General features: G+C 39.6%; 21 protein-coding genes across 38 annotated transcripts; 11 read left to right on the top strand and 10 right to left on the bottom strand.

The window, feature by feature from the left end:
- The first annotated feature begins 8,207 nt into the window (after positions 1–8,207).
- Positions 8,208–13,558, top strand: siae (sialic acid acetylesterase). Its single transcript, XM_054613049.1, has 10 exons — positions 8,208–8,412; positions 9,293–9,454; positions 10,234–10,388; positions 10,661–10,799; positions 11,068–11,233; positions 11,419–11,501; positions 11,588–11,721; positions 12,197–12,351; positions 12,950–13,136; positions 13,281–13,558. Exons 1-10 carry the CDS (start codon positions 8,358–8,360, stop codon positions 13,539–13,541), a joined length of 1,497 nt encoding a protein of 498 aa, XP_054469024.1. The 5' UTR covers positions 8,208–8,357; the 3' UTR covers positions 13,542–13,558.
- A 30-nt stretch (positions 13,559–13,588) lies between these two features.
- Positions 13,589–33,217, bottom strand: tbrg1 (transforming growth factor beta regulator 1). The gene is given in 33 exon segments (XM_054611845.1): positions 13,589–14,836; positions 15,364–15,509; positions 16,322–16,432; positions 16,520–16,617; positions 16,850–16,996; positions 17,239–17,375; positions 17,473–17,714; positions 17,819–17,889; positions 18,064–18,300; positions 19,583–19,619; positions 19,767–19,849; positions 19,956–20,001; positions 20,457–20,597; positions 23,358–23,382; positions 24,148–24,260; positions 24,424–24,589; positions 24,691–24,821; positions 24,907–25,105; positions 25,541–25,702; positions 25,909–26,034; positions 26,166–26,314; positions 26,436–26,563; positions 26,698–26,814; positions 27,016–27,065; positions 28,822–28,925; positions 29,283–29,439; positions 29,680–29,991; positions 30,115–30,166; positions 30,168–30,277; positions 31,535–31,660; positions 31,775–31,923; positions 32,058–32,308; positions 33,098–33,217. Coding segments are annotated over 33 exon segments (4,332 nt in total). The 3' UTR covers positions 13,589–14,747.
- A 605-nt stretch (positions 33,218–33,822) lies between these two features.
- LOC129103368 (matrilysin-like) lies at positions 33,823–38,573 on the bottom strand. Its single transcript, XM_054614219.1, has 10 exons — positions 38,439–38,573; positions 37,527–37,765; positions 36,709–36,857; positions 36,347–36,472; positions 36,108–36,266; positions 35,819–35,990; positions 35,517–35,650; positions 35,277–35,433; positions 34,484–34,587; positions 33,823–33,923 (listed from the first exon to the last, which is right to left on the bottom strand). Exons 1-10 carry the CDS (start codon positions 38,571–38,573, stop codon positions 33,823–33,825), a joined length of 1,476 nt encoding a protein of 491 aa, XP_054470194.1.
- Positions 38,574–47,429: 8,856 nt separating this feature from the next.
- mmp13b (matrix metallopeptidase 13b) lies at positions 47,430–50,173 on the top strand. Its single transcript, XM_054598381.1, has 10 exons — positions 47,430–47,500; positions 47,854–47,981; positions 48,085–48,233; positions 48,356–48,487; positions 48,564–48,719; positions 48,820–48,940; positions 49,262–49,395; positions 49,476–49,635; positions 49,740–49,843; positions 49,968–50,173. The coding sequence occupies exons 1-10, from the start codon at positions 47,477–47,479 to the stop codon at positions 50,066–50,068; spliced, it is 1,209 nt and encodes a 402-aa protein (XP_054454356.1). The 5' UTR covers positions 47,430–47,476; the 3' UTR covers positions 50,069–50,173.
- An 8,995-nt stretch (positions 50,174–59,168) lies between these two features.
- On the bottom strand, positions 59,169–66,906 carry tsku (tsukushi small leucine rich proteoglycan homolog (Xenopus laevis)). 2 transcript variants are annotated; one of them, XM_054597573.1, is made up of 3 exons: positions 66,611–66,906; positions 61,588–61,899; positions 59,169–60,521 (listed from the first exon to the last, which is right to left on the bottom strand). In XM_054597573.1, the coding sequence occupies exons 2-3, from the start codon at positions 61,891–61,893 to the stop codon at positions 59,781–59,783; spliced, it is 1,047 nt and encodes a 348-aa protein (XP_054453548.1). In that variant the 5' UTR covers positions 61,894–61,899; positions 66,611–66,906; the 3' UTR covers positions 59,169–59,780. The 2 variants fall into 2 exon arrangements, with proteins under 2 accessions (XP_054453548.1, XP_054453558.1); XM_054597583.1 differs by lacking the exon at positions 66,611–66,906 and adding an exon at positions 62,610–62,713.
- A 6,284-nt stretch (positions 66,907–73,190) lies between these two features.
- gucy2f (guanylate cyclase 2F, retinal) lies at positions 73,191–82,102 on the top strand. The gene is made up of 18 exons (XM_054599117.1): positions 73,191–73,932; positions 74,614–74,915; positions 75,314–75,668; positions 75,801–75,885; positions 76,353–76,449; positions 76,679–76,804; positions 77,467–77,547; positions 77,686–77,862; positions 77,979–78,135; positions 78,572–78,721; positions 78,858–79,006; positions 79,119–79,282; positions 79,384–79,576; positions 79,709–79,883; positions 80,824–80,922; positions 81,008–81,102; positions 81,200–81,285; positions 82,021–82,102. The coding sequence occupies exons 1-18, from the start codon at positions 73,191–73,193 to the stop codon at positions 82,100–82,102; spliced, it is 3,315 nt and encodes a 1,104-aa protein (XP_054455092.1).
- A 2,335-nt stretch (positions 82,103–84,437) lies between these two features.
- On the bottom strand, positions 84,438–88,346 carry serpinh1b (serpin peptidase inhibitor, clade H (heat shock protein 47), member 1b). Of its 2 annotated transcripts, XM_054598413.1 has the most exons (8): positions 88,274–88,332; positions 87,597–87,628; positions 86,733–86,882; positions 86,407–86,599; positions 86,019–86,289; positions 85,824–85,922; positions 85,489–85,721; positions 84,438–85,387 (listed from the first exon to the last, which is right to left on the bottom strand). In XM_054598413.1, exons 3-8 carry the CDS (start codon positions 86,849–86,851, stop codon positions 85,085–85,087), a joined length of 1,218 nt encoding a protein of 405 aa, XP_054454388.1. In that variant the 5' UTR covers positions 86,852–86,882; positions 87,597–87,628; positions 88,274–88,332; the 3' UTR covers positions 84,438–85,084. The 2 variants fall into 2 exon arrangements, with proteins under 2 accessions (XP_054454388.1, XP_054454379.1); XM_054598404.1 differs by lacking the exon at positions 87,597–87,628 and having other exon boundaries at positions 88,274–88,346.
- Positions 88,347–94,723: 6,377 nt separating this feature from the next.
- gdpd5b (glycerophosphodiester phosphodiesterase domain containing 5b) lies at positions 94,724–138,577 on the top strand. Its single transcript, XM_054617498.1, has 16 exons — positions 94,724–95,215; positions 110,836–111,007; positions 121,318–121,421; positions 122,781–122,874; positions 123,042–123,101; positions 123,526–123,624; positions 124,318–124,441; positions 125,960–126,105; positions 127,483–127,565; positions 129,399–129,549; positions 131,460–131,681; positions 132,643–132,800; positions 132,958–133,105; positions 134,263–134,345; positions 136,632–136,744; positions 137,476–138,577. Exons 2-16 carry the CDS (start codon positions 110,891–110,893, stop codon positions 137,559–137,561), a joined length of 1,788 nt encoding a protein of 595 aa, XP_054473473.1. The 5' UTR covers positions 94,724–95,215; positions 110,836–110,890; the 3' UTR covers positions 137,562–138,577.
- Positions 138,578–138,669: 92 nt separating this feature from the next.
- Positions 138,670–144,522, bottom strand: hspa13 (heat shock protein 70 family, member 13). The gene is made up of 5 exons (XM_054617378.1): positions 144,382–144,522; positions 143,934–144,274; positions 141,918–142,131; positions 141,537–141,704; positions 138,670–141,233 (listed from the first exon to the last, which is right to left on the bottom strand). Exons 1-5 carry the CDS (start codon positions 144,404–144,406, stop codon positions 140,671–140,673), a joined length of 1,311 nt encoding a protein of 436 aa, XP_054473353.1. The 5' UTR covers positions 144,407–144,522; the 3' UTR covers positions 138,670–140,670.
- A 1,024-nt stretch (positions 144,523–145,546) lies between these two features.
- Positions 145,547–152,479, bottom strand: samsn1a (SAM domain, SH3 domain and nuclear localisation signals 1a). Of its 2 annotated transcripts, none has more exons than XM_054598362.1 (8): positions 152,317–152,479; positions 151,202–151,282; positions 150,351–150,479; positions 149,679–149,796; positions 149,323–149,480; positions 149,000–149,212; positions 148,543–148,687; positions 145,547–146,410 (listed from the first exon to the last, which is right to left on the bottom strand). In XM_054598362.1, exons 1-8 carry the CDS (start codon positions 152,368–152,370, stop codon positions 146,256–146,258), a joined length of 1,053 nt encoding a protein of 350 aa, XP_054454337.1. In that variant the 5' UTR covers positions 152,371–152,479; the 3' UTR covers positions 145,547–146,255. The 2 variants fall into 2 exon arrangements, with proteins under 2 accessions (XP_054454337.1, XP_054454345.1); XM_054598370.1 differs by having other exon boundaries at positions 149,323–149,474.
- Positions 152,480–163,905: 11,426 nt separating this feature from the next.
- On the bottom strand, positions 163,906–164,927 carry ly6d (lymphocyte antigen 6 family member D). The gene is made up of 3 exons (XM_054604693.1): positions 164,879–164,927; positions 164,538–164,642; positions 163,906–164,427 (listed from the first exon to the last, which is right to left on the bottom strand). The coding sequence occupies exons 1-3, from the start codon at positions 164,925–164,927 to the stop codon at positions 164,348–164,350; spliced, it is 234 nt and encodes a 77-aa protein (XP_054460668.1). The 3' UTR covers positions 163,906–164,347.
- A 3,143-nt stretch (positions 164,928–168,070) lies between these two features.
- Positions 168,071–176,081, bottom strand: LOC129094385 (P2X purinoceptor 5-like). Its single transcript, XM_054602539.1, is given in 12 exon segments — positions 168,071–168,141; positions 168,381–168,483; positions 168,563–168,628; positions 168,992–169,085; positions 169,230–169,366; positions 169,965–170,106; positions 170,222–170,302; positions 171,187–171,283; positions 171,652–171,727; positions 174,505–174,576; positions 175,105–175,255; positions 175,945–176,081. Coding segments are annotated over 12 exon segments (1,227 nt in total).
- Positions 176,082–178,279: 2,198 nt separating this feature from the next.
- Positions 178,280–184,677, top strand: LOC129089725 (zona pellucida sperm-binding protein 4-like). 10 transcript variants are annotated; one of them, XM_054597124.1, is made up of 14 exons: positions 178,280–178,350; positions 179,051–179,395; positions 179,590–179,691; positions 179,768–179,827; positions 180,214–180,270; positions 180,401–180,427; positions 180,586–180,768; positions 180,871–180,918; positions 180,997–181,059; positions 181,163–181,198; positions 181,289–182,105; positions 182,204–182,325; positions 182,458–182,517; positions 182,604–182,633. In XM_054597124.1, the coding sequence occupies exons 1-11, from the start codon at positions 178,281–178,283 to the stop codon at positions 181,345–181,347; spliced, it is 1,050 nt and encodes a 349-aa protein (XP_054453099.1). In that variant the 5' UTR covers position 178,280; the 3' UTR covers positions 181,348–182,105; positions 182,204–182,325; positions 182,458–182,517; positions 182,604–182,633. The 10 variants fall into 10 exon arrangements, with proteins under 10 accessions (XP_054453099.1, XP_054453091.1, XP_054453075.1 ...); XM_054597116.1 differs by having other exon boundaries at positions 179,578–179,691; XM_054597100.1 differs by having other exon boundaries at positions 179,048–179,395; positions 179,578–179,691.
- Positions 184,678–184,797: 120 nt separating this feature from the next.
- On the top strand, positions 184,798–190,175 carry dhx40 (DEAH (Asp-Glu-Ala-His) box polypeptide 40). Its single transcript, XM_054597907.1, has 17 exons — positions 184,798–185,127; positions 185,750–185,895; positions 185,989–186,108; positions 186,263–186,499; positions 186,676–186,742; positions 186,814–186,945; positions 187,092–187,191; positions 187,304–187,390; positions 187,526–187,708; positions 187,818–187,898; positions 188,010–188,167; positions 188,445–188,559; positions 188,733–188,841; positions 189,115–189,209; positions 189,342–189,411; positions 189,533–189,761; positions 189,998–190,175. The coding sequence occupies exons 1-17, from the start codon at positions 184,956–184,958 to the stop codon at positions 190,117–190,119; spliced, it is 2,223 nt and encodes a 740-aa protein (XP_054453882.1). The 5' UTR covers positions 184,798–184,955; the 3' UTR covers positions 190,120–190,175.
- A 2,210-nt stretch (positions 190,176–192,385) lies between these two features.
- Positions 192,386–203,729, top strand: akt2 (v-akt murine thymoma viral oncogene homolog 2). 2 transcript variants are annotated; one of them, XM_054616970.1, is made up of 14 exons: positions 192,386–192,828; positions 194,871–195,040; positions 195,338–195,469; positions 195,582–195,693; positions 196,949–197,102; positions 198,129–198,260; positions 198,401–198,466; positions 198,554–198,622; positions 199,305–199,427; positions 199,560–199,688; positions 200,375–200,589; positions 202,084–202,171; positions 202,257–202,359; positions 202,481–203,729. In XM_054616970.1, exons 2-14 carry the CDS (start codon positions 194,995–194,997, stop codon positions 202,558–202,560), a joined length of 1,449 nt encoding a protein of 482 aa, XP_054472945.1. In that variant the 5' UTR covers positions 192,386–192,828; positions 194,871–194,994; the 3' UTR covers positions 202,561–203,729. The 2 variants fall into 2 exon arrangements, with proteins under 2 accessions (XP_054472945.1, XP_054473025.1); XM_054617050.1 differs by lacking the exon at positions 192,386–192,828 and adding an exon at positions 193,044–193,064.
- Positions 203,730–207,396: 3,667 nt separating this feature from the next.
- Positions 207,397–211,559, top strand: ccnp (cyclin P). 2 transcript variants are annotated; one of them, XM_054603074.1, is made up of 9 exons: positions 207,397–207,603; positions 208,227–208,352; positions 208,634–208,709; positions 209,003–209,175; positions 209,283–209,381; positions 209,992–210,147; positions 210,379–210,537; positions 210,621–210,799; positions 210,996–211,559. In XM_054603074.1, exons 1-9 carry the CDS (start codon positions 207,454–207,456, stop codon positions 211,162–211,164), a joined length of 1,287 nt encoding a protein of 428 aa, XP_054459049.1. In that variant the 5' UTR covers positions 207,397–207,453; the 3' UTR covers positions 211,165–211,559. The 2 variants fall into 2 exon arrangements, with proteins under 2 accessions (XP_054459049.1, XP_054459058.1); XM_054603083.1 differs by having other exon boundaries at positions 207,398–207,603; positions 209,006–209,175.
- Positions 211,560–212,851: 1,292 nt separating this feature from the next.
- On the top strand, positions 212,852–220,028 carry si:ch211-132b12.7 (uncharacterized protein LOC564531 homolog). 3 transcript variants are annotated; one of them, XM_054598284.1, is made up of 6 exons: positions 212,852–212,901; positions 213,075–213,154; positions 213,942–214,003; positions 215,954–216,136; positions 216,861–217,051; positions 218,456–220,028. In XM_054598284.1, exons 4-6 carry the CDS (start codon positions 215,962–215,964, stop codon positions 219,449–219,451), a joined length of 1,362 nt encoding a protein of 453 aa, XP_054454259.1. In that variant the 5' UTR covers positions 212,852–212,901; positions 213,075–213,154; positions 213,942–214,003; positions 215,954–215,961; the 3' UTR covers positions 219,452–220,028. The 3 variants fall into 3 exon arrangements, with proteins under 3 accessions (XP_054454259.1, XP_054454257.1, XP_054454260.1); XM_054598282.1 differs by having other exon boundaries at positions 212,884–212,901; positions 213,026–213,154; XM_054598285.1 differs by lacking the exons at positions 212,852–212,901; positions 213,942–214,003 and having other exon boundaries at positions 212,927–213,154.
- A 1,141-nt stretch (positions 220,029–221,169) lies between these two features.
- On the bottom strand, positions 221,170–227,829 carry LOC129090801 (sodium- and chloride-dependent GABA transporter 2-like). The gene is made up of 14 exons (XM_054598281.1): positions 227,678–227,829; positions 227,461–227,595; positions 226,132–226,272; positions 225,602–225,689; positions 225,365–225,497; positions 225,148–225,282; positions 224,973–225,076; positions 224,715–224,839; positions 223,430–223,542; positions 223,208–223,345; positions 222,938–223,040; positions 222,288–222,388; positions 222,016–222,186; positions 221,170–221,456 (listed from the first exon to the last, which is right to left on the bottom strand). Exons 1-14 carry the CDS (start codon positions 227,820–227,822, stop codon positions 221,346–221,348), a joined length of 1,743 nt encoding a protein of 580 aa, XP_054454256.1. The 5' UTR covers positions 227,823–227,829; the 3' UTR covers positions 221,170–221,345.
- Positions 227,830–229,381: 1,552 nt separating this feature from the next.
- Positions 229,382–239,056, bottom strand: vwa7 (von Willebrand factor A domain containing 7). The gene is made up of 16 exons (XM_054598286.1): positions 238,839–239,056; positions 238,454–238,687; positions 237,146–237,242; positions 236,162–236,296; positions 235,785–235,980; positions 235,473–235,642; positions 233,708–233,820; positions 233,491–233,607; positions 232,810–233,055; positions 232,260–232,392; positions 231,912–232,064; positions 231,688–231,780; positions 231,273–231,562; positions 230,492–230,628; positions 230,110–230,269; positions 229,382–229,953 (listed from the first exon to the last, which is right to left on the bottom strand). Exons 1-16 carry the CDS (start codon positions 239,052–239,054, stop codon positions 229,387–229,389), a joined length of 3,057 nt encoding a protein of 1,018 aa, XP_054454261.1. The 5' UTR covers positions 239,055–239,056; the 3' UTR covers positions 229,382–229,386.
- A 4,617-nt stretch (positions 239,057–243,673) lies between these two features.
- LOC129101164 (von Willebrand factor A domain-containing protein 5A-like) lies at positions 243,674–254,003 on the top strand. The gene is made up of 21 exons (XM_054610872.1): positions 243,674–243,751; positions 244,708–244,755; positions 244,969–245,171; positions 245,254–245,476; positions 245,825–245,991; positions 246,082–246,196; positions 246,402–246,577; positions 246,668–246,756; positions 247,005–247,149; positions 247,490–247,569; positions 247,661–247,775; positions 247,916–248,074; positions 248,161–248,264; positions 248,853–249,076; positions 249,391–249,444; positions 249,603–249,665; positions 251,745–251,786; positions 252,350–252,421; positions 253,240–253,388; positions 253,597–253,720; positions 253,839–254,003. Exons 2-21 carry the CDS (start codon positions 244,710–244,712, stop codon positions 253,916–253,918), a joined length of 2,430 nt encoding a protein of 809 aa, XP_054466847.1. The 5' UTR covers positions 243,674–243,751; positions 244,708–244,709; the 3' UTR covers positions 253,919–254,003.
- A 5,196-nt stretch (positions 254,004–259,199) lies between these two features.
- LOC129101237 (von Willebrand factor A domain-containing protein 5A-like) lies at positions 259,200–267,680 on the top strand. 2 transcript variants are annotated; one of them, XM_054611087.1, is made up of 19 exons: positions 259,200–259,236; positions 259,724–259,798; positions 260,066–260,268; positions 260,351–260,573; positions 261,564–261,739; positions 261,830–261,944; positions 262,150–262,298; positions 262,389–262,477; positions 262,581–262,725; positions 262,985–263,064; positions 263,171–263,285; positions 263,443–263,601; positions 263,688–263,791; positions 264,071–264,294; positions 264,608–264,661; positions 264,819–264,881; positions 266,946–267,094; positions 267,280–267,403; positions 267,513–267,680. In XM_054611087.1, the coding sequence occupies exons 2-19, from the start codon at positions 259,753–259,755 to the stop codon at positions 267,590–267,592; spliced, it is 2,298 nt and encodes a 765-aa protein (XP_054467062.1). In that variant the 5' UTR covers positions 259,200–259,236; positions 259,724–259,752; the 3' UTR covers positions 267,593–267,680. The 2 variants fall into 2 exon arrangements, with proteins under 2 accessions (XP_054467062.1, XP_054466977.1); XM_054611002.1 differs by having other exon boundaries at positions 262,150–262,477.
- Positions 267,681–283,680: the final 16,000 nt, after the last annotated feature.

Raw genomic sequence — 283,680 nt, 5'->3', positions numbered from 1 at the left:
GTATGTGAAAATATCTAAACGCTACTATACAGGAGTCTCCTCTAATTGCCTAGCAACCTCACAATGAGGACAAATGTCCAGGAAGATAGAAAGAATGCCCCATAAAAACTACTTTCACACCTTTATATGAATTTAACGACAATAATTCATAAGCTTTAGAAAGTCACAGAGAAAGTAAATATTTACTGTATTAAATATATGAAAAAATAAAGTTCTGTTTTTTTATGCTAAATAGTGATGTTGCCATTCAAAACAACAAAACAAGCTTTCCTCTACAAGTCAAAGTATATTTTCATGTTTGGATATTAAACCCCATGCACACCCTGAGGTAAGATACGGTAGCTTGAAAAAGCCCAGACCACATCATTTTTTCTAATTGCCCACTCACAGACTTTAATAACAATGATATGTTAGAGATAATGAAATAGATTACAAAATGAAGCCCTTTCCCATGGTTTTAAGTAATCGTACTAAGCTAAGCTAACATAAACAGCTTCTAATCTAACTCTCTGTGAGTAAGCAAATAAGTTTAATTCCCCGGAATGTCAATAATTATATTGCCTTCATTTGGAATGATGTGATCATTTCTTAAATTGACTTGTACTGGAGAGTTTACAGTCGCCTGGAAATCTAATGTTCAGCAGCTTCTTTTGGCATAAATGGGGCACGGAAGTCTCACTTGTAAACTGATTTAGTCGTGAAAAAAAAAAAGTGTAAAATAGTGATGCAATGTAGTTTACAGGAGACGATGCTCAGGCTCCTCTCATGCACCTAATAGCTGCCGAGTGACTTAAAGGGAGGCGCTAATTCGAGGGATTTATCACAAGACGGATGGGAGCGGAAGTGTTAGGAGACCTATGAGGGCCCCAGACAGCAGCCATAAATCTTGGTTCATGCATGAAACCACAAACATATTTGCATCTCTCATTTCGCCACGTGAAATTAGCTGTAAAACGTGATGGAGCAAGTCGGAGCCCATTCCACGGATCACTGGAGGAGAGTTGGCCATTTTCAACCCCCCAATTTCTGCAAATCTAATTTGAGGCACTGGCTTGGACGCTGAAGTGGAGTCATAATATCGAGGTATTACTCGCAAGGAAAACGTCACATCAGTCTGATGCTGTCTTGGTCTGCATGGACAGACACATGATAGGTAAATTACAGATCCGGAGCTGATGATGATGACACCTTTTTATTCATATCAGAGCGAGACTCAGAAATGTGAGAAATGTGTGTGTCTCTATTGATTTGTTTGCGTGTGTGTGTGTGTGTGTGTGTGTGTGTGTGTGTGTGTGTGTGTGTGTGTGTGTGTGTGTGTGTGTGTGTGTGTGTGTGTGTGTGTGTGTGTGTGTGTAGTGTATAAATTAGTTCACTGGTTGCCTGGGGAATATGTGCTGGCTGCTGTAATTGGTGAAGGTATTGTTTTCTCTCCGTCAGTAAATACAGGTATATAGGCTGGAGGCCCGTATGAAAAAAAACAGTTTTCTGTACCCATAATGCCATTTGTCTTCTTGATGTGTGATATTGCTTGGCAACCACATTGTTGTGGTATTGGTGTTGTTCCCTGTCAATGTGCAGGTTATTTATTATTGTGGTGAGATTTTGTTGTTTGTTGCTGTTGTCAGTTTTCGTATGAAAAACTACATCCATATTCCTTTTTCTTGTACTAAAACTTTACTAATTATGAGGCGTTTTTATGTATTTGACATTTTACGTGAAATTCACTATGCAATTATGATAGCACACGAGGAGCAGATGGTACACAAATACGTCTTTACATAGAAAGTTACTATTTAATGAATAAAACATATCAATTATGCAAAACAAGGCACTGGCTTGGTGTGAAAAGGCTTTTTCTTTTATGCTAAATATTGATGTTGCCACTCAAAACAACAAAACAAGCTAAGACAAAACATATTTTCATGCTTGTATATTCAACCCCATGCACACCTTGAAGTAAATTATGGTACTTTCAAAAAGCCCAGACCACATCATTTTTGTTTTTCTAATTGCCTGCTCATAAGAGTGATATGTTATAGAAAAAGAATCCTGAAATAGCGGATGAGTCATTTGCGGTGATGACAGTCCACTTAATTTGGTTGTACTTTTCAATTATGACCACTTTTATAAACATGTCTTCTCCTCTGAGTTTTATTTGAAATTCCATTAAGCACCCAACTGGAAAATAAATTACAGTGAATTGAAAGGGTTCTCTAATGCCTATTCAAACGGAATGAGACATTCTCAATCATTTATAATTACCCAAAAAGATTTTCTAAAAGATTTCCCCTCTGATGCCGATGTGACTTTACAAATTGCTTCAGTAATGCGTGATTCGTATATCTTATATTGCAGATTTTCACTTTGCTTCCACAGGAAGGTCATTCTGAAATGATTCAAACTGGAGAACAGTGTCTTTGTTGATAATCTTCTTGCTATTGTCAGTAAATAATTTGATAAGGTTTCAGGTCAGTGCAGCTTGAGTTGATGTAGCCAACAGGAGCGACATAGTTTGCCTTGACCTCAGCATTCATTGTGAATTATCTAAAACAGTCTCAGAGAGAGGCTTGCTATATTTTTTGACCTGCATAGTTCCAAGTATATTTAAATACTAAAATGTAGAAGCTAATGGAACAAAAGGATTATATTCCATATTTGACATTGTCAGCTATTTCTCCTGCAAACAGTCAGTTCGGAAGAGATATACTTGTAAAAGTGGGATATGCTTAATAACAAGGCTATGATTTTTTTTGTTGTGTATGAAAATAAATATTAATATATATATAATTTAATATATTTTTTGTATGTCTTGTCTTTTCAGTGGCGCTGTAAAACTTCTAATGCACGTTTGCTTTGTAGCTATGTTGTTAAATAATAAACATACTGTTTAAAAGTAAAAGGCTGTGTTTTTGGATTTGACATATTTCTCAATTAACGGTCCAGCTGACAGGGGAAGGGCAAGACTAGGAAACTGAATATTAAAAAGTAGATCCATGGGAAAAAAACAAGTAACCAAAGTATAGTATGGTACTCATAATATATATATATATATATATATATATATATATATATATATATTCAGTTTATTTTGTATAGCCCAGAATCACAAATTACAAATTTGCCTCAGAGGGCTTTACAATCTGTGCACATGCGACATCCTCTGTCCTTATATATTATGAGTACCATACTATACTCATATATATCATTCACATCCATTATGTGAGGTGGAGTAAGTTGCTAGATAGTGCTGTCCTGCAAAAGTGACTCATAGCACAATAAGAGCTCTGAAACAACAATCAAGACGATGGTCAAGCCTTAGCAATGCAACGAGCAGACAGAATGGAGACAGTGAGAGTTATCACCTAAACATATATATATATATATATATATATATATATATATATACCATATATATACCTATATTCTCAATCATAATGTAAGCGCACTTACAAATAGTTGCATCATCACTGAAGATGTGTGCGCACTTGGGGCTAGGGTGCAAACTCAATATATTATATTTCATATAAATCAAGCCTACACACAATGTAGTGCGCGCTCGCACATCATGTATAATATTGAATATTGATATTCAACAGACACTTTAGGACTGCGACCTGCGATCATGGCGCTTTGGAGACCATCACCACAAGCAGTGCTTTATTATTTGACTGGCACAGCGGCCTTTTTTCCGGAAAACGTGCATTATGCAGAATGAAAGTGCACAATGTGTTGATTTGGTAATTATGTGTGTTCCCAAATATACCGTAATATACAAAACATTGGCAGCAGCGGCGACTATAACCTCAGTGGGCACGGTGGCCTATTAGGTTTTAAACAACTTACCTTTTAATGATTGCATTACTGGAAAAACTTGGATAAACTTCATAAATCATATAAATCCATATCTGACTCAGGAGCGCAATCTCTGCGCCAAACACCAAGCAATTAGTTGACATGCCTCCAGAAAGGCTTGTTTTTTTTTTTAACCAAATTGACCTTTGCTGGAAGTCTTCAGTTGCTCCAATATTAAAAAGTTTATTTTGATATTGGCTTTGGTGATTAATAAGTAACCACATCCTCCTAGCTTGTGATTTGTGTCACTTACAGGTGGAACTTGTCTTATAATGAGCGACAACTAAGCCCACCACTTAGAGTAAAGTACTTTTAATGTCATTTTCCATGTGGAAGAACCCGGAAGAGCGAAGATCCGGGTCATTTTGTTACCAGAAAGTTTGGAGTTTGTGTTGTTTTTCTTAAACTCTGAACACATTACCGACTATACAAATAAATTATATTAAAATTAAATTGGATCAAGCAGATTAAACATAAAATAACCATATTTTAAAACTAAACCATAAACAAAAACTGACTCAGCAATTGTTTAGAATAAATACATTTCATTGGTCATTGCTCCTTTCTAATACTACATAGAGATCTTTGGCACATTTGTATTTTATTATATTCATGGGCTTAACATAAAGTTGAGCTTCATTATATTGACACGTGAAGATGGGTTGGGTCTTTATAAATGTTGCTTTATGATTAAGGAATTTAGCTTAAATTAGTAAAACATTGACCATTGGATCCAAATTTTTGTCCTAATAAGACACCAAAAATAATAACATCATGATCGATATAATTGGCACTTTTTGGGCTTCATGCACCATCGAGCAACGTTCATAGTAATGAGCGGGGCTCCACCTCCAACGTGTGTCCAGTTCTCATTAAACCTCTCGGACCTCTGTACATTTATAGCTGTGCCACACATCACAGAGCTGAAAGCATAAAACATTTTTTTCGCAGCAACAGACGCAGCAGAACTCTCACATTCCAACACAAATCAAATAAGCAGGTTTAAAGGGTTTATTTCCCATGATTTGAATTGCTAAAATAAAATTCAAACTGATGCCCTTTTAAATCATATTTTTTAGAATATCTTCGAAGGCCCTAGGGCCTCCTCTCTGGCACACAAAGAGGCTCAACACACTGTATATACCTTGGACCTTGTGCTATTTAAATAGTTATCACTGGCCTTTGAAGGAGTATGTTATTGACACGGTAAGTGCACACTCAAAGCTGCAGGGTAAGAGGAAATCATTTCATGTCACACTCACCTATGCAGTTACAATCTCACTATAATTACACTCCATGAACTCACTTCTGTTCCTCATTAACAGTTTTCTAATTTATTTATGCTCCAACCAACAGCTTTCCCAGTCTCCTGCCTATATCCATCACTTATCTCTGTGTAAGTGCTGAAGTTTTGTGTTGAATAGCGTGCCAACAGAACACGGCCTGTACATTTATCTTTACTAAAGACAAACTCGGTAAAACTCTTCGGTAAATACACACCTGGCTGGTCAACTGTTGGGTAATGAATGTTACACCTGCTTCTCGTTTTTCATCCTGTTGTTTTAGTCTATAGATGTAAATTACTTTGGCCTCAGGGGCATGCTGACTTGGGAATTTGAGAAAGACAGTTTTAAAGTAACAAGTACTCACAGTAGTTCACTGAGGTTACAATGAGGATGTGGTGGTATGTAAAGCCCTTTAAAGATCAATGTGATTTCTCATTTGGGGTCGTATAAACTTCATGTGGGCGACTTGAAAATGTAGTTGTTGGTGTTCCCCAAGTTTGATTCATTATGTAACTGACAGCATGATGTGGGCTGTGTAGAGATCCGTTTTTTATATTTAAAAAATGGGTCTAATATGAATTTTATTTATTCAGAAAACATTTGGGAAAGTGTGTAAACATCTCAAGTTGTCCCTGTTTGAGAAGATGACTCACTCAAAACCATGAAAAAATAAACACAAAAATATTGGAAAAAAGAAACAGCCCACATTGTTTAACAACAGAGTATGTCAACACTTGAATAGCCGTCGCCACAGCAACCAGTCTGGTACAGGACAGAACTGAATCTTCACATAGCTTTACCAGCATTTTTAATTATGATTTTGGTTGGTGGGCCATTTTGCTCTATAGGCTTTTTTTTTTTCACTGATTCCAGCTCTGCAGAAGAAGCAGAAAAAACAATATGAGCAGCTATAGTCAGTATCTCCTTATTAGGGGATTTTAGGAATTATCTTCATTATATGTTATGTACCTATTAAGCCACTAGAGGGCGACATGCACTCTGATCATTTTAGGCGATTTAACTTATGTTTAATTATCTGACTACTACAATTTTTTGTGCTGTTGGTGAACTATGAAAATATATATTTTTTCTGTATAATATTGTTTATTCCACTTGTGTATTATTTTTTAATTAAAATTAATTTCCAGCAATCAATATCCACCAACAATTCTGTATTTTTGAGTGATATAGAAATTAAATTGTGTTGTGGTAAAACAAGCTGGTTTACCTTTTTCCCATCCCTCCCAACTGCTTTAACCCATGTCAGCGCAATGAAAATTGACACTTTGCCATATTGTAGTGTTAATAAGTACAGTCACATTATCCAATCAGGCTACATTTACTTTATTACTGTATTTTATTCAGACTATTCAAACCATCAGTTGTCTTTTTTCTTACATTCTGTGTCATCAAAAAAATCATAAAACAGATTTGGTTATCATGTAATGTCTTTGGTTCTAATTATGTTCTCCCTGTAATTCATCTCTGTGATGTTATGCTGTGGTTTACAGTATTTTGGTGCACATATACCTGTGTTTTTTGTTCACACATGCCTGTTGTAGTTAATGCTCAGTTATGCAAACCATCATTTCCACTATTATTGGATTTGTTGGTGAGTTTACTGGATTAACGCCAACACCATCAACACAATGGTTTTAAAAGATAATTTGTCATATATTTTTCCAGAACACTGACATGACAGAATGCACCTGTAGTATATGACTGATTGTGAAAAGAGTTTCTATTATTTTCTATTAGTACAATCAAAGATGAATGCAATGAGTAATCTAAAGCGAACCAAAATGTTGCCATTGTATTTAAGTCATCATGTATTAGAAACGTATTGTATAAGGTATTGCAATTATAGTTATAATAGTTTTTCTGTCTGTACATATAATATTTCAGTTATTGTGGATTCTTTACTGTTTTTATTGCTTATTTATAATACTTGTTTTTTATTTTATTTTATCTTGTGTCTCTTGTTTGCACTATAACCTATGCTGCTGTAATCCTTTAAATTTCCCCGCTGTGGGACTAATAAAGGATTATCTTATCTTATCTTATCTTATCTTATCTTATCTTACTTTGGATAAAAGCGTCTGCTAAATGACTGTAATGTAATGTATCTTATCTTATCTTATTTTATCTTATCTTATTTTATCTTAACTGGCTTAACTGGTTAAAGTGTGTTTTAATTGGAAAAACTCAAATAAAAACACCAGGAAAAGAAATCGAAAAAAAGGTTAAGCAAAAAGGGCATTTATTTAGTCAGAGGGCAGAATGGCAGGTCACCACCTGGGGTCAATATGCACCAGTGCCTAACCTTTGACCTTTGAATGCATTTTTTCACAGAACGAGGACTGAATATCAATCTATTTCATAAGGAATATCCAACAGTGCTCTCTTTGTTGCTAGTTTGGACAAGAGGAACAATTAAATGGACTAACTGCAGGCTGTATTGTTGTTAGACAGACTTTGAATACTGTGAACCTATGCAAAAACTAAAATGATAATTTTGTTATGTGTTAAGTGTTTTTTTTTTTTTATTCCAATATCATTAGTAAAATGTTTCAACTATTGGGTTAGATACTTAAATACAACAGCATTTGGTTGGATCACTTATTTTTTAAAACAGGATGTCAAATCACGGCGGTGCTTTTGAGCTTCCGTGCTTTTATTTTGAAGATCCGCAGGCAGATGGTGACGTCACAGGAACGATGAAGTGCCATTAATTGGTCATTTTGTTACCAGAAAGTTTGGAGATTGTGTTGTTTTTCTTAAACTCTGAACACATTACCGACTATACAAATAAATTATATTAAAATTAAATTGGATCAAGCAGATTAAACATAAAATAACCATATTTTAAAACTAAACCATAAACAAAAATTGACTCAGCAATTGTTTATTCCAATATCATTAGTAAAATGTTTCAACTATTGGGTTAGATACTTAAATACAACAGCATTTGGTTGGAGCACTTATTTTTTAAAACAGGATGTCAAATCACGGTGGTGCTTTTGAGCTTCCGTGCTTTTATTTTGAAGATCCGCATGCAGATGGTGACGTCACAGGAACGATGAAGTGCCATTAATTGCCCTCCAGGTAATCAGCTGGCTACGAAGGCTCACGTGGTACGTGGTCACTGAGCAAGTGAGGTAACTCGCATGAGCTGAGTGGTTTTTGGGGCTGTTTGTTCTCGCTGGTTGTCTTGCGGTCATGGCGTTCATACTCTGCGCTGTCTGCATACTGGCTGCTTCTCTTCATGACTGTGGTGAGTACCGCCTGTTTTAGTGTGTGTGTGTGTGTGTGTGTGTGTGTGTGTGTGTGTGTGTGTGTGTGTGTGTGTGTGTGTGTGTGTGTGTGTGTGTGTGTGTGTGTGTGTGTGTGTGTGTGTGTGTGTGTGTGTGTGTGTGTGTGTGTGTGTGTGTGTGTGTGTGTGTGTGTGTGTGTGTGTGTGTGTGTGTGTACCTGACCTGCACCAGCATGTCTGTGCTACCTACAGCACTGCCTTATTGTTTTAAAACAGAAACCAAAATCCAGATGTTTATTCCCTCTAATCTACTTCCCCATACAATGTTTACACCAATCTGCTAAACAAACACATATATGTGTGTGTGTTTATATATATGTATGTGTAGATAGATAGATTATATTCCTTTATTGATCCAAATGGGGGAAATTCAAGTGTTACACAGACACAGACAACATAAATACACAGACAATAAATACACATACTATACAACTACACAGACAATAAATACACATACTATACAACTACACAGACAATAAATACACATACTATACAACTACACAGACAATAAATACACATACTATACAACAAAATAAAGATAGAACAGGATAGATAGATATAGAGAGAGTACAGAACAGCCTTGGAACTGAGTACGTGTTTACCTACAGACAGGCAACCATGCACAAGAAAAGGAGGCTTTGGCACACCCATGTTAGTCTTACTACTCAGCATTTTCCAACACAGAAGGAGAGCAGGTTGCAGAACCGGACATACCCATAGATGCCTTATTGCCTCCCTTCTGGTAGTGGGGAGGTACAGGTTGATAGATAGATATGCGTTGATTCTTCTACACTCTCATTGCATTTTACAAAGGTAATAATAAAATTGTGTGTGTGTGCAGAGGGGGACCTGCGCTTTGCCTCCTACTATGGGGACCACATGGTTCTGCAGAAGTCTCCAGAGAGCGCTGTGCTGTGGGGCTACGGCCCTGAGGGGACTCAGGTGACCATCACCCTGTCAGGACCATCAAAACAGAAAACCTCACCAGTCACTGTGACAAAAGGTGAGTGCAGCCATGTTTTGTCAGCTGCATGCTGACATCCACAGACTACTGAATATGTCAAACTAGGTGAACCTGACAGGGACAGATATTGGCAGAGAATTTGTTTTTGAATCAGAGCTTTTGTCGTGTAACCGCTGCTAGGAAAGTAGCACTTTAAAAAAAGTGGGACTTTTGGAAGATTCAGTTGCTTTCTCAGCAATTTTATAGAGAAGTAATTATTCCTGATCACATGTTTCAACTTCTCTAAACGCATGGTATCAGTCAAGTGTCTAAAGGATAGAAATGTGTCTTTAATCTGTTTCCGCTGCTCAATCCAGGTCCAGCCCCTTAAGTAACATGAATGAGCTCAAAACTCAAGTCAGGTTAATGTCATTTAATCAAGATCCTTTACAATCTCACAAATCATGGTTATTTGTTACATGTGCGCTGCAGAGATGTGGAAGTGGCGAAAGCAAGTGGTTGGTTTCAGCCGTAGGAAGAGGAAGGACCGTTTTTTTACAGCCTAAGGGCCAATTTGATCCTCATCAGCTTGCAAATCAGACAGCTGACTTTTTCTTTTTCAAAATAGTTGACAAAGCACATGCATTACCTACTAATAACACTAAGGACGGCTCTGTGGTATTCAAGTGTTCCATGGGAAAGTGGCATTGAGCCAACATGCACAATACCAGGACTCTAAAATCAATACAAGAGGACTCTAAATACACCTGTGCTTATCCTACTGTAAAGCGACCTTATTCTGAATACAGTGCATGTGTAATGTTTTGGTTTTTTTGCAGGTATCTGGCGCGTCACCCTTGACCCTGTAGAAGCCGGTGGTCCCTACAATGTGACGGCTGCTAATCAGAGCAGCACAGCCACTCTGACAGATGTGCTGTTTGGAGATATTTGGCTGTGTGGAGGGCAGAGCAACATGTGGTTACAAATGTATAAGGTAGACTTGAGTCCGTCTCTCTGTTCAGCGCGTTCATGGGAACAGAAAAATGTGTGATAGAAGTCTGTTTTTATAGGGCCAAAGAAAACCCTTCAATAGTGCTGACACAAAGCATAGGAAGTTAAATTAAATTAGATTCATCTCTATGCGTCGGATTTGCAGTAATAGTCAGAAAGGGTAAAGCATTACAGACATAAATAACTTTCTATTTGATATGTATGTATTCATATTTTCTTTGTTTACTGAACTCTTTTGTCTATATTCCACAATAGATTTTCAATGCATCACAGGAGCTGTACCTTGCGGGAAAGTATCCTTATGTGAGGACTTTCATGGCATCCTTGCAACAGAGTGAAATTGAGCAGACTGATTTGATTCAAGTGGAACTTCCCTGGTCTGTGCCGCCAACGAGTAAGTTAGGGATTTATTTATTTATTCATAGAATTTTTAAAAGACGCGTTTGCAGCTTGAGGTTTTGGTTTAGGTTATTGAACTGCAACTGAGCCAGTTGGAGTGCAATAGAAACATGCAAGCTATTGTTTTGCTACCTTTACATCACAGGACAGTTTAGTACTGTATAATGCCATCACATTTGATAAGATAAACAGCAAATATCAACCACACATCCACCTATTTGCATTCTGCTGATAGACTGATAAACAGGCAGGTGTGTTTCCAGATACGATTGAGTTCTCCGCAGTGTGCTGGCTCTTTGGGCGCTACCTGTATGACACGCTGCAGTACCCCATAGGACTGGTGGAGTCCTGTTGGGGGGGCACACCTATCGAAGTCTGGTCATCTCCGAAAGCCCTGCAGCAGTGTGGACTTCAGCAAACTAACAGCGGGTAATGATATGAAAACAAACACAATTTAGCAAGCCTGCCACCTGATGTGTGTGTTAACTGATTTAGAACGCTTGTATAATTGTTACCATGTGACACACTGTTCTAAAACTAGTGTAATAATATTTTTTTCTTGTAAGAACGAAGAAAATGTAGCTTACACTAACTGCACTGTTGCTACTTTTCAGCCCTAAAGAGTATTCGGTCTTGTGGAATGCAATGATTCACCCGCTGCTCAACATGACCATCAAAGGAGCCATCTGGTACCAAGGTAAGACCACCTGCCCAGGTATCAGATGTTAGTATAGCCTCATATATATGTATAACATGTATCTGTAAGCCTTGTGCTGCTTTCAGGCGAGGCGAACACAGACTATAATCAAGAGAAGTACAGCTGTTCCTTCCCTGCTATGATTGATGACTGGAGGATGGCGTTTCACCAGGGCTCGGGGGGGCAGACGGCTCTCGACTTCCCCTTTGGATTTGTCCAGGTGTGTTACTATTAGTATTTAGTTTTAATTCAATTGGAACAAGTACAGATAACAAGACATTTGAGAATGTAACAATTATAATCATGCAGGTCTACAATTAAAGAAAAAAAAAATATTAAACTGTCAACACTGACTATTGCATTGTTGCATTAAATTCAGTTTATGAACTTACACTTATATTCTATTGAATATTTATTAAATAACAATTTTTAAAGGATTTTTGAATGGATGCTAATTTTAAATGTATTTTTTAAAAATCTCACGTACCCCCTGGAGTGCCTTCACGTACCCCCATTTGAGAACCACTGCTCTATAGAATAAGAAATGATTGACTTTAGCGCCCCCTTGTGGTTGTATCAAAGGGACTCACAGATGGCAATATGTGCAGCATATTTTGCAAATATGCAGGTAAAATAACCCATAGAATGCCTTTGCAGTATTGTGAGTCTAGTCCAGGATTTTTTTGTACTCTCAGCTGTCAACCGACGAAAAAGGCTCTCAGACGGACGCTTTTCCCAACATCCGCTGGCACCAGACGGCAGACATTGGCTACGTCCCGAATTTACGGATGCAGAGAACCTTCATGGCCGTGGCTCTGGATTTACCAGATGAAACATCACCCTATGGCACGTAAGGACTGCGTTTATATGCACTGGTAGCATGTAAAAATCTGTACGACACAGAGGAGCATTACACTTTGCTTGGACAGGTTATTTATGATACTTATGTGGTCTAATTAACAAATGGTACCACATCGGGAACTGTGCAAATCCTTTACGTGAATTTGATCAACAGTTCCTACTCACTGATATGGTGCAGAGGGTCAGTGCTATTTTTAACTACAACAGGTTTGACCTTTGGAGTTTTATCACTAAAAGAAAATGCTGCCGCAAGAGTTTTCATTAAAGCAAAGAGCTCAAATCACACCTGTTTCTGCTCCGGCTTCCTGTTTGTGTTTTTAAGATCCTTATAAAAGTCCATAAAACTTTTCATGGACTTGCTCCTGATATGCTGCCAAGACACAGCAAGTCCCTGGCATTATTCTCACATCAACAGACTTTCTTAATGTACCAAAGACAAACAGGGATACAGCTTTCTGCGTGATGATGATGTGACGTGTTTTTAGATTAACTGATGAGTCCTGTGTCGACCTTTTAACCTCCCTATCAAGTCCCACCAACTTGTTCATCCATGATGTTTGAGAAAGAAATGGGGGGGTTTGTTTCAGGATCCATCCAAGAGACAAGCAGGATGTAGCCTACAGACTGTCACTGGGAGCAAGGGCAGTGGCTTATAATGACAATGAAGTCTCCTTCCAAGGACCTTTCCCCGAGGAAATCCATTTATTTCCGATGTCTCTCAACATTACCTACGACCAGGGAGTCTCTGTCACACCATCTAAAGACATCTTTGAGGTGAGGATGGCAGCGCTACACTCAGTTTGAGTGATGTCCCATATTCACCTGCTGGATTTGTTAGCAACACAAAACCACAAGTAATGTAGTTGTATATAAGATCATTTCTTAAATAAACTAAATTCTTGCTCTCCTTTTATCAAGATCTGCTGCACTGAGATTCAGACTCCATGTGGGCCTGAGTCTCCCTGGGTTCCAGCTCCCATCGTGCACTGGGGTCCGACCACCGTCCAGTTATCCACCATTCTGTGTCCGCCTACTGAGAAAGTAGCTGCCCTTCGATACGCATGGAGAGACTGGCCCTGTGGCTTTAAAGCCTGTGCGATCTACAGCACCAGCGGGGTTTTACCTGCGCATCCTTTTATTGCCAACTGCCCTCCAGCCCAAGGATACCAGCAACTGTAAGAAGACGAAGTGATGGGGGGAAAAAAACGTGCCTTTTTGATTGGACAGATGGGTCAGATTTACCAGATTGTCCAACAAGATAATTGACACTGTGATATGACAATGACTCAGGGGATTGTTACTGAGAGAAAGCTAATTTGGGCTATTTTTCTTAGTTTTTCCAAGATTTAAGCATTTTAGAGGGAATGGTTTTTCATGATCAGTTTGTTTTGATTCTTCCTTGTTTATATTGCTTTGACACGAGACAATTCATTTGGAGAAGTATTTCGTGAGTTGTCTCAATTGTGGCAGTGCCAGATCCTACGAACTGTTAAGCAAAAAGTGCCGTCTGCAATTCATGGCATCTGGACACAAAGCTTACCTTTTACATTTATTTCAACTTCTTTTTACCAGAGTGGTTCGTTTTAACCATAAGTGTTTCATCAGAATGGGGATAATACCACTAGAGTATTGCAGTATCTAATGTCTTTGGTTGTAATGTTTGGCAGACATTTTACATCATTGTATAGATCTTTGTAGAGATTATCATTCTAACTGATAAAACACTGAAAGTGCTTATTGAAGTTAGAAACCCTTGTGGCAGATGGTTATATATCATTTTGGTTACATTTTTTATCCTTTGGACAATCTATACTGTTACAATTTGCCAATGATTGCTGCACACTGTGTAGAAAAGTATCACTGGTGTTTTATTCGTACAAGTTTACAGCACAAATTATCATAACTGAACATGATTTGCACAAATAAATGATGCATGAACAACTTAAGTTTGTGTGGGTGTGTGTTTCACTTAAAGCCAAAGCTTTTACATAAATGTAAAACAAGATTGGTATACAATGAAATTATTGATTAATCAAAATATTTTTCAACTTGAAAATATTATGCAACTTTACATAAAGGTACCAACGGTTTAATGTCAACCTGGATCTAATTTCTAAAATCCAGCACTTATGTTTGTATACATATAGAAATACAACTGTCACTACAGAGGTGTTGAGTTTATGCTGCTATTGGCACAATAAGCACAAAGCTAACTCAGCAGCCACATCCAGTATATTTGCATCACCTATATTAGCACACATACTCCATAACGCTGTCTGGGACTCGCTAGAAGACGTCATACAATAAATAACAGGTCTGAGTTACTGTATGCCTCGGTTTCCTGAAATATTGAACCAGGGAGGAAGGGGCGGTTTACTTTCAGGATCAGGAGCTGAAATACGAGGTAGAGGGCTTCATGGTGGGGGAGGTCAGGTGGTGCTGATGAGATGAGCTAGGGGACTGCGGTGCCTGTCCTGAGGAGAGACAGATGGTTAGAATAAATAGTAGAAGAAGAGTCACTATCAATGTTTGCATTAGAAAATACATTTATTTGATTTATCAATAGGCTTTCTTAATCACATTCACTCTCCTTTTAAACTGCTGTGTGGACAACATTTGTCTGTGCAGTTGGAAAAGTAACAAATGAGTAGATTCATGTTGTTGCTTCTATGGACAAAAAAAGTGGAAAATAATTTCCAAAGAATTTTTTCCAAACCAAATACAGCCACTGCCCTCTAAATGACGACTAACTTTTTTTTCAAGAAAGACACCAGTTTTTACTGTTTCCACACCTGTGACCTCTTTGCCAAAAGCCCAGCTGTTAAACCAAAAAGCCAGCCTGGTTCATAAATATGTTTGATGGACACATAGTGACCAGGATGGCCTACTCTGCTTGTACAGTTTATGCATCAACGTAACAGGCGTAACAAGACCTGAGGTAATCTACACTACAGCCAAGCTTCAAAACATCGGCAATATGGAAAACTGATATATAAGCAACCTGTTATGTGCTCCGTCTTGATGTTCTCATCAAAGCCCCGATGTCTCTGGTAGGCATCAAAGTTGACTGAGGCGTCGTCCTCCGACAGGCTGTGAGGAATCTGGCCATCGCCAGAGCGGCACACCTCAAAGCGTATCCATCGGTAGCTAAACAAGGTCAGAAAAATAATGGAAATATATTAACACAGTAGATCACACATACCAACAACTCACATTCCTCATTCATTTATGTTCAATATCAATCAAATATATCCATTCAGGAACATAATCTGTGCAATATTAACAATCATTCTGTGCGTTTATATCATATTTTAGTTATTTATTTTTTTAAACATCTTATGTATTATACTTAAAGTGTTTTTTTTACTTATTTCTCTTATCTGTTTGTTTGCACTATCCACTCTGCTGTTGTAAACCTGCAAATTCCCCTGTTGTGGGACTCAAAGGATTATCTTATCTTATCTGAATCATGCAATGTTATATGTAATACAATATTTTCTTTATATCTTTCAGTTTCAGTTAGAAAGTTTAATGTGTAGTGCTGGTTAAGTAAATAGTAGTTAAATCAGTTCCCAACAAAAAGAAAAAAATTCACCACAAATAACTCTAGACAGCATGTTTCTATAACCTTGTTGATGTTTTCCTTCTAAGGGACGTTTTAAATGATAATCGTCATATTAATGCTTGCATCTGGTAAAGTAGATTGAGAAATATGTTCCAGTCTTTAATATTGATGGTAATTAAATTACCAATCTGTAAAATTCCCCCTTAGTCCTTGTCTGGGAGGTATTTCTCCACATTTGCTGGTTTTTCCCAAAGTTACCACACAACCTACATAGTTCTTGTTTTACTAATGAAAAATGTCTTATTCTTAAGTGGTAATCTGCTAGTCAGAAAAGATGTGAAGTGCATTCTCTGTATTGTAGATGGTAATCCATATTGAGTGAGGGTGAATTTACTTGCTACACTTTCGCGCTCCAGGACAACTCTGGATGAGATTCTGGATGGTTGGGTGTGAGAAGCCGAAGAAGTCCGCCCCCGACGGCACGATGGGCGCCACAGACTTGGAACTAAGAAAAGGACATGTTAGTATTTGAAAAAGTAAAAAGTTGACTCAGTCTTCTGACAATATTTGCCTTTGTGGTGAACTTTGGTACCTGACAGACGCGATGGCCTTCAGTAGATTGGAGTGGCATGTCAGGGCCGAGGAGGCCACAATGGCATTCTGAGGATCTTCTTCAGGGACAATCTCAAACTGGTGGGACGATATTGGATTCATTTCATTCATATCATTCATATCATTTCAAACTGAACTGAACACAGCTTAATCAGCGAAGTAGTACGCAGCAATTTTGTTTCGTTTTCTTGGAAGTAAAAAGAGACATTTATTTATCATTTTTTCCATTAATTTCTTTAAATACCATTTACATTTAAAAACTATAGTCATAAGAATGTCGACATGACTTCAATAACATCCGCCTGTGTACCTGCGGTCCTGCTCCCACATCCTTGATTTGGCAGGTGTAGAGGCACTGCTGCTCGGGGCTTTTCATGCTGGCAAAGAATCGAGTGCTGCAGAAGCCCACCGGGTAGATGGCACACTCATCATGGAACAACATTCTGTCTGTGATGATCTGCAGAGCAATCCAAAGTTTTTTGCATTTGGTGAAGCTTTTTCAGATTTAGAGAGGCTGTTATGGACTTTATCTATTGAACTACCATCTGTTGGACGGTTGACTTGTCTTGAAAACATACCTTTCTTAATCTACTGAATTATGAATAGGATATTATATGTGAGTCTGGAGTTCAGAGGCTTACCACGACTGTACCATGGTGATTTTAAAGCTTTGGCATGTGATTAAAGCCACACACTGACCTCTCCCAGGCTGTAGACCGTTAAACCTCCCAATACGATGGGAAAGACGGGGCGACCGGACGAGTCCAGAGCGATGGGCCGCACCAGTTTCCGAGACCCGTCGGCTAGCTTTCTCTTCTTAGACATCTTCTTTGGAACTGAGGAAACGTGAGACAAACAAAAATAATGGGCCAAATGTCTTTAAGGTGAATGTGAACCGTTCAAATCTAACCAAAACCTGACCGTAGCACTCACATTCCTCCTTTCCATTTTCCCTGCCTCGCTCTTTCCTTTCCTTCTTGGGTTTTTTGAGAGGTCCATCTTCCCCTGTTGACACCCCCGATGCCAGGTTGTGCCCCCCAGACAGGCCTGAAGCCCCTGCAGCACCTGAGGTCATTGCTGCAGGCGGCCCAGCTGGATGAGAGCTTGAGCTAGGTGTTGGCAGCATCTCCCCCTCTGAGAAAGACTGGTACTGCAACAAGGACTTCAGTAAAAACCTGGAAATGAGAAATAATATGAATGTGAAGGAATCATTCGTTCTCTTTTTAAAGGGTACATGACATAAAAACATATCCAACATATCTGAAAGACGTCCACTCACCTCCGCTCCTCCTTAGCTCTCAGAAACTTCTCTTCTAAGTGGGCGACTTCATCACAGAGAGCTGCATTCTCCTGCAGGTTAAACAGTTTAACAACAGTGACAATTAAAGAGCTGTGCATCTAAACTGGTCTTGAGAGTAACTACGATATGAAAATTCTGACAATAAAATACCGTATTTGCTTGATGGGAAAGACAACTTTAAATAAAACTAGTCTTGGCTTTACGAGAGTCAGTAGTTTACTCACAAATATCATGGCGCGGGCAGCTTTGCGCAGTCTAAGGTACTTGAGTTGGTACTTTTCATTTTGTTTTTTTCTCGGTCCTCTCTTCATCTTTGTCCTGTGCTCCGAGGAACTGGTGGGGGAGGGGAAGGCGGGCCCCGAGGCCCCTGAGCCAGAGCTGGAGACGGTATTGTGCTGTGGAGAGCCGAGGAAAGACTGGGTGGTGAAAGCCTGCAGGGCCTGCTGCCTCTCCTCATCAGTCTGTGAGGTAATAAGAAGGGAATAGCAAGACAGGGATTTGATCCTCATGTGCACCAGGAGAACCTGAGGTTAATGCTTGTGTGGCCTTCAGGGTGATGGATGAAAATACAATGTAAACGATAAAATAACACCAAGGGAGCTTACACTTAAAACCACTGTTTGACAAACAATGACAGTAACTGAAAACAAAATGTGCACACGATAGTTAATACTAGAAAAATGCAAATGAAGATATTATTTCTACTCTGAAGATATTACAGAACTCTTCCGGGAGGATTTCACTCTTACAGTATTTCCATTTTCACACTGAAACAGTCTAAATGAATTGTCCAGCGTGGTTCAAAGATCCCCCTGCTGGCCAACATTTAACACTGGACCAGCACTGTATAACTCTGGAGCTCATCTTCTACATTGTAAGTATGAACACTATGGCGGTTAAAGGAATATTAAGCACTTATTATTATTGACGATAATTTGATATAAGTAATAACTTCTAACTGTAAAATAGGCACTTCTGGTACATGCTGATGCATTACCCCTTATGTTCTTTAATCAGAAAATATGGTAGGAAAATTAATTGTAGATATAACCGGACACCTATGACATTATACCAGTTTATCTGAGTACTGGATTGCATCGAATCTCCTCTACAAAAACACTACAACTACCACTTTTAATAAATACATTTTTATGAAATCAAACTACAGTTCTGGACCCAGATCATGTGTGAATAGCAAGACCTCTGTGTCTATCCAAGACCAATAGTCTGGCATAAAAGGTCAACCGGATTTTCAGTATCTCATTACATATTTGGGTTTTGTGTGAAATTGTCATTAGTGTCCCATTTAACTCACCAGCAGTGCAAAGACTCCGTTTCTGTTCTCAATCCTCTTGAATCTCCTGCTGCCTTTTTGTGTCTGAAACATAATGTGAGACTGAGGCCAAATGCAACGGGGCTCGGAAAAGCCAAATTTGATTTTCCATAACCTGAATCACTTTTAAATTTAGATTAATTCCACCATTAGATATAGAGCAGTTTTAAGGCTTCTGCACCTGAGCACAGAGCGTCATTTGTTCTGATGACAGCGCAGAACAAGTCTGCCCCTTTTTAAAGTTGAAGAAGCAAGATGGAAAAACATGGAGACAGAAAAAAATTGTAACAAAATACAGACGATGCATGTACTGTAACAACTGAACTAACACAGATGTTCAATGGAGGTGCAGGTTATAATACTCAACAGCAGAGGTTGCTGTCAGACTGCCTGTTAAACACCGTACTTACCTCTCGGTACATGACGGCCTCCAGGCTTGACTTTGCACTGCAAAAGAGAGAAAAAAAAATAAGCAGAGTCCAAATCTAGACTCTGGGACAAGTTTGCAGTCTACTCAAGAATAATAATAGCTCATGATTTGGCTTTACATGTCAGAACATTAACACGTATAGTAAATTGAGAGGATTGCTGTACTTGGATTGAACAAGTCCCCTGTCGATGATTCTCTGTTTAATCTCCTTTATGTGCATGGGACGTCCAGCTTCTTCCAAGACAATCTACATGAGAGAAAGGGGAAACAAAAAAAAAAAAAAAACTTTACAAAAAAAGTCTCACAGTCTTGATTGTGGAAAATGTTACTAATAACTCCACACTGAAATATACCTGTGCAGCATCGAGCCATGTGAGGTTTGGCTTCTCTGCAATTTCACTTGCAGGTTCGCTGCAAATAAAAAAAAAAACTTGGGTGTCATCCAGTGTAACATTCTTATTTGATTTAGTGGCACATTGAAAATCATTACTTGTGAAATATTAACATTTTAGAGCACATTTTCATCAATATTTCAAGAAATAAAAGAACGGCACCGCTGAACTGGTCGTGTGGCAACTGCAAATACCCCGTGTATATATTTAGAACTCACTTTAATGATAAAAAAAACAAAAACAAATGATAATCACATAGCAACTTTGTGCAGGAGACAGTTTTAAATCAATGCATCAAAACAGATTTGCATTATGAGTTGATTCTGTGAGCACACCCCCTACATAGTTGGGATGCTCTTCTCTGCATGAATCACCTCTCTGAAATCTAAACTGACTGTCAAATCTTTCCCAGTGTATTCTCTTTGTCTATAAGCAGCAGTAATGACATGTTTTTAAAGCCACATTATTTTCAACAACCTCTCCAGAGTCTCAGTGGTCCCAGATAGACTTGCAATGCTGTCCAGAGCTGGAAACAGAGAATAGTTCCCCTGACCATCAGCCTCCATCTCAGATTCAAATGTGTTGAGTGAATCCATAGGAGACCTGTGACGTCACAGAGGAGAGACATACACAAATGCATTTGTTATATCTTTCTGTCTATAGGTGTTTCATATATTCATAATATAACAGAGAAACATTAGATAGAAGCAAGCACACACACACCTCAGTGAAACTGTAGCAAACCAGCAGACCCACGTCTCTCAGTTCGTGCTCCGGTTTGTTTGTTTCCGTGTGTCAACCGGAACCTTTAACTCGTCTTCATCGCATTGTTTGCGTTTGTTCAGCTAACGTTAAAAAAAATATTAAATATAACTACAAATTAAACTGTATACAGAATAAGTACTTAGTTGTATGGTTATAAAACGAACAACGTGGGTTTATTGTTGGGATACGTAGAGAGAGGAACAAAAGTCCGTGTTTCACATCGGACGGTATTCCTGGGAGCATTTGTACGGAATATCCGGTTTAGTTTGTTTTGAACGGAGACGGAAACAGTTCTGTTTTTAATAATAATAACAATAATAATAATGCTAATGCTAATGCTAATGCTAATGATAATAATAATAATAAATAATAATAATAATAATAATAATAATGATAATGATAATGATAATAATAATAATAATAATAATAATAATGATAATGATAATAATAATAATAATAATAATTATAATAATAATTATAATGATAATGATTATGATAATAATAATAATTATAATAATAATAGTAATTATTATTATTATAATAATGATAATTAATAATAATAATAATAATAATAATAATTATTATTATAATAATATAATAATAATAATAATAATAATAATAATAATGATAATAATAATAATAATAATATAATAATAATTATAATATAATAATAATAATAATAATAATAATAATAATAATAATAATAATAATAATAATAATAATAATTACATATGGATAAAATAAGAATTAGTAAGATTTTGGAAACTTGTTGATAATTATTTAGATATTATTTTATTCTCCTACAACATTTCTGAACATTATTCAAGCTAAAATTTGATTCTTATTTTATTTAACAAAATAGACATTTAAACTGGTGATTTGACCAAGAGTTTGTTTAATTCTCATATGAATAGGCCTATCCTAGTGAATGCCTAACTCAATAATCAAACCAAGTGAAAAAATGGCACGAAATGATGTCATCTGTGCAAGGTTAAATCTATCACTTAAAACAAATTACAGTACTAAAAGGAATCTAAATTTGGTGTATTTCTTCTATAGCCTAATTACTCAATTATGCAACAGTTTTGGTGAAGTAATATGTGACTTAACCCAGTCATCGTCAACTTGGCAGAAATCTTTTTATCCTCTTTAAATACCTGGCATCAGAGTACTTTATCCGAATTTGTCATCTAAATCACAGGATATAGAAGTACTAAAAGGATCAGGTTCCTCCATCCAGGTTTTTTTTGGTCATACATAGCTGACCTCCATACACATCAAGGGTCAAATAACACTACATGTTTGTGTGCTTTTTTTATGTGCAGAGAACAAAACACAGATTACAGAGAAATCTTGCAGAACATAAATATACCACACCTACAACCAAGAATGGGAAAAAGTCCTTTCAATCCACAGGTGACTGCAGGACAAACTGAGCCTTTTCCAAACTAAATTACAATCTTGCCTATTTTCTGACATGGTAGCAGACAGGGTAAGCTTTCTCCTAAATCTGTTTTAATCACTTACTTCATATCAGTTTTTTCTGAAGACCACCAAAAATGTACGGCTACTGGTTGATCCGAATTACAGAAAAAGGATCTCCTCACATACCCCATTGTGGTAAATAGCCATTATGTGGAATTGATCAGTGTTTGAATACATTTTTGTGAGATTTATGCCTCTTCCCCAGAACAGTGAAGATTCATGTAAATTACCATGTGGTGCTAACAAAAACTTTAACGTTGAACATTTCAACAGCAACATTTCTTCTTTCAAGAGACAATGTCCTGGTCTGTCACTGCGGACAGTTTTCATTGACACTACTTTCTACTGGGGGGAGAGTCCAAATGACGGATGTTTATTATATGTTGGTGGAAGCAGAAAGTACACTGATAAATATCTCAAACCTTAGGGAAATATAAAACCTAATAAATCTCCATATATGGATATTAGAGATGAAGAAAAACTATATTTTGTTTAAATTTTGGAAAACCAACCATTTAAAGAACTTGATCACCTCCTTGATTTTATTTGTGCTTCAACCAAGATCCCAACACTAAACTATAAAATCCTTTATTTATCCGTGTTCATGAAAACAGTAGTGACTCAGCTCTCTTTCTAAATTGGAGCTCCTCTCATGTGGCCAAAATGTCACTAAACAAGCCCTGTGGTCCTAATTCTAAAATTGCAGCATGCAGGTAAAAGACAGAAGTATTTCATAACGTAACAGTTAGGACATGATCAAGAACAACTAATGGCTTAAATTGTTTGCTAATTTTGTATCTAAATATAAATATTCTGCAAGCTGGGCCCTGGTATGGCTATAATTGTACAGTGGAATTGCAGGGGAACTCTTTATTTGTAACCCTTGGATGTGTTCAAAGGGTAACTTTAAACCCCTTCAGTTTAGATCCAAAGTTGTGCAATTTAGAATCACAGAAATGAGCAAACATCTCCAAGTAAATACATTCACTATTGCAGCATATTTTTGCAATTTCCCATGGAAAAACACTTAAAGCAGGTCAAAGAATAATTTACAGAATTGATTGAATAGCTATCACTCACTGACCTTTGCCTTGCTTTGATCCTGTTATTTACCACACAACAAGAGTAGTTAGACTGTCTCTGAGAACTGTTATCTCACATCATAACAATAGAAAATACTGTTTTGTTCAAATGCAGTGGAGGGAAAATTAATTAAGACGGAGACAGTTGAGTAGTTGTGTCTTTGAGTTCTCAGTAACAGTTGAGCCAGCCGTAGTTGAGCAGTGTACGAACCACTCTCCGGTACTGCAGGTAGTATTCACTCTGTCTGGGGCCATCTGAGAAATAAAGATAACCTGTGGGAGGGAAGATTCGATTTAAGTGCAAGTATTGAAAAAATAAAGATGTTTTTGGTGAGCTTCTTAGCAAACAGCTACCTATTAACACATCCAGTAGATACAGAGTATCAGCATTCATGTCCAGCAACCTTACAATTTAAGTCCATTATTCACCATCATTGTATATTTTAACTTTGAGCTCTGTCTCCATCAACTCCTGAGAAAAATATCTGCATTTGGAAACACTCACATTTCCCATTTTTGAATTGATGAATTGTTAAAAGAATAACATAATGCCAGGCTAAGAAATAGTCCAACACATACCTCCCTTATGACTTGGACAAAGCCAGGCTAGCTGTCTCCCCCTGCTTACAGGGTTTACACTATAAGCTAAGGTAACCTCATGACTGTAGCTTCATATCTAATCAGAGGTTGGTAACACTATTTTCATCTAACTCTCGGCAGGAGAGCAAAGAAGCAAAACTTTTCTCTGAATAAAAGAATACTGATAATGATGATGATTGTTTCTGTTTTCTGAAATGGGGTGAATGAGTTACGTGCATGACATGTCTCACCATAATTTGCAAAGGCTGCATCTACTTTGGAGCCAATTCCAGGGAAATCCTGAGTGATATATCGTGGATATCCAACGTCCATCTGGTTTCTTCCCGCATCATAGCTGCAAGAGAGAAAAGAACGGCAAGTCAAAAACCTTTGAAAGTATGAAGCTTTACCCAATAACCCAATCAGTAATCTGTGTATATATATTAATATTATCTACTAAAGACCACCAGGCACATGCCACATTAACAACAAAACAAAGACTTGATCATGCCACTCACCTCCAATACTGGTTGTTCACAAAAATGAGTGTTTTGCTGTTAGTTGGCACATAGACGGCTGCATCCACTTTACTGACTGAAGAAGGGAGGCCGAGGTTGGTGAGAGGCTTTGGAAATCCCGGAATGACTGTTTTTGCATAAGCCCTTATGCCCCAGTATTGACGACCTGTAGAGACATTATATTGTGTCGTTACCTACACCTTCGCAGTACTAATTAAATTGAATATATCCAATATTGAAACCTAACAAAACCCTTATAAAGATTACCTTCAAAAAGATACACCACATCCTTGGACGGGACTTCAAAGGCAGCATCAACATAATTGATTTGTGACCATTTTGTGTTCACTTTCGTTAAACGGATTCCTGTGGTAGTTGTGCTCTTCCTCCAGTAGTATCTGGTAAAGATTTTGAAATGTAAAAAGATGTAATCACGTAAACACCCCACTCAAACAATAGGATTGTTAATTCATCATAATGTACCCGTTTTTGAAGAAGAACAGGTCTCTCCTGATGGAGGTAGCAGCATCAAACACCAGATCGCGGTTGCACTGTTCATTTCGTGGGTTGGGCAGAGGGTCCGGGTTTGGGTCCTCTGTTGGTTCCTCTGGTTCTGGTCCAGGGTCCGGGCCAGGAGGTGGTTCAGGTTTTGGGGCGGTTGTGGGCACTGCTGTACGACTGCCTGAGAGAGGGATTAGGAACATCAGAATTGACTAATCTATAATCTTCAGTCGTCATAAAGCAAACAACTATCAGCATAAAAAACACTTTTAGAAACATGTATTTATGCTTGGGCCTTAAACTCATGTTTAAAGCTAGTCTGAGTCTTACAAACTGAAATGAATATAAAATAGATCCAGTTTAACTATGCAGTTTATTCCATTAAAATGGAAGTTGAAAATTGCAAACTACAGCACAAGACATTCATTCAGTGTCAGTTGTTTACCTGCTGAATATAAGATTTTGTAAAGGAGCTCAGAAAAAGCCAAAGGAAAAAAAAATATGCATATTCATTTTGCAAAATCCATACTAAAAAATGTTAATGGCAGATTGTCACATCTTAATGTAATCCAGTTTTATTGTCAATGACTGTGTGGTATTTGATGTTTTTGCTCACCATAAAGGGCTTGAACCCCACGCCTGTCATCGTCTGGCAGCCTGTATCCGTTTGTGTTGACATACTTATAAGTGGGATACATGAGTGCACGTCTGTCCCTGGAGTGATCCAGGCCTAAAGCGTGGCCAAACTCGTGGGCCGCCACCAGCAGCAGATTCACACCTCAACACAGCGGATCACAATGTCAGACAGATTTTATGTCATATTCAGTACATTTACTTATTTATTAATGTCTGGTCTATAAGGAAGTAAAAATTCAGTTGTAATGGAAATTCTGCGGAATGTATAAAACCAAACTGATATACAGGGATTTATATGGAGAACGATTCTATGCTTCTGTGGGGAACTGCATGGATTATAAACTTTACCTCTTTGGGTGAGAGTCCAACTTTCATCATCATCAAAGTGTGTGTCCCCTCCCTGACCCCGTCCAGGAGAGTTAGCATGAGCCAAGACTCTACCCGGTCCGTCAAAAGGGTAAAAGTCCCCGTGATCTGCAAGAGCACAAAGAAGATAATGTAATCTACACAGTACCACAGTGTAGGTCTATAATTGATTTTAGAGAAAAGAATACACGTAAACATCAGCTTGCGGTTTAAGAATCTCTTGTTCTATCCAGACTCACATCCACCCTTGAAGAGGATCATGATGTCCGCATTACCGCTGAGGATCTGTTTGAAGTCCAGAGGGATGACATCGCTGTAGAGCTGGAAGGCCTGAGCAATAGTAGCATCCACCTTACTCCGGGTCAGATCTGAAGTGTACTGAGTGATCCTGTTGACATCATACCATACAGCATGTTGCTATCATGATATCTATTTATATATTCAACCATCAAAAATACAACTGAGCGACATGAGTATTGACGATAACAACATGCTCCTCTACCAGTTACCTGTATGTAATCAGCCTTTTCTCCCATTTGGGTTTCCCAGCAAAATGTCCATATCTGCTGATGTCTGACACACCGCATCTTGGTGCCTTCATCACCTCCACAGTCTCATTATTCAACACACCAGTCACCTGATGGTCAGATGATGATATGGGGTGACAAAATCATAGAGATTTAACCCTTTTTTCATTTATAAGCAGTCATAATTTATTTGATTACAAGACTGCAGACCTATACTTCAAAGCTTTTCCTTCATAGTAATTACCTCGAGGCCAAAGAAAGCCTGCATGGTCTGTAGCTCCTGGCTTATGGAGCTCTTAACCATTCTCTGCACTGAGGTGTTTGTCACCCCGACATCAGTGTAGAACTGGGAGAGGTATCCCTGACACGAGAAGAAAAAACAATATTTGATTGCAAGCAATTCATAGTTCATTTCATTTGACTATGGCAGAGCTTAATTCCTGTCTATACCCAATTAGAGACTTCTTGCAACCTGTTTTGTCTCTCTCATCACTAGTGTTTTTAAATGCAAGATGTTACACTTCTTATTACTAAAATGTATTAAGGATATATACTGCATTACCTCCGCCAGGCCTTCGTCCTCTGGTGAAACTGTTGGAGCGATGGTTGGTGCTGCATGACACAGGGCTAAACAACCCAGCAGCACAATCCAAAAATCAGCAAGAGACATATTTTAAAAAAGGTTTTCTTCTCTCAGTCCACTCTCCTCTAGGTATGCAGTGTCCTTTTGAGCAAATGTTAACAGAAGCCCCTGTTCCAGAAGTGTGGGGGGGGGGGAGTAAATAGTTGCCCCTCTGATAACATAGTGGGAGGAGATGATATAATCACTTTAACTTCACTCATGAAACATCTGTGAAGCATTTTAAATGTTTTTTTCTGTTGTCACCATTTCTTTTAAAGTGATGCTTTCATGCGCCTCTCTTCATGCCACTTTATAATCTGTCACATGGGCACATTGAACTAGACAAGAGTAATGGACAGTATATAGTAGTTTAACAGCAAATTCAAGCACCAAGCTGCAAACAAGCTTCCCAATTAAATGACACTGATGTTCTTTGTTTGTCCATCTTTAATTCTGGTGTTAAAAAGAACACACACCCACAAACTGTCACTCATCCCAGTGACACATTGAAACGTAAATCACTGACAAGAATAATCATTTGCCAACATTTTGTTGTTTGTAGTGTTCTCATGTTTTCTTTCTGATAACCTTTTGATGTACAATGACCATAGTCCAGTTTGGTGGGTAAACATGGGAGAGCGATGTGTGCTTTAAACTCACGTCACATAACTTTCTTTCAAGGCACTGAGGTCCACTGGTGGAGGCTGGAACTAGATCTCACTGTCGTTAATATAAATTTGATGTTGCTTTATACTTGTACTTTATTTTATTTCAGAGTGAAACATTGCATGCTTTACACCACTACATGTATTTGGCAGCTGCAATCATTGGTTTTCTTTGCAGATTAACATTTTCAAATTTTTATGATGAGCATCTAAAAAATCGCAACTAGCAACAAGATTGAAATGCTGCTCACATGTTAGTGTATTTTAGAAAATAATAATCTTGTATAAAGTAATGTAACACGGACAGGCGGCATTTTGCATTCTGAAAATGTAAATTTTGTTAATAATATCTGTACATGTACTACATTGTCCAGTTTAATAAGACACATCCTGTTCATACATATTCGGATTTACAACATAGTCAAAGTCACTTAAACACAAACATTATGAGGTTATTAAATGGTATTATTGAATGTACATCTGAGGAAAAACATCCAGGAAAAATACATCATTGCATATAAGCACATGTATAAATGTCATTGTACCCAAGAAGGCCGTCAGACACACATGCCCCACAAATCCAAACAATTCAGTCAAATAGATGATGTTATATACTTATAAGTCAGTTTTACAACTATAGCAGTTCAAGGATGTATTTTCAGAAACTTGTCCACCACTGTATTGACTGTATCAACATCCAAGCCAAGAATTTGCTGAAATAATTTTCACCACCCGGTTTTGTCTGAAGTCATACTGGTATGATTTTGTCCCCCTGAAGAGGAAGATGCTACCTGTCAACAGAACATCATACAAAAAGTGTGTTATCTCCTGGTGTTGTTTCAAAGCAAATGAGCTGAAATGTGAACAACAAAAGTTTAGCTTTAGACACAGGATTTCTACATTGTTCTAAATGGCATTTTTCAGTATAGAAGTGTGTCCAGTGCGGTAAACCCCACCCGTCTGCCACCTAAACACGGTGAAAACAAGAAATTACAACTTCTATTTCAGTTGTGCTCTATTTGTATCCTGCTGCTTATGTCTATATTATACAAAGTTCATGAAGTTTTCTCTATTTGTTTACCATCTAACTTAAAGGCAGCGTCGACCCTTCTCGGTACTCCAGGCCAGTCTGTTTGGATGAGTCTGGGGAAGCCGGGGTCCATCTTTCTCCTCCGCTCATCATACCTGAGAATGGATTATTCAAATACATTGATTATTAGTGTATTTTTCAGTGACGGAATGTTAGTATGTTCATGTGTGAATGTTTTTCATCCAGCTAAATGTTTTAAATAACGTGTTTGTTGATTACAATATCTGCTGTTAAGCTATAATGTAGACTTCCTTCTGCTCAAATGGCGAGTAATTTAATAGTCATACAAACTGATTTACTGCCTTTGAAAGGATGTTATAGGTGCAGTGTAGATATGGATAATGTATCTATTCATTTTGATGGGTAAGTTTTCCTTTTCATGTAAAAAAATCCATGATCAAAACAGAATATCATGTTCAAATGTGAAGCAAGTTGGCATCAGAACGAGTTACCTGTAATAAACTTCTCCTATGAAGAAGTACGTCTTCCCTGACTCACTGATATGCACGGCAGCGTCAACCTGCCTGACTTGGGAGGAGAAGCCGTACTCGTAGATGGAGCCAGCATGACTTTTCATCTTAAGCTGTTGAACCACCCAGTACTTATGACCTGGAAAAACACAGCCGTGTCACTGCATTTTGGGACACTATGAAAAACAGCAACATACCACAAGCTCTGCCAAACTCAATTAGCGTCTTGCATGAACTGCAACACTTAAGTTGCACAAGGCTGTAATTTGAGGGGCATTTTGTGTCCCCCCTCCTCCACCCTCCCTCCCCTCACTGGAAATCCAGCAAAGTCATGCTGACGAGCCCTAAGTGATGCTTTGCAGACTGTCCATTACTCTACCAGTGAATATGTACGCCACGCCTTAGGCTGGGATGTCATATGCTGCATCCACGTGAGAACTGATGCTGGGTAAATATGCGCTGCTGTGGCTCTCTCTCAGGCGATCCACATGTACCTGGGTTCAAACGATAAGCAGGCTCAGTTGCATCTTTGAAGGTCTTCAATCATTATATATAAAACATATTTGACATATCTTGTACCTGTTCTTAAAGAAAACTATCTCATTCCCAATCATAACTGTTGCATCAAAAGAAAAGTTGGGGTCACACTTTTTGGGAGCTGGTTGTGTTTCCACTTTTCTTGTTTCCTTTCCTAGGAAACATAGGAACAGAATGCATTAGATATGGTATTGCACATAATGGTGAACTCCTTTATGATCATTTTGTTTCCATTTTGCACTGTTCAGTCACTGTTCATTTTTTATTTGCTCCTCACCATACAGCGTTTGGATCCCAAGCACATCATCTTTGGATAGAGAGTACTGTGTTACTGCTTCGATACCTGTAGTTAGGGTACATGATGGCAGACGGGTCTTTTGAGTGGGTCAAACCCAGTGAGTGGCCCAGCTCATGAGCTGCAACAGCGAACAGGCTGTAACCTGAAATACAGCAACAGAGAGGTCCTTTTAGTACATTTAGCAGGTTAATCTACACAGAATTATACTGAAAGCTGCTGTCTGTGGGTTGGAAACTTCCAGGTATCTTTCACTTTTGACCACACCCCAGTCACATCAGGTGTATTCCAGCAGCTGGCAAAGGCACGAGCAACTACTGCTGTAAAGGTGGTGTTTAAAGTTTCAACTCACAGAGAGGAATGCAGCAGCTGCATACTGCCAATTGTGGTTCAGAATGGAAATTGTAAAAAGAAGTATTCAGATCCTTAACTTAAAAGGAAAATGTTCTGATTTTAAACCTTATCTCTATCTATCAGAGTTAGGTATATAGTATAGTGTTTTTTTCTGTGTAGATTTTAGAGTGTTTTTGATGACCCAGATATTCAGCCGTAAATGACAAACGGGATCCATCCTGACTCTCAGCTGCGGTAGAAATAACCGACTTGACCTCCGATTTCAACAAAAACAGAATCATTCTGCTGTTATGAATGTCAGTGTCAATGTTTTGTATGTTTATTTAGTTTTTTTGGTCAGACATAGTGCAACCGCTGCTTGTGTGTGATGCATCCTGGTACATGTAAGCACAGCTGGAACGGCTTCCTCGGTCAGTATTGCACAAACTCAGAGAATTTACTTCTTTACCGTCAGCAGTGATTGGACATCCATATAAAAGGTGGCATTTTACCTTTAAGTGAGTCCTGCAGTCATAATTCTTCTAAAACTACAATGATGTCAGCAACATGTACCTAAAGTATCAAAAATAAACCTACTTTTTATGCAGGAAATGTCCCCAATGAGAGTTACATTATTATATAATATCATGGATAATAATTCTTAATCCATCAAAGCATTATATTATTGTAGTTGATGGGGTAGAGCTAGTTTAACAACTTAATATACTATTCAGTTGTTTAATATAAAACAACGCATACAATTGTATGTTTAAGTTTTATATTTTTTTCTTAATGTTAATTTTACTGTGAAATCAATATAGTGGAGTAAAAATGAATGATCCAACAACATTTAGAAGTATAAAGTAGCATAACATGGAAATACTAAAATAATGTCAGAATATGTATGTATGCAAGAAAACATTGATAACTGTCAACAAGAAGTATAAAGGTCAAAGCCCTTTTTTGACAGTCTGCAAAAAGTTACTGATTCTTAGCTTCTATGCAACATAAGCTAAGATATAGAATATACAGTAAATATAGAGATCCTTTGTGTTTCATTCTGACTAACCTTGCCTCCCCGCCGTCCATGTTTCATCCTCATCAAAGTGCACGTCTCCTCCTATCCCCTCTCCTGGCTGAAAGGCGTGAGCCAGTACTCCCCGGGGTCCATCAAAGGGAAAGAAATCTCCATGAGCTGCAACAGAAGAGACACTTCATCACACTATGAATTAGAGAAGACTCTTTCTTTGTGTATTAATATTAACAATAACAAGGAACTCTTTTTTTTAGAGTGATTTTCAGATATTACTTCTGTGGGCAAAGGAGAAGACTATATCAGCTTTGCCGTGGTTGACTTTGATGAACCTCAGCGGTGCAGCATCACTCCAGATCTTCAGGGCTGAACGCAAGGACTTTTCCACGTCCTCTCTCTTCATGTCCGGAGTGTATTTGGCTGTCCTTCAGAGCCAAAGACGGACGCACAAAAGTGAGACAGTGGGAGCGACAAGTTCCACAACTGCAGCTACAGTAAAAAATCTACAAGAAAATACAAATTTTACAAGATTACGATAATCATTACAAAAAAAACTCACATGTACGTGATGGTGTTGTTCTTCTACTTAGGCTTTTCGGGATAAAAGCTGAAGTTTTCCACATCTGGAACACCACACCTGGGCTCCCTCATCACATCCAGGGTGGTAGACTCCAGACCACCTGTCTCTCTCAGACCAAAGAAGGTTTACATTTTTCTGATCTTCTCCTCCATGGTTGACGACGTGGACCTGATCCTTCTCCCCGACACTCTGCCTCTGGGGCTCAGGGTGTAAAACCTCCTGAGGTAGCCCTGTGGTTGAGAGGAGTTTAGATCTGGAGGATCGGGTCTTAATGGTGTTTTTTATAGTCTGTTACAGTATTGGGATATAATGTCGTCTATGTTTGAGGTGAGGTTGAAGATGCAAAGAGAAATGAGATTTACAAGGGATGCTAATTATTGCTACAAATCATTTCCCCTAAATGACATCAACTAAACTGTGTTGCTATAACATGCAACATTTACATAATTGAATGAATTCAAGTGGATTCACAGAAAGAGCTGCAATTTAGAACCAGAGGAATACCCCATATTTTGTTTTGCTCTGTCCATCTGGTCACATTAAGATAAATCCATACTTTGAAATAAGAAGTATATATATTAGTAGGTTTCCTGGTTCCATGCGGGTAAAACAACTATGTGCAACATAGTTTACTGACAGTTGACAAATGACTTCTATAACTCTCACAAAGCATTTTGCCTCTAAAAAAATCTTAGCTCTTAAAAAATAAGTGTTTTTAAAAAGAAAAAATGGTGGTACATTTGGTTCAATAGTGCTACATTAGGAAATAGCAATACACTAATACTCTGTAATAGAAACTCCTGCATTAAGTTGTAGCTACCAATCTAATAAAATTGCTTTTTAAATAAAAGTACAGTAACAAAACATTGCTCGGTTGCAGTTTTCCGTAGTTTTACATAAAATTGTCGGCACAACCAAAGTCACATTCATCAGACAAAAATGTATTAGCGTAAGCATTTCTAATGGGATATAATTAATTTAATTAATATAAACTATAAAGAGAGCAGCCACCTACAAACCTCAGCCAACTCCACATCCTCAGGCCTCGGCAACTGATCCTGATCAATGGATAGAGCCCACAAGACTTCTGCTAACACCAGGGAGCCCAAAACAGGTATCCACAGCCCGAGCAACTCCATGTTTTAAAATGCACATTCCTCCAGGCTTCCCTTTTTTTATATGGGCGTATTCTCAGGGGTTGTTGGGCAATCACATGGCACAAAAGCACAGAATCGTTGTAGTTACAGCTGGGTCTACCTGCCCCAATTTTATGGAGGTTTTGCGGTTAAAACCTACCAATGAAACGTCTTCATAAAACGTCTAGGCTTTCTGTCTGTTATGGGGAAAGACGAGTTTGTACATTGTGTTTGAGCGTATAGAAACCAGAAGCTGAAAGTGTTATTTGTGAATTCTGTAACATTTAACTCACAAGTCATAACCTGCAGGCAAACATTCATCATATCTTTATGTCTTCACCACTGTGATGTGCAGATTTGATTTAAAGATTTGAACTAAACATGAGAGCTGATGCTGGGAGCATTTTACTGTGGGATACATATAAAAACCACACACATGTATTATCAGGTTTGAATTGTAATAATCTTATTTTGACAAACATTGACTGATAAATAAAAGATCACTCGAAAGTGAAGAAGCACAGTGTTTTATTTTCCCTTCTGTTATTTAATTTAATCAAGGTTTATCAGGACATTTCCTCTCTGCATCTTCATGGATTCAAAACATTTCAACATCCGAGCCAGGAATTTGCTTTCTCAACTCCGATGACGGTTTTCTGGGTGTAGTCGTATTTGTAGACTTGTGGTCCGACAAAGAAGTAGATGAAACCTGAGATGAGGCAGAAAAAAAAAATCTGATTTTCAAGAAACAAACAAACAAACAAACTGATTCATATATTTAACTTTTATCATGTTGTGTTGTCTGGAATCTTTTTGCTGTTTGTTGTTGGTGATGACGATGATGAGCATCTTTCCTGAACTTAGTTATCTATTTTTGCTCACAGTTGAAATGACAGTATATTAAAAGAAGGCCTTGGAGTGGTAAAGTGGTGAAATTATACAGTTTAAATCATGGAGGGGAACCACATGCTCCGTAAAAAAATTCACTACACTCAGCTGATGTTGCATGCAAATTAGCATTCCTGTGCTACTAATAACAATACAACTTGCAAAAGCCCCCTCCGGCTACAGACAGAAGTATACAACCTCGTAACTCTAGACGAGGTAACTGCTCTTTCAGATAAGGACATCACCGAGTTTGTCGACTGCTGATATGTATTTATGTGGCTTGTTGAGGAACATTTTTAGATTTGAGTAACATTCAAGTGAACAAACAACTTACATTTCAAACATACATTAAAGTGGGTAATAATAATTACACTGGCTCACCCTCTTTATGAACAGCTGCATTTATTGTTGTGTTGACTCCAGGAAAGTCCTCACTGATGTACTTTGGGTAACCAAAATCCATAACCCTTCGGTTTTCATTGTAACTGGAAGAGACACGATATAAACAATGTTCAATCAGAGGTCATGACTCATCATCATCTGTTGCTCTTTCAAATTTGAGACAAAACATTTGTTTCATGGCTACTACTGGTAATTTGAGCCCTCTGCTCTCCATGTGAGGTCCAAATGACGAAGGCAATCTTTCAGTCAGATCTGAGTCAACTTTTTTAATGTGCCAGTGCTTTGTCATTTGTCTCGGTTATGCCACAACACTTCCATTTATTATGACACAATTTCAGAAAAATAAGTTAATTTGGGGTAAAAAAGGCCAACAGTATAATTTTATTCAATGCAGTCTGTAGTGCACGCATACATGTGTTTGTAATGTGGCTTTCACTAATGCCCACTGTTGGACAATTTCAGAAAGTATACTCATACCTGCATTGCATGGATTATACTGTTTGCTAGAAGAACTTCAAATGATCAAAATCAGCAGAGTAAAATGCCCTGTAGGTAAGTGCATACAAATAAAAGTGGTCCTTTAAGTGAATACAGTTGCTATCATGGCTGATTCCACTTTGAGTCACCAGCTGCATGCGGTGGTGCCGCACCGCATGCAGCTGGTGCTCTGAGTCCGCCACTCACAAGTTTATAAGACAGGAACACTGCCATAACTGATATATAACTAAAGTAGAGATATTTTTTAACCAATGTATTAATGTTGTTGCCTTACCTCCAATAGATATCATGCATAAAGAAAAGGGTGCGTCCAGTTTTCACTATGTGCACTGCTGCGTCAACGTCCTGGACCCACGCTGGAAATCCAAAGTGGCTGAGTGCTCGAGGCTTCCCCTTCACAAGAGAGCCTTTCACTGTCCAGAACATAGATTCTGTGGAAAGTTTAGTGGAGTTTTATTTTTCATAAATTCAGAAATGATTGACTTTCAGGTACTGAACTATTAAAAACAGTTACCATGAATGAGGTAAGCCGTGGATTTGCGAGGCACCAAGAAGGCCGCATCGATGCTGGTTTCAATCTTGGGCATAAAGTTGGTGATGGGACCTTCTTTGATGTCCTCTTGCTCATTGTGTTTAATCCAGAGGTATCTTGTGGGGAAAACATTGTCACTTAAATCGAAAGCTTAAAGGGCAACTTCTTTTTTCATCAACCTGGACCTTACTGTCAACCTGTTTTTTGTGACTAATCGGGACAATATTTTTTAAACTTGGTTCAGTATTGATGGAGTGATAAAGCAAGAATAATCATCAACATACTTTTCTCTGAAAAAGAAGGTGGAATCCCCAAGAGTGGACACCGCGTCAAAGGTCAGGTCCGAAGCACATTTGTTCTGCATGAGTTGAGGGAGCAGCGATCCTGACAGCCAGGGGTTTTGCTGAGAGCTCCAGCCAAACCTCGAAAAGTAATGCGGACGACCTCTTACTGGACCTATGAAACACATCCACTGAAATAAACACTCAGGATTTAAAAATGTAACTACACTTCAATGTTACTGCACTTCAAGTACAATAAATGTATAGTTTTAAATACATATAGCTTGCTTACTGTAAAGTGCATTGATATTTGCTACATCCTCTCTGGATAATAGGTTGACTGAACCGGAGGGTTTGTAGGTCGGGTACATCAGTGACTCTGGGTTTCTGGAGTGCTTCAGGCCCAAAGCATGGCCAAGCTCATGTGCAGCTACAACAAACAGATTAAAACCTGCAACAGCACAAAGAAAATGCATCCAAATAAGTGACTTTAGTATCATAGTGGAGTGACAGCGTTATCCAGTTCAGCACCTGTTCCTCCTGCTGTCCAGTGCTCATCGTCGTCAAAGTGCGTGTCCCCGCCAACGCCCGGCCCTGGACCGAAGGCATGAGCCAGCGTGCCTCTGGGTCCGTCAAACGGATACAAGTCACCATGTGCTGCATGATATAATCCAAGCCAAACATAAAATAGAAACCCACAAAGAACACAATTTTACTTGCAAGCCAAAATAAAATTACGGGTCTCAGTTTTATCTAAATGTGATCGTGTTTTACATAATACTTGTTGTATCACTGAAAAGTGCACGTTTCATTCTGTGACTCAAGCTGCTCAGTGCACATCCAAAACGTCAACGACCACCTGCCCTGTGTGAAGCAGAAGAGACAAAACCCACCGGAGGTCACAAACTCCACCATGATGTCAGCGCTGCGTGTGTGCGTCCTGACAAACGTCAGACTGCTGGCTCTGGCCCAAACGCTGAACGCTGACTCAACCAGAGAGTCCACGGTGTTGCGAGGCAAATCTCTGGTGTACCTGCCAATGCTGCAACGGCAATGAGAACATGTCAAGACACAGTGTCCCCTAAATATAATCTATAAATAGCAAAACATGACACCAACTTGTTATACTTTTTTGTCCATGGATGATAAAACTTGAAGACTCTCTACAACATGGCTCAAATAAGATGAGGCAGAATAAGCATTTACATCATCATACGTATCATTTGAATTGTTATACAGACTTTGACAATAGCTGCCTGTCTTAGTTTCTCTTTAATTATGCATCTATTCTGTATGTAATCCAGCAGGCGTGCCTCAGACAGAACTGGCAAAGAAATGCAGAAGGACATTCCAGACAGTGTTACATAATTTCAAGCATGTATGGTGAACTTGGCACTATAACAATCCCATAATAACTCTCTGAGGCAGAAATCTCAATCCCAGAAATCTGTTAACCACATGATTTGTGACAGCTGCTATTCCTTATTTCTGCCAAAGGTTTTTATTGCCTGCTGCCTCAAAATGTTTCCCACGCATTGGCTGGTTTTGCATTTTAGGGTCAACCAGACAGTTATATTTCTGGCAGGTTCAGCCTGGGTCAGACATGCCTACATTATCCTACATTATTAGACTGTAATTCTACTCCACTTTAACAGCAATAAAGAGTGATAGCGTCTTGATGAATAAACATCAATAAAGACCACATAGATACCTGTAGGTGATGACGTTCTTGTTCCACCGTGTCCCCTGGATGTGGCTGTAGTCCTCCACATCTGGAACGCCACATCGAGGGCTATTCATCATCTCCAGTGTGTTTGAGTCCAGCACGCCCGTGGCATTGAGGCCAAAGAATATCTGCATGTCTTTCACCTTGGAGGTGAAGGAGGGCCCGCTCCGCTTCATGCGCCCCATGGGCTCTTCTTGCATGTTGTAGTACTGTCGGAGGTATTCCTACGAGTAGATCCGAGGTCCACATTACATGTCATGTTGTGCTGTAGAGCAGGTAAATCAACTGGTCCTGCACAACTCAATTAATGCCAAGAGGGAAAGTTGAATTCCCTTTGTGGATCCCTTTTTTTGCAGCTAAACAGTATCGTCATACTTTGTTGAATTTATCACATTGCATTTTACGTTCATTCATAACATCTACTATAAATCTGATCACCCTTTGGTTACAGCATCAAATGTCAATTACACAAATCTCTCATTACAACTCAAATCCTTTACAATAAACTGAATAAAGACTTTGCAAACAACATTGGTAATCAATTTCCATGCAGATTGTCTTTCCCAACAATTCCTTCCACATAAATACAAGAATACATTTATGAAAGAAAATAAGGGAGAGAGGGAAAGATCTGTTTAAGCATGCAATTCAACAAACTACAAGGTCTCCGAGGGCAGTGCAGTTACTTACCTCCGCCCCCCACCCACACAAAAACAAAATAAATAAAACTGTTTTCTCTGCATCCCATAAAACATACGAGAACGGATCCTTGCAATGTCCTTCCTTCAATAGAAATACCTTCAAATTGGCATGCTTTTGGCATTGTCCAAAAGATTGAGTCACATGAAGTCCAATCTCAAAACTTTTGCAATGCAGCTCATGCAATTATGCACTTACTGTGGCCAGCTTCAAGTCAACCTGTGGTTCAGTGGAAGGAGAGCTGTCTCCCGCCGGCATGAATGTGGGCGCCGTAAAACACGGACCGGGCATAAGCAAGACCAAGACACAGCAAGAAAGCAGCATGACATGCATTTCACAGACTTGAACACAACATGAATTGCAGTGGCCCAGTTTCAACATATGGAGATGGAAGTTCTGGTTAATGAGGAAGCCTTTTAAATGGCCATTGTGACTCATACCACTTGCAAATCCAAAGGGAAGCCTCAGACAGTGCTGTGGAATTAGGGAGGGGTTTGCAGGGAGCCAAGGACACAGCAAAAAAAACGAGAAAAGAAAGAAATTACATTTGGACAGCTTTTGGTCACGTGACAAGTTTGCTCCAATGATGATCTAAACGGATAACGTATTCAGTGAGTGGTTTCAGTTTCAACAGCTTATTCATATTCACTGCACGTCTAGGATGGAAATTGTTTCTATTATGATTAAATAATAAGAATAAGACACAACATTTACACTGGGAGTTTTAGAGTGCTTTGTCGTGACTGACAGATAATCCCAAACAAGTGGTGGACCTACAACGTGAGGCAACACAGAAAAAGAGTCGTTCTGCAATATGTGCTCAATGCTGTAACGATGATTATGTTCGGCATAAACATGTTTTTATTCCCAACATCAAAAACCAAGCAGCTCTGATATTGAGTAAATGGTTTCCTTAGGCCTGTAAGGGCAACCTCGACTTAACTGTCTCCGGACTGATGCAACACAATGAGCTGGGTGGCACCTTCTCTGTCCCACCCACGGATTCTGCAAGGGCTCCAGAAATAACCCCAGCGAAGCCCATTTGTGTCCTTGTTTAAGCAGCAAAGCATTGTCAGTTTCAATGAGAGAGTTGGATGAGAGGGAGCTCAAATTGCAGGGGTTGGATTTAAGGCCTTCGAAAAAGAAAAATGGCCGCCAGCCAAACCGCCTAGACTGGCAAGGGTGGTGCCGGCGTACATTCAGGCTGCAATTACGGTTGACTGGTCATTGTGGAGCTTTATGGGAGTAACAGCGTTCCTCTGCGGGAAAACATGGGCCAAGTTTTCCAGACTGTGCCGTGCTCTTTCGCAGAAAGACTTGAAGAATTTGGGTCGATCTGGTTTTATGGTCTGAAACAGACGAGGTAATGAATCAGTTTAAGCAGGAGTGATGACTGAGAGTGTATTTAGGAGCTGCAAAGACACAAGCTGGGAGAGACCGCTGTGGTAATTAGACCAGAAGAAACATCTCTGTTTTGCCCCGATCATACACATTCACAGTGACACAGCCAGAGGAGTTATACAATAAAAGTCCTGAGATGACTTTGTTAATCAAAGAAAACAAAGAAGTCACAAAAGGGCCTAAAGACCAGAGTTTCTATCTGAATCTGCTAAACCGAGGTCTGCATTAAAGAAGCAGTGTGTACGATTTAGTGATATCGAGAGGTGAGGTTTCAGATTGCAACCAACTGGATACCCTTGAGATCTCTCCTCCCTTTCCAACCAGTGTTTGGTTTCTGCAGTCTGGGCTCCTTTAGAAACAGGTAGAGTATATGTAGATATAAACAGCTTATTCTAGGGAACAAAACACAACAATTCTTAATTTCAGGTGATTATATATCAATGTCAACAATATTCCTATAGTCTCAGAAGCAGTTCTCCAACTCTCCTTCATTATAAAGAAACATCTTCATAATACCCTGATATGCCAAGAGGGTAAATCCACCAAGCTGCTCTCAATTCTTAATCAGGAGCCGGTCCCCACACCCCAGGCAACAGGTGATCTGAAAATCTCTTTAATCAACTAATTCAGCTAAAATGAATTGGGGGAAAAAGGCAAAATGACAAAAATGACCAAAGATGGACTGCTACAGTTGCATATCCACTATGAGAAGTAGACACATTAGCAACTGGAACAAATGGTATTATCATTAAATGTGTAGAATTTGAAAGTATCAGACGTTGACTCCCCCTAGTGGTAGGCTAGTATAAAAAAAGTGACTTTGGCACAGTGCAACCAAGATGAATAAATGAAAGCAATATCCAAACTAGGATTATTTTTCTGCAGAAAAATATAAAGTATGAGAAACATTTTGTTTAAGCAGTACACACTGTGAGCTTTTCACAATTATGATAAAACAACTATATCGTGCTTGTCATCAAACAAAACGGTCCAAAAGAAGAAGAAAAAATGTGTCGTCATACTGATACTTATGGTTTGTTTCAGGAAAACATATAATAATGTGTTTTTATATGCACTTTTGATGAGCCAAAAGTTTGTGTGATCCCTCCCCAAAACATACTCTGCTGCCCTCCTGTGGTTTCTTTTCAAAACATGTAGTTTTTTTAAATGTTGCTGAGTGGGCCTGACCTTACACCACAGCAGTCACCGTGGTTTACATCTTTGCGGTTGTTCCTCAAATGCATTTGCTCAGAACTTAAATTTAAGCCCTTTTTTTTGTGTTTGATTTGTGAACTTGCAATGTGCGAAGATTAAATTAAAGTTTCAATATTATTTCAGATACATCTTTAGCATCTGTGTGATATAAATCATTTTTTTTTTACTGTAAACTAGCTGATTCATATTGTGGCTCACTTACCATGCTCTTTGTTGTTATATTAAGTTGGATTTGTCAAAAAAGAGACTTACAATAAATGTTCCATATTTTTACTTTAAAAAAGGTTTAAAAGGTCAATGCTTATTCTGCCTCATCATATTTAAGCCATGTTGTACAGAGTCTTCATTCTAAGTTAAAGGCTGCCATGTCAGCAAACAAATGAACAACTTCATTCAGGAGAAACAGATATAATTGTTACAGAAGTGTCACTTTTTACTGTGTTTGTATCCAAAGCCTTCCTCTGAATTAACTGAATGTGTTGCTTTCTTTGAAAGCAACTTAGAATCAGCTAAATGTCAATGCAGCTTCATAACTCACTTTATAAACAAACTGGAGGCAACTGATTCACTTACTTTCCTGAGAAAATTATTTTTTTCCTCACATTTTTTTCCACGCCAAGGCTGAAATACAACATACATTTTCTTTAACTTAAAAAACTGCAGCTTAAAAAAAGCTTTTTAAAAAAACAATCGTAAAAAAGGATTTGGTCACAACACAAATGAAGCTTAGCGAAAGTTCAGTCAGGAAGACTAGCTTTACACGCCTGTTCCTGCTTCCTGCTGTGACCCGACTGACACCCACTGCTACTTCTATTATTATTATTAGTCACATTACTAATACTATTCCCTATATCATTATTTCAATTCTACTATAGTCATTGCTGCTGTTATTATAATTAGTCTTAATGTTTTCCTTTGTTACTCTGCTTACGGTGTGTGAAGGAGAGGTACTGCAGGTCCTTCCTTCCTGCTGCTGTCTGGTTGCGCAACCAGCTCTGCTCCCAGTAGACCACATGACACTAATACACTAACACACTAATACACTAACACACTAATACACTGTGCAATACAATAGTTGTAATAGTTTCTGTCTCTATATATAATATTTCAGTTACTGTGAATTCTTTATTGTTCTTTTCTTACTTTTTTTTACTGTTTTTTTTTATTGCTCATTTGCTTATTTATAATACTTATTTTGATCTTGTTTTATTTTTGTTTTTTTATTTACTATGTCTCTTGTTTGCACTATCCTCTCTGCTGCTGTAATCCTGTAAATTGCCCCGCTGCGGGACTAATAAAGGATTATCTTATCTTATCTTATCTTATTTTACTACTGTGATTATATGAATCATTTATGTCATATACATTGAATGTGTTGTAACTCTGTTATGCTGTTCATTCTGTACACATGACATCTATTGCATTCTGTCCATCCTGGGAGAAGGATCCCTCCTCTGTCGTTCTCCCAGAGGTTTCTTCCTTTTTTTTCCCTGTTTAAGGGTTTTTTAGGGGAGTTTTTTCCTGTGCCGGTTCCGGGACAGAGGATGTGATTTTGGATTGAATTGAGTCATCATCACCGTGGTGGGGATGATGACTCAATTCAATTCAGACCAGTGTCTGGACTCCAGGGGGATTGTGCTTCGCTGATCTCAGCATCTCACCCTCTGATATACGGCTTGGCCTTGGAGTCCAATAGCCAAAGACTTTGTACTATTCATTCTTATGCATGTGTAATAAATTATTGTTACATTTTATTACATTACAGTCATTTAGCAGACGCTTTTATCCAAAGCGACTTACAGTCAGTAGTATATTACATATCATTCACCCATTCACACACTGATGACAGGCTACCATGCAAGGTGCCACCATCAGACTCTAACTAACATTCATGCAACATCCAGTCCACACCGATGGCAAGCCTTCGGGAGCAACTTGGGGTTAAGTGTCTTGCCCAAGGACACATAAGCCGGGTATCGAACCACCGACCCTCTGATTGGAGAACTACCTTGCTCTCCACTACACCACAGCCGCCCCCCGATTATTGTAGTCTCTCCTGATTGAAATTAAACAATCAACTGATTTGCATGATGAAACCGTTCAAACAACCAGGTGAAATTAAATCAGCGTCATATGGGAAGTTCCAAGTAAAGATGCAAATGACCACTGTTTATCAGTCAGCTTGAGCTCATCCGTCAGCTTTCCTCTGACACAGCAGGGAAGTGGTTGATTTCAGCTCCTCACCTCACGTCACCACTGGATTTCACATCATGAGGGCCATTCCTGCTAAATCACAAAAAGCAGTTGGCTGTAATCCATCCAACGGTTCCAGGCAGCGGAAACAATATTAACAAACACTAAAAATTGCTTTGGGTTGGATGTCAGGAAAATGCTGATCTATCAAGAGAAGCACTAAAGAAGGTCTCAGAAGGGAATGAAGGCGACAAACCACCAAGTAACACAATCATACGACCAATGCCTTTGAATTAATGCACTTCATATTTCAGGGAGACACATTAATCTTTCATAATGATCGTGTGGAAGAGCAGCTCGTAATCTCCAACTCTGGATTCCTCTCTTTAAACAGCTGATGTCAAACAGTTCATTTGACTGTTCTTTTGTGTCCATTTCTTTCTGGTTGTTAGTGAAGCCTCAGAAATACATTTTAAAATAAAACATGACATCTGAGTGACTTTCTATATTGTCTAAAAATAAAGGCAGAAACACATCTGGCACATCCATTATAAAACCAGCTGTTTGCAGCTGTATCTTCACATTGGGTTTGTATGTGTTAGAAATACTCAACCAAATATGATTTAATAATCATCAGCTGGCAGCACAACAGCAGATATTAGAAATACATCCTTCCAGGTATAAGGACGTCAATAGACTGGGACTTGGACTTAGCTGAGGACTATTTTTAAGATCTCATATTGAGATAAAAAAAACATTTCTATTACAGAAATTATGCTTAAGTCCAAAACCTGAGATCATTTTCTTATTTCTGGAACAGGAATATTATTTAGTCAACATAAAGTGTGTTTGTGGTTCATAGGTGTGAAACATTCAACCTCCCACTACAATTTAGGTCAGATAACACAATGTTTATCCTTTGTTTAAAACCAGTGGGCGATAGCACAGATCATATGTTTGCATGTTTCCACGTGTGTGTGTGTGTGTGTGTGTGTGTGTGTGTGTGTGTGTGTGTGTGTGTGTGTGTGTGTGTGTGTGTGTGTGTGTGTGTGTGTGTGTGTGTGTGTGTGTGTGTGTGTGTGTGTGTGTGTGTGTGTTTCTCGGTTACAATCTTAAATAACATCCAAAATCCCCCCGGCTGCTAACTTCCCCTGGCATGAGTCATGAGCGCTCTGTTAACCACCGTCTAAGCAATGACATTGGTCCAAAAATATAGTTCTGAGGTGTTTAGACGGACACAATGTTTGTTACCATTTACACATGCTGTCACTAATGGGATGTTTGTCTAGCACTCTAGTGCTCCTTAAGAACGACACCATCTGTTTTTAATCTGTACAAGTTTTTAATGCAGTATGAGGTGTAAGTTCCTCTGGCAGCGCAGCAGTTAAATACCTACACCTGACGTATAGCAAAACATTGTCATTACGGGATTCTCTACAAAAGTATGTTGATAATACCTGGAGGTTAGACAGTGACAGATCATTCTGTCAAATGTGTGTCATCTACTTAATGTTGACAGTGCAGCAATTTATGTTATCTCTACAAAAAAAGTATAGTGAATGATTGGATCTGGGAGAATGTAAGCTATTTCAAAATGTACAATGCTAGTGGTCATTACTAACTGTTTTTTTCTACTATATAGAAGTTAAGGAATCCCATTGTTATGGCAGCAGCAAATAATGATACTTCTTTGTTTTTTCACAGACACACTGATGTAGTAGACGCACTAATAGGCAGCATGTCTTTACCTGCCTTTACTCAAGAGACCTGCAGATACCTACAGTTTACCTGTTGTCCTGATAAATAGTCTCAAAGTGTTTTAAAGCCAAATGCCAATTGGATCATCACTACTGAAATGCCAAACAGAGGAGTGACTTGTCAGAACCTTTTATTTGAAATTATTATAAAAATGTGTCTTTAATAAGCATTGCTGTTTTCTATAAAAATCCATCCAGGTGCCTATGAGCCTTCTACCCTTCCCAGATGTGCTTTGCATTACCACTACCCATACAACCATACTATTTAGTATGCCACAAAAAGATTTAGTATGTCCAAATGATAGTATGCATTATGCTAGAAAATCCCAGGATGTCATGCTGCATCTGGTCACATTTTGAAGTATGCAAGCTTTTTTGGCTATTCTGACTCATAAACCCTATTATATTCATTATTATTATATTCCTTTATTGATCCCCATGGGGGAAATTCAAGTGTTGCAGCAGCTCAACTACACAGACACAGACAATAAATACACATACTATACAACAAAATAAAAAATAGAACAGGAATAAAAATGTACAGTATATCCACATGGGGGGGGGCCTGGTCAGCATAGTCACAGACTGTGGTCTCCGCTGTTGTTATACAGTCTGATGGCAGTGGGCACAAATGAGCAACAGGATGAGATCTATGAGCAACAGGATTCAAGTGTAACGTGTAATAATGTGACGAAGTAGTATTTCCCAATTTAATTGCATACAGCCTGACACAGTGCGTACTTTGTTGGGGAGTTGCTGTAAGTACTAAAAGTTAAAAAATAAAAAAAGTCAACAGCCATGCTGTATGTCGGCACAGCAGTGCTTTGAGTGTTTGCTGCATGCTAACACGCTCATATGGCCGACATGATGATATTTAGCAGGTATAATGTTCAACCTCTGCTGCCAACATTTGCTAATCGGCACATTACTAATGGCTGATGGAAATGTCATGAGTTTCGCAGGTATTTGGTCATAAGTCAAATTATTGGACAAATTACATTTTTTACGTGACGATGGCACTGAATGAAAAGTCTAGCATGATGTCACAGAAATACGTGAAATGACCACGACCTGTTAGCGCATTAAGTAGTGGTGACATGAAATGGCTTCAATTTAAGTATTGGCACTAATACAACAATGTAAATGGACAGGCAATGAGGATCCTTTGTCGTGTTGGACATATGAATCAAAGGTATCCACGAAAATATGTAATAATAAGTATAGTGAGAAAGACTACTAATGGTGGATGGGACGGGAAACACACAAGGAACTTTCAACCAGGAGACCAGTGTTTGAGTCCCAAAGTGTTATTGTGAAGTTATGTTTGTGACATGTTCACTTATTTAACTGAGTTCACATACTTATATTTATAGCAACCATGATTTTTGTCCTTAACCAAATTAGGTTGGCACCATGAATGTTTGTACAAAAGTTCATTAAAATCCATCTAATATTCGGAAAACTCAGTCTGGACCAGAGTGCAGACTACATTTCACAATAACTGAGAAAAAACTAATATTTCACATAAAATATGTGGTGTGTGTTGTCCTTGTGACTCTGACTCAGTTACAGCTGTAGAGGAGGAAGAGGGGAAAACACCGACACCAGCAAAAGATGATTTCAATTAAAGCAGACAAAAACCCACTTAGAACATTTGTTGGTCTCATTGTTTATTAGTATGAGAGAGCGCACATTATGTGGAAAACACTCATATATCCAAAGGGACATGTACATTTATACATCCTGCTTTTCATCATCTCTCTTTGTCCTGATGTGTGTTTGTTAGTCACATATCCTAAAACGTCCTCACCTAAAATAACAAGACACTGAATGACTATCATGAGACCAGCATGAATGAATTCCCAAAGTGACCAACTTTTTAAAGTTGTTTTATTTCTCTATTTCAAATGTATAGGATGTACAACTATTTATAAATTATGTGAAATCCTTATTAAGGAAAAATGTCCAAGTGTATATCTGCTAAAAAAGGACCTCTCCTCTACTTCTACATCTAAAGACAGTCATATTATTCTTGGGGGCTTTTTTAAAAGGAGAAAAAATGAAAAATGAAAAGGTCAACATGGGCAAACTCCTTTGGGAAACTGGGAAACGCTTCATCAAAGCATTTCAGGAGAGTTCAGAAGAGTTCTCTCAAACCTCAGTGACTGACAGCAGTTTTACAGATACAAGCAGATTCCTCAGAAGAGAGGAAGTGGTGAGGTGTTTTTACATGACTCACCAGGACCCTTTGAAAAAAGTGGACCCAAACACTATAAATACAGCTCAGGGCTTCTTCATCCCAACAACTAGTTTAGACAACACAGAAGCAACAACAATGAAAGCTTTTCTGCTCCTGGCGCTGGTCGCCCACTCCTTTGCTGTGCCTCTGCCGTCCGAGGACAAAGACAGCTTGCTTCTAGCAGAGGTGAGATCTGAGCTCTCTAATTCAGACATTGTTTAATGTTGTCAGCTGTTTTTTCTTTGTTAAATCAAAGAAAAAAGAGTCCACACTGTTAGAATTAATTAATCACCAGCTGTTTTGTTATGAATGTCATCCAGCTTCTGTTCTCTTTTAACAAACAGAATTACCTCCGTCGGTTCTATGACCTCCCGGTTGGCCTCCAAGGTGGACAGAAGTCCTCAGGTGCCTTTCAGACAAAGATCAGGGCAATGCAGGGATTCTTCAAACTCGAGGTGAGCTTTAGTTATTAATCCTTTACTGGTGCTTTAAATGAGCAGCTGTTTTGTATATATTTCTGAATATACATGTCTTAGTTTGAGCAGGTTTTATTGTGAGTTGAAAAAGAGATGAGAATAATGAGTCTGGAGCTTTAACATATTATTGGTGGTGCTCCTTGGTGTGCTTTTAATGTGATATTAGTTTGAGAAGCACCCTATTTTGTGCTTCTCTTTTGCAAATGTGGAAGTGTAGATAACATTTTGGTTTACATTAAACCTGTTTTTCTTTTGGAAAGCTTTTTTTTGTGGGAAGGAAGTTATGTTGGGTTGAGTTACCTGTGTAACATATTTTCTTCTGCCTCTTGAAGGTGACGGGGAATCTTGACGACAACACTTTGGAGCTGATGAAACAGGCCAGATGTGGCGTTCCTGATATCGGGGAGTACAACCACTTCCCTGGAAAACTCAAATGGCAAAGCAACGAACTCACATTCAGGTATGCATTACAATAAATATATGTTTTTTAAATATTCCGACAGTGAACACCAGTATCATTTATTCTGTCATTTTCCTTGCCTTAAATCCCCTTGATGTTGCAGGATAGTGAATTATACACCAGATCTGAAGAAGTCTGACGTAGACAGAGCCATCCGCAAAGCGCTGAACGTTTGGGCCAAAGTCACCCCTCTGACCTTTAGGAAGCTGAAAGACGGCATCGCTGACATTATGATCAGTTTTGCAGCAAGAGGTAATTCTGACATACTGTAGCATAACCTCTGAATACAAACATAAAAATAGGGATGTGGATTTTGTCTAAACTGCACCTGCTTATTACATGCTCTAAAGAATTGCCTATGCTTTATTCTGTAGAGCACGGAGACTATAACTCCTTCGATGGGCCTAATGGACTGCTTGCTCATGCCTACCCACCGGGCCAAGGCATCGGAGGAGACACTCACTTTGATGAGGATGAAAACTGGACCACAGATTCATCAAGTAAGAGTTATGCCCCATTTGTGCAGCATAAGTCCCTATAACTGTATCCTAATGATTAAAACTAAATATATTTTCTCCACAGATTACAACCTGTTCATAGTGGCAGCCCATGAGTTAGGCCACGCCCTCGGTATGGGCCACTCCGCAGACGCGGGCGCCCTCATGTACCCTGTGTACTCGTACTCTACAGGCTACCCGCTCTCTGAGGATGACATCAAAGGCATTCAAGATCTCTACGGTGGGAAAAACACAAGATTTTTGTAGCATGATACTGGGTCTAATTTATTCCACAGAAATATTATGCGAACTGTGTATTAATGCCAGATGTTCAATCACAGGCCCAAACCCAAACTCAAGGAAGGTGAAGCCTAGGCCTGATGCACCCGAAAAATGTGACCCCATGTTGAGTTTGGATGCCATCACAGAGCTCAGAGGGGAAACCATCATCTTCAAAGACAGGTACAGTAAAAATCAGAGTATTACGCGTAAGAACGCTAACACATAAAACAATGTATTATACATTTTTATGTATAATACATTGCTCCGTCTGTTGGGGACTTGGCTTGAGAACTACAGAGTTTTTATGTGATAAAAAAAGTTGATTTAGATTGACATAAACTCATCTTCATCCTCATGAACCAGACATGTAACTTCTAGCAATGTGTGAGAAAGAGTTGATTATTCTGTGACTCAAACAACTTACTCTAAAGTACTGAGATTGGCATATTGTAGATCAGTATTTTATGCTTTGTTTTGTAAACCTGCCTCACTCTGTTGCAGATTCTACTGGCGTCTCCATCCTCAGATGGCGGAGCCCGAGCAGACGCTGATCCAGTTCACGTGGCCCTCTCTCCCCAACAAGGTGGACGCAGCATACGAGTACCCGGAGAAGGACCTAGTCTTCATATTCAGTGGTGGGTTATCAGACTTATTTATGGCCATTATGATGTGTCATTAGATATTAGATATGGATAAAAACTCTGTGTTTCAACAGGGATCCGAATGTGGGCTTTGAATGGATACAACCTTGTGGATGGTTACCCTAAGTACATTCACAAACTCGGTCTTCCCAAGAAAATAAGGAAAATAGATGCGGCTGTGCACATCGGAGACACCGGGAAGACCCTGCTCTTCACTGACGAGGAGTATTGGAGGTATGTAGAGATGAGTGTCACTTGTCTCAGTTATAGTAAAGCTTTTAAAGGAGCACACAATCTTCTATTATATTATCCTGAATAATATATCCTGTCTTCCACAGTTACGATGAAGCAACAGCCACCATGGACAGCGGCTTCCCACGCTCCATTGAGTTGGATTTTCCTGGAATGGACGACGAGGTCGACGCAGCTGTGTATCACTATGGTAAAGCCTCATTTGTCACATTTACAGTTTATTTAAAGCATGCAAGAGTAGGATTCTTTTTTTCACAGCACTACCACTTTACTGTTTTATTTCCTAACTGGTATCCCACTCTGTTGTCTTTCAGGACGCTTGAATTTCTTCCACGAACACATACAGTACGAGTACAGTTACACCTCAAGGAAGGTCATTCGCATCCTGAGGACCAACTCATTTCTCAACTGCTGATGACATGGTCTGCAGCTGTGACGATGGCTTAAAAATATATGTGGCCGCTTGGCACACAACATCGTCACAATAACCCACAAACATGCATGTTAAAAATGAGAAATAGGAAGATGCAGTTCATTGAAGTAGCAATGAAATGGAGTCATGCAGGGTTGACCTGTTAAAGTGTATTTTGTACTAGTGCTGGACACCTGTAGGTCACACAGTATAAATTGTGGGACACAGAATGCTGGAAAAAAATTCCTTAGATTATTTTATTTATATTTATTTCACATCTCTATATTTGTACTAAAAGTTTCACTATGAACAGCAAGATCCTTAGCAGGTTAAGTGTCTTGTCAGTAAGAGTTGGGCTGTTTTGTGAGGCTCAATATTTGACTAGTGTACATGTTTCACTATAATTAGTATTTCAACAAAGAGCTTAGTACTTTAATATATTATTTGTTTGTTTTTAAGATTTTTGTAAGTTGTGTGAACGACAATAAAAGCAGTGAAATTAAGTTGAATTGATTCTTTTGTGCTGAATTGCTGAACATAAAGTGATAATGTTCCATTTAGTGACATTTTGAGGGACAAGATTTCATTTAAAGTATTATATATGATAAGTTTGGTCTTTGTTTTCAGAATATTTTTTAAATGTATTAAATAAAATGTAAGGAAACTAAAGGACAAATGAACTGTCTGTGTTTGTTATCACGCATTTTAACTCAAACCTTATTTGTGAGTTATTTGTTTGTGTGTGAAGTCAGATTGGAAAAAACTTACTGTCACGCAAGCTCATTTATTGCGTTACAAAATGTATTTATAAGAATACCAAATACACCTCATCTCAGTCAGGTGTACAGTACACTGGAGTACTGGTATGGGACTTCCATGTACTGCCAAAAAAAAACTGGGTCATGTACATGTAGTTATCCACCTTGTCCACTAGAGGGCGCTCCTATCAACAGTTTCAGTATGTGAAGGTCCTGACAGTTCTGGGACAGGCTAAGTGAGATATAAGAAAATGTAATAATACACAAGATATATGCAACATCACAACAATATTCCACTGCTGAGGTTTAAGGCATCTTTACCACCAAGAGTCTAAATCCAATCCTTGTTTGGAAAAAAAATAAAAAAAAATAACTGTATGCTTCATTGGCACAACAAATGTTTGGGAAAATTCTTGGTTTCTGCCACATTAGATCCCAACATACTACTATTTAAACAGACTAATCTTATTATATATAGGGCCATTACACACAGTATCTTCATCCTCCAGCATACGTTAGCAATTATCCAATTATCTGAACAGAACATTTTGGGAACGTTTTATGGAAGTGAAGCCTTTGTGTGAGCAGTCTGCTGAAAGGTCAGTATCTCTTAGTGAAGTTAAGGAAAACAGTGAAGCATGAGCCAAGCAGCATAATCCACAGGCCCAATCATGTGGACGTAATTACAGTGCAGTGAAGCAGTCACCTCATTTGCTCATTTCCAAGGTATCGCGTGGTGCAGGCCCCTTCGCTGCTCCACAAATCCGGTTTGTTCATCACCCAGTGTCTTGCTGTGCGGGTCTAAGGTGGTTTATCTGAAAGTAATACGTCTGTTTACATAAGCTCTTTCTCAATCAAATGAAGATGAGCATGTAATTTGCATGCGACAGAAATGATACTTCCCCCTTCCTTCAGTTTGTCACTTAAGAATTCATGTGTTTTGAATAGAAATTGTGTAATTTTCGCAGTGGGCAATGCAAAACAAGGGTAGGGACGTGACAAAGGAAATGTTCAGACAAGAGAGCTCTTGTGTTTGGCAAACACCAGAGGCTGAGGGAGGATCAGTAACCACTGATGCAGCTGTCTTCGGGCCTGTGCTGAAAATGGTCTCACATCCTCCCTTTTCCTGTAACTTTACCTCCATGTTTAAAATGTTCAAAGATTTGTGGCCTGCGAGAAAACCGATCCAGTTTTGCAAAGACGGAAGAAGCACTCACTTTAAAATACAGCTGATGTAACATTTAAAGCGTTCTCTAATGCACGTTTATTTCCAGTCTGAGGATCACTTTCTCTCCTGTACTTGGATGAGTTTTCACTTTTCTTGGAAAGTGAACAGGACAGTCTCTTGTCTCTAAATATTTGCTAATGACATGCTCTCGCTCCGTGGTGGTTTGTAGAAATTGAGCAACTCTAGGTATCGACGGGCCTTTTTTAGAGCAGTGCAACAGAGAGGCGTCAAAAAAGTAAGACATTTTTAGCCCCATGTGGATTTAGAGGTCATGCAATTTTTTTTTCCATCTCATTCCAGTCACAGTCGGGCACCTCTCCCTGTTCCTGCCCCAGTCAAAAGTCATTACCATATCTGACCCTTTAAACCTGTTCAATATGTGCAAACTGGAGCTAAGTAAAAGATCCTAAACTCTGAATTATAATATATATTCATTAGTGATAAGTTCAGCCAGGTCAATACATTCAGGAGCATTCACTGAGCGGAAGATTTAGATCCTGCAGCCAAGACGCAAAATAAGGTGGTTACGGTTTAGTCACTAGACTGGAACGAGATCCCAGAAGTTAGACAATTAACCATAATGATGATGATGCATAATGGTGATGCCTTTTTTACTTTTTACTAATTTTAGTTACAATTATTTTGCATTTCTTATTTTTGTGCCCCTGTTTAAGCACAACAGCACTTTGGTGTAAATGCGAATGTAGAGTAAGTATCTTCTGAGAAAACCTAATCCAGCCAAGCAGCTCCTGATGGAAACCAGATGGGGGTGAATGACGGAGAGGGCAGCAGTCTCAGGATATCTCCCTTTTTCCTCGGGGAAACTCCCTCCTAGGACAACCAATATGAGAAGGGTGATGCAAGAGTCCTGCTTCTCCTACGCTCAGCTGATTAATGTGTGCGTGTGAGCAAGCAACATGGTTTTGGGGGCAGAAAAGCTTTTTTTTATTAGAGCAACTTTTATTTGTATCTTTCAAAAGCTATGAATTGACAAAAAAAAACATTTTTACACATTTTACAACATGCATGTCAGTATGCAGGTGAGCTTTAGGGTGTTGTTGTTCAGCTGACTTTAAACAGTTCTGATGAATGTGGCTTTTAGTGTTGATAGTGGCTCATATCATCCTTCTCTGTGTTTCTGTTTATTTTCCGTTGCCTTCTGTGTAGTGTTAGTCTTCCTTGTCTCGTCTGCCTGCTGTTATTCTTCCTTTTCCCTGAATAGATTAGGGGGAAAGAGTGTTTGTAAAGCAGCCAGTGATTCACTGAAAGGGATGCAGTCTGTGTTTCTCCCTCCTACATATTGGGGAGTGGAATGTGGAGAAAGTCAGGCTCCGCTCTGTGTTGACCCATAAGTAGGTAATCCTGAACAGATACGACCCAGGGGCAGATACAGCTGTGTCGTAAAAGTGACCAGTAAATTCAGTAGAAGATCACATGTCTTTGGGACAACTCCAGACCTTGCAGCAGGATTTTAGGATTAGGTGCTGTAATGTTTTTGTAAAAGAGCTTCAACGTTGGGGGTTCATTGCGCAAGATTATGAATAATTGGTGCAGGCAAGGCCTTCATCAAGAACACATTTAACGCTTTCTCTAAAAGTTAATATACAAAAGTTAGTAAAAGAAGTAGTTTGTAACAGACCCCATACATACATTGAGATTTATACAGTGTAAAAAGCAAAAGCTTTTGCATATCTTAAAGTATTCAAGAACACTTAAGAGTTTATTAGATTTTAAAAAATGCAACTGGAATGCATGAAAGAAATCAATTGTATCAATGAAGACTATAAAATAAAATAACTAACAATGGTTTTACCAGTAGACCACATGGTGTTTTTACATGACCAACTATAATTTGGTATGAATACGTTTTCTTTACTCTGTGTAACAAAACACAGTGTAAGCCAATATGAGAAACACGATCCAGGATTAGTTCCTTGTCAAGCTAAGTCATGCTTTTCTCTCACACATTTCACGAGCTGTAGATACATAACAGATAACCTGAAACTGTCTCAAGACCTCCTTTAGCAAACAGCTATTTGAAGGGAAATAGTGCTCCGACCTTATTCGCAACTTGTTCCATGAGCTATTCTGACACGTGGATGTGTCACATTTTCACTTATATTAAAGAGAGACATGTCAAAAATAAAGATTTATTTTTAACAGCTCAACTAGTCTGAGTGAGATTCACATGGACATTTTGATGTTGGTCTGCCACATTATAGGACTGCTTGATCTTGATCAAATCTGCCACCATCTGTTAGACAAAAATACACAACACACAATATCTGAACATGACTCTGGCTCCAGATGGAAGTCAGGATACTTTTGTTATGTGAATATAACAGCAAACAATTGTGCTTTCCTGTACTTAACAAAACGTGACCCCAATTTCCAGCGTGGGAACAGATGGCGAACGCTCGGCTGTCTAATCAAGATTTGGCTCTGGTGAATTTCCTCTATAACTCTTTCATGATGTGAGGGTAGTATTGATTTTTCTTCCATTGGGGAACACTGAGCTGCTATTGTGATGGTTACACTGTACAGTTTGGAACCGCATGACTTTATGTGTGTGCCCAATGGGGTTGCTGTCTAATCTTAATTGTATCTCATTGCTAAATGCCATTATATGCTGAGTGTTACAGTGTATGTTTGCACATATTTTGTATTTTTTCCACATTTTTGGCTGTCATTGACCTAAATTTGCTAATTATGTTATGTTAGTTACAGTTGCATATCATTTTCTTGTTTTCCCTTTCATGTCTAAAAAAACAGTCTCTTTAATTGGGCAATTTTAACATGCCTTGTCACATGACCTCTTGGTGAGTTTCAATTTGAAAACCTGTCCTAATTGCACTTTACACCCTGGTGAAGACTCAAAACGCGTTGGATATCCATGTTTAAAAAATGGGCTTGAACTTCATCAGAGTGCCTTCGCTGCTTTTCAGACTGCCAACCAACACAATAGCCTTCAAATAAAAGGGATGTTTTTTTCTTTCCTCGTAAAAACTTTTACACGTACAGACTTTTTTGCAGCATTGGCAGTATTTTAGGTGGTTCCTAACCTTTTTTTTCTTATTTTTATCATAACAAAGCAGTGTTTACAGGGGGCCTCTGCGTGAGGGCCTCACTAGGTTGAGAACTAGTGCCTTAAACTACTATGTGGCAAGTTTTTTGTACATGAACATCAAAATCAATCATTTCCATCAACCTTTGCAAATATTGTGAAACAAAAAAGATGGTGTAAAACCTAACTGAATGTGTTGCATTGTCTTTGTTTAGGCCTAATTGTCTTTAGGGTTTAACAAATGCGTAGTAACACAATACAGTGGTACAAACTTCAACAGCTTTACTAGCTCTTTAGAAAAAAAAACAAGCAAATCTTTGTTGCCTGTGACAAGTTGAGCTGATCTTTTGTTTGTCTGAAAAACAAAACCTCTGTGCTGAGCTGCAGTGCGCTGACACAGTGCCTTGGTGTCTGTTGTCACGGTAGCACAACAAGCCAGAGGGCATTCGGAGCATCAATACGTCAATATCACTGCTGTCAAATGAAACATGTGCTTCGAAGAGTCTGGTTATGGTCAACTTAAGAAACAATTAATACACTTTAACAATCCAAAGAGGGGCTTTTTAAAATGGCCTGTGAAAAACATTCCTGGGTGTCAGCCTCCTGCAGGAATTGAAAAGTAAAACCTCACAGTGTTCAGAGCAGTATGGACTCATTCTTGAAGCAAAGTGAATTAGCTGCTTGGATAGCCTGATCCTCCAGAGGATCTATCCGCAGGAAGGTCAAATTACATTTGTTTGATAGTTGTTCATGCAAGAACAGACCACTTAATAAAGACACCCTGGTTCTGCTTGCCTGGATTAATTACACACAGTTCAAAGCTCTCCCTCTGCTTTTGAAGTATTAACATCTCAGAGCCGGACCACTGCAGAGAAGCGAGTGATTACCTTTTGATTTCTTCGCTCACATGTCCCACACTGCCATAATGCAAACAGCACTAAATTGTTTTGGGAAATTAAAGTGTATTATGATGTTTAAAAGCATCTTTTTCGCTGTTGGTGTGCTTTGACAAACAACACAAGACCAAGAAAAGCAGGCTGATAAAATCCTGTTCCAGCCTGCATAAAATCTCAAGTGCTGGTTGTTTGGTAGCGATTACACCACAGATATGTGCAAGTAAGATGTAAATGCCATTACGTTTTTTTTTCTTCAGACGTCAGCTGACTCAAAACATCACTCACTCACTCACTCACTCAAGGTCTCTGTTGACCCAGATCCAACTCTATCCACCAGAAAAGGGTCTCTTGTTCTCCTGATTACTGCCCTTCGAACTGTATCAAGTTTCTTCATTTTCAGTGCTCTGTGGATGTATTTGGACATGTCCGTTACTTTAGCTCCATAGGAAATTAACTTTCTGTCAGAGTAGCGTCAACAGTATTCCAATTAAATGTCACTGTGGGGTTTGTTTTTCAATGTCAAACTGAAAATGTCAACATAACTGTGGAGATCTCGATCGATTTCAGCTCTGACAGAAACTTATTTTTCCTCTCTAGCTGTGAAACACTATTAGAGGTGCTTTTACAAATTGTGTTTCATCATGCTGTGGTGTTTTTCTTTAAACAGAGCATGTGCAGAAAAGTATTTGATGTCAGCCAGCTAGCCTGTAATGCATCAAGCTGTTTGCATGTAAACACATTTGCGCTACTTTCCAACACATCTGTGCACGCCCCAGATTATACAGAGGGGCATTGTTAGGAGCAAACTGAAAGGTAAACGTGTGACCTCAGTGCAGCTTTCTGAAATGTCCTAATTCAAACTGGACTTTTTGTTAGGATATGGAGGTCTACCTAAGTGGGAACAAAGAGAAAAAAAAAATCCCCCACTTTTGATCTGTAACCTGATTTGTTTTGCTGCTGCATTCCCCGAATGTCTTTGCCATTTCACAGTATCGTAGCGAGCGTGTGTCTCAGCGCTACTGAAGTACAGCCGCTTCCTCCGGATGTCAACAGACCAGCGCTTCAGGAGATGGACAAAAAAGCACAAACATCTGGAAGTGTTTTAGGCAATGGGGTCAATCCGCTAAGGGCGCTCAGACGGCCTCCTACCTACTTGGAAGGGACTAGAGTTTGTGCTCACACGCACATAAGCATTGGTAAACTCAGATGTAGAAGACAAAGGGAAAGATGTGGGATTTGTTAAATACCTATTTTCCCACGCTTAACGGTCATGATGAAACATGTACAGTTCAACTATGGTGAAATCTATGAAAAACCTGGCTAGTCAGCCTGATTTCTGGGTGCTTTTGTTTAAAAGATGTGTCACAGAATGGAAAGGCATAATGTCTTCTCTGTCTCACAGGACAAAAAACTCATTGCCAGACACACACACACACACAGGAGATCTGTAAGTTGCCATGACCGAACCCCTGGCTCTCTCTCCCTCTTTCTCCTTTCTCTACTCGTCTCCTTCCCAGTCACCTCCTTGGCAGGTTACCAGCCCAGTGTAGCACAGTATTCTGCCAAAAGTCTGTCCACTTCAGTGTTTGTTTTTTTTATGGACCTTTCAAGATCACAAGTGTGTGTGTGTGTGTGTGTGTGTGTGTGTGTGTGTGTGTGTGTGTGTGTGTGTGTGTGTGTGTGTGTGTGTGTGTGTGTAGCCAGACACTTCCAAGTAAAGCAAGAGCGTTTCAAACACAAAAAGTGAAGAAAGTGCTGTAAAAAAGGCAAACCACTGAGATCTAACGCTTTCCTCTTGTCCTGGAGAGGGCACACCCTGCTATGAGTCAGTCCCGTGCATGGAGACAAATCACACACTCTTTTTTTTTTTTTTTTTTTTTTTTGCTCTGAAAAAAAGGAACACTAGCTAAAAGTTAAATACATTGTCGACATGGACGTAATATTTCCTTGTCTGTGCTCCTTCACTGACACGTCAAACAGAATTCATTCAAACCAAAAGTGTCACAAGAGTCAATTTATTACACATATGATTCATTATATATATATATATATATATATATATATATATATATAATATATATATATAAAGTTATATACAGTATAGTTACATACATACAAATATAAATGTCTTCACCAAGACTGGGCTCATCTGACTTTCAATTAACCGACTGAAAAGGTGGATTTCCTTTAAAAACCACACAACCAGAACACTAAAGGCCTTCACAGATTGCTGACATTCAAAAACCCTAACATGCAGTCTTGAGGCTGAGTGTCCACAGAAACACCACAGGAATGCCGAGGTGAAGCTACACGTGACGGCACAGTGCAGCTCCGTGTTTAAACGACAACGGATACTGCCATCACTCCCGTTTCCGATCATGCAGAAAAGCTGTGTTGTTCAACTTGATATTGATTTGACAGCAGGTCGAAACAAACTCCCGGTCAACGTGGGCCCAGCTTGTTTACTCCCGTTGTGAAATGTCAAAAAACCAACAAATAACACAGATCGGCACTGTGTCAGAGGCTGCTTGGACCTTATTTGCAAAAGGCTGGACACGTAACTTATTATGAAGGTTAATTATTGGACAAGATGTCCGGTTATGGCTGGTGGTCGGTGAACATGAAATGGTCATTTTGTGAGAGTAACAAGAAAAGATCTTTGCCCTCAATAGTTAACAGTCGTTGCTCTAAGTCTCCCTCCTAGACGGAGCTAAAAGAACTCTGGTTCTTGGATTGTACAGATCGACATATTTGGGATATATATTAACATATATATATATATATATATGTAATACAATAATATATAATACGCTGATTAGCTTGCTTGGCGGGAGTTACATAAGAAGATTGATAGCACTCATGACTCATGTCTGTATGTAGGTATAAAGCTACAGCCAGTAGATTAGTTCAGCATTAACAAACAGGGAACTGGGGGGGAAACAGCTGACTCGGCTAAACTGAAGCGTAACAACAACAGGTTGCGATTATATATCGGGGATAAAGACACACAAAGACTCCAATAAAGGACAAGAGATCCCCGTTTCCCGTCTTTTATGCTACGCTAAGCTAACAGGCCCCTGGTTGTAGCTTCATATCAAAACAAACAAATATGACAATCTTCAAATCTGACTCTAAGCTAGAAATAAAATTTCCCAAAAATGTCTAACTGTCCCTTTAATCATTTCAATAAGCATCACATTCAAAGTCAAATAAAAACTTAGTGGTCAACAGTCAACTTCAGTGTGGATATTTGGAGCAAAGCACAGAAAGTTTTTACGCTGGATGACATTTAGGCCATGTGTAAGTGCATCATTCTAAGAACGTTGCGACTGGAATAAGTGCAAATAGCTCTTAATATGGTCCCACTTTAAATGAAGTACGTAACGCACGAACAATACTTTAAGTTTTGGATCCATGAAAGGTTCTCTACCAGTTTAGGATACATGTTGAGACGGGAGAGAAACCAATCTGTGCGATGTAGAATGCTGTATATTCTGATATCGTTTTCCTAAAAAAGTACTGATAGTCTGTCAAGAGTTCATGAAGTATACTTTAAACCTTTAACACATACTTCAAAAAGGCACACCTTGGAACAGAGGTAATTGATTGAAAGTAACACAAGAAAAGTGTTTTGCATATCAAAGCAGATAAGGCACAGCGCTGGCATTAGGTATACTCTTTCAGAACTTGGTTGTCCAACCATGCTGGAAATCAAAAGTGTTTGTTACTGGCCCTCTTTACGAGTGGTCCATTTCCAAAAGGCACTGATTCACGACACGATGCCCTCCACGTTACAGTTCAGCACCTCGTTGTGTTGGACCTGACCCAGTTGCCGGTGGAACTGTCCCTGTTTCTGGGTCCTCCAGCAGTGCATGTTTTGTCCCAGCGTGATGCTCTTAATACTGGGCAGGTGGGTCAGCATGTTACTCGGCAAGGATGAAACACCGGACCCAGACAAATTCAGCTCCTGCAGGGAGTCCAGTCCGCTGAAAACCGCCGGGCTTAGAGTCTTAAACTCTGGGTTTTTTGAGAGATCGAGAACTTGCAGGCTCTGGAGGCCCTTGAAACTGTCCGCCTCGATCTCGTGCAGCTCATGGAGGCCACTGATGGACAAATAAACCAGATCTTTCAGCTGAGCAAAAGCTCCCTCTTTGATCTTTGCGATGGGGTTACCATCCAGATTGAGGTACCTCAGCGAAAGTCCCGCCAGCATGGGTACGCTCAAGAGCCGGTTTGACGACAGATTTAAGCTTTGGATGTGTAAAACTCTTCCATGCAGAGTCGTCGAGACCGACACGAGCTTGTTATGAGACAGATCCACGCTGACAGGTTCGCCATTAACTTTCGTAGCGAACACGTCCATGTCGAACTCTTGGAAGCTGTTGTGGCTGAGGTCCACTTCAACCAGAGGGAGGCCGGAGAAGCAGCTCGGGGAAAGGCTCTCCAGGTTGTTGTGGCTCAGATCCAGAGTCTCCAGGTAGCGCAGCTTAGACAAAGCATTGGGTGTTACCTGAAAATGTGAAGGAAAGGAAGAGAGAAAGAAAACAATTCAAAAGTTAAGCAGTGGCAAGTTAAGGATACAGAGAAATTAAACTATACAATGAGCTTTCACATGCATCTCTTGATAAGTGTCAAATATATTATTTGAGTATTTATGTCTATAAAATTACTTTTCTGCTCTTAGAAAACTTTACATATTTCTAAACCTGCACATTGAGGAATATAGACAAATGTTTCCAATCAAATGTTATTTGGGTGACCAGCTAAGTTTTCATGTCATAAAAAAGTGCACTTGCCCGTTAGCTCGTAGCACCTAGCAGAGTAATAGCGTAGGCCTGAGGTGTGTGTGTTTTTGAAACTCACATAGCTAAAACCTTGTTGTTTATGTCATTTTACAAAAGAGCGTTGTCATTATTTATTTATCTCTTATGAAAAAATCATTGAAATTATATCTGTAAAATGAAAGCACAAGTAGAGAAGCCTTCTTCACCAGCAATTAATGATTTATTTACCATTTGGGAGCAGGAAAAACACACTCTGCCACCTATTAACTTTATATGCTGAACGTATTAGTCTAGTCATCAGATTCTTATCTACACATCCCGCAGATAAGGAGCAGCACAGGCATTTATTAAGACGCCCAAAAAATATAAATCCAATGGCACTCTGTTTTCAGCTCTGTTTTGGTCTCCACCCACTCCTGGGGAAAATTCCTGGGGAGCTGCTAGCTTTGTCTGTCTGCTATTTGTTGCTGGAGAGTAATATCAAGTGGGGTGTCACTTTTTTTACTTTGTCTCCTGAAAACAGCTGCTTTTAGCATCTATAAACATTGTAAATAAGTTGATAAGAGTGAAGAAAATTTGCAGTAAAGGTGGTTAAACAATATCTATCCAAAGTTAGCTAATACTGGCTAACGTTAGCAACAGGTTGTGTGCAAAACATGCAACACTGTAGCACCAAAACCTCAACTTGTCATTTGTATGAAATAGGATGTGTAACTGTTTCATTCAAAAGGTTAAATAGCCTTATTATTACAGACCAAAAGCCCTTTTACTTGAGCTCCTCTGAACACTGACCTTTGTTATAGAGTTGCTGCTTAGGTCCAAGCTAACGAGAGTGGTGTAGCCTGGACCAGCTAGCATGGTGTCACTCAGCGGGCCCATGGCGTTGGAGGACAGGTCCAGGTGGGCCGTGTCCAGAGGGATGGGGATGGGCATGGAGGTGTCGGGTCCCAGCCCTCGGCAGTCCACCCGGGTCAGGCTGAAGCTGTCGAACAGGCCGAAGCTTTCCACCTCACAGTGGCAACCACGGTGGCAGTTCTTGACGCCGCTGGACTGGACGGCGGACAGCAGCGACAGGCCGAGCCACAGGAGGAATGCCATTGTGCTCTGGAGAGAGAACAAAAATATTTACATTTGAGACCTTTCTAAACATGCCACTCCCATGGAAGTTGGAAAAGCTCTGTCTTTATCATGATCAAATAAACATTTGATCACCATTAGAGAAAAAACACACAACCTCATTCACCAGATTGGATCAGCACACCTTATCCAAACTCCTTCAAAGAACACCTTGTTTCTGTTTTTTTTTAGAGATTAGAGGAACGGTTCCTGCTGAAATGCCATCTTCAAGGTATGTGTTAAGCTTCATGAAAAGACTTTAAGCTTTTATTCGAGCTACTTGGGTAGCCCCAATTTCCCTCCCCTCTTGGCTTCCCAACGGGTTCGACCTAATTTCCTTGATCAAAGAGTTCATTTTGCACTTTCTTAGTTTACTCACTAGAATTAAGTAACCATGGTTGTAAAAAAAAAGAAAAAATTGTAAATCAAGGCCCTAAAAATATCTCTGTCCCGTCTTACAATGAGGAAAATATAAAATGTGCCAACTTTTTGAGCAAATCCTCTGAGCCTCAGAGGATAACCACAAAAAACTCATGAAAAATAAATAACTTTTCCTTCTGATAATTATACTGCATCTGAAATTATAACAGATGGAAAAGCTTCAAAATGAAAAAAAATAAAAAATGAAACAGTAATTTGAAGTGCAAGATTATTTAAAAGATAAAAAGTTAAAAAACAAGAGAAAAAACCTATCATACCTGTTTTTCAGATGTTGCCGCAGCTGTTGCTGCTGTTGTCTCTCTACGTGTAAGTGAGAGCTGAATAGAGCTCAACCAGTACAACTTTAGCAATGTGCACAGTGCAAATACACACACACACACGCACGCACACACACACACTCATCACTGACATAAGTTTGAAAATTGGACAGAGGTTATGAGTTGCGTAACAGGTAGAAATCAACAGTCATGGTCGAGTGGCCCAAGGCATGACACAGCAAAATGTGTGTTAAAGATACAGCCAAGAGTTACAGCACATGTTTCTTAATGCATATACGGGACAGAACTTTTAGCACTTTCTTTCAAGATTTAACCTAAATTGCTCAAAACTTGAAAGGAAAGGGAAAGTAAGTAGTTTTTACCAAAACATGTTGGTATGTTCTAAATATACAATAATAATCCTCTCTGATCCTCTAATGGACTTTTGTTTCTAAACTCTTTTTGGAAACATGCAGTGAAAAGGTGCAAAACGTTGCACGGCTGTTATCAGGTAAATCTAACGGGTTACACTTATTTATCTTTCCTTACGTAAGAGGATGAGGTTGCATCGCTGCATCGTGCTTATAGGTGAACATATGCAGACTGATTACTCGGGCTCAAAGTCTACTGAGACAGAGCTGATCACCTGCGTGCAGTGTTTCTCTAGTTTTGACCCCTGAACTCTCCCTGACTGTAACTGGCTGCTCGTAATGCTGACAGTGAATGAGTTTATAACGTAATCAACTGATGAAGGAATGATTTTAGTCTCACCGACTCACTCGCCTGCATTTTTGATCACACGAGGGGTTTATTTTTACTGACATTTTTAATTCATTTTTGAATATTTTCTTCTCCAAAAAAGGTGACGTTTAATATTAATAATACGGGAGTTTTGGTGGAGTTCACTCTGTTCTGTATAAATGAAAAGTAAACATCTGAGGATTAATATCTAATGTTTTACGAGATCGTGTTCTCAGTGAACGGGCGAGTTTTATGGCTGTCAAATTGAGCTGAGTACTGAATAAAATTTAACAGGATTATTTTCTAGTTGAGCGCTTCAGAGGTTAAACAGTCCAGCCATGGAACAAACCACACATAAAAAGAACAGAATGGAAAACTTGATGAACGAATTCTCTATATTTTACAGATATCGTAGCACGATGTGTCATGCAAAAAGTTTTTTTTAGAAATGAACTCTTACACTTACGGTTTCCACTGCTAAACTCTTATTTTGTGTCTTCATATTGCATCATTAGCTGTCATAAAAATAATCAAAGTAAGGTCCTTCTCGACCCTCTCTGCAATTACAGCTTTTTCACCTCAAGCAAACTACAGACCTCAAAGAGATCCGCCTTGTTGGGGAACCACAGAGCAGCCCTTTAACAGACTAAACATGGGAAACTGCCAGTAAAACCAAGTGGTTATATTCATTTTTTCCCCCGTCTACCACACTGGTATCCAGCAGCTCGTCACTTCTGTGCGGTTTTTGGAGCCACACCGGTCCGTCCCTCTTTCCTTTCCTGCATCCTTTGCTCCATCTGTTGCTTCAGAGAGGATTGTGGACTTTCTGCACCAGGTGTTGCTCCCGACCTCTCGGCAATAAATCTCAGCTAACGGCAAACTGCCGCCGGCGCTGCCCTCAAATCAGGCACATTCTAACAACTGCATTTACCAAAAGGCAACGGCAGTGAGAGCTGCAAAACCCTCTGAGTGGACAATTGGCAGAGGCCTGTGAAATCACGCCCCAAACACCTTCTCACTTTCTGAGGTCTTTTCACAGCTTCATATCCTGGGATCCTGCTGTCCTCTGAGGACCATCAGCCTTTAGTTGTTTATTTGTTTACTGACCCTCATACAGCTAATGCAAACAGCAGAGTTTACTTCTTATGGCCCCATTTTGTAGAGAACTACAATTTGCTCGCAACTACATGCAGACTTATGCCAAACTCTCTTGCTGTGATAATCCTACTGCCATGGCGTGTTATCAGTGTAAACACAATCATTTAATGTGTCATAATCCACAATAAAAGCACCACTTTTATTGCCCACAAGCAATACACTTATCTAAATTATTTTCAGCGATAAGATAGATTTCTTTTTCAGCAGGCTTTTCTTTATATAAATGAACGCCAAAAAAAAAAGTAAGAAACTGCAAGAAGCAGCAGAAGACGGAGTTAACATACAAAACCTAATATCTCCTTAGTTCTCCCATCAAACACATATATTTGCATCTTTGTCAAACATCTCTTTTAGCCCTCAATGTGTTCAATATCCTCCAGTGTTCTGATACACTCTTCGAGTCTGCTACGTCCAAATTGAATCGTCAAGTTAAAGGCTGAAAACTGTGTAATTAGAAGATGGTTGCCCCACTAATCCTTCCAAGCCAAATGAATGCACGACACTGAGGAGGAGGCAGTGAGTTCAAATGAAATCGATGGTACTTAAGTGTTTTAAAACAATTAAGCGACACTGGGACACTTACAGTTACGGTAAATTCATTAATTCACAAGCAAGGACACTGATCAGATTCATCGAAGCACATTTAGCAAAGCTAGAAGAGACAGTATTACAGAGAAGGTGACGAAAGATTCACTGTGGGTGTAGTTAACTGCATGGCCTGAATGTAATGACCACTTTTGTCAATGAGACAGTCTAATGTAGTAGTTTAACTGTAGGCTGGGCTTTGGCAAAAAAAAAAAAAAAAGGTGCATGACGTTACATTTTGTTATGCTGTGTGTCTAAGATCGGCTTATGACTTTTTGATTATGTCTGATATTTTCCCATGTTGATTCCAGCCAATACCAGTTATGTCAACATGCTGGTATATGTTTGTTCCTATCATTTGACAAGACAAAACGCTGAAGTACTAGCATTAATACTAGCAAAAAAAAGGGCCAAACCTTCTCAGTCTCAGTTTTTTCTAATACTGTACTTCATCAAAGTTTTTAAGTACTGGTACTTTCCTTGAGTAGTTCCATTTGTATGCTAATACTTCTTCTCCACTACATTTCAGAGGGAAATATTGTTATTTTTACCCAACTATATTTATCAAACAACTTTAACTACAAGTTTTTGGGGGGATTAAGATTCTACATTTAAAAAACTGTGATAAATTCACAAAATATGATGAATTGTTATATCAAACTACCAAACAGTATATGAAGTAGCTTCACTTCCACTAGTTACAACTGAACATGCTATTTATATAATCCATCAATAATAATAATCCAAGAATATAAAATACCATAAAATAACACCGACAGGGATACAAAAGATCATTTAAACGATGTAAACTTTACTAAGCCAATAGTTTCCTTCTCATATTTAGCAATATTATGAAATATATATGTATATTACCTTCTCCCATCAAAGTAATGCTTCTTCTACTTAGGTTTAAAAATCGTCCACCACTGTTTCTATCATGCAACCAGCATCCATCCCATCAAACCCTTGTGAATCTCTTCCTTTTTGTGCCAATGTGTCAGTTTTTCCAGACTCTTTCTCCTCCTATATCATAAAAGTCTTACCAGCTGTGACTAATGTGTCTGTGAAAACACACACACACACACACACACTCTCTCTCTCTCTCTCTCTCTCACACACACTAACACTCACACTCACACACACACACACACACACAACACAACACACAACACACACACACACACACACACACACAACACACACACACACACACACACACACTGCCATGCACAGAGGAGGCTGGTATACACAGATCAGATTTCCTGCAGCCGTACGTGGCAAACCCCGGAGAGAGACGAGGACTCTCTCCCTCTGTGTGTCTCTTGCAGCCATGTGTTCCTCTGGGCATCGATCATAAACGTCATCACCCCCACCCCCCTGACCCCCTCCAGCTGTCAATCACAGCTCCACATGTCCGAAACTTCTCTGCAGACACTTCCTGACGCACAGAAAAGAAGAAGAAGAAAAAAAAAAAAATAAGTCATCATGTATTTCATAACTATTTTTTCCAAACTTACTTTGGTGTTTTTTCCTCCGTGTTTTTCTTTTTTTTTAATTTTTTTTCACCGCTCCCATTTTTCCATTTCCCCCCCCACACACCCCCTCTCCTCCGCCGCCGTGTTACTCTGTCCGGGCCCCGCTTGTCGTCCACATGAGCCCCGCGGACCCCTCTGCGTGTCTGCGGGATGATTTTCTGGAAACGCCGGGACGCAGTGTGTCTGTTCCCATCCCCGTGAAGTCCCGCCTGGCTGTCGGGCTCCGCTCCGTCTTCACAGCGTCAAGTCCGCCGGCGTTCAAACAATAAGAGCACTTCCTGTCGAGAGCTTTTCAAAACAAAATACCCTGGTTTCACTCTTGTGTTCTGTCAGTTTAGAGTTTTCATTGCGTTGCCTTGGCTACTGTTGCTAGGGAGAAGAACCTTTAAAACTGAATAAGCATTTGCAATTTATTTATTTTTTTGCTAATGTTAGGACGTCCTTACATTATTTTGGAGATAAAACAGTTGTCCCCACAGTTTTTAAAAAAAAAAATAAGAGCACTATCTGTCGAGAGCTTTTCAAAACAAAAGACCCTGGTTTCACTCTTATGTTCTGTCAGTTTAGAGTTTTCATTGCGTTGCCTTGGCTACTGTTGCTAGGGAGAAGAACCTTTAAAAGGAGGAAGGGTAAATGATGGCCTTTAGGTACTTGTCACTTTGTTCGTCAATAAACTGAATAAAAATTTGCAATTTGTTTTGCTACTTTTAGGACGTCCTTATGTTATTTTGGAGATAAAACAGTTATCCCCACAGTTTTTTTACTGTTTAAAAAATAAGAGCACTATCTGTCGAGAGCTTTTCAAAACAAAATACCCTGGTTTCACTCTTGTGTTCTGTCAGTTTAGAGTTTTCATTGCGTTGCCTTGGCTACTGTTGCTAGGGAGAATAACCTTTAAAACTGAATAAGCATTTGCAAAAAAAATGTTGCTAATGTTAGGACGTCCTTACATTAATTTGGAGATAAAACAGTTATCCCCACAGTTTTAAAAAAAAAAAATAAGAGCACTATCTGTCGAGAGCTTTTCAAAACAAAAGACCCTGGTTTCACTCTTGTGTTCTGTCAGTTTAGAGTTTTCATTGCGTTGCCTTGGCTACTGTTGCTAGGGAGAAGAACCTTTAAAACTGAATAAGCATTTGCAATTTTTTATTTTTTTTTGCTAATGTTAGGACGTCCTTATGTTAATTTGGAGATAAAACAGTTGTCCCCACAGTTTTTTTACCATTTAAAAAAATAAGAGCACTGCCTGTCGAGAGCTTTTCAAAACAAAAGACCCTGGTTTCACTCTTATGTTCTGTCAGTTTAGAGTTTTCATTGTGTTTCCATGGCTACTGTTGCTAGGGAGAATAACCTTTAAAACTGAATATAAATAAATGATGGCCTTTAGGTACTTGTCACTTTGTTCGTCAATAAACTGAATAAAAATTTGCAATTTTCTTTCTAATGTTAAGACGTTCTTACATTAATTTGGAGATTAAAAAAAAGTTGTCCCCACAATTATATTTCACACACATAAACGTTGAATGAATTTTCACTGAAGCTGCCTCAACATATTGTGTCTTGTAAAGGCGATAGTTTCTTCCTAAAAAAAAAAAAAAAAAAAGTCACTATTTTCTCCTTTCAACTTTATGCTTTTATTGTTGAAGGCCCACACGCGTAACTTCCGGCGTCGGGACCACTGCCTCAGGTCCTTGTGGACGCTCTGGTGGAGACACCGCAAACCAGCCCACATGAGAAGGAGAGCTGAAGCAGAGCGTTGCACAACATGGTGGTTTGTGTCATTTGGCCAGAAAAACACATTTTTGATGATGCTGATTAAAAAAACATAATGTGAACGGAAACCCAGACCTTTCCTGTTGCTGCACAGCTTATCTGTTCTTTACAGAGATGACTATTTAGACTATTTAGTGTGAATTTTTTGCAAATCAGATCCTGCAGGTTTATCTTAAGTTGATCATTTAAAACTGTGTGCTATTTTATAAAGTTTCACAGATCTTAATAGTACAATGGGGGGAAAAGAAATTCAGACAATCAGTATTTTCTAACATTATTCTAGGCCTATAATTAGGCTGCAGGAGAGCCAAACACAAGTTACTACAGAAGGCCAACTTGTGCGTTTATTTTCACTGGCCATAACAAATCCCTGTAGTCATTAGGCTTACATGAGTTCTTCTAACAAGTTCTCTAGAAGAGCCAGACACACAGAGGTCAAGAGTCTGATGCTGGTGGACATCTGTTGCAGCTCACGCAACACTCTTCATCTGCGTCCTCAGCCATGGCTTTCTTCATGAGAGCATGACAGCATGACAGCAAACACCCTGTGCAGTGCTACATGCGTACGTGCACTCTCAGGGGTTCACGCATAGCCCCCCCATAAAAGATCACTTATATGTTCTTTTAAATAAAAGTACATGTCATACCTTAAAATGTGATAGAAAGGGGAAGCAATTTGGACATGTCATTTGGTGTAACACATGTAGCTACTTGTATACACCCACGCACACACTCTCACACACTCACACACACACACACGCACACACACACACGCAAGCACGTACACAACATTTGCATGTTGTGGTGTCTGGGATTCTTCAAGGCTGTAGAGATAAGATAGGGACACAGGCAGACAGACTGCAGAGCGCAGTATGAGCCCAAGAAAAGAGTAACGAAAGAACAAAGCTAAAGAGAAAGTAACAGTTAATCCTGCACCAAAGGCCTACTTAAGTAAACATTAGCTAGTTTTTGTTTTTTTTAATGTGGCCTAGCAAGAATAGTAACTAAAGACATTTCATAGCGGAGGTACAGTTTTGCTGTAATTACATTTTTGAGAGGATAACCATATAATTGATGTAAGCTGCTTAAGAAAATTAGAAAAATATGCCAATTACACAGACCTTCTCAGGTATTCTGAACTGATTCGTGCCTTAACTGATTATTTTTTTTATAGAATAGCATGATAAAGGTAGACGTTATTGATTTTATTTTATCCATAGAGTTAATCTTAGGCTTACATATTTAAAGATCCACTGCTTTGATCCCAGTGTACCAGACAGTTAGTCTTTCCCACTAGATGGCACCAGAGCTTAAGTCACCCTCCAATAAATTCACTGTCTGCACAGTGAGGGCTTGAGAAGCCGTTCAGAGAAACCAGCACACTTTTAAACACATGAGAGCTTCAACTGGAAGATAAAACACTGTTTGCAGACACAAGAGGTCAGAGCGGTTGCCATATTACAATAGTTAATAGCATCCCAACAAACAGTACTAACTAGTGAGCTGAACAGTAGTTGGGACCATGAACATGTTATTGTATTTTGGTCATGTCTTCACAAACCTCCATGTAAATTATGCTCGATAGGCCTGAGATTTGCATTGATTCTGCACAAATCATGTTGAATATGTAGCCCCAAAAGGGACAAAGGCCTTTGAGAAATAGTCTGCTTTACTCTCCCTATTTAAAATGAATACTTAATTACTTCATTTATTGAATGGAATCAATTGTATTTTATTTTGTTTGATTATAGGACTGATCCCATTTGAATATAATAATAATTAATTTATACCTTATTGTACCATTTTTATACCTTATTGTACCATAAGCAACATTCATGGATATTCAATATATTATTAAATGCAAAGTCTGAGTGACTTCCTTTTGTTTCCTGGTGTCTCCATTTTCCTTTCAATTCTGTTTTTTTCTCCACCCATATCATCATCTATGCTTTTTCTTTCATCAGTCCAAGGACATATTAAATCATCTATCCAATTAGACCCACACTGCATTTCCTATCCTCCTTGTTCTACACAGACATGTTTTGGATGGCTGTATTCATTTCATTTTATATATATATATTTTAATTGAATTGTTATTTTTGCTTGTATGTTGAGACTTGTGTTTCATCCCACAGTGTCTAAAACAAAGCACATAGCTGGTCTCGGGAGCAGCATAAGATGTGTTGTGTTCATTGCTCACTGGGTGGACGTATAGCGCTGAGTCGTCATTTCTGTCCTCTATTCCTGGATGCAGTACAGCGGCGTCGAGGTGTTACATTTAAGAGGCTCATCAGCTTATGTGGGATATAGGTCAACAAAGGTGGAATCACTTACCAGCTCCATGCTCACAATATAATGCTATATTCCTGAAGTATAATATTTATTTACTGGCAAGTTTGAAGGGAGTTTTTGACATGTCATGTCCTCAAAACACACACACACACACACACACACACACACACACACACACACACACACACACACACACACACACACACACACACACACACACACACAAACACACAAACACACAGTTAAATGATGAGATAGCCAAACAGGCTGGGTGGATGAGTTTCTCTCTCCCTCTCTGTCCTCTCTCACACTCTCACACACACACACACACACACACACACACACACACACACACACACACCAGAAACAGCAGGCGTCTGCAGCCTGATGTTGGTTTTATGTATTCACCTTGGTTTCTTAAAGGGACAGTTCACCCCAAAATAAAGAATAAATAAAAAAATCTCTATATTATCTATCATTTCGCTATTTATCAGTCTAGATTGTGTTGGTGTGAGTTGCCAAGTTTTGGAGATATTAGCCATAAGGATTACGGCCTTCTCTCCAAAATAATTAGATTATATGCCACTTGGTTTGTATACATTTTATTTTTTTTAAAAACAGCAATGGATCTGTTTCAAATCATGACCCGATAAAAATCAAGATGATCCACAGAGCTTGTTGTGAGCAGTTTCATGTAGGAACTGTGGTTGAAAAAAAAAATCAATTATAAATCTTATTTTACCTAAATTCAAACATTATGGGTCTGTCTTTGTTGTGATTCTTTTCCCTGCAGTTTATTTTAACAGCCACTGACAACAATAGTAATGTAGTCTAAAAGGTATAACTCTTTGCAGTTCCTTTAAGTAATAAAGACATTTTGAAATTAGTAAGGGAGGGAGCCACTAAAGTGAATTTAGTTTAGTTCCGAGATAAAGTAGAATAATGGTGATATGCTTAAGATTTGATAAATTACATAAAAGTGTTTATCACTTAAATTCATGAGTTTCCTACCGCTTTAATTAGTTTTTGTGGCTGTTTGCTTGATACATATCACTGGTTTAACCACTGCTTGGTTATGATATAGTTCTGTTCAGTCATCCGCCCAACCCATATTTTGTCTTCAACGCTCTCATCCACGGTTGGTGTTGTGGCAACCAGCTGTTCTAGGACTCATTTGCCAGGCGAGGCTGCTTCGCCTGGTGGAGTCTTCTGAAAAAAAGAGCTGAAAAGACTGACGCAGGCGAAACAGGCAGCAGAACTCAGGGGACCCGCAGGGAGAGCCCTTCGTTATCTCTAATTACCCACCACTCCACCAGGGTTCAGATTCACTTAACGTGTGGAACCTGCTGTACTGCAGGCATATTAGACCAATTAAAGCACAGTTCAGGTGTCTCCATGCAATGTGGCTGAGGTGTCTCCAGGGCAGGACGAATGACCCCACTCTGCACATCAGGAAATGCTTGTTTACTAAACGTTCATTTTATATATATATACACGTGGAAGTTGAGGATATAGGAGGATTTTTCTTAAATCACATTTACTGTGTATTTCAAGAAATGCATTAAAAACAAATGATTTGTTACTATACTTCCAGAGGAGCATAACTGATGTGTGAGAGGTCTTGTAGCCTCTCCAGCAGAGGCTTTTAGAGTAGACTAAGGCCTTCTGTCAATCCTCTTACATTGTGCCTCACTGAAAATGGATTAGACGGTAACACCTACGTTTTGGACCCGGGTCACTTTGGAGGGATTTGATTGAATGGGCCTGATGCTGACACTAGCCTCCTATATTCATAATACAAAAACACTTTTCCAACTTCAAATATCACCATTTTTTTGGAGGAAGGTTGCTCATTTTTTTTGGACCGGTTTGCTTTTTCATTTTTAACCATATTTATTTTTATTTTTTTTAAAGATACATTAGGACAGATGTGATTTTCTTTCGTTCCTTCTCCAGACAATGCATCCTGTAAACAAAAGTGTTGGTGGAAAAGCAAACAGGAGTCTTCAGAGGCGCTGACTGCGGGACGTAAGTAGCTCTCCAGGGTGCTGAAGTTGTCTCCAAACCCGAAGGACGCAGCGCACGAGCTCCCTGCCTGTCACTGTCAGCCCATAATCCCAAACACAATGACTTGGCTGTGTCTTCAGCGGAGCGACACCGTGGGTCGTCGGGGTGAATAGGGAATTTTGTTGGGGTTTTTGGGTTTTTGGGGGGGGAGGGGGAGGGCAGGGGGGGTATGATCAGGTGACGTTTTATGTGGATACAGAGAACCAGAGGACACCTGTGAGATTGTCTCCTCGAAACCTGAAGCTGTCCGGATGGCACCTGCAAAACGGCAAGTATTTCATTCGTTTCAATTCTCATAAAAGTCATTTATTTAAAATAAAAAAAATAAAAAATTGTTTTATTCATACCCGTTTTGCAGGTGTCACTGGTCTAATTGTTAGTTCAATAGTGAACACAAAGTTTCACTATCTTGGACACCCTGTGGAGGACAATGCAACATATTCATCCGCATTTCAGAGGGGCGCTATGGGAGTCCAACCATCCATGTATGCCCATAATTAAAAGCAGACCAACTTTAACCACACTGCCCTTTTATAACTCTCTGATATGGGTCCTCATCGGAGTATTGACGTTCCCTTGCTGTGTCCACTGTTTGATATTCAAAGTGGGGGTCCTGGGCCCTTGGAACTGCGACCCTGTGTACTACAAGACCCTCCCTGCTGCTGCTGCCAGACTGGCTGTGAACAGGATAAACGGGGACTTAAATCTGGATCTGGGCCTGACAATGGACTTCATCGTCCTGCAGGAGCCTTGCGAAACCTCCACAGCCCTCACTGCGTTCATCTACTATGAGAAGATGGCAGATGCGTTTGTGGGTCCCACCAACCCGGGGTACTGTGTGGCGGCCTCTCTGCTGGCCAAGAACTGGGACAAGGCCATCTTCTCCCATGGATGTGTCAACTACGAGCTGGACCGGGTCATAGGATACCCGACTTTCGCCAGGACCGTGCCGCTTCCCACGGATGTGCTCTTCACCGTGTTGAAACACTTCAGGTGGGCCAGCGTTGTGGTGATCTCGTCCAATGAGGATATTTGGAAGGACACTGCAGGGAGAGTGGCTCTGGCTCTCAGGAATAAAGGGCTTCCCGTCCGTCTGGTCACATCTATTGGTTTGAATGAGACGGATGTGGAGAGCACACTGAGGAAGATCCAGGCTGCAGGAGAGATCAGGGGTGAGTCTGTGCTGACACTGTCAGTAATGAAATATAAGATTATTATACATTAAAGTGATACCATAAGAGGTTTAATGAATCAATAATTATAAGTAGTATTTTTTTTTTTTTTTTGTTGTAGAAATAGATGATATAACATATGGGAAACATTACATCACAGGTGAACAACTTGCAGCATTGCACAATATCAAATCATCAGCTCAAACATCCTCTACACATCCATTTCAGCAGGCTTATCCATCCACCAGGAAGCCATTTTGACATTGCAGATTTCACCTTGTTGTTAATTTGAACTGGGGCAGCAACTTCATTTGTTTGTTTTAATCAATAATAGGTTATATTTATATGCATTTTTGAGAGATGTTTAATTACAGATCGATTTGACTTTTCAGTTATCAGTGGTAAAGTTTCAGACATTCAACTGAACTTAATTTATAGAAACAGATAAAATAAGACTTTGTGACAGCGTGATGGACAGTTATGTTTAGTCACCTCAGAATTATTTGTCCATGTATCAAAGAACTAAAATAAAGTACAAGTCTGCTGTTGACTTTTGGAGAACATTACGATCAGTAAATTTGTGTACAATGCTGCATTTGTCCAACTGTCACCTACTGACAGTTGGACTCACTAAATCATTATGATGCTGAGTTCAACCTTTTTTCCCCTTGTTTGTCCCAGTCATCATCATGTGCATGCACTCCGTCCTGTTTGGAGGGGAGCAGCAGGCCACTTTTCTTCTCAAGGCACAGAAAATGGGCCTGACTTCTGGGAAGTATGTGTTTGTTCCCTACGACACCCTCCACTACAGCGTGCCCTACACCAACGTCTCCTACTTCCCTCTGCAAAACAACAGCAGGCTGAGGGAGGCCTATGATGCTGTGCTCACCATCACTATAGCCTCTGAGCCTTTGTCCTTCACCGAGGCGTTCGCTTCGGCCCAGAGGAACGAGGAAATAACGCTGGCCGTGGAGCCAGAGCAGGTAGAAAACCAAGGCCTTCTTTAAACTCACACGTACATTGAAAGAAGTTATTGGTTGCAGTAATTGTGAAGTGATCGCTTCCTGCTGTGACTCCAATGTCCGGTGTAACAAAATTCATGTACAGTCATTAAGAGTATTCACTTATTCTGTTGCATCCCTCCACCACAGCTCCACAACAAACAAAAAACCACAAATAGTTTATCCAAATGTTCAAAAAACAAACTTTGCCTATTATTTTGTGCATTATATAATGCCTATGAACATTATAGGCCCTGTAGATAACAGAAACTTACCTTTGGGGTAATGTGTTGCTCAGCATATCTAGAGAGGATGATTTAAAGTAGTGAAAATAGGAAACAAAGGGTGAACTTCATGTTTTTTTCCTGTGCCTCTTGCAGGTTAACCCACTGTTTGGCACCATCTATAACGGCATCTACCTGCTGGCCAAGTCCATCCACAATGCCAGGAGAGGAGGCAAGCGGCTGTCAGGCTCTAACCTGGCGTACTTCACAAAGAACACAACGTTCATCGGCTTCAACCATAAGGTTAAGGTGGACACCGGCGGGGACGTTAAGACCAGCTATGTTGTCCTGGACTACGACAACAGGGGGAGCAAACTGTACAAGACCTACATGGTGGACCTGACGTCCGGAGCGCTTCGTTTTGCTGGCAGGTCCATTCAGTTTCCGGGAGGATTTCCTCCGCCGTCCGACTCCAGCTGCTGGTTTGACAAGACTGCCGTCTGCACGGGAGGTAAGGGGCTTCCCTCCACTGTGAATATATCTGTGAATATGGATATGTATGCATTTCTTCAAGTCCTCACAGTTTTATGGCTGACCCCCATACCTTTCCCCACAACATCACGTTACCTGTTGTCATCCTCAGGTGTGGAGGTCACCTACATCATAGTGGTGTTTGCTGTCATCTTCAGTCTGGCTCTAGGAGGGCTTGTTATAAGTCTTTATGTCAGGTACAGTTCTCTTCTAAGTCAAACAAATTAAACCTTGTGTTTCTCTCAAATACTTTACTCCTCTGTTTTTCCCACAAAGTTCAAGTAGAGGGATTTTTGTAACAAAGGAGATGCATTCACACACTGAATGGTGTGATGAGCACCATAATGGATGAGAATGAGTGACGAAGATTGAGAAAGATGTCCCCCAAAGCATGACTCAGCACAGACATCATCGAAGAAAAGAAAGCAATAAAGTAGTCTTTACTTTCAAAGTACTTTAAACAATATTATTTAAATCATATGAATGTATTTTCCAGTAAAACAGACTTGATTACTGATATCCTGACTGTCATTCAATATCTACACACCTGACTTTAAGCGGAGACAAGAAGTAGTTCTCAAAAATGATCTCCGGGATAGTTTTAGGAAACCCACTGCCATTGGTTGAACTGATTTCCTTATCTTTGTCTAAATCTCATTGGCAGGAGGAGACTCCAACAAATCCAGCTGATCAAAGGTCCCAATCGGATCCTCCTGACCTTAGAGGATCTCACTTTTATCAATCCTCAGCTTAGCAAAAAGGTAAGCAGCATCACTGTCTCTCAACCATCAACACCAAAAACCTTTTGCACATAAATATGTTGTTCATGTCTTTTCCGCATTCTGAACTAACATTCAATGTGTTATATCCAAGGAAATAACATATTGAATGTTAGTTCAGAATATAAGAAATTGTGCACATTTACAAAGTAAAATGTTTGTATGAACCTCATTTCTATCAAATCTTCCCCTGCTGTTTGTCGTCCCACAGAAAATCACTTTAGAGGATCTGAGCGAGTCCAAGAGCGCTCTAGAGGAGAAATCTGCAGAACGCTCACACTCTGTGAACAGCATGCAGACTGCAACTCATGAGACCACCAATGTAGCGGTGTACGAGGTACGTAACACAGAATGAGTCACTGCACCTGATGCTTCGGCCTGCGTCTGTTTGCAATATTTGAAAATGCAGGAAGAATGTAAGCAAGCAGGAGAGGGTGACCTTGTGAAGCACATGTCTGGGCCCTTAACTTTATTGGTACATATTCAACAAATGCAACACATTTTCTTCTCATATCTTCCACAAAGTTTTGAAACATTTATTCACAAAGTTGGTTTTAATGTGCAATTTGCATGGTTGTTTTTAAAGTTTTTGGGGGGTTTAAGGTCCGGTTGGACATTTTGTTGAGGGGTTTAGATAAAGTTAAAGTAAGATTTTATGCATGTCTTTGTACTCTCCAATGTCTGTTGAGCTTGTATGGTCCAAAACTTTTTGTCCCAATTCAAAAAATACTTGATTGACTTTTACGAACATACCCAAGTTTTCTGTAAGGTCAGTTTTTAATCAGGAATCACAACAATTCCTCCCAGTTACTCACATAAACATTTTGGTTAGATGGATGAACAGGCAGCCGCAAAATGGTTGCTAGAAGTAAAATAAACACATGATCTATAATAGTTTAATACCTCTTTAGGGAAATAAAATGTCCCAAAATTGTGTGTGGACAACAATACTCAAAACAAAGGTTTGATCCCACTGTATCAACACGGCTTCTCTTCCAGGGCGACTGGGTGTGGCTGAAGAAATTTGAAGATGGACAGTTCAAAGAAGTGAAGCAGAGCACCACCAAGATTTTCACAAAGGTAGAGCAACATGTCTTGACCTGTGAAAATACATTGTTCAAAGCTAAAAAAAAAAAAAAGCTAATATGGTATTATGATTATCTAAACAGACCTTATTTCCCTCCATCATTCCATCAACGTGTTTATCTGCTTTCTCAGATGAAGGACCTGAGAAACGAGAATGTGAATCCGTTCCTCGGCTTCTTTTTGGACTGCTCCATGTTTGCAGTGGTGACGGAGCACTGCTCGCGGGGCAGCCTGCAGGACCTGCTGAGGAACGAGGACGTCAAATTAGACTGGATGTTCAAGTCCTCGCTTTTGCTTGACTTAATCAAGGTAAACGCTGATATGCACGATATTATAATCATCCACTGGCTGTGGCTAATATCCCCGTTGGCTTGTTGATATTTCCTGTAGAATTAACTCCACTGTTGAACATATTGTGCTTCCAGGGCATGAAATACCTTCACCACAGAGATTTCCCCCACGGCAGACTAAAATCTTGTAACTGTGTGGTAGACGGGCGTTTTGTCCTCAAGATTACTGACTATGGCTTCAATGAGCTGCTGGAGTCTCAGAAAGCTGCTATAGAAGAACCTCCACCTGAAGGTACCTTCTGCTCTGGAAAAAAAACATCTCATTACTATTCATGACTATTCAACATACAACATGGCAATGTATGGTTCCACCTATAGATAAATAACTCGTAAACAAGCTTCTTTTTAGTTTAGAGGGTATGTTTTAAAAATAAATCATATTTACTCTCACATGTATTATCTACCCAAGATCTTCCTCGTTGCCTGTGTTTTGGTACATTTTGTAAAAAAAAGAACAAAGTATGGTTTACATTTTCTACTACTTTGTCATTTGTTCGTGCCTTCATTATTTCAAGTGTTGATTGTACTAAGAAATGTTATTTCAATAGCTTGACTAAAGTCTGGTGTAAAGATAATGTTAAAGTTTTAACTTATGCAAAGCCATGCATTTATTACAGTTAGTAGTAACTGGTATGTTGCCAACCTTTCTTTTCTCAACTTTCACTCAGAATTATTTTGGACAGCTCCAGAGTTCTTAAGGGACCTTGCAAACTCACGTAAAGGCACCTCCAAGGGCGACGTGTACAGCTTTTCTATCATCCTCCAAGAGGTGGTGGTCAGAGGGCCGCCGTACTGCATGCTGGGTCTACTGCCCGCGGGTATGTTTCCCTCCAGGGAGAGGAGCTGTAGATGAAGAGAAGCAGACACAGATGTAGATCTCAAGAACATGTCCCTGATATTTACTACATTTTGATTTGAAACTTGATCGTCCGATCTTCTCCGTCCGCTCACCAGAAATCATCCGTAAGGTGAAGAAGCCTCCTCCGATGTGCCGTCCCACTGTGGCTCCGGACCAGGCTCCTCTGGAGTGTATCCAGCTGATGAAGCAGTGCTGGAGCGAAATGCCTGACCGCAGACCAACATTTCAAGAGATCTTTGACAGGGTACACTTTTGAGGACACGTTGCCTTTTGTGTCTCCAACCCTACAATTGTTATCCCACTCAAATAAACCACTTAATGGTTGAACAAGATTCTCTGTTTATTCGTTTGAGCAGTTCAAGTTAATCAACAAGGGTAAGAAGACGAACATCATCGACTCCATGCTGAGGATGCTGGAGCAGTACAGCTCCAACCTGGAGGACCTCATCAGAGAGAGAACAGAGGAGCTGGAGGTGGAAAAACAGAGAACAGAAAAACTGCTGTCAGAGATGCTACCACCGTGAGTTTGTACACACATACACACATAAGACAATCATTTAGATGCATTTATCTTAAGGAAATGCCTTATGTGGTTCTTGTCACGTTTCTGCCCGTCTTCAGTTCTGTGGCTGAGGCTCTGAAGACCGGTGCCACTGTGGAGCCGGAGTACTTTGACCATGTGACAATCTACTTCAGCGACATTGTAGGTTTCACCACCATCTCCTCGCTTAGCGATCCCATCGAGGTGGTCGACCTCCTCAATGACCTCTACTCTCTGTTTGACGCCGTGCTCAGCAACCACGATGTCTACAAGGTCAGAGAACATGCATACTTTTTTAAGATGATGCTGAATTTAGACAGCAGGATGTGTCTACGGTACACAACCAGTACCCGTAGACACACACTGACGTGCCCGTAACTGAACAGATATGTTGACGTTATCTAGGTGGAGACCATTGGTGATGCATATATGGTAGCATCAGGTCTGCCGAAGAGAAACGGCAACAAGCATGCTGCGGAGATTGCCAACATGTCTCTGAACATCCTCAGCTCAGTAGGAACCTTCCATATGCGGCACATGCCAGACGTGCCGGTCAGGATACGCATAGGAATCCATTCAGGTGAGACGGTACAAAAGTCGTTATCTGTATTTTCCGCCAATGTGAATATGAGGGCAGCTTACAAATGTTCTCATGTGTTTCTAATGGGAAGTTAATTTCCCTAATAAATATTAGAGTCGTCTCTTTCCCAATATAAAAAGTCTACGGGAAAAAAGTATTTTTGGGCCCAATTGGCATCACCTGATGAACCCCAAAGTTGTATTTCCACGTTCTGACCGCTATGTAAAATTGACTTCAAAGCCTGGCGCTCTTTCTGCGGGCTTGGTGACAACACTAAGTAGACTAAGTTGAACAGGAACCAACATACATGGGACATAACAACATTGCCGAATATTCTGTATTAAGTTGTACTTTGTAATGTTTTCAGTCTCACTCCATTCAGAGTCATACTGTTGAATCCATCTTGTGCTCACTATGAAATTCAGAGCATAGGCCTATCCATTGCATCCACACCGCTCTCAACATGGCGACGGCTGAGCCTGCGGCTAGAAGCTAACTTTGCTAACAGTGCAAACACAGCAACAGTGCTAAGCTGAAGAGGGAACCATAGGGTCGATTACACGCTTCTTCAACGACCTTTACGAGCTGTAACCGTCGAATGAACGGCGTGCAAAGCGGTGACTGTTAGCTAACTAGTGGGCTGCGCTAACATGCGCTAAAAGCACGCTTGGTTGGGCCAGCTTTGTCAACAAAACACAGAGAAACTCAGATTACAACACACACATAGGGGAGAGGGACCTCATGCTCTGCTCAGGTAGACATTACTATACATATTGTATAGTGAACCTTTAAACTAGACAAAACTCTGGCCTTGGCTTGGTCTTGTTTACACTTGTGCACAGCTACAACACACTAAAGTATACACAACTGATGGATAACTGTGTCTGATGCAGTCCTCATACATCAGATCAATTCTTTATTGTTTTTGATGTATTTTCAGGGCCCTGCGTCGCTGGTGTAGTAGGTCTGACTATGCCTCGGTACTGCCTTTTCGGAGACACCGTCAACACTGCCTCTCGTATGGAATCCACTGGGCTGCGTGAGTTTGCTGTAAACAAACCCACCACATTTTGTTATGTTGCTTTCTGGGTCTAATGCCTCTGTCTCTTCTCTTTGTCCATCAGCTTATAGAATCCATGTAAATATGAGCACTGTGAAGATCCTCCATTCTCTTAATGAGGGTTACGAAATAGAGGTCAGAGGCAAGACAGAGCTGAAGGTAACGTCTGCAATCCTTTAACCTCAGTATTTGGTATTGAGACAGATATCTTAGAAGAGACAATCTTTCAATGCCTTGTTTTTTTGTTTTTTTTCAGGGTAAAGGTATTGAAGAGACATACTGGCTTGTAGGGAAAACAGACTTTACGAAGCCTTTGCCAAAACCGCCGGAGATCAAACCAGGGTAAGAGCTTTTATGAATGAATCCTAAATGAATAACTAAATGTGTAAAAATTCATATGTAGTGATTATGTTGGACCAGAACTTATCACATTTTCTCAAAGTTCAATTTACAGATGTTACCTTTAATTTGTATTATCAACATTTAACCGCCACCTGCAACTGAAACGCTTTCGACTCATGCAAATCAACAACTATCTGAATGTTACTTCAGGGTAGACAATCACGGGCTGAACCCTGAGGACATAGCTGCGTACAGGAGAAAGAAAGCTGAGAAAAAGGCTTGACCTTCTTAGTCCAAACATGGGTAGAGAAGGTAGAGTCCTGCATGCCAGCTGGTGTTGTGTTGTGGAAATGTGACTGTGGCTGTCAAAGTTCGATGGACCAAATGCAACCTCTGAGTCTGACCCCTCTCGTTGATTACCGCATCTGTGATCTACTAGTCTCATTAATCTCTTGATCTTATCACCTTCTACATCTTCTTAAGCAGATTGGGGAAAGCTCTCTTTGTTTAATTCTTTCACTTTAATTGTGGCTGGCTCGTTTTCATAATCAACTCACTTGTTTTACTGCGTTACAAGTGCCACTGTGTTTTCGGTGGCACTTGTCGTGCTTTTTTCTGCTTTGTGGCATGCTTGCATGGTGTTTTTACGCATTTGACTCCCGGTGCTCTGCTTAAAAACAAATGTCATTGTGAAAATACAATATTGGTCTGAACTCCACCCTCTGCATCTACTAGGGACAACTGGCAGGAAATGGTAACAGAGGAGATCAAGACCCTTTTTCGCAAGGCCAACAGGCAGGTGGACAAAAAGATGTGAATGAGAAGGACGAAAAGGAAAGAAATGAAAGAAGCAAAACCAGAGGAGAAGGAAAGGAGAGGAGGACACATTCAGAGAATGACTAGAGACAAAGAGCTGGGGGTAGGCAGAGGACAGAGAGCACCACCCAGCCTCTCACTGTGGCTTAATGCAGACTTGTTTAAGAGGATTGTCCAATCAACTGGCTAATCTGCCTGCAGCCAGCGCAGCAGAACACGACAGTGCTAATGTAATGAGAGTTGTCGCATTACCTGCCTACGTACTTGCTGCCAGCAGCGCAGGGTAAGGTGCACTGCTCCTTAATGAAGGATGCACTCATTCACTCCTCTCTGTGCCCGCCGGCCACTGAGTGGTCACCTATTTCAGGGCAACCAGAGGTTCACCCACCGGAAGATTGAACGCCCCCCACCCCAAAACGCCTATTTCAAAATGAGATGTTATATTTTCCTGGTATAAATATCTGTTTTTAGTTGCAAGCTCATGATAGAGTCGTGGGGTCGAGGATGTTACTTAGCTATGGCTGAATATTAATTGTTACTATCCCTCTGAAGTCGGGGGGAAAAAGCTGCTATTGTATATAATAACAAAAGGAAGAAAAAGACATTTGCCACTTTTAGTTCAACTTTTAGTTCAACTCTATCTATATCAGAATTACAAGGAAGAGTTGGTCATGTCCATTCGATCCCATTCCTACAAATTAATTTTTTTCTGGATCCGTCACCTTTTTATTTACACAAATAAAAGGGTGAAAACACTTTGAGGGTCATGACAATGCAAAAAAAAGTAATCAACATGATGATTTTCTGTTAAAGGTAATACAGTTGTAAGGTCTTTTTAGTGAAACATCCTGTTTCCAAAGTGCTCAGTAATGCATTTCTTCCATTTTTTTTGTTAGGCAATCTTTTTAAGATTTCAAAAACCTAAAATCGTGTCTCTTTTCCATCATTACAGGTTTATAACCTCTCTTTAGGGTGTCAATATGAGAGCGTGATCTCTGCGCTGATGCTCACACAAAGCATATTTATTACTTCAACCAAAATGCCCTCTAAATTAAATGTCCCTTTGTAATGTCAAAGTAACTCTTGTACACAAATCCATTTGTTTTAAAGAGAGCAAACGGTTTGTACAATGTTAAACACAACTGGAAGTGTTACAGCTGAAGTTGCACTATATTAATGTTGTACTATGGTACGCTTAAAGTGTCCCTCACAAATGCATGATGTGTCTGAGAGCTGTGCACCCACTTCAAATTAAGATCAACTCTAAGAAGCATTAAATGCATTTCTTCTTCTTTTTTTTACCATGTAGGCTAAAGGGAATACTTGAGCGCACATAAGAAACTAAATAGATATTGAAATGCATTATTTGATAGAAGTGTATTTGTTGAAGTATTGATTTAACCTAAACCCAAAATATGAAGTCAGCCAGGTTCTCATTCAAACCTTTTTTTTTTATATAACATTTGGAAATAATCCCCTGCATCTCATCATCTTAATGTTGATTATAGGAGCAGCTGAATTCATGCTTGGTGTGCAAAAAACAACAGCAGAGTCAATCAGAAACATGTATATTGTGTAATTTCTATGTTGTAATTTGTCTCGTGTATTATTACTGCAATGCAAAGTATATGTGTATGTAAATAAGACGTCATTAAGTAATTAAATAATTAATTTGTAACACCTTCATCTGTTGTCCTTCCTTACAGTGTAAACCAGTCCTTTTCCTCTTTGCAACCACAGGGTGGCGCTGCAGCTCTTACATAGAAACCCAGAAGGCATTTATTTCTCAAAGGGGTTGCATCATTTTGCAAAAGAGAAGACTTTCATTATTTGGGTTTTTTTTAATTTGCGATGATAGCGATAATACATGAAAAGCCTTATGATAATGCTCAGGCTGTATGAAGTTTGATTTTTTTCCTTCAACCTACTGTTGCCATGCAGCTGAACATTTTATTTTGATGTGCTAGAATTGTAGTAGATTCCCACTCACCATGAGAACCCTGCACTCCAGAGGCTGCTTCTCTTCTGGGCTGTCCCAAAAAAAGATCCTGCTGGTTTTATTTTTATTATATAGGCCAGTTGTGCTGGGGGAAGTGAACCATGAAAATCTCTGGATAGATGTCTACGGCAGATTAGCAATAACCCCCACATTCCAGACCTGGGAGGATTGTTTGACCTCCAGCCGACTGGAAAGATTGTTGTCCTTTTCCTTTGCGGAGCTAACTCCAGCGATTACACATTCCTCTGTTCAACGCTGCAGAAGACTGTATAAACTCAGTGTGGATGGTATTCAGACATGATGTGCAGCAAAAAGAATACACACACACACACAAAGATCCTCTTTGTTATTATTTATTGAAAAAAATCAACACATTATTACGTAACACACAAATCCAACAGCTTCTTTGTGGAATACAGTGACAAAATGGCACAACGTGGTTGGCAAGCGAACATGAATGAAGCACCAGACTGTTGCCAGTGTTCCTCTATGAACTCAGCTCGTGCAGGGGAACAGTTCAGTGCAGACTGGAGGCAAAAATAAAAAAAACTGTGTCCATGAAGGGAAGGAGTTTGTGCAAAGATCTTCTTTTTTTTTCTTTAAACATTAAAGATGACAAAAGAAAGCGCACATGGATCATAGCCGAAGCAATAGAGACAAAGACAGGGTGTCAAGAAAACTTACTTAATATAAGCGCGTTGTCTGCCATTTGTTTATGGAGATCTTAAATGAGGCAAATATTTGGAATTGAGAGCATAATTCAACGCAAGGGGTCTTAAGGCTGAGGCCTAAAGGTCATACAGAATTGTTCCCTGGGAGAGTTAAGTGTGCCCTGACAGAGTCAGCTCAGGTACTCCAGTCCACAGTTTGCTCATTGGAATGTGCTCATGAAGTAACAGTCATACCAAAAAAAACACACACAGTATCCTGCCATCGTTTTTAACAATTATCAAAAGCTACCCATCCTAATTCACAACACTAACATTACAGCTCGTCGCGAATCTTGTCTCCATTCGGTCTAACCACTCGGCCGATGTACAGGATGGAGTTGGTCTTGTTGTCCTTCACCAGGAAGATAAAGGGGTGATCTACGTAGAAAAGTTTGGGGTTTGTCAGCTTGCCGGAGCCGTAGATGCTGGTGTCGAACGGGTTTCCCTTCACGTCCAGCTCCAGGGCCGACGCGTGGAAGACGTTAGACAGGTAGAGGTCCTTCTTCCCGGAGATGTTGGAAAAGTCCGCTTTTGATTTGTCCACAGCCTCGGTCAGGCCCAGCTCAGCCAGGTGTTTCTAGAAAAGACGGCGACATATTAAAAGGCTGTTGGTTGACTCTAAAATGTCTAATATACTTGAATTCTATATTGTTTCACCATCAAATTCCCACAATTTACCTGCAGGTTGTGGCTGACTTCCAACGCAATTTTGGGAAGGGAAATGGCCACGGCCTTGTTTTCCATCTTGCTGATCCAGGTGTCCACCTGCTTCCTGGTCAGGAGTTTCTCCAGGTGGTGCAGGGGCGCCAGGAAGTGGGGCATGATGATGATCATAGAGGCCTGCTTCTGGCCCAGAGGCATGTTCAGCACAAAGATCCGGTTCTCCTTGTCATCGTGGAAGTCATACAGACCTGGGAAGAGCACACAAATCAGTTACCTTGTCTTGTTTGCATTCTTGTTGGCGGGAGCAGAATGGAGACATGAACAGCAGTAGAGACGAGGGAGAAACTCACCTGTACGATGCATCATGGGAACTCCGACGGTGAATGAGCGGGTAACCAGGAAACCACGGTTGTCAACCAGTTTATCGTTGAATGTCTCATCCCAGTGAGCTGTGGGGAAAAAAAAACACTCGGTTACAAATCTGCACAATCCTCAGACATCTCCATGTGTTTCTGTTATGAATGAAAGACACTATTTATACTCACGCTTGAAGAGCATAGCGTTGACAATCATGGCTCCGTCTGGGTTCTGCACATCCTTGGTGATCTCCGGGAGCTTGCCATCTGTGGACTTTGCCGCCCACTCGTTGATGGAGTTCACTGCGCTCCGCTTGTCCCGGAAGTTTATTTTTGAATGGTCGTAGTTGTAGTGCTTCTTGCTTTTTTTCACAAAATCATCAACAAAGGAGACGGAGCTGGGGCCGTACAGGCGGTTGTTGATCTTCCAGGTAGTGTTGCGTGTCTTGGGGTCGCTCACCTGGGAAGGGTCAATGCAAAAACGGTGACAAATGAGCATTATATAAAAATAACTATAAGTCAAGTTTTAAGCTGAGTATGAGGTCTCACATACAGTATTTCATTTTGTTCTACGTACCTCAGAGAGCAGCTCGGACAGGCCTGCGTGCAGATGCTCATCCTTCAGTTTGTCAGCACTGAGGACGGTTTTGACCTGGGAGGCGGTGGAGGCCTTTCCACCGAGAGCCACAACGCCCAGAGAGGAGGCCACCACCACAGGAGAGATGAGGATGTTCTCTGTGGCTTTGTCCTTTGCCATGTTGTGGTACAGACTGAATCAAAAATCACATAAAAAAAGATTATTTGCTTGTGTTTCTAACAGAAAAAAAACAAAGAATGCTTCACCAAAACCAAGTGCATCTTTATAATATACACTAAATTGTAATCACAGTAATGATGTCAGACCTGAAGGCCAGATTGGCGCTGTTGTCAGCCAGCATGGTGGCGTGGCTGCTCAACTTCTTTTCCTCTGCAGAGGCCAAGAGGGCCAGCAGACAAAGAGCTACGACGTTTGTCATCCACATCCTGTCTGTCTCCAAATGCAGCTGTAGCAGCCTGTGCAAAAAGAAACAAAAGGGTAAAGTATGTTTAAACATCTCTTAACCTGGGCTGGTTTCCTAAAATCTTAATAATGTGTATTGAGTTTGAGATTGAAGGCATATGTCCGAATATTGAGAAGAGCTTTGATTTCATAAGATATTATATATAAGAAACCAAATAGCAGGACGCAGACTATGTTTGTGGAGCTGTTAGTGGCAGGGCAGGATTGGCTCAGCCCACACAGAAACTTGGGAACGCCTCCAGTTTCAGGCAGACATGTTCCTCGCCACGTCGGCAGCTGCTGAGGCTCTGCTGTACAGCTGGAGCTGCCTTCTGCTCAGACTGAAGCTCTGACTCGACACTGAAATATGATGCCTCTCTGTTCTCTGCTCTTATTGTTTTTGATGTTAACTGTTGCACGTCTGCACTTGGACAACTTTAATGACTTCATCTTAAGCTGGAGGAAGTCAGGATACTTTTAATTCTTCTTTGAAGCAGCCATCTTTTGTCTCAGAGACAAGGGTGTGTGCCTGCAAGCAAGATCTAACTCGTCCTACAGCTATCAAACAAAGGATCAAGTGCAAAGGGCTGAAATTAACCCGCCCTGCAGGGCCATCTCTTAACACGTTTCTGATCCTCATCCACCATTCTGAGTTAGGGTTTTGTCTGCATCTCTGAATTTGTATGTTTGGTATCGAGCAGAAATTACTTTTCATCATGTTTGGATACCTTGAGATCTTTTGATGTCTGCGATTTTCATTCTGAAAGACAAGAAGTGTATGTAATAATCTCCAAAGAGCAGGCAGTGAAACATTATACAGGCTCTGATGGAGGCATACTTTGTGTTGCATTTTTTATTATCCATTTTTATGCTAGTTTTCAATCTTTATACTAAAAACATTTAAGTTATTATAGTTAGTCATCCCTCCATCACAATCAGATATTGTAGATGTTTTTCATTGTCTGTTTGGGACCTAGAAAAAAATCATTCAGTCTGTTGTGCCACAAATGAGCAGCACTCATTTTTACAGGACATTTTTGAACCTCTCCTCATCAAAAAAAAAGTGATAGATTTGAGTCAAAAAGCCAGATTGGGTGCATATTGAGTTCCCTTCATCTGATTGCACTCAATGCAAATTAAATAGAGCGAAAATGAGTGACATAGAAGAGGCAAAAATCTTTATCATGCTGGGATAAGTTGTGGACAAAAGATTGATTCTTTTTTCACAACAGATAAACTACAATACTCTGTGTGCAGTTCAAACAGCCAGAGGGATAGAAGAGATTTAAAGAGAACGGGTTAAAATACAAAAAAAGCTGCAAAGTAACTCTGAATCGTGTAACAAAGCACTCCATTCACCCTCTGCATTCCTCCCTGAAAATAAAGACGCTCTTTTAATCCTTACCTGGCACAGATTTGCAGGTGTCTCTCTTCTGAGTGGTGTCCTGTAGGTAATGTGGCTGTAAGACGCTCTCCTGCTCTTTATACCCTGAGAGAGAACTTTCTAGAAGTGGGAATGGGATATTCAAATGAGGGTGTGTGTGTTTCCTTGGGAAGCTTGGAGCTGGGACGTCCCCCTTCCAAACCATAGGCTGGAATGAGAGGGGTTGAATGAGGATAACTCTTCAGCACTGGTCTGGGCTCAGTTTTGAAACATTCCTTCCTGCATCTGCAGACAGTGATCTGTTTCTGGGTCAGTCTTAGCTGCTTGTAACCAGAACTACTCCTCAATCTTAAAGTTCTAATGCTACTTGCTGACTCAATCTCCAACACTGGTTTCATCATATGTAAAAGATGTGTTTTACTTTGAACTGATGATGTTCAAATTATTCTTAAACATGAAAATATGTGTTACGTAAGCAGTGATTTTGCAGTTGTTGTTAATTTGGGTGCATGAGGCCTCTTTGTAGCACAACTCTTCTGAAATCTCAGCAGGCAAGACATCAGTGAATGAGCACATTGTTTGCAAATGTTACCAAAAAATTCACATTCAATTTCTTTACATATTGTTAATGTCCAACTTCCAATGGAAACTTCCAGAACTTTAAAAGGCTTCACTTAGTGGTATTCCTGCTTCTCATCAGATCTCCAGCCCTGCCCCCACCTCCACAGTGCCACGTCTGTCCAACTCAGCTGCTGATTGCAGGGTGGTGGAAGGATGGACTGCTGTGTCTCGACTAAAAGTGTTTAGTCACACAAAGCAGATTGATATTGATGTCTGCATTATCATATCAAAGTTAAACAATAGTCATAACTATACCTTTTTTACTGTGTAATTTGTGTAAAGAATCTACAGAAATCAATGATAAATTTGCCCCAATCCTATCCCCTATAGAAGGACAGAGCAACGTATTTGATTGATAAGTGATCACTCTGCAGTACATAGAGTATAAACTAAGACTATTTTCCAACCAGAGGAATTCCATCCATCTCTAAATCCCTTAAACTTTTTTGCAGCCCTCTGCAAATTGCCCTTCTGTGCCGACTAATGAGTGGCTTCTATTTTTATTTGTGACTTGTTGGGGCAGGCAACCAGAAAGTTCTATGAAAGTTTGAGGCAATAAAAATCTTACCTCCATAACTCTCTTTTTCTATTTCAAATATTACATTCATCACATTTTGAGGACAGTGAACCCACTCAAGAATTAGAATTTGAAAAGTTTGACACAAGAGCAGGCCTGCAGCCCTTTTCCTCCCCTCATGGGGTGTTTGTCGTCCTGAAGAAGCCTCTGGATCAACAGTTTACACTGAAATTCCTCGGTAACTTCTGGTAGCGTCAAACAAGTCTGGTCAAATCTTTCTAATCCACACATTCCATCTTAAAATAGCAATCCTGTCTTGGTTTCCCTTGAGTAAAGGCCTGGAAGGTCCAAGGCATAACAGTGGTACGAAAAGATGCTCGTCGGGGCAGGACATTTAAAAATAAAAAAAGATGTATATTAATATGATAAGAATGGCACTAACTTCGTAAAAGTGCATAATCTCAAAGGAGACGAATGACAACATTAAATGACACAAGAAGTTCACCACCAATTAAGACAGTCAGAAGATTGCTTTTAATGAAATCAAGTAAAGTCGTGAACTCAGAGCAGGATTAACAGACCTCAGAGGGAGCAGCAGCTCTCACACAACTGCAGCTATTAATTGCTATTTCAGGATAGAGGCCCACTCAACATCTGGACATCGCTACACCAACCTCAGCACCAGTCTCTTCATCAACCGTGGTTCTCTCTATCTTAGTGTTGCTGAAAAGATAACTGATAAATAAGGTTTATGCAAACTGGTTTTCTTCTCATTTCCATTTGAATTTCAATGACAACGTATATGGTTGACAGAATACTAACAATTGTACAAATAGGATTATCATTATTTGTATAAATTGAAAGTGTTTGTTGTATCAAGTTACAAGGTACCATTTGTAAGAAATGGAAAGCAACCAAATCAAACTAGTTGTTCATGCGGCTGCTTTGTTGTTGAGGTGAATACAGTAGAAGAGGAAGGATGTATACGTGGGGTGTAAAAAAAAGGTCAGTGACTTCTGTTTTACCATCCGTGTTAGTTGTTCAAACAAAAAGACTAACAGGATTATGGCAGCCTGTTATTTAGGGGGTTTCTAAATACCTCTCGTTCTGCTTATCTCTAGATGGATCAGTGTTTGGTTTCCTCTCTAATATACTTTCCAGATGGGCTGCAATATTGTTGTTTACTGATTCTAAAGTTAGAGTCTCATCCGGTGTCAAGGAGACAGTTTGAAGCATTCTCATAAGAAAAAAATATATATATCAACCTTTAGGGATAAAAAAAGATTTCTTATCATTAAAAGTTTCCAAAAGACAAGATGTTTCTAACAGTTTTCTAGATGAAATATCTTATACATCTGTCTTTGTTGGTTGTTATCATGCCATTCTGTCACAAACTGTTATGACCTCGACTCTGCGCTGAGGAAATGTTGGACACAAAGACTCCACTGAAGGAAGCAGAGCACAGCTGCCAAGTGGACCATGACGCAAGACCCGGGACTAATTTCAAGTTTCCTGTATGATGTAACTTTCTGAAGTTTTGTGTCTATGAGCGCAGAAAGCTGCAGGATCATTTATAGTTTGTCATATCTGTCTATGTGCTCTGTCAATCTAAACCAGACTCTTTTTGAGGACATGGACTGTTATATAACTGCTGCTCCCTTAAAACAATGTTGTACACTGCTTTTTCAAGTCGATTTATGCTAAGTTTAAAAAAGTATTATTATCATTCCACTGTCTGTATTCTGTCAGTAAACAGTTCATCTTTAAGTTCATTAATAATATATTCAGTTACTCTGATATTTATGTTGATATGTCTGATTTAAAATGTTTTGTTAACATTCAATCATATTATTAACATAGCCATGTAGTTCAAATATTTAAAATCTTTATTGAAAAAAGAAAAATATATATTTTTTGTCAGTTTTGGAAGAGTAACAGTCTCTATTAGATCTAACTTTATGATGAGCCTTCCTCGTAGCACTTATTGCATTCGTATTAGTTGTTGCACTTACTGTATTCGTATCAGTTCGCTGCACTTATTGAATTTGTATTTGTTTACTGCACTTATCCTATTCGTAGTAGTTTGTAGCACTTATTATATTCGTATTAGTCTGTTGCAATTATTGTATTCGTAGTAATTTGCCTCTGCACTATACTTTTGCTCTGGTTTATGCTTTAAGATGCTTGTTTAAGAAAGGAGATGCACTTATGACTTCTGGTGACTAGTAGTTCTCTTGAATACCTATGTTGAATACACTTCCTGTAAGTCGCTTTGGATAAAAGCGTCTGCTAAATGACTGTAATGTAATGTAATGTAATGATGTCAAGTCAGCACCACTCAGGTTAATCCTTCTAGTGGTTTTAATGCTGACCGAACATGCCCCCTGGTGGAAAAAGTTTAAAAAGTTCCTCCAAAGCTATTAAAGTTTTCTTTGTAGTAATCAGTCTTAATGAAGGTTATATTCAGGTTTGTATTCTTTCTTTTACACTAGAGATGTTTTTAAATTGAACTTCTTTTAATGGACTTTTGTATTATCTTCTACTATGTGCTTGAGAAAAAAAATGCAAAAAGAAAATGCACAGAAACTAATGACCATACACCAACCCCTTGATTGAATGTTATTAACCTTAAATGTCTACAGAAATATAAGAACAAATGGAAACAATTTTAATTCAGGTACTACAGATATATTATTTGCTGTGACATTGCATTGTGGATAAACAACCACTAGATGGGGTGCAAAGAAACTAGATAAAGTATCTGTTGATAGTCAATAAAAGGAGTTCTAGTCAGGATGACTTCCACTTTCTGTTTAGAGCCCACTGACACATGTCTCTGTTTTTATATGTGTAGTGTGATTTTAAATCAAAATACTCTGGGAAAAATGTTGAAAATCAGCATTTGTCTCTGGCTCGTACCTGTTAGATAGTCGTCTTATATTGGACAAAGTGTTTCAGATCAAAGTAATTCATTTCATACTGACTCCCTACAGAAATCTGTAGAGTAATATATTAAGTCAAAGCTGTTCTAGCGCAGTGAGGCCTCTGAATAAAACAGACCTTCAACGTCATAACAAGCTGCTAAATTGACATTTTGTTGATGTCTGCGTTGGTATTCTTATTATTTCGTCTCTGTTCCCCCTCATCGTGCACCAGTCATCACGTTCTGTGCCCTTTCACTCAGTACCAGTCACAAACTCTCCGCCCTGCTCTAACACCACCTGCCGAGGAGACCCCTACCTGCCTATCCTACCCTTCCTGCCTGTGGATTGTGGGTGGCATTTTAAAATGGGTGGAGATCATAACAAAGCTTAGCAGCTGGAGCTGCTGCATAACGCCTTCCTGTGGAGATAGAGGAGCAGGGAGGCCCCGGGGTTTGCCACATCAAACTGGGATATGCCACACAGGAAATCTTCCGGAGAGGAACATTTCCCCTGTTTCCCCACCTGTAGAGATGCTCTAGGAGAGACAATGTCAAGGTGTGTGTGTGTGTGTGTGTGTGTGTGTCGCTCTGAGTGGTTGCAGGGATGCCAGGTGTTATGATCTCAACATCTAGTTATTTGCTTTAAAGTTATGCTAAATGTTAAGAATATTAAGAGGTAGTCAAAGTGCTGTTTTATTTGAATATGGTCTTATGCAGCAGGTCTCAAGACAGATACAGATGCATGCACACAAACTCTTCATTTCCATCAATATGATGCTAATGAACCCGGCGACATCACTGCTCTGCATGTTTCCTTGGTGATAATTCTGAGGCTCCTTTTAACCACAACTCCTCCTCAACTTAATACATCAATAGAAATCTTCATAATGGACAATTTAGATGCAACTGATCTGAAAGTGCTTGAAACACTGCATCTGTATCTGCTGATGAGTCATTTCATAGTCAGAGATCTGCTGACTATCCGTCATTGTCTAGGACCTGATGATACGAGGATAACGGGAATATACTGAATATACAGTTAACTAAACATATCACCTCCTATGGTATATAATACATTTACTTTAATTTTTTGTGAAAAACAGTGGGTCATCAACCACCCCACCTCGGTTCTCACCTTTTGAATAATGATCTACAGGAAAATCAGTCCATCTAATCAAACTACAGTCATTTTAATTAAACTTGTTTTTATGTTATGTATTTTTGGACAGAACAATACTGTCTGAATTTCCAATTTATTGATTACATTGTATCTATACAGTCAGTTTCTTGATATTTTTACATGTTAAATTGAGGTTAAAATGTGGTTGAATGTAGTTTTTAAAATCAGTGTTAATACCAAAACAAACCTATTTTGTGGGGAAAATATATTTTATTTGATTAAACCATTTATTTATTAAACCATTTATTTGAATACCATTTCCCCCCATACAAGAGGCCGACATCTGACATCATCCACCAGCTCTGTGGCTCCATTGGTGGCACTGTATTGTACAGCTAAGAGGCCAAATCAGGATGGATAGTGTGAGTCATGGTGTGTCTTGATTGGTCCAAGAGACACTCCTGACATGACATGCTGTCTCTGATTATGACTTCAGATGGTCGTTCTTGTGAAAGTAATATATAAATCAGTTTTGTTTGATAAGTCATCTGGTATGTGTCAATATAATCAAAGGTGACAAAGTCTAAACCTGAAAAAAAAAAAAAAAACACCCAATCAAACCAACCAAATGGGCTGTGACCCATTTGGTTGGTTTGTTTGTTTACTTAGTTTGTTTTGCCTTGTGGATTAGTGAGACTTAGTAGTTCATGTTATCAGACACAATGGTCTACAATGACGCTAGAAAGTACACTTCATTAAAAAAAAAAGAATGATATCAAAACATGCCATGCAAATGAGTAATCTGGCTTTTCAAAGCAAATAAAATGATGTGATAAGAAACAGGATTGGTTTGATAGGAATAAACATGCTCTGTTGGGCAGGCTGTGCTCATGACCTTTAATCTTTGCCATGTGTCAACAAGCACAACTGCATTTCAACTTCTCATTATCAGCAAAGTGACGCCTATTGGCTATGCTTTCATGATAACAAACACATTGATAAAATAAAAAGCCTTTTTTATTTTTTTTTAAATCCTCATGTTCAGGCTGCAACTGTGTTTCCACGATGTGACGTTCAAGGCACATCGGAATCTTTGCTTACAAACGGATTTCTCAACGAATGATCTCGACAGTGATAGTTTTTGTGGATTCTCTCCCCTCCTCACTGTGTTTGCAATGACTTAAACAACCACAATGACATTTGAGATGTTGATCTAATTCATCTAAATGTGGGGGTAAATCCATTCAATTGTGACGCTCTCTCACTGTACAGGAGGGCTGGAGATAAAAAGACGCACTCTCTCTCACTCTCACTCCTCCCACCATCCAGTGCATTGAATCACTCCACCGGTGCGAGGAGAGGGGGCACGCTGTATCCGCAGCCAGGACCGAGCAGCACACAGGACGGACTAAGTGGAAACACATGAACCGGGACTCCTGTTAGGTGCGGTCCGACCAGGATCCTCCACACACAGCCGGCTTTTTTTTTTATTTTTTAATTATTTTTTTTATTATTCCTCCTTTGTTTTCGGTGTAAATAACTTCGGCTCTGTCAGCATTCAGCCTTTCTTTCTTTCTTTCTCTCTCTTTCTCTGTGTTACTTTGGACACCGGTGCTGTCCCCGTTTGACTCCCGGGTGGAGGAGGCACATCACCGGGGTGGTGGTGTTGGGGGTTAGAAAGTAGAAAGAAAAAGAAAAAAGACTCAACTTTACCGGGTGTCCGTGAAGCTTACTCAAAGAAACATCAAAGAGAAAGTGATAACAGCAGCAGCCCACATACAGGTGAGTTGAATAAGGTTTGTCTGATTGGTTTATCACATTTACTTTCTTTTTAAAAACTTATTTATAAACAGTTTTTTTTTTTTTGCAGTTTGCATTCCTCATTGACACATGTATGTTAAAATGTTGTTTTTTTTAAATTAATTTTTACCATGGTAACAGGACCTAACATTGCTGTGGTTGGATCTTTTGGCATCCTCATATATATATATTTATATATTTATATATATATTTATATATATATATATTTATATATATATTTATATTTTATATATTATATATATATATATATATATTAATTAGAACTGTTGGTTTCTACCCATTTACATGCTTTAATCTCAGTATTTACTCATGTGCACTTAAGGGCATGAGACACGCCCATGAAGTTTGCATTCCTCATTGACACATGTATGTTAAAATGTTTTTTTTTTTAAATTAATTTTTACCATGGTAACAAGACCTAACATTGCTGTGGTTGGATCTTTTGGCATCCTCATATATATATATATATTATATATATCTATTTTATATATTAATATCTATCATGCTTTAATCTCAGTATTTACTCATGTGCACTTAAGGGCATGAGACACGCCCATGATGTCCCACCACAGCCAGGGTTTCCCTTTCAGTGAAGCTATGGATCGATTCTCTCTTCCTGATGCTGGTCCGTCCTCAGTGTCTATCACACATGAATGGATGCATTATGCAAGTAAAAGCTGCAGAGATTTAATATGATGTGCATTATTTCCTCCACGTGCACAGGATGCATTTGAATGTACTCCTACACAGCACTCTTCCCATGTAGTTGCATAATTCATGGGCCCCATTCAAGGTGAGGGATTGGCATTTGCGTGTTTCTGGTATGTTGGTATTCCATAGTGTATTGTGCTGCACATTTATGTTATGCAGCACTTCATAAGAGGGAGTGTAATCTGGAGAGCATCCATTTGGTACATTGTTCTCTGACCGTTAGATACAACCGTTTTAACACTTCCCCATCTGTCACTACGACGCCTGCAGTGAAACCAGCTAGCCTAACACTTGTTTGTTTTTGTAAGGCTTCCAGTTGACAGACTACATTTATGTGCATCCGCTAGGCATGTCAAGTATTGCTTTTAAAGAGATTAAAAAACTGGTTGGTTTCAATAGAGTGATTACTCAGGGCGAGTCATGGCCTTAAAAGTGTCTACGCGAGGCTGTTTCTTTATCTTTTTTTTTACAATGTCTGTAAATGGATTGAAGGGCTTTGGAATAGAGTGTTGAGTGAATACTATGTTTTTGAACTACAATTCAGCTTGTACAGTGCAGAACTGAACATGCTTCTGCAAGTGGGGCTCCTGTCCTGAGGGCAGCCAGCACTATGCAAATGTTGTTCGATCACGACATTGAATCTCATATTGTGTGCCATGTGAGAAAATACGCATCACTTTTGACATTCAGATTGCTCCAGTATCGGCCGTGGGACTTTGACAACATTATACTAAGGTTGACATTTTGAGGTTAGCCTGGAAAAACAGTGATGCATAGTATACATTTTTACTGTTCTTCAAATGTGCATGGATTACAGTGGGAATAGGGTTAAGGCGTAAAACAGAAATAGTACAGCATTGCTGAAAGGACTTGGGCTTCTTCCAAAAGTGCTTGAAATATTACTCAGAAATGTTATTTTAGGAGAATAAATGGAGAATAGAGGGAGATGTGATGGGTCAGAACAGGAAGGAATGCGGTGTGCTGTGTTCACAGCAGTAATCCACTTTCTGGTCACTGATTCTCTTGCACACAGTTTTGTAGAGCTTTTTAAATCATTTCTTCTTCATCTATTCTTTCATGCAAATTTCAAGCATATTGTAAACTAGCTGTGCTGCTGATTAGACTTGTAAAATTGCACTGTATAGACGGTAGCATTGTCCATTTGAGAGCGTATTGATTCTGTGTCCCCGACATTCTGCTTTGCCCTGCTTGTATAACCGCCAATGTGCACTTGTATGTTTTATGTACTGTATCCTTAAATAGCTGCTTCTAACAAGGGGAACATGCCCATCCTACAATAGATGCAATATCCTGTAGGATATTAGCTAGCCTGTATACAAAGATCCATCAAAGCTGTGCAGAATCATCCAGAGGGAGTGCAAGTCAAAAGAATGACTTGTTATTATTGGCTGCCCTGTAGCATTGAGGTCAAGTCCAGCCCTCTCTGTCTCTTTCACTCTCTCACACACACACACACACACACACACAAACACACCACACATGCACTCATCTTCTGTGCCTATCCCCGGTAATGATAATGAACCTCCACCAAAAGCTTCTGAAAGCTTTTGCTATTCATTTGTAGTCCCCACGTGAGAAATGTGGTTTCACTTACCGAGGCAGTAGCAAATGTTTAATGCAGAAGTAATGGGTCACTCAATTGAATATAAAGATTTGAGAAAATGACAATTCAAATCACGACATCAGCGTTGACTCAGACTGCAGCCAATTTATCTTTCTGCAAATACATTTCTTGCCGTCTTTTACCATGGTTAATAAAGCCATAATGGGGCACAAGCAAGCAACGACTGGGGACAAATGGCGCTAATGAGTGGTGAACTTTGCAGGATGAGCTGGACTGACTCTGTGATTGGTTGCGAGGTATACGAGTGTTGAGGGTGTCATGGTGTCATCCTGTCGTTGAGGAAGAGCAATACAGTCCAGATTCACAGAACTGCTGTCCATGTATGTTTTGATAGTTTGCTTATTGGATTAAATCCTTTTTTCGTGGGGTTCTCCTGCTGCCAGGAGTCTTTTTTGCCGGTAGGAGAGCGGGTGGCGGCTCCGGGAGACGGACCTTCAGTTAGCAGTTTTAGCAACTCGCTAAAGACCACCTCCGAATGTTAGCCGAGGGATCAGATCTCAATGCGTTCTCAATGTGTCCTGGATGCATTCACATACTGCATACTGTATAAAATTCATAATTCTACTCATATGTTAGACATTTAACTGATACTGTAATGCAGAATTACTTTCATGCTGATTGCAACGGTCCTTTTTGAACTGATCTTTCACACTGTACTACGGAATTGTGAGTGAAACAAACGAGGGTTTGCTCACATTTACAGGCGGAACCGGTTTGTGGCAGTTCAAGGCTGGCAGCAAAAGTAAAAAATAGAAATAGAATATTTCCATTTTGCTCCGAGATGGTTTGGGCCCTGCTGTTACACTGCAAGTCCCCTTTGTGTCAAACATGTTGTGAAATTTGCAATGCATAGCAGATCCTGCTGCTGTGGACGAGTTCAGCGTTTGACAGTACATGGAGTCTGTGTGAGGACGCTACCTGGGGGACACGGGTTGTCAAATGGGAGCCAGTAATAAATGTAGAAAATGTCAGTTTCTCCACCTAACCTTATTTGTGCAGGTAACATTCCCCAGTCTAATTGCTATTATTTAACCCCCATAGGAACACAGGAGGCCTCGGTTCCCTGTTGTTGCTAGTTTGCAACTTGAGCTCTCTTCAAAGTCCAGCGCTCAGACTAACTGGGAGGTGCACAGTTATTTTGTCAAAGCTGAGGCTCGGCTTTGAAAAGAGGCGAAAATACCTACTTGACTACATAACAACTCTGCTTTTTTTTCTTCTTTTATTCTCGGGAATATTCCCACCATTTGAGACCCAACCCCCCCCCCCAGAGTTTAAACATTGACTTACTGAGGAAATGTAAATGTTGTGAAATGAGTCAACCCTTTTATAGTTTTCCACATCGTCAGTGCCTATTTGTACACCTTTTTTTTTTAATGTGAGAAGTGTTTAAGGTTATTTTATATCCTCTTAACTGGAGACAGAAAGTCGTTTTTCAGGTTATTTCAGAATAATACTGTACTTGTAATGCCAATTATATAGTTTCGTTGCTTTCGTGTAATGATCCCTGTAATAGAATTAAAGAAGCCAAATGTTCTCTGAGAGAGAGAAAGCTTGGTTTCCATCTCAGAAAGCCAAGTTCACCATAGTGGCACCTGCTCGGCTGGCCCTGCCTCCGGGGCCCCGACAGCAGTCATAGTAGAGGACAGATCTCTGTGTGTTGTCAACACACAGATGGTGGCGGAAAGCCCTCATGTAGACATACAGATGGCACCTTGATAAAGCACACTAGTCCACCCACAACAGTCGGACCGAGGAGGCCCCGAGTGAACCGAGCCTATGGAGCTGTCCGTTTGCCACACACTGTACAACAATGGTTCCCACCGTGTCTCTGCATGCCGCGGATGTCTTTGTCAGCTGTTTGCTTTCCAGTCCACAGTATCAGCACTGCAGTATCACCTATGATTAGGGGCCGACCCCAGAATACTTTCTCTCAACCCTAACAGGGAGACGGGCGAGTAGGAGGTCCAGACATTCTGCCCCGGCCATTGATTTATATTTCTTTAAAGCCTCACAGCAGGAAAAAAATTTGGGGTCATACCAAATGAGTTTAGGAAGCATTGCTGCAGGTTGAAACGGTGACTTGTTGAAAAATTGTTTCATAATTTTCTGCCCAGCAGCATTACAATCATATGCACATGAAGCGGCAAGCTACAGCCACTGATTTCACTGATTACTGAAGCTTTCCAGTCCAAAGAATTTAATTTCACCTGAAAATCTGACCACTCTCTGATTACACATCTCTACTGTTGAAAGAAAGCATTTATCAGCTACGGGTTGCTACTGTGATTTTGACTGGTCAGGGGCCCCACACCCCCACTCTCTTTTGACTGGAATTTTTATGGCAAAAGCAGCTGTGAAAGCAGAAACATTTGTTGAATAAAATACTCTAGTTTCAACTATATGGTGTAACTGTAAAACTGGTAAAAAAGCATTTTAAGTAGGCTGGAGAGCTCTGTCAAGTGTTTTTTTTATTTTTTTTATGGACTGTATAACTGTTCCCGTTCCACTCTTTCACACTAAATGCATTGGTAGATTTGTAAAATGGACCATTGAGTTTATCAAGAACAATCAGTAAAATAATCCAAACATATCTGCCTAGATTTTTCACTGTCATTACCCAATTTATGCTCCATTTTTATGAACAGTTTTCCTATATCAACAATAATATGCTCGGCTACAGTACCAGTCAAAACTTTGGACACACCTTCTCATTCAATGGTTTTTCTTAATTTTTTTTAATTTTTTATTGCTACATTGCAGATTGATATTGAAGACATCCAAACTATGAAGGAACACATATGGAATTATGTGGAAAACAAACAAATGCTCAACAAACCAGAATATGTTTTCTATTTTAGATTCTTCAAAGTAGTTGAATGAGAAGGTGTGTCCACACTTTTGACTGGTACTGTAGCTGTTACTGTAAATTGTAGCCGCTAATGTGGCAGGCGAGCTGAGTGCGGAAGCTCCGAGCTCTGCTCTCTTTCACAGTGAGAGCTTTAATAACCAGAGAGAAGGAACATCGAATCCAGATGAAAGTGTGACTATAAAGCTGTTTAGAAAAGAAACTTCTCCATAAAAGGTTTGAATATTGGATCCAGATGTCGCACACCTGGTGGTTTTAACAGCATAACACTCAAGTGGGTTTGACAAAAGAGGGGAAAGAAGGGCCCAACCTTTTTCCCCTGGCTCCGTGATTCACCAGTGTTTTGCAAAACACTGGTGAATCACGGCAAAAAAAAGAAAATGACATGCAACCACTTTAGTCTCCACCGCATCAATTAGTATAGCTGCAAGGTTTTCAGCTGTTTCTGTCTGGCATACTCTGTCCTAGTTTATTTCCACCAGTGTTTTACAAGTTGGCGAGTGTCCGGTCGAGGGATGGCGTGTTTGATGATTAGTATCAGTAATGACAATACCAGCAGTTCTACTAGTTATTCATAGCCTGGCACTCTTCTCTGTGGGGATTTCTACCCCAGACATCCAAATCACAGGTCGGACTAAAGTGGATGAGGAAGATGTGGTATACATGTAAATGAAGCCGACAAAAGTCAGTTAAATCATGTCTTTTAAAGTGATAATTATTCAAACCCACACGCCATCAGCCGACTAAACGGTAGCATGGTGGATCAGAGGTCAGCACTGTCACCTCACAGCAGGAAGGGGCTCGGTTCAAACCCCACAGAGTTGACTTTGTTTTCCTTTACGCCTTTTCACCAAAACATCTGCCTCGGTGGTTCCCTTACAGCATAATCCAAAACAATTTGGGCGAAACCTAAAAGGTGTTGCTCAAACTGTAGTGTGCTAATATTTTCATGGTACATTGGGTGAGGCCTTCAGGGGAGAAGAACAGCATTTCCAGTACCTGAAACATCTAAATCAATAATCACCAACCCCTCCATCCACTAGGCTCAGGGCTTTATTGTTCTCTGTATCTACAGTGCTTTGTCAAGCTCCATCCCTGCAGCATGGAGCCAGCTCACTTCTCTATCAAATCACCTTTTGAGCTGAACAAACACCTTCCTTCAGTCCATGGAGGAGACTTAATACAATAAGGGGAAGCACTCTCGGATGGAAGCAGTATATCCACGTATCACTTGACCCACTCGTACCGCAGGTTTCAAAAGCTGTTCTTTACTAAGCCTAGGTCCTAACTGCTAAGTCGGTCTTTGTTAAGACCAACCGAACCTAAGCCTAGTCTCAACTACGGTCTCAGCGATGTACGTTCACGTTAACAGTCTCCGGCTTTCTTGCTAATGTGTCGCTAATCCTTTTTTTCCATTTGCGGCAACATTATTTTGAAGGCTCAGAGAAAAAGGAAAAAGGGAATCACACTGACATAGAAAAGGAAAATGAATTGCCATATAAACAAGAACTTAGTGGAGCGGCTCTCAGTCATTATGTATTGAAAAGTGAAAGTGTTCTATATTCTGTTCGGAGGCTGCTTTTGCGTGCAGTCTAGCATTCCAGCGTGAGCAGCTGCAATGCATTTACATTGTGAGAAGACGGCCACAGTTTAGCACAGCCACATGTATAGTGTTTATGGCTTTGTTTTGTATTCATCAGCCCTTTTGGATTCATGCCTAGAACTTAACACATTTCCCTGGAAACGGAAAAATAGTTTGGGGGGGTGTATTCCCTGGAATCCTGTTTCCCGCTTTAAAACCCAAGTCCAGACCAGAGGGGATTAAAATTTTTGGCTACGTCCATGATAAGATAAATAATTGTTTGGACTCAGATTTTTGGTTGACGCCTGCTCCTGACTTGGCGTAAGATTTACACCTGGTCTTAGCGAAAAGAAGGCATTAAGCCCAGATGGTGTAACGATTAGGTCGGGCTTAGAACGCCAAATTAAGACTGATTTAGCCCAAGACCAGGCCTGAGCCCTGTTGGTGAAATCCGCCCCCTATTTGGCCCACACTGGAATAAGTGGGTGGTTTTCATTTAATTTGACCCCAGTCATTTATTTCATTCTGTTTAGCTCTAATAGCGAGTGACAGTAATGGCACTTCCTCTTCCTGCTGTCAATGTTCTCGTTTGAAGCCACTGATGGAGCATGATTACATACATTGTCCTCAGATTATCTCTGACCCATATTCTCTCAGATTGATGAGCTGTCAGTTTGATGAGCAAAATGTCTGATTGTGTGGATGCTCTTCTCCCACACTCCTCCAAACAGCTTTTACTTCATTATGTCTTTGAGTTACAGTTGCACTGCTCACTACCTTGTATGGCACAGCCCTGGAGTCTTTTTTTTAAACCCCCAGGTTTAACGACTTTGATATTTGTAAGCTGCTGTGAGGACTCCTCGGCTCAGTTAACCAGAAGAACCCCCCCCCCAATCATTCTCCAACAGAGAGCTGTTGTTTGTGCTCCATCTCGCTGTCTTGTCCCTTCTGTTGTCTGTGGTTATGTTGAAATCGTGATGTTTTCAAAAGCTTTCTTCATGTCATATGTACTCAAGATTGTTGGTATGGATCCGTCTGTTTCAGAGTAAATAATCATTAAATGCAAATCATGACCTGTTCCGTGTTATGAAGGACATTATCACACAAGAGCCCTTGTGTAAGCGTTTTGCAATATCCCTCTATCAGGCCAGAATGTTCTGGCACCAGCGCCTCTCAACAAGTATGTGTTGAATACTTGATTCTTTTTTTTTTCATCTCGATGTCATGAGCTTGAGAGAGAAACTCCTACATTGATGTTATTGAGTATTCATCCTGCAGCTCTTGTATGCTGAGAAATGTAACTACATTCATTGTTATGAATAATATGCTGAATATTATTCCTATAGTCACCAGGCTGACTTCAAAGAAGTCGCTCTAGCAAAGTGGTGTCGCCTCACATTACCTCATGTCTTCTGTTAAAAAAATGCACTTTACACCACGACTACAGTCACCTGTCATGCCAGCTTACCTGCTGCACCTACACAAGAGGAACTAACATAAAAAGACTTCAACAAGAAGTGAAAGCTACGTGGTCGCTCCATTGCGACAGCACTGAAGGCAACCACAGAATTATCAAAGGATGCCAGTAAAACATCTGTCTACAAAGGCACTTTGTAGACAGATGTTTTACTGGCGTCCTTTTTGTTTTTCTTTTGTATGGCACATACAAAAGAAAAACAAAATGATTTCTATTCTGTTGTCAAATCTATTTCCTCTACCGATATGTCATGTGTTGAACAATGAAAAGATAATGTATATAAGCAGCTTCCCAAGTTCCCAGTGGAGCATAAAGTCAGTAATTAACATAACTTGAAGCCAGAAGAAAAGATCCATTACTCTTGGGATTTTGAGAGCAATCTCAACCTTTTGTCATGTCAAGGATCTCCAAAACCGATGCATAGACCACAGATCATGGATGTTTAAGAGGTTGTGCCTTTCCTCTGCTTGTTACTAAGCAGCCTACACATAATACTTAATTAAAGTCTGCTAAGTTACTGACCAAAAATAAAAATAAATATATATGTATATACACAGTACCAGTCAAAAGTTTGGACACACCTTCTCATTCAATGGTTTTTCTTTATTTTTTTCTACATTGTAGATTAATATTGAAGACATCCAAACTATGAAGGAACACATATGGAATTATGTGGTAAACAAACAAATGCTCAACAAACCAGAATATGTTTTATGTTTTAGATTCTTCAAAGTAGTTGAATGAGAAGGTGTGTCCATACTTTTGGCTGGTACTGTATACACATTAATTCATTATTTCAGCTAGCAGAAAGTTGGCATGACCAATTGTGTCGTATGCTTGCACAAAAAAAAATCCCCTTTCATCCAGTAATGAAGACCTTGGGAATATTTTTCCTGTCATCAACTTTCCTAGCATCAGAGCAAACAGCCTGTTAGTCAGGGTGCACTCGATTCTGCATTGTCAGTGCTTGTTTGATTATCTGCTTGCTTAACTTTCTTTTTGCTTACCTGCAGTTGACTAATCAGTTTCCCCTCCCTTCATCTTCCAATATTGTGTGAGAGCAGGCTGTTCATTATAACACCCTCCAATTTGTAGGTGCACCCCTTTGAGGCACTAACAAAGTGGAATCAATGGCCCACGTTGACCCGTGACTGAAAGGTTTTTTTTTATTTTATCACTATCGCAAATCACCTTCGCTCTCATGTGCAAAAGTTATCGCTAACTGGCACAACTGACCAGACGATTTGAAAGTGGTTTTGTGGTGGGACTTAATGTCAGGCTGGAGGCGGTGGCCATTAATTCTTTGCTTTCCCACCACACTGACTCATGGGAGTGATTTATATTATGGTTTGGTTAGGTTTATGTTGATAACTTGTGTTAAGCTGATAATATTTATGGTTGCTTTCAAGGTGAAATGGGAACATGCCAAACATGGCTTTTATTGGGTAATGCAGAGGCTTTGTACTTTGATTTGGCATAAACAAAGCTCCATTTATATTGAACTGGATTAATGTATTACATGCAGCAGCAACTAAAGTATGCTGTGTGCTGTATGCTCCTGTGCTGAGGTCGCAACTTTATCTGGAAGGACTAAATAGTTTTCGCGTGTTTCTGTTACTTTGTCAAGTGTGTTCTTGTCAAGATCTAGAAGTAGGAAACATTTGTCCAATATGTTTTACAAAAAAAAACATTTTTATAGAAATTCTGCTTTGTCTTCAACCTCGTGAGCAAAATGTGCATTTAGAAATGGCCATATGCTGCTGGGTCTGTTGGTGCTTGAACCAAAAAATGCACAATTTTGTCCCCACAAAGTTCTTGGTTTTTTTACGAGTGTTGTTGTTTTCAAGTGAGCACACTCTTCTGACATCGGGATGATAATTATTGTTAGGAAATTTGAGGTTCCTTGGACAATACATTTTACAGGGAGACCATACTCTAAGATTTTGACTGACTCAGTTGATGTTTTATTGTTGAATTCTCTGCTAATCGACTTCATGGTTATTTTGGGGTGTTATTTAAGACTGTCAACAAATGATGGTGGAAACGGTAGAATAAAGTTGGCCTAAATGAAAGCCATGCTGTGAGGGCTTCAAAAGTCATTTAGCGGGAATAAGCTAATTGACATGGTGGACAAAAGCCTATTACTTCAGTTTTATTGTGCTCGCTTCATGATTGACATTGAAATGTGTGGTAACTATGTAATTTTTTTTTTTATAAATGAGCAGAAAACCTATTTTTTAAATCAAGTGTTGTGACTCTCCCGCTGGGATTTAATGCATGTTCTGCAGACGGACTTAGCTTTACCAGAGTTTATATCTCTTTTCCTTGATCCATAGCTCTGCTTTATGAATAATAATGTATCATTTAACAGAATTAGTTAGTGAGCGTAGTTCCCTTTTGCTTTGCTTGAGCAGTTGAAGTAGTTATATGTTGCACAGTGTGCACACTCACACTCACACACATAAATGTAGTCTACGCCTGGCGAGTTAAATTAACATCTCCAGATTTTTGATTTCCCGGGAAACTCACCTGGCTTTGTCACATGGAAAGATATATTAAAGAAAGCTGTAAGAAGCTTCTGCGTTGGTGTTTTGTCTTTCTTTATTATCTGTGCTGCTCAGCTCTGTTTACAACGCTCTTATTTATCTGTAGTCTGTCAGGTTTGATCAAGTGAAAACATGCCTTTGTTTTTAGATTATTTGATCAGAGACTTCCTGAAGTGATAACTACAGTGTCAGAAACAAAACAAAATGACCTTGTCACATGATTTATACTTAAACTTTAAGCCGTTGCCGACTGAGATAACACAATAATGACTGAACCAATGGTCAATTTCTAAAAGCCTGTGTGTTTACTGTTCTAAACACTGGTTTTTAGCTCAAACAGAGGAAGAGGTCGGTACCATGAACAAACGGGGCCAAGAGTATAACTTGGAAGGCAACGGATCTTTCATGACGTCATTTCTAAACAATGCCAAGACTGTATATTTTCTACAGCAGGACAACTCCACTGTCGGTGCTGAGCCAGCAGTAACGGCTCTGATGTAATGACTCCCTCATTGCTTGTTATAATGGGCTTCATCACCCATGTGTCACTAATTAACTCCCTCACAGGCATCTTCTGCATCCGCACGGTTTAGCAAAGTCTCCACGGTGCTTTCGTTACTTGATATCCATTGCAGATTCTCGATAAGCAATTCAGATGAATTGAACATGAAAGGGATCAGGAGGAGGTGGAGGCCCATTTGCAGAAGACTTAAGATATTCGTGTGTTGTGTTCATGAATATAATTATGTAAAAATGTACTTTTGTGTCCGTTAGTGTCACCAAAGCATTCAAATTTTAACTTTGTCTTGTGCCTGGAAAAAATCTCAAATGTGTGTGACTGTGTCATGCAAAAGTGTACATTTGTCGTGGATGTTTACCTCTTTGTTGGCATGCTCTAAGATTCACTGAAGGACAAGATTATGCGCTAAATGTGTGAGTTTTGGACCCACATTGCAATCATTCAGCTCCAGAACATTTAGGATTATGTCAAAGTCATTTTAATTTGCCATTTTTGGGGGAAAATACTAAAAAGGGTGAATTGAAACTGCAGCAGCTACTAGCTTTTAGTTTTCTCACATACAGAGCTCAATAAAAATATTAGAAACAGCTGACAATAAACATTATATTTGTGATACTTAGAATGTCATTTGTCCCTTATTTGCCACAGTTGTTGGTTCAACTCTGTGATATGGGAAGGAAAACCCACTACACTATACAGTAATATAAATGTACACACCAGTTGAATACAGTTGGAAAAAGAAAAATCATCTTAATACCCCTCTGAAGGATGAGTAAATTATCATTTCAAGCTTAATAGCGTTAGTAAAAAAATCAGTCCAATTTCTCTACATAACAGTGGTGTTTTGAGTGACTTTGTGCTGGTTATGAAAGCATAGTTTGTCTATTTTTGGTGATTTTGTATTGTATTTATTTTTTTAAGGGGCTTTTCTTTCATATCAGTGGATTAGCTTTTGATCCCATAGTTATCTGCTGCGTGGCCTCTACCTTAGTTCCCTGTTCAGGAGGACACACTGTTTTCTGCTGGGAAACTGCTGAAGCATTTCCTCACTCGCAGACTGTTTTCCCTCGTTCTGCCTTTGATTGGAGGAAATGAGGCAGCAGAAAAGGGGGATGACAACCGCCCTTCGGAGGGGGGTTCATACAACCCCCAAATCTTCTCTTCTCGTTCAGACAACTTGTGACAGACGCACACATGTTAGAAAAGCTGCTTCACTTGTTGACTTCACCTGTTAAAGCTATTTCACTCACGATTTGGCAACGTAGCTTACAGGATCAAATGGTGTTTAATTCAACGGGGTTCTTTAATTATTTTGTACCCAATCGTCTCCGCTTTTGTGGCTCTGTTTTTGAGTCTGTGAGTCACTGTGACAGTGTGCAGTCATATTGTGGTCACACATGTGCTGCACCTACTGTGGTGTGTGGTGACACATCCATGTTGGCAAAATAAGACTGCAATGATACGAGTACAAGAGGAGGCTCTTGAAAGAATATCATTTCTCTCCGAGATTTAACTCCAGGACATAACTGCTCGGGCTGTATTTGACTCAGCTTTTTGCCAATTCATTGCAGTTTATTCATGATGTAATTGTCTCCACTAACTGGTTCATTAAGCTGATGAGTTTCTGGTGAGACATCATGCTGATAAAGGGATTAATTGCAGCACTTTTCATTCCGTCTTTGTACATGTCGGATAAGGGTTTGGGGCATATTAACTGCGCAGTGAAAAAAATGGATGAGCCTTCAATCTCGAGGTGACAAATCTGTGGCCTCAGTGCCGCGCCGCCTCATTATGATAATATTCCACATCAAATAGTTGGGATTAAAGGGGCCGTTTGATGTTCGGATCAGTTGAAGTAGCAGCGGTGTGTTTTTGACTTTGAGGGTACAAGTGGCTGCGTCATTACCGTGAATGGAAGCTTTAGGAGGTAAACATGTTGCAACGTAAACCACATTAGCCACTTGGCTTTAACAACATGGAGGCATTGCTATGGATACAGGTTTGAACATTATAATTTGTCAACAAGTGACAACATGGCGTGCAGAAAGTGGTTGTTATTTGGCCTGGATGAACACACCAATGGAGCATTACTGTGTCAGCTTTTCTTTCTTAAAGGCTTGGTCTGCATGCCCAGACTCATCCATATGTGTTTATTATGTTAAGAGCTGGTGATCATACACACCCATTATGACTGATGGTTCAAGCATGCCAATATTAATATTGTTATATAATACAATTTAATCCAACTAACTGTCATTTGGTATTTGTGTGTGCAGGACAACATTTAAATAAAAAATGCAAATAGTATTGCCACCGGCTATAACGAATGAATGAAAAATGCAAAACATTTCTGATGTTTCAATTTGGGATCAGGACCACGAGCCAAAAAACAAAACTTGGGCATCAGAAGCCTTTTGGTTTCTGTTTGTTGTGTGAGTAGTATTGCCCAATCATGTTTGACAAGTCTTTGGTCGAATGCAAGTAAACAGTCGGTGTGCGGAGAGCAAAAGAGGCGGAACACATTGACCGAAATGCAGGATTCCAGACTCTTCCAAAGCTGTGATCTACATCCATCCGACGGACATGATTTATTCAGAAGTAGCATCAGACGAGCATACTTGCTATCCAATAAGTTATTTAGTTCCTGATCAGATCAAGGTCTAAATCCCTGCTTAACTGCATGACAGTTTTATGAGGTCAGGATACAGTAGTACAGACTCCAACTAAGATACGGTGATTATTGATAACACATAGGCTCATAATGTGCTTGACCAAGGGTCTGAAGAAAAGTGATTCTCTGCATCCGTCCGGTCCATGCAGAGAGAGTTTGTCCTGTATCAGTCAGTGGATAATGCACAACATAAAGCGTGTCAGCGTCACAAGGTTTGATTCTCACTGTTGTTTCTTTGTTATATTGCAAGATATTTGTAATAGCAGCCGTGTTATGTGGTCTTTTTTTTAAGGTGTAAGACTTTTTACTTTAAGGCTTAGAGTAGCATTGCCTGTCAAGACCTCTTTTGTGGTCCTGCTGGGGTGGGCGATGCTCATGATACCCTGGGGTCAGGCCCGCCCTCCTCAGAGCAGTTCTACTAATAACAGGAAGCATGGCCACTGCAGCAGATGCTAATGAGCAGCTGCCCAGAGCCCGAGACAGCCTGATTACAGCAGGAAGAGCGCAGTTAACACGGCATAAATACTCTGAAACATCAGATGTAGCCATATGCTAGCTGAGCAAAGAGGAATGTCACACGTTAAAACGCTCCCGGGAAAGCGTGTTTGTGTGAACACTTTAATCATGTTTGTATGACTCTCATCAGCAGAGAGACTCCGTTAATTATGCACAGTTAATTTAATGCTGTTAAGATCAGAAAGACGCGCTTTCAGCCCCAGATTGATCTGAGGCAGCGCAGCAGGCTCCATCATGTCCCTGGAGAGTGAGGTAAACTTGTGATAACAGCCAGCACTCCTATAATAATACTATTATTGTTATTATAGATGATTGCAGAGGCTCAGTGCTGAATCAGCAGCAGCTCAATCAGGACTGAGTTATACCTCCGATTATTCACAGCCAACGCAGCCCGCTACTTCCCGATATGGTCACTAACACAGCAATAAATAGGCATGAAAGGGCTGCTGGGTATTTTCTAAATAATTAGTGTTGTTCTACTTGCAGGATTAGATGCTACATTAACCATTACAGCTGTACAAAGCAGCCTACGTTGTGTTTTTATTTATATATATACTGTAAGTTTAAGGGGTTTTGCCAAAATGTCACTGTTGTATATCATCCTTTGTTACACCTGCTGGCCTTTTTTTTCTTTTTTTTTCTGGGCCAGACATAAAAGGGAGAGATGGGGCCTGCACGCTGTCTTTTGACCCAGATACTGTGTGATATATTCATGGTCACTGTAATTTAATGTGATGTTCAATAGTTTTTTTCAAATTCATTTTCTTTTCATTTGATCATATTGATCAAAGCCCCTAGCAGTCTCAGTTGTCATTGGAAACAGGAGCTGGGAAACAAGGTCTTCATCTTAGGCTGGGCTTTGTATCAAAGCATGGGGCCTTTCAGGTCAACATGTGTTTTCTATCAAAGTGCCAGACTTGCCCCTCTACTGTAGTAAATGTTTGTTCCATAAATTGTCCATGTCTTTTTTGGTCACATTTTGTTAACATGTTGTTTGCATTAACTTTAATTCTAACTTTTTTTTTTTTTCTTCTTTTTTTTTCACAGCTGCTCGTAGTGATTGGGATGTTAGAGCCCTGGAAGCAGGACTGATTGAAGGAGCATGGTGAAACACCAACCCCTCCAGGTCTATGAGCGCCAGCTGTGTTTGTCGTGTATCACCGGGATCTACGGTTGCCGCTGGAAACGCTATCAACGTTCCCACGATGACACCACCAAGGTGAGAAGGGGAGGAAACCCCTTTTTGTGGGTGAACTGCACCAATCAGAGATGCTGTAAAGCTGTCTGTCTGGCTGTGAATCTTTCACTTCTCACTGATTTAACATTTAATGGTATGAAGTTAAGCTGTAAACACGATCGTGTGCTCACATCAGGTCGGCAGTGAATGAGACCTGATTATATCAATCTCTGTGTAATTTATCTTGCTGAGGTCATTCCAAGGATAACTGTTCTGTCCTGGGAGATCGATGGAGAATGATATCACGTCCCGCCTCTTTTTATGGCATTCCTTTTTAGAAATTAATTTGAATTTGAATTTACAGTTTTCTGTGAACCCTAACCCTACCACCTACATTCTGACTAAAAAAACGTGCGTATGAAAAAGCTGTTGCATCGAGTCTTTTCACAGCGCTGAATAACAAGATGACTGTGTAGGAGGTGGACAATTCTCGAAAGTATTGTGCATATGAAAAATAACATATAAAACCATCTGTGTTCCTAATGGTGCCCAGATAGCTTCGTCTCTCAACATTGATTAACAATGAACAATTATCTTTGACCGAATATGTCCTTGCTGGCTTATCCCCCATTCAATAACCTTGAGCTTTCAACACAGAGGTTCATTTGATATTGCAATACAGCACCGTTTCCAAGAGTTTGTAATCTCCTGCTTTCTACACATTTTTAATTATAAAAGTCAGATTTTGTTGTGAATATATATATATTTTTTCTCTTCGTATAGAGCCACGAGCCTGGCAGTTGTGCTTTAAATCATTTTTAAGCAATTAAATGTATGCCTATTCTTAATTCTTTATTATGCCATAACAATCTTAATCTAAGTTTAATCATTTTTTTACTTAAAAATGTTAAATTAAACTGTCTGATTAAAGCAAAAATGTGCACCCAGAACAGTCCCATGTTACTCCCAACCAAAGATCACTGCAGTGTTTTTTTTGTTTTTTTCTCTAACATAACGCACATGTCAGGATAAGTATTACAGCCTACACAAGATGAGGAATTAGTCCTGACCTTTCCCTTTAATCTACATTCCATGTTTAGGAAGGACACACAGGTTATGTTGCTGCAACAAACACACAGCACATTACCTTGTCTGCACTCACACACCTACACACACACACGCACACACACACACACTAGGTTGGATAATTTATTTATGCCCACATACCGACCTGTAGACTAGCAGAACACTAGGACTCGTGTCACTCCTCACCTAGATGGCAAAGAAAATATGTGGTGTGCATTGAACCTACGTTAGCTGTGTAAACAAACAGAGTGTGATAACACAGACAGGGATGGTTGGTTATATTTTCATAGCTCGTGGGTCATAAAAAAAAAAAGCATTGCGGAACTAAATAAAGAGATATAGATTTTATTTTTTTTACCTCCTCCTGTTTGCAGGAAACTGGACGCCGTGTAGCTCTGTTTCCTGTTGCAAGTGGTTGTCTTTCAATCTGACTGATAGGATTGTGCAGAGTCAGCATTCTTTGTGCATGGTGCTCATCCTTTTGTTTTGACCTCAGGCGGCTGAAAGCACTTGTCTTGACCCCAGTGTAAGAAGCACACATTCAGGCACATGCTCTCTGCAGGCTGCTGTCAATTTCTGTTCAGTTGATACAGGAAGGGGATCTTATTCCCCCTCAACATTCATTCAAATTGTTTAAATAATGAGTGATTGAGCCAAAATGATGTGTTTTACAATAATTGTTAATATCAACAACTACTGAAAGAGTAGCTTTTTGTTAGTGTTTTTAATTAATTTAAAGAAAAGAGGAATAATAGATGTGTAATCTGCTATTTGAGTGTCTGCTAGGAGCAGAGAGCTGTCATTTCCATGGAGGATGCTTCCTAGCATAGGTCAAGGTGATGCCATATAAGACTGCATTTCTAATGATTCCAGTAAGCAAACTGTGACCAATCAAGAACAGGTATCAGCTACATGTAACTGGACCTGAGCGAATCACAGACGCGTGAGACCTGAGAATCTCATGTTGAAACAACTGTAGACTCATTCATAATCTACAAGTGGATCATGCTATTTTTTCCCCCCTTTTTTTCATCATCTTTGTTCACTGTAATGAGCCATTCAGGTTAACTGGTCTGTCTGTCGGTAGGGCTTCTGTCTGTGTTCGAGGTGCTTTGTAGGAAGACGGCCCACGTCACGGCGTGCAAGCCGATCTGTCCTCTCAGTAATAATTGAAAGTATTTCCATTTAGCCAGTCTTTACCATTCAGTCACACAAAGGCTTCTAAAATAGAAGCAAAGCTGCTGTGCCTTCTTTTGTTCATTATCTCGTGGTCATCATTGTCCCTGGCCAATATAGGACAAATAAGACAACAGAGTTGCCCTCGAACAAGCAGTTACACCGATAGTGACTCCACAAAGTGCCATGTTGTTGCTTCATTTCCTTTGGATAGCAACGCTTAGAATGTCAAGATAATAGAAGATCAAATGAGCCGACTAAAAATGGAAATGATTGTTTCATGTTGATGATAACATTTGTATCTTTTACTTGCGTCTTACGATATGAGACGTCTTTTTGTTGTATGATTTCAGTCAGTTCACTTGAATTTAAATTCTACAGGACATTAACATTTCAGCTCTTTTTTTTCTTTATCTTCTTCATTTCGTATGCGTTATCACATACTTGTCCACTCGTCCCTCCAGCTGTCTGGCTGAAAGGTCAAAAGCTTCAAAAAAATCCCATGAGCTGACTGTGATGAGGCTGAGGGTTTGACGGATGGTTTGAGAGGCGTTTTAACATAGGAAAGGGTAATGGTTGATATGGATTTTGTCTGGTCATGTAGCTATGTATATTATAAGTAGTACTAATAGTTAAGGTTAGACAATTCTTTCAACACATTATTAGGTTTGGAATATTTATTGCTTTAGCTAGAAGGGTGGGAAGTCCATCTGCTGTATCAGTTTCTCTTTAAAAAATATTTTTTATATATATTCTTTTGTTATATCCTTCCACTAGACCTGCTCTCTCCTTAACTGCCACCTTCTCCAGCCCGTCTCTAATCTTTATTCTGTCAGTTTTGGAATCACATTTGGTACAAAATATTTCTATATTATTTTTTATAATCATTACAATCAATATTGACAACATGTTAAAAATAACCCTTTATCTTATCACTCATGACTAATATGAATATCCAGGAATGTATGAGGTGGTGAAGCCACAGTTTCATCTGTTTATTTAACGGTTTGTCCATTTTTAGCCTGTGATTTAAATTCAAAGGGGTTTCATAAAATGTCATAACATTCTTTATTTTTGACTACATTCGTATATGTTGTGTATAAGTTGACTTGTTTCAATCTCATTCACTCGTTTAAGTTCTCTTTTAGGCCAAACCTATTATAACCTATTATTTGCTGCTCGTCTCTGTCTTATGTGATCTTAATACCTTAAGTTTTGGAAATGTTTGAAGACGTAATATTGACTTGTGATCAAATTGTTCACTGTATTCTGATACTTTATAGACAAAACTATCAGCAGATTAATCAATAGTAAAAGAAAAATAATAAAGAGTTCCAGCCTTACACCTCACTCTTACTGTAATTCAAAATAGTTATTATGACTCATTGAAATCTTTTTGATAATAGTTATATGGCAGTATCAATGTAAATGTTATAAATATGTGGTGATGTGTCAGGTTTTTTCCCTACCTTGTCTGAAAGGATGCAGCCTACAGGAGCAGTAAACTCACAATGTTTCAGATAGTGAAACTAAGCTTTGGAGGGAGAGGGATTTATTTGTAGCTTCACTACATTTATTTGAAACTTTACAATAGAGCCTCTAGTTTTAGGGCAGTCACTTTCATGTGTACAAGCAGCACAGAAGGTCGCCTTGCAAAATGTAGCACACTGTGCAAGAATCAAAGCAGCTGTCGCTAAGAAACTGAGGCAAACTATGTGGAATCTAAAATATCCTGCTGTTAACGCACAAGTGCTCTGATAAGTTATGTTGTCGCTTAACAACATATTTACTTTATCTGCCGTAGTTAGAAAATCCTCAAACTATACCTCCAGCTGTTAAGTGACTTGTGCCACATTATCTGGTTTGTAACCCACCTTTTTTAAAAAAAATAAGTATTCTGAAGCATCCAGTAAATGCACAACAAATACAATGTAATATATTTAGACTGATATTTTAATAACTTTAAGTTTGTGGACCCCTCTGGCTGGCTGGCTGGCTGGCTCTGCCTGTGAGTACAGAGGTTTCATCCTCAGGTTTATTTTAAAACCAGACTGTTGATCTTGGTTAAACACAATAACCACAAATATTGCAACAAAAATAAATATAGTCCTCAGTAGAGAAGTGGTCAGATTTATGTCGGACTTATACTATTATTGGCTGCAATGTCAGCATGATATCCTGTTTTAAGATTTATAAAATCTACACATTAAATATTAGAAAATGAACAACTTTTGTCTGTAAAATACATTTAAAAAAAATGCTAATAGGACTGTAGATAATGTAGGGTCAGTATTATAAAGGTGTGGTATGGCCGCATTATGAAGCAGTGAAATGCCATGGACTTATCTGGATATGCTCAGGAATGTGACAAGGGACTGAGGTGTTAAATCCGGGGAAGATGGAGGCCCTCACAGGGAAAGAAGCACCGTCAGCGAAAGAATACTGGCCAAGTTTTTTTTGTTTTTTGTTTTTTTTTGCTCTGTGTGAGATGAAAATAATCTCTCCTACGAGTTTTCAAGTTTATTCACTCACAACACATTTGTGATTGTTTCCATCAGTCGGGTTTTGTCTTTGTCAGCAAATTTATTCAGGACCATCCCACAGCATATTTTCTCTCCACAGTGTTGGCATGTTAGATGGCAGCATACCGAGTCAAGCTGTCTACCTAATTGAATGCATCAATTAATTATGTGTAGTAAAACATACTATGGAATAATATAACATTAAGTAAATGGATAATAAACTAGTAAATAGTATTAAATTGGTCTGATTTTATGTTCTCTGTGTTTTAGGTATTCTGCTTCTTCAGACATTTTCAGCATCTCTTAGTAGATTGCCAATACAGTAGCAACAATTGGTCTTCCCTCTGATGCCTAATCCTGTCATATAGTCAATAAGAACTGTAAACTACAAAAAACCCACATGGATTTTATATCACAGCCAGAAGCACACAAACAGCCGAGCAGAAAAAGTGTTGAGAAAGTTGTCTTGTTATGTCGGTGTAGAGAGCAGACGGTGTGTCACTGTAAACGGTGACACACTGTACATTATGCAAGGACGGTTTCCTCATGGAGTCCTTGCACACGAAGTAACCAGCACAGACCCAAACGTGCTTACATTTAATTTACAGTCAGCTTGTACTGTAGCTCTGCAAAGGAATGCTCTGGTAGAAATGTTTGCTGTTGTTATTAATATACTCTAATCCCGTGTGATTTATAGGCTGTCTGGCTGTGTTCTTTCTCCGTCTCGTGGTCAGGGTGAAGCACAGAAAGCTGCTGTAGCTGCATTTGTAGGTTTGACAATTTACATTACATTACATTACATTACAATCATTTAGCAGACACTTTTATCCAAAGCGACTTACAATCAGTAGTATATTACATATCATTCACCCATTCACACACTGATGACAGGGCTACAATGTGTATGAATTTACACATGCAGTACACGGCAATTCACAACTTGACTCGTGACTTTTCAGAGTGACTAGTTTTTGTGTGTAAATGTTTATATTTTATATCACTTCTCTAGAACATTCCCTCCTGGTTCTATTTTTGGTGCAAGGTTGACTTGCAAATCAGATGTAAATCAACGTATGTTGTATGGCCATTTGCTTTATTTAAACAATCATACAGCATGTTTATGTGCTGTCCTACGCGCATCTAAGTAAGCATGCACGCGTTTGTCCGTGCATGTGCGACCTCAGCAGCTTCTGAGCATGAATGATATTCAGCCTACATGGCACAATATTGAAGACTAGCCCCTGTGTGACATATTGAAGCATTCTTGGAGGGATAAGAGGGAGCACGCAGATTGTTCAGTCATGTTGGCATTATCATTAGCTTTTGCTCTTGCCGGGAAAAGTAGGGAAAATGAATATCAGAGAAATCCCTGCAATCATTACAAAATCAATGCCTCATTTTCCCGGTTGTAATCTGAAAGGGATTGTCCCAAAGGAATGCATTAAAGCACTGGAAAGTCTACACAAAAAGTGTTTAGAAGTCGAGTTTATTACATATCACTGAACATTAATCTACTATAAGTGCAGTAAAGAAGTATGGTAAACTCCCCACACCTGGCACCCTAACTGACTTTCATCCCACACTAAGGGGAATACCACAAATAAACCGTCAGGGCTGCAAAACTTTGCTCACTGCATAGTTTCAGATTTGCGATTGTGTTTACTAAAACTAATTACCTAAATGATCTTTGCCACAAATAAGTTTATTTGCATGACCGAAATTCAACACATTCAATTCTAATGGAGCTGATGCTGAGCAGTGTAAGACTCAGCATGTGGAAAGCAAAGGAGCGCAAAACAGTATTTTTGAGCTGGAAATATTGGTTAAATAGCTCGATGGTGTCAGCTGAACAGGAAAATTAGTGATATAATTATAAGAAAGCCTCCTGGGATGATTGTAAATAGATTTTTATAAATCCAATAAGCCTATTTAATAAATATATTATTGGCTGCTTCAGACATAATCCACTGTGCTTGACTGGCTGTGAGCCATATAAAGTCTAGATGAATACAGACAGAAAGCCACTGAGGGATACAGAACGGTAACATTGTGTTGGCTGTTATTACAGTGGGGCTCTCTCGTCCTCCACTGCGGTGCTTCAGAACAGACGGCTCCTGTAAAAAAATACTTTCTTTTAATTGCTACAACATTCTTTGCCGCTGTCACTAAAGTCTTTAAATATTTCAGAGCAAAGGTCAAAGTTGTCGACTCTCTCTTTCTTTCTCTCTCCACACCTGTTATTCCCAGATGTTAAATCACTGATGCAGTTTCCTCTGCACAGGGGTGAGTCAGCAATGATCAGTTTCACACTATTTTTATTTATAGTTTTTCGCAGTCCCTCAATATAAGCACAGTTTGAATCATAAGCGCCGAAAAATAGCTGTGTGTATGTGTCATAAATGCTTTAAACAAACAACTCTAAGGAATACATCTGAGGACAGAGACTTTTATGAGCAACTGGAGGATTTTCAGGAATATGTGCTTTTTCTTTTCTTTTTAAGGAGTGTATACGTGCAGCCATGAATCTTTCCTTGATCCATTTGATCCTTCTATTTTTAGCAGTGGAGTTTGTTCTCCAAGGCTTATTCTACGACTTCCATCCTTTTTTCAATATTTCTGGGTTAGGAAGCAAATTTGTTTATATTTTATAAATTCAATCTTAGCTGCTGCAGTTGCCTGGACAACTTTACTGCTACAGCAGCCACAGAAAGGGCCCTTGGTGGTTTTGAAAAGTCATTGCAATGTTTTTGAATTGCGTTTTTAATTAAAGCACACCTCGTAATTTGCTTTGAATTAAAACTAATTCAATAGCTCTGAATATTCCAAAGGAGAACTTGTCCTCTTTGTCCTCTGTGATTTCTCCAAGGGGACAAACACTATAACACTAGTCAGAGTAATTATAAGACCAAAAGCACGGGTGACTGTTGGCTAACACTGCTCTTTAAACACTCCCAGAGATTGTGGCGTTCTGATATATTTCCGTCGCCGCATTGTCAGTCCGTGCCATCGGGTGTTGTGCCCGGATAAAATGCCAGCCATGCAGAATGGTATTGCGATGTCACGAGGGATGGGCCAAGTCATGTCAGGCTGGACAAGCTCTGCTGCTGAGTTAGCTGGCAAACAGGAAGAGAGCTTCAGACCTAACAAGGAGTTTAAATCTTCTGTGGATTTGAAAATCTGTTCTTCTTTAATACAGATTTGTAACTGCGTAGTTTGTCAGATGCCTGTTGACACACCATATGGTTGCATTTGTCATTTGGAGTCCGTTCTTATTATATACATTAAGATTGAGCAGAAAGGTGGACACAGGCATACATAGATCTATGGTATTCAAGACAATACAGCAAAATCCCATCTAGCAATAGATCCCTGTGATGACATTGGGATTCAGTTTATTAGGTGATCCAATTAATTAAGGAGACATCAGTTTGGGTAACTTATTGACTACACCACACCATCACAGGCTCTCTCAGGGGCTTCTCTGGTGACATCCAACATAATTTTTGGGGGGGAGGGGGGGTAATGAAAGTCCTGGCAGCGATCAATGTCCTCTATCAGGAGCAAGGTCGTATCTCCAAGGTGTTTCCAGGTAGTCATCATGGGAACCAGGGTCGCCGCTTTCTGATCAGTGAGCAGAGTTGTTTGTCACACACAAGACCGAAACCATGATAACCTCTTCGTTGCTGGAATTGATCTGCTGAGCTCTCTTTGTTATAAGACATATCTGAATGTAGGTAAATGAGTTTGGGGTTAAACATTATTTTTTTTGCAGTTAGTTGTGTATATATAAAAAGATAGAACCAACCGATCAGTATTTGCTTAAGAAAACAATTGCAGGAAGTGCTTCTCTAGCTTTTACTTTTTAGGGTCATTTCCTGCCTGTATTATCTGATGTCCATATTATCTGATGTAAGCGGACCTCCTTGCATAATGTTTTTTCAGAGGCCATGTCCAAATATGAGAGGCAGGGAATCGAATCAGCTTTCCCCTCGGGCTTGTTTCCCTTTTTTGTACAACTGGTCTCTGTTATTAAAACATCTTTATACCTTTGCGATTCCCTCTTCAAGTCTTAATGTGGAAAATGTGGGAAAGCTCTTAAAACAAGCTTGTGGCCAAAACATGACCTTCAAATGCTGCACTGTTTGAAAGAATTTAAGCCAGTGGAATTTGATTGTGTCACTTCCCTACTTAACCTTTTTTAGACTTTGTCCAAAAGCCAAACTCGCTGGGAATGAGATCAGATATAAACAGGTCAGACGGACTGTCTTACCTGTGTGTCGCATCAGCTGGCCGAAGCGATAATAATCTGATCCACAGCGCACACACACACACACACACACACACACACACACACACACACACACACACACACACACACACACACACACACACACACAGCAACGCTGCCTCAAAGCTGATATTCTAACGTCTTTATCTTGACAACTACAATGCACACAATTTACACATACATGTGATTTTTCAAAGACATTTAGATGGAGACTTACAAATATGGATCAGCACATTGGTTTTTTTTCGGGTCATTGTTTTATTAAAAAAATTGCCCATCACAGGGTTCTTTGAGCTCAAAGTGACATCTTTAAATTGCTTGTTTTATCCGACCACAAGTCCAAAACCCAAAGATATTAATTTTACAGTGATGTAGAACAGAAAAATCAGCAAATCCTCTCACTTGAGAGCTGGAACCAGTGAATGTTTGGCATTTTTGCTACGATAAATCAACTACAACAATACAACAACAGTCTAAATGCATCATAAAATCAAATAGCGGACTAATGGTTTTGGCTCTTAACAACATAATGATGTAATATTTACTGTTCCCCAAATGTGGGCATGAATTTGGCCAAAGTCTTAGCCTTTTCTCTAATGTCTACAATTACAGTTGAGGTCTTCAAGTGATTTGACCTTTTTTTCCCCAGAAGGAGAACAGATTTTCTGAGTTAATTTGAAGTTTTTCCAGATGACACAAACTTTTAAGTCCTTAATATAGCTGTGTTTAAAGTAGAGCGAGACGGAGACATGCCTGCTTGGACGTATCCTCCTGAGTGTGGCCTAGGGTTGAGTTTCTGTCGGTGTGTATCTGAAGATGTGGCCAATTTAATACCTGCCATAGTACGAAGGTGCATGGCAGATGAGGACAGTAATTAGTCTGCTTTCTTCAGTAGTTATTAAAAGTCATTCCTTGATGATGAGCAAGGTGTATAAGGGAATACTCTCTCCAAAGGTCAGCAGATGCCTTGACACCATGTGCTCCATGTAGGTTATTTTGTAGAAAGTTAACTTCTTATGAGCTCTGCTGCTCTCTGATGATCTTCTGGAAAAGTCAAAGTTGTGCTTGTCAGGACGAGTTATACAAATTCACCCTACAGACATGTATCATAATAACCTTGTTACCATCGCAACAGGATTAACTTTTTATATAATTCCTTTCCTTGTTTTTACATACTCGGAGATATTCTTTGTTTAGTCAAGTTTCTTTTGTCAGTTGAATTAAAACATAGTGTCCACAGAAATAATGAATTGTATTTATGTGTGTGTGTGTGTGTACAGTGGGAGCTGCTGTGGTCGCTCATCCTCCTCTTTACCTTCTGTCTGCTGCTGGTCTGGTTCTACTTCTGGTGGGAGGCACATAACGACTACAACGAGTTCAACTGGTGAGTACGCAGGCAGAGTACGGAGGGCTTTTGTGCGTCGTCGGCTCAAACCGGAGCCAGACGCCTGACACCATATTGTTTCTGCTGTAAATAAATCCTATCCATGCTCGTGGATTTCCTAAATCGTCAATTTAATCCTCCCTCTGCCTTAATCTGAGCGGAGACCACCCGGCCCTCCACAGATTAAAACCATTACATAACAGAGAGATGGCTCGCCGGACATTGCCTATACTGTAAATGACTCCAAACCCTTGTCTGATCACAAGTTTATGTGACTGGAAACATTATAAGCTAAATAAAGTTAGATTTTTTTCCACACCTGTTTGCAGAATTAATCTGATTTCAATTGCATGTTCTTATGCTAAATTACTTCCAGTCCTCAAGGTGAGAGCACTAGTAGAAATAATTGATCAACATCCATTGAAACATTAAGATTGCGATGGACACAGTCTCAACATTACAATCATTACAATCGAATGGTTAAATGTGTTGCATAGTGTTTTAAATCGTACTTAATCTGAGTTCGGTCTGTTCTTGTAAATGCTGTAGCACAAAATGGTTAAAATGGCTGTGTCCCATGATGTCACATACCCAGCTCCTTCTCTCCAACTACCTTTCCCATCCCCCTCTCCTCCAGCTCTCAGTAACCTCCACAATGTCACCTTTTCCTCTTATTATTCCTCGTTGCGTCTCCTCACATTCCTCTCCCGGTGTAGTTTGTGTGAAATCCCACTCTCCTTTCCTTCTCTAAATGATCCCTCTGTTATTTTTTTCATTTACCTTTTTAATATCCCTTTTCTTAACATCGCTTACTCTTTGTGTGTGTGTGTATATATATTTAGTATCAATTTCACTGGTGATTTTATACCTCTGGATGTCAGTTATGGTGGACACACTTCCTGCTTTTGGTGAGGTTTCCACAGATAGAGATGACATCCCGGCTCTTATGTGTTCTAGTGATTTAGCTGCGGGGAGTGTCCCCGTCCATCTGCAGTATAAATTTATTCACAAAGGACTAGGAGCATCAGCGCTGAGTGACCCTGCTGTGGCTCTGTGCCACTAGAATCACTGATAAGGCCTTTGAAAGTAATTAATGCCAAAGGCCCTAGCTGTCACATCAAAACACACATTTCACACACTTGTCTTTGCTCTGCAGATGTGATTTTATTGATACGTCCAGTGGTTCTCTTTTGAGCGTTACAAAAAACACCTTCAGGGTGTTATTATCAATATGACAACGTGTCATTATTTGGATGACACACTCATTCTCCCACGCCTTCACACATGTCAGTAATAATGAAATGCATTGAGCCCTCAGTATGAGAAGTGTTACTCACTCTCTTTTTCCCCCCCCTGCAGGTTCCTCTACAACTGCTCCGGGAAGTGGACAGATGGCACCATTCCCATCCTGGCCACCACCGCTGCTGGCTTCACCTACATTGCATTTTTAATGGTCAGTCCTACATCAAGTATTCAGTGTGGAGGTTTTAAAAACATGTCGTCCTCGTCATAATGCCTCGTTTGGTGTGTGTTACCAACTTATCAGGAACCTTGCGTTGAGCAAGTTGAGATCTGTGAAGCAGCGGACCTGTTTTTGAAAGTTGTTCTCTCTCTTTTCAGGTTTTAGCACTTTGTCATGTTGCGCTTGGGCAACAGTTGAATTTGCACTGGCTCCATAAGGTAATGTGCAAAAATGTGAGACTGAGCAACTGTGTTAGTGTGGGAGGAGGAAAGGGAGTGGGGTCTGGTTTTACATATGCATCTTTCTCTGGAATCTGTTGTGTGTTTGTGATGGGGCTGTTTTTACACTCATCTGTTGGCACTATTGTGTGTGTGCGTGTGCGTGCGTGCGCTAATTCATCGCTGAACTTGTCCTGAACTTTCAGTTGGGATCGTGTTGTCCCATTATGGGGCCGTGAAAGCCCAGTCAATGACCTATCAGCAGAACAAATACATCGACCAATCGCTGTTTGGGGTGTGAAAGGGCTGGGAGCTATTTGGGGTTAAATTGTGGGTGGTGGGGATGTTCATACATGTATCCAAAGTGACAGCCTCTCAGATTTTTTTTTTTTTTCCCCGTATCTCTCCCTCTCTGTCCACGCAGATGGGAGTGACTGCCGCTCTGCTCACCACCACTGTCGGGGTGATAGTCGTCAATCAAACGTGGGGACAAGAGTGGGACGTCATCCCCATCTCCCTGCAGGTCAGCACACTGAAACGCAGTTAAAGCCCCGTTTGACAGCTTGACATCACTGATGATGCTGAAGCTGGAGTGTTGTGTACACAGTGTCGTCTATATACATACATAACAGACTAGACTTTGATTATTGGTTTGTGGGTACTGGATACAAGAGTTGACCTTTAACCTCTTTTACCTGAATAAGGAAGTCCAGGACGACTGTATAAAAATATGCAGTATCTCTATAATATTTCCATATTTAACATTCCTGTGTAAGAAAAAAAAAAAAAAAAAAAAAAGGTGTAATGATTTAAACTGAATATACTGTGGTGACAAGACACTCACTCCACATTTATACTACCAACAATTAACAGCTCAACGATATCCAAGGAGTTGTGAGAAGCTTATAATTAGTGTGTCCGTGTGAGATCACTGCACCGCCATGAACGTGTGATTGAAGTGGAGGCGCTAGTCCACTGAAACATGATGCCATTACAATTGAATGCTTCTACAAATTATAGCTATTATCTCTGAATAGTGTTACCATTGTCTTAACCCCAGATAATGTCTGTAATTCTACGCCTCTCCGTCTTTTATCTTTAGTCACTGACATCTCTCTTAAACCCTGCTTCTCTTTCCCATACCTCTTCCCCCCCTGTGTGTCTCCATGTCTCTATATCCTCTTTTTTTTCTTCTTACCTTCGACCCTCTGTCCAGGCCACAGGTCCTTTCCTGCACATAGGGGCTATCGCTGCGATCACAGCTCTGTCTTGGATTGTGGCTGGACAGGTCGCACGCGCAGAAAAACAAGTAAGCCTACCTTCTGTAACACAGAATACAAGTAACTCTTACCTGCCGTACCCGTCTGACACACACACACACACACACACACACACACACACACACACACACACACACACACACACACACGCTAAAGGAAGAGTGGTGAATGATTAGCACCGTGTAGACAGAGGCCAGGACCTCCACCCAGGGTGTCGGAGATAACGGACATTCCTACCGGCTCATGTGATGTTTTCAAGCCAGGACACCTTGGATTGTTTTCACCTCAAATACAGGAGTCTTTCTGGGGATAAGCAGCTCTTAGTGTGAATTCTAACTCTCGCTGCCATTTGTATCTGTAGAATAGAATTTAAAGTCGGTATCATCAATGCGCCAGTTGTATTGTCTGCTGAAGAAATTATAGCCTGATAGCATGACATTTCTTCAGAAGTACGTCTGAATTAATCTAAAAGATACCTTAAGCTTTAAGAGGATTTAACTTCAAGTCTTTTTTTACGACTGTCCTCAAATTGGACCAGGCAGTGTGTACTTTGTACTGAGGGAGACATTTCAACCCATTAAAAGTCCTCCGCTGCATTTAAGGTTCTGCTTTTGGAGTGACGTGATGAGGTGGAAAGGTCTAGGCAAGACTTCTCCCGCGTAAGCATCTCGGCTGAAATGCAGAGTGAGAGAGTCTGAATACCCAAGAGGATGCAAGGGTGTGTGTGTGTGTGTGTGTGTGTGTGTGTGTGGAGATGAAAGCTGCGAATCCCCTGTGTGTGTAACAAGAGTTGTATACGCAACCCCACCTCAGAGCTGACCTTGAAACGAATACATTGCTCTGTATGTTTATGTGCCCACACTCAGCCTTCCAACGCTCACTTAAACAGAGGTGGATGCAGCGGAAGAAGTGTATCTCCTTGACCCCGATGTCTATGTTTTTGCAAACTGTTCAAAGCTATGCACTGTACTGAACAATACCTACATTCACAGCGACTGCTTACATCACACATCTCCTTGAAAACTACGATTTTGGCCGATCCAGACCTCTATCAAAAACACAAAACATAAAATATTCAAAACTATTTTCTCCACAATGTCAGTGCTGTGGTTTTTAATTAGTTATCTTCTGTCCGACCTTTTGATGTTTATTAAAAGATAATTATGGAAACTAGCTTTGCATATGAACTTGCTTTAGTCACCGGTCGCCCAGGGGAAGCTGCTAATGACGTTATTAGTGCAAAAATGTATTTCCGCATGGAAACTATTATAATTTATTTTTTTGTTGTAGTTTGCACATGTTTTTTTTTTTTTTTTTGTACAGATCAAACAAACAAGAGCGAGGTTAATCAGTGAGCTGTTGAGCTGCTGGTAGGCTGATTTTGGTCTTTTGGGCAGAGCTAAGCTAACTGTTTCCCCTGCATCCAGTCTCTGTGCTATACTAACCAGCTTCAGCCTCTAGCTTCATTTCCACCGTACAGACATTAGGGTGGTATCGATCTTATCATCTAACTCTCCCAATATTTCCCAAACTCGTCCTTCAACCTCTGCAGCTACATAATCATCCGTCTCCTCCCAGTGTTCCAGGTGGTGGTCGTGCTGCTGTATCTCAGTGTGTTACTGGGACTCTACATGGTGCCGCTGTACATCACCTCCCCCTGCATCATGGACCCCTCCACCCTCAAACAGCGCCCTGATGTCATTGGGCACCAGGGGGCCCCCATGGTGAGTCAGCTGACCTCTATCTGAATGCGGGGATATAAAACCAGCCACTTCAAAATGATATTACATATGCTTTGACTCTGCCGTATACATTCAGCTACCTCATACTGTAATCAAAGATGTCAAAACCCCTAACATCAGCAATGTTGATGACACCGAACCACTCTGGATATGAAGCCTTTAATCAAGAGTGTCAACGACCACTCCATTCTGATTGTGTGAAGGCAGATGGGGAAAAAACTATGCTGCCCTTATAAATATTTGTTCCTTTTGTTTTTCATAAATGTTTCTTCTCCTGCACAACCCAAGCTATTCTGGTCTATTAATGACCTTGTGGTCATGCATCTGAAAATAGTCCACAAACATAACCCAGTGGGAGCCTGGAGCTCTTTCTGCCTGATGTATGGCAGGGAAATGATTTCTGGGGGATTTTGTGTTGTTCTGCCTGACAAAGACTTGGCATCTTTATGTAAAGAAGTACTAATATAGATGGCTTATGATCAGATGTACAGCTGTCTCTTTAGCTGTTTTCTGTAACAGCTTCTTTCTCACACAGATCTGATTTTAGACTCCACTACTTTGTTAAAACGCCTGTTAGAGCGTGTTGGATAAGTATGCATAAGAAGGCTGCGTTAGCATCAGATCTATGCTAACTTAAGCACATTTTTGCTTCTTTTATTTTTGATCATTATTGCTTCTGAACGTTACCTGAAGAAAGATTTATGTACTTGGCACAATGTCTGGCTCAGTATTATGAAACACTTGGAAGGAAAACGAATCTGGTTATTCATAACAGATACTAACACGCTCAAGAACACACACCCTGCTTTTTGTGGTATTTATGCAAAGCGATCGATCCTCACAGTGGAATCTAAAATTAGGAGTGGCTCCGCGAGGCTGTGAGAAACTCACAGTCACGTGACTGGACTTTGTTTTCCAGAAGGACTCTGTATTGATTGCAGCCTCATTCCTATGCTGTGTTTCCCAGTCATGAGCTTTTCTCACAGGGTCTCTTATGAGGTGCTTTTCTAGTAAGTGATGCTTAACCTATGGAGATGGTATTGGTCATAACTTTCACTGGAAGATTGGAAAAGCATTTCACAACGCTGCTCTATTTCATTTCACAGCCTTCCTTTGTGTTCAGAGGAAGGACTCTATTTTCACATACATCTGGGATACACCGGAAGTATGTGAAAAATTACTTTGTACATTAACCTACCTGATAGATAAACATAAATGATTATTGATTCATATTTTGGCACCATTGTTTCCCCTCAACAGTGTCTGGGTTTTCTTGTAAAGTCACCTATTAGGTCTTTGTAATGGGACTCCATGTAATGATTGTGTTTGTCCTTACTCTGTTTGTGTTTGTGTATCCAGCTTGCTCCAGAGAACACATTGTGGTCCTTCCAGAGAGCTCTGCAGATGAACGTCACCGGGTTGGAGGCTGACGTGGCTATCAGGTACACACACACACACACACACACACACACACACACACACACACACACACACACACACACACACACACACACACACACACACACACACACACACACACACACACACACACACACACACACAATCAATTCAGCAGAATGACAACGCCATAAAATAAAGGGCTATTTAGTCTAGATTCTGCCTTGGCTGTTTGGTTTCCTTACATAGATTATAAAACATTGGTTTACCCAAAAAACATCTTATAACCTGAGCTAGAAAAAGCTCCCACTGGACTACATACATCGTACCAATCAAGACATAATGTTTGTTAACTTTCTGCTCTAATTATTAGACAGAAGTTTATCGTGATGTTAACGTACGTAGTCTTACTTTCTTAACTAATTATTGTTGACGAAGAGAAATGGGCAAAGAAATAATGTTCATTGAACATAAACACAAACAAGTGAGCAATACAAGCACACACTTGGGATTCTGTCCACAACTGAAGCAACGATCAGGCTACAGAGGAGCAGTAGATGGAGGCATGGCATCACCAACGTAATGGGAGGTGACAGGCCGCGCTCAGAGAAACACTCTTGGAGGAAGAAGAGAGGAAGGGGGGGGGGGATGAACGAGACGACGACGACTGTGTGGCCGTGCTATATGATGGATAGTGTGTGTGTGTGTGTGTGTGTGTGTGTGTTGGTCGGGCTTAATTGAGTATGTGTAGTGTGTTTAGGGTTACAGTCCTATGAGAGGTGAATGGGTGTGTGATCGGTGCCGGCCGCTGACAGGTGAGCTCCTTACTGTGCCGGGTAATTAGACTTGATGACAGCCAGAGCGACACAGAGACTCCACTCCTGCAGCAGATCACACACACACACACACACACACACACACACACACACACACACACACAGACACACACACAGACACACAGTCAGTGTTCATGAATTTTGGGGACATTACAATGACTTTCATTCATTTCCTGGAGACTTACCTTAACCCTTATCATAACTGCTACCAGGTTAATCCTAACCCTTACCCTAAACTTAACCAAAACCTAAACTTGCATTAACCTAAAACTGAGTCTTCAACCTAAAGCGTAGTGTTTTATGTTATAGGGTCATGCATTTTGTCCCAAAAAAAAACCACGCCCACACTGCACATGCATGCACAAACATAAACCAACATATAATTTATGCCCTGCTTATTTCAGTTTTCATCATTTCAGTATTTTATCTGATGAACATTATATAAAGAGTCCTTTTTTACACCAGATAATTATATGTGAGTTTTCACATATAATTCGCAGGAACACAGGAAAAGCTTTATTTTTAAGCAAAGAATTTGAATTGCAAATAATGATAAATGGGAGGGCTTTTTCTTTACTTTTGGTATTTGGTATTCAAATACTGAGCAACAACTCTTATCTTGTCTCCTCTACTCTCCGTTTCTCTTTTGCTCTTGTTTGATGTGATTATAAGAGTTTACCCTCCAACCAACTCCTGTCACTTCTGCTCCCATCTTAAACTATACTCTATTTTAGAGTATAAAGGGTTGGTCTGTTTGAATTATTATTATTATTATTATTATTATTATTATTATTATTATTATCCAAATGGGTATTTTTTTTATTTTTTTTTAATGCATATGATGTCAATGGGGTTATAGAAATGTATACAGATGAACTCTGCTGCCCAACCATGAATATGCATATCAGTACTGCATATCAGCCCCCTCTGACCAATCAGCCTCAAGGATTCTCTGTAGTCATCGTATAAACAGGTTGTTTATGAATATTAAAAACAACCTGAATTGCATCTCATAACTCTGCTCCCCCTTCTCACCTCTAGTGAGGACGGAGTGCCTTTCCTGATGCACGACCACACCCTGCTGAGGACCACGGACGTAAAGAAGGTTTTCCCGAACAGATCGATAGAAAACGCCGCATTCTTTAACTGGACAGATCTGCAGCAACTCAACGCAGGACGGTGGTTCCTCGAGGTAGTTCATCGGATGCTGATGAAGCCATTTTGCCATTTTGCTTTGTTTGACAGCGTGATGTAGCACAGCGACGTGTGATAAAGGTCATTAGCTCCTCGAGTCATGAGTGTCCTAGTCCCCCGGTTTCATCTAAACACCGTGATCCGTTAATGCTTTAGAGAAGCTCTCCTGAATGCAGAGTGGATCAGGGTCAACTAGCGCTTCAAAATAATTGTTTGTTTCAACCTGCTTGAAGGTACTAGTGGGCCAAACAGGATGAAAGCACCCCGACAAAATGGCCATGAGAATTGTTTAGAAATGCTGACTATTCTGGTACCAAATCATTCTCTCCTTCATGTGATATTACACAAGAAATGGAGAAATGACCGGCTCCATTGTTGTATTCTTGTTCAAGCTGCAGATTGTGTAAATGCATTTACCATTGCATTCTGTTACTAAAGGTGGTCAAGCCCTACACCCCCGCCCGACCACTTCGCTCTGCTGCCTCGGGGCGATTGGTTGCCCCGTCGCTCAGAGGTCCCTGCGGCCGAAAACTCACCTCTTCAAGAAGCACTACCCTGAGCCTTCCTCGTAGCACTTATTGCATTCGTATTAGTTGTTGCACTTACTGTATTCGTAGCAGTTCGCTGCACTTATTGAATTCGTATTCGTTTACTGCACTTATCCTATTCGTAGTAGTTTGTAGCACTTATTATATTCGTATTAGTCTGTTGCACTTATTGTTTCCGTAGTAATTTGCCTCTGCACTATACTTTTGCTCTGGTTTATGCTTTTAGATGCTTGTTTAAGAAAGGAGATGCACTTATGACTTCTGGTGACTAGTAGTTCTCTTGAATACCTATGTTGAATACACTTCCTGTAAGTCGCTTTGGACAAAAGCGTCTGCTAAATGACTGTAATGTAATGTAAGATAATTTGCATACATTTGGGGCAAGATGCAGTGATGTAGATACAATGCTTTTTGTGCACTTTACTACTGTACTGTGCACCACTTTAATCCTTCTACACTACCCTCATGTCTAGTAGTTTACTATATCTGTGTGGCACATGAGGTACAAACTTGTATGTAAAAGGTTGGTGGTTCAAACCCCTCTCTGTAAATGTAGGTGTCCACTCAGACACCTGTAGTTTTGTTTCCTCGGGATGGGTTAAATGCAGAGAAATAATTTCCCCATTGTGGGACTAATTTGATTATTATCTGTGTACTGACTTACAAACTGATATGGCAAAAGTGTCTTCTTATCTGTAAATGTATGCACTCACTGTGTAGTTTTGTTTCTAAACTCGTATAAAATTCTCTCCTGAAACTTTTGTTTTATGAGATTATGCTACGTCAGTATTTGTTAGAATCTGCGTTGTTTTTCTGCACCCTCCTTCTGCATCTGCGTTTAATACTTCTGCGCGTAATTATGACAATTCCCTGTCAGACTCTGATCGATCTATGCCCCAACATGTCCTAATCCGTCCCGATGTGTAATAACAGGGTCATTAAAATGACAAGGCTCAAGTGTCTTTAAGTCAGTAAGGTGAAGTGAAGCACATGATCGAAGACTTAAATTAGAAGCATCTGACCTTCTTCTCCTGTGTGCTTTGACAAGAGCAGCGAGGCGAGAAGAGATGTAAAGGAAATGAGGGGAAAACATTCCACTCTTTTTTTATTTTTTTTTATTTGCTGTAGGCGCTCCACATTAGATGGATGGATGCTTTTATTTAAAGAAACTACAGTATAAGGGTCATGAATGCACCTATTTTTTTTTCTAAAGGTTCCAAAAACACAATTGAATATCTGTGTGCAGTAATGTTATAACCATGATTTAATTGTATTCTAAACAGTAAATCCAGTGACATTACACCCCTGTTGAACACACCTGTGATCTCCATCCTCGTGCCGTTCTCTCCCTGTGCTTCAGGAGGACCCTTTCTGGATGAAGAGCACCCTGTCCAAGCGTGAGAAGGATCTGATTGCCAACCAGAGTGTGTGCAGCCTGGAGCAGCTTCTGAAGCTGGCTTCCTTTCATAACAGCACCGTGGTTTTCCGGCTGAAGAGACCTCCTGCAATGCACCCCTGCTACCACAGCTGGATCAATGATACGCTGCAGGCTGTGCAGCAATCTGGGGTTCCTCAGAGCCTGGTCAGTATGTAGGAACTGAAAACTTCAAAACACCAGTCCACATTGTGTTCAGTGCTCCCCACAGCATGATGTCAGGCTGTGTGTTCTGATCATATTTTATGCAAGGTGATGGGTTATAACAATTACATTCTATGGACATTGAGTTTTCCCTCTTCCTATTCCAGGCTGGTCTCATCCAGCGTTTTAAAGCTATTTGTAGATATCCCACAAAATCAATTCATATGTTATCCCAGAATCATGAACAAGGAAGTATAAAGACCTCAAAAGTCCACAAAGGGGCGGTGGTTGGGTCCAAGAAACACTGATCTTTCAGCCAGGAAACCCTTTGGTCGTTCCCAATATGAACCCAGAAGTCAACGTTGATTTATTTGTCACATACCTTGTGCTTTCAGTAACGGCATTTCCATAGTCATTTAAACCCAAACAAAGATCTTTTCATCAACCTAACTAAATAGTTTTGTTGCCCAAACCTAACTGCGTTGTTTCCTGTGAAGACAAAAGTTTATTTTGAAAAAAGACTGTATGCATGTGACGAGCAGAAATTGACACATGTTGCTAGAAAAACGCAGGAAAGAATGAGATACAGTACCAGTCAAAAGTTTGGACACACCTTCTCATTCAACTACTTTGAAGAATCTAAAATATAAAACATATTCTGGTTTGTTGAGCATTTGTTTGTTTACCACATAATTCCATATGTGTTCCTTCATAGTTTGGATGTCTTCAATATTAATCTACAATGTAGAAAAAATTAAAAATAAAGAAAAACCATTGAATGAGAAGGTGTGTCCAAACTTTTGACTGGTACTGTACCTTTGAGATAAGATATCATAAGAACTGTTGTATATGGATACATTACCTACTCATGTGCATTTAGACCCTGTCACTACATTTATGTTAATGACGCAACGTTTCAAGTGGAAGATTGTAACTGTAGTCCTGTGTATTGTGCTGTGTGTAGGTGATGTGGACTCCCAAGGAAGACAGAGACCAGGTGAGACAGCTTGCACCCGGTCTGATCCAGACCTCCATGAAGAAACAGAGTCCTCAAAGTCTCCAGCAATCCGGCATCAGCAGGCTGCTGCTCAGATACAACCAGGCCAGCACACAGGAAATTGGGTAAACGCACACGCACACACACACACACACACACACACACACACACACACACACACACACACACACACACGCACACGCACACACCTGATGCTGTTAACAGGTTGGCACCTTGACTGTATATCTAAAGACATTCCTGAATGCATGTGATTGCTTTCAGAAACTTCTCCCAGAGCAACATCAACCTCACTCTGTACACCGTCAACGAGCCCTGGCTGTACTCGGTGCTCTGGTGCAGCGGCGTGTCTTCAGTCTCCTCGGAGGCCTCACATATCCTCAAAAAGGTGCCTTACCCCATCTGGCTCATGGTAAGGACCGGAGACATACTGTTTGTCTGTTTCTTCTTCTTTGTATGGAACTTTCTCAGGTACTACTTTGCAATCAAGCACTGTTGTTTGCAAAATGTCTCTTTTTTTATTTTTTTTTTTATTTGTCTTGCTCGTCTGTTTGTGGATAAATTTGGAGTTTCTCTGCTAGCTTTCTTTTTTCCCTTTTCTGTTGAGCCATAGTATCTCTATGTGCCCATTCTACCAACCAGCCTGGAAAAGATCAGCTTGGTAACCGTTTTTAAAAAAAAAACAAATGTAAACGCTCTCATAAAACTGGCCTACGGTTGACTCAGTGTAGAGGGTCTCCTTCAGCTGCATCTCCCCTGCATGACTAAACTCCATTTAAACAGGTAATGCCAACAAGGGAGCCCATCTTTCATCTGAGCTCATCAGATCTGTTTATAGCCTGCACTGAACATGCCATCCTCTCTTTTTTTCCATCACTCATCCGAGGTCCCAGCACAGTAGAAAGCCGAGCATCATCACCGTGCTGTATCCTGTAGTGCATGACTGGTGCTTTTATAGCTCACTCATCTCATTAAACCTCTCACCACGGCTCGCACTCACACTGTGCTTTATCTGGTATGATTTCCCCCCGCCTCGCATGTGCAGTGTGCCAGCCTGGTCTCCCCGTCTGTAGCACCATGGGGGGGGGGGGCTCTGTAGGACTACATGGGGACTAGGCCCCGGCCCCCCTGCTGTGGTTTATGGAGAGTTTAAGCTGTTGGGGCGTCTGCAGTGCTGTATGTTAGTGTCAACTGTGAATCTAAGTCAAGAGAAGGCTGCCATTGGATGTTTTTAAGGCCAGTGAAACTGAATACGTATCCTCAGGACATTGTTTTTTTTGCGATTCTTCATCTTGTTATGTTACCTTACATGACAATTTTAAGGATTATGTTCAAGTGCATTTCCTTTTAAATACATCAGCATAAGAATGCATCAATTTAAATACATTACAAGAGTGGATTTATTAAAAAAAGGTCTTTGCAGAACTCTTTTTACGAGACAGTTTGGATGCTGCCGCTCACATAAGAGATCTTATAGTTGGTATATATCGCCACCCAGTGGTGGATTCTGCTATAAACCTGTGTGTGTTTTTGTGTGTGTGTGTGTGTGTGTGTGTGTGTGTTTTCCAGAGACCAGATGAATACTGCCTGATGTGGGTGTCTGTGGACCTCATCTCCTTTGCTGTAGTCATAGGAATATTCATTTTCCAGAAGTAAGTACAGCCACACGATGATGTAACTGTCAATTCGTTATTGTAAAAAAAATTACATAACACTTTAATGTTCTCCATTTTTTCTGCTGGTGTTTGGACAGAAAAGAAAAGACTGATTTTTTTTAATTTATTTTTTTTGGCAGGGGTGTGTGCCTCTCCTGTCGTTCCGTTTCACACATGTGTAGTACATACACCTAATTACTACTCTTTAACAAGCACCCTTTACTAAAGGATTTTGCCAATAATGACCTAGCTGGAAAGAACACAAAATTAAATACGTGTGTTATGTGGTTTTACAAGCTGTTATGGTGTATTTATTTTTTTGCAGTTCTCTCTCCTTGCACCAGAGCAGATGTACTTTATATGAATGGTCTTCTCTTAGCTAAAATGTGTAAACCCTTCACACCTTTCCAGTATCTCCTCTTTCTGCAGGAGGGAGTGTTTTTTGTTTCTTTCTGTGACACTCCAGAGACATATGGCCTGTCCTCCTGCTGTCTCTGGCATGGACTTCTTTTTTTTTTTTTTTTTTTTTTTTTTTCTTGTGCCGGTTTCCTCTGCTTAGCCGAGCTTTACAGCAGCTTCTGCCGGCTTCTAAACTGACCTCTCTTGTCTCCCGCCTTCTTTTGTCCTTTTGTTGTCCCTCCGCCTCCTCCTCCTCCTCGTCCTCTCTCCTCTGCCTGATGTGCATGCTCTTCTCCTCCTCTGCTGCATTCTGGCACCTTCTCTCAGCTATCACACGATCAGGTAACTGGGTCACCTTTTTCCGACCCAAAGTCTTCTCTCCTTTCACCCGTCTTTCTGTCTTTCGCCATCTTTATCCACCATTCTTTTGTTCCGTGCATTCTTTTGCTTTCTCTCTTGTTTTTCATTTATTTTTCTATATTTTTTGTTGCTCTTTTTTTATTATGAAATCAAACTCCATTCGATTTTTCTCTCCTCTTTCTATAATAATTTTTCTCTCTCTCTCTCTCTCTCTGTATCACCTGAATCGTTTTACTGCACTGCTGCCACGATCCTCTAGAGGGAGGAGCTCACGTCCCTGTGGGCTAAATAAATAAATGCTTTCCACCCAGACAGCACAAAATATCCACAGCATTAGGTCGATAATGAGTTTTTAAATTTATTATCCATCTAAAAGCCAAACTACTAAACGTCCAAAATGAAATACGGATATGAATTCATCAGGGGAAGTGCCTCAGGATTGTCTTTTATCGATGCTGATGAACTAAGAGCTTGTATGCACTTCTGTTCCTAATTGCCTCCGTGCATTAGTCACAGTTCATTGTGACTAATGCTCTGCAGTTAAGTAATTGAAATAAAGACTTTTCATTAAAGCAAGGAAGCAGTTTTCAGTGGATGAGTGATCCTCAGTGGAACTAACTGATGTTAGCAGAGCAAAATGCTCTTTATTTAATTATGTTAATCTAATCTAATGACTGCAGGGAGAACATAAAATAGCTCTATTCTGTGACTGTATTTCTTTGCATTTCTGTGTCACCGCAGCACATGCTGTAATAATATGACATATTTGGAACTACTTTATAATAAGGCCCCCCTCTATAGAGTTGTAGCCATTTGTTTTATCAATGGATAATGTGTCATTTAGTAATGCTCAACAGATTAGGCCATTAATAAAAACAATTTACGGAATGCCAGGGTGTGAAAAATCTCTTTGATTGATTATTCAGTTTGACCCCTTACCTTCTGGAAAGGAGGTCATCCGGACCAGAATAATTTTATTAACAAAATATTAAGCATTCATCACAGATTAGTTTAGATTTCTATTAGATCAACTTTAAGGTTCACACCTTCCAGTGGGATTGATCACAACTTGGCGCCGTAACTTGCAACATAAACACTTAATAACGGGTGTCCTATCAGAAAGTGTTTATCATATTTTGGTGCTCATCTTTAATCTCTACAATATACACTTAATATATTAAAAATCCAATGTGTTGTATTCTGCCAGCCTAAACTGTGCTCCATATACTGCATTTATATTCCCCAAATTAATCACATTTTTCTCCTTATTAACCAAATTGTCAAAAAAAAAAACTTAGCTGGCTTTAGGAATCAGTTTGCCCAAAGAAGTACTTATTAAACAGATGTGTTTACCTTTAAACAAAGTCAGACATGTACAATAACTCCATAGCTCCTTTTAAACAATATAGATGTTATCCCTCTTTGGAACAAAACCTGACCCTGAACTGCACTTTGTGAGCAGAGGCAGCAGTATTTAGCGATATCATTATTGTCTGACCTAACGAATGTGACCCCCCCCCGCAGGTATCGTATGAGCGGCATGCGCAGCTACAACCCTGAACAGATCATGCTGAGCGCCGCGGTCAGGAGGTCCAGCAGAGACCTGAACGTCATGAAGGAGAAACTCATCTTCTCTGGTAAGACGAGAGGGGACGGGTCCATGTTTGTCACTCCTCAATGTTGTGTAGTGTTGTTGTTGTTGTTTGTCCTCCTGAACTCCCAAATAAATACCTCTCCTTTTAACTTTACATTTAAATTGATGATTAACAAAAACTCTGTTAAGTTAAAGACGAGGAATGAGACATTTTTGAGTCTCAGGTGCCCCATCTAGCATGTCTCTGCATCCCAGCATGCATCTGTCTGAGTGTGAATGTTCTTGCTCCTCCTCTTCCTTTCTTCCCTGTTTAAAGGTCAAGCCCAGTAGCGGCCTGTGTGATGTGTCCATGCTACCAACTCCTCCTCCTCCTCCTCCTCCTCCTCCAGCAGTGACTTCTCCCTTTTATTCCATGCATCCGTTGCATCCCTCGTTACCCTTCTTCTACCCCCCCTTCACCCACCCATCCATCCATCCATCCATCCATCCCTTCATGCACCAAACCTCCCCCTCACTACCCTTCCACTGGAGACAACGTCGTGTGTAGGGGAGCTTATAGGCGCCCCAGTCTGTCTAGACAGCCTCTAGTGCTGGGGGTCAAAGGTGAGTCATATCAGTGCCGGCTCTCGTCATCAATTTCCCATTCATTACATTTTTCACTCAATAACTCTTTTGTGTCTGTGTGTCTCTTTTGACAAGTGTAAAAGCGATAGTAGTGCATGTCATCACACAGTACAACTGACTTTTTTTTTTTTTTTCTTTGGCGCCCTCCAGAGGTGGGGAATGGAGTCGGCAGTGCTGATGAGCTGTACATGGACAACGGCTACGACTACTACACCAATCAGGGCATCGGCCAGTGATTTGTGAATCGGCCTGTGTGAACCTGCTGTAGTGAAGACGGAGACGACGGCGCTCTCGTGTGTTTACATCATCGTTCACGTTCAAGTCAGTGTGAAGCCTGATCTCCTGTCCTACTGATAAAACTGACAGACTGCTGTATCCTGACGGAGAAAAAACTAAAAAAACGACCACCCAGTTGCTTTGTGTACATTCTGTAAATAGTTTTTGTGTCTTGCTTGTCAGACATACTGTATATCACACGGGGACTACACGCACTTTTTATTGATGGAATTCGCCAAATCTTGTGGCCTCCTCTCTCGCATCTAAAATGTCCGAGAGGCCCCTCTTGAGTTACCAACGCCAGCTTCGTATTAAAGACGCGTTTCCACATTTCTTTATTGTTTTGAAGCTAATTTTTCCAAAGCAGTTTTCTTCTTTTTAACCACTGTACGAGATATTCTTCTCTTAGCAGATGAATTTATTTTTAAAACGAGGCGTTTTACAAGGCTTAACTGCAGCATGAGACTTCAAAAGCTAAACGGCTCATTTTGCTCTCGCCTTCCTTCAGCACTCCGCTGTGCTGTGCTTCATTAAAGTACTAACATTAATATTTATATTTAAAGAGAAAAACTTAAAAAAAAAAAAACATTAACAAGCTGTTTACAGAAGTCCTGCCTTCTCCTCCAAGTGAAATATTCACATGGTGTATGTAAGATAATCATTTTTGATAGAGGCTGAATGCCCCCCCCCACCCTAAACCCCCACCCCCCTTTTGACCAGTGCATGTAACCGTATTGATGAACTGCTGAATGTGAGCTGTGCTCCCAGTACAACTGGTGAAAATGGTTTGAGGGGGTGAAGATTTCGTGTCTTTTTTGTGGTTAACGTGAATGTGTTTTGGAGTTATTGTTTTTTTTTTTTTTTTTTAAAGATGTGAACGCTGTAAAGTGTGTATTCCAGCTGGGTATATATTTTGTTACCCTGAGTGCAGTGCTATGTTGAGTGTATTATTGTACATAAAAAGGTGAATCAGTGTGTGAGATGCTCCAGCCAACTAAGCATTACTTTTTGACAGTGATGAATAATAATAACTACAATAGCAATATCCCGGTCATGATGGGATTCATTTCACCTTCTACACAGCCTCTGAAATGCAGTTAAAATCTGTGGTATTTAAGTGTTGACGGACAACATGCGTCTAAACGTTGGTTGCTGGTATTAAACTGACTGCTGTAAGATAAATGAAGTGGGTGCTAAATGTGAACATGAAGCTGTAAGCTAAAGGAAGGGACGGGCAGCACAGGGTCAACAAATGGATTTGCTTTTTGTTTTTATTTGGGTATTATTGTGCCTCAAAAGTAAACATTAAAGAAATCTTCTAATACAGGAGTTTTTTAAGTTTTTTCTTTTTTTTTTTTCCTGTTTATTTGCTGTAAGGATTGAACCACCAGTCCTATAATTAATGGACAACCCACTTTTATTTATAGGTGTATAGAGAGAAGGTAATATGGATTCACCACTCTTTTCTCTGGACCTTCCATTTGAGTCAAGTTCAGCCTTACTCATTTCATTCAATACAAAATAAATAATAATCTTCAGGTTAAACGTTGGAGCTCATTCCCAAAACCTGCAGGACCTTTATAACATGTGATGAATGTGTGAAGAACTTTGTGTATGTTGCCCAGGAATATGAGACTCAAAATAAAGTTGAGAAATTAAAAGTAGGCGACTTGAGTTCTTGATTGAAACATTTTTTTTTTTATTGGACCATCGGATCTTCAGAGTTCTGGGTTTTAAGTTTTTCAAAGACGGAAACACTGGCTGTACAATAACCAGTTTACCGTCCACCAGAATAAGAGCAGGTGAAATTATAAATACAAAATTATTATATATTTAAGGCGCCATGACAACTACAAACCGTTCATCAGATCCATCAAACATCCTCAATGTGACGCTAACACATTTTCTTGATTTCACACAACACAAGGCACCAGTTAAGCAATGATTTGGTCCTTCTTCTGCAGGACTACCAGAGATGATCTCCTCTACCTACAGCAGCAAGAGCAGGCAGCTGCACATATGCAGCACAAATATAAGTGTGTAAGTCACTGACATTTAAATAAAGCACACTATTGCACAAAAGAAAGGTGGCATTGGTCAACAAGTGGAAGTCGTCAAAGTGCCGCACTGAGCATGACTTCTCTTTTGCTCCCGGGGGAAAATGAATGCAGTCTGTAGACGTGTTTGGGTCCTTCCTACAACCCAGTAAGAGGGAGGGGTTGTACTAATATTTAAGATTTTACAGTACTGTGAGAACATTAAGGCTTTCTCCAACATGCACCTCCATCTGTTAGTTTTTTTCAAATGAGGCGAGTAGTCAATAATACAGTTAATGTTTGTGCATAACTACGTCTTTACACTGACGTCTCCTTTTTGTCCCAGTGTCTTCTAGTGGACATTTAATCCTTGTTGGGACACCATGCAAAACATTTGCAGAGGTTCACCTCTACACTTTGATTCAAACAATATACAGCAGCTTTCTGAACAGGTACAAGTACACTGTGTTAACCTTTGATGGAAAAATGGAAAACTACATTACATGCGTGCAAAACATACACACACACACACACAGCGAATGGGAATAAATAAATAAATAGCTGAAGATGTACTGGCAACTCTGAAAGTCCTTTTTTTTAAAAAAATGGTTGTTCCCTGAATTGAACACTGTTGAAGTATCTACGGTGAATAAGCGTTATCGGTAGGTATGTGGAAGGCTTCTCTTTTACGTTTCATCACTATCTTGTCATTTTCTGCTGAAGCTTCTTGCACAACAAAAGCAGCATTAAACTTAAAAAAAAAAACTGGAAACAGGGCTGTTCACTTCTGCAGAAGCCACCTTTAACTTCTGTCCAAGAGGAATGTTTCATAACATATTTGTTCTGCCACCGTCGCCTCTCAAAAACAAGAAAGCAAAATGAGTTGTAAACCCTGAGTGTCTTGCATGTCTTCATTCAGGTGACGGTGTCTTTTGCTGGAAATTTTTTCTTCAATCCAGCAGATTTTTTTTTTTTTTAACATAAGCGAAGCATGAAACAGTCTTTTAAACTAAATAAATAACCTTGATAAAGATTAGCTGAAGTTCGTCTTGCGTAAGTGTCTGTTGGGGATTTCTATAGCGCTCACTTGTAAAGGCCAGGAGCCCCCCATGATGCCGGCCTGAATGGCTACACCCGTAACCACAGCCAGGTCGGGGTCCACCGACGTGTTCGGGTCCTTCCCGAAGTACTCGCTGATCAGCCTCCTGATCCGCGGTATCCTGGTGGACCCTCCGACCAGGACGATCTCATCCACGTCGGCTTTATCCAGGCGGCCCTCGGACAGCACGGTCTCAATGGGGGCCAGGATCTTCTGGAAAAGGTCCTCGTTGAGCTCCTCAAACAGCTCGCGAGTGATCACGGTCTGGAAGAGAACCGGAGCGGGGTCGGAGCTGTCGTGGGTACGAAGGTGCAGGGGCACACTGATGGTGACGCTGGGTTGGAGGGTGAGGTTGAGCTTGGCGGCTTCCACGGCCTGTCGGAGACGGTGGACGTCCTCTTTGAGAGCGGGCGGGACGCCAAACTCCTGCTGGGCTCGCTCTATGGTGTACTGGAGCAACCTCTGGCTGAAGTCTTGACCTCCCAGCTTGTTATTACCTGCAGAAAAACACACGTGAGATAAGGCCACTGTTCCCTCCAACAACAACACTTTTAATTTAGACAAATGATGCTTTGCAAAATCTCAGACTAAAGAAGCTAAACATGATCGTATTCTGCACAGATGTTGGAAACAACCGCTCTCTCTGTGACACAGACGGATTAACTAAATCCAGGTAAAAGTTATTTTTAAGAAAAACTGTTGAGAGCACAATTAAAATGATATTTTAAGACTTTAACTGGGACGTAACTCGGCTCATATCACCTCCTACCTCTTATAACTGACGCAGTGGAACACATTACCTGCCATGGCTCTGGTGAGGAACATGCCTCCCTGTTTGTTGAGCAGAGAAACATCCAGGGTTCCTCCACCGAGGTCGACCACTAGAACATTGAACACATCCACCTTGTGCAGCCCGTAGGCCATGGCTGCAGCCGTGGGCTCATTGATCACACGCAGGACCTCCAGGCCTGCAAGACAGAAGAAATGATGCACAATATATGACAGTTATACTACTAGTGCAGTGTGTGTAGCTTGTATATTTAATGCTTTGGGCTAGAGAGGCTGTTATGGTTCTTATCAGTAGCCGGCTGTTTGTTTTAAACTCAGCTGCCTGGTGTGCAGATTTGTCAAATGACCCACTACGACATCCAGCATCAGATTAAAGTATTTAGAGGACTGACCGGCGAGGTTGGCGGCCCTGATGGTGTAGTTCCTCTGTCTCTCGTCGAACTCCGCGGGCACCGAGATGACGGCTTTCTGGATGGGCACGTCCAGCTGTCGCTCGGCCATCTTCTTCAACTGCAGCAGCAGCCGGGAGCCGATGAACTCTGGGCTCACCGTGAAGGTGTGGTTGGTGGAGATCAGAAACTCTGCGCTTCCATTGTTGTTGATCACCTGGAAAGAGGCGCAAAGAAACTAGTGAGGATGGAGAGATTAAAAAGAAACTTGGAGCAAATCACAGGCAACATGATTGAGTTGAACTTTTGTAAATCAAGCAATGTTGTGGTAATCAATTAGTCTATTGCTCAGAGGTTCATGCTCTTAGATGCTTGTTTAAGAAAGGAGATGCACTTATGACTTCTGGTGACTAGTAGTTCTCTTGAATACCTATGTTGAATACACTTCCTGTAAGTCGCTTTGGATAAAAGCGTCTGCTAAATGACTGTAATGTAATGTAATGGGTAAATAAATTAGAACATTTATGATAATTTAGCATGTTTCAACATGCTCTGGTTCCAGTTTATCAAACGGGAAGTTTTACTTCACTTTAAATTTAATATCTATGGAGTTTGGGGCTGTTGGTCAGACAAAATATGTAATTTTAAGGAATATATTTGGGTGCTGGGAAACTGTGGCAGACATCTGTCACTGTTTCCAGAATGTTATGTTATGTTACACCCGAATCAATAAAGGAATATAATAATAAGTTATAGTATTTAAGCTATGAATTGAGCTACTACATATGAGATCAATTTACAGTTACTACCCTAAAAACAAGGTCTCTTTTATTCTGTGTGTATTTGAGCCTCAATACAGGCTGATGAGGTGTAAATGTTGTGGCTCATGATGAAAAACATCACAAACCAGTTTTTAAAGTGACTCCAGGAAACATATGTGATCCATCACTCTACAAAGTAGTTCAGTCAGTCAGCAGACCCCCATCCTGGTCTACCTTAAAGACAGAATGTTATAGTATTTAAGCTATTCATTAAGAAAAATAAACTACAAATAAGATCAATTTATGTTACTACCCTAAAAACAAGGTCTCTTTTATTCTGTGTGTGTTTGAGCCTCAATAAAGGCTGATGAGGTGTAAATGACGAACAACATCACAAACCAGTTTTTTAAAGTGACTCCAGGAAACTGCTGGGAAACTGTGGCAGACATCTGTCACTGTTTCCAGAATGTTATGTTATGTTACACCCAAATCAACAAAGGAATATAATAATAATAAGTTAAGCTATGAATTGAGCTACTACATATAAGATCAATTTATGTTACTACCCTAAAAACAAGGTCTCTTTTATTCTGTGTATATTTGAGTCTCAATAACTGCTGATGTTTAAATCATATCTTGTAAAAATGCTTTTTCAACAGTATTTCATCAATGTTATGTTTTTCAATTGTGCAAATAAACTAAACTAAAACTAAACTAGTTACTTTTTTTGGTATTTGAGCCTCAATAAAGGCTGATGAGGTGTAAATGTTGTGGCTCATGATGAAAAACATCACAGACCAGAATGTTATTTTAAAGAAAACTAAAACAAGGTCTCTTTTATTCTGTGTGTATTTGAGCCTCAATAAAGGCTGATGAAGTGTAAGAGATGGATTGCAAATAAACTAAACTAAAACTAAACTAGTTGTATTTGAGCCTCAATACAAAGTAAAGTAGTTCAGTCAGTGAGCAGACCCCATCCTGGTCTACCTTAAAGACAGAATGTTATAGTGTTTAAGCTATTCATTAAGAAAAATAAACTACAAACAAGGTCTCTTTTATTCTGTGTGTATTTGAGCCTCAATAAAGGCTGATGAGGTGTAAGAGATGGATAACAATTGTGCAAATAAACTAAACTAAAACTAAACTAAACTAGTTGTATTTGAGCCTCAATACAGGCTGATGAGGTGTAAATGATGTGTAACCTCTTAAACTACTCTTCAGTAGTTTAAGAGGTCACCAGACCCCCGTCCTGGTCTACCTTAAAGGGGTACCGAGCACTCTCCTGCTCCAGCACCTGGGGCTCGAACCTCTTCCCTATGAACCTCTTGGCGTCGTACACGGTGTTCTGCGGGTTGCTGTCTGCCAGCTCCACGGCCCCGTGTCCGGCCAGCACCGCGGTGTCGGTGAAGGAGACGGCGCTGGGGATGCTGCTCCTGCCCTCCTCGTCCTCCATCACCTCCACCTGCCCGCTGCCCGGGTGGAAGACGCCCACGGAGCAGAAGGTGGTGCCCAGGTCCAGGCCGATCACTCTGGGTTTGGGTGGAGGCAGGTACTGCTGGCCCAGGTAGCCCGCCAGGAACAGAGCCAGGATGACGGAACCTGTGACGTCATGACGCACAGGTGAGGTTGGACAGAACCGGCTAGCTGTTAGCTCATGTGTTAGCATCCGTCCACTAGGTTCATTTTACAAATATAATTTAACTTACCAATCATTGAGATTTCTCCGGACATCTTCACACACTTGTATTGTCACTAACTGCTTTAAAAAAAATCATAAAATGCCCTTTAAATGTGTTTCATCTGTCGGCTGTGATGCTGCGGAGGAGTTTTCCAGGCTGCTAACAACATACACGTCAACTTTACATTACGCATTTGCGGATGATGGGAAATGTAGTTTTTTGGCATTCGCCACAGACGGGGCGGCGATGGAAGCCGTAAAAGCGTGAAACTACATTTCCCATCAGCCCTAGCGACATGAGACGAAACATGGATGTTGCGTGACGTGTACGTTCTCTCGACCAATCAGGTGGAGCCAGAGCAGTTGAGATTGAAGTGTGAAAGAAAAAATGTTTAAATAAAATGTAATTCAATTAAATTTAGATATGAATTGAGCTACTACATATAAGATCAATTTATGTTACTACCCTAAAAACAAGGTCTCTTTTATTCTGTGTATATTTGAGCTTCAATATAGGCTGATGTTTAAATAATATCTTGTAAAAATGCTTTTTCAACAGTATTTCATCAATGTTATGTTTTTTTTATATTTTTCAATTGTGCAAATAAACTAAACTAGTTGTATTTGAGCCTCAATACAGGCTGATGAGGTGTAAATGATGAAAAACATCACAAACCAAAGTTTTTAAAGTAAAGTAGTTCAGTCAGTCAGCAGACCCCCATCCTGGTCTACCTTAAAGACAGAATGTTATAGTATTTAAGCTATTCATTAAGAAAAATAAACTACAATTTATGTTACTACCCTAAAAACAAGGTCTCTTTTATTCTGTGTGTATTTGAGCCTCAATAAAGGCTGATGAGGTGTAAATGACGAACAACATCACAGACCAGTTTTTAAAGTGACTCCAGGAAACTGCTGGGAAACTGTGGCAGACATCTGTCACTGTTTCCAGAATGTTATGTTATGTTATATTATAAATAAAGAAAATAATGGATTAAAAAAATTAACATTCAATTGATAAATTAGTTAAAAATAATTCAATAAACGTTTTTAACGTCCAAAGTAAAAATCACTTTTTATATATAATATTCTTTATTCATGTATTATTTTAAATTAGTGGCTTTTATGCATCAAGCACTGGTAAATGTAATAAATAATCCTGACTGAAAAAAATAATCATTTTTTTTTTAACTTTTATTTTATTTACAAAAAGTTGTGAAAACAGTTGAATGCTAACTTTCACATGAGTTCACACACGGGCTCTCTCTCTCTCTCTCTCACACACACACTCATTCAAACACACACGTTTAAGAAAATAGCATGTGTTTTCCTGTACAGTATACATTATATAGGCAAGATTTGAATTTACATGGTTCAAACCCAGACACGACATTTCAAAATCATCCCCACCTTCACCAACATCACTTATTCAAAGGAAGAAAAAAAAAAGATTGCACTGCATGTTGAATAATCGAGTTTGGATGCGATGAGAATGCTGATGATGCAGATGTGATAAATAAAGGCTTTATATGGAGAAAAACAAAACATTAAATGATTTACAATGCAATAAATACAAATGACATCTAATCAATGAAATGTCACTTTTGCAACAACAAAATATATAGAAATCTTAGAACTTGATCATTATCTAACTACTGTAAAGCAGTGCCTCAAACAGTTTGCCTGTGTGTGGTTAATGGGTAGATAACCAAACACAGATCTTGGCTCTAACACTACATGTATTTCATCGGTGTATGACTTGATGCTTACCTGCTGCAAGCAGCAACAACACAGGCCAAATGTTTACATGATGTTTTGACAAATAAAGAGATATTTCTTAAATCCCCCCCGTCATAATAAAACAGCCAACACTCAAATCCAGTTGTCAAAGTATCCGTCACACTAAGACTCCACGGCGTCTGTGAGCCGCTCTGCCTCCTCTTTGCTTTCTGAACATTCAGATGGGATGAAACAACCCGAGTCTCTGGGACAGTCGCTGTCATCTTCCTGTAGACTGTGGGAGGATCTGAGCTCCTCCGCATCCCTGACATCGTCACCTGCAGCAACAAACCAGAGTGGAATTAGATCAAATGTCATAATATTACAAGCTTCTGTTTCCAACCACATTATAGAATAAAACAATATGTGCCAATTGCTTCAGTTGGTGGAAATGAACTCCTATTTAAAGGCTGATTCATTATAACAGTGAAACCAGGGCGATGTGTTGTTGGCTGACTGTGAGCGGCCAAATTACCTAAATACTGAAATAACATTTGCAGGTGTGACCAAGCAAACAGCATTACAAAACACTTCTTCTTTTAGATATGACACCTCAAAATGAATAACATCCTCTGTGACTTTTTCTTTTTCTCCTTTCACAGAGTAAAAATATTCCCCCTTCACTGATGGAAGCTACTAATCCTCCCGTCCAGGTTGTCAAACCACTAACCTAATGGAGTTTAGCTTGATTAAATTACTGGCATTTCATGTGAGTCAATAAGCCGAGCAGGGTCACGCTGCAGCCACCGCCATCTGTTTAGTCAAACTGGCGCTCAAACAGAAAAAAACAAACAAACAATGAGCTTTTTTATTTGCCTCACTACTGCAATTAAAACACGCACAGACTGAACATAACCAGCCAGTGGATTTTGTTCCTCCTTCATACTGGAAACTAGTTTTGTTTTCATTCACCAAGCGATAATCACCCTTCTGCTTCAAGACATCAGATTACAGGAACACCTTCTGCCCCATTAAGCACTTTCTATCTGAGTAACAGGAAATCACAGATAAGCCTCTCACAGCGAGCAGGAGGTGTTTCTCTTCTGTGCGGTACAAATACCTTCGCTTTTACACAAACAAAAACCTTTTTATTCTCCAGCAGAAATGAAAAAGAAAATCATTTCTAACGTATAGAATAAATCTACTTTTCAGAAACACGATGTTTTCATTAATATCATTTCCTCGGCGTCTCTTGCTGTTTGAATATCACTAAAGTCACAAAAGCTTTTTGCTAAATTACTCTTGTTAAAGGGCTTTGTTGAATGCTCATTTCTGATTGGCTGATGGACAACGGGTTGGTGCTCATTCTTTGCAGCTAGGTTTCCTATTTGTATGGGAATCTTGCCATCCGTCTAGTGAGCATTTGGTTTAAAGGAATGTTTGGGTGTGCTACTTTGGTTGGCACTTATTTAATAATTACAGTTTGGTAGTCGGGAGTTAATGAAGGCATAGTCAGTTTGCTTTGTGAAGCTGTAGGATGTGATGTGTTGTCAGGCGGTTGTGATGAGCTTTGTGTGCTCATTATAAGATCAACGTTTGAGTCAGGGGTCTTTCCTCACTTCCCTATGTTTCTGCAAAAACAAAGGACTGTATGTCGAGGTGGGTACTGGTTTACACTTTTGGATACTGATACCGAGTTCAGAAACAGTCTATTCCTATTCACACATGTTGTCATGTTACTATTAGGGCTTAAACGATTCAAAGAGAAACTCCAGCAACTGTACTAAAAATCATGTGGGCTGTTTTTTAATCAAAGTAAATAGTTATTTGAAAATACAATCCTTTACCTGATTATTTGCATTGTGTGTTATTATGAAAATAACCACTGTTGATGGCAATAACAAGGTAAAAGAATAACATTTTAAATGATTGACGGTTATACTGACTTTGGGGCGCTTGTGAAAGGGTTTAAATTGACAGAATGTGACACATTCTCATTTTCATATGGCCTTATTATCATAGACTAGGGTTTTTTGGAGAGTAATAACCTAGTTTTTTTTTTCAGATGTAAAATGCTTAACCTTGATCTGGAGAGGATGAGGTGGGTGGCCCCCCTCCCACACATACATGCTTTTATTCTTTTCATTACCGATCCACCCACTCCATTGTCTTCTGTTCAATTTATAAATTATGCAATAAGTTAACTTTCCGTCATATTCCTTGAAAACGTTTGTGACACTGCTATGCCAGGTAAAAAAATCTGCTGCGATTAAAAAAAGAAGCCAGTCATTATTGGGCAAATAAGCCACCGAAGAATAATAGGGAGCCCTATTTTTCCAAGAGTGAAAATGAACTATCGTTTTTTTTGTTGACAGTGTCGCTGTTAAATCAAGCAGTAATTAGTGGTCTGAAGTGTGGTTAATTGTTGTTAAAGAACATGGTATTGGTCATCACTAGGTATGTTGCTCACCTGTGTAGCGGAATTCAGCAGCAGCGAGGAGCTTGCGTCGGTGCTCGGGGTCTTTGACGTTCAGCTCTATCAGGTGTTTCTCCTGCAGGTGCAGCAGGTCCTCCACCGACTGGTAGCCGTTGAGCAGCAAGGCAGAGGCGTACTCCTGCAACAAAAGGGTCGTCTTGATTAATACCCCAAAGTGTACTGGAGTTTAGGAAAAGGATGGGGCACACATTGCATCTCTGGAGTTTGTATGGAACTGGTTTTGAATTGTAGACCAAAGGGACATAATCATATCAGGTATTTACATATAATCTTTGAGGTTGAGCAAAAGATTTAATTAGTTAGATGATTCTTACATAAAAGAAGATGCAAACAGAATGAGTTAACTCTTTTAACGGCTTTCCTGTTATAATCTCTCACTTGTGACCAGACTAAAACAAGTGAGTGATCCCAGTTGAGATCCGGTTCTCACCTCCAGATTCAGTCGCTCCAGTAACTCCAGCAGTGTTTTAGGCCGAGGTCTTTTGCACAGCTTCTGTTGTCTGATCTTGGGCGCTTCCTCTTCCTCCTCTTTGTCCGCCAAAACGTCCACATAGATGAACTTGAAGTTGCCCACTTTGTTGTTTAGCATGCCCGTCCAGATGCCCATCGGAGGCTTACTGATGATGTTGATGATGTCTCCGACCTAGGAAACAATAAGAGTGAATGAATAGAGGGTCTTTAGCTAGAATTATTGACATCAGGGCCTTGTTACTGCACAACAGGACACTGTCCATTAACATTGTTGTGTCTCACCTTGAGTTTGAGGGAGTCTGTGTCGTACGGGCTGGGAACAAAGTCTGTGTGGACGCGAGCTCTGCCACAGAACTGTCCCTGATAGGAGCCGTCCTCCTCCAGCCTCAGACTGTCTCTCTGACCAGAACCGTTTGACTCACTGGTCACACCGCCTGAACCAACAAACACAACGCGACACAGTATGATTACAGGGTTATCTAATAACACTTCACTGTACCGGTTAATTCATACATCAGCTGACTTCCATTTGGTGGAATTTGTTAAATAACCCAACATGTCTTTTATGTTTGGTGCTAAAACAACCCAGTACTCTTTGGTCCAGCCTTGCAGTTTATGCTGCATGTGCAGATACTTACTAGAGGAGCTCTGTCCACTGTAGAGACTCTCTAAGGAGTTGCTTGACTTTGCTGCGTTTTTCTCAACTGCAGGGCCATTCTCTGTCTCTGCCTCTGGGTCTTTGTCTGCGTCATCAGCCTGTGAGGATAAGAAAAGATGTTCAGTTTTAATTTTAGGACATAGTATATATTATGTTGTACAAAAGGGTGCAAAGTAAATCTATATGAAAGTGAAAGACTAAAAGAAACTACCTAACAGAGCGCTTCAGGTAAAGATGTAGGTTGTGAAAGTAACTCAAATCTTCATCTCATCTCTCATCAGTGTTAAAGTAAAACACAAAACTGCAAGAAGGTGCTTTTCGGTGGAGGTTAGAGCGAAGCTCGTCGCTTAATTATTGTCAACAACAGCGTCATATTTGAGGATGTGGTTTTATATGAGGTGATAGCGATAAGATTCTTTGGAATAACAACACAGGTTCGCTGTAAATGATGCAGATTGTCAAAAAGAGTCTGACTTTTACGCGATGTGACAGATATCAAGATTTTTTTTTTTTTGCTCACTAACTGGTAAATGATGCACATGAAATAGTAATCTGTACTCTTTACGATTACTATTTAATGGGTATAAATGATCATGATAGTATTTAAATAAAAAGTGGAAGCTGTGTATGTGTGTATTTTCCAGTGACTCACATTCTCCTCGGAAAAAGACTTGGCGTGTTTTTTGCCCATTTTTCTGCGCATGGTCAGGGAAATTGCCTTCATCTTCTTCCCAAGTCCAGCTGATTTGTTCAGGTCCAAAGTCTCACATTCTTCTGTGAGCTGTGTAAAGAGAGTTGGTTTAGTGCACATGCAGAAGTGATATTAAAGAACCTCATATATCCCCCAACTACTACTTTTTTTCCCAAGCAAATTTATAGAGTAAACATAGAGTACAAAGTAGTGGTGGGTAAAAAATTGATACACTATAGTATTGTGACATGTTGCTTGGCAAATATTGTATTAATAAAACTATTGATATTACAATTGCCCTTTTTTTTCAGTCGATCTGCTCGATGGACAAACCCATTTTGATTCAATGAAAGACATTGAAGTCTGATGAACTGAATTAAATGTTATCTTATAGGATAAAACAGACGTTGACAAACTGCAAAATTTGCAGTTGGAAAAAGGTGATAAATATCTGTATATGTTATAGCAATACCCAGCAAACCACAGGGAAAATTAGATTAGATGGAAAACAAATGGAAATGGAAATTAGATTAGTATCGTGATAAAATCGTATAGTGGGGCTTCTGGTGAAAATAATCACTTCCTATGCAACAAAAGCTTTATCAGCATTAATCTTGTTTTACAAGCTCACATTTAGTTTTTTCTCACAGCACTCTGGCTTCACATATGCAAAAGGGGGAACATCCTTAATGTGAATGTTTCTGTGCAATGTTTCCACTTATGATGCTATTGACAATTAACTGCTATCTTTCTTGCTTCTGTATGACATTTGTTTTGCATATAAAAATTAAGTTAAAAACAAATCTACGAACCACGGTCGTTCCATTTTCTTCTGGTTTGGCTTGTGGTGAGTGATGTCTGAGAGCCTCAAACCTGCCGAAGCTGGTGGAGCGCTGTGGGGAGGATTAAAAGACAAAAGGATGTCACAGAGTCCACTGGCTCAGTTTGCGTAGCGGGGTTTTAACAGCCTTACATAACAACAAGTCATTGCACTCGTGAGTCATTGTCCAAGCTGTCTCAAAAACCTGCTATGACTCTGTCTATGACAGAGTCGATTTTACTGATGAAATATGAAGCTTTCCACTGGGTTCAGCTGCTTTTTGATTATAAAAGCAAATGAAAGGCACCTCCAGTATATGTAGCTAATATTCAGTTTGTTTCGAGGGTGTTTCGAAATGAGAGCATGTCAAATACGTGGTACATTTGTGGTCATATATTGAAATCATGTGGCAGCAGAGAGAAAATGTCTGTACAGCTGTTGTAGCAAACATGTCAATATTGAAAATGAGTAGATAAATACATAAATGTTACTGCTGTGTCCACACGACATCAGCAAGTTCTCCTAGTTGCATTGCTCTGGCTCAGTTTTTAATTCTTTCCTATTTTTCTCTCTTTTTTCATAAAACTAAAAGTCATTATAATCTCTCCCGGCTCCCCGTCATCTCCAAAATAATTACATAAGTGAGTAATCCCTGGAAAATCCTGGTTAAATATGAGCTCCATACTCCTAGACAGCCCTGCATGGATTGATTTAATGCAGCGTCTAACACTTCAGTACTCCACTGTCTACAAATACAGCAGCAGAAATAAAGGGTCTAATTTAAAGTTATATTATTCTCCCCTAAATATAGTATTTGTATTATTGCATTGTTTGTTTCTATTACCATTGCAGTTTTTCTGTTTTGAATTATGATATTTCACTTGGAAAATACAGTTTACTATATATATTTCTACAAAAGCATCAATTTATGTCAACTTGTCTTTTAGGGTTCAGTATTTTATAAAAACATTTCTTTACATATTTTAAAAATAAAACTTTTACACTACTCACTTGTGAATTGACTATGTCCAAAGTGACATTTTTACATCCTTGCTTCCCAATAAATGTTAGTATACTACAGAATATTTTGTTTTGGTTTTCACCTACCTTCGGCTTGCTGCTCTTTTTGTCTGACACATTGGAGGCTGCCCTCTGTAACATTTTCTCCTGTTTTACGGTTACTGTCAGATCTCAGTCTTTGCTCTTCTCTTGTCTTTACCCCACTCTCCTGACACTGCAGTGTTAACTAGCTCTGAGGCTGCCTGTCTGATCGCCTGGCTAACCCACTTCCTTACAACACACAGGATGTGAGGCAATTCTCGCAGCGCGTCTCTAAGCAGTACTGCTTTGAAAGGGAAAAATACAAGTGCTTGAGTTTGCATTTTGTGGCCTGTTTGACGAAAACATTTAGAACGGTTTCCAGGAACGGCTCTATTTGGGTTTTCTAGTTTAGGTATTTAAGCGTTGAGATATCCTGGTGAAGATAAATTTGTGTCAAATGTGTCCACGTGAAGAAACTAACTTTATAATTATTCGACAAAACTTTACAGTAAAAGACGTTTTTTTTATTTCATCGATTAAAGAGAAAGAAATCATGTAAAATTATTAAAAAGGTTTATATTCCTCATTGTTTTTCTTTTAATAGCAATGGGGAACTTGGTTTTGGTAAATGATGCTGGAGTAATTATTCTTATGCAGTCATTTCTTCATGTGTGGTGACTACTTTTGAGGAAGTTCTGATGGATGAACAGCTGAAAATGGCAACTCAGTTGTGTCGAAACACTTTCCGGTTTACCCCTACTCTCAATATGGAAGTGAATATAATCAATTCATTTGTTTTAGGAACACTAAGCCATGGAGACAAGATGCTTCTAAAGTAGATTTTGTTTTTAGCAGGGGTTAGAAATGACTTAATAACCACCTGTAACCATAAAAACATGGCGTTGTTGGTGAATCTGAAAGGCAGGAGCATCCTACATTACTCTTCTCTGATGTTGCCATGTTGGGATTTGCCACCGTGTTTACATATTGGGGGATTTCAATCAGTTGTAGAAAAGGGAATTCTAAAGACAAAACCATTGCTTAATCCCACTGCTTGCAATCAACCTTAAACTCCAGTCAATCCAGATTAAGGCTCTTAATCTATTACTTCAGAGGCTCTTGACTCTCTGGAGAAGCTGTTGTTCAGCTGAGGAGTTAAAATGAGATATCTACAATATAAAAAAGTAATCTGATCTTTGTTGAAATATTTTAAAGCACTGTTAGGGAGGGTCTTCTGAATTATCAGTTTGATTTGTTTAAAATAGTTTTTCAACAGAAGTGGAGAAGAGGATGGAAAAAAAAATACAGCATCATATTTGTAGTATATGTGCACTATTGTATAAATTGGTAAAAGTATGGCGTGTTTAGAATTTTGTAGGATTGAAAAATGTCTTCAGATATTTGATTGACCATATGTTCCAGGCCAAATGGAAGATTTAAAAGTGAGCAGAGAGAATGGACTTGCAGGACTTGTAGGAGCGGTCATTAAAGATGGAGTACAAAGCCTACACCATCAATTCAACACGCTTAAGAGGCTTCATGTCCAATTACGTGACATTTTGCCCCCGAGAACCAACAACACTATAGATCCATAGGGATTTTGTAATCTCTACACCAGATCATCCTCTTCATCCTAGACTATTTTCTCCCACGTTAAGCGTTAAGTTTAACTGCTTTCTGTCATACAGGGCGCCCTCTGCACGTGCTCACTGGGAATCAGCGGAGGTCTTGTGCTTTGAGAGACGTCATGATCACGCAGAGGCACTGACCCTTTGGGTCAATCTGCACTATTGTATGGTATTAGCTCTGCGTGGCCATTGGATTTACGGTACTGAACAGCAGCTGACTGATCGAATCCCAATGGGTCTAAGATTAGTTTAGAAATGAATTACCAGCTGAATCCCACAAGTTTGTCCTTCAGATGGCCTCACAATAAAAACCTGCCCCTTGGGTCTGTTAGGTTCAAGAGGTTAAATTACCAAACCTTCAGCATTATTAAGAGACCCATTTTGTGTACACCTAAAATTATATATTTATTTTTCTAGGTCAGCCTTTGTGTTTGGTGTCTAAAATAAGTTTTGCTAATGTCCCCGTCCACAGCAGTACATTGCTTTGCTTGCACTGTTAATTTACTGTGCCAGTACTTGTGTCTGCTTCTCTACACTGGGGGCACCAGCTGTCATCTACTGTAGGAAATACACTGACTAAGGTAAAGTACCACATACAGCCCCATTTCAAAAGACACAAACTATCACTTTAAGCATCAGAGTTGTTACTGCACTGACTCAGAGCATGCTCAGATCTAACTTATGGGTGTTTAAAAAACACCCAACAAACATTTGAAACTTACATTTGGATCTGACAGATCCACATCTGTGCTGGATCGTGGCACCTTTGGGGAAATCTGAGGCTTACAGTCCCGTTTCAAGCTGTCATTCTGGGTCGTGTCCTGCTGCTGTCTTTCTTCCCACTCCCTCCCAGGGGACGTGGGGAAGTCGTGGGAGTAAACGCGATACTCCGTCAGCGGCCTGCGGCAGGTGTGCTGGACGGTCCCCCAGGCTGGACTGCTGTCACCTGGGTTGCTCCAGCGCTGGTGGTGGGTGTGGATGGGCGTCGCTCCTCCAGGGAGGGTGGCAGCGTCTGTGCATCGGCCCGGGGTTGTGTTCTCTTGAGCAGGGAGGGTGGAGGACTTGCCCAGGTAGGGCCTTCTGTCTGACCTGTACGGCACGTCCAAATAGTGGGGTCCCATAGGTGGACTCAAAGCGCCTGGAGGGGAGTGCACTGAGAGAGGAGGAAGAAGAGAATATAAATAAAAAAACTGACATTAGACAACTTTCTGAATGGTGGAATATCAGGGAAATAAGACACCAGCGTCATGTTTAGGTGTTGCAGCATCATAACTGGACATTACAGCAATGCAGAGTGATTCATAGTTCTGCATTTCCCCACTTCGTAACACCACCACAAAACTACACGGCACGCTCATCGAGTCGCACCATTTACACATTTACACATTTACTTCACAACAGACAAATAATAAAGGCAGAGAAGATGTGTTTTGCACTTTAAACAGCTCTGCTAGGTGAAGGAGAGCACTTTACACATCGAAGCAGCACCGGAAAGAGAGTAGGAGGCAATATGAAGATGGCCTTTGCCTTTGTTACCCATATGTGTAGTTTGAGCGGATGCTTGTGTGCTATAAAGCAGGCCCCTCTCTGTGTACCTATAGTAAAGAGACACCACAGACACATACGCTGAAGGTGTTGCAACTCTTAAAAGCAGAAGTAGAATGCAGAATTCATCAGATGAGAAAAGTTATTAACCAGAGTTGCCACATTTTGATAAAATCTTGCATGGGCCTCTTTCCTCTACTCTAAGCATGAGTCAAATGTAGTTTAGTCATACAGACGCTGGAGAGGTCAGGAAGGAAAGTTTAATCTCGGGAGGAAGCAGACCGTTATCACGCTGATGTGAAAAGTTTTCTCACCTGTTGAGTTTGGACTTTTCTTTGACCCTTCTCTACCGCTCTTTCCTCCTGACTTCTTTCCAGTCTTTTGGTTTCTCTTGACAGCAGGTTTAGAGTCTGTCACCAAACTCTGAAAAGATGTAACACACAACAACATAAATACTTTCATTTCTCAATTGCGAAAACTCTCGTTACATACGTTCATGGTCCCCAGAGGATGAATCATGCTGATTTTGGTCAACCTCTGACTCTTCCTCTAGTGCCAACATGAGGTTGACATTTTTGTCTATTATTGAAATATCGCAACCACGAATGGATAAAGTGCGATAAAAAAAATTGCAGACCTCACGTTCCCCAAAAGATTTTCTTTTTATGACTTTTGTGAGCCCTTCCCTTTCCATCTAGCACCATGATCAGGTCACAAATGTTTATTTTCCATTGCTTTTCATGGAAAGTGTGAGGGGTCGTGCAATATGTTGCTTAATATTATGTGGTTGTATAATATATGCAATATGTGTAATGTGTGAGACGATATGTTAAGTGTTGGTCCAAGAGTCCAAGACAATTTTCCCTATGGGGACAATATATCATATGGTATTGTAAACAATAAAACATCCCATCAGCAGCATTTGAAGTTTGCAACAACTAGTAAATGTTAGCATATTAAGATGCTAAACTGAAATGGTGGACATGTTGAACATTATACCTGCTTAACGTTAGCATGTTAGCATTGTCATTTGGGCATGTTAGCATTCTGATTAGCATTTAACTCATTATAGCCGACCGGAGATGCTAACACGTCCGTAGACTTTTTAATAATCTTTTCATAAGGTTTGTTTTGGTTGTTATTTATAGAAAAGGGTAGACACAATATCTTTTACTAAATCCCGTTTGGGTCACTGGTTCTTTTAGCATCACATCGTAAGGCACAGAGAGCTGCTGCTGATCCACTACTGGCAAGCTCGGTTTTGTTTGCTTCTCACTATGATGGGCATTAGTCAGAACGGGCATGAGGCCTTTAAGTCCTGTTCTTGTTTTCACATCTCTCTCTGCCATGTGGAGATTACACAGGGGGCAGAACCCCCTTTGGACCATCTGCACTGTATTAAACCCCCAATCATCATTTAGTGGTAAGAGATTGCCACCAGAGGCTCTCTGGGTGTCAAAAGCAGGCGGCACAAAATGGCCACGGGTCACATAACATTTTAATTAATTTGGCATCGATAAGTGAAGTTGGCTGAGAAGCCTGCGGTGAAGCTTTTCAATCTCACCTGGCTTGAGGGCGGTTTTTCCTTTTTCTTTGTGCCAGAATGATGAGCTCCTTTCCCTTCTTTGGTTTCTGTTCTGTGTTTTGTCTTCCTCATCTCTAGAGGGACATAACAAATTACAATATATATCGAAACACTGGAAAACCAAAAGAAAAATCATATCCCCCGAGAAGAGTTTACACAGGAAGCTGATTCATTCACGTGTCTGTAGTCCTCAGGATTAAAAATTTCAAGTCTGTCTTAAAGCAATAGTCGAGTGACCTTATGAACATTGAAACAGGTTTTGCTTTTTGTAATCATTCCTCTTGTTCATACTGGACATTAAAAGATCCTTTCCTAATGCGATTCCAATGGAGGTGATGGGGGACTAAATTTATCTGAAGCCAATATGACACTTTGACAGCTTGAGTTGATCAAATCAAGTTTTACATAAACTCATCTATGTGTTTCCTCACAGTGTTGATTTTTTTGTCCAAATCCCAGCAGTAAAAACATGTGTGATATGATTATATACTTAATAGTTTGGGATAAAACTTTTATGTGGAATTGGTTGGAAAAACCCAGCGTGTGTGCTCAGGCGTCATGCTGAGACTCCAAATGAACGTTTCTATGTTAGATGAGATTGACCTATTTATTTCCTATTTACCTTCATTGTGATTTTTGGTTATGATGTTTAAATCTTCCCGGCTCTTGGCGGGCTGCCAAACTGCAGTATTACAGCCGGGGTTATCTGCCGTGAAGGGAGACAAATCACAAACATTGAGGATTTTAAATGAAAGGTAGACACTGAATGAAATTGTTTTCTGAGTCAAAGCCAGACAGTCTCGTAGGTTATTGGAGTTCTTTTAATCTACATAATACAAAACAGTATTTATAGTTTTCCTTAAGGTTTATGATGCAGGTGAATACATTTCTTGGCCATTATTTTCATGTACACAATCTTCAAATTCATCCAGCATTAACAAAACAATAAGAAAACAGTTTGTACTCACCCAGCATTTCGTTATCTGATGCAGATTTGGATATGTGTGTTCTGAAAGTAAAATTAACAAAGAAATATTTTATTGCACGGTTGCCTCTAATTGGTGTTTAAATAGAGATGTTCTTGTCTTTTAGTTTATAAACAAACCAAAACAACCCCACTGATATGATTGTGCTTCATGATGTTCCAGTCACTTAACGCAAGAAAAGGAAATATTGAAGCTGGGGGAGAAAAGGTGTTGAGGCGACTGGAGACTCTTAAGTAGGTGTGTTTTGAATCCGCTTAGTCCAACTAGCCCAAAGCTATAATCTGCCTTCTGCTTTCCCAACACTCCACAGGGCACTGCTTCACAAAAAAACATTCACTACCAATGAAACTCAACAATTGACAGTATTTAAAGCTTTTTTTTAATGCATTTAATGGGCTGCCGATCTTTTTTCTTAAGGCACAGCATTGAATTCACCAGACCATATAAACTTAAGCTAAGGATGAGGAATAGAGCACAGCTGAAGAGCTTGTCTGCTCTGCTGCAGGAAGGATTTACAGTATTAACCCCCAGTGAAAATAAACAGGGAGCCTTTCAAGCCATATTATTACTTTATGGTAAAGCTCTTTTGCTTGTATGGTAGCTTTTCTCTGCAGTTTGCACAAACATCCAACAAAAGAAACAGAAAGATTACAGTGTTTTTGATACAATCTCATTGTCTGTTGACAACAGAATGAAATACATCAAATTGATTTGCCTCTGAGCTTAAACTAATGTGATTTGGTGCCACTAGTGCCGTAGAATGTTTGTGTCTAACACTTCTAGCTCACCTTCTTTTCTTTTTATTAGGGTTGGTGCCCTGAATCTGTGGCATATCCTGAAAGAAAACAGCATCAAAATTTTTTCAGATGTTACTAAACAATCTAAACAAAACATGCACATGTCCATCACATTCAAATAGATTGGATAAATAAATTATTTACATTTAGTATAAATGCCAAGTCTGAATCAAAAATTCTGAATTTGACTGAATTGTCAGGGTTCAACAGCAGCTGTCGACTGGCTCTGTTCATCATTTCATAATCAGATTTATTTTGTAGTTACAATCTGGTTGGTTGGAATTCAAAAAAGTCCCAATTCCCCTGAGAAGTGACCCAATACAATTTGGTGATTAGTTCACATGGCTCCACTCTCACCATAGAAATGGATCTCCCAGAGCCACGCCACTTTGTGTTGTCGTCCAGCAGGACCGCTGGGCTGCAGGAGCGGCTTGCAGAGCGGCTGCATGCGCGGCTGGAGGAGCGGCTGGGGATGGGTGGTGGTGGTCCGTCCCTGGAGCTCTGCACCGCCTCATACAGGCTGTCCATGGACCCCTCCTGGTGCCATGAGGACAGACAGACAGACACACACCCAACTGTTAGACAGTTGAATTTTGGCAGCAGGATTGATTTATGAATGGATTTCATCCATCCCTTTGGATTAAGTCTGATTAGTACTTTTGATGAAGCACATAGTGTGCGCATATCAAGCAGTGTTTACAAGTTACACACTTTATATCTGTGGTAAGGAAATGTCATGCAACTGCAAAGCACAGACATCAGTTAAATGTTGAAATAATGGCCCTTAAACTGAGAAAACCTAAAGAAATTCATGAGAAAGCTCACGTAAATCTTTTTGCATTGTAAGCAGACGCAGAGCATCACAAGTAGAGTTATGAGGATTTGATATGACGGGAAGGATAATGCTGCTCCAAAGCTCTTTTAAATTTGCTTGTCAACCTCGGATGAAGGGGAGGATTGAAATTTCTCAGCACAGATTTCAGTGTGGATTAAAAATGTGCTCCGCTTGTTTTGATTCCTTCTAGGAATGTCTCTCTTCATCCGTCTTGTCTGTAGGATGACATCTTATCTCTTTACTGGGCAGAGGAGCAGTTTTAGAGGCAACAAAGGAAGTCGCTTTGGTTTTCAACGATCATCGGTTTATAATATCAGTCTTTTTAGGTTTGAACTCTCATAATGTGTCCGTGTAGGTCTCCTTGTCTTTGTTTTTTGAGTAAATTTAGAGTACCTTAAGACAAATATACATAACAAATATACTCATATTTGAATTGTATTGTATCTTCTTCATTGCAGATATTTCAATACTGGCTCCCTTGATTTGGTCGCTGTAATATGTTGAATTGTGTAATATTCAATATAATCACGTAAATTCATTATACTTCTAGATACGTTTTCATAATATTTGTTTCTATAGGTCTATGTTTTTTTGCTGTACAGTACAGTATAATTTACACCAAACTACTTGCATTTATAATGTTGCTTTAAAAACTCATGAATGAGTTTGTACAAGAAGTCGTCAGAAACCTGAGGTAGAATAACAGCAACAGAGAGGATAATCAGTGACATCACAGTTCCAGCCTCCTTTAACTGTAGCAAGACTTTGGTAATATTCCTGATTTATTGTTCAACATTCCCAACATCAGTCTAAACAGAATAGTCTGTTAACTTGTACTTGTGCCCACATGTAGCATGACAGCTGCATCCTGAGGGACCATATGTGTCAGTGGTGCATGTGCATCTGCTGCAACAACACATTTTTTTTGACCCTGGTGGCTTTACTTATCAATACTTTATTTCTGCGAGTCATAAACGTGTCAACTAATACATAAAAAACAGCATTTAACAGTAAATATAGTACTACAGCATTAGATAGGGTAAATCTGATGAATACCTCATAAAGCAGATGAGTTTAGAGAAGTATTTTGTGACAGTTTAGATGTGAATTGTGCAAAATAAGAAACTCAATATCAGAAGAATATTTCTAATGATTAAACAGTCAGTGGATTAATTATATGACTACAAACAAGAATTTACAGTATAGCTTCAATAGAGCAACAGTTGCCTGGATCATGTGTAGCTTATATAAAGACTGAAACACTGTTAAAACAACCTTGTACTATTTACAGATTGCTTGTGGCCAAGCTCACATTTGCATCAAAGGGCTGAAGTTCTCAGAAGATCAGCTACCCACACACACACCCACACACCCACACTCACAGCTTGTTAGGTAAAAGCAGAAATTAAAAAGTTTTTCTCTTACCAGTGAAAAGCAGAACAGGTTCATGTTGGCTGCTTGTGTTGGTGCCTCCGATGGCGCTGAACAGCGTGCTGAGTGACAGCCAGCGACTGAGAGACACAACAGCTCAGTGTGAGCTCATGCAGCCCGGGTCGCCTGCTGTCTTCTCAGATTAATACCACAGTGAAATCCCTCCACTAATCCAATAGATGGACCACCATTACTCTACCAGCTAAAAGCAGAACTCACTCATGACAACTGGCCCACCAGTGGTGGATCAACAGAGGGGGTCTTTGGTTTGAATCTTCTGTTCAGCATCCATGCTCTTTTTTTGACCTAAACTCAGTTGGGAAATAAGTATTATACATTTGACTTATTATATTCTTTACTTTAGTAAAAGTATTGGAAGAATAATTTTAAAATACCCAATTATAGTAAAATTCCTGCATTCAATATCTTACTTAGGAAATAATTCTGAGGTTTTCTCAGCAAAATGAAACAAAATTAAAAGGAATACTGAAAAAAAATTCCCTTGTGAGTGGTATATTATTACATTGTATGATTGTTAATACTGGTGCTTCAATTTGTAAACACTATTTCACTGTTTTGTCTGGTGGAACTAGTTGCAACTATTTTATACAATATTTCCAATACTGTTTTTACTACTTTATATACTGATTGTTTGAGATGAGATGGTTAAAGGGGTAGGAAAACCGCTTCACATTATTTAAAATGAGATGAGCCAACTAAGCATGGATTACTTGCCCTAAAGGTTTGGGACCCACCGGTTTATTTTTATCAACTTATTACATGTTTGTTTTATGTCCAGTAAAACCTTAAACTGTCAAGTAATCAGTGACTATGTCCGTCAAATGTTGTGGTAGTGTAATATAGAAAACAATTTCCTTTCGATGTGTAGTAGAATAGACGTTGGAAGTGCCATAAAATAGAAATATTTAAGTAAAGTACAATACCTCTACAGTACGTAGTAGATTTACTTTCTACCACTGCCTATCAGATGCCTTGTATGCAGTCAAACCCCATCGTTTATGCACACTAATCAGTTACCCTCGTCATCATCATCATCATCTTCATGAAAACGTCAGCTGCGAGGTGATGGAAACTTTATTTGTCATAGTGGCTTGATCCTTTTAATGGCTATTTTATGAGATGCATTATTCAAAACAGTTGTATTTTACCATTGATTGAATAATTGATTGATTATTTTAAAAAAGAAGTTTCATGGAGGCATCATTTATATCCACTAGCATGATTTTCTTTAGTAAAAAAAAAAAAGATCTTAGCTCCAAGCAGTCGAGTGCCAAATTGACAAGATCTTTAATAATCTCAATATCTATCTACCCATGCAGCTGACATTTAGACAGAAACACACCGAGCATGGAAGCATGCTAATTTTCACATTCTCAGCCAGCCGCAGCTCTTTCCTGTGTAGGCAGCAAATGAGAGTAGTATTTTCCCTCAAGCTCTAATGTGGCTTCGTGCAAAATACTGACTTCTTCAAAGAATTCCTTTGAATGATGGAAAGTTGTTACATTTTGGGGTTTGGGGTGAAACCCCTAAAAATTATGCCAAAAATAAATAAAGTTATCCATGCAGTGATTTCATTTTCCATCTACGTCTCTTGGAGGAATTCCATGTGCAATATGTGTGCATTAACCTGTAACACAGTAACACAGTTTTATTAATCCGCCAATCATCCACTTCTGACTTCTGAGCTGCTCTAATGTAAAGACGGAACAGCCGGAGAGATTAACACTTATGACCTACATTTTAATGAGGATATGATCGCTATACTAAGTGGAGGGAACTGTGATGTTGTACTACGGCATTCATTCGGCTTAGTCATTGCCTTGTGGTATTAATTAATTGTTTTTGTGATCTGGTGTGAATGCGTTTGTGTTATTTGAACAACAGAGAAACACTTTTAAAAGGAGTATCAATCATATGAAGGTTAGTGATCATATAAATATTATAGACCTCTACATTAATAAATTAACTAAACAATCATTCCTACTAATTTCAGACCAAAATGCATATTAAACATTATCTTTACTCAGCATATTTTTAGATGCTTTTCCTCTGTAAACATTATTTAACTACGCAGTGTCAAGCTCCATGTCAAGCCATCAGTGTAAAACTGAAAGTAACTACGCAGTGTTCAATTCTGGAAATGGGCCCAGACTGACGAGCACTGTGTGCGTGACTTACAGTAACAGGGTGTGATACAGCTGTCTAGTTAGTGAATGCCAGGCAACATGCACCTGTGTACCACACCTTTGTGTATGACTCATGGTTGAAATTTATTAGTGTGTTTAATTGTCTACATCAAAGATAAACTATTTTCCTGGCTCAGTGGTTAAAAAGGTGATTATGTATGAAAGATATAACCGTCAAGTCAAGACACTTAAGGCGTATTTGTTTCCATGCATTACCTCATTTCTCATTATTAAACATAAATGCACTCAAAACTAGTCAAAATATCAGTTTGTCATAATAATAATAATAATAATAACGATCATCTTAATTTATACCGCACTTTTCAAAACTAAGAGTACAAAGGGCTTTTCAAGATGGAATTGGCAGAGCAACAATAGCACGATGAGGAATAGCATGAAAGCCCGAAAGAAATCTATGAGGAAGTCAGAATATGTGAACTACACTGTGTTTTAGAGCCCATGTGATACTCAAGTGGAGCTGTGTAAAAAAAAAAAATGGGCATTTTCACATCTGTAAAATGTTACAAAAGACAGCTGAAACAAATTCAGAGATGTAGAAGATGTATTATTTTTCCATTTTAATGATTTTGAAACAGAAGACACCCTAAAGGGAGTACAATTTTACATTGCAGCAAGGACAGACAGCGACCCACATAGCAGTAGGCCATTGCAGCGAGTGACCCACTAGTGACATCAGTAGCGGATTAAGTGTGTGTTTATGTGTGTGTGTGTGTGTGTGTGTGTGTGTGTGTGTGTGTGTGTGTGTGTGTGTGTGTGTGTGTGTGTGTTTATGTGTGTGTGTGTGTGTGTGTGTGTGTGTGGTGTACCCAGCCTACAGCAGTAGTTGTTTACAAAAGACATTGCCGTAACTACCAGTGTGTTGATTTAGTGTGTGATAATGAATGAGACTATGGAATTCAACATTTGTATGTTTAATTGAAAGTAAAAGCAAATCAACGACAGGAAAATCTAATTAAAATCTGATAAACTAACAAATCAGTTTCCTTCAGATTCAGGTCATCATTTTTTCATTAAGTGTTTTCATTTATCAGAAAGGGAAAGTGAATGCCGAGTGGTGACTCTTTAGCACAGGTTACTGTCGCAGCAGGTTGTGTGTACTCCCTCGACACAGAAATCCTCGCAAGTTCGAGAAAATTGGGTATCTGTAAAAAAACAACAACAACAAATTGTAATCACTGAACCATCCCTTTGTCACTGTAGCATGTATGGCTTTTCCTTAAAAAGATAGACACAGTTAACAAGACTGACTCACCGCTCTCGAAGGTCTTGCAGAAGTTAGATGATGAAGGGCAATCTGTCTCCTGCTTACAGATGTCATCAGTCTCCCCACTACAGGTGTAGCATCTGAGTGTGAGCACTGATGAGAAGACAATAACCAGCATTTAGTTAGACAAACACATAATCACTGACATGAAGTATTTCCCTTCCTTTCGACTAGGAAACAATGTCCGTCGACAGGTGTGACGCATCAGTGATCAAATCAAATAGTCCCATTATACCTAAATATTCTTAAAAAATACGTTTCCTTCAATTTGAGCTTTTGCTTTAGTAAAAATGATGCAAAGAATTTGATATAAACCAAAGTTCACTCACCCTGAGTGCTGCACACCAGCAGCAGCAGCGTAAGAAGCAGGACCTTCATGTTGTCAGATGGTATGTGGACAAACCTCCTGCACTGGCACTTTTATACTGGCAAACACAAACACGCCACATGCCAAACTGGATATGTGGATGTGCACTTCCTTGTTTGTGATATTCCAGTAAATGTACATTCCTTTGAACTCTATTGTTCCTGAGAAAAGGCGAAGCCTAAGCCAACAAAGAGATATTTAATCGGCTTAATACTTTTTGCCGATGAGAAAGGTGCCGTGTTTGCTTAGAACCCTCTCCTGCAGGTTCATAATGATGATTTTTGTAAACTTCTGAGATGTACTTTATGTCTGACCACTGAATAGGATTATATGTATTCATATCAGATTGTACCAGATTATATCAGATCACATCATAGATTTCAGTGGGTCAACCTATATTTTTCCTACGCCCCCTGGCCTCACTTCATGACCCACTGGATAATATAATAACACTTTTTTTACAATCAAAACTTGAAATGGTGAAGGCACTTGCAAATGACAAGGTAGTACAAAATGTAAACCATACTTTGGTGTTTCATTTTGGCTCTTTACCTTTTAACCTCGGTTGGATCAAACGGTCGCGACAGGTGACAGGTGGTTAGCAGTGTGAATTCAGACCAAAACACCTGCTTTGGATGATGCAACAAAACCGCTTAGTTAGGTTTTTAAAAAGAAACATGGTTGGGCTTTAAATAACTACATAAACAACGTAACATAAAGCAGGTCAAACATGTCACAAACATCACTAATGGGACTTCCCAATAACTAAATCTTGTTTTTCTTAGTCTTGCTGGCCTGCATTATATTCATACACATACAGCTACTAAATTACAGTGTTTGTATTTCTAAAGACTTTTGGAGGAACTGGACCTTGTTCAGCCTATTTAATAAAGACAGACTGAAAGGTAACTGGAAACACAGCCCCTTTGATACAGTGGGTTGGTTACTCAAATATCAATCTTTAAACCGGTTTGACGAGGAAAAGCCTCTGGGGGCGAGGGGTGATGTTTCTGGGCCGAGACTTTCTTTTCTGTGGGCTGCTCATTGTTTACCATCCGATTAGCAACTTGAGATCCGAGATCTGATGATGTTGTGTGTTGTAGTCCTCAACCAACTGCCATTATTGCAATTAAATAAAAACATAAGAGTTTCATCAATCCTCCTCTCAAACCCTTAACCTTCAGATATGCTGTTAATAGTCATACATCTGGGGTGCAACCTCTGTTTCTGAGGATGACTACAACTTGAAGTTTCCCTTTAGTGACATCTGTAGGCAACAATGGAGAAGTGCAAGACAGTTTGTGCATAAAGGATTAATTTTTTCCTCAACTCGACCTGTTTTCAATGATGAGGCAAACACATGCAAAGACATGAACATCCATGTGAAGACTTAATTAGGTTTGAGGGAAAAATATTTTCTCCATTTGAAATTAAACTAAACAAAACTACTTTTTTAGGTTAAGTAAAAAGTAAAAAAATCATAGTTTAGCTTAAAATGTTTACGACAAATTGAAAAAAAAACACAAGAACACAACAAAAGTACTTAGTTCACCTCCTGGGGGAAAGCCATATGCAAATGTAATCCAGAAAAATATATATTAGCCTTGAAATGTAAACTCCCAATACAGTTTTACTGTATGGAATTGTCATTTTCGGCTAAATTAACTATAAAAACAAGTAGTCTGTGTTTGTTTTTGTGTTCAACCCATTAAAAGTCCTCAGCTGCATTTAAGGTTCTGTTGTGTGTGTGTGTGTGTGTGTGTGTGTGTGTGTGTGTGTGTGTGTGTGAGAGAGTCTGAATGCAGTGTGTGTGTGTGTGTGTGTGTGTGTGTGTGTGTGTGTGTGTGTGTGTGAACCATAACCAGTGTGCACTGTGGTCCATTGTACCTACCTTTTTCCACTTGTGTATACATCCTGAGTAACACATGGAAGCTGCTGACCAGTGTTTTCTACTGCAATACCAAAAATATTATTTTGTGTCTTCGGCAATAAAGTCATGATGACTACATTACACCACATCATGTGTCGCATTGAAATCTTTATTAACACATTTGCAAATAAACAAAAAAGAAAAAAATCAAAGAAGCGCTTTTTTCTGTATCAGTTAATAAATAAAAGTTTAGGTGATCACATCAATGATGCACCATTCTGAGGAAACATATGTTATGAGGAAAACTGGCACTAAAGGAGTGATTCACTCATGCGTTATATTTAATTCATAGGAATGAACAACATAACAAACCAAGCAGTAATAAACGTCATTATTAAAACGGAGAGCAATTTAAGTCTTAAAATGCTAACTTGTCTGAGTAGAGTTTGCAAGTTCTCCACATGTGTGAGTGGGTTTTGTCTGCTTTATTTAACCCATCGATGCCTCCCACAACCCTTAACAGCATCATTTAGGAAATGAACTTGGTCCCTTGAGTCACTCTGCCAGTGTGACTAAAATACCTAGCACATATCATGCTGTCCAATCCTACAAACATAAATACTCTTCAAGAGCAAAGCGAGTACCACATCAGTGATATGAAGCATAAACACTGAGACACTGTGTGAGGCCTCTGTGCTCTAAAAAATGATGTTTAAATTACATGTATACAGTTAACATAAACCTTGTAATAACTCAGATTCACCATACCTGTTTCATCTTTTCGTTAAGGCACCAAATATGACCTACAAAAATGTCCTTTTATCCAATCAGCAATCAGAATTACCAACTTTACACACAGATGAGATTTAAATGCATCTCTTAAAAGTCTTGATTCTTGATATCTTGCTGATTTTCAACAATATTTATCCACATAAAATATCTAAATTATGAAAAAGCAATTTAATTTTAAGAAAGCGTAAAAAAAACTTAAAAGAATTATACAACTTTGTCTTTGGTGAAAGTGGCTTGGATACAAGAACATCAGTTTCAGTCAATATCGCTGAAACAACATTTTATTGCTTAATCTGGTATAAAAGTTTTTAATTTCTAAAAATAGAGTTGCAAGGTACCATTTTTTAACTGACATATTAAACCCAAAAAATATTTTAGATGATGTCTCCTTCTTACAAGAACTGCATGTTATTTTTATGATATTGGGTTATACAATATAAAAAAACATCGGCACATTAAAAACTCGCTGGACGCGTTGGAAAGACTAGAGTGTCAGATTGTCCTGCTCCGTGGCATCCTTTTTATCCTCCTCACTGTTGTCTTCAGATTTAGATTTCTTACTTCTGTGAAACAGAGACAGATTAGTATTTTTTTTTTGCAGACAAGCCATATGTCATACCAGCATTATTCAAGCCAAGATATATATATCATCCAGGTTATCATAATAATTAAATGAGTTATAGAGCTGAATGGCTCTACATTATGTTTCAGTTTGCTACCATACAAGCTTTTCTTCTGGTAATACTACTATTGAGTACTGTGATCTTGAACTATATAGTAAAAGAAAACTCTACATCTGTACTTTTGTGCTGCTCTTCTTACTTGGATCCTTCAAACTTCCTCTCTCGATAGGAGTCGCCCTTCTTCATTAGGTAGAGAAGGACCATGTCACAGAAGAAAGCTCCCTGTTAAATACAGTTTTTTTCAGTGAACTGTGCAGTTATAAGGCATTTTCTTAATTCAATTATTATTAATGGTACTTACGGCGCCCATCAAAGCCAGCCCTGAACCAACATTTATGGCTGTTGGGATGATGCTGAACTTCCCGGCCTGTAAATAACACCATAAATACAAAAAACGTGGTTTATAACAAATCACAATATCATCTAAAAAGCTTACAATTAAAAATGACCACCTGTTTTGTTTTGTCTTTGAACGTGATTTAATTTAGATTTTTAAGAGAACCTGCAGCCCACCTGGACGCAATAAGAAATAATAACATATTTAGATCAAAATACATCTTAATCCTGTTTTCTTCTTATGGATTATCCCAGAAACTACAAGTTTTGTCAGTTTGTTTTTATGTGCTAATGTTCTGATGTTTTGCATTGGTCACTTAAATCATGTCACATCATAATGCTTAGCTAGAGATGATATTATTTCATGCATTCACCCTTTTAAAAATGCGTTTACCTTTCCGTGCACCATGATGTTAAATCGGACACCATAGACTTTGAATAGAGATCGATAGCTCTCACCAGCAGCGTTTTTGAAATACCGAGTGTGTCTGTAGATTGGAAATATGGAGGAATGAGAATACAAATATACAAGACACAATTATAATTTTGTGAACATTTTTGTCCTTTGAAATACAGTCATATCACCATTGTGTGTGTGACCTTGCATGCAACGTAGACCAAGACAGTCTCACCTGAAGTTAAACCCTGTTGCGATGGTCTCGTTGGAGACGCTGATGTCCAGACGAGTGAAGCGGTACTGTGGATGGCAGTTAGAGTAGCCTTTGTCCAGGTCACAGTACCACTCTATCATAATGCCAATGGAGCCACCCTGCAAAACAACAATCATACAAATTCAATCATATGTAGCTTCTAAACCATGTTAATCAATCATAATAATAAAAAGGGTGGGTGGACATCTTTAAACTTCATTCCTACAGGGCTAATGGACACTAATCGCTCCTTCATTTATACTCACTCAATTATCAGACATGTTAATATAGGAACATAAAATAAACTTAATTTATCTGTTTTTGTGTGTTCCTTTCTAGCATTTCCTAATTTACTCTTTGCCAACATTCTGCACGGATTATTAAAATGATCGTGATGGAAAGGTGACAAATATTTAAACTGAATGTAGCCTAAAAACTACCAGTTAATTATTTATGGAATCACCTATACTGTGTATACTTTTCCTCTGCCAATACCGGTACAGTAGGCTACTTAATTCTGCCACTTAAGTGTTCTTTTCTTAGAGAGATAACCATGAAATATACTTGTTTTGTGTCTTTGTTTTCAAATATATTTGTTTTGAAAATAAATGGACAAAATTGATAATATATCTGTTTTAATAATAAAAAAAGTATAGCTGCTCTGCCTTCTTCACCCTTACCTCATCCTCCCAATTTCCCTCCCACTTTTTTACTTACAAATGTGGCCATGTCCTGGAAGTTGTATCCAGCACGTCTGGTGATGTCACCCAGGCGGAAGATGGGGCAGTAAGGGTGGAGCTCCTCCTCAAACCAACATTTCCTCAAATAGGAGTTGTCGGTCGTTTCCAAAACGTTTGACCTGAGAGTAAATAATCACACAATCATACAGAGTGTATATGCTCACTCTTTCTAGTTAACCAAGCAGTACAGGGAGAGATTATGGAGACTGTTGAACACAGAAGAAGTCGACATACTTTGAAAACGTGAATTTTGGAAAATTTATGAAATTCTTGATGTAGATGGTGAAGTTTTCAGCGTTTGTCAGCAGAGGTCCTCTGTAAAGAAAAAAAATGTAATTATGTGTCACACAATCTTGCAAAGAAAATAACTTGGTAATTAGGTAAAACAGGTTAAGGGAAATAAATCATCAAAGACTAGTGGAATAAGATGACGGTTGTTGAATTCACAAGTTACCTTAGACAGATGCAATGTAGACATAAGGCCGGGTCATATTGCTAAATATCTGCACTTTGTTAACTAAGTAATTTTGTTGCCTAAACCGAATTAAGTAACAATCTTTTTCTTAAGCCTTACCAAGTAATTTTTTCTGAATACGAACATCTTTTGAAAATACTGTATGCATGTAATGAGTGAAACTCTCCTGTGTTGCTGGACTTTCTTAGGAAAAGGCACAAAAAGTTACTTATTCTAATATGAAACAACTGTTGTAAGAGGATACGTTGGATAGACTATTTAAAGACAGCTTAACATTTAGCTAGAGAACAGTGTCGCATTTCAAAGGGCTCAGTAACTTTATAAGGGCACAGCCTGATACACACTAGAGGGCCTATTGGTCAAAACATTTAATGAATACTGGTCGTCCACTTTGGGTACATTTTACTTTGTCTTGATAACTTTCAGACTCTATAAAAAACATTTGGCCCTATAACACAAATGTTAATATGACTTAAAGGGGATTTCTGTTTTGTAGGGTCATCGGTTTTGTCAACACGTGTCACTGATTTTTCTTTTTATTTGCATTTTGTTCACATATTTTAAGTTTGTCTTGGTGTGTAACGTCTTGTACTGATACTGTTGTCTAATTGTCTGACTTCTCAACCTACATATGTCATTGTCAGGTGGGGATCTTGCAACAAAGTTTCACCTTCAGGATTTTGTTAAATCGGTAGAAATATTATGTGACTGCATCGCTCCTTACTTTGGTTTGAATTTTCTTTCAATGGGACACCAGCCGTAGATTTCACAGGTACCAGTAGAGTTTTCATCTTTTCTCAAGCATCTGCCGCTCATAATTCCTTCAGGAAAAAAAACAGCAGAATAAGTCACATAGCTTAACACATGTGAAAAGAAAATACATTTGACTTTCTGTGCGAAGATATGGATTATATGGATTAAACATAATCAGTTCAAATAAAAATCCTTCTATCATTTCCATATTAAATGTCAGTCAGTGCCATAGACTTGAACAGAAAAAAACAGATTACCACTCAAAACATTCTTTATCCGTTCCTTAAACATTTGTTGCATTAGTTTGCATTTATTGGAAAAACCCCATGACAGAGAGAGAATAACCTTTTTGAACAAAGCACCAAATCATATTTCAGAATGGCACTAAGCCGACGTACTTAATGGCGATTTAAAATCGGTGGTGTTTCTTCCTTACCGTTACCGGCCGCCACCATCTTCCCTTCTTCACAGTCCTCGTCATCTCGACAGTGACCATCCAGCACTTTGGGGCTCTTAAGACCACAGGAAAAAAGTTTTTTTCACAGGTCACAGACAAACCGTGTCTTTAAGCATCGTATTTTATTAAGGAAGCAAATGATCCATTGTAATCTTAAAACCTATGGGAGTTTGCACATTATAGAGAAAAGAAAATCAATGAAATGTTAGGAATAGTAGAAATAGAATACTTGCAGTAAGGCTTCATTCTGTCTTACAAAGTCAAAATAAAAATAATGAGATAGTTTGTCACATTTTAATTATCTCATGATATTTACATAATTTCTTATCTCATAATTTTGACTTAAAGTTACCATATTCTGATTAACTACTTCACTATCAAAGCTCCATATCTCATTGTTTTTATTTGCTAGCTAATAATTTTGACTTTTTGACTAATCTTTTTACATTGATAAAGTACCTCGTACTTGTAATTTTGATAAAGTATTTCATCATTTTTAATTTGGAATTAATATTTTTGAATTTTCTTAGCAGATATGGGCTCCCATACATATCACATATTTTGGATTTTAGAAAATAAACTCAGGTAAAATACCAACATTGACAGATTATGAGACTAAAGCATTTTATAGTTAGACAGCAAGGTCATCCAACACTGTATTTGCAGCAGAGGGGTCCTGCGATTATCCACGAATGCCACCTGATAAAAGTAAAATATAATTTAGGGTTGTAATGGACGCATGTTTGTGTTAAATGTTTAAGTGAGACTTCAAGGTGCCTGACTGCAACATGATAAATGACCGTTCACACTCAAATGTGGCAGCCTTTCAGACACAGGGACAACTGCAAGTGGCGCAGGCCGAAATGTATACAAGAGCAGGGTTTTATGGCTATGTTGTGCTTTCACAGGCTTGCTATTCCTCTTGGCTGATGCAGTGAAGCAGGAGACCAAGAGAAGGTGAGTTTACATACCAGGAACCCTCTGGAAAGCTCAAGATATACCAGAGTGAAATAATGACTGGCACACACACACACACACACACACACACACACACACACTCATAGAAAGAATGGGGTGATGTCAGCCTTTGTTAAAAGTTTAAAAAGTATTTTGTCATGACTAAGCGCTGTGAAGAAAATGCAAACCAGAGCTCTCCTGGCTGTGATTGACAGAAGTGTCTTCTTCATTTTTTTCGAAAAATTGCACTGATTATTGGTGTTTCTGTTTGCTGATTGGCTCAAGTAACCATTTATTGCAATAGATATAACACACTCTATAGTTCACTGAAATGACAATATATCATATAAGCGGATTAATGTGTAGAGAAGTTTCCGTTTTTGTCTGTTTTTTATTTCTGCCCTAACCTCAGTCAGTATTGTATCTTTGAAATGTGGCCGGCTGAAATAGTTTCCAGATGATCAAACGTCAAACGGTCGAGAGTAAGTAAAGGAACCTTAAAATAAACATGGTTGGTCTCAGACAGCTCGAAACTGTGAGAAGAGCAGCGTCTTGAACACAATGTCTAAACATCACCTCATGCCCTCCAGCTAGCTCATACTCACAACGGTTGGTATCCTGACGTTAGACATGAACATGTTTGTCTCAAATGTAATGCAAAGTATCCTTGTGACTGTAATCACAACAGCTACAGACTCAATAGAGAGAATAAGTAAAAAAAAATGGCCAAATAACAACAGCATGAAATGTCTTGTTGTGAGATGACAATGCACCTGCAAACTCCAAGTAGCCTACTTTCAAGCACAAAATTCAGCTCTCCATTTCATAAATTAAGAGAATATTGTGCATTATCGAAATTGGCCAAGAGAGTTTAAGTTTTTCTTTGTTTAATGGAGCTGTAATTAGCATTCAGAGCATTAATATATCAGCAAATAACTACTTTCTATGTAAAGATAGAGTGGAGTAATGTCTACCTGAGCAGAGGATGATGTTATTCACCTTCTATGTGTGTTTTTGTATGAGATGCTCCTGGCTTTGTTGATTTACAAGGGCCTGCAGCGCCTGCTTTAAGTGCAAGTGAACGTTCCCCATAGGTTAGCTCAGGGCCGCTGCTAGGCACTGGTCTCATACGGCGGCTACAGCTTATAACGCCGTCCCGAAACCAACCCGAAACCAACCCTCTGGTTTCCCCTCAGGTTATCACCAGAGCTCTGTCAGCACTTTCACCATTGTTTGCACTGTTAGCTGCACTGTTAGCTGCAAGCCGCCTGCTGACCGACGCCATGTTGACAGCCGTTGAAAGGATAGAAATCTTATTTAATTATGGATGGAGGTGCAGCTGTATTATCTCGGTTGTATGACCATTACACCAGTCAGTTTGACTGTTTACTTTATTTTGACCTCAAACACATTCGCCATATTTGTTTCAAGCGACTAATCATCTTTTACACACAGCTAATTCAAAATAGGGCCAAGACCCTGACTGTCCAACCCTAAGTTATGAGGTAAATGACCTATGGTTCACATTCTCGTTGTGTCTGGAACTTTTTACTCACTCTACAACTATATTTTGGCCAAAATAAATGATCTCAGATTCTTCAAAGTTTTTATATGTGCATTTTTCATTTTTCTGTAAAGCATTTCTTGCATTGTTTAGATGGATTTAGATGTTTTCTTTCAACAGGGAGGATAAAAAAATAGGTGAAAAACTTTGACTTGGTTATTAAAAGATAACGGGTGTTACTATGCAAAATTGTTTAATTCCCAAGCACATTGCATAATAAGCTGATCATCAATAATGATTAGAAAATGTGATTAGATATGAATTATTTTTTTTGACAGCTTACTGAAAGAACCTGTGTTCTGTCTTCTTACCTCAGCACAGTATCCCAGCTTCTGGTTTGGTGTCTCTAAGAAATTGGTTACAACAAAGAGAACAGCTTCACCCTAGATGAGGAGAAAACACTGTGAATCGGTCGTTATGTTGACATCATAACTGCCTCCCTTCCTCCCTCCTCAGCCTTTAACTCTCTCTCTTGAGGAGGTCCTCAGTTGTGTTCATGCCAAAGGCTATCTGTCCCTCTCAGTGTATAAACTGGACCTGCAACTTTCCCAAAACCTGTTTGCTGCACTATGTTAAAGTTCATAGTGTTTCCAGCCCTTCCACCTGTTCCTCTTATCCAACTCCCAGCAAGAGAGCAAACAATTCCCAAAATGTCAAACTACTCCTTTAACTGAACCAGTCCTGCCTGAGTGACAGTCTGTGTTTGGGTCCTCATCCCTTCTGCCTGAACAGTGACACCTCACTTGTTCACATGCTTTGTCAGCCTCCACTGATGCACAAATTCAAGCATACAAGAAGAACAAATGCTTAAAAATAATACTTTGTTTATTTCTGAATTTAGCCACAAGCATGTCTGTGTGCATCTTTCACCCAGTTTGTACAAATTGGTCCTGTGGTGTAAATGTGTTCACCTGTGGTGGGATGACGTAGTCCTCCGGTCCCCACACCAGCAGACCAGACTCAGTGGTGTTAGTGACTGAGACTCCCTTCAGTTTAGTAATGATAGAGCTCTGGATGGCCTCGTCCGTCTCCTGGTAGCCTTTCTTGCTCACGAAAACCCACCTGTAGGTGAGAGGAACAATGTAAGGGCTGAAAGATGTCTATCATCTTTATTTTCTTATTGTTTCTCTTGAAAATTAAGGAAAATACAGATTGTCTATTGTCTCTTTGATATTCAGCAATAAGAAACCAGCTACATTTCAGTTTGTACTTAACAGTATGTTTTATTTTTTGTGGTATCACTATGATCATAATATCCTTATATTGAGTTAAAAGTATTACATTATGACAGATGTGCTGCATTTTTGTTATATTGAATGTTTTTCCTGCCTGTCTATTTTGTTCTTATAAATAAGCACGTGTGAGTACAAAAGTCAAATTAACTCACTAGATTAGGGTTACTACGTCTTTTTTTAATTATGGGTTTGCTAAGAGTAGCTACATTAAACATAAGAAAATTGTGTGATAAACATTGATTTAAAAGCCCATTAACTTGTAATCATCATCATGTCAGCCTGTACACTAAATAGGCTCGGTATGAAATTATTAATCAACAAGTAATAGGGCTGTGTGAGTTGCTGCATTTATTCATTTTAGGCTATTTCAAACACATAAGCTACAGTGTTAGGTCAACATAAAATCCTCAAAAGCATGCATTTCTATATTAATATTATGATCATTTGCAAAGGGGCATATGCTACCATTTGAAGTAATAAAACTGCAAAAGCCAAGGCAGTAGTTCACCGACTTACCCGATAATGTAACCGATGATGGATAACTGAATGAGTCTGTACAAAACTCCAACTCTCTTATTTTTGGCGACAATGTATTTTTCCGTTTTGTAGTCGAATAAGGAGAGGAAGCGTCCTCTGAAGACGCTCCCGGCCATCCTGCAGCTGTCCACGGACAGTTGGATGTCAGTGCATAGTTATGATGAGGCCTACACTGAACCACACACACACACACACACACACACAGCCAGAGATTCAGTCAGTGTAAACAGGCTGCAAGAGGTGGGACTGACTCATGTTCTCCCCTCTCTCTCTCTCTCTCTCTCTCTTTCAGGACAAGACCCACAGGAGTTTTCAATGGAGACACCACCAGCACCATCACCCTGAGTCTCAGCTCACTGGGGTTTTGCAAGCTTTCTGTTACTTATTTAAAGAAATAAACCAGATATTAATCACCTCAATGATGTGGTCTTTGATTGTGGAAAAACTGCAAATGTAGTGTTTTAATAGGATTACATTTTTAAGCTTAGTTTTTTTGCTGTTGTAATCATAACTTTTCATGTAACTTTTAAACAGTAAGTGGTAAAAAATGTAATAAATATAAATCTTGGACTCCTCAGGCCCAGAGGAGTCTGTCCATATAAGCCATGCCCGTTTGGTTCTGGATCGATTTATTTTCTTTTGAATTGTGTCCAAATCTATTTTTTTTTTTGGTACCAAATTTGGTAAAGAACATCCCTTTTGCTTTTGCAACCACACTTGTTGGACATAGTGATTTTCTGAGTGATCATTCTATTTGTCCACTAGGTGGCGCTCTAGCAGCAGCATCTAACTATCATTTTAGGAATCTGTCCCTTTTAAAAGGAAAGCATTTTAATAAATCAATTAGGGTTATTTTATCATATACTTCTATTCAGTTGGACTTCTTTTAGCAGCCAGAAGAGTTGCCCCCTGCTGAGTATTAGAAAGGACAAAGTTCAAGGCACTTCCACTTTCAGAACCAGAGGTTGCTGCCTGGGTATTTGGCCATAATGAAAAGTATTTGACATATTACAATTTTGACCTGATGCGCTAGAGGAGAAGTTGTTTGGATTCATGGCTGCACCAACTGGTACCAGAATCAACATTTTAAGAAACAACAAGCAACACAAAAACATTCAAAATGAAGACACCTCTTCAAGTCTTAATACGCTCCCCACATTTCCAGGAATACTACCAAGGCCCTTAGTGTCCTAAATGTCCTTTTCTGCTCTTACACTACTGACTTATTATTTTTTTAATATAACATATGTTTTAATCAATCTGTCTGTAATAAGATCACATTTAATCTATTTATTCTCAACCCTAGCGGTTCATTTGAAGACTTTTAGACAACAGTTTTAAATATGTTCAGTAATAAGGAGGAAGAGTTTGTACTGTTTGTTATTTGAATGTTATATGGTAATTTGAGCATGAGCTAAGCAACATAAACTTGAAACTTCTTGTGTTTCGCTTTGCCTGTTAAGAAGAGCCCAACTTTGATAACATTTGTGAGTCAATTCAGATGTTTGTGAGACACACACACACGCACACACACACTAGACGCTCCGCTTGGTTGCTCTCTGCTCCTCTAATGCAACAAGTAGCCTTAACTAAATGACTTGGCTGGACCTGGTCTGTCTCACATCTGAAGGTTAGTTGTCCCCTCATAACCAGGGCTCAGAGGGGAACTACTCCATCCACATTGATTAAGTGGAGCTAGTTGCTCTGTGAAAGTTTTCAGGTGATGCATCCTCAGCACTGAGCAGCAGCCTCTGCAGAAACACACCGCCTCCTCCCTTTCCATGGTCACAAACCTCATAGGCCGAACACATGAGAGGGGACAAGTGAGTGAGCTAGAGCTTCCTGTGAAAATGCGTCTTTGTTAAAACCACAACTTATTTTTTAGCAGCAAAAATAATATCACAAATTAAGGTAAAGCTGGGCAGTTTCTTGCTCTGCCTGACAAAGATTAGATTTTATTTTAGGGACATTTCCATCAACATGCACATGTTTCATCACAAGGCCTCCTTCTCTGGAAGTATCAACAGGAAGTGGTCTGGAGGAGACATTTCAGGCCCTCTTATTCATCTACATGTTCATAAAAGATAAATATTTATTGTTTTTTGATTTAATGTTTGACATAACCTCCTTACAGTTTGATAAAAAAAAAGCATCTTGAAAACATTTTGGCTGTTGTTCATGTGAAACTGAAAGACTACAAAGCATTTCCGTTCACCACTAAATGAAAGGTGAGGGTCTTGTGGTTTTGTCCCATGATGCTCGGAGGCTCTATGTTACAGTATAGAGCCATGACACATTTCTGTTCACCAGACGAGATGCTGACAATGAATGCTGACAGGTGGATTGTCCTTTTAGCCTTGTGCTTTATTTTCGTGTCTTCAAATGGTAAGTCCTTTTGTAAAAATTTGAGAATGAAAATATAATTAATGTAAAAACGACCATAAAAAATGTGGCCTCTTTTTCTGTATTAACAGTTTGTTCATTTAATTCACGTAATTTGATCTGTGAAATTTTGTGCTTGGATTTTTGAATTTTTGTACTAAAAGCTTGGCAAATCTTTTGACAGAAGACTAAGTAGACTATAATGTTAGTATTGTATTTTAATATGGTAAATTATATATAGACTATACAGCAGATGCCCCCCCCCGAGTCAAATTTGTTGTTAACAATAATATCATTTATTTAATCTTTAATTTTATATATTTATTTCTAAATTAATTAATACACTTAGGAATAAAGAGCGTATTTGTAAGAATGCCAGCTTCATTCTGTCAGGGTTTTTAAAGTGAAATCACTCTTTAAAAGATTATAGGTTTCAGTTTAACATGAGTGTTTATTCAGTGTCTTAAATAAATGTATTATTTTTATATTCTCTAGCATTTCTGCTCAATTTGCCGTTATTATTGTTATCCAGTTACATTAAATCAATTTATTCTCAACCCTGGCAGTTCATTAGAAGATGTCTAGACATCACAGTCTTGAATAAAAGGACAAAGAGCTTGTACTGTTGGTACTCATGGTTAACTGATATAACCAACCTAAAATTTAAATCTTGTTCTTGTGTTTCTCTCTTCACGTTAAGAAGAGACAGATTTTAAAAACTACACTGAGCCAAATTCAGATGTTTGTGAGATGCAGACAGTCAGCGCTCAGCTTGGCTCCTCTGTCCTCCTCCCATGCAACTTTGATACAAGTAGCATGAACTGGGTGACGTGGGCCAACACCACTGGGCTGGACCTGGTCCATCTCACATCCGAGGGTCGCATTAGGTTCCTGGACCACAGGTATGGTCGGGTGAAAGCCTTTCCAAACCAGGGCTCAGAGGGGAACTACTCCATCCTCATCGATGAGCTTCAAAACTCTGACCTGGGGAGTTATCGCTGTAAACATGGACGTGAGTGTCTTCAAGTGGAGTTGGTGGCTGAGAAAGGTAAGAGGATTTCTGTTTGAAAGGTTTTCAGGTGATGCTTCCTAGATACTGAACGGCAGCCTCTGCAGAAACGTGCGGCCTCCTTCCTTTCCGTGGTCACAAATTTCGTAGGCCAGACACATGTGAGGGGACAAGTGAATGTGCTAGAGTTTCCTGTTAAATGCATCTTTGTTAAACCACAGCTAACCGTGCAGGTGCTATGAGCGAGGAGGTTTTGCTAGTGATCTACATCTGTGTTGGCGTGATTGCTTTCATACTGCTGAGCATCGGTGGCTACTGCTGCATGAAGTGCATATGTGAGTATCCACCCAGTCTGACACTCATTTCATGGATGGATTGGTTGGTTATTTAAAATACTATTTTTTGTTTCAGTGTGCTGTTATAACAAAACAATGGGCAATACATACAATGTGGAAAGAGAAGGCACTGCGGGTAAGCAACAATGTCATAATTTAACATTTACGTTAGATCCTTCTCTACAGTTTTGCTCGGTACAAAGTTACATTTACATTAAAACACAGGAATAACAGTACAGTAGGCTTGATTCCAGCCAGTTAGGGCATCTGTTTAGTTATTTAAAAAGATAAATCATGCACAGGACAATGAAAATGTAAACAATAGAGACACATATACAGCAATGCATCTTTCCTTACAAAGAATATGTAAGTTTGGGAAACTCGTCAATTCAATTTCTTTGTCAAGAAGACCACGAGTGGTATCAATCTTCTCATCTAACTCGTGGCAAGAAAGTAAACAAGCATGTCACCCAAAATGTCCAACTAGTCATTCATGGTGCCTCATATAATGTCCCACTAAAGGTGCCAGTGCTCCACCTGAGGAAACAGGCAGAGGGCCAGTAGATCATCAGCAGAGAGGTAACAACACAAACATATACACAGTGGTATATGTGATGCACAAGTCGACGAGGACAAGTGATATTTCTGATATGTCTTTCTTGACAAGAATACTGTGTCACTGTACATGACGTGTTTCCTTTTCCTACAGGAGGGGGCAACGATAATCTTGTTTACGGTGCGTTCACACTGCTCTTCTTCTTCTTTCTTTGATCCGTTCTTTCCGTGTCATTTATTGAGTCACCTTCTTAAAACTCAAATGTCTCTGTTATCCCAACTCAAACATCACGATTGTCTAAGTCGTTGTTTTCTCAACCTTTTCTTTTTATATATCAGAAAATGATGACCAAGACCCATCCAACCAGGAGGATGACCTCAGCAGAAATTACTGCAATCCAGTAGGAGATCTGCCAGATCCAACCAGGTCTCAACCCACTCAAAGCACCAGTGGAATGTATCCCAACCTGAACGAGTTTAAGAGGATGGATAGCCAGAGAGCAAAACAGGGATTTCATATAGGTGCATAATAATATTCAGCAAAATGACTGCGGTTTGTATTATTGATGACTCTTTTATCATCTTGTCATGACAAACTGGAGTAACTCAGTCTCACCCCTCCAGAGCTCTTCAGCAGATTACGGCAAGCAAGTGTGGGTCGGCATTTTTACGGTAAAATACGCATCTTTTATTATATTGCATTATTTCAGTGCTGTCAGGACTTTCACTTCTATCTATTTTACTACACAGTTAACCAAGGTGAAATCAACAACCAACAAGCCATGGCAACTCAGGCAGAGAATCAACACAAAGGTATTTAGATTCATTATGCTTTATCTTGTATCATCTGTCAGAATTATTTATCTGGGCGTGAGAATAAACAGTTTATTGTTACATTATTCTCTTGTTTTTGCAGCAGCAGGTTTGGGGAAAAAGAAGAGAGCCAAGAAAAGTGAGGGCTGACTTCGTCTATGGGCATGCTCGAGATGAAATAATACTGTGGTTTAACAGTTCTCCTACTTCTCCATTGTTTCCCTGTCAGATGGTGAATTCAAAAACCCAATTTACAACAGGAGCACGGACCAGCTCAACAACCTGTAGAGAACAAAGGAGAGTTTAAACAGCGGTTGAGATAGTTTTTTCAGTATCAGCATGCTTTCCAGTTATGTCCATTGATTATTAATTTGTGATATTGCATTTCTTTGGTGTATAATTATGCTGTATTTCCTGTACAAGAAGCAGTCTGTGTATGTGTTGAATGAGACAAACTTGTGTAAGATTTTGGCTATTTGATGCATGTCAGAAGCAATATTTTTTTGACCATATAAATTGCTTTTATGCTCTCAGTTTGAGTTGCTGATAAAATAAGTTGTTTTGGTTTTTTTAACCAAACTACACTCAGTTCTCACAGACAGTTTAGAGTCTCGGGTTCACTTGCATTTATTTAACTATGGGAGGATACAGAGAGAACAAACACCACAAAATGCCCCAGAAACGAGCTGATTTAAAACACAGGCCCCTCATACTGTGATGCAACAGAGTTACTGAAACTTCTTGAGTTGCTTTTACTCTCCTGCGAGTCGCGCCAATTAAACCAAATGAGAAGCAGCTGCTCCACCTGTGACCAGAGTCTCAGTATCCAAAGATGAAGGCCCACAGTACAGACTTCATTTTGGTGACATGCCTTTCTTTATCACTGCTTCTCTTGAAACCAGAAGCCAATGCTTCTTCAAAACCATTCCAAGCAAACGTTTCTAGCACTATGAATAGTGGTACGTCAATTTGCCACGATGGGTTCATGTCTGTTTACATATCAAAGGAGCAATTTGCTGATCTTCCTCTCACCATTTATGTTCAAGGTAAGTCGGACACCAAAGATACATCACATTGATGATGACACATAGCTTTGAGGTGTTAACTCTTGTTTGCTCTTGTTTGTATCCAAATTAAAACACAGATGAACATGGCGGATATTACCAAGCCATCGCTGTAGCAAAACAGTGCCACTACTTCCTTGGAGAAACTGACACCTTTGTTATCTTAACAGTTTCCTCTGATGGTTGTTTTGTGAGAAGACAAGTAAGCTGAAAAGTACCCGGAGCTTGTCTTGCTTTTTATTTTTTAGATTTATACAGATGTTTTCATCTTCTAATCATTTTGTTCAATAGAAATATATGACAAATCTGACTGTTGTCATCATGGCACTTGCAGACAGGGGAAGAGTTGAAATTATCTACTCAATGCATCTCATCTGTGACTGGAAAATGAAGGGTAGTAATTCTATGTGTACAAGTAAATATCATGAAGTTGTGTTTCAGAATTTAGTTTGTTTTTAATACTCGGTGTGTTTTCTTCAGAGGTAAACAAAAATCATAATCCACAAATTTCAACACATGAATTCTGCAACAAGGATGGGTTCAACATTACCATCCCTCAGAATGCAACAGTCCCACCTCTGAACCTAGATGCAGTCAGGATTCCTTCCAGCCAAAACCATACCTGTAAACCCAAAACAAGATCCAAGGATGCTGTCACTTTCAGCTTTCCATTCACTGATTGTGGCACTCAGTCTGTGGTAAATGCAAATAAGTTACCTCCCATTTGTCTTTTGACAGGTCAGGTGGTATCATAACAGGTTTGGTTGTGTCTTCCAGATAGCAGATGGGATTTTAACCTACTGGGTCAACATTGAGGTGAAACATCATCTGCAGAAAGGCTTTATATTTCGTGACGCACCTTTCCAGTAAGAAATAAACATTTTCCACTTCTCCTGCCTTGAGAATGTAAGAACACTCATTTAAATTTCCTTGTATTTTTTTGTAGTCGTACTGTGCAATGTAGCTTTGCACTGGCCCAAATTACTCAGCTGGGCATCAAGGTTCAGGGAGAAAAATCAGAGTACCCATCAACACTGAGGAGTGAGGGGATACTGAGGACTGAAATGAGGTTTGCCAAAGGTCATGTTGGTCAAGTTTTTGCTTGAATTTACTTGTATTGTCCATGAAATGTATTCAAGTCATAAATGTATGTATGTTTTTATTCACCTAAATAAACAAAAAGTACCATCAAAATGTGTCTATATGGCTTGGCAATGATAAAATTGCCTTTTTAAATTGAGCCCTCATATTATTTATTTTTATTCTAATCTTTTATCTACAGACTCCAATTACAAGTCTTTCTATTCTTCCCGAGGCTCTCAAACAGTCACTGAGCTTGGCCAGCCTGTGTTTGTGGAGGTGTTTGCTCTCAAACATGAGGACAAGGATTTGGTGCTGCTACTGGAGGACTGCTGGGCGACACCGACTGAAAACCCTCATGACCCACAGAGATGGAACCTGCTTGTCAAAGGGTGAATTCACATAAAATTAACAGACATACTGTATTTGACCATCACTATATCCAAAAGGTCATTCAACATCTGTGCCTGTGCTTTGATCAACAAAAGCTCATGTTTGTTTCCATCACAGATGTCCTTTCAGAGGCGATAGCCACATAACTGTTGTGTTGCCAGTTGTCCCCGAAGGACTGAAATATCCCTCTCTTCATAAACGGTTTGTGGTCAAGCTGTTCTCATTTGTGAAGCCCCCAACATTTGAAAACCTGGTACGACAAAATAGTAAAAAAAATGAAATATGAATTTTACTGGTAGTCACTACTCTTTCTTTGATATATTTTTTTTAATCGGGTGCTCTCCTACAGGTATATTTCCACTGTGATGTAGAGATCTGCAAAGGACCCGATTGCTTACAGTCCTGTAGCAATGGTAAGTGAAGCTGCAGCCTATTGACCATTTGTGAAGTCTAATTAATGAATCTAAGGTTATTGATTTACACATGCTTGTATGTAAAACTGTGAGCGATTGTCCTAGATTTGCTGTGTCTTTCAGGAAGTCGTAAATTAAGGCAAATCACACCGGGGCCAGGACAGGAGATTCTTCAAAGTGTCGTTTCTGGTGGACCTCTTCTGTATCTACTGTAAATAATCAGAAAAAGGACTGCTATTTCAAGTCATGCTTGGAAACACAATTGTGAACGGTTCAGTCAAGATCTGTCTGTGATTTGTAATGAAAATAAATCCATACCTTACTTAAATGAAACTACGTTAGCAGATGGATGTTGGTGGTGGGAAAGGCTTGCATTATTTAATAATGTTTTAATAAGTGTCCTTTTTTCATCACTGTACTGCCACTTGCTTATTTCAATTGGTTTAGGGAGATTGTATGTACCCTGTAAGACATGCAATCAATTTTCAGATCACTTTGGGAACATTTCACACCCACAAATACTAAATGACTGGTCCTAAACTTTTCTTTTTTTACTCATTATTCAGATTGAATTTGTTATATAGAAACAGAGAGTTATGGACTTGTGTACAAATCGACTTAATAACTTATCTTCTGTGTAGTTACTGGGGTTTGGCACATTTCTGTGTAAATAAAGCTTAATTTGAAAAAATCCGGCCAGACTTTTATTGTGGTGGGGTTGTTCCGGTCATGTGACCACAACTCGACCAATAGAATCGCAGAATGGGTTAGTTTGCGGAAGTCATTCAGCGAGCGTGTCTTCTTGGAAATATTTTGTGAAGTTTCATATAGAAATTGGGTACAAACGCCAAATACACCGTGTTCTGCATGATTAACGTCACTATATCTTCCGTCTGTTCAGCTCCTGACATCTGCTGGTTAAACTATCGTTCACCTGTAGTCAGTTATGTCCAAATCAACCAGATTGGACTCAAAAGATAATGAGTCCAAACATCTGCCCATCTATAAGCACAGAGCCGAGCTGGTCCAGGCCGTCAGAGACAGCACTTTCCTGGCTGTCACCGGTGAGACTGGCAGCGGGAAAACCACACAACTTCCAAAGTACCTTCATCAAGCAGGTGGGCTGTGTTTTTACTGTATTGTTACTTATTATATGCAGTCTATGGTTGTTGTATTACACCTAAACTCAAGCTGCATTGCTAGATCAGTACTGCATTATGCTTAAACGTTAAAATACAACATTTAATCCCAATTTAATGAGATTTTGTTGGTTTAACAAACACAGCTGTCTTTGCCTATGTGCATTGTGTCCAGTTAGGATACACATGTCCACCACTGGACTCTTATTATGAACCACTTCCTATAGTTTAATTATAGTTTTATAATAGTTTTATAATAGCTTTATTATAGTTTTATTATAGTTTTATTATAGTTTTATAATAGTTTTATAATAAGTTTTATAATAGTTTTATTATAGTTTTATAATAGTTTTATTATAGTTTTATAATAGTTTTTCTGTCTGTTCATATAATATTTCAGTTATTGTGGATTTTTTTTACTGTTTTCTTATTGCTTATTTATAATACTTTATATTTTTATTTCATTTTATTTTATCTTGTTTTTCTTTTACTATGTCTCTTGTTTTGCACTATACTCTATGCTGCTGTAATCCTGTAAAATGCCCTGCTGCGGGACTAATAAAGGATTATCTTATCTTATCCTCTTTTTTTTCTTGTGTAGGTTTTTGTAAAGATGGCAAAATTGGCATCACGCAGCCCCGCCGGGTGGCTGCCATCACCGTGGCCCAGAGGGTTGCCCAGGAGATGCAGTGCACTCTGGGTAGGGAGGTTGGCTACCAAGTGCGCTTTGATGACTGCACATCACAGGTGAGAGGCAAAGACGACTCATCCCATGTAAAAAATCCAATGTTTTTATTGTGAGTATCTGTTAACGTGACGTTGTTTCTGTGTCTGGGCCAGAGCACGGTGGTGAAGTACATGACGGACGGCTGTTTGCTCAGAGAGATCCTAGCAGATCCTGTGCTCTCTCAGTACAGTGTTGTAATCTTGGATGAAGTCCACGAACGCAGCCTCAACACAGTGAGTCAATACAATGATGACCCAATATCATTAACATCTATCATTTCTGCACTTTTTCCTACATGCATACACCTTTTTTTAGCATGCAAAATGTACTTCTTTCTGTCAACCTTTCAATGCACATATTGGTTTACGTGGTTGTTTTTTTTTGCAGGATATTCTCCTGGGCCTATTGAAGAAAATGTTCACCAACTCCGCCAAGGCCGTTAAGGGCAGATCTTTCCCGTTGAAGGTGGTGGTGATGTCCGCCACCTTGGAAAGTGAAAAACTTTCAGCCTTTCTCGGCAACTGCGCCGTCTTTGCTATTCCTGGGAGGACTTTTCCTGTCACCAGCACATTTGGTTTTGCTGTAGGACCCAAAGACATAGAGAGCACTGGTTACATAAAAGAGGTACTGAGTTTCAGCTTTGAGTCAGGGGTTTTTCTTTAGTAAGATTCTTGCATGGGAAAAAACATTTACTTTATCTTGGTTTCACAACTTTACAATCATTGCTCCAGTTAGATATGTGTTTACAGCTCAATGCATTCTGTTGGTGTTCAGTTCATTTGACATGTTTCGCTTCACAGGTGGTCAAAGTGGCCCTTGATGTGCACACCAGTGAAATGGCTGGGGATATTCTTGTGTTTTTGACGGGTAAGTCATCAAGCTCACAGTATGTGTTAACCCTCACACAATCTGTCACATTAATCCTCCATGTTTTACAGGTCAGTCAGAGATTGAGCGGGCGTGTGACTTGTTGTATGAAAAAGCTGAGAATATAGACTACCGCTATGATGTGGAGGACCAAACAGTGGAGGGCCTTCTTATTTTGCCCCTTTATGGATCCATGCCCACTGGTAAATGCACACAATAGTTGTCACACCTTATTCATCGATAAGTAGATTTAAATTGTAGTTTTCCTCCAGATGAAGTCAATATCTTTCTAATGTGATGATACTGCAAAACAAAACCTCTGAAAAAAATCTTGTTGGTCTTGTCGTAGATCAACAGAGGCAGATCTTTCAGCCTCCCCCTGCAGGGATAAGGAAGTGTGTCGTGGCCACTAACATTGCAGCAACATCTCTCACCATCAACGGCATAAAGTGAGTGAGGCCTGTGGCTATTGGTTGACTGACAGGCTGCATTTATCAGATTTACAGCAATTACTCAAATATTTAACATAAAGCATATCATCCAATTCTTTCCCCCATACAGGTACATCATAGACAGCGGGTTTGTGAAGCAACTCAACCACAACTCAAGGGTGGGCATGGACATCTTGGAGGTGGTGCCTATCTCAAAGTGAGTTTTTGAAGAAATGACATGCCGTATCAAACCTGCAGCTATGTTTTGCTAACACCCATGACATTTAAGAAAGCTTGCCGACAGAGATTAAGACTGGATTTCTTGGTGGGGTGGGGTTTTTTCCTTGATTAGGAGCGAGGCTGAGCAGAGAGCAGGCCGAGCTGGAAGAACCTCAGCCGGGAAGTGCTTTCGGATCTACACCAAGGAGTTCTGGGAGAAGAACATGCCTGAATATACAGTTCCGGAAATCCAGAGGACAAGTCTGACTGCAGTGGTACTCACACTCAAGTGTCTGGGTGTTCATGATGTCATTAGGTACACTGATACCCATTCAGAGTCTGGTTGCCTTCCTTTAGCTCATCTTTTTTTTTTTTTTTTTTTTGCTGCCTTTACCGTCTTTAATAAAGAGTTTGTTTCTTTAAAGGTTCCCTTACTTGGACTGTCCAGAGGAAAGGTTTATTCTTGAGGCTTTAAAACAGCTCTACCAATTTGATGCCATCGACAGGTGAGAAATGATACTTGTTGACTTCAAAGCACAGCAGTATTGGCTTTATGTACTTCTCTGTGTCATTTCCTCTTATGTATTTCTCTAACCTGTTTGTTGTGTTGGCTGTAGGAGAGGAAGAGTGACCAAACTGGGGGAGTTGATGGTGGAGTTCCCCCTGCACCCAGGCCTTACCAGGGCCTTGCTCAAAGCCGCCTCGCTCGGCTGTGAGGACCTGCTGCTCCCTGTAGCCGCCATGCTGTCTGTAGAGAACATTTTCATCAGGCCGGGTCAGCAAATGAGCTTCATGTGTTCAATCACCAAAACTACGAGGGAGAAAAAACATTCAGCTTACAAAAAAGAATAGAAAACCCTTTGTTTGTCCATAATATTTAGTTTATATTTAAGGAAATGTCTAGTAGCAGAGATACTAAAATGTAACTTAAATATAGAGAGACAATGCAGTTCTTTATTATTTACGGACATGTTGGTTTGATTGTTAAATGTGTCAGGAAATGACACATGCAGAGAAGTGTAGTGTGACGACTGATCTCTTCCTGCCTGCAGGCCACCCTGAGAAGCAGAAAGAGGCGGACGAAAAGCACAGGGCGCTGGCTTCCAAGACCGGCAGCAAGAACGACTTTGCCACTCTCCTCAGTGTGTTTCAGTCCTGTAAGTCCAGGTAAAGAACTGGACCGACTATTGCTGCTATATGCATCCATATTATTTATATTGGTTTGTGCAAAGAAATGTCCGTGTTAGTTAATCACCTGCCATATATTCAGGACTTTATACTGTATGTTGATTTATTATCGCAACTATGATGAGTGTGAGCCTTTCTCTTTCATCCGGCAGTGACAGACCGTCATCGTGGTGTAAAGACAATTGGATCCACTGGAGGGCGCTGAAGTCAGCCTTCAGTGTGGAGACTCAGTTGCGAGAGATCCTCCTCCGCCTCCAGCAGGTACAGTAGTTTGCTAAACTAAATTTCACATCACTGACTAAACATGGCTGTAAACATGACAACTGTACAAATGCACAATTCTGCCTATTTATTATGAGCCGTGATTGGATCATGCTTGCTCCCTACATTAATGTTGTACTTGAATAATTGTAAAGGACCTCTTTGTAGATCACTGTGGTCAGGTGATCAACTCTGTCATTTATTAATTCATGATTTTGTTTGCTGACACACTGCTGTGATCATTAACTTGAATGAGACCCTCTTTCCTTTCAGAAGAGAGATTTCCCTGTAGACACCTTTGAGGGCAATAAGAGCGAACTCTTCAGAAGATGCCTGTGCTCAGGATACTTCACCAATGTTGCCAGAAGGTATCACCAAATTCAATTAAAATGATGAAGTATTTAACTCTCTTTTGGGATTCCTTTTATTCTCTCTCTTAGTCATGCAAGCTTTTGCTTGTTGTGAATGATTGTTGAGTTGTTTTTTTTAACCACCAATAGATCAGTTGGAAAGGTGTTTTGCACAATGGATGGCCATGGATCCATGGTTCACATTCACCCATCCTCATCGGTAAATGCATTCTCAAAACAACTTTAATAATAAAGCACAGTTTTCATAGATGTTACGTTTGGAGCCAAAACGTTCATTGCTTTTTCTTCTTCCTTTAATCACAATCCCTTGTTGCTCCAAGTTGTTTGACCAGGAGGCTGAGCTGAACTGGATCATCTTCCATGATGTGCTGGTGACCTCTCGGGTGTACATCAGGACCGCGTGTCCCATTCGATACGAGTGGGTGAAGGACTTATTGCCTAAACTACATGAGGTGGACGTCTATGAGCTGAGCAGTGTGGCACGAGAAGAAGTGACGGATGAGGAGATGATAAAATGGGAGACCAAGGAAGCAGCCAAAAGACAACCAGGTTTTTAGGGTTATTTGATACATATTTTTGAAATTGTTATGTTATACAGCTTAAAGGCTAATGTTAATGGTCATCGCTGTGACCCTGTATGAATTGATCAAACATAAGAGACCTCCCATAGGACAGGGTGGATTAAAAGGCCACTTGGGCATGAAGATCTTAATTTCTAGACAGAGGTAATGAAGAATTAAGTAATTTTATGACAAACTAATAGATTCCTTTCTTCTCTTTTTCAGAGGTTTCTAATGAGGATGTCGTGAAGAAGCTTGAGAAGCGTAACAACGAGACCACTGTCGGCGACGCTCGTGCTCGCTACCTGCAACGAAAGCAACAAAGACAACAAAATAAAGCTCTTTAACAGAAAGCGCTCGATTTAGAGGACACGGTCCACGCAATGTATCACAAAGGAGCGTTTGGAAGAGATTTTTTCTGAATAATAAATATTTGTTACATTTTATAATGAAAATAATATAATTGCCTTGTTTGGTTTTTTTTTTTATCTCTCCACTTTACACACAATGGTGCAGTAGTATATGTTGGTGCAGTAGTGTTTGGTTGCACTTACTGTATTGGTATTAGTTTGTTTCTGCACTGTACTTTTGCTCTGGTTTATGCTCTTAGATGCTTGTTTAAGAAAGGAGATGCACTTATGACTTTTTTCTCTTCAATACCTATGTTGAATACACTTATTTTAAGTCGCTTTGGATAAAAGCGTCTGCTAAATGACTGTAATGTCATGTAATGTAGTGGAGTAGAACTATAAAGTAGCATTAAATGGTACTCAAGTAAGGTGCTCTATCCAAAAGTTGTACTTTTACATTATTTGGGTACACTTATTGTAAGTCGCTTTGGATAAAAGCGTCTGCTAAATGACTAATGTAATGTAGTAGTTGGCTTCATGGGTATTTTTTTTACAAGGTTTAAATTCAAAGAAAAGGTGCTTTTATTTCTTAACACTGAGTAGATTAAGATAGAACTTTAAGTCACTGACTATATCATTGTGCCTTTCGCCCTTTTGGGACTAGTTTGATTTTCACAAAATCAATAACTTTTGCTCTGGTTTATGCTCTTAGATGCTTGTTTAAGAAAGGAGATGCACTTTTGACTTCTGGTGACTAGTAGTTCTCTTGAATACCTATGTTGAATACACTTATTTAAGTCGCTTTGGATAAAAGCGTCTGCTAAATGACTGTAATGTAATGTAATGTAGTAGTTGGCTTTTTACAAGGTTTAAATTAAAAGAAAAAGTGCTTTTATTTCTATAACACTGAGTAGATTAAGATAGAACTTTAAGTCACTGACTATATCATTGTGCCTTTCGCCCTTTTGGGAATAGTTTGATTTTCACAAAATTGATAAAAGCTAATCAATAAATTAACCAATCAATAACTTTTGCTCTGGTTTATGCTCTTAGATGCTTGTTTAAGAAAGGAGATGCACTTTTAACTTCTGGTGACTAGTAGTTCTCTTGAATACCTATGTTGAATACACTTATTGTAAGTCGCTTTGGATAAAAGCGTCTGCTAAATGACTGTAATGTAGTAGTTGCCTTCATGGGTATTTTTCTTACAAGGTTTAAATTCAAATAAATAACTTTTGCTCTGGTTTATGCTCCTCTTAGATGCTTGTTTAAGAAAGGAGATGCACTTTTAATACTTTTTTAATACTGTTGAATACACTTATAGTTGGCTTTTTACAAGGTTTAAATTAAAATAAAAAGTGCTTTTATTTCTTAACACTGAGTAGATTAAGATAGAACTTTAAGTCACTGACTATATCATTCTTGTTTAAGAAAGGAGATGCACTTATGACTTCTGGTGACTAGTAGTTCTCTTGAATACCTATGTTGAATACACTTATTGTAAGTCGCTTTGGATAAAAGCGTCTGCTAAATGACTGTAATGTAATGTAGTAGTTGGCTTTTTACAAGGTTTAAATTAAAAGAAAAAGTGCTTTTATTTCTATAACACTGAGTAGATTAAGATAGAACTTTAAGTCACTGACTATATCATTGTGCCTTTCGCCCTTTTGGGACTAGTTTGATTTTCACAAAATTGATAAAAGCTAATTAACCAATCAATAACTTTTGCTCTGGTTTATGCTCTTAGATGCTTGTTTAAGAAAGGAGATGCACTTTTAACTTCTGGTGACTAGTAGTTCTCTTGAATACCTATGTTGAATACACTTATTGTAAGTCGCTTTGGATAAGAGCATCTGCTAAATGACTGTAATGTAATGTAGTAGTTGGCTTCATGTGTATTTTTTTACAAGGTTTAAATTCAAATAAATAACTTTTGCTCTGGTTTATGCTCTTAGATGCTTGTTTAAGAAAGGAGATGCACTTTTAATACTTTTTTAATACTATTGAATACACTTATTGTCAGTCGCTTTGGATAAGAGCATCTGCTAAATGACTGTAATATAATGTAGTAGTTGGCTTTTTACAAGGTTTAAATTAAAAGAAAAAGTGCTTTTATTTCTACAACACTGATTAAATAAATACACAACTTCACACATGACTTCTTTTTATTATTTTTTAAAGTGTTTTGCACTGTGCAGTTGGTGTGGTGAGAGGTTAAGGTCCCATCACAGCCCAGCCCTGGCTGTCCTTCCACACACACCGACCGTTCAGGTGCAGTGGACCCCTCTCTGGCCTCTGACGTCACTTCCGCTCTGTGTGCTCGTCTGTGGCCGGGCACGGGAGGGCTTCCACGCGAAACGCAGCCGACTGAACGCGCTCAAAACCCCACGAAGAGGCGGGTTTACTCTCTATTTACCATTAAATACACCACAGGGGGCTTTATTTGTGTTGTTTAGATACACATATACCCTCCCCCCCCTCCTCTCCTCCTCCTCTTCCTCCCCCATCATCATCATCATCATCATCCCGGTGGACTTTATTCCCACTCGCTCGCTCCCGCACGCTTCTGCAGCAACAGACCCGAGCGCGCCGCCGCTGTTGTTGTGTGTGTGTGTGTGTGTGTGTGTGTGTGTGTGTGTGTGTGGTCATTGACAGGGGCTCTCAATACACACGGGCGTCGCCGGGAGAACCGACCGACCCTTTAAGGTAAGAAAACCCCCCCGAGAGGGAGAGAGGAGATGGGGGGTGAGGGTGTTAGCTGACATGCTAACTAGCTGTTAGCTCCGGAGCTAGCTGCCTTGTTTGGTCGCAACGCGCGGTCACGGCCAGCGTTCTATCGCTCCCGCTTCTGGTCTTAACTGCCAGGCGGCGGCGGTTGGGAGGTTGTTTTCAGCAGCTTGTTTACGGCAGAGAGGCTAACGGCCGCTTTTTTGAAAAAAAGGGTAAAAAAAAAAAAAAAAAAAAATAGGGGGTTTACGTCAACGTCAACGGTTGTTGACTTTGACTCAACTGTTAAGCCCCCCGGTAACGTTACCAACGTTACACACAGAGGGTGTGTGTGTGTGTGTGTGTGTGTGTGTGTGTGTGTGTGTGTGTGTGTGTGTGTGTGTGTGTGTGTGTGTTAATGTGGCATCTCCAGAGGTACACTGTGACCACAACATTTAACTGTAAACTGGTTTAATATGCAAATATATATGTATGTATTTATGTATATTATGTGTGTGTGTATTTATATATATATGTATGTGTGTATGTATTTATGTATGTATCTATTTATATATATATGTATGTAGATATATATGTATAAATACACACATGTATATATATATATATGTATATACATTTATGACTTCTGGTGACTAGTAGTTCTCTTGAATACACTTATTGTAAGTCGCTTTGGATAAAAGCGTCTGCTAAATGACTGTAATGTAATGTATATATATACGTATGTATACGTATATATACCAGTCAAAAGTTTGGACACACCTTCTCATTCAATGGTTTTTCTTTATTTTTATTTTTATTTTTTTCTACATTGTAGATTAATATTGAAGACATCCAAACTATGAAGGAACACATATGGAATTATGTGGTAAACAAACAAATGCTCAACAAACCAGAATGTTTTATATTTTAGATTCTTCAAAGTAGTTGAATGAGAAGGTGTGTCCAAACTTTCGACTGTACTGTAGTTACTCTCCTGCCATGTACAGCCGTGGGTGCACCTCTGATGGCCACAACACAGTCTGGAGTCATGGGAATCCTTATCTGTCTTTATCTTTGTAAACAAAGCAGTTTAAACAGTCTTTCTCGTCTGGTGACTGTAATATTCAACTCCCCCATCATTTTCACTGAAATACTGTGCAATTCTGGTAAAAGAAAATCTATCTTAATCTGTTGATTCAGTGTTTGACCCTGTGGATCACCAGGGCCTCTCTACAAACACTCAGCTCTGAGGGGCTATTACATTTAACAATAAAGAGCTTTGCAGCCAATTGTTGAATCAGTGGAATATATGATTTGGCATTTCTACATGGCATCACTTGAGTAACAACATCAATACCATATTTAAATATATTATGACACTTGTTGTAGGTCAGGAAGGGTTGCATGAGATGGTGGAGGTACCTAGAGTTTTTCAAATCTAACTTGTAGTCATGATAGTCATTCTGCTAGTTCCGTTTTCGATGACACTGTCGGATGATCAGATATGAGCTGGTGAGCAATCGTGCAGATTTCAGCAGTTTTCTTTGTTGTCGAGTTGTTTTTCAAGTCAACAGAGTGCCCGAGAAGGAGAGATAATTATTCAAGCGCAGTGTGGTGACAACACATTTAGATTGGCATCAAGAGCAATACACAAAAAGTTTCCTTTGTCTTGAGAAATGGTTTTTGACTGTATGTGTTCACCTCCAGCTACCTGGCTGTAGTTTTACTTCCCTTTTAGGGCACATTTCATTTTTTTTTGATCTAAAAATAATATTTTGAGGAAATGAACAACAAAGTTGTTTTATTTTTACTGTTGCACGTCAGCAAAGGTTTTAAATAATTTATAATGACCTAGAGTGCCCTCATATTAAGTATCCAATGGACATTCTGTTACTCAAACCAGGTGATTTATAGCCCCTCTCATATTAATGAGCAATGGTGGTCTTTGTGAGCTGTAGATGTTAAACCCACACTAGGCTACAATTAGCATCGTTATTGTGTATTCTGCATTAACAGTATTTATTTTTGTTCTTGTCTTTCAGGTATTGATACAGTTTCTTTGTCGTCTGAGCCACTGTCAGGCACTTGACCAATAGGAAGAGTTTGCACAATTTTCACCAGCTTGTCTGCAGCCCCCTCCCGGCCCAGACAGTCTTCTGCACCAGCATGAATGAAGTCAGTGTTGTGAGAGAGGGATGGCTCCACAAGAGAGGTAAGTGGGCCTCATGTGTTCACCGTCAATCATCGGAGTCTACGTTAATATGATAGTCCATGTAAAAATCTACATTTTGAGTTTAAAATAATCCAGCTGTATGCTTGTAAGGTGTCTGTCAAGTTAGTTTACGCATTAATGCAGAACAGCTGTGCTCAGCTTAGTTCAGTCCCTTACAATGGATTTTGATTGTTATAGTTGTGTCACACAGCATCCACATTAAAGCCAAACTCACAAGCAAGACCTCAAACATTAAAACTCAGTTGGATCAAAATTCTTCACCTGTCTGTTTTCCAGGTGAATACATTAAAACATGGCGTCCTCGCTACTTCATCTTGAAGAGCGATGGCTCCTTCATCGGCTACAAAGAGAAGCCTGAGGTGTCCAGTGACCACAGCCTCCCACCACTCAACAACTTCTCTGTTGCAGGTCAGTTTTCCCCATCTGGATGGCATTAGTTTGTGCAAAGTTGTTTTTTTTTATGTTTTGTTGTTTGTGCCTTCAGTTTTTCAGTGTTGGCTAATGTATCTCTGCCTTATAGAATGCCAGCTCATGAAGACGGAGCGCCCAAGGCCCAACACATTTGTTATTCGTTGCCTGCAGTGGACCTCTGTTATTGAGCGCACCTTCCATGTAGACAGCAACGAGGAGAGGTAAAACACATTAGTTCCAAAGGTTTTATTATATTGCAAATTATCGGCCTGTTGGGTAGAAAAAGACCTTGTGAAAATGTAAGTGCTGCCTGTAGTGGGCTTGAGGCCAGTACATTTGACAAACAGACATCACCAAACAAAGTCTGTCTACACTGAAACACCAGAACAATATGAACATAGCTAAATCTCTTTTCCTCCTCAAACTACACAACAAATCTGTTCAGGAGAGACAGACTTGTTACTCTGCTGAGTCCCAGCCTGCTCAGGCTTAGTTCTGTTGCCTCCTGCTCCCCATTATCAATTACATAAGGTGTTTCAGAGTAGCCAAACTTCCTGTTAAGTTGATCTCACTGATATTTTCTTTTCTTTCGTCAGTCAACTGAATACATTTCAGGAAGTCCACGATTTGTTCGATCAAAGCTTATAAAATCTATTTATTTAACCAGGCAAACCATTCTCTTTGCTGCACCTTTGCACTGAAATGTCAGTCAAATCATGTGTCACGTAATTCTGGTTTGATCACAGCATAATCATAAATACGGGGTAAAAGTAACATTTAAAGGTTGAACTCAGATATGTCAACTTTGGAAAGGAATTGTGGGCAAAACACTGGTTTGCTGTGACTAGAAGGCAAAAATAGAGGAAAATAAAATAAATGCATTTTCAGATTTAGCCAGATAAGTGTGCACATAGTTGAGCTAGAGTCCTAGCCTTCTGTCTCTATTATGGATTAGACAGGATATGACTAAAGTATTGATGGTGACTTGAGGTAATCTCAACATATAGGACAAAAAGACATCAGGAGCAACATAGAGGGCCTTTTATGGGCCGTTGTTCACTAAGGGCAGCAAAATTCATTTTTGTTTGCAAGAGAAGGAAAGACCATTATGCTTGAAATAGAATTTATTGTGAGATTGAACCTGATTATAATCCCCTAACCCAAGCAATCGCCATCCAGTTTTGTTTACATCAGCTCTGCCAAGCACCAAATCCCAGCAGCCCCCCAGATTATCCTACCTTCTAAATTGTGTTTGCTAAACTACTGCTTTCCTTTAACATATACTTTTGGAAAAACAACATATAAACCATCTGTCTGAATACAAAGAGTTTACAAAAATATGTCATTGCTAACTACGATATGTACCCTAAAGCAAAACCTCTGCCAATTCAAATGTACTTACAATAGATTGAGAGAAATGTAGACATGTCTTTGACTAGATTTGATAACGGTAATGTGTGTTTTCTTCTGGGTCAGGGAGGAATGGATGCGATCGATCCAGGCAGTGGCGAACAGCCTGAAGAGTCAGCATCAGGATGAGGAGCCCATGGAGATTAAATTTGGCTCACCGAGTGACAGCAGCGGCACAGAGGCGATGGAGATTGCTGTGTCCAAATCCCACTCGAAAGTGGTCAGTATTTGCACAAGCAGTGCCTGGCAGCTGAGTGTTTGCTGTGTTTGTCCGGCTAAGCTCATCTTTATTGAGCAAGTTGTTTAAACTTTAAGCCTCTTTCTCAAAGCTTTTTTGGTGAGGCAACCTTAAAATGAGTCGAGGGCAACGTGTGTGTCTGTGTGTGTGTGTGTGTGTGTGTCTGTGTGTGTGTGTGTGTGTTTTCTCTCTAGTCTTCTACTGATTCTCTTTACTGGGTTTTCAATTGGTCTGTTTTTACGGACTTTGTTTGTCTTTTGTCTGCTGGATTTGTCGTACAGAGTAAAAAGCAGGTAGAGATGCAGTATGTATAACAGTTAAACGTTCTGCATATCCACATACTTTTATGTTGACTGATGATTGTTTAATGTTTTGTGGTTCTTTAAAGTAGTTTGATTATTTTGTGGAAAAAAAAATACACTTCTTTTATGGACCTACCCCTATTTGAATGATTTCCTGCTTTATATTGTATGTTAAATTATTCAAATTGTGATCACCAGTCACCGTAGGCATTCAAATGTCTTTTTTTAAGATTATTTGAGCATTTTAAGTCCTTTTTATTTGATTGTTATAGTTAAAAGAGACAGGAAAAGTGTGGACAAAGAGTAGGGGGATAATGCGGGTGGGAATTGAACCAGGGACCCACTGCTCAGGGCATTAGGCCCCCATGCGGTGGGCACTCCAACCTCTCTGCTATTTGCTCACTGTTAAGTGTTCATTCAAAGGCGTACTTCTCTAATTTGAGTAGAAATATTTATCACTATTTCAGCATGATCTGTTGTACATGCATGAGAGAAATTTGTGTGCGTGTGTAAGAATACATCATATTTAGTGCACCAACCTCAGCAGAAGGGATAGTACAATGGGGAGCCACTGACTCATCAAAATACTCACAACAATCCAGTCCATTTCAAAGACAGGCCATCATATATTTTTATATTATATAGAATACATTTAGAACTCACAGATGTAACATTAATGCATCATTTTCATCCTTTTTTTCTTTAGACCATGAGTGATTTTGACTACCTGAAGCTGCTGGGAAAAGGGACATTTGGTAAAGTGATCCTGGTGAAGGAGAAGGCCACAGGGATGTACTACGCCATGAAAATCCTCCGCAAAGAAGTCATCATTGCTAAAGTTAGTGTTAATCCCATTACAGTAAAATCTTGACTTTAATTTGTTTTGGAACAGTATTATTCTCAATTTATTATGTGGTCTTGCTCTCATTGCATCAACCAAATGTGTGTGTGTGTGTGTGTGTGTGTGTATTCCTCTAGGATGAAGTGGCACACACGGTTACAGAAAGCAGAGTTCTGCAAAATACGCGACATCCCTTTCTAACGGTGAGTTATTGTTGGCTCGGTTTGTGCTTTCCAAAATGAAGGGACCAAGAGTACAGACGCTAATATTTTTGTTTTTCTCCTCTACAGACACTAAAATATGCATTTCAAACGCATGACCGGCTATGCTTTGTGATGGAGTATGCAAATGGAGGAGAAGTAAGTTTTCCTCTTTCTCATCTTGCCTACAATTGTGTGGATGTACCCGGGTGACCTCTTGGAAGATGGCTAACTGTAGTAGCAGAGGTGTAAAAAAGAAACCAAAAACCTTGTGATGCATCGGTTTAAGGATGCTTTCACACCTAACCTGTTTGGTCCGGTTAAAAAGGACCCTCGTGCATTTGACTGGTTAGTGTGATTCACTTGGGCAGCTGTGAAAGCTGTCAATCAAACCTATGAGGGGAAGAAACAGCTAGACCACACACCCATAATTTCAAAAGCTAAATTACTATTAAATCTTTCTGTTGATCGTGTACTGTTCAGGAAGTGATCTTTTAATTGATCTGCATAAACGTGTGTATATTTGTGTAAATCCATTGGTAGGAACGCAAGTCATATAGCAATCCCTCAAAAATACTTTCTGTTTTTTTGCAAGATTCTTTTATTTTCTCCTGTTTGTCATAACTTTTGTTCCATTTGCAGTCAAATACTAATAATGCTTATACTCAGTTATTTCCTCATGAGCTCTTTCTGGCCTCAAAGAGCATTAAATATGACCACAAAGAATTACTAACAAACTTAACAAATCATTTTTATTTCATAAAATCAGGTATCTCAAGGCCCATGAGGAATTGTTCCGTCCCTTATTCCTGTGTTTACTCTTCTTTTCCCTCCTTTTCAGCTCTTCTTTCACTTATCGCGGGACCGAGTGTTCTCAGAAGACAGAGCAAGATTCTATGGTGCAGAAATAGTGTCAGCACTGGAGTACCTGCACTCACGCAATGTAGTTTACAGGGATTTAAAGGTAAGGCATCTGCTTGCTTTAACAGTATAGTATTATTCTTTTGTAAATAAGCTGGAGGGATATATTCCTTTACATGCTTTAACCCTAGATTGTCATACAATCTAAAACTAACATGAGTCTTTTCCTGCACAGCTGGAGAACCTCATGTTAGACAAGGACGGCCACATAAAGATAACAGACTTCGGGCTGTGTAAAGAGGGGATCACAGACGGCGCCACCATGAAAACCTTCTGTGGAACGCCGGAGTACCTGGCACCGGAGGTAACGCAATGATGGCTTTGGACTCTGACGTCAATATGTTGTGTGACCAGGATTATGTAAATCAGTACTGATGCTAAAGGGCTTTGATAAATTGGTAGTTTCATGTCTGAACACTTTGTGGTATTGTATTGGTATCGTGATATGGGACTAGATATCGTCTAAGTGTTAATAATCAACAAGTAACTGGGATGGGAAAGAGCTCTCAAATTTTGTTCATAACCTAAATGTCCTACAGCAGAAATGTAAGTGTATAGTGAGGACATCATCTGATCTGAACTGCTGCAAAATGAGTTTGTTTACAGTAGGAATAAAAGCACAACAAAATCATACAGTTAAATTCAATCATTTAGTATCTGTAAATAGATTTTTTTTGGGGGGGGCTTTTGCCTTGATTTGACAGTCAGTGTAGGGTTGAACAGTGGACGTTGCTGTTATGTGGTATGCTCCTAAACCCTTATGCTACAGGGGCTTAATAGGGATTGGTCATGTAATATGATGAAAAAGGACAGTATGCAACAGTGCATTATCTTGAATTTACCAGAAGATTAAAAACTAATAAGATTTGATCACTGATGCTAAAGAGTTTCAAATGTCTTTTTGAAATTGGGTCAAACAAGGACTTCTTTGTAAAAAATCATAGATATTCCTGCACTGATATTCCTCTTGATTTATTCCTACCCTGTCAGGTGCTAGAAGACAACGACTACGGACGAGCGGTGGACTGGTGGGGGTTGGGCGTGGTCATGTACGAGATGATGTGCGGTCGGTTGCCCTTCTACAACCAGGACCACGAGCGTCTCTTTGAACTTATTCTCATGGAGGAGATCCGCTTCCCCAAGAACCTGGCTCCGGAAGCCAAGGCCCTGCTGGCCGGCCTGCTCAAAAAGGATCCCAAACAAAGGTTCGTGGTTTGTAGCTGTTTGTTTTTGAAGTTCCCTCGCCAGCAATAGCTTTGGCAAGACGTATTGTGTTTTTGGGTTGTTCGTCGTTCCTCACCATTCTTGTGAACGTGATATCTCAGGAGTGCCTTGAGGGAATTTCTTCTAATTTGGCACAAATGTCCACGACTCAAAGATTCAACTGATTACAGTCAAGAGGTTAAAGGTCAAGGTTACTGTGACCTCACAAAACATATTTTGGGCTCAAGAATAAATATACTAATTATGACAATTTAACACAAAGGTCTAAAAGGATAAAATTATGAAATGATGGCATTTTAAACAGACATGAAAGTAAAATGCAACCGCAAGGTCATAATTCTGCTAACACCGTATTCCTTGATAATCAGGCACTAATTTAGTAAATACATGAAGGATAATGGTGGTCAAAATAAGAACGCGATCATGTATTAATGGTGTCTCTTTTAATGTTTGTTAGTAAACTGATGGCAAGTGTCACTCATTCTAAATCAGTAGCTGAAAAGTTGAAAATAGAAATTATACCCAAAGATACTTTTACAGATATTAAACCAAAATTAAAACGTGTTTGATGAAATCTTAAAATTCCCACTTACATATTTCTTTAGGTCTGTTTTTGTAAAGACAAAAGACATAAAAGAGCATTTCACTGTATCAAGCAGCATTTAGAAAAGTTTATCTATTACAGTGCTAGTGTTTTGTTAGATTGTCATTGAAGCATGATGGATTTCTCTCGACTGTTCATAAATTACCTTAAACATATTTTGGGCATTTCTGTACTGACACATCTGAAATAAGCTAATGTCGGCAAAATATTCTTATTTCATTCACAGCAACATCCAAAATATAAAATAAAACAATCATGAAATTGTGGAACAATGTTTTAATATTAAACGCGCTTAATTTAAGATAAAAATAAACGTTTTCTCTTTATGTTCGGTTTCGCTGTGAAAACATGACTGTTCAGCTGAATAACTGCCTCCTGAAGATGCAGCAGTGCAGCTCAAGAAAAACATTTTCTCTTCCGGGGACTTTGCACCCCGTCCTTAGCACTTGATTAGTTTTCTGAATCTTCCCCTGCGCTCGAGGGCACCACATATTCAGCTATAAAATAAGTAACCCCATTATTACGCCTTTGTTCCTTTTTGATTAGTTTTGGTACAGAGTAATGGTCATAAACAAGGACATAATTGATTGTTGTTTTGGTCGAGCCCCGGTGTTTCCGGGAACGGTCGAAGAGCTGCTAATATTAGTACATTGAGCACTGCCTGACTTACCAACACATGCAGCTGTTAGCAGTAAGGAAATGAGGACTACATTTGTCTAGAAATTGGTTAATACAAGTCAAAAGGGAACAACACAAAATAATCGCTTGTTGTACATTTCTACTGACAGTGTTTGCACAATTATCTGTCTAAATAAAAAGGTTTCTGGTGAGTGGGTGGTGATGATGATAGTGTTTGTGTTTTTGTTTCCAGGCTTGGAGGCGGACCGGACGATGCCAAAGAAGTGATGAGCCACAAGTTCTTCACCTCCATCAACTGGCAGGATGTTCTTGAAAGGAAGGTGGGGTACCGGGAAAACTAATGACATTTAAAATAAGATTTTCAGAATGTAAAAATGACTAATATCGTTTTATTTTTCTCCTCAGCTTATTCCACCCTTCAAGCCCCAGGTAACATCAGAGACGGACACGCGTTACTTCGATGATGAGTTCACAGCACAAACCATAACAATAACCCCCCCTGACAAGTGTAAGTATATCGACAACTGCTGTTTTTGTGCTTTGAATTTGGATTTAGAAGAGTTTTTACACATTCATGTCTAAACTGGTTGTTCATGTATTTTTCTTTTCCCTCCCTCTCTTTACTCCAGATGACAGTTTAGACGCCGAGGATTCAGATCAGCGCACACACTTCCCTCAGTTCTCGTACTCCGCCAGCATACGGGAATGATCACTGAGACTCTTGAACACGCAGGCAGGCTAACACACGATCACAATCCCACATACACACTTGCACTGCTGGGGAACGACACAAACAAAAAAAAACTGGCACAAGACACATTTTCATTCTGTCTTTAACGCACGTGCACACACGGACGCACGCACGCACACATACACACACACACACACACATATCCTGGCTATTCAGACAAGACGGGGATCATTGAGTATGAGATGAACACACGGGCCGTGAGTGACCGACCTCAGGAGGTTTGTGTGGATTGTCCGGCAGCTTTTGTCTCTGTGCGTCCTCTCAGGGTTGGCTTCAGGCTTCCCTGCAGGACCTCTGCTGCACTACACTGGGGTACCACATCAAAGCCTTGACCCTTTGAAAACCAGGTTATGCCAGCAAGTACCACCTCTTTACCAGCTGTACCCATGTTACACACACACACACACACACACACACACACACACACACACACACACACACACACACACACACACACACACACCAACCCATGCATAGACTGCATATATATATACACACAAGCAAACGTACTTGATAGAATTTTAAAAAAGCATAATCAAAATTAGGAAAAATAGAAAAGATTTGGGGAAAAAGACAAGATTGTTACATCGATTGTTACGGTTTTAAATGTAAAGCCATATTTCTGCATTTTTTGTGATTTGTTTTTTTTTTTCTTTTTCTTTTAACAAGTGCTCTTTCTGGAACTTGCTGTTACAAATCAAATGTGGGACTGCTCCTACAGTAGGAGCAAATGGGGAGGCGGGGGGAGGGATGCCATTTCTGTGTTTGCACTGCACGTGTGTGTGTGTGTGTGTGTGTGTGTGTGTGTGTGTGTGTGTGTGTGTGTGTGTGTGTGTGTGTGTGTGTGTGTGTGTGTGTGTGTGTGTGTGTGTGTGTGTGTGTGTGTGTGTGTGTGTGTGTGTGTGTGTGTGTGTGTGTGTGTGTGTGTCAGAATCGAAGAGTGGACGTGTGAATGTGTGTGTGTGCGCGCATATGAGTGCAGGAGGATGTATGAACAACCGTTTTGATTCTCAACCATCCATTTGTGTCTGTTTTCATGCACGTTTTTAAACTCTGAACTATTGCTGGAATATCGACTAGAGGGCACTACACAACAAACTCAATGGCCTTTTTTTTTTTTTTTTTTTTTTTTTTTTTTTAAAGGGAACAAGCATGTAATTTATGATCGCCGTGACCAGTCGCCGCTAAATTGACTCAGTCAGGAATAGAAACTGGGATCTCATGCATGGCTAACCTTTGCTTTAAAAAATCTTCATTAATTAATTTAAAGTGATGCAGCAGTCTGGTTCATAGAGTCCAGACTGACCTACCGACCAACTGGCTGCTGGTTGGAGGTGTAATAGTACGTTTTCATTAAGGCCAGTCCCTATGTGTTAAAGAGAGGAAGTAAAGAACGTAAGAGGAGAATAGAGACGAAACGCTTCACCACAGACCAACGTAGACGCACACAGCCATTCGCTGTCCTCGATCCAGTAATTCTCACTCCCTAGCTGAAGAGTTAGGCACAAATCTTTTGTTCATTTTTCTATTTGTAATATCAGTGTAAGTTTTAAAGATTTCTTTTTTTTTTTTTTTTTTTTTATGTTCCCGTATTTAAAGAATGAGAGTTCAATCGTTGTTAAGTCTTTATAATGAGGCCAAAAATTGACTGACTTTGTGGACGTTTATCACTTCAAATGATTCCACATCTGATGTTTAGGACCTTTTTGTTTTGTGTTTTCTGTAATGCTGTGTTGAGAGGCACTTACAACTGCGTAGTTGTATGTCTGGAGCAACAGTCTGCAGGTTTACAATCCAATTAAATGCTGCATGAGCTAGTCGACCAACCTTCAACCTGCAGACAGGGGGAACAAATCAAAACATCAGCAGATGCATTGTTGAGTTGAAATGAAAATCTGCATTCTGTGAGTCATGACGGCACATGATACCACAGATAAGTACTCATATCTACGCAAGCATTTTCTGTTCCATATTGCTGGAAGAGATGTTGGTTGCTCTTTGAGCTTCACTAAAGGAACATCAAGATCTTTTTTTGTCTGTCATTGTTTTGTTTTTGTTTGTTGATTTTTATCCTTTTTTTTGTCCATCTATTTCTCAAATTTTGGAAGACACATTGTCTTGTTTAAGTATACATTATATAAAAAATTATATATTAAAAGTTTTTAAACTGCTTTCTTTTTGATTTCTTTCTCCATTTCAAGGGGTTTCCATTGGATGAATGGTTATGTAGCTTAGATGGTAACTCAGTAATAAGATTTTGAAGGGGCAGCTAATTTTTTGTTTGCATTATCACGTCCTTCAGGCTGAACTGAATACACTGCTCAGAATTTGCAGAGCATACATAAGGAAAGTATTATTAAGGGAAATCAACATAATTTGATCATTCTTTTTGAAACTAGAGAGAAAATAGTCCCTATATGCAGTTACAACTTGACTACATTATGCAGAACGGATTTTAAAGTTGTGCACCTTTTTAAAAAAACGAAACTATTTTCCAGACAATGCTTGAACAAAGTAGAACCCATCCTTTGATATATATATATATATATATATATATATATATATATATGTATATTATATGGCATGATCAAGAATAATGAAATTGATATTTTTCTACCATTCTCTGCAAAGCACTTAATTAAGGTTTTTTGCAAAATACCTCTATCAGCATTCCCTGGGATACCCCCTCATGTCACATATTAATTTGTTTTTGTTATGTTTGTGTGAGTGACAGACTGAGACAGTGAGAAGTTTGAGTGAAAAATGGTGATGAGGACACAGAAAAGCAGCAGGGTTTTTTGACTCATCGTTGGGCAGCAGGTGGCCCCCAGTTCCTGCAGAAGAAGAAGAAGAAGATGATGATGATGATGATGATGTGATCAAATGGCTTTGATTTACAGTTCACAACTCCAGCACCTCTTCTCACTGGCTCAGGCACAGCCATCATACTCTAGCCTAGCGTCCTGCTTTGGAAACAGCAGGATCGGACATCAGAACCACTGCACTGATGGACTCCACTGTGGATTTGCCTTCATTGCTACCATGGCCATAAGGGGGTGCTGCTGAACTTTTTTAATATTGGTTGTGAAGCCATACCCTGAACCTCGCTGCTGGCCACGCTTTAAGCAATGCTTCACAGCTGAACATGCAAGTTAATACCCCTGACCTCTCCTGTAGGCAAACACAGGCACAACAAGTGCCTCCTCACTATTGTGTAAATACCAAAAAAAAAAAAAAAAAAAAAAAAACTTAGCTTGATGGTGAATGCAGCATTCGTAGAGGGGGAGGACTGCAGCTTTGTAGTATTTGATTTGCAGCTTTACAATGGTTACCTTGCTTCTCTGTATATTTGAATGTGATCACGAATGTCACACCTGATGCAGATGCTACAAGATGTTTTTTTATTTATTTTTTGCTTGTTGCTGTTAGTTGAGGCTCAGAGGGCAATGAAAAAAAAAGCAATCTTTAAGGGGAGGTCATTGTCTCGGTGGACAGTCTCAGCCCCCCTTTGCAAGACTTTACAATGTAACGGGTGATACCTGCTACAAAATGGTAGCTTATAAAATTTGCAACTATAATGTGCCAGTAAACATTTTTACTGAATAAAACTGTGTGGATTTTTTTTATTACAGTGTAAACCTGGAGCAGCTCTGCAATATTCTGTAACGCTTAGTATAGCAGTGTTCAATGTGATACGACCAAGGAGAAGAGACGTCACGCGTCGTATCACTGGGGTACAATACTGACGCTCGAGCGTATCCAAAAGTCTGAGTGCAACCAAAGAGCACCATCCCTTTATTTCTAGCTCTTTCTGCAGTAACCCTCCATCATAGCAGCTCCAGTTACATTGTGCATGTGCAAAACCTCATAGCTCAAGGCCATGTCCCACCCTTCATTCAATATCCTGGTTTAGAGGTCATTGTATGGATGTTTTGTCAGGAAGTTACTGGGTTTTAACCAACATTGTGACCAACATTATATAAGCTTAACACGATGAGTATATATATATATATATATATATATTTCTTTTTTATATATATATATATATTTTTTTTATATATATATAAAAAATATATATATTTTTTTTTTTATATATATAAAAATATATTTATTTATATATATATATATATATTTTTTTATATATATATATTATATATATATATTTAAGCAGGTTATTACGTTATTTAGATTCAAAATCCTTTAATTGGGAAAGTTTTAGTCCAGAAACACACATTCAAATAAATATATTTGGTATTTCTCCACCAGAATCAATTTTCGGTCATTGTGGGAAGGCTTTGAAAGCAGAATTTAGGCAAATGTTTTGCAAGGTCAAATTTTAGAAAATGTCTATAGAAGCAGTTCAATTAATGTAGAAAAAGAAGTTTTGTATAAATCCTCTTGAGGACTTTGCACTCTTGACCTCAGTATTTCTCTGTTATTTAGGAGGTTTAAGTGGAATGCATAATGTATAAAACAGATGAACATTATCTTGTTTCCCTCAAACATGTAAAAGAAGGAGGACAACACTTGAACAATAGTGCAGGGGTAATGGATTAGACTGTACAAATCAGATAACATGCATGAATCACCAAGAGCCAACTACAGTCCCACCACAGAGGCCTCACAGAGGGCTGTGTTTCCTGAACATGAAGTGAACACAACACTGCTGTATTGTGGTGCATGTCTATTTAATGAACTTTATGTCATTTCAACAGAACATATTCTTTGAAAAAAAACAAAAAAAACGGAAGTCCCGATCCTTCCCCGTTTACCTGGACACCGGGTGTGTCCCCTCCCTCCCCAATCAGTGTGGCCCACCTGTCGCTCTTTATCAGCGGCTCTCCGTGCAGCATGGCCGCTCACTCTCTGCTCCAGGCCTCCGCCGACACCCCGTGGATAAGTAGCTGCAGCGGCCCGGCACGTGGAACTCTGTCTCCGGCTGTGATCATGGCCAGGACTGGTTTCTGCGACTCCAAGCCCCTGCTGGACTTACACAAGAAGGTGAGCATGTGTCCAGTGTGCTCAACAGACCTGCTCTAAATCAATGCATAGATACAAAAAAAAAACCATGATATTCATAATTACCCCCTTTTATTTTTAACCATTTCCCCTCTGTTCTATATGTATATATATATATATATATATATATATATATATATATATTCTGATTAATTAATGACAGATTGTTGATGGTATTTAATGAGCATCAGTTGGGCGATAACTGTAATTAAAACTTTCCCATCATACTTTTTTATTTTTTTAAACTTAAAATGCTTTGCCTATTGTTTCTCAAGCTCTACATACAGGCCTGCACTATGTTTGTGTTGTCAGGAAAGTAATTGCATTCACCTGGTTTGATCCCAGGTGTCTCAGACTCATTAATCAGATGCTTGGAGTAGAAGTGTAGGAGTGTTAATGAACTGAAGTGAATTATTATATTTCAGCACATTCATTTTCCGGCATTACTGTCCACCGATAACTAATATTCATACAGAGAATAAAGTGCGGCAAACTGCATTCATTGTCAAAGATATATGATGTTTTTACCCCCCCTAGTACAGGTAATAAAAATGGGTATGCCATGATCACATCTGTATTAATAAGACGTTGTGTTGTCCCTGCAGGCGGATGAGAGGCGAGCCCCGTTAAGAACTTGGTCCAATGCCTGTGGGCCTATAGATCGGTGGCAGCCTGTGGAAGTAGAAGAGTCCAGGATGGCCCCTGTCAAAATGGAGCCAGAACGCAGATGGGTACATCTTCTTTCCCGCTTGTCCATCTTCACCCAACACATTCTACAGTGTCTCTAGCTCTTGTTTTAACTGATTTTTCCCAGCATATCAGTCTAAAGTGATGACTTGAGTGGTTAGAGGAAGGTCAGGATGTGACTGACCTGCCCTTTGTTGCAATAGAAGCTACTATTTGTATTTGTATGTGGTTCAAAGCATCAGCTAAGCGTATTAAGTCATATTTTTTCTCTCATGATCATAACAGTCCCACTTCCAAGTGTGTGTAAGGCGTTGTCTTTTTGCAGGAAAGGAGGTTATCGGCACAAACAAGCGAAGGCATCATCATGGGCTTCCATGACGACAGTTTATCACACTCAGCTGGTATTGTAATCCATACCAACATTTTTTAATAATCATTTTCACCCAAGAGTCCCAACTAAAATGCGCTTAATATGAGCATGACTGCAGCTTCTACACGTTTGGATACAACTCTCAGAAGGACAATAGCTGTTAAATAATGGATTGTTTGCTTGTGTCAAATTATGTTAATATTTAGCAGTCATTTTGCTGGATGAAATTTTAAATTCAGTGATTTTTATTGTGTTTAAAAAAAAAAAAAAAAAAAAGATTAACTTGCATGTCTCCTTCCTTGGCCTCCTTTCCATCCTGTGTAGCAGATGGGTGTGTGGAGGAGCCTGCGCTCCTTTACCCTCATGGGCTGCAGGGTCTTCACAGCCTACAGGCACTGGTGCCCAGCTTGCTGCGCCATGAGGTGGAGACGGCACTGGAGAAACTGGACCTCATATGGGACCGAGCGTACGCTTGGGATATGTTCTTGGATATGATGGTGAGTGAGATCACATAATTGAGGGGCAGATTGGCACAAACACTAATCACACTGAATGGCTTTAAATATTTAGCGTGTGCCTCCTGTTTTCTGTTTTCACCCTGCAGAGAACTCAAACACTAAACTCTTTTCCCAACGCGGAGCTGCCGAGGCATTTTACTGATTCCACTCGTTCTGTGCTGGTAGACTGGCTCATTCAAGTGCATGTAAGTCTCGCTGAAGATGGAGGGTTTGATCTTCCTCAAAACAAAGCTGGTCTAAATGGTCAGTTAATTTACAGTCAGTGCTTGCTGCATATAGTGGCAAACCAGTAGCAAAAGGATGGCCTGTCAGGAAAAAGGGGAAAGATTCTTGCATTTGAGGACATAACATTTTTTATATTTCTTTTAGAAAGTTAGATGAGTTATACCACTCATATCTGTACAGTAAGTATTAAGCTAGATCGGGTTAAGTAATACACAAAGTTAGATGGCCTGTCAGGAAAAAGTAATACACAAAGTTAGATGGCCTGTCAGGAAAAAATAACTTAAATTAAGAGTTTTCTTGCATTTGAGGACATACATTTTTTTATATTTTATTTTAGAAAGTTGGATGAGTGATAGCGCTCAGATTTGTAAAGTTAGTATTAAGCTACAGCTGGTTATCTGTAAAGACAGGAAATTGCTAACCTGACTATGTCCAAATTTAACAAACCAACACATCAAAAGCTCGATTATTAACATTTTATCCAAAAAAAAAAAAATTTTAACCGTACGAGAAAGCTAAATTGTGGATTTATAGTCGTCAATCTTGATTGCCTGGTTTATTTCCTACCAGGAGATGATGCACTTTCAGGAGGAGACCCTCTATCTGGGCATACACCTCCTCAACCGCTCCCTGCGTGAGATCAAGGTCACCACGGTCAACCTGCAGCTCCTTGGCATGGTTTGCCTCTTCCTCGCTGCGAAGAAGGAAGAGTGTCTCCTGCCTGAGGTAAGCTGGCTCAGCCCTCCTCAACTATGAAGCTACGAAGTGTGTTAAAACCTGATTGATTTAGTGTTTGTGGTGCCTTTTAACATATCTAAATAATCCATGAATGGTTTGTATCTAGGTTTCATTTGATTGTTGTAGATTTAAAGCGCTTAAACTTCTGACTTGAGTAACGATCCAACATCTCTTCTCTAAGAAAATACACATTCTCCTCTGTTGTGCTTCTTCTTCCAGGTGTCTGGACTCTGCTACTTGATGGACCACACCTACACAAAGCATCAGCTGCTGCGAATGGAGCGTAAAGTCCTCTTAGGGCTCAAGTTCGATTTGTCCTACTGTCCCCCCCTGCACTTCCTCCTCCTCCTCGCCTCGATCGCTCGCTGCAGTGCCATGGTAGATCTGCATTATTTGTTCTTTGTCCAGTTACTCATTTTGTCAGTGAGGTTAGTTTCCAGCAGTGTCATCTGTGCCGGCAGGTGGTGTGGATGTCTCGCTATCTGCTGGAGCTGTCTCTCCTGGAGGGCCAGTGTGTGGTGTTTCTGCCCGTGCAGCTGGCAGGAGCGGCCCTCTGCGTGTCCCGCCAAGTTCTGCAGGAGCCCCTGACGCCAGAAGGGGAGGCTGCGTGGTGTCTGGCCTCCAGTGTCCATGTCGGCAGGTGTGTTATGACTTAAAAGATGCACTCTCATCCACAGTATCCTTTTTAAAAAAAAACTTTACCCCTGGTATCATCATCATCAGCAGCTCTGTTTTTGTCCTAACTTCACACATGCAAAAACTTTCCAGGTGTTTTTGTAGGAGTCAGCATTCATCCTACCTGTCATTTTAACATCTGTGTGCTTTGTGTTTCTCAGTGAGTCCGCCCTGCTGAGGATCATGCACATTCTGGCCAGTGCTGCAGCGAAGGCCCACACCCGAGAGACCTGCGCTACTTTTATTAAATTCTCCTCCCCAGAGACCATGAAGGTCAGCATGCACCCTGGTCTAAAGAACACCGTCGGTCTGCTGGGTGTATGCTCTTGACATTCCTGACTCCCAGAAACCAAATAATATGCCGAAGCTTCAAAGTAGATGCTTGACCAGTATCACTTGAGGACTTGACTCCTGTGTGGTCCAGTCCTCTGACCAAGACTGTTTATTCTTTGCTGTGGACCCTGAAGAGCTACCATGGAATTGGGTGAGGAAGAAGTAAGAAAGATGTTGATGCCAAACATTGTTTGACAAAGGATTGTATTGCACTTTGCATGTATGTGATTTAGCTAACGCAGTGGGACACCCGTTTTATGATCTTATCCTGCAGCCGATTTAGAAAATATTTGAATTGTATTGATGTGTCCTTGTCTTGTCATTTGTGAAGAGAATTTGGGCTGTCTATCAAGGTATTTTTCAAAGTTTTAATGTAAAAATAAAGTGTCTGCTGCAAAGTTTAAAAGTTTCAGCTGTTTTATTTTTTACACAAACTGCAATTTGTACGGTTCTACATGACAACAGAGCCCCCTTCTGGCTGCATGGCTGCATTGTTGGCCATTCCTGCTCACACGTGCAATCACACTGACACAGCTGACTGGCTCAATAGGAGTCGCTTTAGAGAATGTTGCCTGGTACAGCATATATCAAGATTATCCCTTTGTGCACTGTGCATAGTTTTGTTCATCACCTATTCAGTTGGATTATTTAAAACAATAATGTGTATGCAGGATCATTCCAGCATGCATCAATAGGTTTGTTGACACAGGCGATGTGTGCAAATCTGTGGTCACTGGTCAGTTGCTTTTTATTTTTATTTTTTTCTACATTGTAGATTAATATTGAAGACATCCAAACTATGAATGAACACATATGGAATTATGTGGTAAACAAACAAATGCTCAACAAACCAGAATATGTTTTATATTTTAGATTCTTCAAAGTAGTTGAATGAGAAGGTGTGTCCAAACTTTTGACTGGTACTGTATATATGTTTATATATATTCTACTTTACAACAACAGTGGTAAATAAAACATTTTACTTAAGCAAAAGAAGCGATATCACAGTTTAAAAATTGCAAGTAAAAGTTCCAGATTTAAAAATAATATCAGAAGTATTTGCTACAAATCTTAGTAAAAGTAGCCTCTCAAAAGTAATAAATAATTATAATGCAGAGTGGCTATTGTCCATTGGATCATTGCAAAAGAAGCTATATCACTTTTTCAAAATTGCAAGTAAAAGTTCCAGATTTAAAAATAATATCAGAAGTGTACAAATTTATAAAAGTACCAGTCAAAAGTTTGGACACACCTTCTCATTCAATGGTTTTCTTTATTTTTATTTTTTTCTACATTGTAGATTAATATTGAAGACATCCAAACTATGAAGGAACACATTATGGAATTATGTGGTAAACAAACAAATGCTCAACAAACCAGAATGTTTTATATTTTAGATTCTTCAAAGTAGTTGAATGAGAAGGTGTGTCCAAACTTTTGACTGGTACTGTATATATATATTTTTTTTTTTCCTGAAATCAATCTTTCTCAGTGCATTAAAATATTTAAATTTCTATCCCAAATGTGGCCTTTAATCAAATGAAAACACCAGGTTTTGCAGAGAGCCTCTTGTTTGTTGCACTCTTGGTTTTTGTTCCACTGTCTCGCTGCTACACGTGTGCTGCTCTCTGATTGGCTGTCGCAGTTATCCCACGGACCAATGGGCGTTGAGCTCATTGTTTTATTGTGTCTGATGGGAGGTCCGATCAGCTGCAGTCTGCGAGTTCAACTGAGGTAACGCTGACAATCCCCCCCCCACCCACATGTTTAACTCTGCCATTAATGTGCCACGTTTTATTTGCCTTGTGCCCACACACACAGGCTCGCATGACATCACCTTCTTTTGCTATTTATTTAGTTTTATCCCTCACTTTTCCTGCACATTCCGTGGTCTCTGCATTCTGCAGGCGTCAAGCTACCCAGAGTCCAGCCACCAGGATTTCAAAATAAAAGCCGGGGACGCTGCCTGTATTGCATAAACGTCAAGGTAAGTGCTGATTAATTATTATTATTATTATATTCCTTTATTGATCCCCATGGGGGAAATTCAAGTGTTGCAGCAGCTCAACTACACAGACAATAAATACACATACTATACAACTACACAGACAATAAATACACATACTATACAACTACACAGACACAGACAATAAATACACATACTATACAACTACACAGACAATAAATACACATACTATACAACTACACAGACACAGACAATAAATACACATACTATACAACTACACAGACAATAAATACACATACTATACAACTACACAGACAATAAATACACATACTATACAACTACACAGACACAACTACACAGACACAGACAATAAATACACATACTATACAACTACACAGACACAGACAATAAATACACATACTATACAACTACACAGACAATAAATACACATACTATACAACAAAATAAAGATAGAACAGGAATAAAAATGTACAGTATATCCACAGGGGGGGCCTGGTCAGCATGATGACAGACTGACCAGGCATGGAAATCAAGAGGATTGCTATTTACACTGAGCATTATCTAACTAGGTGGTATTCTATATAAATGCGTCCTTGTTTTTGCATGCGTGTGTTTTATTTTGAAACCCACCTTTATATGATTTTAATAGAGCTATAACCAACTTGACAGACATTGCCTTATATCACCTCAGCCACCCGGTTGCATGTCATCTTATCTTATTTGACAAAGACCGGAAAACGAATCATTTTTATGTTCCACTGTTACTAATTTAAACATGACACTGCAGGGCTCTCCGTGCACCAAGAGTGCGCACACAATGGAGATAATTGGCTGTTTTTACATTTAAAGGTAAGTTTTCTGCAAAAGAATTGAAAGAGTTTTGTTTTTTTTGGGCTTTTGGAAAAAGAAAATATTGCCAAAATCTCTCTTACTTCCTATTCAGGCTCTCACTCTTGCATAACTTTCTGGTTTTGCACATGTCTGTCGACCTATGCTGTCGTGTACATTTCGACAAAAACCACTTTGATGTGTGTGTTTTCTTTTTTTTATTTTGTAATGTGTTTGGTGCCAGTGTGAGAGGAAGCGTATTTCCAAGTTGAGTGTTACATAATATGGGTGGGAGGAGGGGTGAGGAGGAGGAGGAGGAGGAGGGGGGTGTGTTGCTGCTGTTTCAGCTGAGAACGAGATGTGCTGCGTTCAGGAAACCACTGACTGCCTCTGTGATTATGTGTGGCCTCGTTGCACACATGACCGAAACCAAAAGTTTTACATACTAGGATAGCAGACATGTTGCATTTGAGAGGCAGACCTGATCATAAATGCCAAAATATCACTATCACTACCTAATGTGCATTTCTTCCTCTGAAGAGCTTTAACATGTTGAAGCAGTGTAGATTTGGCTTTTTTTGTTAGAAATCCTAAAATGTGAATATGAAGTGCATTGCTGCATTGTTGATGTTTGTGTCCCTGTAGACACATGTCACCCATACTCCTATTGGAGACTCACAGTGGAGAGCACAGTGTTGCATCTTGTGCCATTTAAGGTCAACTATAAAAAGGTTGTCTAGCTGATCATTTCCCCAGATGATTCAGCCACCCTATGTACAATCTGTTGTTATCAAATACAGTAATCCAGCTCCTTGCCGAGGACCCAAGTACACACCAAAAAGTGAAAAAAAAAACCCATTAAAATCCATTGACTGCTTTACAAATTGTAAAGTTTGTGTAACTAAAAGTAATAGCTAAAGGATGTTACCTGCGTGTTATTTGGGTTAACTATAACAGGCTCTGATTTCTCTGTAGACTCAAAAAAACAACACATGCATTCCTTTGTCTCCATGTAAATACATGTACACACATGTATGCACAAACACAGTGGGAAAGGTGTAATTACAATTACAATTACAAATGGACTTATTTTGATTTCTCATGAACTTGAACCAAATGTGTATAAAGTACCGGTCAAAAGTTTGGACACACCTTCTCATTCAACTACTTTGAAGAATGTAAAATATAAAACATATTCTGGTTTGTTGAGCATTTGTTTGTTTACCACATAATTCCATATGTGTTCCTTCATAGTTTGGATGTCTTCAATATTAATCTACAATGTAGAAAAAAATAAAAATAAAGAAAAACCATTGAATGAGAAGGTGTGTCCAAACTTCTGACTGGTACTGTATATACATGTAGCATTATAGCACTGTATATGCTTATATTATGACTTCATGTGGCACTACATTTTAGCCACGATTCTCTATGAGGTATTATTTTTGTGAATGGATATGATGTCACTATTGCGAGTGCAAGTTACCTCGGTTAATCCACACCTTGTGGATTCACATGAGGAAAAAAAAAACTTGGAAACTCTATTGAAATGGTGTTGCACAAGAAAGAACACAGGCGAATTATACACACTGTCCAATATTACAGAGAAGAGGAGCTTTAGTTATATTATACGATTTTGAAAAGTTATGGAGCAATAACGGCACTCATTTCCTTAATTAAAAAGTGTGCTGTCTGGCAGTGATGTCAATGAATACCATCGATCACTTCAGTGTTTATTTTGCCTTTTTTAATGATGTTGCAGTCAAAATGGAAAAAAATAAAAAAAATTACGCAATTGAGGCTGATCCTATCCCAGAATGCAGTGGGTGATAGTCATGGTACAACCCGAGCAGGTCACAAGTCCATCACAGTGCCAACACAGACTTCCGAATCACGAGTGCAACATTTCTTTTTTGTTTTTATGCTGTCAATTTCTGCTATTAAGACACAGACTATGTTTTCTCTCATCAGGGTCCAGCATGCCGAAGGAACAGCCTTGCTCGGGGGAGCACAGTTCTTGCGCTACATCCAGCAAGAATGCTAAAAACAAGAGCAACCGTATGACTCTGCTGGCAATGCGTGATACCAAAGACGCAGACGACTCCACTGGGAGGGCCTCACGCTGCAGTTCAGAGAAAGACTCTGGCTACTCTGGTGAGTGAATATGGTAAATGTGTAACCAGAGCGAGACAATTTGCCAAGTTTTATTCTCTACGGCTATTTCCCATACACACCCATATATCTTCACAAGTCAGCTCAGAAATACAAGCTGAATGGGGTAAACAGTGCAGTACATAATAGATAGGACATTCTTTATTTGTATTGAGACTATGACAACAAGGTTATTGTGCTGACTTTCAGGTTTAATTTTATTGCTGTTACATCCACATCCGATAAAGTGTGTAGGACTATTTATTCTTAATATATGTGGACATAAATGAATCGAAGATAGGTTACATACACTTATTTGGTTACAAATCCTGTTATGCAAATGACTGTCTGAAGTCTATGACTCATAGACAGATGATGCAACAAGTTAAATACTGTACCTGCACAGCTAGACTGAGTTCAGGTGACTGACTTTGCCAGTTGAGAATATCTCACTTATCGACCATAAGACGTCCTTGGTTGGTTTGGTTGTGTGTTTAAGCATCAGCTTCCTGCTGCCTCATGAAGTGGACATCTGAACATATGAAAGCATGTCTGGTCTACCTCTCTTCCCTTTTGTGAAAAGAAAGATTTTTTTTTTTTGCATATTTTGATAAAAGTTGATATGAAAAAATATATCAATTTGTAAAACTCCCAACCTACGTCACAAAAGAAGTCACTTCGAGCGTGGCTTTACTCTGTTTCAGTCAGCATCTATTTCTTCCAACAGACGGGCATCAGACAGATGTGGAGGACCAGCAGAGCAACAAAAGCCAGTGCAGAGGTGGCGAGCGTGCAGAAACCTCACGGCCAGGACAAAATAGAGATCTTCGGCGAGAGGATCCGGGGAAACCTACCCTGACGCCAGCAGACCGCGAGCTCCCACCCATCTACATCATCAATAACATTGTGATTAAGCAGGTAAGACACGGGTTAGCTCAGACAGTGAGGTCAGGAGAACACACTATCCCTCTGCAGATAATGTACACCAGAGCAGAGCACCAGAGCAAGATTTGGGACTGAGGAAAGTAAAACCCGAAAAGGTATAAATAGAAAATGTTATAAACTTAATTGCAAAGTGAGTGTTGACATATTTTGCATCCGTATGTGGTAGTATTTATTTTCTGGTAAAGGACAGGAAGGGAGTTTTCATTATGCCTCTACCACCAAAACAGGGAGGGACAAAAGTAAATTCAACATTTTTTAAAATGAGCTAAATATACTCATTTGTGTGTAATGTACACTGTGTCTAATAATGGTGGGAAAAATAGATTTTCTATGGTATCATGATTTTTGTTTTTGTTTATGTATTCAAGTTTTTAAAGCCTAATTTGATATAATTGCTTCATATTAGTCTATGCGGAGGTATGAAGCTAGTGCTTTTATTGTTGCGTTCTTTGAGTAACGTGACGTCATATCCATTTCAAGAAAAACGAAGCCCAATCCTTAAAGCAAAACATTTGCGGCCAGTCCAAGATCCACGGGGATACGACCTAGACCCTGACATTTTAATGCCAAAGTATGGTAACACTACATATGCAGCAAAGTGTGGAAATAATATGGGTTTCACACATTGACAGGAAAACAGAGGTAGACATGGCTTAAGCTGCACGCAAACTCTGTCCCGGACAGATATCGTATTGCCACTGTCATAGTCTCACTGTCACACTCACAGATTTTGATGCCAGGGGAAGCCCAGAGGGGTAAAAAAAAAAAGGTAAACAAAGAGGACGGCACATGGGTGTTCAGCCTGGCATGTACAATTTAGACAGAGACGTTAACATTAAGGATTTAAAATGGTACATAAAAACACATGAAAGCAGAGTCACAAAGCTAGTCAATGGGTTTGAGCATTACCTCTCATCTCATAAATCAAGAGCCTGACAGACGTTCAAACCAGGCAGTGAGCATCAAGCATTTTTACTGTCTGACTTTAGAGATATTCAAAAGTAAAAGTCACATATTTGTACCTTGAAATAGCTCTGACTGCTTGAGGTGCCATAGAAGCATTTCTCAATAATTCCTGACAATGATTTGATTTGACTTCAGGACATCTCTGACTACAAACATGCTGAAAATGTAATATTTGTAAAGTATCAATTTAGAGACTTTCCAAAGTAAAAGTCTCTTGAAGTGTGTGATTTAACTTTTTCCCATGGTCTGGCAATACATTAATAAATAGTACTTGTAAAATCGCAATACTTAAACCTGCAACACATTTCAAATTTGTATCATGATGGCATCAAATTAGGAGATGAGCATACAGTCCCCTCGTGTTTAATCTACGTCTCGCACTTGCTTCCTTCTTCCTCCCTGTCCCGCCAGCCGGACATGATCCAGAAAAGAGATCAGCTGCCTGAGAGAAATTCAAGCAGGGAAGACAGCAGTTCTGGTTCTGCCCATATGATCCTCTTCCAGCAGCCTAGCACGTCGCCGGCCTCTCGTCAGCTCCACAAGCCCATGTCCCGGAGGTCCAACGTCACAGGGAGGAAGATAAATGGCACTTACATACCCATTCTCAACTCCTACCCGCGCATTGCCCCACACCCCAGCAAGAAGCCGCCTGATAAACCACCATCCAATGATGAATCACAGAATCTCAGCAAGAGAGTGTGCACAGAACACGAGGCTGATGACACGCCTGTGATCAGGAGTCTACCTGAGCATCTTCATGAGCAACCCAAATTAGCAGCCTTAACCTCCAGGCTGCCATGTTCCTCTTCAACCACAGATGGTCCATCCTCTTCCAGTCCCACTACTGTCTCCCTGAGCCAAAGCTCCCCGTCTGGTTCAGGTCCGTACGCCACCTCCTCCACACTCAAAACCAGAGGGCCTCACAGAAACGGCACCTCCAGAACTCGCCAACACCGTTTCCTCAACACAGTGGAGATCCTGAGACAATCGGGTCTGTTGGACATAACGCTGCGCACGAAGGAGCTGCTGCGGCAGAGCAACGCCACCGAGCGAGACATTGCCCAGCTCCGCCAGCACACGGAGCTGCTGTTCCGGGCCGTGAGCAACCCCGGCTGTACCTGGGGCGATACCACAGCCTTCGAACATCTACACAGAGCTATGGCCGAGTCTGGCGGCTACCCAAACATTAAAAAACTGCAAGATTTTCAAATTCCATGCAATCCAGATTCTGCCAGTCAACCAGCGGGTGTTGCCACAGGCGACGCCGACGGGCCACCAGGTGCTGCGAGCTCGTCGTCTCGCATTCTCACCACCATACAAATCTTTAACTCGGGCATGGAGCTCAATGCCGGAGATACATCGTCAGAGAAAGACACCTTTATGCCTCCTGACAGTTCTACCGATTAGCACAACCTGCAGTGCATTCAAAGGTAGAGCGAGTACTCAGGGCTTTCTTTTTTAATAATATGTGTGGCTTTAATGGTTCATCCCGGGTTATTTAAACTTAGTTTTATAGGGATTGTGCGAATGATCCCCTCTGCGGGTCAATGGGAAACCAGCAATGACTCGTACTTATTGTACATGTTGCAGTACGTGTTTTGTCTGCAGTTTTTCACCAAAATAAAGTGTTTTTGACATCTGAAAGCTGATTTCATTCTCTCGAGTGCAATTCAGTATACCACTGCAGATTTTTTTTATAGAACCACTCAGATGTGGAGAGGGTCTCTGCTTTCGAGCCACTTAAAGGATTATGTGAAAATAATATGTGTTTCCCCGGGAGGCAGAGGAAATTGGTTTACACACAGGGGGCAATACAGTATATATTACTACTTCAGTCGGTTGTTTCGTTCTCACACCAGACGATATATATGAATAAATCCATCCCCCGGTAGATAGATGTTGTGGAAATGCTTTCTTATAACCTTCTGTATGAGAGAGAGAGAGAGAGAGAGAGAGAGAGAGAGAGAGAGAGAGAGAGAGAGAGAGAGAGAGAGAGAGAGAGAGAGAGAGAGAGAGAGAGAGAGAGAGAGAGATAGAGAGAGAGAGAGAGAGAGAGAGAGAGAGAGAGAGAGAGAGAGAGAGAGAGAGAGATCCAAATAAGATTGGTGCCTTCTAAACGATGCTGCCGAAGGCTCCCAGAAAAATGGCACTTTCAGGGAAACATGTAGCACTTGAGGCACAAATATGAGCTTAATGCTGCAGAGAAAATCTCTCCGTAACATCACAAACTGCACAACACTGGACTGCCACGAGGACTTCTATCCAAATACTTGTCATCCATGCCTTAATTGCTCTTTTTTCACTTGCTGTTTTTTGCTTTACCAGGCACATCATTGTCACAGGTTCTCATATCATATTCATTTCACAAATACAGCACACATCATATTAAAATAGAAAGAATTTAACTCAGCATCTCAAAGATAATCGGTTAAATTGTTTCCTCTCATGCAGCAGCTTTGTTGTCTGTTTTAACTTTGATGAAAGTACGTACCTTAATTGGTTATAATCATGTGATAAGTGAATTATTTGTCATCCATTTCTTTGTGCTTATGAATCTGACAAACTGAAAAGTGTTTCACATTGTATTTTTCATAATGTCATGGTATTTAAATAAAGCAATAAATGAAGAGCATACTTTTTCATTTCATCATATGTCTTTTCAAGTTCAGCCTCGTTATGGTAATATGATTCTCTAATGAGTTCCTGGGATCTTTAATTAATCCTTCTGAGTTCATCTGTTGAGCTCTATGGCGACAAAGAAAACTCTGCACTCTTTTATCCTTTTGAAATAAAGGAGTGATTATGTTATGACAAGAACTTATAATTAGTACGTTAAGGAGTGTTTCCTGTGGTGTATTTTCAATATATTTTTATGGGATCTCTTGAAATATCGACTGCATTTTGCACAGATAACTCTCATATATTGTAGGCATAGTGTAAACAGTTAGTTTAACTATAAATGTTATTATTGTATATTTTGGATTAAAATAGGAATCTGATTAAGATGTGAATTTAAAAAAAAATCAAATTTAAAAAGCCAGCACTATAGAGATAAAATAAATAAGTCATTTCTTGCTTGTCTTTGATTTTGAGATTGTAGACTTAAGAAAAGCAGAAAAAGTAATATCACAATCTAACCAGCCTGTTTATTGCCCAAACTTTATTTCTATAGAACCCTATAGAACAAAGTTACTGAAAGAAAATATGATCAAGATATAAGCAGAAAGATTAAAAGGAAAGTTTTTTGTACACATAAATGTAGTTGATAAAGAGGATAAACAGGATCATTTGATGTTTGATATCAACTGGAATTGAGCCAGTGCAGATCTTCCTCAGTGATGTGTTGCAGCTCAGCTTCTTCGATTTTGGTCAGTGAGCACTCAGGTGCCGGTTGGCACAGATGATGGAAACGCTAAAAAAATTTAGAGAAATATTTACCAATAACTTGAAGCAAATATGTAAAAAAAAAAAAGACCTGCCACATTGTTTTGAGGTGGTTTCATAGTAGGCCCTATGTGTTATAGCATGGTGGCAGTGTTCAACAGCGTTCATGCAATAATCAATATCAATGATGCTGCATGTTGGCTGTTGGAAGTTAGCTCCTTCATATTGAGGCAAACTAAGGAGAGAGTAGCTTGTACTTTGAAAATCAACACTGTGCTTTGATCAATACACTTAAACATTTTGCACTATTAAAGACCCTCAGGTTACAGCCTAATAATCATCATAATAATCCTAAAAATTACAACTCTTTTAGGATGTCTCAGAAACTTTGTATATTTTAAAGGAAGCTTGAGTTATTTTTCTGAGCTTTTTAAAACATTTAAAAATACATGAGTATGGTGATACAATCTGCAGACATACATTTGTCTTTTGCTTGTTATCGGCGCATACTCAATGTTTCCCTTATGACAAATACACCATGCGATTTCTTGATTTAATTAGCAAAATCAATTACACAGTTGACCCACCTGTTTGAAGCTCCCAGTCCCAGTTCCCAGTTTATACAGCGCCCATCCCGGCACGAGCAGGATGGAGGAAAAGGTCATAACCCAGCCCAACACGTAGGCCCAGGCCGGGTACACGTACCAGCGATTAAACGTCAGAGGCTGGTACTCAACTAAAGAATATATAAAAGAGCCCTGTGAAAAAAAACAATAAAAAGAGGGAGTCACAAGTTATCTGCACATTTCAGTGTAAGAATTTCTCTAGCATAAAAAATCCAATATTAAGTGTTACTCACCAGTAAGACCAGTGGGGTGAAGTAAAGCCAGCAGATTTTAAAGAACGGGTTGGCGTTCACACCTGTCATGTCCTTAATGATGCCGTACAACCGCTCTGCCCCTTTATCAGAGATCAGGTTGGATGATGAGTAATTAATGATTACATCAGACTAATGTCAGTTTATATAATAATTTCATTATTGTTGTATTTTAAAGTTTTTTACTTATTTATTATACTTGTTTTGATTTAGTTGTTTTACTTATGTCTCTTGTTTGCAATATCCACTCCACTGCTGCTGTAATCCTGCAAATTTCCCCGCTGTGGGACTAATAAAGGATTATCCTATTTTATCTTAAACTTATTCTAAACTTATCTTATCTTATCTTATCTTATGTTTGTGAATGACGATGTAATTAAAAGGGAAATTCACTCATTAGTTTACTTTAAGGATAGAGATACTAAAAAAATAACCACAATGATATCATCAGGGTTTTGATGCATTTTTGGTAATCCAGCGTTTTCAGAACTCAAGGGACTAAAAGTCATCATATCTCAGCCTCTGCTGCTTTGATTTTGATCTTTCCTTTTACGTCTGTTCTTTGCGAGTCCCCCCCCTCGACTTTATTTAGGTCCTTTATTAAATTGCCCCTTTAAAAACAGTATACCTACCAAATATCCAGCCCAGTGCCACGGTTTCAAACACGCAGAGAAAGAGGATGCAGGCTCCGTTACAAGCGTAGTAGTCAAACATCTGGAACACATACATTCCTCCCTGGAGACCACAGCAAAGACATGTATTTGAAAAGGCTTTATTCATTTTACTTTATATGTCAGATGCATCCATATTGTTTTAATGATGAAACAAAATCATGATATGAAAGTTTATATTTTTGCAGTAGTATACTGCTTATAATTGTACATATAATACAAAATGCTGACCTCAGTGATCATGACGAGCTGACAGAAGAAGCATATGAGGCAGAAGAGGAGGAGGAAACACTCCCGCCGGCCTGGCCTGCGCATTACCGTTGGAAACATATCGATAATGGATGTCATCACAACCTCCATGGCAACAAACTGTACAGAGACAAGAACATAATAAGTACATTTACAAATTAGAATTTTTTTATCCACACAGAGTTCATCAAAAGTACATCTTACTTGTGTGTCCAGACCCAGGAGGATGAGCATGACAAAGAAGCAGATGGACCACAGTTGGGGCAGAGGCATCATGGCTACAGCCTGAGGGTATGCAATGAAGGCCAAGCCTGGACCTGGAAAACAACGAAGCCACACACCGTCTATTATCTGCCTTTGTTGTTTAACCAATTTAGCATTGATCACTTGGCAAAGTAAAAGCGATATGGAGTCAGATTGCAATGCAGTGGAAATCTCATCAATTAAGTAACAAACGAACAACAACTCCCTCAAGCTCAAGTTACTGGAAATCATAAAGATACAGCAGGAACAGCAGAAACGCCGAAGTACAACACACTACTAAACATCCCTTTATGTGTCTCAAGAAAATTAAGTTTCCAGAAAACTGGATGCAGATTGTGAGAGCTGGAATCTTTGTGCTGAAAACAATAATTATGGCCAACGTGACATCTTTCTTCTCGCGATAATGTACAGTTTGTCTCCATCGTTTTTTGGTGAGGAAGATTCCCCAGTGAAAATGAAAACATTTGATATCTTGAAATTCCAGATTATAATAATGCCCATTATATTGTTAGACTTTAAGTGTGTTTAAAAAAATACGTACACATGTAACCTATTATGAGATTTACAGGTGTGAATCTGAGCACTGAATGAAGGAATAGACAAAGTGTCTGCTGATCATTGAGGAAATGTATACAAGTCAGTCTGATTGTGTTTTTACTGTCAATATTTGGGAAGGGAAGAGAAGAAACATGACAGCGTTTGTGCCAAAGTTTACTGTCGAGTCCATGCACACACAGGCTTGAGCCTGAGTAACTGTTAATGTGCATGTCCTGTCTATGGTTGTCCTCAAGATGGCAGCAACATTTTACCCATTGTGGACTAGCGGTGAAAGAAGTACTCGGACTCCCACTTTAGGTTCCAATACAACAATGTAAAAATAGTCAATAGCAAGCACAAGTCCTGCAGTCAAAGTCCTACTTAAGTAAAAGTACTAAAGCTGAAACGTTATATCTGAAGTGTTGGATTCTAAATATTGATTCATCAGTGTATAAGCAGCATTTTACAGTTGTAGCTGCAGGTGGAGCTAGATTCAACTACCTTATACACAGTTAGGTAGTTTAGTCCTGTGGCTCCAAACCTAGGGGCCAGGCCGCCCCAGAAGGTCACAAGTTTAATTTGAAGGTTTGTGAGGTGATTAGTTCTTTAATATTTGTTTTTTTATTTTTTTGTGAAATGTTGGATACTTTGCTTCTTTCTGAATATATCCTCTGATGCCTTGCATTACCTGACTCGGCCACTTCTGCTATGGGAACGCCCTGCTCGTGAGCCATGAATCCCAGCACAGAGAAGACTGCAAACCCAGCTACCACACTGGTACCACTGTTCAGCAAACACAGCCACAGACAGTCTCTGCAAAAACACACACAAAAATGTGCAATCAATGAATTCATAGCATGTAATAGATACTTTTTTTAATCTGTTACTGCGTAGTTCTGATGTCAGAGTTGATGTCAAGCTCATTCAAACACTGAAGGATACTCACTTATAGCAGTTGTTGTTGTAGGTGTTGTAGCTGCCGAGCACAGTTAAGGAGCCCACGCCCACGCTGTAGGAGAAGAGGATCTGAGCCCCGGCGTCCATCCAAACCTGTTCCAACAAACAGTGAGTAAATGTGTCCATGAACTTCACACTGTCACATCATATCTTAAATCTCCTACCTGAGGGTCTGTGAGTCTTGAGGGTTCAGGCAGAAGGTAGAACAATACTCCGTCTAGAGCCCCAGGAAGAGTGAGTCCACGGATCAAAAGAATAACCAACATCACGTATGGGAAGGTAGCAGTGAAATACACCACCTGGGGAAAAAAGACAACCGTTTAAAGCATTTAGACATAAACTCTGTCGGTTTTACCACTTTTTGAGGGCTTATGTAAATACCTTTCCTGTAGACTTGACCCCTTTCCAGATGCAGAAGTAGCAGGTGATCCACATCACAATGAGGCACAACAGAATATCCCATCTGATGCTGCCTATCTCCTCAATCCCGCTCGAGATAGCAAGCACTCGACGTCTAAAAGGACAAAAAATATGTGTTTTTATTGAGAATATTAAGATGAAGATTTTTGGCAGATTTGAATCTACCTTGAGACTAAGTTTGTCTATTAATATACATACTCCCAGAACTCTGTGGCAGCAAAGGTTGTGTTGGTCTGGTTGGTCCATTCAAAGGTTTTATTTTGGGTGGAAAAGTCTATGCAGTTATCTGGAAGAATAGTCAGACAAAACACACAAGTCTTAGGGTTGCAAAAGTCTGAGGAATTAGTTTGATTTGGGCTTGAGACTTCAAATCTTTAACAAACAGCTTGCATTACAAGCTATTGATGTGGAGTTTAAAAGATGTATACATTTAGCAGACAGGGAGGTTGTAGTTAAAAATGCTATCCAGTTGCATTATTGTCAATTTAGGATGCAATGGTTCTGAAACTTGACCCATATTAGGGTGTAAAAGTCTAAATATCTATATTCTGTTGTTTCATTTTGACCTTACTTTTTAAAATTCTGTATCTCAAAAGTCCCCCAACTTTATGGAAGGTTTTTTTAATTGACAGAAAATTCACTGGAGTGTTGATGTCTGCTATTATAACATTAATGTTAGTACTTCTTATACAAGTCAACCTAAATGCATGTGACAGTCTCCATGTTACCTGTGTTCCAGTAGTTGTCACAGCTGGCCCAGGGGAGCTGTGAGCTGAAGGAGAACACCAAGTAGAGCAGAGCCCAGGACAGAATAATGATGTAGGTCATGCAGCTGTAGAAGAGGATCAGCTGCCCCGCGTAGCCGATGCCTGCCAGGCCACAAAGACAAACATTATGACGCCCTCCATTTAACCATTAAACCGCTTGACGGTCAGGTTCACAGAAACCTCACTGACCCTATGTACCACTAAAACTGCTCGCTCACTGTGAGAAACTTATTTTCCATAATGATAAATAGATATACAAAAGAATATTTACAAAATGTATTTTTAAAAAGCAAAATGAAAAAAGAAACTCTGTTTTTTCTCTAAAATATCTCTGTGACTTCTACATAATGACATGTGATCAAATTTAAGATTGTACCCAGGTGTGTAGCTGATATTTAACCTAACCCTAAACATCAACAATCATTCAATTTTCATAACTGTTTCATAAATTGAATCTTAAAAACTACTGTTTGTTGCTGTAATGTCACTATGATTGGAATACAAAAATATCAGGCACTGCTAAAGTTGATTTCAAAATTGTATAAGAGCACTACATAGATAAAGCAGTGTACTTAAAAGACATTTAAAAAAAAAAAGGCTGAGATGTTTCAGTTTCATGCATTCTCCTTATTCATGAAAAAAATACAAAATGAGCTGCAAAACTCTGGTAAACTCACTTCTTTCTAACTCTACATCCTCAGATTCCTTTTTATTTTCAACCTTTAAGTTCTTAGCCCCAACCCACACTTAGCAATGCCAAAAATGTTGCACAAAATGCTTTTTAGCAACAAAATGCTTTCTCTTTTTCATGAGCAGAAGTCTTTCCCAAGACCTGTAAACAAAATTGTATTCCCCTTTTAAATAATCTATTTATTAAAATAATCTCTTAGCAATACAACTGAAAAAAAAAAGCCCTTTTTTAACTATTATTATAATTTTTTCACGGAGGACATGCAGTCACCAGTTTGTCAATGTTTGCCCTACTGACATTCATGCCAGAGCTCTGACATGTTGTGTTTCATAAGTCTGTGTCAGTGTCAGACTGGCTGATTTAATCTGTGACTGCCTCAAACACTTAATTACAGTTATCATATGCATACAGGCACATACATGCATTTAACCCATCCTAGTTAAGAGTTCAGAGTGTACAGTCCCCCCCACACCCCCTTGTTTAACATTAAACTAATATGGTACATCAGCCTACAATAAAGCTACCAGCTACTCTTTAAGCAAATCCATCGTTCACTGATTGTTTCCAGTGAATCTTCAGTTAAGTCCTGAACATCTTACCTTCCACCAGTGGGCATAGCTTCCTCCAGCATGTGATGCCGCCCTGCTGGGTGTACTGGCCTATAGTTGTCTCCAGCAGGAACAGGGGTAGGCCACAGGTCACCACGAACACCAGATATGGCACCAGGAATGCACCTGAGCTTACAAAGTATACAACAATGCATACATGTCCTAAAGATTTTGAAGGTATCAAGTAGTGAGCCTCACATTTACTTACCCCCTCCGTTTTTGTAGCAGAGGTAAGGAAACCTCCACACGTTGCCGAGGCCGACAACATTTCCCGCCACAGCCAGGAGAAACTCCACCTTGCTGCCCCAGTGTCCTCTCTCCTCCACCTCCACTGACTTTTGTTTGTTGGACATGGTTTATTCAACATTCCCAAAAGATCAGTCCGAAACCCAATCGTCCTCTAAACCAACATGCCTTGGATCGAGGTGTTCTCTGGCTTTATATTCACTAATGATTCTGTGTCATCATGTAATCAGCAACTGCCTGACCAGTTAATCAGTTCTAAATGGAAATGTAAATTATCGCCCAGTCTGAGCATACATTTCAATAACTAAATGACAACTGATTAGAAAAGTCCAAATTCCTTGTTGTTGTGTAACACAAATTAGTTATTAATCAAAGGAATCAAATAATGTTTTATAAATGTCTTGTCTTCTTTAGCTCAAATATTCCTCTTGTGTTCCTTCAGATGTGTCAAAGAGGCAACTGTTTGCAAGGGAGTTGAAAAGAGGCGCAGCAGGTTGCTTTCTCAATATGTTCTCGTGGTATGTGTGTACAGTGTTGAATGAAATTCAACATGTTGCACAACTTCTGCCATGCCTTATTCCTCCTATTCGTCCACTTTATTGCCTTCCTCTGGACTTTTCATGTGTACATATTTAAACACATACTTTGTTTAGTCGCTTTGGATAAAAGCGTCTGCTAAATGACTGTAATGTAATGTAATGTAATGTAATGTAATGCTTACAAAGAGCTGCCATTAGACATTCAAACACTTTGGTACGTCGGCTGTAAAAGTCACTTCAAAGTCATTGTGAGAGCAGAGGAGACAAAGACGAGGGGTTACTAATAAAATCACATTTCATCACATTTTATCTGGCCTTAAATATGACCATTTGTCCATTTAAATATATGTACTAGCCAAAACAAATAACTTTTTTCTAACATTATTCTCACTGTGATGTCATTTTTTTTCTGTGAGTATCAAGTAGTTTAATTATCCACCTTATGTTTTTATTTATTGTGCTGTATCTGTTCTTATCTGCATTTTATCACACACCACGCCTGATAAATGGACCACAGGGCTGACATCTGATAACCCACAAGGTGTCTAAGAATATGTGATTACTTTTACTTACTCAGGCGATAAGTTATTTCCATAATAAAAGTCATTCATGTTCTGATAATGGCCTACTGTTTAACAGTTACACATTATAAGACTTCTATATCCTAGAAACTGTAAGGTACAAAAATGATGTTAATCTTGTTTTTCAAGTGTTGATCTATGTTCAGTCACACTGTGCACACATGCATGTTTGTTCATTTTCAAGTTGCTTTAATTGTTTTTTTCTTTCAGTCCAACATAATTATTATTATTATCTCCTTGCTGAAAAGTTAAGTCCAAATTATTCACTCCATGGCATTAATGTTTTCTTTGTGATACCAGATGTCCAGAACAGCAAATAATTCAAGTTAAAGACAGAAAAAATAAAAAGACTCTTTATTCAGTGCACCTTCTTTACAAATTACAGTAGCAAGCACAATTAGTCATTAAGAAAGATATGTTTCTTTCCATATCAGACTACATTAGTTTTTTTCAGTTGTATCTGTCTTTTGTGTATCTCTTTGTGTGGGCTGCTGGTATCCAGTGATCAACACATATAATTGACCTGCAAAACATTTGTAATCACATCGACGCTAAAGCAGAAAAGGCCACAGCAGACCCAAGAACAACGCTGCTGTGAGTGTAATCTGTCCAGCTCCACTGGTTTCTGTGCTCCTGTCTTTTAGCTGCCTCTGTTGGCCTGACGTTAGATGGCAGCGCTTCATGTTTCCAGCTGTGTCCCACACCAGCAGCTCGGCCTGAGCAGAGCAGCAGCTGGACTCGTACTTCACCCACAGCGGCTGAGATGAGCCAGGTGCCCATTCGGAAACATTCAAAGGTGGGTCTCCTTTCTCTAGTCTGGCCTTGGGGTGTTGATGGTGGTGGTGTTGGTGGTGGTGGCCTCCACTGGTTGTCTTGTCCCTGTGTGCCTGCTGCCGGTCCTGGCCGGGCTGATCCTCTCCCAGGTTGTCCTCTGTGGGTGGGGGGTTGTGGAATAAAGTCAGATTACCCTCACCACTCTGGAGCTGGAGGGCAGCGAGGCCGGAGCGCCCCCTGTCCGACACGACCAGAGATACGCTCCAGTTGGACTCGTTGCAAATGGAAGGACACGTGGACTGTACTCGGGCAGCAGAGCAGGACGGTGGGGACGTGTCAGGATCCTGCAAGAGAACGAGTAGGTGATGAAATACAATGACCAGAGTTTAAGATGAATTAATGATCTATACGGACAAAAATAACGCAGTAAACTTCTGTGTGAAACAATAAAAGTTGTCCCCAAAGGGAGTATATATACTAAGTTTTCAGTTAATGCTCACCGGAGGGATAACAGTCAAGTAGGCCACTGCGTAGTTTGAGTCCAGAGAGTCAAGAGCGCGCACAGTGAATGTTAGGGTGACAGTCGCTCCTGCCTGAGCTGTGGAAGGAGTGAGGAGGTCCACCTGACCGCGGAAAGGCCCTTGTTCTGCAACATGGAACCTGAGGGACAGAAAGTCGAACTTAAAGAAATGAAAAAAAGAAATGTTTTAGTTCTTCTACATTTAGAGACAAGAGTCCTCAAAGGGAATGAAATGTGGTTTTCTAATATCACATTCTTATGATCCTACATGATTGCAAAGGGAGGGACGTACAAGAAGTTAAATGGCAAGAGACCTGCTGTTCCCTCAGTGGCTAAGCAAATGTCTTTATTTTTTCCTCTACCTGTGAGGTCCTCTCTTCTGAAGGTATCCATGGTCGTCATCAGCAGCGAGACTGAAGAGTCGGGCCGGGCCGTGGTTCAGAATGTCAAAGTCCACCATTGTGCTGTGACCAGGCACCAGGCGGGGGACAGACAGCACCTGAAGAGACAGAGACACATAAACTGTGAAGCATCATCACAACAAGGGTTCAGTGGATTTGAGGTACGTCAATGTGAAACTGCATGAACCAGAAAATCCACCCACACAAAGGAAAAGTTGCTAAAGGGAAAGTCATAGTTTGAAATATGGTGAGATATTTCAAAATGGAGAACAACTGGCAGTTTTAGTGCTTCATTGTTTTCCATTTCTAAGAAGCAGCAATGATTGAGTTTTAACCACTTGGAGGCAGCAGAACCAGCTTTAAACACAACACTGCCATCAGTATTATGGTAGCAAAAGTTCTCTACTACCTCCTGATGGAAGTATCTGGCTCTTTAGCTGCTAATGAAAGTCAGCCCTTGATCCAAGATTTATTTTGCCCCACTAACCCCCTCCCTTCTCCTGGTACTCTGCTGGACAGGGGCATGAACCAAGTAACTCTATAAAGTGATTAATTCCACACATCTTAACCCACGGCGTTGGCTCCTCCCTCCCTGCTCCTGGTACTCTTCTGGATTATCACGTCAGCCTGTTAGTCTTTAACATTTCTGTAAAAAGCCTGTTGCTGACCCAAAACAAGTTGCAGGCCATAAAACCAGAAACAATTATCTAAAAGACTCAGCCCATGTCTTGTTTATCGTCACCTGTATCTGAACGTGAGTGGGCTGAACCATCTCTGTGGAAACCCTCTCCAGCTTGTTTCCTCTGCCGTCTCGGCCTGTCAGCCGAACACAGAATGGGTCTACGGGAACCGAGTCCACCCATCCCACCAGCTCCTCCACCGAGTAGGATGAAGATGAGGAGGAGGAGGAGGAGTTCAGCTTCACCTCTAGGAGGCTTTCCCCGTCAGCTCCCAGCAGCGTCACGTGACTGAAAGACGCCTCCTCATCTGGAGCCAGGCCCGTCACAGCCAGCACCAGAAAAGCTGGAACACCTAAGAAATCACATTAGGGCACAAGGCAGTTTTGCTAAATGGCCGACACATTCCTGGTTTGTTAGACTTCCTGTAGGCTGTTAGTGATACATCGCTAATTATATTAGAACAAAAATATCTCTTACCTGCTACTGGACTGCCCTCCACTTTGGCCAGACCTGGGTGTGTCTCGTTGGTTACCGTGGCAAAGTAATACAGGAAATCTACATTGCTGTCACCTGGGGGTGCAGATCAAAATACAAATACTTTTCTCAGTGCAAGGACAGTAAGATAAGAACGAATGAACCGGTAATTAACTGTTAGGATGTTAGGATTTTCTCAACTTCAAATGTTTGTTTTTTTCTTTTACCTATCACATTGAAGGTGAGGTGTCCGTCACTCTTGGCTTGGAGTTTCCACTTGCCCGGCTGTACAGGATACAGCAGGCTGATGCGGTACAGACCCTCGAAGCGCTCCAACTCTGCCAGAGGGCCTGTCTGGCTCAACAGAGACTGGCTTTGGTCTAACAAGAAAAGGAGAATGAACGAGTGGTATTATTTTCATTATCAAATGCAAAGAAGAGTGGGGGTATTGTAGGACTTTATGAGCAATGCAAAGTTCAGTTCACAAACGTTTTTTCCTAGAACAAAAAGAAATACGAATAAAGCTGCCCCCATGTAGCCTGCAGCTCATTCTTACAACTTTGCCCTGCAGTTACCTGATGGGCTGGTGAGGACACACTCGGTCAGGATGCCAGTGACGTGTAGTGTGACGTTTTTAACTGAGCTGTCGACTCTGAAGGAATGGGAGGACATCAGCTCTTCGTCACTTTCAACATGGAGGAGAGTCACCTGGAAAAGGGAGGAGAAAAAAATGTCCTTGTAATCTGAACAGTAGGAGGAAGGAAACAACTACTAGGGGGTCCCAATTAACAAACAGAAAAACAAACATGCACGTTCCCACTTAAACAACATTTTCTTTGACAGCCCTGAACATTATTTCTTACTGCAAAATAATCATTCCCAAACTTTGCAGCTCTCTTTAAGTGTTTTTCAGCTCATTGTTTTGGTTTTACAGCCCACAACTTTTATGTTTTGCTTCTCTCCCTCTTTACACTCATCCACTAAAGATAAAACCTCACTGTAAAAATTGCATTGACAAGAAGGTGCAAGCAATGTCTACTTGCAAGTGGTCAAAAACGGGAATCACTCCTTCTTTGTCTTAGGAATAAATTTGATTTGGTTCAGCAAAGCATCTTGCTGCCGTACCTTGTCGGCGGCGGTGTTATCCTCCACTATGGCAGAGACACTGCGGATGTCAGAGTTGGTTGTAAATATCGTCAGTCCTCCTGACAGGGACGACAGGGAAGAGTAGAGAGAGAAACGATCAGGGGACAAGACCTCCCTTCTCCTCCTCCTTCTCCTCCTCCTGCTCCTGCTCCTGCTGCTCCTGCTCCTCGTCCTCCCTCTGCTCTCCGAGGTGTAGTTTGGGTCTTCAGTTAGGAGAAACGTCACCTGTGGGAAAATCAGTCCATAACGTGACCGATGGATTAACATAATAAAACATGCTCGGACCTACTTGATTGCAGTCCCCTTGCTGTTGGAGTTTATGTCCACAATAAATGAACATTATAAGACACAAGAGGGGTGTACTCATTATGTTGATCACAGAAAAACATCCATCCTCACATGCAATACATGTAGTGCTAGTGCTAGTGTTATCAGTAACTGCAAACGTAGATAACAAATCCGTTTTTCTTTCATGAATTTGTTTGAATTGTAATCAGGCAAAACTTTTTTATTTTTAATCTGAGATTTTGCATTCAAATGTTTATTTGATTTACAGCTGGGAATCAGACAATGTCCCCAGAAATTACAACTGCATGTGTGCAAAACTGATGATAATGTAACTTTTATAAGCGAGGAATCCTCTTTCAAATGAAAACCTACCTTGCTCTGTTTCTCAAGTGCGAGGGCCTTTACCACATCAATCAGGTGGGCGTCTTTAGGGGAAGCATCGGTGAATACAAAGATCTCTGACAGCGGTGGACTGTGAGTGAGTGCCAGCTGAAAAACCCACAGCAGGATGGGGGAGATTAGCTACTTTACATGTGTTCACACACTCATGCACCTGCCTTATCACAAAAGACACAGCATATAAATGTACCTGAATGGCAGAGAGACACATCTCTGGTTCGTCTCCTCCTCCCAGTGCCATCAGGTTCTCCATCTGCTGCATAAACTGATTTGGGTCATCGGTCTCATAGACCGGTCCGAACTCTGTAGAGTACAGGAGATAGAAATGTTAGATGGCAAGCCAGATGTGCTCGAAAAAAAACCCCAGCAGATCTTTGACGATATTAACCACAACACAATTGTAATTGCTAAACAAAATTCAGAGAGCTTACACCCATCTTAAAGGAATATTTCAACATTTCGGGAAATACACTTTTTTTCTAATTTAATGCAGAACGTTAGATGAGAGGATTGACACCACTGTCGTGTTTTTACAGTAAATATATAGCTATAGCCAGTAGCCGGTTAGCTTAACACAAAGACTGAACACAGTGTCAAACACACATCTTTATCAACCTGGATTTGTGCACTGTAATGTTTAAGCAGTAGGGGAACACTATTGTCTCAAGCTTATACCTATATCATTAAGATTCCCCTAAAATGAGTACTGCATACATTTGTTTGCTAAATCAATGCAGCAGAACCAGAGACATTACTTTTTTTTATCCCACAGATGTTCCGTCTCTGTCTAAACCTGTTGCCTTTACTCTCCACACAACTGTCTTTCCAGCTCATGCAGTACTGTTTTATTCTAATCTGTGACAAATATTTTTACCCTTGCGTAACTGCCACAAATATTATTGGAAGGATATATGTATATACAAATTCGATAGTACTAAAAGCAGTTGCAAGGTTAAACCTTTGTTAAACTAAATCCATATGACCCATGCTTTAACTTCTCTACCATGTATACTCTCACATAGCTAACACAGGTCAGGTGATCTGTTTCCTCAGGGATCACAGGTGTAAGGGGGCGTGGCCTGGGGGGTCAAAGTGAACAGAATTGTTTGGGGTGGCGAGAAAGCACATGTTTGTGGAGATACATGGAGGGTAATGTTGGAGCCATGCAGCCTTTAGTTGAGAGGGAGGAAGCATTTAGCTACTTTTCATAGTTGAACCTCCATCTGGAGTGAATGAGGCTCTCAGTAAGATGTGAGGACCATAACTATTGATCAGAGGACTGGAAGTGAAATTAAGGCCCAATTTCCCAACATTATGTCTGGTTAGTTTTATTCTTTTGGTTGATTTATTTTTTTGCAATGCATTTCTTTTCCTGATGTATATGTACATGTATTACATTTTAGTTTTTTTGAACATTTGAGTTGGATTATACGGCTCATTGAGGAGGTATTTTTGAGCTGGACAAATCTTGTGGACATTCAAAAGGACATTACAGTTATTTTCTTTTGAACTCATTTGTGGCAAGGTTTGTTTTCTTAATAAATTGGGTTGAAGCATTAAGTTCCCTGCCTTCCTTTCTTTTTGTCAGGGGGGCTTTAAAGATGGGGGCGGCTGTGGCATAGTGGAGAGCAAGGTAGTTCTCCAATCAGAGGGTCGGTGGTTCGATACCCGGCTTCGGCAGTCGATGTGTCCTTGGGCAAGACACTTAACCCCAAGTTGCTCCCGAAGGCTTGCCATCGGTGTGGACTGGATGTTACATGAATGTTAGTTAGAGTCTGATGGTGGCACCTTGCATGGTAGCCTGTCATCAGTGTGTGAATGGGTGAATGATATGTAATATACTACTGATTGTAAGTCGCTTTGGATAAAAGCGTCTGCTAAATGACTGTAATGTAATAATGTAATGTAAAAAGGTACCAGTCTTTAAATTGTAAGCTGATTTGTTATACTCTCACTTGGGTCATGAAAGGGCACAAGTATAAAGGTGCCAGGCTGTCCTGGGCTGCTGGCTCGGCCCTCGATGATGGAGTGGGCCCGGTAGCGAGCGGCAGTGATCTCCTCAAACATGCTGCCAGTGGTGTCCATGACAAACACCAATGCAGAGACCTGCTTCACGCTGAAGAGCCTGTCAAAGTATGTTTAGAAGCAAATAAAATAACAGCTGAAATAATATATTATGTTGTTAAATCCAATAACTCATGAGATGTCAAATATTAACCAATTAAGGTGAGCCAAGAACTACCTATGAATCAGTTGTTAGAACCTACCTGAGGAAGGTGTTCTGGCCCACAGTGTCTCTGAGGTCTCTCAGTACACTCAGCGTGGCCTCCATAGCTAAATTGGCAGCTTCCATGTGGAGGTAATGGTGAGGGGAGAAGAGTGGTGAAGTGCTGTCCTTGTTGATGCCCCCTTTGGCCCCTATGAAGCGGCTACGGTCCAGAATACCTCCATGACTACATTTGCCTGAAACATAAATATCTAATATAATCTATATATTTTAAAGCTTTATAGAGTGTATTCAAAAAGTAACAACATTCACAAAACAAAACATAGTACATGGAAAAAGCTCCTCTGTGTACGTATCCCTTTGTTTTTGTTTTTGGCAGGACTGCAGCTATTGGTGGCTGAAGATTCACTGACATACCGTGAGGTTTTGGAGGGAAAGTGCTGAAGTAGCCCGTGGTGAGAAGCTGGGTTTCTTGCTTTGCGTTTGTCATTCTTGACATGAGGTTGTCTCGACAGGTGACACTGAAGCACTCCATGCAGGTAGGAGTGTCGTCTGTGGACAGACATGATGAGAGGGTTAGTGTATTGTTAATGTGGCTTGTTAAAGCTCCAAATCATTACTGCAGTAGTAAACCATTTTTTTTTTAAACACAAATACTTATGCTATTATCTTTGTTTGGGCATTGGGTGTATGGGTTGGGTTTTGGGATTGAAGGCTGTATATTCCGTATAAAGTTCACTATGTGAAGTGTTGGTATCTTGATTTATTTAAGAACATGCTGTATAGCTAATCTAAACAAGAAAATATTGGTACTTTGCAGTTAAGGCTACAAGTGTTGAACATTTCAGACTCTGTCATGCCTCACTTTATCCACTAGTTGTTTAAGTGTTTTCCAGCCTTTGCCCATCATCTGATCATCCACCTGCCTAGACACCTGTTTTTCACCATCAACATACACAGTAAAAATACAGTATACCATTGTCAGAGTTTCTGATGTTTAGTGGCCAGAATGTCTATGTTTTCTAGGTTTGTTGTCACTATTCCTTTTCTGCCGGAAAAGGAATAGTGAGAAATGCATTACTCTAATAAGCATCCACAAGAAAAATAAAATCATCTGGGTTGATTTTGATATCACAATATTCTCCAAGAGATAAAAGTTCATGAATTTCACTCCAGTAAAAAGTACATGTCCAGTAGTTGACAATAAAAAAAATACAGTATTGGAGCATATGTCTCCAAATGTGGTGCTGTTTGATATGGAGAACAATAACTGTCTCACCTATTTGGAACCTATTTGTAAGAGCCCCTGTGTCTGCAGGTTAGGGCTGGGCGATGGTTGATTGAATTTTCACAATACAGGATCAGGTATGTGCTAGTGTGATCACAGATGTGAAGAGTTACCTGTAGCCACAGGGATGGCAGGCTCCTCTGGCTGCAGCAGGTGGAGGTAAATGAAGCGATGGCCCATCTCAACCCAGTTACTGTGGCTGTAGAAGTCCTTGCATAACAGAAATGTTTTTGTCAGCACATATTGATTTCATTTTCATGGTAAGTTAGTATCCATTCAAGCCGTGGGGCAGGTTTTAAATTAAGAAACTAAACTGCACATAGAGGACGACCTTTTTAAAAGGCTGGAAAACCGCAACCTGACTTAATCCAGAACCATTTCATTATAAAATTGTTAAAGATCTGCTTATAAGATGGCAAACATCGGAACTGACACCACTGCTGTGAATGTATTTTAAAATAGGGGAAAGTACCAAATGCAATAGGTCTTATGTCATGTTTGGTTATATGTATGGCCATTTGATTTAATTGAAACCTTCATTGCATTCAGTAGCACACTCCTCCATCACTTGTTCAGATCATTTGTCTGCATTTCAATTAGGGATTCAGTAAAATTACAACTCTCTGCATGCATAGTGCATTCTCCCATCACATGTGCAGCCCACACTCCTGCCCACATTACTGCTCTGTCTCAGCCGAAAGACCACATGCTCTCAAAAGACATTTACATTTTATTGCTGGAGTAAAATATATTTTTAATATTTCCGTTCACTAGAGGAAAGTAGCGGAGTCCAAAGTACACAGTTTATATCTTGTTAACACATTCTGCTAGATTTATAAGAAGCCGTCAACATTTCCAAGTGGGATGTAGCTTGATTGAGCCTGCTTATTGATTCATTCATTCTTTATTGTGAAACATGTCTTTAATTAGTTGTTCATTTTAAGCCTTACATCTGCACACAGACAACACTCGGCTTTAATTTTCAACTAAGCCCTTTCTTTCCCCACTACACATGGCACAGTTACCACAGTGTGTATGGACAAATTAACTGTATTTATTTGGCAAACAAAAAATGGATTACATGTGCTTATGATATAGTAAAAGTTATGTTTCTATATCATAAACTGTGTGTTAAAAACAGTTTCCCTTCTGCATTTACAAACTGTTTTGTAATTATGAGTGCCCCAGGAAGATTGTTCTCAAATTGTAAAATGATATGGTTAAGAAGTAATGAAGCTTTTATTACCATTGCCCGTAATTTACTGATATGTTGCACTGTTTTATGGGTTCCTGTGCTTCCTAATTCCTCAATTATAAGCCTTTACGCTCCCACAATAGGCCAACAATTGGAAACATGGTTTTAACTTCCCCTGCTCTCCTCATCCATACATCACCATACCCTCCTTTACAGTTCTGTGTACCTGCAGGGAGTGAAACAGCTGGCCCAGGCTGTGACGAGCAGTTTGGTACTCTTTGGCCCGTACTGAGAGCAGAGTCTGAGCCCAGAACTGCCGCAACATCCCCATGGCGCTGTCCACACGCTCTGAATCAAAGTGGTACACCGGGTCGGACCTGGTGGAGCTCAAGAAGTCCATGGCCGCATTGGACTGCACCACCTCTCCAACAGCTCTACAGAAGCCACGGCCCAGTCTGGTCTGGGAAGGATACAGGCAGATTTTTTTTTATTATCATAATTTGAATTAGATGTGCTCGAAAAACCTCATCAAAATTGTTAAGTTAATACAATGAAGCTCTCATGTTATAGTAAAAAGCGAGTCTCTTCATGTGAAGTAAATATCATCTCACTTCTTCCTCTGCATGGTGTTTTTTGATGCCCCTCAGAGTCTCCATGGTGACGTTGAGAATGGCCTGCTCTGTGATCTGCTGGTGTGTGCGTGAGTTCCAAGACAGCGTTAAAACTCGAGACCAAAAGTTGGGGAGGAAGCTCATGCACGGTAAAGCCATGAGGAGCAGATAAGCCAGAATAAACACCGGCTTTCTTCCTCTCTCCTGTGACATCATGTCCTGCAGATGGGGTGAGCAGGTCACATCTACCTGCATGAAATAAAGAGGTTTTTGCCATCAGCTTCATTACAAAATACACTATGTCCAATTTGATGTCACTAAACAGTGATGGAAGAAGGCAAAGGCCAGCTTTTAAATTATAATGCAATGCATAGCTGAGAATGAACCAATAATTGATATCATTCAAACCATGACAAAGCAAATTGTTTTGATATGGCGACAAAGAACTGCCATTTACCCTTACAGCAGGGCAGACACAGAACAACATTAGCATTCAATGGAGTGACAAAGTTAAGTCTCCTTTTAGCCCTATTTCTCCAGACATAAAATATGCAATAACATGAAATATTTTTAAATTGGAATGCAATGCATAGCTTAGAATTAACCAATAATTTACATTGCAAATATTCTAAAACATGACAAAATAAATCGTTTATGGCCACAAACAACTGCCATTTAAACATACAGCAGAGCAGACGTGGAACAACATTAGCATTCATTTGGAGTTGACAAAGTCCAACATTAAGTCTCATTTTAGCTCTATTTCAGTCTCCACCGACTAGCTCATTAGCTTCTAAATATTCCTTTATCTTCACCAGCTAGTTGCTATCTTTGCCTGTCAACAAAGTCAGATTATCCTCGTGTTTTTTGCTGAAAACCACCATCAGCTGCTGCTTAGCGGTAAAAGTGAACAGAAGAAATAAAATTGTTGAAGGCTAAACCCCAAAGATTTGCTGATATGCTCTGTAGAGCTGAAGGGAACCGCAGGGTTAGGAGGTTTTCTTCTATGGGTTCATCATTACAAGCACCACCTGTCACATTACACATAGTCACATGATCCATCGTTCATATATTGACAGGGGAAGCTTTAATTAATCTTATTTCACCTTTTAGGCTTTTAGGGAATGCTTCATATTTCATTTTTTTAAAGCAGTAATTGTTGCCTGTCAGAAAGGCATGTTGAAAACATTGTAACTCAAACATTAAGACATTTAGCTGAACTGAACAATCATTACCAAATTAGTTATTTAAGGAGATGTGGAAAAGCACCTCCCGCTCGCTAAAAGGATGGATATGAAATGACCTGACCCCTATTGTTCAGTTGTATCATTTTCGACCAGTCACCGTTGTGTCCTCTCATGTCATCACCCACTCCTTAACCCCCCCTCCACCAGAAAAAGAACCTCCCCACATTTTTCTCAGCTTTGTCTGTGCAGAGGCCACTATTGTTCTTTGTCATCTTTATTCAGATACAATACTCTGGTTTTGTTCTCATAGTCTGTGCTTTCACAAGGCTGCGACCAAAACAAAGCATGAGGCCTATAAACAACTGCTCCCTCTACTCTGCCAACCTGCATTCAGCAAAGCAGTTGAAATTAATTGACGAAAAAGACTTCTCCTTTCACTCATTCAACAGGAGTATTGCCTTATCTGACACACGCATATTGATCATTAATAAAACAAATATTTGAACATGTTTGCACATAACTCGTCATCTTTTACTGAGTTTGCCCATCAACAAACTAAGACAGCATATTATCTTGCACAACTTCCTCCGTCACCACGGTGCAAAAATGTCATATAGGAATTTAGGATACATTTTTAATCACTAAGACTGAAGTACAAAATGATCTCATGCTCTTTAGTTCATTTTTGAAATTATGGTTTGCTTATTACCAGGCAACTGCAAACTTTTGCTCAAAGCTGTATATTTCTACATGAAACAAAAAGCAGATATTCTCACCTCAGTTCATCATGGTAGACTTCCTTTTTCTAGGTTGTGTTCAGACACCACAGCATTTAGCAGAGACAGTCCTGTACGTACAGAGGAACACCACACACATACGCTCATATGACAACGTAGAGTCTCACCGCAGTCAGTAGTGCAATCCTGTCTGTGCAGCAAAAATTATTGAGTCTTCACATTTGTCTGTCCTTGGGCTCTTGTCTATGACCAGCCTGGAATTAAAACTTGGATAAGAGACTGAAGAGACTGGTTGAAGCTGAGTGTGCTCGGGTGTGTTTCCTAGCGTTTGGGGGGACACGCCATGAGGAAGAAGACATGTCGTCATAGCTCCTCTACAGACTTGTACCCCTCCTTTGCCCCCCATTATAGCACGGTGCATTGATTCACCACAATAGGGCCGCATACATTACTGGCCAGGGTGTTCTACTTACGCTTTCCCCAACCCCCCCTTCCCTACATCCATCACTTTCTCTTTTCCTCAGAAAACCCCAAAAACAGTTTTTTACAACTGCAAACACCACAACCCCTTCCAGTCTCCCTAGTTCCCCACATTTCTAATGACAATGCAAAGAAGGCCATCAGTTGCTAGCCAACGCTTGGAGCAGTGTTGAACTTCAGTTTCTTGGATTGAATGTTGTAAAAGTTGGAGAGGTGAATGATTGGGGTGTTTTTCTGTTTTTGGTCTCTGTTCTGTCAGGAGTTTAGCTCTGGTGTGTTTCTCAACTACCTTAAAACATTTTTTTTTACCATTTAATCCTGTTTTAGTAAAGTAATAAATGAGAAACTAAAAGACAAGGAGAAAGTTTTGATGCACAAAATGTTGTGCATGTGGTATGTTTTGTTGCAAAACCTTTGCAAACCACAAAAAGTCTGTCACCTTTTTGACTTCAATCATACTGGAAGCCAGCTGCAGGTGAGGTTAGTGAATGTTTCCTGTTCACCTGCTATGAGGTAACCCAGTTTGTTTTAGTGTTGATACTTCCTAAAACCTGGTTATGCTGCAGACAGTATTATTATTATTATTTTAATTAGTTTATTAGGGACAGTGCACAGCTTCTTAAATTCAACAGTTAGTTATACACTAGTTTAAATCTATAGGCAGAAAATGAAGTATAACATCACTATTTTATCACTATAGATCCTCATGACTTATAGTTTCACCACATTAACCTTGTTGTCTACAAAAGCCTATGCCTTGTTACTAGACCAGAAATCTGTCCCCTAGCCGACTGATAATGAAGGTTCTTTCTTTTTGGGCTATGACAGCATTACATTTAAAGGGCTGGCTGGCTTGACCTGACTTTTGCAGATGATTGCTCACTTAAAGGCTTCCATTTGAATAATCATATTGTACTTGCATGTAGCTAATTAGATTTAGAGAAAAAAAAAAAAAAGCACGGTGTCACAACATGTAGCCTACAATGTTTGCCTTGCAGTGTCATGTTAGCATAACAGAGTTTAATTTCCTTTACCTTTTTTATTTTAACAGCTATCGCTTCCTTGACTGTGTAACCTGTTGAACAGGCATCATGGTGAACTGCTGTGGTCTGCTCAATGCCAATAAGGAACCAGGTACTGCTGTGGTCTGCTCAATGCCAATAAGGAACCAGGTACAGAGCTTTTTTAAAACATCAACAATGTATAAATAATTTGCAAGGAGGATTGTGGTGTGTGTGAATACGTTGATTGTGTTTCCTTCTGTTTCTGGGTCAGTTCCTCTGAAGAGTGTAGAAGTGGAGCTGGAGGTGAGGGACCATGTGACTACAGTGATCTCCACTCTGAACTATGAGAACAAGGAGGACAAACCACTGGAGGCTGTTTTTTCAATCAATACATTTCCTGAATCAACGAAAGTCAACTCCAAACAAGTTGAAACTTAGTTCCCCAGATCCAGTTTAACCAATCCAACCACGAATGTTACGTTACAGAGCGCCAGTTGGAAAAACAATGATGCCAAATATAATTTTGTTTGTGGTCTCCGGTGAAGCGGGTTTTCAGCCGTGGTGTCATCATACTGCGGCTAAATCGTGCACAAATGACAGACTTTTGGCCAGTTTGTTTTTTCAAATGTAATGCATCATGGGGCCTTTATGCATTTATGTGTATGCAACGATTATGGTTCTCCCCCTTTCTCACACACACACACAATGACTCAAGAACCTATCCCTTGCTTTTCTTTTAATTAATCTTTAAACATGTGACAACATGAAATATGACATGACCGAAACACAAAATTAATCTTTTTGTTGTTCTAGTTGATAGTGCTGTATGCTATGAAAGTGCAATGTCAGCACAACATTTGTCTACTCCAATTAAGTTCAGTTGCACTTGCTTTAAAAAATAAAAATACATTTAAAAAAAGATTTTTTGTAAATAAAGATTATTATTACTCGCGGTATAACATTTAGTGAAGAATGCATTATGACTTGTGGAGGACTCAAAACTCAAACTTTAGATTTTGAGACTGGACCTTATTGTGACTTAAAAAACAATGACAATCAAGTCCCACATCTGGAACTGCAGGCAGCAATCACTAAACTGCATTTTTGTGTGGGCTGTATAAAGACACGTTATGAATGGAAACTTTGTTCAGTCTGCTTCATTTTGGTGAAGTAGGACTTTTTGTTCCATGATTTCAGCCTCTGCAACTTGTCACCAAATACAATTGTTAAGACTCACAGCACTTCAAAATACTTTTTGGAATAAAAGCAGCAGTCAGACATTAGTTTATTTTCCTAGAATAAAGCTTTTGGAACTTAATGTTGCATATTTAAGCTCCACCCACCCGGTACTCCCTTATTGGGTATCCACTGTACCCGATAGGAGTGACTTTCACTTTCGCTTCTCTCAGTTTACATCCTTCTGCTTTGCGATTCTGCAAGTTGTCTCCTCATCTTTCCAAGAGGAAGCTTCAGTAAGACTGTCCCGGAGACATCCGTCCTCACAGGTAGGAATTATTCTGCTGTGTGTTTATTATTTATTATTTTAAATCGTCTGCGTATCTATACTAAGAAGGCCTACAACACTGCGCAATCGGCATTAATGCTGGATACTGTGGATGTTAGATTATGTTTGGGTTTCTATAGGGACTTTAATGGAATATCGTGACACTATAACAAAAGAGACAAATAAGAAGTTACCTTAAATAAACATCAGATGTCACTGTAATCCGTAAATGTAACGTCATGGTGAGATATCTTCTATTTTTTCATCCGTAATAATTAAGCAAACAGCTGTCCGGATAAAAACAACAACAAATAGGCCAAATATTTGGATAATTAGTAGAGCATTAGTAGAATACATGTATTATTATTATTATTATTATTATTATTATTATTATTATTATTATTATTATTATTATTATTATTATATTAGTCTCCTATCATAGTGAGATATATTACATTTCTATTTTTAGTCTCATAAGTATCCATTAAGCAGCTGTGAAGGTCTAAATAAAAACAAATAGGCTATAAACATTTTCATAATAAACTTTATCATTAGCTGAAAAAAATGAAAACAGAGACTGAACCAGGAAGGGCGGAACAGAGAAGTCCGGCAGGAAAATTCCATTTTATGGATTTTTTAATCAATCAACAGGAATAAAGCAATCAGTGTACTGATTGATTGATAGAATAGATGATTGCTGGAGAGATGAGATGTTAAACTGGAGAGTGCATTTATTATTATAATTTTAAAAACATTTAACAATTTAGTTTAACGTTGGTGATTTGTGTAGTAAATTAATAAAAAATAAATGTTGGTTTCCCTCACGTCCAGTGTTGTGGTCATAGCATGTTAATAACCATATGTTTTTGGTGGTATTCATGTAAAAAAAATAAATATATGATCCATCAGTGCAGCAGGGAGTCTTCAAATGTCCTTTTTTTTTTGTTTGTTGTACAGGTATGATGGAGAACTGCTGTGGTCTAATAACCTCCCAGAAGGAACCAGGTACAGAGTTGTTAGAAAACAAACAAAGCATTTATATATGCATAGGTCCAATTTATTCTGCTTTACACGCTATTAGACAGAGGCACGTTTAACATCTTGGTTGAAAAGTACACCTCTAATAAGTCTAAAATGCAACAATTCAGTAAAGAATAAACCTTAACAATGTAGGAAAAAATGTTGTGTTCAATGTGTTTCCTTCTGTTTCTGGGTCAGTTCCTCTGAAGAGCGTAGAAGTGGAGCTGGAGGTGAGGGACCATGTGGCTACAGTGGTCTCCACTCTGAACTATGAGAACAAGGAGGACAAACCACTAGAGGCTGTTTTTGTCTTCCCTCTGCCTGGAGATGCTGCTGTCTGTCATTTCAGTGCTAAGATTGGACAGACACAGATTGTAGCTGAGGTGAAGGAGAAACAGGAGGTGAGCTGGACAGTGAAGACTTACTCACAAAGGAGCTTTAAAACACAGAGAATGTTGCTCACATGTGTCATCTGTATTTCAGGCTCGTGAGGAGTATGACGATGCTTTGAGCTCCGGTCAGCAGGCCTTCCTGTTGGAGGAGAGTGAGCAGAGTCCAGATATCTTCTCTCTGAGTGTGGGCAGTCTGCCTCCAGGAGAGAGCGCCTCCATCAGGCTGGAGTACGTCACTGAGCTGGCTGTGCAGGCTGATGAAGGGCTGAGGTTTTGTCTGCCTGCTGTGCTCAACCCTCGCTACCAACCTCGGGGTAGGAGAACCAGCCAACACCTTCATCAGGAGCAATTAAGCTTCACCTTAGTGCACACCACACCTGTCCATAAAAAATTGATTGAAAGCCAACGTATAATACACTGGCAGAACACATAATCTCACAACTCAAACTGGACAAAAATAGTGCTGTAAGGTAGACACCAAAAAAAAAATGGGATTCTGAGGCCGAAATCATTATTGATTTTGATTTTTTTCACACAAACACCTACAAATGCCCTGCAGAGTTTTATAACCAAAACTAATTGATTGAATAATTTAGATCTTCTCTCTGTTCATCCATATCTTCTGCCGGACCAAAGATTAACCCATCTGATCTTGTTTACAGGTAGTGAAGGTGTCAACGTTCAGGTGACCTCTGTTCCAGCCTCTCTGGTGCCCTACAGTCTGTCCTTCTCCGCCCGAGTGTCCTCTCCTCGTCCCGTCTCTAAAGTAGAGTCCAACTGTCCCCTGGACCCTCTCCAGTACCTCAACACAGAGAAAACCCAGGCCACGGTGGGTAGAAGGCTAATGATGATTGTTTCTTATCACTGAGAAAAAGATAAAACAATTTATTTATGTTTGAGTGTGTTTTGTGAACTGCAGGTCAAGTTGGCTGCAGGCCACAAGTTTGACAGAGATGTCGAACTGCTGATTTACTACAAAGATGCCCACCAGCCCACTGCTGTGGTGGAGGCAGGACAGGCCTCTTCAAAGCCTGGTGAGTCACCATTAGAGAAGTGTTACTTTAGCAAAACAAAAGGCCAATACATTCAAATTGATGTAATACGTTAAATGTAATTAGTTTGATTTTAAACATATCTGATGAGTTTCATGTAAGTGTGAAGATTGTCATATAGCTGAGTTATATATGTTGGAATAAATGATAAAAAGACACATTTCTGATCATTTTCTCTGTGTTTCAGGCACTCTGATGGGTGATCCAGTAGTGATGTTGAGCCTGTACCCAGAGTTCCCCCAGGCTGTGATGTCTTCAGTCGCCTCATGTGGAGAGTTTGTGTTCGTATTGGATCGATCTGGCAGTATGGATGCACCTATGAACAACAGCGATCGCGATCAGACTTGCATCGGCAGTGCCAGGGTAATTATTTTGTGTTATTTCTTTAATGAAATCATTCATAGTGTCTCTCTCACACAGTGGGCTTCACCATCTTCTCTCTCCTCCCTTAAGGATACTCTGCTGCTCCTGTTGAAGAGCTTACCAGTGGGCTGCTATTTCAACATCTACAGTTTTGGGTCCAACTTTGAACACATCTTCCCGTAAGTCGCTCCCTTGAGTCACTCAGACCACAAAAATGTGTTTTGAAATCACTGTTTGTACATCTTTAGCTCATGTCAGCCCTATCGGCAGACAGATTGGGTGATTCTTCAAAACCATTTATTATGTTTGATGTCAATGTTCAATTTAAAATTAATCGATTCTACAGTGAAGACTTGCTCAAGTATATTGAAAAATGTTGGTTGTACTAGACCAACTGTGTACTATAAAGTTTCTGTTTCTGTTGCAGTAAGAGTGTAGAGTACAGCCAGGAGACCATGGAAGAGGCGCTGGAGAAAGTTGACAAGATGGAGGCTGATCTGGGAGGAACTGAGATCCTTGAGCCTCTCAAACATATTTACAGCCAGCCCTGCATTCCCAATCAACCTAGACAAGTAATACACACACACACTCTCTCTCTCTCTCTCTCTCTCTCTCTCTCTCTCTCTCTCTCTCTCTCTCTCACTCTCACACACACTTGTTAAACAGGTTGTCCAAAAATCACTTCTAGGTAATAGTATCACATCATTCAGTCAGAACCTCCTACTGTTCTATGAACAGGTTCTTCTTGGCGCACCTTGTTCTTTAGAATTTACCATTAAAAGCACTATACTACTCAAACAGCAAACCAACACAGATCTCAGAGAAAGATATGAATGACTCAATGCTTGTTGCATATTTTTTCTGTGTGTGATGTTATGTAACTTAGAGTGATGTTGAAACTCTCCTCCCAAGATATTTGTCTTTACCGACGGAGAGGTGGGGAATACAAAAGAAATTATTCACCTGGTGAAGCACAACTCAGGTTCCCACAGGTGAAGCCAGAAAAACACACCCACATAATTCCCAGAATATGTCCCATTTTCAAATCTTGTGTGTGTTACAAACAAAACTACGGTTTTGTAGGTGTTTCTCTTTTGGAATTGGGGAAGGGGCCAGTTCTGCTCTTATCAACGGGTTGGCCAAGGAAGGAGGAGGTCACGCTCAGTTCATCACAGGGACTGACAGGATGCAACCCAAAGTAAGACACCACAGCCTTTATATCAAATTTAATAAAACATGCATATTAGGACAGATGACATAATAAAAATTGTAAATTAATACATTTAGTAAAAACTCAGTACTCCTGCAACTTTTTGTAAATTGTTTCTTACTCATCAGGTGATGCAGTCGCTGCGATTTGCTCTGCAACCAGCTGTGGTGGACATCTCAGTCAAGTGGGATTTGCCAAAGGGAGTTTCTGTCACTGCTCTCTCTCCACCACTCACAGCACTTTTTCAGGGTCAAAGGTCACTGGTTTATGCCCAGCTCACTGGACAGGTAGGAGCAGCACCATCTCATATTTTCTTAGGTTAATTATTATGATGAGGATACAAATGGTTTTCAACACTGTGATGCTTTCTCAGAGTTCAGAAGCATCACAGGGCTGTGTGACGGTGAAGTACAGTCTGGCAGGTCATCCCTCTCAGAACCAGCTTCAGTTCAGTCTCAAACCTGCAGAGGACACTGGGTAAAACAGCACTGTTATGCATTGGGTCCTGACCGTACAAATGTTGAGTTTAATTTAATTATTTGATCAAATAAAACTGTAGCAAGGGATGAGACAAAAAACAATATTGCAAGGATACATGGCATCGAAGGTCAACTCAGTGGCTGACACACACGATGTGGAGAATGGCTTTAAATGTGATAATGTAGTTAAAAAATACGTCGCACAAGACTAGACATTGAATTGTTTTTCTTCCTAAATCAATACCTGTAGGTATGCGTGCAATGCTTTGCAATGTATCTGAAATTACATCAAATTGGTTTCCATTATATTCAAATGAAATAAAAAATGCTGCATTAAAATTAAAACACACACACATCAACATGCAAATGGAAAAATTACGAACCGTTGTGTACATCGATGAAAGAAACCCTTTGAATCCCTTCAGTAGCACAATATCGTTTCAGTGCTTTATGATATTTCTCTACAATTTAATATGTTTTAACACAGTCATTGACACCCATTTGCACTTTGCACTGCTGCTATGACATGAACCCTAAAACATTAGTAAGGTTATTATAATATGGTAAAACTCTTACCTTTCTGCAGATTAACAGTCCACAGGTTGGCTGCTCGGACTCTGATTCGCTCCCTGGAGATGGAGGAGAGAGAGCGTGATGGACGGGAAGATGGAGGAGTGAAGAAGAAGAAGGTGGTGGAGCTCAGTGTCCAATCAGGAGTGAGCAGTGCCTTCACTTCCTTCATTGCTGTCAACAAAGGCGACGGTGAAGCGATTCAAGGACCTCTGGTTCGCAGAAATGTTCCAACACCCAGTGAGTGTTTCCAAGAAAAATAAAAAACTACAGTTACTCTCTACTTACTAGATACTAGCTGAACATGAATGATAATGTAGAGAAACATTGTGATGAGAGATTTGAAGCATTTGTTTAGTGCTACAGTGTGTATTTGCGTTTGCACATTGTTTGTATGCAAAAAGTTAAACTTTTGATATAATTGGAACTATTTTGAACTGCTTGTTGTTAGTCATCGTAATAAGCTCAGAAACCAGTAGCTTTGTTGATTTTATTTTTTTAAAGTAACTCTCATGGCTCATGTCTTGACCTCATACTTTTTTTTCATCTCAAAGTGATGATGGCCATGGGTATGAGGCCGATGTCCTGTGGTGCTCCACGGATGAAGAGTAAGTAAAAATCTCAAAGTTGATTGCGGGTGGAATACACATCTTTCTATAAATAAACTAAATGGACGTGAAAAAACAGTAGCTTTGTTGATTTTATTTTTTCAAAGTAACTCTCATGGCTCATGTCTTGACCTCATACTTTTTTTTTCATCTCAAAGTGCGGATGTCCTCTGTTGAGTTGTGCTGTGGTCTGATGTCCTGTGATGCTCCAGTGATGGATTGTAAGTAAAAATCTCAAAGTTGATTGCGGGTGGAATACACATCTGTCTATTTCTATAAATAAACTAAATGGACGTGAAACAAAACAAGAGAAAACACATTTCTCTGGCGGTATTCCACTGCTTGCTTATTTGTAGATTTCATTTGATAAACTGAATGTAAAGAACGACTTGTTTTTGGCTCCAGTGTCATTGACATTAGAAACATGCGATTGTCTAGTGCAGCAAGTTAGGAAGGTTTCACTGTCGTTTGTTTTCATGGAGGCATATCTTTCCAAGAAAAATAAAAAACTACAGTTACTCTCTACTTACTAGATACTAGCTGACCATGAATGATAATGTAGAGAAACATGGTGAGGTACTGCTTTAACATCAAGAAAATATTTTTAATTTGTTTTTGGAGATAAGAGAAAGCATTTGTTTAGTGCACATCTGTTTGTCTGTAAAAAGTATAACTTTTGATATATTTTGAACTAATATTAAATTCGAGTGCAACAAACAATTGTGTATTTATTTAAATAGACTAAATGGATGTTAAAAAACCAAAGGAAACACACTTTTGTGGCACAGTTTCTCTGCTTGCCTTCTTGCAGCTTTAATGTAAATCACTGTATGAACAGTAGGAGTTGTTTTGGCTCCAGTGTCATTGACATAAGAAATGCGATTGCCTAGTGCAGCAAGTGAGGTGTGCATGGAGGCTTGTATGTTATATTTTTGAGTTTCTCAACACGATAAACATTACAATTATTACAAGTTCTATTTTTAATTAGTGTAAGTTATTGTTATAGACTAGCTAAGCATGAAAGAACATTGAAAAAGACATTGAGACCATGAACTCATGTCTTCAATGTTTACTGAGAATCAAGTGAGAAGTAGAGTATATTTCTTATAGACTTCTAAACAATCAGATTATTTTTGCTGGCTTTTAGAGATAATGCAAGGTTAAGGCACTTCCATATTAGAAACAAGTGGTTTAGCAGTTGACATTTGTCTTTGATCATTCTCAGCTAACGACCTGACCTATTTCTCTTTCTCTTTTTAACCACAAAGCTTTCTGTAGTTACCAAAGCAGTTTCATTCCCACGAGCTCTACTGCTGCAAGTATACAAGCTAATGGTGATTTAAACACACAACTGTGAATTCCTATAAAAACAGTATATGGATAGACACGCAGCAAACAACATGAACTACTGTACGTAAGAGTTCAGGCAGTCCTGGACATAAGCAACATATCATTTCCCAGGACTCTCAGCAGAATCCTCGTCGCTGTTCAGATTTATAGAGAGCTCCCTCAAAGAGCAGAACCTTCTTGGTTACCTTGTTTTAAGATCTTTCTGGAGTCGTCATTGTCCCACATTACGGATACATAACAGACACATTGCTTCATAGTGATGACCAAAGCCAGTGGAGACAACTCCTGCCCATGTATTTTGAATTTTCGGAGAGTAGCTCTGTGCTGGACTGCTGAGTGGAATAAATAATAATGCAAAAATGCCCAATGTGGCCCTTGTGTGTATTTTAATACTAATATAATAATATTAGTAATAACAACGATATTTTCAATAGAATAAAAAAATGAATGATAAAGGTTTTGGTTGAAGGAGTTCTGTGTCACAGAGAGAGAACGGCTGTGTGCTTTCTCAACACCTTGTAAGAGCAAACCTAAGGGTGGCAGCGGCCTAAGGTCATCCTCTAATATGAAGCCATAACTGTGTATAAATATATATACTGTACATATAAATTAATACTGCATAGATGTCGTGAAAAGACTGGTGGAATGAGTATTCACTTAAACAGTAAGTGATATCACACAGTGGCTGAAGCTGCACTGTCAGACATCGTGATTATGGGCTCAGTTTTCTTTAAGCACCCTGTAAATAGTTTTAGATGATGATTGTTATGTTTTAAAAAATATAAAACTAAATAAGTCAAATTATGTTTCTTTTGACTTGTATTTGTATTCTGCCAAGTTTCTGTTGCACTGGTTTATACATTGAGAATCCTGATGTATTTAAATTTAAGTTCCTTGTATTTAATGTTATTGCCCTTGTGTGATGTTCTGTCTCTTTTTTTCTGTTAAAGTCATGGACATGAGTCTCGATTCTGAATTTGAAAACTTGGATGGTAAGTAACAACAACTGTTGAATGGTATGCCAAGACATTTTGTACACACATACATGTCTCTCTCAGGATTATGATAAAGGTTTTGGTTGAAGGAGTTCTGTGTCACAGAGAGAGAACGGCTGTGGGCTTTCTCAACAGCTTGTAAGAGCAAACCTCTTACATTCTCTAATATGAAGAAGCATGGATAAATGTATATAGATATATAAATATATTGTGGTATAAAAAGGGCATCCACTAGCTGGGCATAGATGTCGTGAAAAGACTGGTGGAATGAGTATTCACTTAAACAGAAAGTGATATCACACAGTGGCTAGCGCTGCACTGTCAGACATCGTGATTATGGGCTCAGTTTTCTTTAAGTACCCTGTAAATAGTTTTAGGTGATGATTATTATGTTTTAAAAAATATAAAACTAAATTAGTCAAATTATGCTTCTTTTTACTTGTTTTTGTATTCTACCCGAGTTTCTGTTGCACTGGTTTATACATTGAGAATTTTGGTGTATTCCAATTTAAGTTCCTTGTATTTAATGTTATTGCCCTTGTCTCTTTTTTCTGTTAAAGACATGGCCATGCGTATAGACATGACTGTCGAATGTGATGAGTGTGATGATTCTCCATGTAGCACTTTGGATGGTAAGTAACAACAACTGTTGAATGGAATGCCAATACATTTTGTACACACATACAGGTCTCTGTCAGGATTGAATTTTAATACATTTGGTGATTTTTTTCATTCAGTGCTTTCATCAGATCAAACTTTACATTTTTCCAATACTTTGATTTATGACCAAATACCTGCAAAACTAATGACATCAGCCTCAGCTGTACTTTGCGTTTAAGGCTATTTAGCAAATTTTAGCATGCACTACACTAAGATGGTGAACGTGCTATGAATTAGACTTGCTAAACATCAGCATGTTAATTAACATTGTCACCGTGAGCATTTTTGCATGCTGATGTTAGCATTTAGCTTAAAGCTCCGCTGTGCCTATAAGTACGGCCTCACAGAGCTGCTGTATCACTGTAGACTTTTTTTTTGCTCCTATCTGGGTCTCTATTTATTCTCAGCATAGTTTTCAAAAGTAAAAACAGGAAAAAAAACATGGTGACTAATCTTTTTAAATGTACTAGTCAGCCAAACCTTTTTTATTTTTATTTGATCAGCACCATAAACCTACTTTATGCAAGAAAACAAACTAGAATGTCTTTATTCAATAAAGGTGAAGATTGTCAGATTAAACAGAAGCAAAAGAATGATTCAAAAATATGAAGTAACATGGAAAACACTTACTCACATGTCTAAGTGTAGCAATCACTTAAATTGTTTAACTGCCACATTACTACACATCAGTATCAAATACGCAAAAATGACAGCAATTGCCCTAAAACATACCAGTATGCTAATCCACCAATAATAACTAATATCTTCTCACTGTGATTTATCTCCTCAGAAAGCTGCTCGCCCAAACAGCCAGCCAGAGACCCTTTGCTGCAGCTGGTCTCCCTCCAGAAGGCGTCTGGCTGCTGGGTGCTGGATCCAGCTCTGGCTGCTGCACTGGGAAAGACCAGCGAGGAGGTGGAAAAGCCCAAGCCTGCATCGGTGGGTTATTGTCAAATATAATGACATCAATTAATAATTGCGACTTATTTTGCACAAGAAATTTAACTTATTTAAGTTTACTTTTCTATTGTTATTATATTTTTAGGATTTAACATGTTCCTTTGTGCAATATCTTCTTTGTTCTCTTCTTATTATGTTTTCGCTGTCGGATCTGTTCCATTTTTTATTCTTTGATTTGGTGAATTAGGTGAACCAGGAAGTGTGGGCCACCATCCTGGCTCTGATCTGGCTTCATGGTTTCAAGATGGACGCTCAGGAAGAGTGGGAGCTTCTGGCTATGAAGGCTGTGTCATGGCTCCGAGCTCAGAAAGGTAAAACAACTAATATTTAGTGTTAATCTGTTGTTTGTTTACAGTGTGTGTGCTTGTTAAAATCAGCTGTTTGCCCACATTCAGTCTGCTGATGACTTGTTTTGTGTTTTTCTTTCAGCATCCTGTGTGACGGAGTGTGTGGAAGCAGTAAATGCTCTGTTGGGTTGCAACGTGCAGAAAAACGTCCTGGGGCTCTGAGGTTTTCATTAAAGGGGCTTCTCCTTCAGGATTGGTACACAGAAGCAGATTTACTCCATCCTACAATATTTACTTCAAATCAAAGTATGCCTTTCATGTCAATTTGTGTCTAAATCAACTGCAAATTAAACTTAAAAAAAACAAGCATTATTTGCTTAATTTGAGACTTCACACATACTCCATTTATTGTATATTAACAACTGTGTGACAACGTTGAATAGCAAATTAAAACTTGAACTTTTTTCACTAACCTTTTGTTATGTTTCAGGATGGTTAATCCCTAATTACTGCAGAGTTTTTTTTGCCTCAAAATGAACCTTACACTTGAGTGGACATCTCGCCCCCTGTCCAACACAGGCGTTTGACTTTAAATGTGTGTTTGTGTGAGAAAGGAACAAAAGAATAATCGGTGGATACTTTGCCCAAAGATTAAAAAGTAGTTTTTTAAAAAGTGTGCCACCAATAAATGTATTTCCTGAATCTTCTAACGTTAACTCTATTCACTCCCAGCAAGTCAAATCTTAGTTCTCCAGATCCATTTTGTTTAAACCAATCCAAGAGCATCCAATCAAGTTGCAGGAGAAGAACCATGAATGTTAGGTTACCGAGTACCTGCTGGAAAAAATAATTTGCCAAAGATAATTTTCCTGTGTGAGTTTTCAGCGGTTGCCCCATTGTGCACAAATTACATTATTATCGTCCTTTTCAAAAAGCAACGCATGAAGGGGCCCCGACATAATGAAAAAAAAGCAAACACCCCTGGGTTAATTAAACTATTATGCATTTATGTTCATGCAACTGTTATTATTCTCCCCCTTACACACACATACAGATTATATTTACACAAAATAACTGGAATAACTTTCTTCAAGATCCTAACAAATGCTTTTTTTATCAATCATTTTATTCCATTCAGGCATAAAGCATGCAATAACATGAAATATCTTTTAAATTAGATCGAATAAAGCTTAGAATTAACCAATAATTTACATTACAAATCTTTTAAAACATGACAAAATAAATAGTTTATGGCTACAAACAACTAGCATTTACACATGCAGCAGAGCAGACTGCTGACAACATTAGCATTCATTTGGAGTTGACAAAGTCCAATATTAAGTCTCCTGTTAGTTCTATTTCAGTCGCCACCGACTTCTAGATCCTTAGTTTCTAAATGCTCCTGATTTTAGAATATTTCATTTCGTCAGGTTTTTGTATTAACCCTGCTGTCGCAGTTCGTTTCTCCCCCTTACTTTAGTGTTCCCGGTCAAATTTGACCGGTCTGTTTTAACTGCTCTTACATTAACAAAAAAAACATTAATCATCACCAAATTTAATTTAACACCTTTTTAAGCTGTAAACAATGTCTCAGACTCGTGGTTTACATGAATAACTTGTCAATTTACAAAGAATAGACACTGAAAATGTATCGCTAAATTAGGTCCAGAGCCTCTCTGACAGAAAATCGTCTCATCAGTCGCCTACTCATTGTGTTCACAGAGCAAAATGAGAGCAAGGCACAAATAAAGGTTTATATAGGGGGAAAGTGAGAAGATAGGAAACATTGTTTAGTCTGGAAGGTGTGGTTCACGTGGGGGGATGGCACATAAGCGCGGGATAGAGATGGGTTCCCATAACAAACACCTGATTATTTTGTTTGAAATGTGTACAACTTTATATATGGGGCTGTGAACAGGTCTTCACACAGTCTTTGTGTGTGTGTGTGTGTGTGTGTGTGTGTGTGTGTGTGTGTGTGTGTGTGTGTGTGTGTGTGTGTGTGTGTGTGTAGTTGTGGATGTGTGTGTGTAGTTGTGTGTGTGTGTGGGTGTGTAGTTGTGGATGTGTGGGTGTGTAGTTGTGGGTGTGTAGTTGTGGATGTGTGGGTGTGTAGTTGTGGGTGTGTAGTTGTGGATGTGTGGGTGTGTAGTTGTGGATGTGTGGGTGTGTAGTTGTGGGTGTGTGGGTGTGTAGTTGTGGATGTGTGGGTGTGTAGTTGTGGGTGTGTAGTTGTGTGTGTGGGTGTGTAGTTGTGGGTGTGTAGTTGTGGATGTGTGGATGTGTGGGTGTGTAGTTGGATGTGTGGGTGTGTAGTTGTGGGTGTGTGGGTGTGTAGTTGTGGATGTGTGGGTGTGGGTCTGCTATTCCTGTAATCAGGAAGTGTTTGATGCTGATTCTGTTGTTCTGCCATTCCTGTAATCAGGAACTGCTTTGAGAGGTGTGCTTTAGTTTCAATAGGTCAATTGTCCTCTTAACTGCTAGGGGGAGTGGCTTACACATCTCAAGGATATATATACTCAGACCACACAAACCTTTACTCCAGTGTATTTGACTTCTGGAGGGATACTGAACTACTTGATTCTGCTAGGATAGACTAAGTATATTGCTTTTGCTTTCTTAAATTGCTCTTAAACTGTACCAAGCCTGCTTAAAAGTGTTAGTGTCTGATGCTGATTCTGTTGTTTCTGCTGTTTCTGCTATTCCTGTAATCAGGAAGTGTTTGATGCTGATTCTGTTGTTCTGCCATTCCTGTAATCAGGAACTGCTTTGAGAGGTGTGCTTTAGTTTCAATAGGTCAATTGTCCTCTTAACTGCTAGGGGGAGTGGCTTACACTCCTGGCAGACAATGAGCAATCAGTAGGTAGGTCCTTAACCACTGCTGGTGGCTGGTGAGCGTTCGAAGCTTTCAAAGCGTCTCAAGCCAGACTTGAAAACGCGAACAAAGGCTAGGGCGAACAAAGGCAACAGCAACAGGGCGACTTTTTCAAGCCAGACTTGAAAGGCTAGGGCGAACAAAGGCAACAGGGCGACTTTTTCAAGCCAGACTTGAAAGGCTAGGGCGAACAAAGGCAACAGGGCGACTTTTTCAAGCCAGACTTTAGGGCGAACAAAGCAATGACTTCTCCAGCGTGACTTTGTACGGGTCAGTAATTTGTTTGTATTGACTACCATGTGTCTGCATCCTATTTCTGTCTGTTCCTCTCGGCCCTCCTTGCGGTGACAGAGTCGCTTCACGCTGCGAGAGCGAACTCTCTCTCCTCTGTCCTGATTCTCCTGGACCTGTCAGCGGCGTTTGACACGGTGAACCACCAGATCCTCCTCTCCACCCTCGAGGGGATGGGCGTCTCAGGCTCTGCACTCTCCCTGCTTGCATCCTACCTGACAGGCCGATCCTACCAGGTGACATGGAGGGGGGCCGTGTCGGAACCACGCATGCTGACTACGGGGGTTCCACAAGGTTCAGTTCTGGGCCCCCTTCTCTTCTCGCTCTACACAACATCTCTGGGTTCTGTTATTCGCTCGCATGACTTCTCTTACCATTGTTATGCCGATGACACCCAGCTGGTCTTGTCATTTCCTCCCGGTGACACCCAAGTGGAGGCACGCATTGCTGCGTGCTTGGCTGACATCTCGAAGTGGATGGCGACACACCACCTGAAGCTCAACCTGGACAAAACCGAGCTACTGTTCCTCCCGGGGAAGGGTTGCCCGCACCGAGACCTGTCCATCACCATTGATGATGCCGTGGTGACGCCAACTCGGACTGTGAGGAATCTGGGTGTGACCCTGGACGACCAACTGTCGTTCTCAGCAAACATTGCATCGGTCACACGCTCCTGCCGATTCCTCCTCTACAACATCAGGAGGATTCGCCCCTTCCTCACTGAGGAGACGGCGCAGGTGCTCATCCAGGCTCTGGTCATCTCCCGCCTGGACTACTGCAACTCACTACTTGCTGGAGCCCCGGCGTCGGCCATCAGACCCCTGGAGCTTGTCCAGAAAGCTGCAGCACGTCTGGTGTTCAATCGCCCCAAGTTCTCCCACACAACTTCCCTTCTCCGTTCTCTACACTGGCTCCCTGTAAGAGCTCGCATCCAGTTTAAGACTCTGGTGCTAGCCTACAGGGCAGTGAAAGGAACAGCTCCTTCCTATCTCCAGGCCTTGGTCAAGCCCTACACCCCCGCCCGACCACTTCGCTCTGCTGCCTCGGGGCGATTGGTTGCCCCGTCGCTCAGAGGTCCCTGCGGCCGATCCACCCGGTCACAGCTTTTTTCTGTCCTGGCCCCTCAGTGGTGGAATGAACTCCCCACTGACGTCAGGACAGCAGAGTCGCTGCCCATCTTTCGGCGCAGACTGAAAACTCACCTCTTCAAGAAGTACTACCCTGAGCCTTCCTCTTAGCACTTATTGCATTCGTATTAGTTGTTGCACTTACTGTATTCGTATCAGTTCGCTGCACTTATTGAATTCGTATTCGTTTACTGCACTTATCCTATTCGTAGTAGTTTGTAGCACTTATTATATTCGTATTAGTCTGTTATTAGTAATTTGCCTCTGCACTATACTTTTGCTCTGGTTTATGCTTTTAAGATGCTTGTTTAAGAAAGAGATGCACTTATGACTTCTGGTGACTAGTAGTTCTCTATGTTGAATACACTTCCTGTAAGTCGCTTTGGATAAAAGCGTCTGCTAAATGACTGTAATGTAATGTAATGTAATGTGTAGTTGTGGGTGTGTATGGGGCTGTTTTCCATCTGATGAATGGACATAATCTAGTGTTCCCCATTCATTTTCTGTGGCGGTCACTTTTCATGGGTGTAACAAAGTTGACTAAACCACTCAAAATTCAATGAAAGTAGTGATCAGCAATTTTATATGTTCAAATGCCTAGTGTGGAGGATATCAAAGGCCACACTATTTATGATTGATTAAAGTTGTAAATCGGTCAGATTTGACCCGAACACGACAGGAGGGTTAATTCAGGAAGTGAAAGTAGATCAATGCATGTAGCTTGATGAGTGTGACCTTTAGTGCTGGAGGGACAATCCTGTTGGGTAATTATTAAACCTATAATTTAATGGAAGCAAGCAGCAGGTGAGGTTAGTAAATGTTTCCTGTTCCGCTACTGTAAGGTAATCCAGTTTGTTTTAGTATTGATACTTCCCCAAACCTGGTTATAATTTTATTTTTTATTTAAGGACACAGCTTCTTAACTGTACCAGAGTTAGACTTGTACCAGACTGCGCATTCCCACAAGTGACAAAATAAAATGCAAATGTCTGTTTTGGTGTTTTATTGGTTACTATTACCCATTTCGAGACAAAAACATATGTAACCTGTATGCCGCCCACAGCTGTGCCTGTGACAGTCCGAGCAGCATTCCTAAGGAAGTGACGGTAAAACTCCACCTGCCAGGTGCTTTAACTGGGCGTGGCTTCAGTTTGACTGCACAACCCCAACCAGAAACCTTCTGTATTTGATATCGCTCTCCGTATTAGTTGTTCGGACGCTTACTGCATCAGTGGACACTTTCTTTTGAGGTAAGCACCTGATGTAGTGTTTTAAGGATTGGATTATGGCTTTATGTTATGTTAAACCAAGTGTATTATACTCATAAATCAGCTGAACAAAATGCTGCTTTTATACACATTTTTGTTTCAATCCTGTTGTCTTCAATTTACATTTACGTTTTGTTTTGTGCAGACTCTCCATTTACTGAAATATTACATGATTTCTGGCGAGAGATTGAACAAACAAACCCACAGGTTTAAAGAATACATTTTAAAAAATGTAGAGGCAACAGGTTTTTATGTAGGTTACACACACCGCCTGAGTTAGAAAGCTTAACTCATCATATGAACAGTCATATTGTACACGCCTGTATATTTTGATTTGTATGCAAAGAGAGTTTAAGGAAATGGAATAAACATGCGTGGTGGTCACACAATGTAGCCTACTTTTGTTTCTTGCAATGTCATGTTAGCATAACAGAGTTTAATTTATTTTACCATTATTTTATTTTTACAGCTTCCTTGACTGTAACCTGTTGAACAGGCATGATGGTGAACTGCTGTGGTCTGCTCAATGCCAATAAGGAACCAGGTAGGAACCAGAGCAGTTTAAAGACAATTTATACATAATGAACAAGGATGATTGTGGTGTGTGTGAATACATTGGTTTGTCCATGTAAAGGTTTGTGTTTGAGCCTCATAGTGGCAGGAAGGGGCTTTTAAAAACATTTTAAAATTGAATATACAAGGTAAACATTTATGCTGGAGGTGAATGATCAGATCTAGCGATTCAGAGACTGTAATTACGGACCATGAACCATTTGCAAATATTGTCCTTTTCCTTCTGTTTCTGGGTCAGTTCCTCTGAAGAGCGTAGAAGTGGAGCTGGAGGTGAGGGACCATGTGACTACAGTGATCTCCACTCTGAACTATGAGAACAAGGAGGACAAACCACTAGAGGCTGTTTTTGTCTTCCCTCTGCCTGGAGATGCTGCTGTCTGTCATTTCAGTGCTAAGATTGGACAGACACAGATTGTAGCTGAGGTGAAGGAGAAACAGGAGGTGAGCTGGACAGTGAAGGCTTACTCACAAAGGAGCTTTAAAACACAGAGAATGTTGCTCACATGTGTCATCTGTATTTCAGGCTCGTGAGGAGTATGACGATGCTTTGAGCTCCGGTCAGCAGGCCTTCCTGTTGGAGGAGAGTGAGCAGAGTCCAGATATCTTCTCTCTGAGTGTGGGCAGTCTGCCTCCAGGAGAGAGCGCCTCCATCAGGCTGGAGTACGTCACTGAGCTGGCTGTGCAGGCTGATGAAGGGCTGAGGTTTTGTCTGCCTGCTGTGCTCAACCCTCGCTACCAACCTCAGGGTAGGAGAACCAGCCAACACCTTCATCAGGAGCAATTAAGCTTCACCTTAGTGCACACCACACCTGTCCATACAGAGGCTTCTATTGCATCAGTACGTGTGACGACAGAACTCTTGTCATGCAAGAGCTGCATTTTAGAAGAATCTAATGCGCATTTAATGCATCCATGTTAACTTCAGTAGTTTGAAAGAGGGCTGAGGTGGAAACTGTGTTCACACTGACTCCCAATGTTTTCATACAAACATCCATAAGGCTTTTGTCTAGAAAAGATGGAAACAAAGGGCTGAATATTCATATTTATATCCTTGCTAGCTGCATGGCTCAAGTGAATGAAATGTCATTCAATCGGTTTGAAATATCTAAACTACTGATGAAGAATTGATGTGTCCCCTTCACACCATTTTTCTGGCTTCACAAGCAGGCTTACATTTTTTGCTTTTGGTGAAATGTCTTTAAGACTTTTGGATAGATTGCCATTCGTGGATTGTTACAGATATCCATGGTACCCAGAAGATGAAACCAAATGTCTTTGATGATGACTTTCTTAGAGCGCCACCAGCAGGTCACATCTTTCAGGTTTATGACCAAATACCTGCAAAACAACATTTGCATCAGCCTCAGCTGTACCTTGTGTTAGTGACCATTTAGAAAATGTAAGCATGCTAACATACAACACTTAGATGGTTAAAGTGGTTAACATTATACCTGCTAAATGGCAGTATATTAGCATTGTCATTATGAGCATGGTACCATTAGCGTTTAGACACAGAGCAGCTAGCATGTGGACCTTAAGTGTTAAGTTTTACTACTTTTAGTTAGGTTGGATATGTTCTGCCTTCTACTACTTAATATTCTGTGATTATTATTTTTTTCCCTGCATTTCCAACTTTCAATGGACAGTTTGACAGAAAAAAAGAGGAGAAGAATGTATGATGTCCAACAATGGCTAGGATGGCGCTCAAGATTATAGCATTTCTACCTTGTTCACAGGGAGTGGAGGTAGTGCAGGGGTCAACGTTCAGGTGACCTCTGTTCCAGCCTCTCTGGTGCCCTACAGTCTGTCCTTCTCCGCCCGAGTGTCCTCTCCTCGTCCCGTCTCTAAAGTAGAGTCCAACTGTCCCCTGGACCCTCTCCAGTACCTCAACACAGAGAAAACCCAGGCCACGGTGGGTAGAGGGCTAATGATGATTGTTTCTTATCACTGAGAAAAAGATAAAACAATTTATTTATGTTTGAGTGTGTTTTGTGAACTGCAGGTCAAGTTGGCTGCAGGCCACAAGTTTGACAGAGATGTCGAACTGCTGATTTACTACAAAGATGCCCACCAGCCCACTGCTGTGGTGGAGGCAGGACAGGCCTCTTCAAAGCCTGGTGAGTCACCATTAGAGAAGTGTTACTTTAGCAAAACAAAAGGCCAATACATTCAAACTGATGTAATATGTTAAATGTAATTAGTTTGATTTTAAACATATCTGATGAGTTACATGTAAGTGTGAAGATTGTCATATAGCTGAGTTATATATGTTGGAATAAATGATAAAAAGACACATTTCTGATCATTTTCTCTGTGTTTCAGGCACTCTGATGGGTGATCCAGTAGTGATGCTGAGCCTGTACCCAGAGTTCCCCCAGGCTGTGATGTCTTCAGTCGCCTCATGTGGAGAGTTTGTCTTCTTATTGGATCGATCTGGCAGTATGTCGGGTGCACGTTTGAAGAGTGCCAAGGTACAAATTATGTTTTATTTCTTTCGTAAAATCATTCATAGTGTCTCTCTCACACAGTGGCCTTCACCATCTTCTCTCTCCTCCCTTAAGGATACTCTGCTGCTCCTGTTGAAGAGCTTACCAGTGGGCTGCTATTTCAACATCTACAGTTTTGGGTCCAGCTTCCAACACATCTTCCCGTAAGTCACTCCCTCGAGTCACTCAGTCCAACACATTTCTGTCAATTCTTGTTCATGTATGTGTTCGTTGCTCCATCAGTTCATATATGTGTTTCTGATGCAGTAAGAGTGTAGAGTACAACCAGAAGACCATGGAAGAGGCGCTGAAAAATGTTGAGGAGATGCAAGCTAATCTGGGAGGAACAGAGATCCTGCAGCCTCTCAAACATATTTACAGCCAGCCCTGCATTCCCAATCAACCTAGACAAGTAATACAACACACACACACACACACACACACACACACACACACACACACACACACACACACACACACACACACACACACACACACACACAGACATGTGTAAAACAAGTTGTACAACTCTCTCTTGTAAGTAATAGTATCACAACATTCAGTCAGTATTTTCTACTGTTCTATTTTTAACAGGGTTATTCAACACATGTTGCATGTTTTTGGCTGTGATGTTATGTAACTTAGAGTGATGTGTAAACTCTCCTCCCTAGCTATTTGTCTTTACTGACGGAGAGGTGGGGAACACCAAAGAAGTTATAAATCTGGTGAAGCAGAATTCAGGTTCCCACAGGTGAAACAACAAAACGACAAAATACAAAAGAAAACACCCACACAATTCCCAGAATATGTTCCAAGTTAAATTGTTGTGTGTTAATAACAAAGCTACGGTTTTGTAGGTGTTTCTCTTTTGGAATTGGGGAAGGGGCCAGTTCTGCTCTTATCAACGGGTTGGCCAAGGAAGGAGGAGGTCACGCTCAGTTCATCACAGGGACTGACAGGATGCAACCCAAAGTAAGACACCACAGCCTTTATATCATTTTTTAATTTTTTTAATTTTAATTATACATGCATATTAGGTCAGATGGCACCATTAGAAATGCAGAATAACACATTTATTAAAAACCCAGTGCCACTACCAACTTTTTGTAAATTGTTTCTTACTCATCAGGTGATGCAGTCGCTGCGATTTGCTCTGCAACCAGCTGTGGTGGACATCTCAGTCAAGTGGGATTTGCCAAAGGGAGTTTCTGTCACTGCTCTCTCTCCACCACTCACAGCACTTTTCCAGGGTCAAAGGTCACTGGTTTATGCCCAGCTCACTGGACAGGTAGGAGCTGCACCATCTCATATTATCTTAGGTTAATTATTATGATGAGGATACAAATGGTTTTCAACACTGTGATGCTTTCTCAGAGTTCAGAAGCATCACAGGGCTGTGTGACGGTGAAGTACAGTCTGGCAGGTCATCCCTCTCAGAACCAGCTTCAGTTCAGTCTCAAACCTGCAGAGGACACTGGGTAAAACAGCACTGTTATGCATTGGGTCCTGACCTTACAAATGTTTAGTTTGATTTAATTATTTTGATAAAATAAAACTGTAGCAAGGGATGAGAAACTTGACACTATTTAATAAAAGAATATTGCACTGATGCATGGCATATGTCTGCTCAGTGGCTGAGCAATTCTAACATGTTTCAACACAGTCCTTGACACCTTTGCACTGCTGAACATACATAAACCCTTAAATCAATTATTAACATTTTTTTTTTTGTGTTAACAACTCTTACCTTTCTGCAGATTAACAGTCCACAGGTTGGCTGCTCGGACTCTGATTCGCTCCCTGGAGATGGAGGAGAGAGAGCGTGATGGACGGGAAGATGGAGGAGTGAAGAAGAAGAAGGTGGTGGAGCTCAGTGTCCAATCAGGAGTGAGCAGTGCCTTCACTTCCTTCATTGCTGTCAACAAAGGCGACGGTGAAGCGATTCAAGGACCTCTGGTTCGCAGAAATGTTCCAACACCCAGTGAGTGTTTCCAAAAAAATAAAAAACTACAGTTACTCTCTACTTACTAGATACTAGCTGAACATGAATGATAATGTAGAGAAACATTGTGATGAGAGATTTGAAGCATTTGTTTAGTGCTACAGTGTGTATTTGCGTTTGCACATTGTTTGTATGCAAAAAGTTAAACTTTTGATATAATTGGAACTATTTTGAACTGCTTGTTGTTAGTCATCGTAATAAGCTCAGAAACCAGTAGCTTTGTTGATTTTATTTTTTTAAAGTAACTCTCATGGCTCATGTCTTGACCTCATACTTTTTTTTCATCTCAAAGTGATGATGGCCATGGGTATGAGGCAGATGTCCTGTGGTGCTCCACAGATGACGAGTAAGTAAAAATCTCAAAGTTGATTGCGGGTGGAATACACATCTTTCTATAAATAAACTAAATGGACGTGAAAAAACAGTAGCTTTGTTGATTTTATTTTTTCAAAGTAACTCTCATGGCTCATGTCTTGACCTCATACTTTTTTTTCATCTCAAAGTGATGATGGCCATGGATATGGGGCGCTGTGTTCCGATGTCCTGTGGTGCTCCACGGATGACGAGTAAGTAAAAATCTCAAAGTTGATTGCGGGTGGAATACACATATTTCTATAAATAAACTAAATGGACGTGAAACAAAACAAGAGAAAACACATTTCTCTGGCGGTATTCCACTGCTTGCTTATTTGTAGATTTCATTTGATAAACTGAATGTAAAGAACGACTTGTTTTTGGCTCCAGTGTCATTGACATTAGAAACATGCGATTGTCTAGTGCAGCAAGTTAGGAAGGTTTCACTGTCGTTTGTTTTCATGGAGGCATATCTGTGCCTCTCGCATATTTTTATTTTTATTAACGTATTCACTATGAAGTCACATATTGGTTTGCAATGTTTACTGAGGTAATAAATCAAGTTTGAAATAGGGTCATTTTCTCATAGACTTCTAAACAATCAGGCTTACTTTTCAATCACTGGAGTCACCCCCTGCTGGCCATTAGATACAATGCAAGTTTAAGGCACATTGGCTACATCGGCTTCAGTTTTCAGTCCGGGACATTGCTGCCTGGTCATTGTACTAATCTCAGAAGCCAGTGGTTCAGCAGTTGATATTTATCTTAACTCATTCTCAAATAATGTCCTGACCTGTTTCTCTTCATCTTTTTATCCTCAAAGCTGACTCCAATCGCCATAGTAACTGTGCTGTTAACCTAAAGCCTAAAGCTAGCTTATTTTAACACACAACTGTGTATTCCTATAGATACAGTCTATGCACAGACTCCTACATATGAACTACTGTATGTAGGAGTTCAGGAATATTTCACCAAAATGCCCAATTTGGCCCAATGTGTTTACTTTAATACCAATACTAATACTACTACTAATAAAAGTAATAGTATTAAGGTTATCCTCTAAAATGAATTAATAATAATAATAATAATAATAATAATAATAATAATAATAATAATAAGGGATACTAATATATCAGGATGTGTGCTCTCTCAACAGCTTATAAGATAAGATCTAAGGGAAACAGCGTCCTAAGGTTATCCTCTAAAATGCAATTCCACAAGACATTTGAACAGTCTCTGCAAACTGAACATGTTGTTCGCCGCGGGCGTCCAGCACGAAATAAAATGTCTCTGTCCAGTTGTGTCTTACTAGTTTCGTTCACCACATCATTCTGGTATCACTATAACAGATTTTACTGAGTGATAAATGTTACAGTTCACTTTCAAGGCTTTTGTTATGGAAACAAAAATACCCAAAGAAATATTTTATGTGACCATAGACTGTTATGCCACAAAGAGATGCCTGGCTTACCCGAATATACAACAGCTGGTATCTGCACATGAATTTCGCACACATTTCTAAAGCACCACACTAGATTTGTGCCGAGGGCAATTCATGATTTAATTCCCCAGCAGAGCAGTGGATGGACTAGTGTTATTTGTGACAGAGTTTGAATATTGTGAAAAGTCATCTGGGGAATTAGCAGGACGTTGAAAATGAGAAATACAAATGAAAAAAGATGAAGAATTTATACATAGCAAAGATATTGAAATAGAAAATGTAAATGTATTAGCTGGGTAGAGATGTCATGCAAAGACTGTTGGAATGATTAGTCACTTAAACAAAAGTGACTACACAGTGGCTGCACCTGCACAGTCGGACCTTGTGATTATGAGCTCTCTTCTTTTAATCACCCTGTAAATAGTTTAAGATGGAAGTTTACAAATGCAAATGTTAGCTGGAGTCATTAGACGTTTAAAATTGGAGAAATATAGTTGTTATAGCCTTGTTAACGTGATGATGGACTGTAGGTTGCTGTGTTAAAATGACAATTACTCATATTATTCAATATGTAATTATCCTATTTTAAAGATGGAACTAAATAAATTAAACTCTGTTTATCTTGAGATGTATTTTAATATATTAAGTAACATGCTAACATGGAACACATATTTATAAATGTTGCAATCACTTAAATATGTTTAACTGCAACATTTCTACAAATCAGTATTTAAATAGGCAAAAATGGACAAGAAGAAATGAATGGTCCTTATACAGACCAGTACAGTAAGCCACAGAGATGATTTTATCTTCTCACTGTGATTTATCTCCTCAGAACGCTGCTCGCCCAAACAGCCAGCCAGAGACCCTTTGCTGCAGCTGGTCTCCCTCCAGAAGGCGTCTGGCTGCTGGGTGCTGGATCCAGCTCTGGCTGCTGCACTGGGAAAGACCAGCGAGGAGGTGGAAAAGCCCAAGCCTGCATCGGTGGGTTACAATTAATAATAGGATTTGTTTTTCATGTGAAATTTAACTTATTTAAGTTTACTTTTCAACAGTTGTAATAACTATTGAAAAGTAACTGAACTAAGGAAGTCAGATTTGACCTTTTTGCTATCTGTTTTCCCTGTCGGATCTGTTCCGTTTTTGATTTCTTTGATTTGGTGAATTAGGTGAACCAGGAAGTGTGGGCCACCATCCTGGCTCTGATCTGGCTTCATGGTTTCAAGATGGACGCTCAGGAAGAGTGGGAGCTTCTGGCTATGAAGGCTGTGTCATGGCTCCGAGCTCAGAAAGGTAAAAATCATAATAATAAGTTTGAATCCGTTGTTTTTAACAGTGTGTGAATCAGTTGATCAGTAAGCTATTCAGTCTGCTGATGACTTGTTCTGTGTTTTTCTTTCAGCATCCTGTGTGACAGAGTGTGTGGAAGCAGTGAATTCTCTGTTGGGTTGCAACGTGCAGAGAGACACCTTGGGGATCTGAGGTTTTCATTAAAGTGGCTTCTCCTTCAGGATTGGTACAAATTTACTCCATCCTGCCATCTTTACCTTATAAACACGGCACTTTTACACTTTTCACTTTTAGCTACGCAGCTGTTTGTTTAGGCCCCTGGAACATACTTTGAAAAATACTATTTCATGGTAAATACTTTGTTTTTAATTTGTAAGATACATCCATGCAGGGTCCGATGTTGTGAGCTTTTCTTTTGCCTCAAACTTCAATGTCAAGTTGTGTGTGAATCAGTTTTACTTGTGAAAATAAAACTTGTCGTTCTGATAAAGGATATGTGAATGAAGAGTTAGAGACCTTCAGCCTCATGTGTTAACTGAGGATAGGCACGAATATCATGCCAACACATCTCTCTATGAAGAGTGGGAACTGTATAAGTGTAAATGGTGTTAGAACAGGACAAAAGCACTACTTTTCACCGTGCGTTCACAAACAGAAGGAGATATTAGTTATGACAGTTGCCCGTCCTCCTTGTGTTTTTAAAGTGGCTGACTTAGCCAATTCCATATCTCTGTGCACTCATAATACCATCCAAAAAATGTTTTTGATTATGCTTGCATAATCAAAAAAAACCCTAACTAAATTTGCTTGATAAATAGAAACTAGGATACCTATAATCCCTTCCTATGTACTATATGTACCTCGTGGCTGGTGAACTAAATATCAATAATGTAGCTTATTTCATGGACCGACCTTGTTGAAACCTTTCTTCATTCATGACAGTAAGACCAGTATAATATAAAGACCTTCACTAGGTCTTTCACTGCCACCCAGTGGTTCGTATGTGTATGATTTCCTGCACTGCATAACTCCACAAGACATTTGGTCAATTTCTCCCTGTAGTTTTCTTCTATAACTAGTTTTCTTTCCTTTTTTTAAATTGTCCTATAACATATATCATGTGTAGCTCTTTCTGGTTATGGGGAAAGTTTTGGTCATGTGATTTAAAGGGCAATCCTTGGAGTGCATACTGGATGCGGCCCGCAGACAGTTTCTTTCTTGGTATAGAGAGAAACAGCAAACTAGATAATTTGATCCACAGATATGATCCACTTTGTTTTACACTAAACCACAACTCCTCATACATAAGTTTTCGAAATAAGCAGTTTAAATTAAATGATGGTATAAGTTTCTGCTCAAGCTACCTGCAGTACTCTTAAAGGTTATCTGAAGGCAATATGAGGAGTCAGTACATAATTCAAAACTGATCTCTGTCTGAGAAAACCAGATATAAATGTTTTCTATCTACGTATTAATACATGCATCTTTTTAATTTTTTTAGTACATTACTATTTTATGTCCAGGCTTTACAATAGTTTTGGATGAAAAGGGATTTGTTATCACACTGCAGGTGTTAGATTAGATAATTTTAGTAAAATATTTAAATTGTAAAAAAAAAAACATTCTATTGCACTGCTTGTAAGAATTATTTATTACACATATCAATGTGCCATCCACACACATTGACCTTCAGCACTGGAAAGCTATTGAATTCAAAAGGTTGTTGTTGCATCATATATATGTAGATGTGGAAGAAGTTCTCAGATCTTGTACTTAAATACTACAGTACTACAGTGTGAAATACAAGTAAAAGTCATGCATTAAACAATGTACTTCAGTTAAAGAACAAAAGTACTGGCATCCAAAGTAAAAGTACTTTATGAAAAATGGCCCATTTCAGGATAATAGATTTATTATATTATTTGATTATAGTTATTAGGGAAATAAGGTGTCATCACTTAAATGTTGAAGCTGGTTTATATACTGGTCGGTAGCTTCTAAATTTTCCCCAGGGGATAAATACATCGTTATAACACATCATCATTTATTCATGATTAGACTATACTTAATGTGGTAGAGTAACAAGCATAATATTTGCCTCTAAAATGTAGAAGAGCAGAAGTATAAAGTAGCAGACTAGGGAATTGCCAAAGTACAAGTATTGAACTTAATTCCTCACTTCAGTAAATGTATTTTGTTACCTTCAGTCTTGCCAAATTTGTGACAGACACACACACACACACACAACAATACTACAATGCTACTGCGACCAACGACTAGATAGATCATAACATAAATGTTTTCAGGAACTTCTTGTTCGAAGTCCTGTCAATACCAGGGTTCAAACATACAGTTTAAATTATGTACACAGTATTACTGGTGGAGTATTTTTTTAAATGATATACGCAGTGCTGTGTTTTGTTTTTCTCCAGTAAGTGCTTAGGGAAATGTGCTATAGTCTATCTGCAATATCACAGCCTGTCCAGCTTGGAAGGGGCAGTGCTCAGTCTGCTGGAGTCTTTTCCTGCCAACACGAGGTCAACACCACAGAATCTAGAGCAGCAAGTAGCACTGTGACTTTTACAACAGCGTTCTGCAAAACGATTTAATGGATACGTTGGTGCATTCCTGTTGAATCAACAACTTGCAGACTGATGTGATCAGATCATAGTGTGCAATCTAAATATGTGTGTAAAATACTTCTAATAATAATAATGCAGGTGAAAACTGTTAAAACTGCATAATGTCAAGTGTATGAGAAGAATAACCCTGATGGTGACTATCTCAGCTTAGCCTTTGAGACAAAAAAATTGTAAACGAAAGCTTTTAAAACTGAAAACGAGGAGTTTGAAAGACGTGGGTGGTAACCAGACACTAAAAAAAATATGCTACATGAGTTGCATTATGGGATATATAGATATATACTTCAGTCAAGATATTTTGGCCTTTGCCGCTTTGATTTTGATCATTCTTTTTTTAAATATGTCTCTCACAAGTCCAACTTTATAGAACGTTATATACCTGTTCTCAGTAACAGCCGGTTAATAAGAAAAAATGGACAAACACCAAATAATAACAAGCAAGATGCTGTTTTTGGATAGATAATGAAATACACTGTTATTGAAAAGGATCCAGGGCTGTTTACTTTATACAGAGAGGGGAAGGTTGAATTGAATTCCTACAAATATAATTGGACCCATAAACTCTGGCTTGTTTTGAGCATAAGGCATGTGCCATCAGCTCACACCCTGACAATGGCTCAGACTCGTCGCTTGTTACTGAAACTCACAGAGACAGATTTATGCCTGTGGGGGCAGACACAGCAGGCAACAGTGATGCCCGCTGTCAACCCAGGTCTCTCCAATTTAGATCTTATAAATCCTCCTCTTAAAATATTCAAGTTTTGGGATTATTTGGATTTTGGTCATCCTCAAATTGTGGTTTCCAACTCCGTAAAGTTTGACCCAATGCACCGTGTTAGAGCTGTGTTAGAAGTTTATTTAAGAGGGCATGTTTCTGACGTCTGAAAAAGACTATAAATAGCGAAAATCTTCTTGCATCAATGATACAGCGTGTGTGTACGGTAGGCCCTACAGCCAATCTTATGAGAACCTTTGGCAGACCTCCAACCAACACTTTCTAAACTGGTTTCCAAGGCGACCCCAACCAGCAGGACCAATTAGAACTGACAAAAGGATCCCAGAGCAATAAACTGCCTGGAGATTAGAGGAAAAAGAAGACACATCCTCAAAACAAACACAACAAATGAAAGGAGGGTGTTCTGATCTCTGTGTGTGTGTGTGTGTTTTTGTGTGTGTGAGGTTGTGGGGAGAGATTTAATTAAACCTGCCAGCTTTCCTTCCCTCCCTGTGTTTCTCTCTGTCTGTAAGAGCGCCACGTGTCCATGTGTGTTGTTAAACCAACAGGAAACCAGATCAATAACAAATAGTTTAAAGTGGCTGATGTGTCTTTTTTTCTTTATAGGCCATTGATGGAGCTCATTGGCCTATGAGCACACATCGATTACATACTGTGTGTGATTGATCTGATAGCCTTTGTACTTCAATGGGGATCTACTTCATTGAAAAATGGGCACCCGTGATCCCATGGTGTTTGTTGGTTGTGTGTGTGTGTGTGTGTGTGTGTGTGTGTGTGTGTGTGTGTGTGTGTGTGTGTGTGTGTGTGCGTGCGTGCGTGCGTGCGTGCGTGCGTGTGTGAGTGTGTGTGTGAGTGTTTCACTGGGAGTTGAAATGTGTGTCAAATATCTGTGACCTTTAGTGGAAAACCTTCCAGCACACTCCTGTGAGGTGAGAGCAGGGGTTTATTCATTGCTACAGTCATACTGCGCTACAGCGACAAAACATACTCATATATTTGGTCAAAAATAAGACTAGAATCTGGTTTGGTAATCTTTAGGCTCCAAGCTTTATAACACGTTGCGTTTTGGTCATATCGTTAAGAGCATAAATGCCTACATAAAAGTCATATAAAAGAGTTCAAGCCAGCTTCCAGGTTGTAATTCCTAGTTGGAGATTTCAGGAATTTCTGGCAACTACAACATCTCCCATTTGATGAAAAGAAATAGCTGCTAAAAGCCACCATCACTGGCAGTTGCATTTAAATACAATTCAATATATAAATTTATACTATTAATTCAGCTTGTTTAATGAAATTAGCGAAACACTTCAAATATGTAAAGCCGCAATAGCAGTTTATTTAGGCTATTATTTACATTACAACAAGGCACTACCAGTTCTTCCTGTTCTTCCCAGTCTGCAGATATTGTGTTATTGTAGCATCACTGTCACTGAGAGACAGCTAACTAGACAGCAAGAGCGCCATATCTAATGAAAGCTAGCTGGTAATAGCCTACAGCCACAGCTATCTTTGGCTACATTTAAAACTAAATGGACATAATTTCTCTGGCAGTTATTTGTAATTGAAAAATAGCCACTTTCATGAAGTGATATTTTAGTAATTCATTTAGGTAATCCACATGATTAGATGAGGCAGTGTGTAAATCCAGTCATAAAATAGAGAAAAAAAAAAAAACCTAAACTAGCAGATAGCAGCAATCTGAACCTCTTCCACCTCTTACGGAATTCATGTTATTTAATTTAAATAGTCCAAATGTATATCATGTTTTAATGTATTTAATCCATTTTAGTGATGTCAATATACATTAAACAGCTACACGGACAACTGTGAATATGATGTTTATCCTTTTTTTAAGTAGCACAAATGGACAAGAAAGCTTAAAAACAGATTTAGTTGTTTTCCCTTTAAATTCTGTGACAATTTTAAAGGCAGATTGTACAATTTTTGTTTGTGTTGTGTAGGTTTAATAGTGATGATTTATTTAGGTATGATATTCATCTTAAATGAAGGCATTGCAACCTGATTTGTTAAGTTTAGTTTTTTTCACTGCTTTACGCTCATGTCAGGACCTCAAATTAGATTTTCAGATTATGTTTTTGAATTTGTGTTAACAGCTAACTATGTATCTGCCCTGTGTCAAGGCCACTGCGAGACTGCTGTCAGCACTAATGATGAGTGGAGAGCTCATCTTGCTCCAGGGTCATGGTCTCTGAACCTTTCCGTGCACTCATCCCTCCATCGTCCTCCTTATTAATATAATTTTCAACTGAATATCTCCTTTGATCTTTAAGTCTGACTTTTCTGCCTTTGGCAAAAAAAAAAAAAAGAAATCTGCCATATTTTTTTCATGCATGACTTTCTCTCTCCAGCTTTCTGTTACCCCCTTGGTCTGAAAATACTTTAAAGGAGTTAAGGCGTAGCCCTCTCCATGGTAACACCGTCTCCCATTCTCACACTCACACACACACACACACACACACACACACACACACACACACACACACACACACACACACACACACACACACACACACACACACACACATTTTCTTGCTGTCTTTCATCTCATAATTCTGTTTTACCCAGCGCTTTATCGCTGTACCCTCCCCCTATAGCCTGTGCACTCTCTCTCCACCTACCCTCTCCCTCTCCCTCTCCCTCTCTATCCCCTCTCCTTCTCTCTCACACACATTCGCTCAACCCCTCCTGCTCTAGCAGCTGGTCTCTTGCTAATGCTGCACCATCCACTGACTGAGAGATGTTCACCCCAGCTTGTAAAGCATCTGCAGGGGAGCCGAGGTAAGTCTTTACACACCCCTTCGCTCTGGAGCAGAAACGTTGCTGCTGTTGTTTTTGTCTGCTGCTGACTACAGCTAACTGGGAGCCAAATGAATGATGGGAAAAGCTTGAGTGTGTGTGTGTCTGTCTGTGTTGATTTGTGTGAGAACTCTCCAGCTGGAGTAGTGATCCTCTGTGAGTTAGAGGTTGGGTATAACACTTGTGATCAGCATACACACACAATCAAGTGAAGTGTGAATCTATTTCAAGAAGTGCTCTCTGTGTTTTCTTAAACTTGAGAAAAATATTGCTCTGTGTCTGTTTTTATTTGTGTTTTGTGTAGAGAAGAGATGCGTTTGCATGTGTGTGTGTGTGTGTGTGTGTGTGTGTGTGTGTGTGTGTGTGTGTGTGTGTGTGTGTGTGTGTGTGTGTGTGTGTGTGTGTGCATGCATGCATGCTTTGAGAGAGCCAGTGGAAGCCTGGTGGCATGCAAATTGTCTTTCGAGTAATGCTGCAACGCTGCTGCAATGTCTGGTTTTTGGTCCTACATTCTCTGATTGTTTATGGCACCATGTTGCGTTCATGCGTGTGTGTGTGTGTGTGTGTATCTGTGTGTTTGGTTGAGGGGGATGGGGGGCATGAAGTTAGGTTTTCCGCATATGTGAGTGGGTGGATAAGAACAGTGTTTCTTAATATTTTCATGAATTCAATATAGTGTGTTGATGCCACAGGAGGGAATTGGAGGGAAGCAACAGATAGAATACCATCATACAACATAAAAACAATTCTGTTTCATACTATATTTAGTAGTAGTAGTATTAGGAGAATAAGAAGAATATGTGGATTATATGTGACATGGGAGTGTTCTGAACTGTGTGTGAGCCAACGGGTAAATGTCTTCATGCATGCGTACATTTTCTGTGGGTATTCATGTCCATGTTCATGTGCAGTACAGCACAGTAAATGGCGAGTGTTTGTGTGTGTGTAATATGTGTAAGCAAAAGCCCCCCTGAGGAAACATGGTCCCTACTGTATGCAGAACAGAGGGAGATGTTCTTTGATTTCTCAGTCTGTTTCTCCAGAGGAAGCACTGCATGTGTGACAATAGTAGACATTTTTCCAGACATTTAGCAAGAGAGGAAGGTTTTTTATTAAGTCCTTTGCAGCTGGAATGCCAAGATCTATCAGTATCATCTGAAAAAAATGTGACGTACTTCAATTACTAGTATTAATGCTCTACTCTGTTCTAGACAGACTTTAAAGAGAGAAGGTCATTTTGAAAGAACATATACAAAGTTGAATCTTGTTGACAAGCACAAAATACAATGAGCATTGACATTAAATAATATTTCCTTTTTTTATACATACAGCGAACAACATGTGCTGCCCGCCCCACCCGCCTAAACTTGGGAAACTCCCCCAAGAGTCGCTAAAAAAACCGATAAAAGAACGGAAAAGTTTAATTGTTAAGCATTAAAATGCACCCTGGCTCGGTTCATAACACTCCAGGGTTTTAGTCTTATTTGGTCTGGTATGACCACTAGCTACTGGTGGCTAATGTTAATAACCTGAAGTTAGATATAGCTGCAGAATAACTTATTGACTCTTTTCTAGCACTGTACATTTAACAGTTAGGAATATCCCATAATTGCCATTTGTGGCCATTGCAGCCGCTGCTCAGCAAGAGTTAGCAGCTTGCTTTAGGAAAATGCTTCTCTGAAACAATTTTATTTACCCCTAAGCATTGTGAATGTCTTAAAAAACAAAAACTAAAGTAATATTAAGTATCCCATCACATTTTTTTGAAATGTGTACCAAATTGATTTATGTGAACATTTTGATTAATTCCTTGCACATATTCTGTAAACTGACTGGCGCTTTACATTACCGCGATCCGGCCCCGGATAAGCGGAGGAAGATGGATGGATGGATATTTGTGCCATCGGTCATCAGTGGGGAAATGTGCTTAGTATGCATTATGGCTTCAGCTGGAACCCTACAAGTATGAATGGTCTGTGATTGCTGACTGGAGTATTTATTCAGGCTTTGGAGTTTCTAAATCATGCTCATATCACGGCAAGGTGGGATTATTTGTACAGCAAGGTATCTCAAGGTGCTTTATTAGACATAAAGGCATAAAGAACAGATTCAAAAGAAACAAAACAATATAAAGGACAAACGTGAAAAATAAAGAAGAGAATAATATGGAGGATAAAAATTAAGATAAAATAGAATGACACAGATTAAACTATTGAATGCAGCCATGCAGTGCAAGATATGAATAAATAGCCCAAATATAAAACAAAAAAGCAGAAGGAGACTCTTGACACAGCGGTCGCAGACTTTGAGGTTTGACAAATCACAGCTCTGCAGTGTCGAGTAGACGGCTGGTCCTTTGTACTACATGTTGCAGATTCCAGCTCAAAATAGATGGTGGCTAATCTGTACCTCTCAGGTGCAGTGAATTTTGGATTTGTCCCTGTTACTTAAATATGTATCAGCACGTACACAAATATGTATTTGCAGATACTGCGTGTGATTCATATTACCAGTGGCAACACTTCTGCAGACAGCAAAAAAAAAACTGTCCAGCAGGAATTTTATGTGAATCCTTAATGTGAATATCCTGCTTCCCTAAATCGTTTTACTCTATTTAAGTGAATTGTTTCATTGTGCCCACACTCTCTGACTCATCTCCTTGCCTCCCATTATGACTTGAGTGGTCCACTCGAGAGCTGATAAAAGTCAAATACCACTCAAAGAAGGCGACGCACACCCTCCTGTCTCCTCCTCACACCTCTCCTCTCCTCCTTCCTCGGCTCGTCGTTAACCATCTTTCGTTGAACCCATCTGCCAACACTTCTCCCTTCCCGTCTTCTGTCTCTCCTCCTCTTCCTCTCTTACACCTCTTTTCCTCCCTCTATCACTTGCTGCTCCTGCGGTCATTAAGCCTCCTCACTGATTGTTTCTTGTCCCCTCTTGTTGATCATTATGAAAACCCTTCCAACCCTCTTTGTTGCTCCTCACCTCCGCAATTGGTTTTTCTTTATACCTCTGCCCTTATTGTTTCCAAACAGAATCAGTCTCTTCCTCCATTAATCTGCCTTTTATTCCCTCACCTACTCTGGTGATGAGATCAATGCGAGCTTTGATACAGTGACACATGAGTCACAGCAGCTGCAGGGGGGAATTGCTTAAAACTTCCGCAGCTTGTGTTTGGATTTGTGTGTTCCCATTAAGTGGAAAATAAAACCGCGTGAGGAAATTGCCATGTTCTCATGAGCGCACCTGATTAAATTGTTTTTGTGTGTGCTGAGCGTTTGCATTTGGACCCTGTGGGTGTTTCTCAATGTGTTTCACGGGGATCTTGGTTCTGTGTGCTGCTCTTTATAGCCTGTCAGAGCTGCAGTGAAGGGGAAGTGCGTGAATTAAATGGATGTTTTTCTCAGATCAACGTCATCTGGAAGAGTGAGCAATGGAGGAAAGGAGGTCTGAAGGCACAGCAGAGGCCGTGGGCGGAGGAGGTGCAGCGTGCGCGCGCGTTTTTGTGTGTGTCTGTAGATTTGTGTGCATGAATGTGCACACAAGCCAAGTCTGTTTGCATCTATGCATGAGCTCAGGCAGTGCTGTAGTGTACGTATCTATCTGCGGTCTTCTGTAATTATGTGTATGGATGTGTATATTAATTTGTGTGTGTGTGTGCGTGTGTGTGTGTGTGAGTGATCTGGAAGAGTGGGTGTATGGGTGGGCTTGCTGTCACTTTCACTAAAATCCACCAGGCGAGAGAAGAATTATAGAGAAAGTGGGAAATTAAAAATAGAATGCAAAAAAAAAAAGGTTTATTGAAGAGTGAAAGATGAGAAAGGGGAAGATATAAGAAGGATAGATAATAATGAGAGCTAGAAACACACTAGCGGAATATAAAAAATATACGGAAGAAAAAAATGAATATATTGTTGTGCACATTCCTGTACCAAAGGAAGCATAACGGCTCCCATGTTCACAGCTAAGGGAGGTTCTATGAAATAAAAGTTGATCATTGCATAACCATCTGTTGATGGAATTGGTTAGGAGAGTTCAAAGCGCCTTTATTAGTCACATGTGATAGTGTTAGTCATGTATGTCCAGACCTCCACAGATGAAACACTACAAGCCTCTCCAACAATAACAGTTCAACAAAAAATTATGATTTCTTCACATATTTCCAGCAGTGTAGAGGAACTTCTGTAACTACTGTTCAACTAAAGAATTATACTGAATTATAACATTTAGGTATGTTTATTTTATGTAAGGATTTCCATCCATTTATTTTTCATTACAATCCACAGTTAACTATCGTACTTTTTACTCTACATAGTGTACAAACAGGCACGTACACATTTCACAAAACACATGATCAACTCAAAATATAAAATGCATTGCTACAGATTAAACTGACCCAACAGGATATGAGGTAAAGTTAGCTCCAGCCCCACCAGAGACAACATAAAATGCTTCTTACACATTAATACATCAGTAACAATAATTGGCAATTCTTCTCCATATTTTAAGTACTTTAAGATCCTTTAAGTGTTAAACCCTGTGTTTACTAGCTTGCAGTCTTAATCACTGCTTACTCACAATATGTAGTTCATTGCTGTGTTTCTTGGTGTGTTGCCACCTGTACGAATAGTTTGAAACACATGCATCAGTGAGGGAAAATAAATCACCATAGCTATAAAGTTGAATAAGGCTGCACTTCTTTGACCAAGAAAATCAGGCCAGTAGTTTATCTATGATTCTTCTGACAAACAGAAAAACAAACAGAAAAGACAAACTGACACGTAACTGCTTAAAACCATAACTGCTCCATGGTGTTGCTTATGGTCAAAACCTTCACAGGGTACCTTTAAGTATAACTTTTACTTATAATTAAAAAATGTTGTAATGCAATTTCATGCAGTGGAGAGGGAGTTTTATAAAAATGAATTGAAGAATAATGTTGATTTCCATGACAGAAATAACAACAGGAACCACGTAATCTGCATTGCATCCAACATATTTTCATTGTGACCTTCTATGAGTGAATATGTGCTAAGTCATAAATGGTGAAATGATGCATGAGCCCTTTATATGCATTGTATAGAAATCACAGCAGTTGCAGAAAACAAGAGGTGTTTTCGTGTACAATATGTGCCTTTTTATTTCTGTGCATTTTTGTCAGTGTGTTTCAGGTAAACCTTTTTAGTTTTATGGTCAGAGATGGATGATATGTCTCCTCCATCATTCCATGTGCTGTTTTCAAACAAATAAACAACAATTATCCCAACATCAACTTCATTTTTCATTAGATAACATATCATGTGCTTTCATGTATTCACAATCGGATTATCTCATGATCGTCATTTAACCATAACTTTTTTAGCATTCATTTTGGTTTAATCAGGAATTAGGAGTCAAACAATGTCTACTTGAGTCATAACTTCAAATATGATAGATTAATCTGTTTGACATCTGTTATAAAGCTTGCCTGGAAATTGGAAAGAGACACACACAACAACAGTTATCTGGTTATTTAATAATTATGAAATGCTGATCTTAATTTAAATAAAATGCATCCGGAGTGATCATGATTAACTCATCTACTTGTGGAAATTAAACTTTTTGCAAGAACCTGACTTTGAAGTTAAGAGTTTGCAGCTTGAATAATGTCCCAAATCAGAAAACGGTTGTGCTTTACAACTCAGTATGCAGGTACGCATATTAAAAGAAAAGCCAAGATGCATTTAGAAATATTGTTCGGCACAACATGTAGGTTTGGTGCCTCTATGTGAGTATCCGTGTGTGTGTATAATAGATGGGGATGGATGCGGTTGAGACAGGAGCCATTAAATCAGAGCATCAGCTCAGTTTTTTAAATCAGCAACCCTCCTGAAAAACCTCATATGACTAAGCAACCTATTAGAGACACAGAAGAGAAGGATGGAAGGAGGGAGAGAGAGAGACATGAAGGTAAACAGAAAGGTCTCTCACGTCCGTCTGGCCGTATATCACCCTCCTGGGAATCCATCTAATGACTAACTGCATTATTACATGGCGGGGGAAGAGATGGAAGAGGCGACGGGTGGCGTGGAAGGAACAAAAGTAATAAAGACATAAACATCAGGTCTCTCTTGGAGTCTCACTGCTAATGGATGACAAGGAGGAAGTTATTGAGAATGAGATGAGGGACTGAATCAAAATAAACAAAACTGGATTGATGGGAGAGAGAAAAGGGTTGAGATGGAACACAATTATAAGTGAATTAATGAAGTTTCAAAAATCTTCTGTGAGACATCAGTGCATCCTTTTCACACACACTGCATCATCATGCTCATTGTTATCATGTTACTAGAATACACTTAGTGCTGATGTTTGCTGTTTGCATAAAATATGAATTAACTGCAGAACAGTAAAACACAATCTTATTTTGCAGAATATTCATCTTTTTTTACGAAGTAGGAAAACATATTTTCTGATTTAGCAGACGGTTTGGTTTTTATCTGCAAAGGATTTATGAGGCTGAATCTGTGCCAAAACCACAATTTGCTCTATTCAAAGCATTAAACAATTACAGTTAGGCAGTAAATCATTATTCTGGTGCAAGTGGGACAATCATTTTAGAACGATGCATTGTGGTTTGTTTTGTTTTAAAAGTCTGGCAAATGGGAAAACATGTCTTTTTATGATTTTAATGAACTGAGCCCTAATCTTTTTAAGGATTAACGTGTTGATTTTATAATCTAATACAATACCTCTTGTGTACAATAAAATTCAAAATTGTATAAGTGAGCTAGTGTACATTTTGCCATTGCAAAACTTAAAGTAAAAGTTTGACATTTTTAATTTGCTTTCTGGCGGAGGCTTACGCAAGAAGATCGTTATCACTCTCTAATTTGTCATTAAATATGGCTACAGTCAGCAGCCAATTAGCCTAGTTTAGCACAAAGACCGGGAAATAGCTAACTAGGCATGTCTGCACCCACCGGATTCGCTCGTGAAAATAAGCAACTGTTTGCTAACAAGTTTGCAGTATCAGCTGCATTTCAGGCTGAGAATACGTAATTGCTGCGTTCACAACTTGTTTCTGCTGCTCCCAAGTGGTCTAATTTTTTTATTGCAGGTTTAAAGTGCTGCACATAATGCAGAAAAAAGGCTGTGAATACAAATACCATGTCAGCGTGCCTGAGAGACGATGTATTTTAAGCTAAAGTTTAATTCTCTCATTTTCTCCCCTGTCTTTAACACTTCTCTCAACCACCTACACACACACACACACAAACACACACACACACCTGTGTTAGTGCAAGAGAGCCGAATGTTAGACACGAGTTTGTGACCTGGTGACGTCATCCAACTGACGGCTGTAGGGTTATTACACCCAACCCACTTACCAGCATTTCAGTGGTAACAGAAAATGTGGTGGTGGTGTGAAGGGCAAATTTCACATTTTCGAATGATGTCGATGTGTTTTACAGTGACTCTTTCCAGACTCTGAAAGCAACAGTTATTCTCATTTGATAATGTTCTTAAAAGCTGATTGAAAACGAAACCTGTCACAGTATCATTGTTCAAAAGAATGGCAGCATCAGTAGGAGTAACTGCCAATGTTACAACCTCTATACATTACACATGGGCATTAGAAGCCAAGTTTACTAGAAAAATAATAGCACACATATGACATTAAGCAAGAAAAACATGATGTTGGAATTCGATTGCACATCATCATAGCAAGACGCTATCTTTACTCAATCTCTTTAGCAACAAAATGCTATATTTAAACTCTCTTTTTTTCTGTCAAACATGCACACAGTCATTCTGTGTATAGAGTATGTGCTTGACACACCAACTGAACTGTCATAGTCGTAAAAGTATAGTAAGTGATCTTCTTTCAGGTTCATGCTCAATGCTGTCCTGAGGAGAATGATTGAGGAGAATGATTTCACACAAACAATGTTGAGACATTTATAATTGATGATCAATAAAGCAATCGTGAATGTTATCTAATCTTGGAGAGTCCCAGGGGGTTTCCTGTTTGATTGATTCGGAGGATACAAGGGTTCAATATGGCAAATTAAAGAATGAAAGAGTCAAATGATGCATTTCTTCAGCTTTTTTATTGTGCTTTATTTATCTCTCTTCTCAAACAGACAGAGCACATGAGGAAATTGAGTTTTGAGGGGTAATGTTGATTTCATGATAAGTGGAATGACGCTTAAGCCCTTTATATTCCTCTTATTGCATTACAGAGCTTCTCAGAGTTCACATCAAAGATGTTTTTGTGTACTATATGTGCCTTTTTATTTCTGTGCATTTTTATCTGTGTGATGAGATGAACTCCCGCCAGCTCTAAATAAAAAATATCAAGCTGTTTAGCACCTAAATGCTCCACTTTGTTCACCAGCTAGCTGCTAACTGTATCTGTCTACTGTTTGATGCTTTGCATGTAGAATACAGTCAGTTTTAGACCTTCCTTCTTACTTCATTTTGTCTTTAATTTGATGGTAAGGTCACAGTAAGGTATATGAGGTTTTTGCAAGTTTTATTAAAGTGCTTACTTGAATGCTACTTTCTATTCTATCCATTTATTCTCCAGATAATATAATTAGGCAACTAAGAAATGCCAAAATCACTCAGTGTGTGTACTCGCACAGATCCGCATACCATATTATGCCACGTCCTCCTACCTGTGCTGCTCTCTGCATTTCCACTCATCAGCCTCAAACAGAGAGTGAGTCAGAGCGCATTGATAACCTTTAATTGTGAAAGCTTGTGACTATAATCATTCTCAACAGGCTTCAGAAGTGCTGATTTGGTTTCATTTTTCTGAAGTGATTGTAAATCGAATCAAGCTTCTATTCAGAGAATAAAGGGCGTCAGAGTTAAGGTTTCACATGAAAATGAAAACCAGAATCTTCTCAGTGCATTTTCGGCTTCATTGATTCCATTGTATCGTGCCTATTATTTGCCAATGAACTCCAATTTGCACAGCATGTAAAAATAGCACAAAAATAATAATGTAATCCAATACTGAGACCTGAAAAATGAGGATGTAATTGAGTAAATACTACCTTTGTTAGAGGGGTTTTGAGCTCTGGTGATCTTTGAGGTCATTGTGTCGTAATGGCTTCAAGGCTGGATCATCAGCCAGGCAACGTGGACAACTCTCCAGAACACCAGGTTGACCGCATGTGATGTTTTTGTTAATTTGATGTGTTGGAAATTTGTACTAGAATTTGACCCAGTCATATACATGGATGTTTTTGACCCTTTTTGTCTTGGACAGTCGAGAGGACTTTGTTACACAGACTAGTTTCAAGATCTTTATTGTTTAGTTCAGTGCTCTCATATATATTTTTAAAGTGGAATTTAAATAAAATTTCACTTTTGCTAAGGAATCAATATACCTCCTTGGTATGTGTTTGCAATTGTATTTGCAAGACATTTAAGTTTTATTATTTTTAATGATATTATTAGAGCAAAGTCTCAATAAACAAATTTTTTTTGAAGCACTGAATCGTAAAGTGTACCATGAGGTCCTGAGTACTTACAGTGTGGGAACCGTAACACTTGAAATCGAAACCTGTCAAATCTGGAGTGAAGAGGAAGCGTGTCAGGAAAGGACACTCCCTTTGGTCACAACATGGGAGGTTTCTATGTGTGCACCGCGGTCTGCATTAACCGCTGTTCAACCCCTCCCTTTTCCTTTAATAGTCTAATATTACACTCTGTTGCTAAATTAATACAGTTTCACTCAGCTGTTGAGCATCTGGCAGAAATTGTCTTCAACAGAGAATCCTGCAGTGAAGTTTTAATAGATTTTATGTTTCAGTACTTTTGAAGCTACACACTCCATGTCAAAAACTAAATATTAAGTCTTAAAATATTTGGCTGGAAATATTATCTCAGTGTTATCTCAGTATACTACATCCGGACGATGTGTGGGTGTTTTGAAATTTCAGTAAACTTTGCCCTAACTTTGACTTTGAATGTGTGAACGAAAAAACTGTGAGAGGCCACTTGGCTCACCACGGTTCACACAGTGCAGGGAGTGACCTTATTGGCTGGTGGTGGGCATGTGGGCAGACCACAGATGTTGAAGGTCG

The sequence above is a fragment of the Anoplopoma fimbria genome, chromosome 1 (assembly GCF_027596085.1).
Source record: "Anoplopoma fimbria isolate UVic2021 breed Golden Eagle Sablefish chromosome 1, Afim_UVic_2022, whole genome shotgun sequence".
NCBI classification, from domain to species: Eukaryota; Metazoa; Chordata; class Actinopteri; order Perciformes; family Anoplopomatidae; genus Anoplopoma; species Anoplopoma fimbria.
The sequence above is the reverse complement of the archived record's forward strand: the minus strand, read 5'-3'. Positions and strand labels throughout refer to the sequence as shown.

What these genes read in the sequence shown, in the direction of transcription:
- siae (XM_054613049.1), top strand. Translation starts at nt 8,358, where the DNA reads ATGGCGTTCATACTCTGCGCTGTCTGCATACTGGCTGCTTCTCTTCAT. An exon ending in CTGGTCTGTGCCGCCAACGA is followed by an intron (nt 10,800 to 11,067) that starts GTAAGTTAGGGA and finishes GTGTGTTTCCAG; the next exon opens with ATACGATTGAGTTCTCCGCA. An exon ending in AGGAGCCATCTGGTACCAAG is followed by an intron (nt 11,502 to 11,587) that starts GTAAGACCACCT and finishes TGCTGCTTTCAG; the next exon opens with GCGAGGCGAACACAGACTAT.
- LOC129103368 (XM_054614219.1), bottom strand. Translation starts at nt 38,573, where the DNA reads ATGCATGTCATGCTGCTTTCTTGCTGTGTCTTGGTCTTGCTTATGCCC. An exon ending in AAATATCAATGCACTTTACA is followed by an intron (nt 35,991 to 36,107) that starts GTAAGCAAGCTA and finishes TGTGTTTCATAG; the next exon opens with GTCCAGTAAGAGGTCGTCCG. An exon ending in TGCAGCTGTTCATAAAGAGG is followed by an intron (nt 33,924 to 34,483) that starts GTGAGCCAGTGT and finishes GCCTCATCTCAG; the next exon opens with GTTTCATCTACTTCTTTGTC.
- mmp13b (XM_054598381.1), top strand. Translation starts at nt 47,477, where the DNA reads ATGCAGGGATTCTTCAAACTCGAG. An exon ending in GATCAGTTTTGCAGCAAGAG is followed by an intron (nt 48,234 to 48,355) that starts GTAATTCTGACA and finishes TTTATTCTGTAG; the next exon opens with AGCACGGAGACTATAACTCC. An exon ending in AGGCATTCAAGATCTCTACG is followed by an intron (nt 48,720 to 48,819) that starts GTGGGAAAAACA and finishes GTTCAATCACAG; the next exon opens with GCCCAAACCCAAACTCAAGG.
- tsku (XM_054597573.1), bottom strand. Translation starts at nt 61,893, where the DNA reads ATGGCATTCCTCCTGTGGCTCGGCCTGTCGCTGCTGTCCGCCGTCCAG. An exon ending in GCAGCAACTCTATAACAAAG is followed by an intron (nt 60,522 to 61,587) that starts GTCAGTGTTCAG and finishes TCACATTTTCAG; the next exon opens with GTAACACCCAATGCTTTGTC.
- gucy2f (XM_054599117.1), top strand. Translation starts at nt 73,191, where the DNA reads ATGCAACATATTCATCCGCATTTCAGAGGGGCGCTATGGGAGTCCAAC. An exon ending in GACTGCCGTCTGCACGGGAG is followed by an intron (nt 75,669 to 75,800) that starts GTAAGGGGCTTC and finishes TGTCATCCTCAG; the next exon opens with GTGTGGAGGTCACCTACATC. An exon ending in GAGGCAAGACAGAGCTGAAG is followed by an intron (nt 81,103 to 81,199) that starts GTAACGTCTGCA and finishes GTTTTTTTTCAG; the next exon opens with GGTAAAGGTATTGAAGAGAC.
- serpinh1b (XM_054598404.1), bottom strand. Translation starts at nt 86,851, where the DNA reads ATGTGGATGACAAACGTCGTAGCTCTTTGTCTGCTGGCCCTCTTGGCC. An exon ending in CAACGCTATGCTCTTCAAGC is followed by an intron (nt 85,923 to 86,018) that starts GTGAGTATAAAT and finishes TTTTCCCCACAG; the next exon opens with CTCACTGGGATGAGACATTC. An exon ending in TCCCATGATGCATCGTACAG is followed by an intron (nt 85,722 to 85,823) that starts GTGAGTTTCTCC and finishes TGCTCTTCCCAG; the next exon opens with GTCTGTATGACTTCCACGAT.
- gdpd5b (XM_054617498.1), top strand. Translation starts at nt 110,891, where the DNA reads ATGGTGAAACACCAACCCCTCCAGGTCTATGAGCGCCAGCTGTGTTTG. An exon ending in TCATCCCCATCTCCCTGCAG is followed by an intron (nt 123,625 to 124,317) that starts GTCAGCACACTG and finishes CCCTCTGTCCAG; the next exon opens with GCCACAGGTCCTTTCCTGCA. An exon ending in GCCAGCACACAGGAAATTGG is followed by an intron (nt 132,801 to 132,957) that starts GTAAACGCACAC and finishes GATTGCTTTCAG; the next exon opens with AAACTTCTCCCAGAGCAACA.
- hspa13 (XM_054617378.1), bottom strand. Translation starts at nt 144,406, where the DNA reads ATGTCCGGAGAAATCTCAATGATTG. An exon ending in GTGCTCGGTACCCCTTTAAG is followed by an intron (nt 142,132 to 143,933) that starts GTAGACCAGGAC and finishes GCCTCTTTCCAG; the next exon opens with GTGATCAACAACAATGGAAG. An exon ending in CAGGGCCGCCAACCTCGCCG is followed by an intron (nt 141,705 to 141,917) that starts GTCAGTCCTCTA and finishes TCTGTCTTGCAG; the next exon opens with GCCTGGAGGTCCTGCGTGTG.
- samsn1a (XM_054598362.1), bottom strand. Translation starts at nt 152,370, where the DNA reads ATGTTACAGAGGGCAGCCTCCAATGTGTCAGACAAAAAGAGCAGCAAG. An exon ending in AAAAGAGCAGCAAGCCGAAG is followed by an intron (nt 151,283 to 152,316) that starts GTAGGTGAAAAC and finishes TCCTCCCCACAG; the next exon opens with CGCTCCACCAGCTTCGGCAG. An exon ending in TGGAGCGACTGAATCTGGAG is followed by an intron (nt 148,688 to 148,999) that starts GTGAGAACCGGA and finishes CTTTTGTTGCAG; the next exon opens with GAGTACGCCTCTGCCTTGCT.
- ly6d (XM_054604693.1), bottom strand. Translation starts at nt 164,927, where the DNA reads ATGAAGGTCCTGCTTCTTACGCTGCTGCTGCTGGTGTGCAGCACTCAG. An exon ending in GCTGGTGTGCAGCACTCAGG is followed by an intron (nt 164,643 to 164,878) that starts GTGAGTGAACTT and finishes TCTTCTCATCAG; the next exon opens with TGCTCACACTCAGATGCTAC. An exon ending in CTGCAAGACCTTCGAGAGCG is followed by an intron (nt 164,428 to 164,537) that starts GTGAGTCAGTCT and finishes GTTTTTTTACAG; the next exon opens with ATACCCAATTTTCTCGAACT.
- LOC129089725 (XM_054597075.1), top strand. Translation starts at nt 181,892, where the DNA reads ATGAAGGCCCACAGTACAGACTTCATTTTGGTGACATGCCTTTCTTTA. An exon ending in TTTCGTGACGCACCTTTCCA is followed by an intron (nt 182,990 to 183,069) that starts GTAAGAAATAAA and finishes ATTTTTTTGTAG; the next exon opens with TCGTACTGTGCAATGTAGCT. An exon ending in CTTACAGTCCTGTAGCAATG is followed by an intron (nt 184,010 to 184,132) that starts GTAAGTGAAGCT and finishes TGTGTCTTTCAG; the next exon opens with GAAGTCGTAAATTAAGGCAA.
- dhx40 (XM_054597907.1), top strand. Translation starts at nt 184,956, where the DNA reads ATGTCCAAATCAACCAGATTGGACTCAAAAGATAATGAGTCCAAACAT. An exon ending in TATTCTTGTGTTTTTGACGG is followed by an intron (nt 186,743 to 186,813) that starts GTAAGTCATCAA and finishes CATGTTTTACAG; the next exon opens with GTCAGTCAGAGATTGAGCGG. An exon ending in TTCACCAATGTTGCCAGAAG is followed by an intron (nt 189,210 to 189,341) that starts GTATCACCAAAT and finishes AACCACCAATAG; the next exon opens with ATCAGTTGGAAAGGTGTTTT.
- akt2 (XM_054616970.1), top strand. Translation starts at nt 194,995, where the DNA reads ATGAATGAAGTCAGTGTTGTGAGAGAGGGATGGCTCCACAAGAGAG. An exon ending in AAAAAGGATCCCAAACAAAG is followed by an intron (nt 200,590 to 202,083) that starts GTTCGTGGTTTG and finishes TTTTGTTTCCAG; the next exon opens with GCTTGGAGGCGGACCGGACG. An exon ending in AGGATGTTCTTGAAAGGAAG is followed by an intron (nt 202,172 to 202,256) that starts GTGGGGTACCGG and finishes TTTTCTCCTCAG; the next exon opens with CTTATTCCACCCTTCAAGCC.
- ccnp (XM_054603074.1), top strand. Translation starts at nt 207,454, where the DNA reads ATGGCCGCTCACTCTCTGCTCCAGGCCTCCGCCGACACCCCGTGGATA. An exon ending in CAGTTTATCACACTCAGCTG is followed by an intron (nt 208,710 to 209,002) that starts GTATTGTAATCC and finishes CATCCTGTGTAG; the next exon opens with CAGATGGGTGTGTGGAGGAG. An exon ending in AAGAGTGTCTCCTGCCTGAG is followed by an intron (nt 210,148 to 210,378) that starts GTAAGCTGGCTC and finishes TTCTTCTTCCAG; the next exon opens with GTGTCTGGACTCTGCTACTT.
- si:ch211-132b12.7 (XM_054598284.1), top strand. Translation starts at nt 215,962, where the DNA reads ATGCCGAAGGAACAGCCTTGCTCGGGGGAGCACAGTTCTTGCGCTACA. An exon ending in GAAAGACTCTGGCTACTCTG is followed by an intron (nt 216,137 to 216,860) that starts GTGAGTGAATAT and finishes TTCTTCCAACAG; the next exon opens with ACGGGCATCAGACAGATGTG. An exon ending in ATAACATTGTGATTAAGCAG is followed by an intron (nt 217,052 to 218,455) that starts GTAAGACACGGG and finishes CTGTCCCGCCAG; the next exon opens with CCGGACATGATCCAGAAAAG.
- LOC129090801 (XM_054598281.1), bottom strand. Translation starts at nt 227,822, where the DNA reads ATGTCCAACAAACAAAAGTCAGTGGAGGTGGAGGAGAGAGGACACTGG. An exon ending in CTGCTACAAAAACGGAGGGG is followed by an intron (nt 227,596 to 227,677) that starts GTAAGTAAATGT and finishes TTGTAAGCTCAG; the next exon opens with GTGCATTCCTGGTGCCATAT. An exon ending in CAAGACTCACAGACCCTCAG is followed by an intron (nt 225,077 to 225,147) that starts GTAGGAGATTTA and finishes TTGTTGGAACAG; the next exon opens with GTTTGGATGGACGCCGGGGC.
- vwa7 (XM_054598286.1), bottom strand. Translation starts at nt 239,054, where the DNA reads ATGATGTCACAGGAGAGAGGAAGAAAGCCGGTGTTTATTCTGGCTTAT. An exon ending in CCACTCACGTTCAGATACAG is followed by an intron (nt 230,629 to 231,272) that starts GTGACGATAAAC and finishes CTGTCTCTTCAG; the next exon opens with GTGCTGTCTGTCCCCCGCCT. An exon ending in CAGAAGAGAGGACCTCACAG is followed by an intron (nt 230,270 to 230,491) that starts GTAGAGGAAAAA and finishes TCTGTCCCTCAG; the next exon opens with GTTCCATGTTGCAGAACAAG.
- LOC129101164 (XM_054610872.1), top strand. Translation starts at nt 244,710, where the DNA reads ATGATGGAGAACTGCTGTGGTCTAATAACCTCCCAGAAGGAACCAG. An exon ending in AACCTCCCAGAAGGAACCAG is followed by an intron (nt 244,756 to 244,968) that starts GTACAGAGTTGT and finishes TTTCTGGGTCAG; the next exon opens with TTCCTCTGAAGAGCGTAGAA. An exon ending in CCCTCGCTACCAACCTCGGG is followed by an intron (nt 245,477 to 245,824) that starts GTAGGAGAACCA and finishes TCTTGTTTACAG; the next exon opens with GTAGTGAAGGTGTCAACGTT.
- LOC129101237 (XM_054611002.1), top strand. Translation starts at nt 259,753, where the DNA reads ATGATGGTGAACTGCTGTGGTCTGCTCAATGCCAATAAGGAACCAG. An exon ending in ACAGGCCTCTTCAAAGCCTG is followed by an intron (nt 261,945 to 262,149) that starts GTGAGTCACCAT and finishes TCTGTGTTTCAG; the next exon opens with GCACTCTGATGGGTGATCCA. An exon ending in AAACCTGCAGAGGACACTGG is followed by an intron (nt 263,792 to 264,070) that starts GTAAAACAGCAC and finishes ACCTTTCTGCAG; the next exon opens with ATTAACAGTCCACAGGTTGG.